Genomic DNA, 288,358 nt, shown 5'->3' with positions numbered 1-288,358 from the left:
TGTTCCCACAGCATAGAATAATGAGGATTAGTCATGAAGCAGTGGAAAGTGAATAAAATCAAAACAATAAAAATTAAAAACAAGTGGTTGTTTATATAAATAGAGCGCGACACTTACAGAAATATGACCTTTTTATACCAGGTGTTACCCTATTTTCTATGATGGTGGAAGTTTCTGGCTCATTTAGCTAGCCCAACTCATCCATAGGCTCTCTAGAGAGGCACTTTTGCAATGCTTTACTCTCAAGCCATACTTCCCTCCTCTCCATAAACATACACATATATATTGTCCTTTGGGTTTGAAGAAGACACTTTGTTCTGCAGTTGATCTGTGAATATGGAGGTGGCTTTGCTGTAAAGCATAGTGTCTAGTGAAATAGGGCACTGGAAATCAACTGTTGTGTAACTGTTATTCTGTGAATGGTTTTCTATCAGTTTTTGGCAGTGCCTGTTTTCAAAGCCAGTGGAAGCTTCATAATACAAGGCTCACGAATGGTTTCTGTCAGCAGTGACAACTTCTATTTCCCTTGGCTGGATGTCACTGTGGTGTAAGGTTGCCTTCACAGTGCTTTTGTAGCACTTCTGTGAATGATCTTGAGGTTCTTCCCAGTCTCCAGTATATCACAGACAAGTGATGAGGCATATGGTAGTTATCATTCTGATGAAGTGTCACAATCATCTCTTAATTAACAAGTATCAATCAGAAATCTTTTTCTTTTTAGCTTTCAATTTAAGAAATCTATTGATCAATTCATTAAGATGTGTTGGCTATTTTGGCTCATTTTTCTGAGGATTGTAGTTCTAACATACATGGCAATTGGGAATGCTATCCTCAGCTATGTGTTTTATAAATACCTATATAACTTTACATGTATTTTTATGTTTCCACTATTTTTAACTCACTGCAAGTAATTATATATTATGTGTAATTTGTTGCTGAAAAAAAATGTCCTACGCTTGTTTAGCATTGTGTATGTAACAGGAAAGTTGAATAAAAAGAAAGGCATCCAATGTTATAAATTTCCAACAGATGGCAGTACCGGCATGATCGAAACTCTGACGTGTTCTTTAGTATTTGTTCTTTCACCTTATGAAATTAGGAAGTTGCTGCAAGAAAAGCTTTTGTTGCTATTGTTTGTGAAATGAGGAGTCCTTGGTGCTCTCTCAGCTTGGTTCTTTTCTTGCAGATGTTTCATTCCTCAAACTAGTTAATATCATCAGTACTAGTAAGGAGTCCTTACTATGGACAACCAAGCTCAGACAGCTTCAAGGACTCTTCATTTCAACCATGAGCTGCAAATATTCTCTTTTATTGTTTGTGAAACGAAAGCCTGCATTGGGTATATTGTAACTGGATTTTTGATTCACAAAAGATTATTTCAAATTGAAACTCACTAGCAAATGCAGGTTGTTTTTGGTTATGACTGGATTGACATAAACGTTCTGTGTTGCTGGGCCAAAAAAATGTGAGATAATGAATTGGGAAGAGCTTATTTGTGTGATAAAAAACAAAGTGTGCAAACTATGACAGCAACTGTCAAGTTTCACATGAAAAAGATTGATGAACTGATTAAAGTTAATCAGCAGATCAGTCAAAGGGAAATTGCAGTCAATCTTGGCATTTCACTGAAAGGTATGAGACACATTATTGATATTATTCAAAACTGGAAAGTTTGTACAGGATGGGTTCCTTGCATGCCAAAAGCTTCACAATCTGAACTTTGCTAGCAATTGTTGACAGTAAAAATAAACTCATATTACGTACAAGAGTAATGGTAAAGAATCTCTTCACAATGCTATGACAATCAACAAAATAAGATTTCATCATTATGATCCAGAAATAAAGCATCAGTCAATGGAATATCATGTCCAAGCCTGTGGGGTGGGGATAGGAAATCAAAATTGAGGCTTTGACAGGAATCTCTTGGTTACAGTTATTTGGGATGTAGATAGTATTACTCACATGGATTTTCTTGAACCATGAACCACTATAACCATGATGGCAAACCTATGGCACGCGTGCCAGAAGTGGTACACAAAGCCATCTCTCTGGGCACACGAGCTGTCGCCCATTTCTCTTCTGGGTTCCAATGCTCTGGCTAACTGGTCTTCACACACACAGGAGTGCTGGAAACCAGAAGATCAACTGCCCAGTGCGCATGCACATGCCGGGAAGATGATCTTCCAGTTTCCGGCACATGCATGTGCACCAGCCACCTGGTCTTCCGGTTTCTGACATGCATGCATGTGCGAAGACCAGCTGGCTGGTGTGCATGCATGTACTGGAAACTGGAAGATCATCTTCCTGGTGCGTGCATGCACACCGGGCAGCTGCTCTTTCAGTTTCTTGCACGTGCTCCTATTTTGGCACTCAATGCCGAAAAAGTTCACCAACACTGCACTATAACATTGCAGCATTCTAAACTTTTAAACAACAAATAAACGAATTTGAAAGCAAAAGAAGTAAATTTGTTGTAGCATGTCAGTGTTAGGTCTTATATCTCATAAACCACCCAAGAGATTATTGTGAAACTGGATCTTATTGTCCTATCCCATTTGCTGTACCATTCAGAATTGGTGCCATGAGACTAACACCTATTGCCCAAACTGAAGAAATATCTTAATAGGCATCTGCTTAACCAAAGAGATGACAAGAACTACCAGGACCTGGTTGAAAAGACAAAATCTGGTGTTCTTTCTTGATGATTTTAAGAACCTTTTTATCATTGGCAAAAGTATATACAGTAGTTCATAGTGGTGATTATGTGGAAAAGTAAATACAGATAATGAGAGCTACTTCAAGGATCATTTTTATGATTCATTTTAAAAATATCTTTATTTAAAGTACAGTTATGGAGGTGGGGGCAGTACTTTTCATTCAGCCCCTTGTAATTTACATTACCAGAATCTCTGATTTTAATTATTCTGAATAGAAAGAATGTCAAAAAGTAAAGGAAGTAATTTTTCATGACTACTTTTCATGTTATAGACTTTAAATTAAAAATTGTGAGTCATCAAGTTTTCAAAACCTATCAGGCAATTTAAAACGATACATAAAGATCAACTCATGGGAAGATTAAAGTCATCATTATGGTACACAGTGAAGAAAAATTAAAGAGAAAGTCAGCATGTAAACTGAGAAAACATAGTATGGAGCCGTGAGGGACCTCTTAACATAACGAACATAACCCAAGTGCAAAAGTCATAATGTGACATGGTATTATAATATCTAAAATATTAGTTAAATACACTGTTGACTCAGGTCTTCAAGATCCAATTCATAAAAAAGATTCTTAAAGATTTAAAACAATATATCAGTGTCAGCCAAAACAAAAACATTACTTTTTAGCAACAGCAAAAAAAATATTTTTAGCATTGTTTCATCAAAATCTATTTTTCTATAATTATAAACAAAGTCTATTTGTAGCTTTTCCTGTTAGCTAGAAGGAAATTGACTTGTTATTAATTCTTTAATAGATGTTGGGACAATACCAGAACAAATGAAGTAATGACTGCAAAATGAACCAACTAATAAAGTTAGCAAATCCTTAGAAGTCAAGAAGGCCAGAGGTCCAATGAGCAGATGGCGAAAGCATCTGTGAAACATTTGGACAAGCTCCAGGAAAAGACTTTTCATAACCTACTAACTTAATTTGTTTTATTCAACAAAATATGACTATGAAAAGCAAAGGTATATAATCTATGGCCCCAGATTCACAAGTGACTGACACAAAACCTTAGTATACCTTCCTCAAGCAATTTCAAATTTGATACAAAACTGTATTTTAAGGGGCAGAACAATTACATTAAATATAAGTTTTACTCTGACTCCATCCCCATTATTCCAATAAAAAGCAGAGTTTACCCAATTTATCTATGACCCAGGAAGGTCCATCCTTGATCTACTATATTGGATCTAATATTGGCAAAACAAAAAAAATCTACTGTAAATCAAAGCCTAGTTTGTACATGTTACTAGACCATGCAAAGGTGAAAATTAGGTACAACAATCCTTCAATTAGAATTCTCTTGAGGATTAGAATTTGAGAAAATTTGAAAGCTGTGCTGTATGAAATTGTGCAATTTTTATCCATCTTCAGTTGGAAATAACATTTTACAAATCTATTTAGAGATCCTTAAAACTGAAATTAAATCTCTGCCACTAAAGACATCCCTACCTTTTCCTGTTCTTAGAAAAGTCTTCTAATTCTAAGTATATGACCTGATGTCACCATTACCTCAATTTTTTTTGCCTGCAATTCCATTATAGTGTATTTTGCAGTATATCAGCCTTTTCCAGACAGGTACCCCGAAGATATGTTAAAATTGCAGTTCCCACTAAGTACAGTATATATTCTAGATAGCTACAGTCATAAAACATTAAAGAGAATCACACTGGGGAAAATTAGATTATGAAATGACATGGATCTCAACTTCCAATGGTGGATATTCATGTCTCAGGTTATCCATTTCTAGTCTAAGAGCCTTCCTCTTTGGAACATAATAAAATATGGTAGAATTCCTCTCAAAGACCCAAAAATTCTGACAATAAATAAAGCAGGTTTGTTTGGTTTTGATTCCATATGTTATATGAAACAGTCAGTAGCTGACTAATCAATAAACAATCCACATTTTAAGGCAATATGTGAATCTAACTATTGAAAGTTGATGAGAATTTATAACCAAAGAAGACACATCTTGGAGGACAAAGCAACAGAGAAAGTGATCCTGAATAAGAGTAAGTTTAAAGAATGATTTGTGTCTTGCCATTGAGCCTTCACATCCACTTTCTAGTCAATTATTCGAGCAAAGAACTTGTCTTTTAACTCCTCCCTATTTTCCTTTCTGCAAAATAGATGTTTTTCTACCAGCTGCACCTACCTAAACAAACATTTTGTGAAAACCCATCTCTATTGTCCAGAACCATCCCAACCCCGTTTTTGTAAATGATGGCTTCTTTCTTGGTAAAAGCATATTGCTCATCAGTTCACACATCAAAAATACATATTCCTAGGGCAGTGATGGCTAACCTTTTTGTCATCATGTGACAAAAGTGGGGGGAGCATGGGGGGGTCACGTGTGCACCCATATCCATAATACTATGCGCCCCGCCCTCCCTGTGCATGCGTGCACACTTCCCCCCATGCTCCTCCCTGATTTTGGCACATGATGGCATGGTGGGCCCGGTAGGCCCGTTTTTCACCCTCCCCAGGCTCCAGAGGCTTTCTAGGAGCCTGGGGAGGGGAGAAACTGCCTTCCCCACTCCCTCAGAGGCCCTCCGGAGGCTGGAAATAGCCTGTTTCCTGACTTCTGGTAGGCCCAAAAGGCTCAAAAAGTGGCTGGCACACACATGCGCACCGGAGCTGAGCTCGTGTGCCCACCAATATGGCTCCGCATGCCACCTGTGACCATAGGTTCGCCATCACAGCCCTAGGGTATCATTATCTAAGTCTATAACCCCCTTAACTTCTAAAGGTGTTTTAAACAATCACCTTGCTTAAAAGATACTAAGTAAGGAGTTGTCTATCAAAAAAATGTTGCATCTTGTTAAAAAGCTCACTAATGAGTCACAGTTGAATAGGAAAATATTTTCCTGATGCATTTTTACACTCAGGCACTCCTGCCTAATGCATACCAAATGTGATACGTGAGAAAGAGAGTGAATCGGAAATAGATTCAACGCTATATTTGCTATAGGCCAAAACCAACAACCTGACCATCAGAGAAAAATAACATTTTTCTTCCAAATTATTAAATTTTATATGATTGATTTTTTTTCCACCACCAACACTGTTTAGTTTAATGTTTCTAAGGTAAAAGCTTCTACAGTATGAGGATTTTTTCCCTATTGGTTTCTTTCCTCTATATTATCTTCTTCTTTTTAGTCTACTGTGTATTCTTTAAGGTGTTATTGTTAATTTTATCTGAGCAATTGCTATTACTCAGTTTACTTACTATGAAGAAAATGGCTAATTGTGGCTCATACCCAATAGTACAACAATGGGCTTCTATTCAAATACTGAGGCTTTCCCTTTTCTGTCACACTCTCCTCAGATCTGCTCCAGAAAACACCTTGAACCCTCCAGAGCAGATTTCAGAAATGAACATTGGAAAGTTTACAGTTCACTGCAAGATGGCTCTTAATGGCAACAACCCTACTATTCCTCATGAATATTTAAGCATTACACATTTATTTTTAAACTTTATGGGCTACATTGTCATCCTCTCACATCCATTTAACTGAAATTAATTAGCACAATAAAATATTCTAGAATATACATTCCAAAATGCAATATGAAAGCAACCCGAAACATTTCTAAAATATTTCTACATGTGTCATGTAGAACATTAAAAACATATAAAAATAGGAGTTTCAATCAAGGAGAGAACAAACCTTTTCCTTGACAGTTAGAACAATAATAAAATAAATAAATAAATAACTTTATTGTCATTGTAGGTATATACACAATATACCCATACAACAAAATTCACTTAACACCCAAAGACCAGGTCCAACAAACATAACAATCCCCAAACACACTCCCACCCACCACAATTCTCCACCCCTAAACCACCCAAACATCCACACAACAGACCAAGTAATACTGTCCAACAGCTCACTGATAGTGGCCCTTTAGTTCATTGTTGAGTGCAATTACAGCTCTGGGATAAAAACTATTCAGAAAACATGTGGTCCGAGTTTTAATTGTTCTGTATCTTCTTCCAGAAGGCAACAATCCAAAAAGATTGTAAGCAGGATGGGAAGAGTCTCTGAAAATGTTATGCAACTTTCTCAAACAGTGAGATTCAAAGATGTCGTCCAGGGCTGGTAGCTGGACCCCGATGATATTCTGGGCAGTTTTAATGATTCTTTGTAGAGCTTTTTTGTCCGCTACAGAGCTGCTCCCATACCATGCAAGAATGCCGTATGTCAGAACACTCTCAATGGTGCTGCGATAGTAGGACAGAAGTAGATGCTGAGATAGATTTATCTTCCTGAGCATTCTCAGGAAGTACAGCCTCTTCTATGCCTTCTTCACAAGCATGTTAGCATTCATAGTCCATGAGAGGTCCTCCGAGATATAAATGCCCAGAAATTTAAAAATACCCACCCTCTCCAACAAACTGTTCTAATTAATCAGTGGAACAGCTTGTGTTTTGTGGATGTTCCATCACTGGAGGTTTTTAAGAAGAGATTGGATAACCACTTGTCTGGAATGGTATAGGCCAGGGTGTCCTGCTTGAGAAGGAGGTTAGAATAGAAGACCTCCAAGGTCTCTTACAACTCTGTTATTCTGTTGTTATTCTGTTATCTGTTATTGCATGGATACCATTTTGACCTATTTGACTCTCTGATGCTCCTGACTTTGTGTGTGTTTTCTCTAGTCTATTTTCATCTCCATCATAAAATATTCAATACTCTTCCTCGTGCTATTATTTTCCTTTCTTTGCTCCGGCAACATTGTGTCTCATTCACTCATTCTTCCTTTACTTAAAAAAGAAAAAAATAAAATTATGCTGTTGACGACTTGATGATTCAAGTTAATATTGTTAAGTACTATCTATTCACAGCCTCCCAGAGTTGTGGATGCTCCATCACTGGAGCTTTTCAAGGAAAGATTGGACAACCATTTGTCAAGGACTTCTGCCTTGGGAAGGGGGCTAGACTAGAAGACCCACAAGGTCTCTTCCACCCCTATGATTTTATGATTATTTTTAATATGGTTTTTTATCATTCAGGTTTCTTTGTGTTGGGAGGGGTGCACTGAGTGAGCTCAACCAATCTTATTGTACTCATCGATTTTCTCTTTTCTTCTTGTATTTCCTTCATTCTACAAATTGTCACCGTTTTTTGAATTTTGACTTCTCTTTTTGTTTTCTTATTCCTTTCCAGCAGGGGCGTCCATGAGGGGTCAAAATGTCAAGATGGCATCTGTGCTGCATGATCAAAGCTCTGTTGCTTCTTAATGTGTGTTGCAAGCGCAAAATAAAGGGAGATAGCTCTGAACACAGTATTACTGTGCTATCTTGACTTTTTTTAACCTCCCTTCTCTCCTCATATTGATGCCCTTGCTTTCCACTATAAATGCAGCAAGTTACTTGGAGATTCACTCTCTCCAGCACCTGAAATTCTTTAGTTATACCATTTAAAATCTAAGCAAAAAGCATAATTTCCTTAATTGTTTTCTTGATATGGATTTTCTTTATTTCCCTATCATTCCTTCTCATCGCCAATACATGTCCCTTTCTTGAATTTGAGAAGCCTTACTCAGTAACCCATTCTTCCTTCCTTCCTTCCTCCTCCTAGACCTGCTAATGAATTTTAGCTGATTTTTTTAACCAAAGACTTAATTCATACTTCTGAAACAATTAGTTTTCAGAAAGGTTACTCTGAATTTTTCACAGTTCTCTGCTCAGAACTTGCATACAAACATTTTATGTTCCCATGAAATATACTTAGCATTGTCTTTCAAAACATTTCAGAACATATAGCATCTTATAGGGAATCTTTTACTTTTCCTTAATTGGAGTCTTGAGTTCCAAGACATTTGACCATATCCTGAAGAAAGGGAAATAAGACTATGTATGGAAAATGTTGCTTCCAGCTGATTGGATAGAGAAAGCTTGGGAATTACTAACTTTTCACATTCACCAATTTGCTTATGAAAGTTTGATGTAGTAGTTAAAGCACCAGCCTAAAACCAAGAGACTGTGATTTCTAGCCCCCCCCCGCTCCCAGGCACAAAACCAGCTGGATAATCCCAGGCCAATCATTCTCTGTCAGCGCTGAGAAGGAGACAATGCCACTATGAAGAAACATTGCCAAAGGAATTATGACTAATCCAGACAGTCACAAGAATTAAAAATTGACTCAAAGGAGTAAAAATCTTGTTTGAATCTTTTCTGAAAGCCTGGATATACTTTTTAAGATAAATCTTTTGCTAGATATCTGTCAGTTTAAATAAATATATCTATTATTTCTTAGTCTCTTGATTCAAACAAGAATGGCTTGCTTTCTTGGAATACTTTCATTCCTTGATTTAATGATTCCTTAATATCACCTTCATTTTATTGGCAAGTCTACATGTATACAGAACAAACCCGGAGGAGGAGTAAAAATTGTTCAATTTGCTATATCCCTAAACACAACATCTATCTATTTTCCTTTTTGTCAAATTAAGATCTGAATCTAATTTAATGATGAAAAGTCTGTATATCTCTTTTAATTAAGAGGTATAGACTGGATTGTGCTTACTTTTACATGGTTTTTCTCTAACACTATTGCACTGACACAAAGCAGATATTTGTAATTTAGCCAAAATGGATGATTATTATTGATATTTGATGTCAAATCTTTGTACAGTATTATAATACATTACTGAAAAAGAAAATATTAGCATTCCTCTGTTTCGTTTGGCGTTTTCTCACAGAAGACATCAACCATACACATTCATATAAGTCCCAATTTAGAGAACTATCTTGGAGTAATATAAAAGTTGAAGAATACAGAATATAGAACATCAGAATTGGAAGTCCTGGGAAATCTTGAAGTCCAACCCCCTGCTCAAGCAGGAGACCCTGTACCATTTCAGATAAGTGGCTGTCCAGTCTCTTCTTAAAAGCCTCCAATAATGGAGCACCAACTTCTCATGACAAACTGTTCCACTGGTTACTTGTTCTGTCAGAAAATTTCTCCTTAGTTCTAGGTTGCTTTTCTCATTGATTAGTTTCCATCCATTGCTTCTTGTCTTGTCTTCTGGTGCTTTGGAAAATAAGTTGACCCCTCTTCTTTGTGGCAGCCCCCTTTATATTGAAACACTACTGTCATGTCACCCTAGTCCTTTCACCCCCAGTAAATTAGACATACCCAATTCCTACTTCATATAGGAAGCATATATACTTCAACTAGCTGGGCTGGCTTGAGCTAAATTTTAAATTGGTTTTAAATTGGGTTGTTTTAATTTACGGCCAGAATATCTAATTATTTTAATACTGTTTTTTAAATTTTGTATGTTTTGTTTTTACTTAGGCTGTGCACCGCCCTGAGTCCTATTTGGAGAAGGGCGGTATAGAAATTTAAACAAATAAATAAATAAATATGTTTTAGCCTTCAGTCCCATAATCATTTTGGTGCTCTTGTCTACATTCTTTCCAAAGTCTCAACATCTTTTTTATATTGTGGTGACCACACATGCAGTTCTACTATCAGCCACTCCCCAATAAACCATCTTGGCAGATGGACCAAACAAGGTGAAGGTGGATGTCTAGTCTTTGACCCTCACTGAGGTAGGGAATTTGTCTATCCCAACCTATGAAATCTGGCCCTGAGAGTCTGAGTGGAGGAAACTGATAAATGGTCAAGAAGGAAGGACTAGCAGGCATTGTGAAGTGTTAAGGACATGACAAGACACTTAGACATTATGATCATCCACTGCAGCAAGAAAGGTCTCCAACCATAACAGTCCTCTGTGCCACTGGATTAAGGTCTCTTCTATCAAGAGAGTGGGATTGCTACTGTACAATAGCTGTTCTACTTAAGACTCCATTATGCACAGAGTTTCTGTCGTGCAATTCATCTTCATCTATTTCTCTCAATTCATCTGCAAATCATATCAGTCTAAACCAAATTCACTGAGCCTTGTGATGTTGTGCAAGTGGTGAAGCAACAGTTGGAGATAACTATTAGCAGTTGCAATCACAACCTACATGTGGGTGGCCCTTGGACTTGTGGTTATTTGTCTCAGTACCCAGGAAAGGAATGACTGGACATTCCTTCTAGGAGAACGTTGCCCACTCTCACAGAGGAAAGGATATTAGAAAAAATACTCTAAACCTTGCCTGCCCTACAACATCTGGCTATATAACTGCAGCTGGCAGATTACTTTATTGGCAGTTGATCATAAAAACAACAACAACAACAACAACCCAAGTGAAAGAAAAGTCATTTTTAGAGCCTGGAACCAAGATGTCATGTGAAAGACAAATAGTACTCCTAGCAACCAAGCTTTGCTGTTATAGCATTGACATTGCTGCACTGAGTGAGACCAGACAGCTCATTACAGAAAGCAGTGAGTGGATATACATCCTTTTGGAAAGAGAAACTACAGACTGACAAAAAGAGTCTATGAATATGTTTATGCAGTCAAAACTGCTCTGCTCTACTGACTGGAATAAATGAATTCATTATGAAGTTCCTCTTTCCTCTCATGAAGTCCTGGTCTATTACCATTGTCAGCCTCTATAACCAGGTCTCATGAGGCCAGAAGAAGACAAGGAAGTTTTCAACAAGGACCTGGGTCAGATTATTTGCCCTGCCAGTGGCAAACTCATCATTCTGATGAACTTTAGTGGGGACAGACTTCCATCTCCTGCTATGTGGTATATGAGCTCTATAAAATGTATATATCATACCCCAATCAGTTTGTGGTTTTAAATCATAACATTCTTGTATTTCCCAGACAATATTTGAAAGATTCAGTCATGCTGCAAATTTTAGATGCCAGAAGCAATTACATCACTCTGAGAGTGAGATGGGTGGTACCTACATTTGACAAACAAACAAATAAAACCATCACAGCTATGTTGATAGAATCTTCAACAAGGAGGCTGGATTAATATTGTTTTCAGTAACCCAGATTTTTATTGCAAAGAAGCAGGAATGTGGGGTGGGGAACTACACTGAAATAGATACTATTTCTAAAGAGTTCTATGGAAACATAGTGATTTTCTTTTTACTACGATAGTTAAAAGCAGCAAGTTGTTCTGCATGATTTAGGATTGGAAATGTAAATGAGGCCTCTTTCAATTACCAATTATGTTCTCTATTCCATGTTCTGGAAAGATTCAGCTGCCTTATTTCATGTTCCCGCAATAAATATAGAGAAAGAAAATTGATATGCTAATTTGTCTAGTTTTTTTTTTTAAAAAAAGATGTTACTATACACAATATTAGCATGGTCTGTTTCAGCTCAGTCTGGAAAGTATAATGCTATTTTATAATAAAAAGGGTTTACAGTGCTAATTAACAGTGTAGCAGTTGCAATAAAATTGTTAAGCACACCTTATTACATATTTAATTTAAATGGGAAGTGATAAATACTGGATGTTAAATCAATACTAATTAACTCTTCCAAAACTTCTGCCAACTACCACATCTTCATCTCTACCAGAACTTACAACAAAACCGAATATTAGGAATGTGCAGTGCTTTGAACAGGAACATAAAAATAGTATTCTTCTGCAATGAAGCAGCTGTGTCTTTTCCTCTACGTACATGACAGCTACAAAAGACAGCTGTGTGATTTTGAGAAAAGTTGTGGTTTCTTGAAAGAACTGCAGACAGACCCAAAATGATTCACCTCCCTAGCAAAGAGATATTGCAGAGTCGCCTTAAGAAAAATAATTAGAACATCCCCAAATCTGCTTTATTGGAGCAATGTTCATCATAAAGGGCAATATCAATCCATATTTCACTCTGAAGAAAGTGACTTTGGTTATACAGGCCTTGTGCATCTTTACTATCAATGAGAAAAATTAATATCATTTTAAGTAAATCTGGCACCAAAGTAATGATTTATTGTTTATTGCCAACCTATCCAGGCTGATAATACCTTTTGGACTGTCAAAACTTGTTGCTTATTATAAAATTAATAACAGTAAAAGTTTGTTGATGGTCTACTGCCATGATGGTGAACCTATGGCAAGCTGTTGCCCAACTCACCTGTAGATGTGTATGCACTCCAGCACCCCATCATAACAAAAGTTTGTCAATCTTTACAATGTTATATATTCAAATAGCTGAAACATAATAATGAATGAACAATGGGAAAATGTTTTCCTTTTCTCCCATTTATGTTCCTTCTAAAGGGTTTAGAACAGGGGTGAAATGCTCCCGGTTCAGACCAGATTGCCCAATCCGGTAGCGATGGAGGCTGGTGGTTCAGAGAACCAGTAGCAAAAATCCCTGTGCCTCCCCCCCCCCACGCCCAGCTGAGCTGCGCAATCATCAGAGGCTTTTTTTAAAAACTTTTAAAAGCATTTTTTCTACAACCTTTTCAGCCGAAGAGGTTGTAGAAAAAAATGCTTTTAAAAGCCTCTGATGATCCCAGCTGAGTTGTCTGATCGTCAGAGGCTTTTAAAAGCATTTTTTTCAGCTGAAGAGGTTGTAGAAAAAATGCTTTTAAAAGTTTTTTAAAAAGTTGGCCACACTCACCCAGTCACATTACACCCACCACCACCAAGCCACGCCCACAGAACTGGTAGTAACAAATTTTACATATCACCACTGGTTTAGAATCAGTATGGTTAACAAAAAAAGAGCCCTCAAATATATTACTGATGATCAGTTAATCCTGCTTCACAATGTTCATGTTGCATTTTCTTTGCCACCTTAACTCCCTCATTAGCATGGCATTTATATTATAAATACCTTTGCTGATCTCCGATGATCACCCAAATTGTTTGCACTGTCTGCCCACTGAAATGAATAATATGGAAGGTTGAATTACTTTTTTTTCACAACACATGAAACTTTGTTCTTGAATTAATCTGTTTAATCAATTCTTAAAGGCACTGAAGCATAAACTACCTAAAAGAACCAGAAGAAGAATAACACATTAAAAACAAAAACATGTCCTAATTATACAATGTTCATTAAATGACACATGAAGCCAGATCGTTTATCTGGAAAATAATTATCACTCCTTGTACATTATCCTTGGACCATTAAATGAAGATGAAACAATAAGACTGAGTGGGAAGCATCTCCTTTTCGCACATGATTGTTTCATTCCAGACAAACTACATAAGTGCTGGATCTGCACATATGACTATGTTATGGGCTTTTCTAGACTACGAATCCTTTCAAGTTTTGTTTTTCAGAATTGGACGGCTACGTGCCCAAAGGATAGCATAATTAGCAAAGTTATCCAAACAACGTGGGGCAAAAATAAACACATATGCTTTCTAAGCTAAACTTTGCCATCGAAAGCTTTAATCACTGAAATCGTAATTAAAGCAGTATAACCTTAACAGAGCACAAGGTAATGATTCATCGACTAAAAGAGCTTGACAGGCATACAAGTACCACAAGATTAGATGTGCTTTCCTGTGTTTTCTAAATTTCAATTACAGCTTGGATTGAAGTCCTGATTTGGCATTGTACTGGAATATCTTCCTTTATCCAGCTGCACCCACTCCCACCGGTTTAGTTTTGGTTTTACATTTGATTCTCATATTTCCATACATCTCATGACTCAGCTGCTGAAACATATAATTGATCTCTTGGAATATGAAACTTTGCCTGGCGTTGGCCCAGCTGTTTTCTCAGCTAGGCTTAGCAGAAGAGGTATCAGTGTGAACAGATCAGAAATTGCTTTCTTGCTGATTCTACCAAGTGTCCATTTAAGTCATGTGCAATAGTGTACAGTGCTGTTGAAGGAGGGTTGTTTCAGTGTTCCGAGAGTTGCAATCCCAACATCAAGGAAATCCATGGGAATATTTTTTTTATATCCCAAAAATTGTAACCATGACATTTCCTGCCAAAATCTAAGTTTATTTCCTTCTCTGATAGAATTATTATTATGGTTCGTTGCCTAGTCAGCCAGATGTTCAGGCTGGATTTGTCCGCCTATTGCAACTCTCCCAAGGACTCGGGATAGACAGATGTGGATGTTTGGTGGTGTTACAGATATTGTCACAGGATGTGTTGTTCCAAGTAAAGCTGCCTTTTGCAATAGACTGATGGTGAATTTATCAATGCCGATGATGTTCTAGTGATGCTCCAATTGTTTTAGGATTGATAACATTTGGACTAGATGTTATTGTCAGAGGAGCTCACAGCTGGCTATACAATTACACCTTAAAAAATGCTCAGTAATGGCTCTACTTTAACTTGTAAGGAAATCTTGATTTAGAGCCACAAGCCTCTGCCTTGGATCCTGTGCTGTTCAATATTTTTCTCAAAGATTTTTTTTTTTTTGGAGGGACAATATTTGCAGATTATACAGGGCTGGGAGAGGTAGCTAATACCCTAAAAAAGGAGAGAAAATTCATAAAGCTCTAAACAGATGTGAAAGGAAGACTGAATATCAGCGTTCCAGAAAAAAAACCCAACTCCAAATAAAAACTCTGAAGCAAGCATTTTTCAAAGTTCTATTTACTAGAATAGGTAAACTGGCACATCTGGGAAAACCCAAATCTGAGAGGTCCGAGTTTTCCCTCAGTAAATCAAAACCCCCAAAACCATCCCCCACTCCTCAGTCAATCACATGCTCCAATCACCGTCCATCTCATCTCGAAACATCACTCGAATCACTCCTTCTCCCGATGCAGGATTGGCCTGACCTTGACCAACAGGAAGAATGCTATTATGTCTAAAGATAACCCCTATACTAAATCCCCCCTCCTACTTTCCCACACATGAGAAGGTGGCAGCATGGAAGCTTCCAACCTAATATGGTGTTGGAAGAAATATCCTGGTTCAGCTCCAAGTAGGGAAACTTGGAGACAACTTGGAAAGATGGTTTAATGGTGGACAGGATCATATGGCTTGAGTTCCTAATCAGAAAAGGGGGCGAGATACAGCGAGTCCTCAGGTTTTATGCTGTCTCCAGCTTTGAACTTCCTGGGGCCCCAAAAGAGTATCCTGATTGGTTGTCAGACTCTCAGGGGGTGGGGGTCTTAGCTAGCCTTGCTGGCTGATGTAATATTCCCAGGTGCCATGTGGTGAGTTTCTGTCCTAGATGGGTCCCATTGTGTTAGTTTCTGTTGCTATTGTGTTGCAGATGATGGTCCATTGACAAAGATTGAGTTTCTGCCTCTGGCCCATTGACAAAAAGGGGGAGGCAGGAAGGTGGGAGCTGCTTTGTCTTTAAAACATGCTTCTCCATTTCTCATGCAGGGAAACATAATATTCTGCCTTTTTAATATTTCCTAAAATATTTCATTCTTCCATGAAAAGGGTGAGTGCTAACTTCCTACAATGGCTTCCAAAGCTGACACTGAAATTGATAGGACGGATTTATTAGAGAGAAATGTAAAAAAACCTAAATTCCAACATAAATATTTTGTTCCACAAAAGTATGTTCATTTTTGGATATGCTTTTCCTCAATAAAGGTAATCTTCAATTTATAAAATTTGTTTAGTGACCATTTGAATTTACAATAGCATTGAAAAAAGTGACTTAAGACCATTTTTCACACTTATATCCATTTCAGCATCTTCACGGTCATGTGATTTACATACGGATTGACAACTGGTTCATATTTATGATAGTTGCAGTGTCCCGGGTCATGCAATCCCCTTTTGTAATCTTCTGACAAGCAAAGTCAATGGGTAAACCAGATTCAACCGTTACTAATTTATTACTAATTTAGCAATTTATTACTGCAATTTAGCAATTGCAGTGATTCACTTAACAAATGTGGCAATAAAAGTCACTGAACAAATTTCTCATTTAGCAACATATATTTGTGGTCAGTTGTGGTCATAAGTCAAAGACTACCTATATAAACTTTTTTGTATGCAATTTTTGACCTGAAAATTACACTGTTTGTTTACCAGGCCTATAGGCCACTCCATTCAGCCAACTCCATGTGGCCCAATCTCCACAATACTTAATTAGCAAAGTCCTTGTCTTCTAGCCAGGTTCTTGGATAAAGTCTTCCCAGAAAATCTGACGATTCTCTTCCATTGAAATCTGTGGCAAATTTCCTTTGCATCAAAATGTATTATATTTTGAAAACTCCTCTTTCTACATGTTTTTTCCAAACAATGGGTAGAAGGTTTTGCATCATGTGATTAAAAGGAGGAATAAAAAGAAGCATTTGCAAATAACAGGCCTCACCTGCATTCTTAAAAGCTATGTTCATATAGTATTTTTACTGAGAGACATTCTGATTTGTGTTTCTATCCATGCTCATTCAAACAGAATGATGAAAGTCTAATACAATGTTTTTGAACCATAACAATTTTAATGGTGGCTGGACTTCAACTCCCAGAATTCCTCAGCCAGCATGCTCATCTTAAAGTTGCCAAAGTTGAGAAACGCTGTTCTAATGTATAAAGTATATTGCTTTTCTACTCCTTTAATTATATATAATAGTAGCCAAGATATATGATGCAACTTCCTCCACTTCTTATATTTCAATTAAATCCTGACAATCATCATGTGATCATTCCTCCCATTGGCCTTTCACAGCAGTGCCACAATTAAAGTACTATTTGCCTTGAGAATTTTTTTTTCTTTTCCCTGAGAATCATTTATCCAATTTCTCTGCTGCAAATTGGCTGGAAAATGTGAAAAGTTATTTATGGCCATGGCTTACTACAAACAAGGTAACTAAGCCACCATCCCATGCAGCAGTCAGTCTCATTAAACCTCCCAATTATATTCATACTGATACTGATAAGGTCAGAATAGGAACATTTATTTCCAGTTTTCTTCTTTTTCAAAAGTTGCCTCTTAGTAATTAAACAGGAACTGACTGGCAACAAAGTTGATTACATAAATCTGGAGCTGCTTTTCAATATTTTCATCAGTTGATTTGGGGCAATTAGCTTCATTTCCATTAAAAGAGAAAAAACTGTGTTGTAAGAAGTAAAAAACTACTGAGAGCTTGCATTTGGGTATATCTTAGTGCAAATGCTGCAGAAGGCAAGAGAATCAAATCCAGGAATAAACATAGACAACCGAGATTGCGTGATGTAGCCTGGTGGTTTTTATTCCTTTAAGAGAAAGTCAGTCCGGAGCATTATTGTTATTTCTATGGGATGCAAGTTCAAATGGTCATTATCTTTCAGAGGAATTACAAATGCAATTTGGTTCAGACATGAGCAAAACTGGACAAATTTAATTTGGTTACTGAACAAATAGGCAGATGTAGCAACAGTGCATTGCCTGTTTAGTTTCTGTTTACTATTTCAGTTCAAATACCGTGTGGCATCTGCTCCCAGGATCAACAGCAGGTACCTGATCCAAACCATCAACAGACATTGTTCATGTTTTCTCAACCAATATGAAGGAGAGCCAGACAAGATGTTTTGTTTGTTTATGAATGTATTTTAGCAGGTTTCTATGCCATTCTAATCATGTCTGAATTTGGCTTATGGTCTCCAGGAGTGTGTGTATATATATAACATAAATATAACAATATAATTTGCAAAAGGCAAGAAACAATCATATATGATTGTAATCATGTATATCATATGATATGCCATAGAGCTGAGACTGTGTATGTGTGTATATAGCTTTTTTTATGTATTGATATATAGATGTGGGCTTATCATGTAATGCATTACAACAACCAAAAGTCAAGTCATTGTACCCTACTTAAATGTTTGTTTAGAACAATATTAAAAAGTAGTTTTGTCTATATTGCTTTATATCAGCACATAGACAAAGGTACATCATCCTTACATTTAGATTTTATTACTACTACTTTTATCATCTGTCTTCCACATCCAATATTTTAACTAAGTTTAAGAAGAGTATATCTTTTTATTTTGAACAAAGTTTGTTTGCATATATTTTTTTGTCCCATGCTTTGACATTCCATTTTCCAGCTATCTAATCAAATAGGTTTTATGCAAAGAAATGCTAAGATGTGAATATTTTGAATGTATGGTGTATACTATGTATGTATGTAATGTATACTATAGCAATGGTGAAATCCAATATTTTTTACTACTGATTCTGTGGGTGTGATTAGGTGAGTGTGGTATGGCTTGGTGGGCGTGGCAGGGGAAGGATACTGCAAAATCCCCATTCCCTCCCCACTCTGGGGCCAGCCAGAGGTGATATTTGCTGGTTCTCTGAACTACTCAAAATTTCTGCTACCAGTTCTCCAGAACCTGTCAGAACCTACTGGATTTCACCCATGTATTGTAGGCACATTGACTTTTCCTGTTTATACTCATTCCTGATATTGATATGCCTTTCAGGTGCTGAAAAGAAATAAAGTGATAGATATTCCAACAAGCACTGAGTGATAAAGAAATGACAATAAGGCTTTAAAGTATATTTTAAATGTTGAATTTTTTTTTTCTTAATCAACCACATGTGCACTGAATTCACTTGTCTTGCAGGTTAATGAAAGCTATCACTCTAGGTCCTAAGAAACAGGGTAAGAAAATGAACTAATTCATCTTTATTAGTTTAAGAAAGGGAGAGAGGGGAAGGGAGGAAGGACACAAGAATCCAGACCAGGGACTCCTGAAATGCTCCCAGTTAGGACCGGATCGCCCGATCTGGTAGTGATGACGGCGGGTGGTTCGGAGAACCGGTAGCAAAAATCCTTGCGCCCCCCCCCCCCCCATGCCCAGCTGAGCTACACAATCATCAGAGGCTTTTTTTTTTTTACTTTTAAAAGCATTTTTTCTACAACTTCCTCCACTGAAAAAATGTTTTTAAAAGTAAAAAAAAAGCCTCTGATGATCGCGTGGCTCAGCTGGGATCGTCAGAGCCTTTTCAAAGCATTTTTTTAACCACCTCTTCCATGGAAGAGGTTGCAGAAAAAAATTGCTTTAAAAGTCTCTCTGATGATCCCAGCTGAGTTGCCTGATGGTCAGAGAGACTTTTCAAAGCATTTTTTAAAGCAATCAGGGAACTCAGCTGGGATCATCAGAGAGACTTTTAAAGCATTTTTTTCTGCAACCTCTTCAGCGGAAGAGGTGGTTAAAAAAAATGCTTTGAAAAGGCTCTGACGATCCCAGCTGTGTTCCTGATCGGCAGAGGCTTTTCAAAGCATTTTTTTGCATTTGCAGAAAAAATGCTTTGAAAAGTTAAACTAGAAAAAAAAAAAGTTGGCCACACCCACCCAGTCACATTACCCCCCCCCAAGCCACGCCCACAGAACCGGTAGTCCCTCTCTTGTTTTGGAGTTTTCTGATTGCACATATTCAGAGTGCTGCAAATTGTAAAATATTTGTAAAATAAATGTGCAATGCAAAAGTCAGTTGCATAAATGCAGCAATGTGTCAGAGGAGGTATGTGACAAGGGCATAGGGTAAAATATCACCTCAGGTTCTGAAAGATGGGAGAGGCAAGCACTAAAGTAGAATAAATATCAAATTGCAGCAAAGAGTAGCAGAAATTGATGTTATGAAATAAAAGCACAGAAATCCTGGGTAATTTGCAAGGCTACTGCCATCACAAGAGGTCAGTGTAATTTTATACGTGAAATAACCCATTATTGGTTTTAAAAAACCACACATAGAGAAATAGCTCCAGGAATTTTAGTGCCCATAAATCCAGAAAACAATTGATGTCATAATACATGCATTAAAGTATTTTCATTTCTGTTGCAATAAATGATGTAGGTCTGAAAATTTTATCTTCTCTCCTTTTGTTTATGGGAGATGGATGGAGAGAGGAAGAAAGAGAGAGAGATGTTAGATAGATACTGCTGGCATTATAAATCTGTCAGAGATGCTTTAGCAAACTTAGTTGATTAGAATGAAAAGTATTTAAGACAGAAACGTTTGTATAACACTTGATATAAATAAGCTATAGGAATAGTAACTCAGTTGACTTACATTTGAATTTTAGCCGCTCTTCAGAAGAGCTCTAAAACCAGCAAATAAATTATTTCTATTTAAACAAAGGATTCAATAGTATAAATGAAAATAGATTTACTGAGACTGTGCATGTATAATTTCCTGTGGTATTCAAAATTGTCTGATTTAACTATGTTACTAGATGAACACATCACAGATGTTTCCAAAGAACTGTTTATTCTAGTACTAAAGGATACAATCAGGGGCATCTCTAACTTTCAGAATTGAATGTTTTATAACAATTTCTGTCAATTTACAAGGTTTCCGAGATGATCATATGAGTGGTTAGTTAAATACTACCTATCAAAAGTGTCCGGAATGAAAAACATACCATTTTAAAATTCACTTACAATTCTAAGAACTGTAGAACCGTTCTTGTGATTCATAGTCCTTATAGTCCTTATGATTTATATTTATGACCAATTTTGTTTTTTCTTTGTGGTCTTATACAAATCCTATTATTGATATTATTAAATGAATAATGAAAACTTTATTTTTCTTTTTAGCTCAATTATGCAAATTCTTTGTCAAAGACAAAAAATGTTAGGAAGGTGCAAATAATCCAAAATCTAGGTAACCCGGAATAACAGAGTCTGACGTCTTCTAATTCAACACCTTCCCCAAGCAGGAGATCCTATACCATTTCAGACAAATGGTTGTCCAGTCTCTTTTTGAAAGCCTCCAGTGATGGAGCACACGCAACTTCTGAAGGCAAGCTAGTTGATCAGAATACAGCTGGAGTGGACCTTGGAAGTCTTCAAGTCCAATTCACTGCTCAAGCAGGAGACCTATACCAATTCAGACAAATGGCTGTCCAATCTCTTCTCATCTTCTTAGGTGATAACCAATGAGAGATATCTGGCACCTTAATTTATCATCACAGAGAAATAGGAATCAGAACCAAAACCACAAGGAAATGATAGGGAATAGGTATGGAGTCCATGGCATGTTATTTTTCTCCATATGGTTGAGGAAGTCATTCAACAATATATAACTATCATGATACAAAACCCATTTGCATCCTCAAACAGTTTGAAGCATGGACAATCACTGGATTTGTCATTGTCATTGTTACAGAAGGTTTGCTTCAATAAAGTATGGATCTACAACTGAGTGATTATCATCAGCTATTGCTAATATTGTACTTATCCTAGGTATTTTTGGCATGAAAATATCACTAACCACAGCTACCTAGGTATCATGTCCTTTTAAATCTAGTGTTTTTACATCACAGTAGCATTGTAGAGATGATCAACAACCACACTTTGCTTGAATATCTCTAAAAAGAGCAAATAAAAATGTAAAATTTTAACATTCTGGAAACTGAATATTGGTATGCAGCAGATTTTGAACTATTGTATATTTATGGCTTCTAACAATAACAATCCAATTCTAACCCTACTCCTAAAATAACAGCTGTTGCTATCTATTGAGTTGAATACACTGTACATTTCCAAATAGCACATGAAGTAAAATATGCTAATCTTCCAGTGTACACAGACTAGAGGTAATTAGCTAAAGAGCCCTATTTGAGGAGCATTTAATTATACAAAATATTTTTTTATTTATTTGTATCCTGTCTTTAATTATTTTTACAAATAAATCAAGGAGGCAAACATACCTAAATACTCCTTCCTCCCCATATTTTTCCCACAACATGTCTGTGAAGTGGGTTGGGCTGTGAGAAAATGACTGGCCCAACGTCACCCAGGCTTTTATGGCTAAAATTTTAGCTAATTTTAGTAATTGTTTTATTTATTATTGAGAAATCAAAAGTTATTCCATGCATTGTTTGATTTTATATTTGTTGTCAATCATTTTGCTATCCATTCTTCAGATACATCAATGATTATAGGAACATTGGCAATTCTATGATGGCATACCTATGACTAAGTATGAGTCTATGGAAAATGGACAAAATTTTAACTTTTCCAACATTAATTATTGATGTCTCCAAGTTTGCAAAAGAACTGTTATGTGGTTAGCATTGAATTAGTAACAGAGTATTATCCTCAAGGATCTTATGTACAAACTGTGAATTGTGTTTCAAATCATTTCCTGTAACAAAGTTTTGTGCTAAAATAAAAATACCTACAGAGGCAAGCTGCTTTTCAAACTAGCCATCTGCAGATCGCAGCTAGTTCCCAGACTTGGCATCTGTTGTCCATTTGGACAGCTGCTCAGGATGAAGGGAAATTGTTATCAGAGCACACAACATGATTAACAAATTAATATAATGATTCAATACAACAAGAACACAGTCAATTGGGAAACCAAGCTTTGCAGTAACTTCTCATAATATATGCAGTGGGCCAAACTGTGTCCTTAGTTGCATGTGAATAATCCAACCGAATTCACTAGAGGGGTTGAGCTTTAACTGGAAACAAAAAATAACTTGATAGTTGTGTCATTATCATCTGATATATTGGCTATTTGCTCACCATGTATTAAACATCCAACAAAACATATACAAATACAAGTTTGCATCTCCAAAAAAGCCCCAAACCATTGATATGATTGCTGCCATTTAAAATGTTTCTAGATTTGTTAACTATTAATAAAGACAGTCATAAGGAGTAAAATTATTTCTTTTCCATGAGACTTTAATGTGAAAACGTACAGAAACACCTGGAAACCAGAAACAAGTGGAAATCATTAGGGACTTTCAATCTCCCACACAATTTCTGTAAGGACTATGTTGAACTGACAACAGCTAAGAGAAGAAGGAGGTGATGTAATGACATGTACTGGGGTAAAAAGTATGCATTATTATTGATAGAGTTTATAATAACTAAATGTAAACAGTGCAGTAAAGCTTGACATCTCATAACATACAGAATGCACATAGGACCATCCACTATTCCTATGCACGTAAACTGAGTAGATTTTGTCTTCGCCCACTCCCCCACCCCAATTGTTCCCTTGTGCATCTCAAATAATTGTAATTAGTTGTAATTTCTTTAGCACTGAAGAGGAGTTCCGCATTGGAGCTATAGTCTTAACCACCTTTAGAGCTCCTCTCTAGATGCTTTTTATCACAGCATGCCCCTTATTGCTTGTTGTAAATATATCTTCACCACAGAGCTTCAACAGGTTGAGGCCAATCCAAGGTGTCCTGGTGTGAAACTAGTGCTTACTCTATGAAAACAAGAGCTTCCACCCAGACAATCCATTACAGAGAGAAGAGGAGGCCTGAGATGACAGGGCCAGAGACAGTAATTCCTCAACATTTCCATTCATCTGTACTGGTATGTGGGAATGACCTTGGGAGATGAGGTGAGGGAAAGTATAATCTATAGATGCATTATAGTAGTGGTGGGATTGAATTTTTTTTACTACCAGTTCTGTGGGTGTGGCTTGGTGGGCATGGCATGGCTTGGCTTGGTGGGCGTGGCTTGGTGACCATGGTAGGGGAAGGATACTGTCTCCATTCCCACCCCACTCCAGGAGAAGGATACTGTAAAATCTCCATTCCCTCCCCATTCCAGGGGAAGGTTACTGCAAAATCCACATTTCCTCCTGATCATCTGGGACTCAGGAAGCAGAGAATAGATGGGGACGGGGCCAGTCAGAGGTGGTATTTACCGGTTCTCCGAACTACTCAAAATTTCCACTACCAGTTCTCCAGAACTGGTCAGAACCTGCTGAATACCACCTCTGCATTATAGGCAGATTAAGAGATTCAGAAGGACACACACACACAGGACTTCAGAATGTAAATGTGATAGTGTGAGAATCATATTTTAGACTTATAAGATTCTGTTAATGTAGCCTTACAATAAAGCAGGATTAGTTCATCTGGCTCTGTTTATTGTTTGGTTTACCTGGGAAGGCTAATACCTGTTCTGGATTCATGTTTTTGGTGAGAGGAAGACAAGAAAACTTCCTTTTTATATGTATATCTTCTGTCTTTCTTTAAAAATCTTGATCAGCTATTCAGCCTAGAAAACTCAGTTCTCTGAAACCGTCTAGCCTGTTTTCAGTTGAAAGGATGTAATTGTAATTGAATGAAGTACTGTTGAAATGACTTGATTTTTCTGTAGCCTGTCTTGTCAGATAATTTCCCTCCCAGGGACCACTGTTCTCAGGGAAGCCCTGGATTCTTGTGCAACAATCTTTTAAAGATTTACTTCCCTGGAGTACGTAATCTAGTGGAGGTATGGTTTAATCATAGTCTTATTTTTTTCTCTCCTAACTTTTGAAAAATATGATCTGCATGCACAATGACACAATAATCAATATAGTGATTTTTTTACACCTCAGCTGTTGAACAACACTAATCCAATGATTGCATCTTAATTACACAATTATGAACAAACACTAGATAGCAACTAAAAGAAACAAAAAATACTGACACGTTTGCTGCTGCCTAGTAGTTGGCTGTTAGACAGATCAATATTTTTTTTGGGGGGGGGAATGGTATGGAAGTATCCAAGAGCAAATTACAGATGAACACATCTCAGATATATACCAATTTTCCTCCCATTCTTGAACTCCTGCTCCAAAATTACTTAGGCACCAGCTACTACATTGCAGTTAAGAGAAATGGATTCCTTGCCTCCATCTAGTGGTTGTTAGGTCAAAAGTCTTTTGTGACACTCCCCCTCTCCCAAAATTGGATGGAGCATCCAGTTTTGGATACAAGCACTGTCTTGGCACTTATTCTGAATAGCAGCTTTTTCTGCAGTTGGTAACATTTTAATTGCAGCCAGGGACAACAGCCAATCATTCTCTTACATTGTTGTGGGCAGGAGCTGTATAGTTCTGCTCCAGAAATCTACATTAGGGGTACTACATAAGAGCAGTGCAATTTATGCCACCATTATTTCCTTGTGTGGCACCAGGATGGGAGAAAAATACAATAAAGTTGCTACACAGATAAACCTCAAGTTAATTCTCCTCTCAACAGACCATTTGAAACCACAGTAGATGCTATTAAATACGTATTTTAAGTTTGTGTGATCATTGAATTCTTCTAATGGACTTTGGCCAATTAACAAAATACAATAAATCTCTCAACTGAAGAATAATTTTAAAAATAAATTAAATTATAATTAGTACAGTTATATCAAGAATAACTGGGGTCTCCTTTCAAGAGCAAAATCAAAAGTTTTGTAACATTTGCAGATGGGGACTGCAACCAAGAAATTAAAAGACGCTTACTCCTGGGGAGAAAAGCTATGGCAAATCTAGATAGCTTACTAAAAAGAAGAGACATTACCCTGCCAACAAAAGTGCGTATAGTCACGGCCATGATTTTCCCAGTTACAATGTATGGCTATGAAAGTTGGATCATAAGAAAGGCTGAGTGCCAAAGGATTGAGACCTTTGAACTATAGTGCTGGAGAAGACTCTTGCAAATCCCTTGCACTGCAAGGCAATCAAATCGGACAGTCCTAGAGGAGATCCACCCTGACTGCTCTTTAGAAGGCCAGATCCTGAAGATGAAACTCAAATACTTTGGCCACCTAATGAGAAGGAAGGACTCACTGTAGAAGAGCCTAATGCTGGGAAAGATTGAGAGCAAAAGAAGACGGAGACGACAGAGAATGAGGTGAATGGATGGAATCACTGAAGCAGTAGGCGTGAGCTTAAATGGACTCCAGAGGATGGTAGAGGACAGGAAAGCCTGGAGGAATGTTGTCCATGGGGTTGTGATAGGTTGGGCACAACTTCACAACAACAACAAGCTTACATATCCAAGACAGTAAGTTGCATCAGCTAAATAATCAGCCAAATAATAGGTGGAGTAATGGAGGAGAATGAGGAGAATATATTGAAGAATAATTATTAATAAGGGGTGAAAAAGAAAACATTGGGTGAAAACATTGGATGACTTCTGCGCATGCCCCAAGATGGCGCTGTTCGTGTAAGACCCGTCCGATGATGGGACGGTTTCTGGTCATTTGGGGGTCTGGGGAGCTGACTTGACCACCTGCAGCCCCAGCCCCAGCTGTGGGAGCCTCTGCCCAGCCTGTTGAGGGCTTTTTCGCCCTCCGGAGCATCGCAGCTGGGCGGAGCCGACGTGAGAGGCGCTGCGGGAGGACGGCGGCCTGGGTGCGGCAGTCTTCTTCTGCGACGGAGGCCGCGGAGGCTGCGGAGGCCGGGGCGGCCCTGCCCCCAGCTGTGGGAGCCTCTGCCCAACCTGTTGAGGGCTTTTTCGCCCCCGGAATATTGCGGCTGGGCGGAGCTGACGCGGGAGGCGCCGCGAGAGGATGGTAGCCTCTTCTGCGCCGGAGGCCGCGGAGGTCGGAGCGGCGGCGGCTGTGGGCGCGGCGGCGGCGGCATGGAGCGGGCCCTTCCCTCCCAGGCCCTGGATGTTGTTCCGGTGGTCCTGGGATGTGATGAGGGTCCGGTTTCCGGACGGCGTCGACGATGGCAGCTGAGGCTCAATGGCAAGATGATGGCGGCGCCCTGGTGCTTAGTACTGAAGAAGGGGGGGGAGATATGGCCGCTCTGTTTCTGGCCTTACCACCTATACATGGATTAGACCATCTGACCTGGGGGCTGGAGTCTGGAAGCGGGGGATACAATCAGGGGGATTTATGAGGTTCTGGGGGTTGGAGAGGCTGGAGTGCGGCCAAAAAAAAATGGTCATCTGGTCGCCTCGATTGATCTCTCCTCCCCCCCCCATGCCTTTGACTTGGTCTTTGGCTCCCCGCCTCCAGACTGTATCCAGCTGTACGTTATCCCTCCCTTTTGAATATCTTCTCTCCCGCGGGTTCAATATCATCATTCCTCTATGGTTTGGCTCCTTTTCCATCTTGTGCCCCAAGCTGGAGGGTGTTTGGGCAATTGTCATGCGGGAGCTGAGGGAGTTGTTGCCTTTCACCAACGGAGGAATAGACCATCTAACTTTCCCAAGCCCTTTCCATCTGGGCTAGCCACCGTGAGAGGGTGGCTTGGATCCTTACCTCCAATTCTGATGAACTGACATGGGACTCCTCCCACTGCAGTGAGAGAGCAGTGGAGTCCAGCCCACCGACTCTGAGTTCCATCTTGCTCCAATACCTTAGACTATTCATCAAACTCCTGACCAGACTTTCTACCTCTCATCTATGTATGGCTTATACCTCAGCAGACCTGCTTGCGCTGCGAGATGCCCCCCTCTCGCGGCGATGGCCTTCCATGTTATCAAAGGCCTACCTTAAGGACGGGTTTTGGAGCCCTGAGAGGTGGCATGTTTCAAAGCGGGGATTAAGGGGTTTTTTAATTAGGGTTTTTAATAATTTTTTAAGGGGAACCGGGAGGACGACCAAAGGGGATGGGGGGGGTAATCCACCAAGGTCAGAGCCGAGCCCGGCACGGGGTAACGGTTTGGAGGACACTGGACGAGGGAATGGGGAGGGGGCGGAGGGCTATCCCAATGAGGGAAATACCATCAGCACGGTGGTTGGGAGGGGCAGATATGGCGGGAGCAGGGGGCTACATCATGTGTTGGGGACGCGCACTTGCTGTTTGAGAGCAATTGCGCGCCCCGGCCCTCAAAGCTCCCCTCGGATACTAGGTGGCTTGGATACTCAGGACCTGGGCCTGCGGCTGATGTTGTGCAATGCTAGGTCTGTGGTAAATAAGGCCCCCCCTCATACACGATCTTATCCAGGAGGGGGGAGCGGACCTGGCTGGTATTACGGAGACCTGGTTGGGACCGGAGGGAGGAGTCCCTCTGGTTGAGATGTGCCCACCAGGTTTCAGAGCATTCCATCAGCCGAGAGCCCAGGGGAGGGGCGGGGGGGTGGCGGTTATTATTAAAGAAGGTCTTGGTCCGAGGGAGACCACTGTGCCTCAGACTGCCGGATGTGAGTCCCTCTTCGTGAGATGGGGTCATGGGGTTCAGATGGGCTTGCTGCTTGCGTACCTGGCTCCCTGCCGCGTGGCAGCAGCCCTGCCTGAGCTACTCGACGTGATAGCCACGGTGGCAGTTGATACACCCAGGCTTATGGTCATGGGTGATTTCAACTTGCCATCCGTTGGTGAAACGTCTGGGATGGCTCGGGAGTTCATGGCTTCCATGACGGCCATGGACCTGACCCAGTTAGTTCATGGCCCCACTCACAGGGGGGGACACACTCTAGACTTGATTTTTGTCTCTGGCCAGTGGTTGAGTGATCTTGTTATAGGGGATATAGACATGGAACCCTTGTCATGGTCAGATCACTCACTCCTTCGTCTGGACCTTCGTACCGCTACACCCCGCCGCAGGGAGGCGGTCCCAATTAGATGGGTCCGCCCCAGGCGCCTGATGGATCCTGATAGGTTCCAGACGGAGCTTGGGCCAATTCCTGATGATCTGGCACACAACTCGGCCGAGGACCTGGTAGCTGCCTGGGATCGGGCGGCTGGTGGGGCCTTGGATCGAGTCGTGCCTTTGCGGCCTCTGACCCGCTGTCGATCCCTCGCGGCTCCTTGGTTCACCGAGGAGCTGAGGGAGATGAAACGCCGGAAAAGACGCCTAGAGAGCGGTTGGAGGGCCAGTCGCGCTGAATCTGACCGAACACTGGTAAGGTCGCATATTAAGACCTACCTAGTGGCGATAAAGACGGCAAAGTGTAATTACTTTTCCGCCTCTATTGCGTCATCAGGGAATCGTCCGGCAGCCCTGTTCAGGGTAACCCGCTCCCTGCTCCATCTGGGAGCGCGGGAGGATCCCTTGGAAGGCAGGGCGGAGGATTTCGGACAATACCTGTATGACAAAATCGCTCAGATCCGGGGGGACTTGGACTCTGACTGGGTAGATCAGGGCAGGGTGACGAGGAATAGTCTTGAGAATGTTATCTGGGAGGAGTTTGATGCTGTGACTCCCGATGATGTGGACAGGATTTTGGGGAGACTTAGTGCGGCCACATGTTTACTGGACCCGTGTCCCTCCTGGTTGGTACTGGCCTCTCGGGAGGTTACACGAGGCTGGCTCCAGGGTGTTATCAACGCTTCATTGAGTGAGGGTTACTTCCCCGCGGCCTTGAAAGAGGCGGTGGTGAGGCCTCTCCTCAAGAAGCCGTCCCTGGATCCGGCAATATTGGCCAACTATCGTCCTGTCTCCAACCTTCGCTTTCTGGCAAAGGTTGTTGAGAGTGTGGTCGCGCGACAGTTTCCGCAATTCCTGGAGGAAACATCCTATCTGGATCCGTTCCAGTCTGGTTTCAGGCCTGGGCACAGCACGGAAACGGCATTGGTCGCGTTGGTTGATGATCTCTGGAGGGCTCGGGACAGGGGTTGCTCCTCTGTTCTGGTCCTGTTAGACCTCTCAGCGGCTTTTGATACCATCGACCATGGTATCATGCTGCACCGGTTGGAAGAGTTGGGGATGGGGGGCACCGTGTTACGGTGGTTCTCCTCCTTTCTCTCCGACCGGTCGCAGTTCGTGTTGACAGGGGGGCAGAGGTCGACCTCGAGGCCTCTTATATGTGGAGTGCCTCAGGGGTCGGTCCTCTCGCCCCTCCTGTTCAACATTTATGTGAAGCCGCTGGGCGAGATCATCCGTGGCTTTGGGGTGAGATACCATCAGTACGCTGATGATACTCAGCTGTACATCTCCACCCCAGGCCACCCCAATGATGCCCTTGAAGTGATGTCCCAGTGCCTGGAGGCTGTACGGATCTGGATGGGGAGGAACAGGCTCAGGCTCAACCCTTCCAAGACTGAGTGGCTGTGGTTCCCGGCATCCCGATATAGTCAGTTGACTCCATCACTGACTATTGGGGGCGAGTCTTTGGCCCCCACAGAGAGGGCTCGCAATCTGGGAGTCCTCCTGGATACACAGCTGTCCTTGGAGGAACATCTGACGGCTGTAACCAGGGGGACCTTTTATCAGGTTCGCCTGATCCGCCAGTTGCGGCCCTTTCTTGATCGGGATTCCCTGTGCACAGTCACTCATGCCCTCGTGACCTCTCGCCTTGATTACTGTAACGCTCTCTACATGGGGCTCCCCTTGAAGAGCACCCGGAGGCTCCAACTGGTCCAGAACGCAGCAGCGCGGGTAGTGACGGGAGCAGCATGGCGCTCCCATGTAACACCGCTCCTGCGCGAGCTGCACTGGCTCCCAGTGGTCTTCCGGGTGCGCTTCAAGGTGTTGGTTATCACCTTTAAAGCGCTCCATGGCATAGGGCCTAGCTATCTCCGAGACCGCCTGCTGCCACCGACGACCTCCCATCAACCCGTGCGCTCCCACAGAGAGGGCCTCCTCGGGGTGCCATCAGCCAAACAATGCAGGCTGGTGACCCCCAGGGGGAGGGCCTTCTCTGTGGGGGCTCCCACCCTCTGGAATCAGTTGCCCCCTGAGATAAGGAGAATCCATGACCTCAGTGCCTTCCGCCGTGCCCTTAAAACCTTCCTTTTCCAACAAGCCGGGCTGGCCTAATTCTTTTTACATGTTTTTTAATTGTTTGATTTATTGTTTTAATTAATGGGGCCAAATTTATATATATATTTTTAACTGTATTTTAATATTTGTATTTGATGTTTTTATTTGGCTGTTCACCGCCCTGAGTCCTCAGGGAGAAGGGCGGTATACAAATTCAAAAATAAATAAATAAATAAATAAATAATTAAAATGAAATGGTAAATTTTGAGATTTCTGTGTAAAAGTTTAAGAACATGATAGGATAGATTGGGTTTAGAAAACGAGAAAAATAGAAAGAAATTTTGATTAAAATTGAAATAAGAATTGAGTTGTATACACTTGGAAATTAAGATTTGTGGTGATAAAATTGTAAGGTAAATATATAGATTAATAGAATTGATTGTCTTTGTGTTTAATGTTGATGCTAAAAGGAGCAAGGAATAAAAAAATTAGATAAAGCGGTATTGAATTTTGATTTATAATTGAATTTATAATTGAATATAAAAAGGAGTTTTGCCTTAGTAGGAGATTAGGATGTATGATGAGATAATAGAAAAATTTATTAAGATGTTGAAATTTATGTTAAAATTGTTTGTTTTTCATTTGTTAAATTAGTGTACCCATTTGTGACCGGACCAAGACTTCGTTCTTGGAAAATTTTTATTTTTTATGTTTATGTTGGGGATGACAGAGAATGAGGTGAGTGGATGGAATCACTGAAGCGTGAGTAGGCGTGAGCTTAAATGGACTCCAGAGGATGGTAGAGGACAAGAAGGCTTGGAGGAATGTTGTCCATGGGGTCGCGATGGTTGGGCACGACTTCGCAACAACAATAAGCTTATATATCCAAGAGAGTAAGTTGCATAAAATAATTTAGTTCTACCTGGAAACCTAAAAAATGATGGATCTATATGTACATTCCTTATAACCTGATAACTAATACAATATAGAATAATATGTTTCTAAAGTACTAGAATCACAGGGATAGATACCAATAGAGAAGTCATGCTTTTTCATGTGATCCTGAATTCAAACCTTAGTCTGGCTAAGTACTCCCATCATCTCAAAATATCATTTGGGCACACTTATAATTTGAAATTTCAACACAATTATCTATATTGATCTCCATAGAGAGATATATCTCATCTGATACATGTACCCCCGTCTTCACTGATGGAAACAACTATGCCTAATTCCAAGAATCCCAAGGGTGTGGTTCCCCCAATTTCATTTCAGTCAGAAGCACCAGAGGCACTTCCAGGTTGAAAGGATTAGCCAGTGACACCACCGTTGCCCAGGGGATGCCTGCTAGGGGCTCCTTTCATGTCCAGTGTGTGGACATGGATTTGATAAGTTTCCACTTCTGTTCAGAAATAGAAATTTTTGAACAAGTTTTGGAAGCCATTCCTAAGAGTTTATGGACCATGTGGCCCTTGAATTAGACCACTATGTACATATTGGACATAATGTTTTCCCAAAGAATCAGCTTAATTAAATCAAATTACATATCTTCAGAAGATGTTCTTTATTTATATACTATAAATAATGGCAGGGAAATAAATTACAAGCCCTTCTAAGCAATTTATTGATGTCAGAAAAGGTTGGTTTTTGGATAACACATGGTTCACTCTTGTGACTGTTGGAAGAAATGTCCTTCTGGGTTCAGTTCCAAGTGGGGGAAAAGACACTGGAAACATGGAGACTGCTTGGAAAGATGGTTTAATTGTGGACAGGATCACATGGTTTGAGTTCCTGAGCAGAAAATGGGCGAAATCCTGGGTTTTATGCCCTCTCTGGGCTTTGAACTTCCCGCGCACAGGAAGAGAATCCTGATTGGTTGACAGACTCCCAGGAGGTGGGGGTCTTAGCTAGCCTTGCTGGCTGATTTAATCTTCCCAGGTGCTATGTGGTGAGTTTCTTTTGCTAGATGGGTCCTTTGTGTTGCAGATGGGATGCTGAGGCCTTAATGGCCCATTGACAAAGATAGGGGGAATGAGTTTCTGCCTCTTTGAGTTTCTACTTCTCTTTTAGGAGAAATATTCTGCCTTTTTAGTATATCCTAAAATATTTCATTTTTCTAGAAGGGTGGGATTTAACTTCCAACATGTCCAACTTCTAGAATATTATTGTATTTCTTGAATTGGATATTGTATTCTAACCTTGGCTGCTTTTGGTTGAAGTGCTTTGAAGCGCCATGTTTAATTGTTTTAATTTTAAATATTTATGTAGATGTTACAGTTTTTAAGAGCCAGTTTGGCGTACTGGCTAAGACATTAAGCCTGTGAGTTCTATCTGCACAAAGCCTGTGGGTAACCTTGAGCTAGTCATTTTCTCTCCGCCCTAAGAAGGAGGCAATGGCAAATCACTTCTGAAAAGGCTTGTCAAGGAAACTTCAAGGGTTTGTCCACGTAGTCTCTGAGAATTGGGCAAATTAAATGGAAAGAAAAAATGCTGTCTTTATCTAGAAGTATATTTGTGATTAATAATTGTACATGTCCTTGGTGCTACTGTCAGTGTTGGTAGGGGTGTTGTCTCCTTGGTAGTTCCTTTATTAGATTCCTTGAGAAAATAAGCAGCCCCACCAACACTGACAAGGAAAGCTAATGCATATAAACAGAGAGAAAGCCCCTTTCCCTTTCTGGCACTGAAGATGTTACCTAACTGGGTAATGAAATGTCTGCAACAAAACAGCACATATTTTCTTCTGTTGGAGACATGGAAATGCTCACCTATACTTTCCTCAGATCTTGCAAGAAAACCTGTGAATGCTGATGGGTTTATTCCTCAAGAGGCAAAAAAACAACAACCCACTTTTAAGAATGAGAAGAGAACCTAAAAGGAACCAAGAATTAATCACAATCACAGGAGGTGATTGTGTTAAAAATATAAAAATGTAGAAATGACCTAGCTGCCATCCTTCAGCCTTGAAGAAAATGAGCTCATACACATTGACAACAACTCTTGACTACATAACAAAAGTTTCATTATTGTCAATGGAATTCCTTAAAAATAGTTATTAATGTTTTGTAATAGATCAAAATAGATTAAACATTGTGATTTAAATCATAAAGAAGGTGCTTAAAAATAAATGTCCCAGACCACAATATTTCTAGAAGAAAAAGAAGAGGAGGAGGAGGAGGAGGAGGAGGAGGAGGAGGAGGAGGAGGAGGAGGAGGAAGGAGGAGGAGGAGGAGGAGAAGGAGGAGGAGGAGGAGGAGGAGGAGAAGGAGAAGAGGAGGAGGAGGAGGAGGAGGAGGAGGAGGAGGAGGAGGAGGAGGAGGAGGAGGAGGAGGAGGAGGAGGAGGAGGAGGAAGAAGAAATATGATTTCATAAATCTCATTCCAGATCCTGGGCATTGTATTTTTTAATTATAGTATTTCCAATTAAACCTATAGTATACTGAAATTCTCCACACTCCTCTTCACACTATTATAATTATTCACAGAAATAGAAAATCATTAAACCCATGATGAGTAATAAATTATAATCATGTAAGGGGAGTAGTATGAGCTAAGATTTCTGTTTGTTTTATTTGCTTTGTTTCGGTTTTTACTGGATACTCATACAACAGTAATGAACCAGCATCAGAAAGCACAATAGGGAGAACAGCTATAAAAGGCATCATCAGCACCATCTTCCCATTCTAATATTGTATCTACAATTATTGTGAACTTATCCTTTAAAAAAAAATAACACCTCACTGGTTTGGTGTCCACAGGACATCTCTTGGTATCCATCTTAACAGCAGTCATGAGCGTAGGCAGGTGTGAATGGCACCGTAATTACTAAATAATTGGATGCCATTCATTTAGTACCACACATCTCACCCCCAGACAAAGATCTATTGTTCTCATGTCTGTTGTTCCTTTTCAAGGTCACCAGTTCTTATTGACAGGATTTGGGTAGATCCTTTTCACACTTGCCCAGTTGTAGATTATAACGCATTGCATTCCTTAAAGGATATTTTTTGTTACATCACTTGCCTTTCTCAGTGTTCATAAGAATTCTATATTTGCCATCAAGGTCACTTTTGTGAATTATTGCAACCAGATGCACTTCCCCATCACTAAATAACATTCACCCTGCCCTTACAGAATTTGTCTCCTATCATGTTACAGTACTTAATATAACCCCCTCCCTCATTCTATTCCCTGGCTAGACTACTATGTCTTTGAAAATGTTCTGACTGGTAAAAATCCAGCTAAAGAAGCTTTATCATAGTGATAGGTTTTACCATAAATATGACTCCAAGTGCAGAGAAATCTGCACTTTTTAAAATAACAGTCAGTTGTCCAAATGAGAAACCAGCATTTAACCTACCTGACCCAAACGATTTAGGACATTATTGGTAAACTTCACCAATTTAGAACAACAAGTAATATATAAATGTTGAAAAATAAATTAAAATATAGGTTTTCAAGAAAATCAAACTGCAATTACACAATATACTCTTCGGGCAGCTCCAGTTGAGTAAATCATAGTAATCTAAATAAGAAAGGATTAAGGGAATGGATCACTGGTCCAAAAATCACTTGGTACAGCAGTTGAAGTTGAGCAAAGATATTATATGAGGAATGTATGGTACATAAGTCTGCTTTTCTTTTGCATTTGGCACAATCGTGAAAAGGGGCATCCATAGGGGGGATGTCAAATTGGCAGCTACAAGACCATGGTCAAAATTCCTTGGTTCTTTATTCACACAGTTGTGGCTGCCATTTTTACTTTATGGATGGTGGGGAATGGAAGGATTTATATTCCTTGCAGACAGCTAGTCATTTGGATTCTTTTAGAGAGTTGTTGAGGCCATTTGGACATTTATCTGTGTCCTCAGGGTCACCTGAGTATTGAAAATGGGTGTGGACCCTTCTTGACTGCAAGATATTTTCTGCCCTGTGTCCCTTCACTGTTGAAGACAGGCATAGGCTGTTGGGGATGAGTCTGTGTCGTTTACCTTCCCCACCATCCAGCCAGAGCTGAAGAAGCTTCTTAGATGAGAAGCAAAATGTCTTCAAAGAAAAACAAAAACAAGAAAGTCCAGTTGCTTCTTGAAAATGCACCTTTGGACAACCATTCATGTCCTTCTGAGACATTACACAAAGAGCACCCTCCTCTAGAATGTCATGAGGCAAACTCTGCAGAAAAGTCATGTGTCATATCGGCTGAGAACTCTTTTGGAAAGATGATCTTCTGAAGATGTAAGTGGAGCAAGACATGACAAGGTATGGAGAAGAAAGCCCAAAGGTGTGGGAATCAGTGGGATGGGAAGATGTACAAGGGTTGAGGAAAGCCCAGTGCAGGCCACCTATGAACTGGGAAAATGCTACAGTGTGGGCCTAGTTTTATGTCTGGCCTCCAAGGTCTCTCCAAATTCTTGAAGTATCCCAGCCTCCGCTTAATGACCTATGCAGTTGCTTAAAGACCACAACAGGGACAGCCAGTATTATGGTCATTAAGCAGAGCAATCACATGGGTGCCGGTCTTAATAATGCAATGAGTTAAATCCATAATTCTAAGATCAAATGTGGTTGTAATTCAAGAACTACCTGCAGGGATTGGCAACTGTTGCTAAAGTCATTAAGGACATCATGTGACCGTGCCAACTACTGTCAGTTCCACCAGTTCCATCTCAGTTTAGTAAATGAATCATCCTCAGTTCTTAAGCATAATGTTACATGGTTTCAATTTGCCGCTTCCTGGTGACCATTGACTTTGCTTGTCGGAAGCTAGCTGTGAATGTTGCAAATGGACACTTTTTTTTTTAATTTGATTTATATGCCGCCCTTCTCCGGAGACTCAGGGCGGCTTACAATGCGTTAAGCAATAGCCTTCATATTTTTGTATATTTTATACAAAGTCAGCTTATTGCCCCCACAAACTGGGTCCTCATTTCACCTACCTTAGAAAGGATGGAAGGCTGAGTCAACCTTGAGCCTTGGAGATATTCGAACCAGCAGTAATTGCAGGCAGCTGTGTTAATAACAGGGTGCTTAGACCACTGTAACATCAAGACACTGCAATCATCATAAATGCAAGCCAATTGCCAAAAGCCCAAATCATGATCACATGACTGTAGGGAGGCTGTGACAAGTTTGAAGATAAGTCTCATTTTTCAGCACTTTTATAACTTCAAACAATTGCTGAATAAATGGTGGTAAGGGGACATTACACGTACTGACACTAAGCCAGGATAAATCATGCTTAATATGCTAATATACATAGGTTATTGAAAATAACCTATGTACCCTCTACATTTCATGATATTATAATGGCATGTAGATTATGCAAATATCAGAACAAAATAGTATCTGAATTGTAATGATGTTAGTTTACATCTCAAGAATTTATTTTCCAGTGTTAATTTAGTTCACCTCTATCTGTACAACTACAGATTATATCAGTATTTCACTGCAGCATTTTGTCTGATTATGCTAACCTGCGGTTTGGAGAGGAACTGATTTACAAAACATCAGGCTATTGAAACAGAATTAGTTTGTAATTAAATTATCTGTTCAAATTCAAAAGACAGCTCTCTAAAATATACAGTCTCTGGGGTTGAAGGTAAGGGTTTATTCTGTCTGAAACATGAATAAAATATAAAGAAGATTATATTTTGATATATAATAAGATTTCCAGCACCATTTTATTGGTCCCATATACTTTAGTTGCAAAGCAAATTTAGAATGACATTTTTAATAGATCCAATAAGGGACTGAATAGCATCTCAGAACTCACCTGTGATTTTCCAAATCAAATACTTGCCTGATGCAATTTCATGTTGTCGCTGTTGTTTTTAAATTGCCACAATAATATACTGTGTCTATCATTTCCTTACACTGTGCCATACACTGAATAAAGATTTTAAAATCTTTCTATATTAAAATAGTATGCAAATGAATTAGTTGGATGGAAGATAGATAGATGATAGATAGATAGATAGACAGACAGACAGACAGACAGACAGACAGACAGACCGACAGACAGACAGACAGACAGATAGATAGACAGAGATAGATGCATACATAGTAATACAATAACAATGCAGCAATCCTGTGTAATAGGCAATGTCTTGTTTTAATCATTATCCATCCATCAAACTCATGATAGTCTCTCTTGAAATCCCTCTTTGTTTTTTATAAAAGTCAAAGTAATTTCCAGTTCAGTTTAATTGTGGGGGTTTTTTTGTCAGTAAACTTTTCTTTTTATTCCAAAGCAATACAACTACATAAGAGATGAGCTTCTTCCCCTCTATAGTTCTGAACTCAGCAAGAAGGAAGCAGCCCTGTTCACCAGAGTTCTTCAAAACCTGGCATCTCTAGGGCTCAGCTGCTGTTGCCACCCAATGTTTATATGTTCTTTCTGCCCTGCTCCTTGATCTTCCCAAGTTCTTCATGTTCAACAAAGAACAGTCGTTGACTGAACATTCAGAATTCAAGATAAAGCAGCTCCCAGATGCCTTTCTTTCAAATGAAGATGAATGCAACTTAACTTCAGATTTTGGGCTGAGTGCTTAGAGGTCAGATAATTCTTTATCAAAGGCAAATTAGACAGCATAATACAATCACACCTTTAAAAAAAAAATCAAATTGCTATTTTTAAGCCATTATTATGAAACAATAGTCAAGTGATATAAACGTTGCATTTCTAGGAATGTTCCTAAATGTGCTTGTGGGGTGATAATTAATCCCATGAAAGATGGAGATGAAAGGAAAGTTAGATTTGACCAGCCAATCAGAGAATGATGTATCATAATCATGATTCACTGGAAGGAAAGGAAGACCTTATTACCCACATTTCAGAAATGTACCTTGGTTTAAAAAATAAAAATGACTTTTAAAGTACAAGTGCTATACATCTCACAAATGAAGCCAAATATATATGTCCCAGGGTAATGTTGCAGGATCCAATCTGGGTCAGTCACCAGGGCCAGGGGTTTAGAAGAGGAAGAGGAAAAAGAAGAGGACGAAAAGAAAGAAGAAAATTTTCCATAAGGGAGGATTGGCAAATTCTGTATACTCTACGTAAATATGTTATACTATAATTTCCACTGCACACAGGCTTGGATAGGTATTATGGATTTTACAGTCAAACTTTTAGAAAGCTTGGGAAAATTTGGCTTTAGCAAAGGCAAGAGCAGCTGTACATCATTATCCAAACTGACAAAACCATCAGAGGTGAAAACTAGACATTTCCTAAATTGATTTTCTTTTCCCTCATGACCATGAGGTATGCCTCAATCCTGGCATCAAATTTTCAACCCAGATGGCCTGAGAGCATTAGAATAGCCGCCAAATGCCCATTTTATGTAAAAGTAAAAGAAGAAACAGAAAGAATTGAGTACAACAGATCTTTTAACATATGATTTGGAATTGAAGGAGTTTGACAAAAACATTCAACCATCTGAAAACATATGGTAGGATATATTTGGGGCAGAGGTGACTTTTTTTACCAAAAAAAATATATGCTGAAGTAATGGCTTAACACCAAAACCTTACATGCCTCAAAAATTATGTATAGGCCTGCATTTGCTTGGATTATTTTAAAAACACAAATGCCGGGCCCCAGTGTGAATTGTCTGCTATACCGCAGAACTTATCCTGCCCTCCAAATTCAATGATGGTTTCTGTCTTCTTGCCTTTAAGCCAAATGAGGCAATTTGATAAGAATCCAAGAAGTCCAATCCAAGTTAATTGGCAAGAGGTTGCTGTTTATTTCTTTTTGATTCACAGTGGAATTTTTGATCAAGTCATTTCTATTCATGCATTTAAACCTTAAAATTTGGCAAGAAAAAAAAATCTCATCATGGAAATAAACAAATAACTCAGATAATGAATCTATGTTTATGGCACCTGAATTCCAACCCAGTCACATCCATTTTCACAAAATTGGTGACAAGGGATCTTCTAGCTTATGATAATTTGATACTTTGGAAAACATTAAGCAATTTTAATCAAGTATTATTGAGAAAATACTGGGACATTACCATTACCTGACATCTCCTGCAATCTACTATGAATTACTTGTGCTCCAATTTTAAGTACTATTACAATCAAGTACTACAATGTTTGTGTAGGTTTATTTACTGAAATAAGAAAGTCCAAATTGATGAAGCCACAAAAATTTATTTCCCTTGACAATTTACTATGTAATAATTTACCACTCACTGGTATATAACTGAATATATGAATACCTTCACTGAGAATTAACCACCAAAGCATGTTGAAAGATTTTGAAATGTAGTATACAATGTTTAACACACATTTTGATATTGCATTTCAATTGTATGAGTGAATTTGCCATTAAGAAGTGGTCACATTTGTACCATTTTGCTGCAATAAAATTAAAATGTATTTTAGTACCTCCATTTATTCGGATTAAGGAATCCAAATTTGTGTCATGTGGGAAAAAAAATCTTCATTCTTTTCCTCCAATTCTCATTCCATTTGCTAAAAGATATTTCATTTTTAATTTTTACTGGAAGCTTGAAAGTATCTGAAAATATTCTCTCTTTCTCATAACAGCAAAATTTGGGATTCAGAAAGATAGGAAGAACAACAGATAAGATTATTTATTTATTTGTTTGTTTGTTTGTTTATTTATTTATTTATTATATTTCTATACCGCCTTTCTCCCGTAGGACTCAAGGCGGTGTACAGTCAAGAAAAATATAGACACACAAACATCATAAAATTGCTAATTAAAATTATTACTTAGTTTGGTCAATTTTAATTATAATATTAATTATATTATTTTATATTAATTATATTAATTATAATATTTTTACATATGGGAAATTATGCTAAACGTATTAATGGCCACAACTTTTCTTCAAAAGGATATTTGACACATTTGTAGAGGATCAAGCTATCATTGGCTAGCAATCCTAATTGCAGATATGCTCTTGATTGCTAATATGCTTATGATATCTGGTTCTAGGAAATATATGTGAGAAAATAACATTGCTTTCATATGCTACTAATGAAGTCCATTCTTTTAGGGACAGAATCTTCTACACTGATCTAACATAATCTGATATTTTGTATAGTTATATATACTCCTGAAAATTTTTAGACAGAGATGAGATGTTTCTGAGATGCTGGTAAAATTTTGCATATTTTCAGGAACATCTGACAAAAAATATACTTTATGTTATATCTACTACATAAAGAGACCTATTTATTTCCAGAATATACAGTTTGTATTACAAAAACCCTGATAATTGTACATGCAGAAACCTGACAATTAAATTGACTTCAGGGGTAAGTCATATATTCTATGCTGAACCTTGGTTGAAATCAATTTCTTCTTTCATTTAGAGCAATCTAAGTCCTCAGGTTTCAAACAGTTTAACTTAACTAACAGCCAAATCTCAAACTTATTCACCCTATGCAGGATGTTCTTTGAAGCCCCATATTCAAGGTGGCTGATTCCTAAATAACTGACAATTAAAGTAATTTCAGAGGTATTCAAAGATAAGTTTGATTAATTGACAAATGTAGCTGTATATTTACACAAAATGCAGATTACAGTCTACAATTTTATAGAACAAGCTAGGCTTCTTGGCTAACTCTGTGAAAAAGTAATTGCTGGGCACATGTTTGTTTTCCAGACAAGACAAACTATGGCTGACAAGCACCGTGGATGACAACTTCAGCTAGCATGAAGTTTGTGATAAAATAAGGATAGAACCTATTACTTGGACAGCACATCCCCTTAAAGTATAAGCTATGACACAGTGCTAAGAAAATATAGCAGTAAAGAAGGAAGAGGAGAAGCAAAGTAATTTCACCAACTTCACTGTAGTCCGAATATTGCCAGAAAAATGACTGAAGATTTAAGACTGAACTTGTTGAGTAGTTCAGAGATAAACAGCAGACTAGACTAGAGCAAACTAGACTGGACATAAACACCAGTGCAATTTATGTTGGGCAATATTGTTGTTGGCTTTGTAAACTTTAAACAAAAACAACCAATCATTGTTAGCTGCACACAGCTAAACAGAAGACATGACATAGGATATTATAGGAATGCAACATACATTGGTTTTATGGCAGTTTTTTTTGCAACCTAGTCCATCCAAAGATGTCATTCCCTGACCACTTCCAGATTGATTGGGATAGACAGGTCCTTTGAGCTAAAACATCACGGTGCTCACATTATTTACACTGGCAGCAATTTTAGAGGGGGCATGGTTTTTAAATGAGGTTGTCTTCTGCCTGACAGTTTGTCATATTCAGTACTGCAAAATCATTGCACCGCTTGTTTGGAACAATTCTTCACTATACATTTCCTGTACATTTGCTTCAATCTACTTTCATCCTTTCCTTGGCTCATACTGCTTTTGTACCATCCATCCTTCTTTATAGATTCCTGTTTTCAGTTTAATGAAGAACCAACTCCTTTTTAGACCTACAGTGTCTGCTGTGAAATACTACTGGTCAGGCTTGAAGATACTGATTGTTAGCCAAAGATGCAACAGATATGAGCACTAAAGAAAATTAAAGTAGATTTTACAGCCAAAAATCTGCCCAGCTATTCCTCTAAAGTGTATTGGCCCCAGACTATTTACACTTCTTAAAGTTTGCCTTTTGTTCAAAATTCATGGTTAGTCCTACATATTAAAAATATTTCATACTAAATAGAGATAATTCAATCATTTCTTAAAGGACAAGCAATAGCCATGAAGGGGTACCTTTAGGGAAAAGTCATTTTCATTTTGTCAAAAAAATGGACAAGATTTTAATTTCTTTATTTTAAAGTATAGGTTCTACTGTAAATCTCGCCAAATTCCAAATATCTTATGCAAAAAAGCCAATTCTGGTTATAATAACATAAACTATAGTTTAAAAGTATTTAAAGAATAACCTCTCTTTTGCTATAATATGCTATTTTTCAGAAATCGTTTACAGCAGCAACCATCATATGCTATTTCCTTTCTTTTTATAATTAAATTGCAAATTGCTTTAGAGTAAGTCCTATAAATCTTTTGATTTGGTAATGCTAAGAAGAGACAAGAGATCAGCTGATTCAGCAAGTAATTTTATCCTGATAGCCCAACAGGCATTCCACCAGGGTGTGTAATCTACTAAATCTGAATAGGTGTGTGGTTTTCCTAAATCTCTAAAATGATTTCTACTTTGTCTCCTATGTATTTAATTTAAAGGCAACAAAGACCTCTGATTAAGTTCCAGTGCAGTTAATAGAACCAATAACATGAAGTGAGGAATGAAACTGAAGACAAGATGCAATGGAAAACTTATCACTGCATGTTTATTTACTTACTCCACTGCATTTATATCTTTGCATTCTCTGAACACTCAAATGTACAGTAGCTTGCCTGGAATCTCCTGATTTTGTCTCTACAAAGCTATCCTGGGAGATAAGCTGATAAGAGGTGCAATAACCTAAAGTCAACCACTGAACTGCATGGCCAGGTAGGGACTTAAACTCGGTCTCCCTGGTACTAATCCAATAATTACTGAACTATACTGACTTCATATGAGAAAGAACTGGGGAGGAGGGAATGATTTGTTTAGTTGGGGAAGAGAGAATTGAAGAGGCGATAGTTGTGAAAGCATTCTTCAAATATTGAAAGGGAAGGGGTAAAAGTAAAAATTTGAAATCCCATGAGCTGAAAAAAATTGACGAAGGAATCTCTTGATGGTAAACATATTTTGTCAATGGAACCAATCAATCTGAGAAATAGCTAGATATCTCTCCTTGGAGAACTTCAAGCAACAATCCTCTTTCTTGCACTGAACAAAAAAAAAATGAACTATAATAGATGGTCACCAAGACTGAATCTAATGCCTTCCATCATCCCATTCTGACGTCTACCAAAATAAAACCTTTTAAATAAAGTCTTTGTGCATCATTACACCTAAATTACACTTAGGTATGTTATCTGCTCATTATAATAACCTCAGTGCAGTGTTCGTGATGAGAGAATCACTATGGCATGGTACTTAAGGTGATGGACAATGACCAGGGAAAGCCAAATTATAAGTTCACCTTCAGCCATGAAAACACACGAAGGCTTTTGGCCAATCATCTTCTCTCATGCCAGACCTACCTAACAAGACTGTTGCTGTGGAGATAAAATAAAGACTATATGTATACAGTCATGAGCCACCAATGAAAAGGCACCATATAAAATCATCAAATAAAAGCTCAGTTTATTTTTTGACCTTGAAAGTTTTACTAGCAGCTGTATGCTTAGACATCCATAGATGAAGGGCAAAAAGGAAAATGTCTATGAAGATTCTCAGTCATCCAGGTCATGGTTGTCCCAAAGGTGTTTTTCAAGAGGCAACTGGACTTTCTGGTTTTTCTTTGAAGTCGTTTCGCTTCTCATCCAAGAAGCTTCTTCAGCTCAAGAGCTAAACAAGCTTCTTGGATGAGAAGCAGAACGCCTTCAAAGAAAAACCAAAAAAACAGAAACGTTGTCAAAGAAAAGCCAGGCAACCAGTTGCCTCTTGAAAAAGCACCTTTGGGGCAAGAAGGAAAGTGACAATTCATGCATCATGACAATGTGATACAAACTCTGCCCCTTAGATATTTGTGTGGGATGTCTGGATACAAGTACAAAAGACCTAAGCTAAAATTAAGCACAAAAAGACTATGAGGGATCCTTGGTGCTCTCTGAGCTTAGTTGTTTTCATTAAACATTAAATCATTAAACAACCAAGATCAGACAGTGCCAAGGACCCTTCATTTCAACTCTAAACTACAGATATTCTTCTGTATGGGTACAGCAAGCCTATTCCAGAATGTACATATAAACTCACATGCAGAATTTTGTTAGCAGACATACCAGACTCAGCTCACCTCATTTTTCCTTCCAAGGACTGTGCAGCATTTTTCCGAGTGCAATTACCTTTGGCAATCTATATATATACAAATCACTGTGTGTGTGTATGTTACAGCACAACTCTGGAACGCCTCAAGGAATTTCATCCAAACTTGGTACACAGATGACTTACTCTCTGGAAAGAAATACTGTGGGGGTAAGACATCCTAACACCCCTCAGGGGGGTGTTTTATTAAGATACAGCCTGTTGTGCCTTAAAATGACTTCTACTGTACTGCCTTAAAATGGCTTCTACTGTGCAGCACAGTTGAGTTGCCATGGTAACTGCTTCACAGCACTCCACAAGGGGGCTCCCTCTAGTAAGGGGGAAAATCCAACATTAAAAATTAATGTTTGGTCCGGACATTTTCAACAAGGCTTATTGAGGGCAAATATCGAACAGCTTAGTGCATATATCACAGACAAGAAGACACTTCTAAATCAAGATCAGAAAAAAGCATACCAAATGATCATGGATCAGCTAGCAAAACAACAAGGTGATATCATTTTACTTGACACTTCTGGGGGACACAGGGAAAACATTTTTAACTAATTTAATTCTCACCGCAATCAGGATGAAGTTGCTCTTCCTGTCTAATACAGGATTGGGATAAATAAATACCCGGGCAACGCCAGGTTATCAGCAAGTGATTAATAATTATACAGTAATATATAATCCCTCCAGCGCACCTAGCAAGAATGTTTCCCAACACATCTCCAGATTGTTGGAAATGCAAAACACAAAAAGGAACATACTATCATATGTGGTGGTCCTGCCATAAAGCGAAACAGTTCTGGAAAATGGTCAAAAATCAAACAGAAGAAATTACTAGTCAGAAAATACCAATGAAACCAGAAACTTATATATTACGAATATTTACAACACATTATGAAAAGGAAATAAAATATTTAATTATCCACATCTTAACAGCAGCAAGAATCATTTTTGCACAAAGCTGGAAATTGGAAAATACACCATCGGAAGATAGAATAATATTAAAAGTGATGGAGTGTGCAGAGATGGATAAAATCACGAAAGAAATGCAAGAAAAAGAAGAAACAAATTACTACCTGGTATGGCAAAAAATGGTACGATTGGCTGGAGAAAAGGAAAATAAAACAAAAATAGAATCATACTAAAGGAAATGGACTAATTAGACAGGAATTGAGTACCAACTAAGAAAACAATAAATTAAAAAGAAAACTCAAAATATCGTTATATAACTAAAGGTGTAGAAATATATAGAGAGAAATATAGTTTACCGATGTGACTATCCAAAATACAAGTCATAAGACTTGATCTATGTTTAATTGTTGTGTATGTTATGTATTGTCATATTTGTATTTTTTTGTCTTTCTTTTTTAACTAAATAAAAAAAATATATAAAATAATAGCAACCTGGAGGGCTAGTGATGTTAAGGAGGGAAGGATCCAGTTTATACTCCTTTAAAACCCTTTCAGTTCTCTTGACAACCTGGATGTTTCATTCACTATTCTATAGATCTCTGCTTCTACTCTAGAAGGGACTACCCTAGACTGGATTGTCTGCCTCCTAGTGACTCATTGATCAGCAAATTGTTCTTTTGTGGCAGAGATAGGGGGTCTCCCAAAGCACTCTGTAAAAAAAATAAATCACACTATGATTTGAGTTTAGAGTTTATTTGACTGTTATTCCACTGACTGGAAGATGCCAGAGAATGAGCAGCACCAAATGCAGCCTGCAGAGAAAACTACCAAGGCCTGCATGTGCTTTCATCCAATTACTGTAGCATGAAAGACAAGGAATTAATAATTCATTGAATAAAAATGCATATCTGATCAGATAAAACTGGAGTTAAAAGAAACTAGCTGTGGGGTTTCCAACAGAGATTTCTAAACAGTACAACCAGTGGTGGCAGGTAAATATATGAAGAAAGGAATTCCATGGTTGAGACACTATCACAGGAAAGCTATAGAAGAAAGTGGTCTTCTGTGTTCAATGATCTTGGTCTTTTAAAACCCTAAAGACAGGGATAATGAGTAGCCAATCAGTAGCCAATGAGAAGCATTTCATGCAATACAGACCACATCTTCAAAGGAAAAGCTATTCACAACATTACTGCTATATTCTAGACCCACTTATAAAAATTGTGGTAATCCAGCCAAATTTGATTTCTTGCCAGCCTCCTTATTCCACAAACACATTCTTACAGCTCTTTTTTTCCATCCTCAAAACCCCTTTATTTACAGAAAGATGATGGAATAAAAGTGGTGTCTGAGGATTGTGGCAAATTTATGGCCATTTATCCATCATCCTAGTTCCAATAGGAGCTTATAAATTCTCTGTATAAAGGATAAATAATTATGTTTCAACCTTCGTCTCCTTTGTCTTACCTGTGGTAGATTTTGGGCAGATTGCAATTTTTGAAGAATGATGTCTTGGTACATTGGTATAAAATTGAACAGGCTCGGAGATACAGGATAAGAAGCTAAATGTTAGGAAAACCTCCAGTTCCAATACAACTGCAGCTGGCCTGATATTTTATGGAAAGAAAAAGGACATTCAGTGAAACTGTAACAAGAGGCAGAAAAGTGCTGAATTCTTTTTTAGTTTGGATTTGGCTTTAAATTGCAAAATGTTGTAATTTATTGAACTCACCTCTACGGTACCTTTGATGTTTACAAGTCTAAAGATTATTTGACAAATCTGGCTCAGGAAAAAGAACCCATAAATACATTTATGAATCTTGGCTTCCAATAAGATACTAACATTTCATGTATTCAAATCATGTTTATACTTATATATGTTATCTAATACGTGCTTTAAAGAAAGAAAGAAAGAAAGAAAGAAAGAAAGAAAGAAAGAAAGAAAGAAAGAAAGAAAGAAAGAAAGAAAGAAAGAAAGAAAAAGAAAGAAAGAAAGAAAGAAAGTTAGTTCTAGGCATTCTGAGAGGTATCATCATACAGACATTATAAAGTTGTTTACATTTCTTTCATCTACTTTTCATGTTTCCTAAACTGCATATAGCACTTCAATTTCCAGTTATAACAAAGATCTATTTGCAAATCTGCACTAAGGCCTCCTGAGAGAAAACATCCACACTGAATATTCTGTTTCAGATAATTGCTGATCATATTTTCACATTCATTGAAACAAATACACACAATTCGCAAGATTTCAAAGCACAGACGTGGAGTAGTTTTCTTTGTTAATAATACAATGCTCAGATATGTTATTTGATAGTTTCTATAATCAGAAATAAAATGGGTGCAGGTGCAAACTTATTGTGGATATATGTTCAGAAATCCTGCTTAAACTAGCTTTCATAGACATCATTGCGCCAGATACATATTCACATGTTATTCATGTTTTGTCAAAAATGAATGTAACAACAGACACAGACACAAATATACATGTTCTTCTATTTCAAATTTCAGTACACATTTATACATTTTAGCCATTATATGTTCATCATTTCTACACAATTCTACTTTCAAATCAGTCTTGCAATATTCAATACCATAATTCTTTTGATTAATTTAATTTTTTCTAATAACTATAAATAAGAAAACCATTGGGAACTATACCCCACTACACCAGTTCTTCTTTTGCTTTTATTTTGTATTCCCCTTTGACAAAATTTTGCACCTTCCAGTAAATTAGCCATTTGTGTTTGCCTATTATTTCTCATTTATAAAAATGCTGCTTGTGCTGAGAACACAAGGGACAATAATAATCAAAGGTTATTTCAGTCACTTTGCTCCTACATTTATACCAACAGCATCTTCATGGGCCTCAATAATTTCACACACAAAGCTGGAGGGTCCTTTACATGTTCTTCTTCTAATGTGATATATGTCATCCTTAGATGTGACCTGGAACATACAAGACAAGACCTGAAAGACACAAAATCATCTCCCAACATGTGAAATGGATTTAACAAAATCTGCTTGTTTAGATAAATGGTGTGTGTGTGCGGCATTTTGCAAAATGCCATATGAATGGCACAATATATCTATAATGAAATGACTCCGCCTGTAGCAATTAAGTCTTATTACAGGGTTAGCTACAGAAGAGTCATATGCATTGCTTGGCCTAATTTCTATTCCCATTCAGGAATTCCTGAATCACACACACACCAGGAAATTTTGGGCCTTCTTCAAGATTATTTGCATATCTGTCCCTTAAGCCTCACAGTAATTTGTCTTTTAGGCACCTGCCAAGTTATGTCTGGTGGTTTGCATTGTGACTCAGTGTTAGTGAGATTCCAAAAAAGAGAAGAGGGCAACTACTGCAATAAGAAAGCCAAATTGGCACATTTACTAGATGCTGATTTCCACTAAACTAAGAGCTTTCAGGGCTCTATAATACAGCAAGTAGCCTGTTTGCCTTCCATCAGTAAAATGTTTCTCCCACCTGCAAGTAGTCTATGCATTGCATGCACACAGTCCATACCCTCTCAATGGACAGTGTGAGCTTTATGGATTTATATTTATATATATTTATTTTGATGGTTTTGGAATATTCACAGGAGGCAGATGAGAAGGAGCAGATCACACCTGTCACAGGGTTGAAATGATTGCTTGCAGAGCCTTTGCAATCAGGCTGAAAATTAGAGGCTGATGTTACCCATGAGCAACAGGTTATCCAACCAAGCTCAGAGAGTACTATGGACTCCTCAGGTTGCCCAATCCCCACTATTGACAGTGCTTTCCAATAAGGTGTTAATTTATACAATTGCTGGGAAGTGGAGGGCATTGTTGTTTGGAACGCTCCAGCTTCCAATATTAGTTGTGTTATTGTTTTTTCTCAGGAAAAAAAAATAAAGGCAGGAAAAATGAGAAAGCAGTTCAAAGATTTCTGATTAGAGAAGTTCTCTTTGGAAACATCCACATTTTTGTCTCATTTGTAAAGCCTACTGAAAACGTAATAGGAATTCAGTTTTACAGTTGTACATTATGGTAGAGGAATAAACTGGAATTTCTCTATCATGTGAAAACAGTGTTGCTGCTTCTTCTGGATAAGGTTCTGACCAAAAATATGTTCTACATAAGTAGAAATAAACAGAAGTAGTATGCTAATATATTGAGTCAGTGTTCATATTGTGGTTTAACTACACTTTATTGAATAAAAAACAATTAGCTGGGTTACCCCTAATACAATATGGTAAGGAGTAAAGTATGAGTTACAAATTATAGAATCATGGGATTGGATGAAGGGATTTCAGAAGCCACCCCTACCGCTCCATGAAGGATCTGCTAAAACAGGGGTGTCAAACCCATGGCCTACGGGCCGGATGTGTCGCACATTGCCCATGCCCACCCCTGTTTTAGCAAAGGGGGGGAAAGTCACAATACATCACGCGACGACTCAAGTTTGACTCCCTGTGCTGCAATATTCTGAACAGAGTGGCTCTCCATTCTCTGAAGATCTCAAGTGAAGGAGCACTGTAGAACACAATCTATTCCAGTATTTGACAGTTCTTGCTGCTATGACAATATCTTGTTTCTCTAACAAGAACTAACCAACAACTTTAAATTTCTGAATGAATCAAGCCTTGAGGAACAAGAGAAGGAGGGGAGAGAGAGGAAGGAAGAGGGGAGTACTGAAATCAAATGGTCTGCGTGGAACTTATTTCTGAGTACAATACAGTACTGTTAAAATATCAACAGAAACAATTCTAGATATATTTACATTTTTTTTCCTTTTAGACACCACTCTTTTTTAATAGATATACTGGCATTCTTGCTACAATTATGACTTGATTATACCACCTGTGACCCAAGAGAAAGTTGTGAGAAAGTGGAAATTCAGACTGGTTTTCCCTGCCTTGAAATTTCAGCACTGATATGAATCCTCCAATCCGGGAATATTGAGTAGTTAAGAGGCATGGGGAGAATTTTAAGAAGATTGTAGAAAATCATTAAGGTGGCTCCCATCTGAGCACCAAACAGAGCAAACTATAAAATACTGATATGTAGAAAAATAATTTTTCCATCCACAAGCATTTGTGGTAAGAGTTCAAAAAGGTCAGGATTGCAACCATAACCCCAATATTAAAGTTTCACCCTTTTTTACATGTCTCATGCCACAATACACATAAAAGATATAGATCACAATCACCATTTTACTTATCTCCCTGCTTCCATTATGGCATAAAAATGAGGCTACCACATCTGCTACAAAGAAAGGCAAGGATGTGTAACCTAAAACCAAAGAACCACCTTTAGCTACTGAAAATTGGTAGCATAGTTATTTTAAAATGGGAAACTCCCAAATTACAATATTAATCTTTAAAAGCTTCCAAACTTTCTCCTAAAACCATAGAAAACTCCCAGAAACTCCTGACTCCAGCCACTTTGAAAGCCAGTTTGGTCTAGTGGTTAAGGCACCAGGCTAGAAAGCAGAAGACAGTGGGTTGAAGTGCTGCCTTAGCCAAAAAACCAGCTGGGTAACCTCAGGCCAACCATTCTCTCTCTCAGTCCAACTCATCCTACAGGGTAGTTGTTGTGGGGAAATAAAAAGAGAAAAGTGTGTTGGGTGTATTTGTTGCCTTATGTTATTTGTAAAAAATAATAATAATATTGGCGGGCTATAAATAATCAAAACTTTTTATCATTATCTTAGCTCTGTGGACATCAAAAGTTGCACAACCCTGAAGAAAAGAAATCAAAGATGCTGGATTTATACATTGTAATTAGCCATGGTTTGTTAAGCAATCAAAATGGATGATTCAGAGAACTCCATGCTATACACTACAGTTGGCAAACTATAATGAAGGATTCACACCTAGATTTTAGCTCAAGCCAAAGCACAATGTGTGAATCCTGCAATGAAACCTTGACTAACAGTAGCAGGTTTCTAGAATCAAAATTTTAGTAGAGAAATCAATTTACTTAAATGGTTTATGTAATGGATGTAACATGCAAGAAAATTACATTCATGTATCATTTGAGCTACATTAACAATTATAAAGGAACTTTTTAAGTCCAAGTGTTTCTTTCTAGAATGACGGTTCGATCTGAACTGAAAAAAAAATAGATTATTAGCGTAGACTAATTTTATGAACTCACATGGTACTGGCATGTGTTTCAGCAAAACCAAATGAAAACTGGTTCAGTTCTATTCTTCTCTTCAGTACCATTTTATAGTTTTAGGATTTTATAGTTGCACAATTGATTACACATTTGGTAAAATTTCTTGGTTTTATGAAGCTTTATTTGTGGAATAAACTTCCCAAATTAACATCATTCTAATTAGCTTTGATGTTTGTTATTAGAAAATAAATGACCACAATAGCACATTTTTATAAATGCCTTGCCTGTAAAAATCATTTAAAAAGTAGCACTCTCAATCCAATATGGTGATATCATTCATATTGTGGTTTCCCTAAGAAAAGACGTGGTATAATTTATAGCTTTGTCCTGAAGAAAAGAATTGGGCAAGATATTCCAAATCTTAATCCCCTGCCAGCTAAGAGTAGAATGGGAATATTTTAAAAAACTACTCTTTTAAAGGCCTGAAGAAAGGCATTTAGGATAGTTAAGCATGTCATTTTTTTTCCAAGGCCAACTAGAGAAGAGTCAATAGTTGGCCCAATCTTTCTCTTGTGTAATTGCAAGGCAACCTCAGGCTTACCTGATTCCAATTGTACATGTTTAACTTGTCACAACTGGGACAAAGAAAAGATCTGGAAACCTTCACTTCTTAATTAGTGTGCTGGATTTCTATTTTCTCTTTTTGCCAACACTTCATTGCCAGAGTCTGGGAATAATGCTAATCTAACTTGGTCAAAGTAATTAAGAATCACAGCTGGCAGGTTCACTGCAGATGGGAGCAGGTAAACAGAAGTTACACTTGAATACCTCTGAACATTGACTGCATTCCCCCAAGACACTTAGCCTAGTTGCTGAATTAACCTTTTTTCTTTTGTTCATAAAATAAATAAAACCATAAATCAGACTGAAACTGCATGGTACACAGACATATACACATATAAACACTAAACCATGCTTAGCATATTGGGTACCAGCACCAAATCTTTAATGGAGCCAGTTGGCCAAACTTCCTTTCACAGACCAACGTAGTTCTATCAAAATGAAAATGGTTTTAAATCTCACTCATTCATAGTTATCACTGCTCATCAATCCATAAATTAAAAACTAATCTTCTACCTAAACTGCAAGGAGCCAGGCAGATCATACAACACACCAATTCAGACCAAAACCCACATTATAATATATAGTCTAATCAAGATATCTTCTAAGGATAAAACTAGGGTTTACAAGAAAACAGTATAATACACAGCATAATAATAAGAGCTAACAGAGACGGGCTAATATCAAATTTATTCCACTTGGAACTTGAATTCTCAAAGCTCTTTCAATCAGGTGCAGCTGAAACTGAACAAACCTGAATTATTGGAACAAGATTCCAGTCAGGTGCCTTGACTTGTAAATGGCTACCTCCCACTTCCAATCTTCTAATTTTGTAAAAGTCACTGATGGCATCCCTCAGAGTTAGGGTCCTTGAGTACAAGTTCTATATCCTCTGTAGTAGAACAGAGTCCGGATCTGTACTGTTTTCATGGGTACTTGGGGTAGGTAAGTCAACTCTATGTAACATGCTCATTTACTTGCTCTTTCTCTAACCAAGATGGTGCATTCAGCAGGCCTTTCAGAAACTTCTATATGATGTGGAAAGGACTGTCCAGTTATTGGTCTTGGAGGACCTGAAGCAAGGAATTCATAGGGCTATTAATCCTTAGGTTTGAGGTAGGGGCATTATTCAGGCTTTCCTTGGAATACAAATTGTAGAGATTTTTTTAAATGAATGTGTTTTTGCTTTGTGTAATTGAAATAGGTGATTTATACTCCACGATCCTAAAAATATAGAGCATAGAAAGCAAGGAAAATAGCACTTCAAAAAAAAAAGCAGTTTGTAATAAACATTCAGAAAACCTGGAATATTGAAAAATTATACTTAGTATTATTCAAGACACTTTGGGGATCAAATTTGAAATGAAACCACTTTTAATTATGCATAATTCCAAAAATGCTGTAATTTATTAAGATATATTCTTATGGCTGTGAAAATAAACTTCGTACAATACTGGATAAAGGATAGTACTGACAATATCAGACTGAGAATTGAAACTGCTTTGGTTTAAATGGAAGAATTTGCCGAATACACAGCAATGGCAAAACTAAAAGTATACAGCTATATAATACATTAAGCAAGAATGTATATTTATGCAGTAAGGTAAATATAAATATTTAGAGTATGTTTTTAAAGTTTATGCCAACAGGCAAAGCAAATCAGTTGGAGTACAAAGAAGGGGGAAGTCAGAAATTATATATTTGCCTATATTATGTTTTAATTTATGTTTTCTTAACAAAACATTTTTGAAAATATATCTTTGTTTTAAATAAAATGAAAGGATAATAATAAGACTAAAATAAAACAGGCACAGAGTACTGCTGGTATACTTCCTAAATGAGGGAAATGAATAGATTTCCCTACATTTGTATATATATGTTGTATAGTTGTTAAAATATTTTTTAATGAAAATAGAAAACAAAAGCAGTTTCTCTGTCTTTGCGAAGAAAGTGTATGCATCTCTAAAGAAGAATTTGTATTTGAAAAGCACTGCACATTTAGTTTTTGTATTCAGTTTGTATTTTCTAGATACACCTTTACTTTTAATGTAGGTTCTCCATTTAAATACAACTCATTTTGCAGAAAGTCATCTTCAATGTTAATTTAGGCTATAACAGGGCTGTTCCAAATCTAGCATACCTTAAACCAGCCCTAGTTGTAGGAATAAAATTAGGTAAAATAACTATAGATGGTTACATAGATCAGATATTTTTTTTAAGATAAGGGAGATTAGGTTGTAATAAGATTAAACTACATATCCTGGGATATTTTTAAACCTTGATTGCACCTCTTATTTTAATATTTATTTGCAACATATCTTAGATGAAAAACAATGAAAATGCATTCAGTGCAAAATTGCAAATTAGAAATATAATTAACCCATAATGTTTAATTTATTAAAGCCTAGTTTCAGAAATAAACATGCAAAAATGATTAATTCTGAACAGGCTTCAACACACATAAAATAAAAAAAGCTTTTTGGTGCACTATTTAAAGAAAAACTGCAATTTTTGTCATGGAAAACAAATTTAAGAACTGAGATTTTGTGGAACTTACTCATGGTATTTAATCTATTATTTTAGAATTTAAATGTTGGATGGAATCTTTGCACTTTATTTCATTAATCATAATCACCAATATTCCAACTCACCATGAGTAAGTCCAAACTGAAAACAATGGTATGATATTGATATTTGTTTCTCCAAGTTTAAAAGAGAGAGCAAAATCTGTTCATAGCAAAAGGTATTCTAGATTTATTGGATTATTTTTACTTAGAAAGACCCCAACTCTGAGGTGGGTTTCAGTAGGTTCTGACCAGTTCTGGAAAACCAGTAGCGGAAAATTTGAGTTGTTCGAACCGGTAGTAAAAATTCTGACTGGCCCTGCCCCCATCTATTCTCTGCCTCCCAAGTCCCAGCTGATCGGGAGGAAATGGAGATTTTGCAGTAACCTTCCCCGGGGTTGGGGAGGGAATGGAGATTTTACAATATCCTTCCCTTGCCACGCCCAACAAGCCACACCCAACAAGCCATGCCATGCCCACCAAGCCACACCCTCACAACCTGTAGTAAAAAATTTTGAAACCCACCACTGGCCCAACTGATACATAAAACTTTCCTGTCTGAACTCTCCATGAAATTAATATTTATCACATGTTTAAATCTCCCATCTTCTGATTAGAGTGGAGTTAATGGCTTAAGTTATCTGCCTACTGATGTTTGGTGTATTACATTTTCATTGATTGCTGGTTTTAAATATTCTTAGTATACATCTGATATTTTTTAAATTATACATCTTATATATATATTGTTCCTTGTTTTTAATTAATTGTGCCTTGATAAGAAAAATGGTTTATAATTTTAAATAGCAAATTTTAATATTTATTAATATGGCACAGAAGTACATTATAGCTTTTCCCATAAAATAAAGAGAAAACAGTCACCTGACACACATTTCACCATTGTGTCTGCCAAATGAAAGAATCGTTCACATTTTTCTGAGCCATTTGCTCATAAATTAAAACAGGTGTCTTCATTTTGTCTGGCCTAAACATGCATTTTTCTGTCATTTAGACCTCTATGCATCACATCTGCACATCTTCCAATAACATTATCTCCTGACACCAACTTTTATTCTCAGAGAACTTAACGGAATTGCCTGACTACATATATTGTACAAGTAAAATTGTTGGAATGTTTCCCACAGGAGCTATAAAATTGCATGTTGTTCAAGGCCTGTCTGATGTGGAAATTTGTGAGGATGCTAAAAAAAAAGTTTGGAGAGGGACTTACTGTAGCAAATAAAATTTCCTCCTAGTAGTAAGAGTTGCGTGAAATGCTGACTAGAAGAGAAAGCTGCACATATGGTCAACATAAAGAAGCAAGCTGTTTGGAAATTTAAAATATCTCTATAGCTAATGTGGTTTTTTTTTTAAAAAATGTAATATGTAATTCAGAGCAAGCTCAAATGGATGTATTAGCAAAAAAGTAGACATATCAGATCTACATGGACATAAAAATCATGCAGATTTCAAAAGTCTGTATAGCTTAGCATTTTGTTCTTTCAGTGGCCAATAAGATGGTAGAAGAATTATATAAGAACAACAAACATTATTCCACAGACCTATTCTTGTACCTGAGCAATAGATAGAAAGAAGCAAGTTATCTTTAATGATAGGTGTAAAATATATAGCCACTAACTGGATACCCATACTTCACTAGGAAACTATGTGATGGGACTTGATAAATTGATACTTAAAGCTTGAAAATTAATGAGCAGTTTAAAAAGTGACTGTATTATTTCGCTGGAGACAGTAAACTAAGTTTCTGTTACAAATGAAGATATTATTGTAACAACAATGAAATAGATGGGCTTAAACCCTTTAATCCTAGCAGCAACCGTGGCTGTTTTGTCTATATAGCCAGGCTAATAAATTGCATAGCGCAGACTTTCAATTCTTCCCTCAGATGAATTGCTCAGGACCTTCCTATAAACAACATTCCTGGTTTTGCTGTGTGGCTAGAGGATGACCAGGCTGTCAGGTGAACTGACTCTGGAGCATACCACATAGAACTGGCCATGGGAGAAACAGTCACTCATCAGATGCACATCAGCCACTTTCAAAGTCTGTCCCTGTGTCTTATTGATGGTGATGGTGTAGCAAACCTTAACGGGAAATTGTAGATGTTTGAACTCAAAGTGGTAGTCTGATGGGATCAGAGGAATTCAGGATATGAAAACAGTTCCTCTCTGGCTATTAACAATATTGAGTATAAAAATAGCAATCAAGTGGAATTATGTCTAAATATCTGCACCTGGCCTACTCACTATTTCCTAAGACTATATAGTAGCAGGTTTTTCTTCCCCAGAAATGTGTGTTTGCATAGAGGTCATATGAGTTTTTGTTCATTTTGGGAGTAATGGAAACATACAGTTCAATCACAATTGTGTAAAACTTTTCATGAAGCTATAATTCCAAATGTTTCTGAAACTACTTATTCTTTCTCACTTGGTTCTTTGGGGTTATTTTTCAAAACATTCAGTTTGCAGCCTACTAAAAATAATAAACTTGCCTTCTTTTAAACAGCCAGAAAGAACTGTATCGGCAAATACATCTTCCAATGCCATCAATAATCATCTACAAGAATCTGTTGCTTGTTTGTCATATAAGCAGTGAGACAAGTTAAAATGTTGTTAACACCCTTAAGATGTCTCACCGGATAATTTTTCCAGGCCTTGGGATGAAATTAAACTCATCCATTCTTTCCCCACATTATTTAAATACCAAAAAAATTGCTGTGGCTATTTGAAAAAGAAAAAAAAAGCTTAAAAGGAGCTTGCTGTGCAGGAAAAAGGGGAAATTACCAAACAACTAAATGACATATTATCCACTTCAATTCAAGGACATCAAAGGAAACACCTGCTAGATGCCTTTTTCAGCATGATGTTTGCACGAAGTTCAGAGATCAAGCTGAGACAGATGAGCATTTGGTTAGAGACAGCTACTAGCAGCACTAAGAGAAGATGAAACAATATGTTGATAAGGAAAGGTAAGTTAAACACCAGAATCATAGCTGTGGATGTGGTCTACTGTTAACAATACTGCTACCATTAAGGATGATAGCATAAGCTTTGCTACAATATAATTTTTTTTTAAAAAAATTAGAAACATAAAGTACCCTCTGTTGTGGAAAATTCAGAGAAATCTGCTTTGTGACTTCAGTTCATTTGCATTTGCAATTGAATGCTGTAGGATTTTTTACTTGCAGAGTACATGGGAACTCCACAACTGAACCACATTTTCACAGTTCATTTAATTCTTCGTCAAAGCAACTATTCCTGAGAAAGTGTTAGAATATCTATTACATGAAGGGTGTGCTTTTGTGAAGTTCAATAAGACAGAACCCAAATCAAGCAGTTTAGGAATAAGTCAGGGAAAGATGTGCACTTGTATTTTAATATTGTTTTTGCATATCATGTCAGACTTTATGCATACTGATGGTTTATGCTCAAAACAGTGCTTTCATTTTTTCAAAGGCATATACCGTAAAAAGGACATTGACCAAGCAAAGCAAATTTAGAAGAGGGTTAACTAAAACAAACTCTAAAAAGGATAACTGAAAGAATGGGTGTATTTGGCTTACAGAACTGACAACGGAGGGGAGATACAATAGCAACCTTCAAATATTTTTTTTAAAAAACCATATGGAATTACTCTCTATTGAACCCAAGCATAAGACCAGAACCAATGGTTTAAATTAGGGCCTGGTGGCTCAGCAGACTGATAGCATTGTGATTAACACCAGCTGTCTGCAATTACTGTAAGTTCAAATCTCACCAGGCTCAAGGTTGACTCAGCCTTCCATCCTTTCTAAGGTAGGTAAATTGAGGACCCAGTTTGTGGGGGCAATAAGCTGACTTTGTATAAATATACAAAAGTATGAAGGCTATTGCTTAACGCATTGTAAGCTGCCCTGAGTCTCCGGAGAAGGGCGGCATATAAATCAAATTTAAAAAAAAAATTACAAGAGTTTCAGGCTAGCATCAAGAGAACTTCACATGAGTTGGCTGCCATATGAAAATCAGTTCTCCTTCATTGAATGGCTTCAAAAAGAGGCTGAAAGAAAAAAAGTGCATCTGATCAAGATGCTGTAATGCCAGGAATGTCAAACTCGTGGCCCGTGGGCCAGATGCATCACGCACTGGCCATGCCCACACCTGGTTTAGCGAAGGGGGGGAAAAGTCTCAATACGTCACATGACGACACAAGTTTGACACCCCTGCTGTAAAGTCTGCTGCCTTGGTGGCGCAGCAGACTAAAGTGCTGTTAATTAGCACCAGCTGCCTGCAATTACTGCAAGTTCAAATCTCACCAGGCTCAAGGTTGACTCAGCCTTCCATCCTTTCGAGGTAGGTAAAATGAGGACCCGGATTGTGAGGGCAATAAGCTGACTTTGTATAAAAAAGAACACCGTTTAGGGAGGGCCGAAAGCCCTACTAAGCAGGTATATACAAAAGTATGAAGGCTATTGCTTAACGCATTGTAAGCCGCCCTGAGTCTCCGGAGAAGGGCGGCATATAAATTGAACAAACAAACAAACAAATAAATAAATAAATAAATAAATAAATAAATAAATAAATAAATAAATAAACAAACAAACAAACAAACAAACAAATAAATAAATGGATCTTGCCATGTGCAGAGGCTTGGTATATGTGCATTTTGAGGTCCCTTCCAATTCATTGATTGCATTATCTAAACTCTAGGCCCATACAAATGACTTTCTAAAAAGGTATTTAGGTGTTTAGTGGACAACAGAAAGAACTTCCCAGACTGAAAGTGTTGCCTGCCTTTGTAGTAGACTATTATTCCTGCTTATCAGAAGGTAGATTTTCCAGTTCTCACGTTTTCTCTCTCTGGCTAAGCATGAATATGGACAGTTCCCAGGCTGGACACTGAACTGAGACTATTTGTACATGAAGAGTTTGCCAAACATAATTCAGACTATTTACAACTATTGGGACTTAAGTCACATTGCAGTTGTTGCAGAATTATTTGTAAAAAGAAATTAAATTACAGCACACAGTATGTGTTTTGGGGTGTAAATTGCAGAGCATCTTTCTTAATAGACTCTCCTGCTCGAGCAGCAAGTTGGACTAGATGACTTCCAAGGTCCCTTCTGTTATCCTATATTCCATGTACTAATACAAAAGATAGGCCAATCCACACCCTCTATGCAAGTCAAACAGACCAGACTTCTACTCTGCCTGGGTTCATTTTTTTGGTTCAGCATCTATAAATGTAACAATGTTGGTTAATTCTCCCAGGTATATCTAGCAGTGATGAGATGTCCAAAAACAGAGAATATGGAAAACTCTAAGTCTCTAATCTGTTCCTTGTAGCCTGTGCCCCAAATTTTAAATCTCGAATGTATTTATATGCAGATGGTTTTAAGCCTTGTATAATTAGGGGGGGAAAATACACCCTTGTATTATGTGTTCATTTTTTTAAAAAAGTTAAGCACATTCACATTATGGCATTCAAGCAATTTATGTAACATGAATAATGCATTTCAGAATAGTTAATTAGCAAGAAGAATCCTGTAATTTCATTATTTCATTCTACTGTAGCCCACTGAGAGGAAAGCAATTTGCAGAATTTTGTACTTTAAAAGAAGCAAAGGGATCAAGCCTAAAATCTGACAGTGATGGATACAGTCAGTAGAAACTAAACAGAGGTGGGTTTTGGGTCAAATCAAAGTGAGAATTCTACCTTTATGTAGATGTTGAATCTCTCCTAGGACTGAATAGTTAAGTCAATTGTATTAAGACTGAACTTCTGAAACACTTTTCATAAGGTAGTTCTATTGACAGTAAAAGATCTAATCAGGCTAATCTGTGTATATTTCCTGGAGAAAAATCTGTACTTCAATCCTGACATTCCCAGTTTCAATTCTTGTCCTTCCAGCTGTGGTGGGGCAATACTCCTGTCTGACAACCAGCCAAGAACCACTGAATACAACATAGGCAAATAAAGCAAAGCAGAGAGTTTCTAAAACCTCCCTCCTACAGCCATCCTGCCATTGGTTGTTGCAAGAAATGTTTCTTTTTATATGGTAGATATCTACTGACCTTGAAGTCTTTGACCTCAGCCTGCAATATGGGACTGTATGATGCTTTTTAAGTCGTTATCACTACCATGCCCAGAATTCTCCACGAACATGGTCAAAGGATGAAAGTTCAACTTCCAGCATGAGAGAAGATAACGGTCTGATAGTTTTACTAGCATTTTTACCATTTCCCAGCCATCCTCTGTATACTCTATCTTATCTCTTTTATTTTGATGCCTGACTAGGTGGCTCAGTGGCTGAGCTTGTCGATCAGAAAGGTCAGCAGTTTAGTGGTTCAAATTCCTAATATAGGTCTCCTGCGTGAGCAGGGGGTTGGACTAGATGACCTCCAAGGTCCCTTCCAACTCTGTTACTGTTATAGTAGTCTGTATCTTATCTTAGTTGGGTTTTTTTAAAGACAATCCATCCTAAGATTCTCACATTAGTTCATACATTGTAGAATATATCATACACTCTACCTTACCCTGCTCTCCTATTAGTTCAGTTCAAGTTCAAGGCAACCGTTTTGGATGTCAAGAACTCTTCGTACATTGAACCTTTCAGAATCACATTTATTATACTGTAATTGTCAGCCCCAAGAGAGGCTGTGCTAGCATGGAGACTTAATAGCCTATCATTATACACCCCACTAACATAAGAATCTTGGCTTTGCCTTCTCAATAAAAAGCTCCGTGTGGTTTCTCTGTGTGCTTTTCAGGATTCATTAATTCTTTTTATTCTGTCTCTATAAAGGATCTCTCCACCACTCCTCTTTCAGTCTTATGGGTTATCATTTTGATGAAGCAAGGCAGGCATGCTTATTCTCATTTGCACACAGATGTTGTTTTGCCATCCTTACCATCTCCCACATCCAACAGAATGGCAAAAAGAACAATCTATGTAATGGAGGAGAGAGTGGAGAGGGAATAAATGGTAAGAACTTAAAAGTATTTGAGAGCTGTAAATCTGCAAGAAGAAAAATTGAAGTAAAGGGGAGGGGGAAAAAAACAGATGAAAGAGAATGATTGCCATCAGGGCTTCCTACTGGGCTATTTCAGATTTTTTTTTTTTTTTACTTGCTTTTGTGGAGTGTGTGTGTGCATTTTAACAAGGAGTAAAATGATACATTTGGAACTGCATACAGCTGGGATGTAGGTAATGCAACAGTAGCCTGCTGAGCAATCATTCACCAACCACTGTGTGGCCACCATAGAAAGCTACCCAATAAAATTCCACTAAGTCACCTCCCGTGATTGCAGAATGTAGAAGGGAGAAGGGAGTATTCGCTCCAAGCCAGGTTTTGCATAAGATATGGGGGAATGTTAATGCTCCCTTCCCCTGCTACTGGTACAAAAAAAATTGTGACAATTCGACCCAATCAATTGCTACTGTCTCCGAACATCCCCAAACAGCTGTCACTTTCTGCTTCTCAGGCTTACCCTTACCTGTCCTATTTCTTCCTCCATTCCAATTGATTGACTTAGAAGGGTATATGCAGATTTCACCCTGTCCCCTGCCTTTCATCATTACAATTGATTGATGTACAATTCTCTATACATGGTAAAGAAGCAGGTACCGGCCTCTACTCTTCCACAAGCATCTCTCATAAAAATGATCACAGCTGGCCTGTCACTAATATTTGCATTATTTCTCTTTTTGCATGTTTTGATTTTTATGTCTCACCTGCATTTGCTCCACTTCATTTTCTCTGAAAGCCAGTCACTTAGGTAGTGGCAGGATATAATTTCTCCCATCCTTAAATATTCATGGCTCTTTACAACAAGGCATCAGCAATGATATGAAATGCACCTTCTGCAAATCAAATATTTTCTCACTTTCTATTCATTGTTGTTGTTGTTGTTTTGGCCAAAAAACAAATGCTTGATTATAAACATCATAGAAGCAAAACAAAAACAATTTTGGAAATAAAGCTATAAAGTTTCTCTGGATTTCTTGTTTTAAAAAAATACATGGGCAAGGTAAATTAATGGGGTAATATAATTCCTATTATGCCTATTTAAACATTATATGATGAGCCACAGTGGTGCAGTGGTTAGAGTGCAGTATTGCAGGCTACTTCTGCTGACTGCCAGCTGCCTGCAATTTGGCAGTTCAAATCTCACCAGGCTCAAGGTTGACTCAGCCTTCCATTCTTCCGAAGTGGGTGTCACAAGTAAATGCCTTATTCTCCAATATGTAAATAGTATATATACTCGGGGTATTAGGGGTTAACTTATTCTTCATCACTTAATGTATTCATTTGTAACCACTCCCATAGCTTGCTCCGCCTTATGTATATAAAAGGAGCTGTATGCACCTCCTACTTGCTTCTATCTGTGATTGTTCAGTGAATATAGAATGCCTACTGTAAATAAACAGTGTTTTGTTTGAATACTTTATTCTTAAATCAATTATTGAGTCTGATCCATAAAATTACGCAACAATCTGGTAGCAGAGGATGGTTGAATTGACTCAATAAAACTTTAGATATGCCTAAGAGAGAAAACTCCAGAAATAAAAGAGAAAGACCCAACACCAGGGCACACAGTAAAGAAATGGAAGCGGATCAAGAAATGATCAATGAATCCACGACTGCAATATCGAGAGAATCTGAAGACTGCACTACAGATAACGAGGAAATAATGGATGAAACTGATGACCAAGAAGAAAACGAAATAGAAAACAACGAACTCAGGTCAGAGATACTGAGACTCTTGAAAAGTCAAAAGAATGACGAAAATCTCATCGCGAACCTCCAAGACATAATAAAAAACAATGGGGCAGCGAGAGAGAAACACATCGAAACTGATGAACCTAAAGAATCAAAAATGGTGAGCGAATTACCTATAGATAAGAATATAACCAAAAAGAAGACTAACAGTCCCACACAAAATTTTGAATGGCAGCCATCTTGGTTTCAACAGACCACTAAGATGAGTGAAGCAGAGCCAATCAGAGAGCAGAATTCAAAATGTCTGGCGCGAAAAGCCTTGCATGATACAAAAAACAAAAGGGAGAAAATTTACTCTTCAGAAGAATCAGACACAGATATCAAAGAAACTTCAATAGAGATGCAAATAAAATCAGCAATGAAAACGCTTTTTGCAGCCTTCGGTCCAAAACTAAGAATCACAAAAGAATCAACAAAAGCTAGCAATCGAGAAATAAAGAAAAGACAAGCAAGCAAACAAACGTCTCAAAATCAGAGCAGAACTGCATTTAAGGGGAGAGATAATTTCAGATCAAACAATGAGTGTTATCATCAACTCATTAGACCCATCATGGGATAACTATATATCACATTTAGACACAATTAATTTAGGGTACTTATCCATAGAAAATTTATCTAATAAGCTAATAGCTGAAGATAATTCAAGAAGGAGTCATTGTAATAACCACATAGAGCATAAACAATATAAGAGGGTAGCATTCCAAGAAAGATATCGTGAATCAATTGAATGCCACAACTGTGGATCTAAAGAACATAATAGGAGAGATTGTCCTAAATTTCTTAGAGAAAAGCAAAAAACTGATTATAGAAGTGGATACCTTAACAGACAATCACCCATTGATAGACATAGATATAGAAGTCCAACCAACTATAGAGAACATAGAGGGGGCAGGGATAATTCAAAGGATAGAAGATCTGGTTCACTAAATGGATTAAACAAACAACACACAACTAGCATACTACAATCAGAGAACAATGATTGGCTCATTGATTCTGGGGCAACTAATCACACTACACATAACAAAAGTATATTATCTTCGTTTATAGAAGATAAATTTGTAATTAAAGTAGCTAATCAAGAAAAGGTCCAAGTCATTGGTAGAGGAAATGTAAATTTACCCGGTCTAGGAAAAATAGAGGGGGTATTACTAATACCAGAAATACCTCATAACATACCTAGTGCAATAAAACTAAGCAGGGATTCTGACATAAATATAGTATTCTCAAAAGGAAAAGCAACATTAGAGAAAAACAAAACAAGCTTAGGTAGTGTGGTTATCAAAGGAGGCCTACCATATTTAATCACAAAAGAAAGATGGTTACACAACATTGATTCCAACATGGATGATAACAATGACATAGATAATGAAGACAATAGCAATAGTGATAATGAAGAACATGAAACAATTCATAGTCACAAAGACACATCTATTAATGACACATCCAATGACAAAAAGCCTAAAATTGGAAAACCAATTCACGATGAATGTGCGCATATTTTGCATAGGAAATTAGGACATGCTAGTTTTCCTGTAGTACAAAAGATGATTGAACATGCTGAAGGTGTTAAAATAAAAAATTGTAAAAATTATTTGGAATGCTCAGTATGTAAGTCTACAAAACTCAGAACTAGTCCCAGACCAAGAAAGGCAACAAGATCAACTAATCAAATTTTTGATTTGGTACATATGGATTTAGTTGGTCCATTAACACCATCAATCACATATAGTAAACGTTATTTTCTGACTATTGTAGATGACTATAGTCGTTACGGGTTTGTCTACACTTTAAAACACAAAGATGAAACCTTTCAGAAATTTAAAGAGTTTTACAAACGTATAGAAACGCAACATAATATCAAAATAAAACAAATCATGACAGATAGGGGATCTGAATTCATGTCAAAAGAATTCTCCCAATGGCTAAAAACAAAGGGATGCTACATTTCACATCTAGCCCTTTCTCTGCATTTCAAAATGGAGTAGCAGAGAGAAAGAACTCGACATTACAAACCATGATTAGATGCACATTAGAAGATGCTGGCTTAGGAAAACAATTCTGGTCAGAAGCTTTACAATATTCCAATTATACACAAAATAGAACTTGGTCCAGCATTATAAACAAGACGCCATATGAAATAATGTACAGTAGAAAACCCAAGATAGCACACATGCACATATTTGGAGTCACAGCGGATGTACACATACCAAAACAATTGAGACGTAAAGGAGAGAACGTATCCAGAAGACTAAGATTCATGGGATACGAAACAGGCACAAAAGGATACAGATTTATTGATAACAATAACAAATTTATAGTTTCTAGAACAGCAGTATTTCATGAACAGGCCAACTGGTCTAAAATACATCTTAATGAAATATTCCCAATCACAAATTCAGACACTGAGCATCAAGATAAGATAAATAGAGAGGAATGTAATCGCAACACACATAAAAACAAAATTAAAACATGGACAAACAGTCAACACAGAATAAGGACAGATTCATTAACAAAAAAGGAAGCAAGATACTTACATGATAACGATAGCAAACCAGAAAAGACAATCAGATGCAACAGAAATCAAGTACCAAATAAATACAAAGATTACGTAATGTACATGGATAGTGAAACATCAACACCAAACACATACGAGGAAGTATTAAAACTTCCCTCTGAAGAAAGAAGAAAATGGGAATCAGCCATGGCCAAGGAGATGGACAGCTTACGAGAGTTAAATGTATTCAAACCTACACCTGCACCTAAGGACAAGACTATTATAGGTACCAGGTGGATATACAAAATTAAAAATCTAGAAGAAGGCAACACATTATACAAAGCTAGGTTAGTTGCACAAGGTTATGCTCAAAAATATCCTGAGGATTACACAGACACATACTCTCCCACAGTAAGAACTGAGAGTGTCAAAACAGCTTTAGTTATAGCATCAGCACTTGACCTTGATGTATTCCAATATGACATACAGACCGCATATCTACATGCAAAACTCGATAAGGAGATATATGTAAGAGCACCTCATAGTCAATACACAAACAGAAATGAAACGTCTTTATTAAATAAAAGTTTGTACGGATTAAAACAATCTGGCAAACGCTGGTATGAATGTTTAGTCAAAGTACTCAGAACTATGAATTTCAATGCTACAACTGCTGACAACTGTTTCTTTGTCAAAAAGGAGGATGACTCATTAGAATTTGTGTTAATTTATGTGGATGATATTTTGTATATAGGTAAACATAAAGAAAAAAGAGAGACATTTGTAACAAAACTAAATGAACATTTTTCTTCAAAATCATTAGGGAAGGTAAATAAATATCTTGGAGTTCAAATCAGTAAAACCAAAAAAGGATTCAAACTCTCTCAAAAAGATAAGATTGTAGAACTCTTAAACAAATGTAATTTAAATAATGCTAAGCCTTGTGATACTCCTATGCAAACTGACTTCTTAAGGAATATAGATGAATCATCCCCTAAATTTAAGGATAATACACTCTACAGATCAGTTATTGGTTCCCTTTTATATATTTCTAATTGGACTAGACCTGATATTGCTTTGCCCCTCAATTTGTTATCCAGGTACGTCAGCAAACCCTTAATGTATCATTGGGAAGCCGTTAAAAGAATACTAAGGTACTTAAAACACAGCTTAGACTTCTGCTTATTATTGGAACCTAATAATGTCAAAGAGCCCATCATCACATGTTACGCCGATGCGGATTGGGCAGGTGATACTGTATGTAGAAAAAGCACATCTGGTTATATATTTTTTCTTAACGATTGTCCAGTTTACTGGTACACTGGAAAACAAGATTTAGTAGCCACCTCAACAACTGAGGCAGAATATGTTTGCCTGTCTAAAGCCTCCAACAATCTTATATGGTTTAATGATTTATTGTCAAATACTTGGAAGAAACCTTCATTACCATTTGTCATACACGAAGATAACAAAGCTGCTATTGAAATATCTAGGTCTGATGCTATTGGTCAAAGATCTAGACATATAGATATAAAATTCAAGCACGTGAGACAATTATCTCAAGATGGGTTTATTAAAGCAGTTCATTGCGAAACATCAGAGCAAATAGCTGACATTTTGACAAAGCCTTTGCCTTCTAAACAGCACAAATACTTGACTTCCAAATTGCAAGTTTTATATTGTTCTGAATCTGAATGTAATTATTGTTATATATCGAATCGGCATTTAGAGGGGGATTTGTCACAAGTAAATGCCTTATTCTCCAATATGTAAATAGTATATATACTTGGGGTATTAGGGGTTAACTTATTCTTCATCACTTAATATATTCATTTGTAACCACTCCCATAGCTTGCTCCGCCTTATGTATATAAAAGGAGCTGTATGCACCTCCTACTTGCTTCTATCTGTGATTGTTCAGTGAATATAGAATGCCTACTGTAAATAAACAGTGTTTTGTTTGAATACTTTATTCTTAAATCAATTATTGAGTCTGATCCATAAAATTACGCAACAAAAATGAGGACCCAAATTGTTGGGGGCAATATGCTGACTCTATAAACTGCTTAGAGAGGGCTGTAAAGCACTGTAAAGCGGTATATAAGTCTAAGAGCTTTTGTTATTGCTATATAATATACTAGAAAATCATCAGTAGTCTATGTTGCAACTAAGTTAAAGGTGTTCTAAATCCAGGCTACTGACTTAAGACTTATGAATGTTTATTTATATCTGTGTCCAAATAAACACTTAAATTTAAAAAATCTGTAAATGAACAGCATGTGACTTGATGCCATGGTATACAAACAATTTTGTCCATGCGAAACCAATAGCTGATCAGAGCCATAAAAATGCTGGTTTGTGTCTTAGTGTGGGCATGTATACCACTTGTTTTATAGGAGAAAATCATGCTTACTATGAATATTGATCCTTTTTATTGATACCAATTCAGATTCAAAGTTTCTGCAAATGGATTTCCATACATAGCTTAACACCCTTGGTAAAAGAAGATTTACACTCATACAATGTACTGGATTGCACTCATACAATGCACTGTACTCTCTTCCTGCCCCTGAATATACTCAAAATACAGACATTGAGTTCTCTAGGCAGTTTGTATTACTTCTCTTCCAGTAGAAGCTGTCCTTCAATCAAAATTCCCTTTGCAGATATAAGACAGCATACCATTTGTATGCTATTTGGTTGAAAATCAAATTACTTTAGCCACAGTATGTGAGATCCTTTAATTAAAGAGTAGCTAAAACTATGCACCCTACAGCTAATCTGGACCCCAAACATGGTGATCCCACATGCCTCAAAAGATGTTTATATTAAAGAAATGGTAGTGGGAAATGGTAATGAAGGAGAAGGTAGGAATTATCAGAAGATAGCCTTCAAAACAAAACAAAAAAACCATTGTTAAGAGAATAACAATGCAACATGAAATGATCCAAAGGTTTATCCTTGAAAGGAGGAGGAAGAGCTGCAGTTAGGGCAATGGTCAGATAAGAGAAATCTCAACCCACAGAAATAATAAGGGTATGGAAAGCATTTCAGAAGGGACCTTCCCTAGTTATTTGGAAAGTAAAGGTAGGACGGAGGGGAAAATATGTTCCTTCCGTCTTGCAAAATTTTATTACAATAAAAGTAGCATAAGTACTCTTGGTTTTGGTTTCTTGCCTGGACTACCTCAAAGGGTTGACATCAATCAGCCAATACCCTTGTTGCTGCTGAACAACAGATTAGCTACAGCAAGCTACAAGGCACAAGTTAGACTTGCCTGCCAAGTCATTGAGAAAGCCTTTCTGTGCCTGCTGAAAACCAACAACTTTCACAAGGGAACTCTGGGGAAGGGGAAAACATCTTAATTAGTCCCTCTTCCTGCAGAGGTTAAGTGTGCCAACCAGCCACAAAGTGACTATAAATTGATCTGGCCATCACAATCTGCATCTCACTCTGAGAAGTGTGCATTAGTAATTCCATTTAAAACTGTGCATTAAGTGTGTGGAGAATTTTGAAGAATGTTCCACTTTGTTGAAGCTTTGAGAGAACCCCCATCGCTTTTCAGTGAAATGCTCTGTGGTTTTTTCAAGAAAAGCACAGTACCTGCACATACAGAGAAGCCACTTTTTGTAAGGACAGCAAAGATCAGCCCCATCAGAATTCACAAGTCAGTTTATGGCTTCACAAGCCAGGCTATGTCACTCCCACTAAAGAAAGCAGGAAGCTGGGCTGCACCTGCTTCACACAACCTTAATGCATGAGAGTCAGAATTATCTACCAAGCCATGTTGAGTCTCTAGTACCATTAAGTAGCCTTCAAGATTAATTATAATAGTAAAGCTGAACAAGGCAGAAATTTCTCTCTACTTGAAATAATATATAGGACAAACATAAACCCTTCACATCTAATTTGAGTTTGAATTTTTGAATTTAAATTTGAGATTTCCCATTTCCTATCATACACATACACACACACACACACACACACACACACACACACACACAAATAAAAAAAAGTGTTTTATATCAAAGCACCTGGTCTACCCCAATATGGGAGAGAGCATACTGCTTCCCTTTCGCCTTTCAGCTCCAATCCAGGAGCCCTCAAGCAGTCGCATTAATGCGTATTAATGTGTATACACACACACACACACACACACACACACACACACACACACATACTCCAGGCATGAATATCCAAGCCATTGTATATTTACCACTATCGCTATCGTTCAGTTCAACTTTTATATCAACCATTAATTGAGCAATAAAATAAACAATGAAAAAACTCCATGAGAAATACAACTACATGGCTACCAAAAAAGAAACAAGGTCAGGTAGAAAGCAGAGAATAAAGTGTGTGTGTGTGTGTGTGTGTGTGTGTGTGTGTGTGTGTGTGTGTGTGTGTGTTAGAGTCTGCCATCAAACTAGCAGCCACTTCTAGCATAAAACTCCCCAATGGAAATGAGCAAAAAACATTGTGTGCAATAAACATTTTTACTATCCGCATCCAAACAGTTTCAAAGGAACCATTATAACAGATGCTTTGAATGTATATTAAAAATAACATGCTAAGCCCATAATATGATAACCGATTAGAGATTTCAAGGCCCATTATAGTCAAGGGTAACAAGCAGCTCTGCAATTAAATAACTCCTCCTTGGCCAATATATGTTAAAGCAAATCTTTTGGGAATAATGCTGTGAGTATATAAGTGGCTTAGAGGTTGACAGAACAGTGCCAGTTTTTGGCATACTTATGAAACTATCTCTAAACACTTGGCCAAATGGATTATATTTTCTTCCTCACGAGTACACTTTTGCTTTATAATAAAGAATCTTAAAACTCATGGCAATGGGGATTCTTAAGTCAAATCAAGACAATAAAATAAATTGTGAGAGTTAAAAACCTCATCAGAGAATGAACAGATCTCTTCCACAAACCCCAACTTTCTCATCTGTTTAGGGAAGAATGTTGAACCCCAAAATATGCAGGAGTTGGGATTCTGTGTGCAAACCACTTGGATTTCTCAGATTTACCATCTCCTGATCCTCAGAACTGCAGGAATAGTCATGATACGCCTGTTTAAAATATCCAGGCCATCGCCAAAAAGTTCCATTGCTCATTATCTTAATCTGTTTGTGAGAGGAAAAAAATCTATGCCCAGATCATGGATGTCAAGGGAACTAAGAATGATTGGTTCCAACATTTCTTGTATATTTCTCTGAAATAGCAGTTTTCCTAGAACAAGAGGGTGGATCATGCAATTACTATTGACTTTGAGATCTCCAGGATTAGTTATGATGGCATTGCTAAACAGGGTGAGTTTTTAAAATTATTTTATGAGTTTAGATCTATGGGTTTTTTTTAAGGAAAATCAGATATAAAGATTACACAACAGACAGCAGTTAAAATTGAAGAAAAAAGGAAGGGGAGTGTCAAGGTTCCAAGTAACACCCCCAACCAAGTAAGACTCCGAGGCAATCAATTCCTCAAAGATCCATTTTATTGGAGATGTCATATTGGCACATCTGGGAAAACCCAAATCTGAAAGCTCCCGGGTTTTCCCCACCCAAAAAAAAGTAAAAGTCCCTTCCCCTACACCCACAAGTCCATCACATGGTCCAATCAATCTACTGTCCCAACTGGAGATGCCTCCCAGTCACGCCACTCCAGGTGCAGGCTGACCGTCCTTAACTCTCAGAGAAAAGAATGTTGTTATGGCGAAATCACTCTACCAACTCCAGACACCCCCTCCCACTTTCCCACAGCACTAAGTGTGGCAGCCCTAAAGATCCAGAAGAAAAGATGGCTTCCAGGGCTGACAGGGAGAAGGAAGAAGTAAGGAAATATAGCAAAAGCTGAATGCTCCAATTTTCTTTTCAAGTGTCTTCATGTATTACAATGCACCTACCTCTAGTTGCTGAAATGCAGGCAACAGAAGAAGCATCTTCAGAAACCAGCAGTTTAGTCAAATTGATGCAATACAATGCAAGCTCTGCTCACATTGCGGCAACTTTGCCATTTGCCATCATTTATCCTCTTGACTCCAATCTACCTCTTCCCACCCACAGATACCTCTCCCTATAATTTTATATTCCTTCTTGCTACCTTTCCTTTTGTACAAGAGGACAACTACCTTCCCATCAGGAAAAGTTACATAAATGAACAAATAATAGTAGCTGCCCTTTAATGATCAGACATAGATGCAATGTTCATATAAACATTCAACAACCCACTCTGTAAGCAACTCACAATCAAAGTTGAATAAATATTCAACTCTAGTTGACCCTTCTACACTACATTACAATCTTACTTTCTACATTCTCACAGCTTTTATAATTTCCTTTTCATCAATATTTTAATTGGACTTCAACATTTACAGCATTTATTTCAATTTAAATCACCATCATTCCCTTGCAAGTCTCAAAAATACTCCCTCCAGCAGTCCCTCAGTTCAGTTTCATCTGAAATTATTTCACTCCTTTTTAAAAACAAATTCCAGTCACTCTCCTGCAGGCACTTTGTTTAACCCTCTTTGTCTACTTCCCAATTTTTTAAATTTCCACCCAATTGCTAGATGTTTCTCTGTCCATTTTAATCTTAACAGCTTGTTGCTAAAATGATTGTTCTTTTTTATTGCATTGTTTGAAACTCTTTTTCTATATATTAACATTATATAATTTCTTTCTCTGATCCGTGTTTGTTGCAGCAATAATTTGCTTATTCTTTTTCTCATCCACAATGCAAAATGATTCCACCAAGAATCTTTTTTTCATTTCTTCCTTTAATGAAATTCCACACTTCCACAGCACTCTGCAACATAATTCCTTTCATTCTGTTCCAAACAGCATTCACAAACTTTTCATTTCATCTTTCTTGTTATTCTTTTCGGAAATTATCTTCTAAGGCTTTTTTTTTATACTGCAGTTGCACATTCTCCTCCTATTTTGCTTTCAGTCTTGTTTCTTTCACTTGCTTCTTCTTTCATGCCCATTTCCCCTCAAAATTCAATTGGCATGATAGAAAATGACATTTTCTTATTTAGAACTTCTCATTTCAGAATAACAGAATTGGAAAAGACCTTGGAGGTCTTCTAGTCCAACCCCCTGCTCAATCTGATTAGCTACAAGTTTCATCATAAACAATCAAACATAACATGCCTTGAACTTTATATTAATTTCTTTTACATGTGTACCTAAGCATAGATCTATGCTTAAATCACATATTTAAAACAAACCAATGTTTTTCAGTGTTTTCATGCTCAAAAGTCACTATTGTCTCTAAGGGACCCAGTCACTTTTTTAGGTTCTCTCATCACAATTCTATCCATCCATCAGTCACTTGGATTTAAAAAACTGTGTTCCCCTGGATTGCATTATTTAAAAGCTCTCTTCTAATTGTTTCATTAAACCTACTCACTGGAACAAAACTTGCAGATATCAACAGTTGGTGGACTTTTATTTTTATTCATACATACTTTCTGATGTAGATCTTATTCCTTTCACTTATTAGATCACCTTCATTCAGATCTAATGTAGTAGAGATGGGTTACTTATCTTCTTTTTCTTTTAGTTTTGGGTATGCATAATCTATTTTTCTTTCTTTATTCTATGCAAGCAAGGATATCTAAACAATTGCAAAGAACTTTAAGCTAGTCGCAAGTCAATATATGGAAGACTGTTGAGCATGCCTGGAAATTCTGAATGAAATAGTACAAATGAAGAGACAATAGGCTGAAAAAATTGAGAAGTGCAAGTATCATGGTGGTTGGGAGTTGGGGGGGTTGTTGAGGTTGTTTGTCTTCGAAAGTTCATTGAGAATTGTATGAGTATAGGAAAACATTTATTGTACATTTGTTGAATTAGATAGAGCATTTTTTCCTTTCTGACTTTCTTCTGCACCGAGATATCGGTTGAGATGAATTAAAATCTATTCAAGCTGAATAGAACTTCTTTCTTACTAATCTTCCAGAAAGCTACAAAGCTCTTTGGGTCAATCCAATTATACTATTCTTACAGACATTGATCTTTCGAACTTAAGATCTGGAGTGTTTGGGGAACACATTCTGAAATGAAAGATCCATTGATTGAAACCATCTATTTTCATAGCCTATTTGAGATAAGTAGATTTGAGTAAAGTCAGAATATTGCAATGCTCCACTAAAAGAATCAAAGCAAAAGTAGTAAGAAAATTCAGTTTATTTATCCAGTGTCTGAACTTAAAATTCCATCTGAAGCTCGACCAATGAGGTCCTTGGAAATTCAAAATCCAGGTTTGGCTATATTGAGGTTAAATAAACAATGAGCAAAATTCAAAAGATGTTCAGAAATGACATAGGGGTTTGGGGGGGGTGATTTTCTTTCTGCCTGAAATAAAGAATAGCATTTCACTTATCCTTTAGCTGGAATTTGATTGAATGCAGCTAGTAATTTGAACATTCAGAGTGATTAGAGTCACTACATGAAAGCAGTTCTAATAACCATGAATGTATACACATGCATACAAATGTTGTCTGTGCATTAACAATGAAAGTACAAATTGCTCTTGAGAAACAGGATCTATGATTTTAAAGAGTCACTGATAGATACAAATTGATAGATATTTTAAAATAGGATTTCTTAAGTCTCCCTGAAATTATTTTTAATCCATTAAAAGCTATATACTCTGCTTTATTCATGAAGAAATAATGAATTATATTAAAAAGCATAAGTTTTTATATATTAGCCATCAAGAAAAAAAATCAGTGTTGATGTCCACTGGAAGCACATGGCTGGAATCATGGACAATCTACAGTATTTCCTGATTTTGTATTAAATGTTACGCCATAAACTACATTGTAAATTGTAATGGCTGTATTTATACATTATACATAGACTTACTGTGATTTTGTCAGATGCCTACATGTTAAGTTCCACTTAGGTTAATTTATTACTCATGTCTATGAAAATCTAGCCAACTAATGGTCAACACTAAATTGGAACTAGATAAGAGTTAATGGAATTCAAGGGGAGTGGACTTGGATCGCTTGTGGGAATGTAACAATGGAATATGGAAGGAAAGTGTACATTATGTTGGGCTCTGCTACATGATACAACCGTTGTTCCTCTTCCATTGGACTGCTGAACTGAAGAAACTAAGAAAAATTTGAAGCCTTATTTTTTTCAATCATCTTCGCCAGATGAAGGCGCTAGAGAATTCAAAAACGTCCTCACATTTAATAACATTTGATATCATTAAAGCAAAATCAGATATTTTCAGTCGGGAAAACAATGTTATTATTTTGATACTTCTGACTGATGATTCTGGGAAGCCTAGCACCTTTATATTACAATCTTGTAATCTAATTACAAGTTAGACGAAACTACACAACCCATATCCCAGTCCCCACAACTCCTTGAGAAAACATAATTTGAGCACAGCTAAATTGTAGGCTCATTAGTACTCTGTTTAAGCGAGTTCTTCATCTATAGTTCCCCAGTTATATTACTTCTTGGTAGATGTGGCTGAAATCAGTTCTTGGTCAACTGGAATACATATCCAACTCAGTTACTGCAAATAGTAATGTATAAGATAACTGCAAAGTGAAGGTACCACGCTACCCCAGGCCTCTACTTCATCCTCATCATTGCCAACTCCACCAAGGAGCACTGGCTCAAATCCAGTGCTGCAGCCATGCCAATGCAAAGCCTCAGCTACCCCATTCCTAAGGCACCCCAGTGCTATGTCCAAGCTATAGCTGTAGCTACCCTGTCAACCTGCACTCCACCAATCTTGTAACACTGTACTCTGCCAGCCCTATCGTCCTAGTAGACCTTCATCAACCTCTCCTTCCCACTGCTGCGATGCTTTGGAAGGCCTCAGAAGTAGTTATGAAACTAGTTTTTGAAGTAGTTTGTGGTAGCAGAACACTTATTTCTGGTATTTCTTTCAAATGCCCTCAGAAGTTCAGTTTTGTGTAGAAACTACAGGAATGTAAATAGCTGTATGGAGAAGACACTACAGCAGGAAGTGATCAGCCAAATTACTTATTAGCAATCTAGATATAAAACTCATGTAGCTCCAGAGTTCACATTGTCTCATTATCTAGGATAGCACCATCTCCAAATCAGTATCTGTAATTGAAGATGTTCTTTTATTACACCCTTGCTAAATTCTCAATTATCAGACTGAAGTCTTGATGTTCTTTTGCTTCTCAATTTAAATCTACCTTCTTCCCAAGAATAGCACATAAAACAAATGAGTTACTCAAGCACTAATTCTAATTTCACACAAATTTTGCAGTGATGATTTGCTTATATGAAATGAAAGAAAAAATTCTGGTAAATGTTAATTAGAATTTATTGTGATTTTTTTAGAAAATGGTAAATTATTCACAGATAATTAAAACTTAATTTCATATCGTGCATAGAGACATGTGAGTTCTTTGTCAAGCTACCATAAAAATTAAAATGCAAATTATTGCATAATGTACCATTTCAAATGGGGTTTATATGCCTAACCATCTGCAAGAAAATCATATGCAGGAACTGATTCCAGCGTAAGCACAAACAGATGTCAGCTTTTTCAACTATTGTTTAAACACCAATTTGTGAGTTTGAAATTTACAGACTGTCATTAGCGTTTGGGTTGATTTTTCTCTTCAGTACACGGAACCAGTCATTCTATAGACCCAGATATTACATCATATCACCTTGACCTTGTAGAGTGCACCATTCAGGCAATATAAATTTGGAATTCTCATAAAGTGCCCACATCAACATTACTCAGATAATGCCAGCTTCCTGTAAGCAGCTGTAGATTCAGTGCCTCTATCTGCAGAAAAAAAGTGTGTGTAAAATACTAGGATCACATGAAGCTAAGTAGACAAATGAAGCTAAGTAGATGAAAATGGGCTAAAAAGGTGCTGTCAGAGAAATATTGTCAGGAATGGAACATATATAGTATAATAGCAGAGGAGCAGGGGTGAAATCCAACAGGTTCTGACAAGTTCTGGAGAACCGGTAGTGGAAATTTTGAGTAGTTCAGAGAATCAGCAAATACCACCTCTGGCTGGTCCCAGAGTAGGGAGGGAATGGGGATTTTGCAGTATCCTTCCCCTGGAGTGGGGTGGGAATGGAGATTCTGCAGTATCCTTCCCCTGCCATGCCCACCAAGCCACGTCCACAGAACTGGTAGTAAAAAAAATTGAATTTTACCACTGCAGAGGAGTGAATGGATTCGGATACTCCTAAACTCCTAAATTTGGTTTAGGTTGCTTTACATCATACAGGTAGTTCTTGACTTATGACCACAAGTGGAACTGAAACTTCTATTGCTAAGCAAAGTGATCATTAAGTGAGGTTGTATGACCTTATTTGCTGTAATCATTAAACAAATCATCATGGTTGTTAATAGAATCTAGTTTCCCCCAATGACATTGCTTGTCAAAAACTGACTGGAAAGGTCACAAATGGTGATCATGTGACCCCTACAACTGTTGGGTATACATAGCAATTATGAAGCACCTGAATTTTGATAATGTGACTGTGAGGGGGACACCTCGACAGTCGTAAGTGGGAAGACCAGTCTTAAATCACTTTTTTCAGCACCATTATAACTTCAGAGGTTGTTAACCAAATGGCCGTAGGTTGAGGACTACCTATACTTTGTGAATTTTAGAATCAACATATCTATCCCATAACATTTATTTAACCCTTATTAGACAATTTGATATAGTTTTTCATATTTGCTACTGTAAAATGACTTACCTGGGAATGATAAAACCTTGGTTAAACTGGATAGAAACCCTTTATTTATTCTGTTAGAATGATTCTTTTGAATAGAATCAACATGACAGTTCATTACAAATCACCAAAGACACCCCTCTTCCAAATAGCATCATACAGCAATTAAGTAGAATTTGGGACACAAGAGAGCCTTAGAGAACCATACAGCATAAAAGATAAAGAGCTGAAGTGTGGTTATCCTTCCCACACTCTGAACATGGAACTGCAAGTAGGAGTAAAACTGGGATATAATGCCCCAATCCTCATGGCTGGTTCAAACGGATATGTATACCATGTACCAATCTATCCTCGTACTGCAGGAAGTTGAGGGAAGAAGGAATGTCACCTTACATGCACAAGGCCAATTAAAAAGAACACTGTCTGACAACTATTACATTTTTAAAAGAAACAATTGTGCTTGTCATAATGACTTCATCATCATGCCTAGTTTGGTCTTTAAGATGCCTTGAACTTGGGTTCATTTTTATAGGTTTATACTATACCTTGCTATACATATATGTCAATATTTTCTATTATTTAATTGCATACGTTTGAAAATATATGGGAATGTTTTTAAGAAATTAAGATTAAGATTCAAAATTCATCCATAACTATATCATTGTTTAAGCCATGAAACTACTGCTGTGTGCTATATGTGTTGGTAACAATATCAGAGATGTCAAAACCATTCCCTTATTTAATAGGTATCAAGGTTAATTTCACAATTCTTTTCCAAATGTGAGGACATGGAAAATAATGCCAGCTACATGGAAATCAAGATACTGTACAGAAGCACCTTCTGGAGGACAGTGAGATGGAGTGGTGCCTGAATGACAAATGAATAACAAGATGAACACAATGATGCCACCTATTCTGGGGAACTCTGGAAATCACAAAAGGGTTGCCTTTGTGAAACTGGACCAACTTCTGATAATGTTACCTAGTTTGAATAATGAAAAGTCTGTCAGAAAGCAACCAAGCTCGTAGAGCACCAAGAACCTCTCATTTCAACCCTGACTTACAAATATTTTCTTCAATTGGACAGACTTCTCTCCCTCAGAAAGGATTACCATGCTTGGAAATCATGTCCAACTTCATTTAAATTGGAAAGGAATATAGTTATTTGTGTGTTTCTTGAACAGCATTAAATTTCACATTTCCGAATCTCATTTCAGATTCAGCCTCCAAGTTGAATGGGCAGTCTCTGAAGTGGATCTTCAGTTAAGTAGTTTTCCAAACTAAATCTTGTGAAGCATACATAATCTGTGAAGTGTAAGATACTGCCCAAAATCAGTGTGTGTGGTGTTAAGTTTTCAAATAAAATGGAAACAATATTATGGCTATGGAATGGATGAACAATGGCATTTGTGCTTCTAATTTACAACTCATAAAAACCGAACAGCTGACATTGGGAAAATTGCAATATTCCATTCCAAACAAAGCCCAATTATTCAAAAACCACACAATAAGGCCAACAATCCATTATGCCAATAGCTTAGTGAAAACAAATCCTTGCTTAACTGAAAGGAGGAAGAAGAAACTAATATATCACACTTTAAGGATTAATGGATGGAAATTATTTTGAAGATTGCTGCTCCTCCTTGAGTAACAGTGCTGGCAACAAGTAATGCTAGTTGTACTACTAACATCTCAAGTAAGTAGTTGGTTGAGCGATTGTCCTGCTATATAAATGATATTGAATTGATTTAACTGCAATATTAGATATCATCTTGTCAACTGTGTTGGTATCATCCATCTATTATAATCTGCTCAGGCAGTCTATCCTGCTCGGCAATCCATCCGGGTAAAGCTAATGATATGACTTTTTCCTATTCAAATGTCTCCTTCTGCTGACATTTTTCATTACTAGATTAGCAAGGATTGCTAACATAAATAACTGTACTCTATTCCCATAGCTATATGTAGATTGGTTGCAATTCTACACAGCATTCTTGTATGAGTTATGGAATATACCAAGGGCAAAGCAAGGAGAACCACATGTGGACAGCATGGAGATGAATGTAGGCACAGTCAAAGCAGAAAATGGACTGATTATATATGAGGACTTCCATAGCTAGACTAAAAAATGCAGACAACCTGTAGACTGAAGCATAGAGATGTAAATCATTTTGCTACCATCTAGTAGTTACTTATATTTGGAGACATTTGATTAAGAAATCTGCATGTTTACTAAATGAATTTAAATATAGTAATTCAAATGTAACAAATGGTATGCTGGCCTTTTATAGCATCCGTATAATGAATTGTGATCCCAGATTGTAGATGTGAATCAAATTGTTCTAAATATTTGGGTTACTATTGCCAGCTATACAATTGTTGAATCAAAAAAAATCCTGTGTCAGAACTTTTAAAAATCAAATTATTCCAGCATAAGAAATAATAACCACAAATAAACTTATGTTCAATATCATTCCATGTAATAGAGGAATCTTTAAAAGCTACAATAAATTAAAAAAATTACTGAACACAGTGAAGGTGATTTATACCGGAGTGTTAATACAGGAGATTTCTTAGCAGATTGTGACTGTGGGAAGTGTTCGAATATTTTTTTTAAAAAAAAAGCCAACTTCAGAATTATAAATAAATGAGATGAGCATAATCTGTTTCCCAACAAATATATAGTGGTAGTATAAAGAAAAAATAATAATATGAAACCTTTAAAAAGAAAAGTTCAAAGCAGGATCACTAGAGCTGGATTTTTTAGACTGAAGCCATAAATTTTATTACAAGTATGTATATACCCCTTCTCAGAAATGTGTTCCCTTATGAACTGAATTTTACATATTTCCTTTTTTAAAAAGTTTTTTGAGGTTCATTCTAGCATAAAATATAATGAAAATAGAAATTTTTAAAAAGGGAGGCAAGTGCAGGATAAAAAAAGAAAAACAGTTGACTCTTTACAACAGGGTAAACTACTACCCTGGGTAACTACTAGCCATAATACAATTATGACTACAACTTTTTATATTACCTATAATTATTAAGGGGTACAATGGCTCAGCAGTTAAAGAAGCTGAGCTCGTCAGCTGGAAAACTGATAGCTGGGGTTCGAAACCCAATTTCTGTGGGATGGGATAAGCTCCTGTTACTTGCTCCAGCTCCTGCCAACCTAGCAGTTCCCACTTTGGTGGGAAGGTGACAGGATTCCGTGTGCCCTCAGTGTATAGTCATGCTGGCCACATGACTATAGCAATGTCTTTGGACAATGATGGCTCTCTCAGCTACGAAACAGAAATGAGCACTGCCTCCTAGAATCTGACACGACTGGACAGGGGAAACTTTTACCTTTTTATAATTATTAAAAGCCAGTTTTATAAATACACAATTATTAAAATTTCAAACTAAATTCTAAATTTCATTTTTTCCCCCTATATCGGGCATAAAAACCAGAAGCAATGTCCCAATAGAAATAAGACCAATAAAATATTTACTTAAAACAGTTTATATTGCCTACTTAACCAAATATATTTTTTGTTTTTTCCCCCTCTAGTGGGAAATGACATATATTTCTATTTACAATTAGTAATCTTTCTAAATCCCTATACTCTTACAAATTCTTTAACCTTAAAAGGAAAACTCTTTTACATTCATTGTAAGACTCTAAATATTTCTTTTTAAAAATCCATCTTTATAACTAAACTACAACTAATTCTAATTTTTACTTCCTTTTTACATATGTTCAAATCATTTTCAATACTATTTTGAAGACTTTAGGCATTACTTAAAAACTATATATAAAACAAGAAAGAAAAAAATGAAAGATGAAAAACTTATTTTCCCTTCCTCTTTCTCGTCCCATTGAACTTTACATATTTTAAAAACTTAAAAAGGGAAATCAAACCCTAATCTCCCAAAGACATCCTAGCTACATTGGACTACAGGGATCTCAATCCAACAGTGCTGAACAGTATTTATACTCAAATGAACAGAGAGAGCACATTTAATTTGGGCTACCTGCAAGGTGTATACAAGCTGTCTTGTCTTCTACATCATTTATTTTTTATCCAAGCTCTCCTAGATCTTCACAGGAGAACTGAAACTCCTGATTCCTTACAAAAAATTACAGGAAATAATTGCTACTGCAGCATTTTTCATTTTAAAATAAACCACATCCTGCCAGGCTTATTTTCTTCTTCTTTTATCCACCTTCTGGGTTTCCTTTGTTCTCTTCACCAACTTTTTTATTCTTGTTAAAGTTCTCATTGAAACCTCTCACTAACCGAGTGCAATTTAGAAATGCTGCTTTAGGCTGCATAAGAGACAGTTTAGGTAAACCCAGATCACAGCAGTCAGAGATGAACGAAGTAGTGAGCTTATGCTATTATCCTGTGAAAAGGAGCCACTCTATATTTCCATTTTTGTGACATACATATATATATATATATATATGTCTTTTTCTTTTTTCATAGGCTTTTATGTGCATATTCTTTCTAGCCAGGTTCCACCTATGTAAGCTAAGTTGTTCTTCAGCCCTAGTTCTGTGAAATCTCATTCACAAGTTTCTGGGCTTTTTGTATCCTGCTGAAAAGCAACAACTCTGTGCTGCAATTTGGGATCTGCAATCTCCCAAATTGCAACACAGAGTTGTTGCTTTTCAGCAGGATACAAAAAGCCCAGAAACTTGTGAATATATATATATATAACAAAGCAAAATAGTAGCCATGGAGCTGCAATGCATTCACATGTAGAAGCAGGTAAAGACATCATCTTGACTTTTTTTTTCTTTTTCTTTTTTTTGACATCCCACCTGCAGAAATTGTTGGCAGAGAGACCCAAGTTCAACTCCAACCTCAGTCACAGAAGCTCAGTGAGTGATTTGGGGCCAGCCTCTCTCTGTCAGTTGAACTTACCAACAGGTTTAACACCTATTTTTCTGGAGGGAATGGGAGGAAGAAGTGCTACGTATGTCACCTTCAGCTCTAAAAAAAAAAAAAAAATCCTTACAAAGATAAAATGTAATGCCATGACATCACAGGTAAGAATTTGCCTGAAGTACTTTCATAGACAGGATTCTGATGAGGGTCCCTTTATGAAATAAATTGCAAACCCTCTAAAATTTCTCCGTAGGACTCCAAAGAAAATTTCCATTTGCAGTATACCCACAGGTGGGCATTGTGCTTAGCACCACAGCTAGCAGTTTCAAATGAAATGCCAGTTGGGCCCTTTCCCAGAAGGCAGAAGCGTGTACCAAGAACTGTATCAATGCCCTAAGTTTTAATTCAAATTGGGGCTGCAGAGGCAAAGTGGTTGCTCAGAAAATTATTTCCTCTCATAATTAAGTTTCTCTCTCATATTTTCCCTCATAAGTCTTTCCCAAGCAGTCTCTCTGATGCACTTCCAGGAGAAATAAAAAAAGATTGTCCGGATGGAAGGTAAAAGTCTTTTTTTTCCCCAAAAAATATTCCCTCGGTGCTTTTAGATGGAGCTGGCGATTCTCTGCCCTGTTTTGTTTGTGATGACTGGAACACTGCTCAAGCAGCATCTCTCTAACCTCACCCAAGCGTGCAATGTCGGTGAGCAATGTTCTTCCCTTTGCTGTTCAAAATTCTGAGTCCAGGAATAATCAAGAGGCTGTGATTTTTCAATCATGAAAAATAAATTTTGAAATTACCCAGCTGTCAGAACAGTTCAGTTCCCAATATCCTCCCAGCCTGTTGTAATGCTGTAATGCTGTAACCCGTGACTACCGCTTGGTTCAGAAATTGTTGTGCTGGCCACGTCTATTAACCAATAAGAATCTGTAATACCAATAATAAGAACCATCTCTGCTGTCTATCAACCTCCTTACAAGCTCATTTCTTAAAATAAGGTTTCATACCACTGAAAGGAAAGGCTCTGGAAGCTTGATTGTTCTCAACAATTAAATAGCATGTTCTCTGCCGCTGTCATAACTTTATGATATTCATTACAATTCAAGATTTCTGAGCTTGGTAAGTGGGCTTCTCGCTCTTCTTTTTAAAAGACATTTTTAACCCCAAGTACCCCAAACGTGCATACACACAAACACTTGTTTTTAATCTTGTTCTCTGCCGTGGGAACTCATTTGAAGCGAACCGTGGTTTCACAGCTTCAATCAAGTATGTTATGTTCTGTATAAAACAAATATAATCCAAATATAAGAAAAGAGGTTTTCTTTATTTAAGAATTGTCACAGATCGTTTCAAAGAATATGAAGTATATAACTACAGGTTGCCCTCAATTTATGATCACAATTGAGTCCAAAATTTCTGTTGCTAAGCAAGACAGTTGTTATATGAGTTTTGCCCCATTTTATGACCTTTCTTGCCACAGTTAAGTGAATCACTGCAGCTGTCAAGTAAATAATACAGTTGTTAAGTGAATCTGGCTTCCCCATTGATTTTGGTTGTCAGAAAGTCACAAAAGGTGATCACATAATCCCAGGACACTGCAACATTCATAAATATTGTATATGCAAGTTGCACAGGATCCAAATTCTGGTCATGTGACCATGAGGATGCTGCAACTGTCATAAGTCACCTCTTCAATGCCATTGTAACTTCAAACTTCAAGCCATTTCACAACTTCAAATGATGGATACGAGTCAAGGACTATCTGTATCCCAATTAGCTAGGCATAGTTATCTGGGATGCAAAAGTCAAATAATCACTAGAAGCCAACAAAGAGATTCATAAAAAGTGATGTGGCTGCATCTAGTGTGCATTCCCATTACTACAGCACAAGTATCAGGTGCTTTGCTAATTGGTTTACTCATACAGCAGTTGGAGGAAAACTTTCCCAAAAAAACCAACAGGGAACAAAGAGAACATAATTTGATTTCATCTCAAATGATTGGATGACCTTAAAGCGATGCATTTATTGTATGTTGCCCAGAGTCATGTTTTGTGAGATGGGGACCATATAAATATGAGACAGATAGATAGATGATAGATAGATAGATAGATAGATAGATAGATAGATAGATAGATAGATAGACAGACAGACAGACAGAGATAGGTAGGTAGGTAGGTAGGTCGGTAGGTAGGTAGGTAGGTAGGTAGATAGATAGATAGATAGATAGACAGACAGACAGACAGAGATAGGTAGGTAGGTAGGTAGGTAGGTAGGTAGGTAGGTAGGTAGGTAGGTAGATAGATAGATAGATAGATAGATAGATAGATAGATAGATAGATAGATAGATAGATAGATAGACAGACAGATAGGTAAGTAGGTAGGTAGGTAGGTAGGTAGGTAGGTAGGTAGGTAGGTAGGTAGGTAGGTAGACAGATAGATAGAGATAGAGATAGAGATAGAGATAGAGATAGAGATAGAGATAGAGATAGAGATAGAGATAGAGATAGAGATAGAGATAGATAGATTTTGCTTCATGAAAGAATACGTAACCAAAAAAAAATTTGGACTGCAGGTAGTTCTCAGCTTATGATGACAATTGGGACTAGTATTTCTGTTGCTAAGCAAGGCAGTTGTTAAGTGAGTTGTGCCTGATTTTATGACCTTTTATGCGATGGTTGTCAAGCAAATCACTACAGTTGTCAAGTGAAGCATGTAGTCTTATGTAAATCCATCTTTCCCCTTGACTTTGCTTGGCGGAAGCCAGCTGGGAAGGTCACAAATGATTATCACATGACCCTGGGATGCTGCAACTGTCACAAATATTTTCCAGTTGTCACGCACCCGAATTTTGATCATGTGACCATGGGGATGCTACAATGGTCCTAAGTCCAAGGACCAGTTGTAAGTCATTTTCTTCCACTGGTGTTATCACTTCAAACAGTCCCCAAGCAAATGGCTGTAAATTGAGAACCTGTACACGATACAGTATCTATTCTGGAGTTATCTATGCTACTATGGTAGTGATAGACAATGGGAAAGTTATGAGAGACAGAGGGAGGTTAGAGTTTCCCAGGGCAAGAACACTACTATGTCTATCATCAACTGCTATTTCATGCTATGAAATGTGCCATAGAAAAGCCAGGAAAAAAGAAGCATGAGATTTAAACTGAAATCTCCTTTAAGCAGAAGGCTTTCAACTTCTTGCAGTGTTTTCATTCTAGCATGCAAAAAAAGATGCTTATGCTGTGCCTTATTCAATGAATTGATGTCTCAGTAATTTCTGCTGAGTCTATGCCAACTAAAAGAGAAAGACTATAGATAACTTCTAGGATCCTTTTTACACATAATTTAAAAATTCTAGCATTTTCTTTTTAAGGAAACGGGCACATTACAAGAGAAAGCACCAAGATTGTTTTTACATATAGTCCTCAACTTACAATCATTTGTTTACAGTTTGAAGTTACAACAGCACTGAAAAAGTGACTTATGGCTGTTTTTCATACTTACAACCATTGTCGTATCCCCATGGTCACATGATCAAAATTTGGATCTTGGCAACTGGTTCATATTTATGATAGTTGCAGAGTCTTGGGATCACGTGATCACCTTTTGTGCCCTTCTGACAAACAAAGTCAATGGGGAAGCTAGATTCACTTAACAACCATGTTACTAGCTTAACAACTGCAGTGATTCACTTAACAGTTTGAAAAGAAAAGTTAAAAATGAGGCAAAACTCATTGAACAATTGTCGTAGTTAGCAACATAAATTTGGGGCTCAATTGTGGTCATAAGGGCTCATTGACTGAGCCCTTATAAGAGATGGTCATTTTAGGAAAATTAAAACGGTGAATAGCTTTCTTTCCAATATTTTCTACTGAAATTTGTCGGTCTGTTCACTCTTACCACACCTTACCAAGAAGCGATTTTGTATTTTGTTTTTTGTTAAACAGATATTTAATGAGTGGCCTCTGCATCTATGTCACCATTTTGTGAAAGCATCCACAACATTCTTTCAGTGCCCTAAATGACACCAAAAGCTTGTTTATATTCTATTATTGAGTTATATAAAATTAAGTGTATGATACAATTTGCATAAGGATTATATTTCTGCATATCAGTTTACAACTAATGATTAATTCCTGTTCTTGTAGCTATGGTTTTTAGGATATCTTCCACTTTTGTTCCTGAAATTCCTTTCTATACGTCAGCTTACATACTATGAACTTTGGCTTAATTGATTAACGCATCTAATTTAGGCAGCATGCAATCATTTATTTTCTTCCCAATTATTATTTCTCTGCTTGTTTATTTATAAAGCCACACTCCTGGCTATTCCTTTCCAAAATGCTCTCATTTTCAAAAGCAGACACCACTGGAATGTTTCCAGAACTTCTAGTACTCATAATGGTGTGATCAGCCCCCAGCACTTGTCTTCCAAAGGAAATGATTCATTTATTAATGCTGTAATTATAGGCAATGAAACAGCTGACAATGGAGTCTTTAGCCAGACATATGCTACTTCCCAACATCTGTTCTTTTGAGGAAGTGCAGGACATTGACTCATAAAATGGAAAACAATAGTTTCTCAATAAGGAACAGAGCAATTAATTTCCGAAAGCAAGGTCATTTTCCACCCTATTGTCTTTAAGATACCAGAGGGAAAAAAGCATCTAAGTGAATATTTCTTATTCCAAGATACTATGTATATGCTTGGTACAATCTTGTGGTTAGAGTTATTAGAATAGGGCTGTGAATATAGATTCACTACTCTGCAATGAACTTCTCCAGTTGACCATGAGATGCTCTCAGACTTAACCTGCCCTGCAGAATAATTAAGAGGATATATGGCACTGGAAAAGAGCCACTTACACAGCCTTGAACTCCTTAGAGAGAAGGGGATGACAATGTAAAGTGAAATAAAAATAACATACAGTCCAGAATAGATTGATGAAAAATTAAAATTCAGGTAGCATCTCTGATATCAGTTTATTTGGAATAAAATGATACCAATACAAAAGATTTGTTCATTTTAGTGCCAGGTAGTAATGGGCATTGCTAGCACTGTTGTTCTCCTCTTCCAATTATATATTTTCTATTATCATTAGAGGGAACACATTTCATAATCTCTTTGGTTATCATCAATAGAAGACATAGAATAAATAAAGGCTTGACTTTCAGGAAGCAAATATATATGTATGGTTATTATTCAGCTTTTTCCCAGGATTCATCAAAACAGACTTCATACATGAAAATGTTATTGGGTTTATGCTTATAATCACCCTAATACTAGAGGACTCTGGGCATCATATAAACATATAAACAATACACAAAATAAGACTGCATAATCATAAAATTCAAACATGAAATGTAAAAAGGGACTATTGGGTGCCAAAAGTTTGCTGAAACAATAGAGCCTTGCCTTGCTTATGGGAGCAGCCACAAAGCTTAAAATATCACAAACAGTAGAAAATGTTTTATCTGCAAATAGACAAGCAGGATCCCATCTGAAATATAACATTTTTCTCTGGGGAGAAAAATTGGTTCAATAATCAAATTCTGCCTGTCCCAGCAGACCAAGTCTCATTCTCTCAGTTTTTTTATAGGAACATCTTCTGATATATTTTTTATCTTTAAAAAGCAACTCCTGAAACAGCAATGAGTGAAAATAAGAATCATGAATCACTTTATCTGTGAAGAAAAGATGAGTTCAAAATGTTGGAGTTATCTCATTGAAAATGCTAATGTTCTGCCTGATCTATGAAAACAAAATAACGAAGGATTTTTCATCAGGTTCGCCTGATCCGCCAGTTGCGTCCCTTTCTAGATCGGGACTCTCTACACACAGTCACTCATGCCCTCGTCACCTCTCGTCTGGACTATTGTAATGCTCTCTACATGGGGCTCCCCTTGAGGTGCACTCAGAGGCTCCAACTGGCGCAGAGTGCGGCCGCGCGGGGGTTATGGGAGCAACGTGGAGTTCCCATGTAACACCTCTCCTGCGTGAGCTGCACTGGCTCCCGGTGGTCTTCCGAGTGCGCTTCAAGGTTCTGGTTATCAGCTTTAAAGCGCTCCATGGCTTAGGACCTGGTTATCTATGGGACCACCTGCTACCACCAATAGCCTCCCACCAGCCAGTACGCTCCCATAGAGAGGGGCTCCTCCGGGTGCCGTCGGCCAAACAATGTCGACTGGAGGCCCCTAGGAGGAGAGCCTCCTCTGTGCGGGCACCTACGATCTGGAACGAGCTCCCCCCGGAGATAAGGAGGATCCCGGATCTGCACACCTTCCGTTGCACGCTTAAGACTTTTTTATTTCATCAAGCTGGCCTGGCCTAAATCCTCTCCCCTTTTTAAATGTAAATTTTAATTTGTTTTTTAAATTATGGGGTATTTTAAATTCAGCCAAATTATTTAATTCGTTTTTATTCTATTTTAAATTTTTGTATTTATGTGTTTTATCTTGTGGCTGTTCACCGCCCTGAGTCCTTCGGGAGTAGGGCAGTATAGAAATTTAAATAAATAAAAATAAATAAAATAAAAATAAACCATAGTTGAAAAATTTATGGCTCTCCAGGTGTTTGATGACAGGAACCGTCCTCCCTGAATGTTGGCCATACCAACTGGAACTGATGTTAATTGGAGCTAACATCTTGAGGACAAACTAGCCCCTGCCCAATACAGCTTAACTTGAAATAATATTTTATTAGGGCAGTGAAGTCAGGCCTCTCTTTCAGAAAGATTCACTCTTAACCACAAACTTCAAATGATTTTAGTAATAAAATGAATATCCACATACTTTTTTCTTTGTATATATTCCTCTAGGTCAGAGATCTTCAAACTTGGCAGCTTTAAGACTTCAACTCCCAGCTATGCTGGCTGGAGAATTCTGGGAGTTGAAGTCCACAAGTCTTAAAGCTGTCAAGTTTGAAGACCTCTGCTCTATGTATTGTAGAGTATATAGCAAGTACAGTCTGTCTTTCCAACATTAGCACAGAAAAGCCAAGAAGAAAAAGAACTAGTTATTTTGTGAATCATCTCTTCTGAGTACAAGTAGAATTACAAACTACTCTATTCCCAAATTAGGCATTGGTGATTGTAAATTAAACTAATTCTCTCCTAGAATTAGGCTCCAAGATATGAATAGTAGGGAAACGTTGACAAAAGGTGGGTTTCTTCCTTCTAGTGATGTTATGCTGCTGATTTCCTTGAAAAGAAGTATGCAAAATGAAGACTGAAACATTCTGTATTTGAAATGCCAAATTTTGAGTTTGAAAAAGCAAAAAAAAAAGAAGAAGAAGAAGAAGAAGAATGGGCTGTTTGGAATATAAAATAATTTGTGGAATTATTTCAATTTCAAAGCTTTGAACTCAAAAGAGAGCAGTTTCAAACTCAGTTTCCAAAATGACTGAAACAGTTCAGATTCCAAGTGATCTGCAGACTACAGCCTCTGAATAGAAAAATAACCATCCTTACATAAAATACAGCTTGTATTCTAATTACTAAAGCTAATTTAGACTTTTTTTTTTCCTTCTCTCCACTGTGCATGCTGAGTTCTGCAATTAGCTGATATCAAAACTCATTCCTGTAGTGGGGAAGAAGCTGGCATAAATGACCAACCTCTTGTTAAAATAACTTAACAATTTGCTCTTTAAGACACTAGTGTTTCAGCCCACTGGGTACTGTAAACCAGACCAGGGAATTGACTGCATAGCAAACTATATAAACTCAATAAAAACTGTTTTTATTGAGATTGGCTATAGTAATTCTTTGTGTGTCCAATCACACTTGGCCAATAAAGAATATTCTACACTACTCTTCCAAATCTGGTTATTCTGTACCTTCTCTTCCTTTAATACTCCAGTGAATCAGGGAAACATTTGTCTGAGTCACTTCCAAATGTTATCTGGCTGTTTTGGAGTTTTGGAAATGCTTCTATCCACTTGCCCTTACACACACACACACACAATTATGCCCCTTACACACACACACACACATAAAATTAGGCTCCAAATATGAATTGTAGCGAAACATTGACAAATGGTTGATTGCTTCCTTCTAGTGATGCTATGCTGCTGATTTCCTTGAAAATCTCTCTTGCTCTCCCCCCCTCCCCCTCCCCTTCACACACGCCAAGGGCGGGTTTCAAAACCCGTCGCTACAGATTCGCTCATGTGTGTGGGCATGCTCACGCGTGCATAACACTTCTGCGCATGCGTCTGGGAGGGTGTGCAGAGCCTCCCCCTGCCACCACTACCGGTTTGCCCAATCCGGGGCAAACCGATAGCAACCCACCACACACACACACACACACACAGACACACACACACACACACTGTTGCATATTTCCATTACTTTCTTACTTACTCTCTGCACCCTAAGATACATGCATCATTCAGCCAAATGGAAAGACCATTCCTTAAATACTGTAGAGCAAATGAAGGAATGGAAGAAAATGATGCCACAAGACAGAGTTTGCATGGAAACCTGCCAGCTTCTCCTTAATTTTGATTAAAGTTAAAATATTATTTAAAACTCCTCACTTAGGAAAGGAGGCTGATGGAGATATCATGTTGGAGATCATAATTTTCATGTACATGTGGATACTATGTAGCTTGAATTAAGTTAAAAACTAGCAAACAGATAAATAGCAATTACTTTCTTGTACAAGAAATAATTGCTATTCGTATGACAATCCCTAATGGAGTATGCTTTAATTTATTATGATTTCTTCCAATGCTGAATTCTTCTTAAATAGTTATTTTTGTATTGTGTTTACTTTTCTTTAAACATAAAGCAGATAGGAAATAGTTGTATTCCACCAATAGAAAAATGTCCTCATTTGGATAAATAAACTCAGAACAAATAAGCCACAGAGAACTCATAAAATTGAAACTTACAATTACACAGAGTTCATGTAATAAAGGAAACAATACCAATTATTTCTTATAACAGAATCTTCAGGTGTCTTTCTGTCTATTTTCCATATGCCTAGAATAATACTTTAAATACTGCCATATTTTATGCCTTTCTTCAAAGAGTAGAAACATATTTGAAGTGAAGCACAGTGAAGGCATATTCACTACAAGACTAGCATGAAAAGGGAGTAGCCTAAAATAATTGAAAAACTGCAGAAAAAGAGAAAGAATACCTAATAGATATCAGATAATTAAACTATGAGCTAAAGGACAATACAAATAAGATTTGTGGAAAGGTAGATTATATCAAAGGACAATATAATCCTATTTTTTTAAAAAAAAAAAGATGAACCTGAATCTTTTTCCTCTCTCTCTCTTTCCAAGTGAAACTGCATAAACAAGTCAACCTATTTTCCAAAGCTCCAGAAGGCATGAAGCAATGGATGGAAGCTAATCAAGAAGAGAACCAACCTTGAACTAAGGAGAAATTTTCTGATAGAACAATTAATCAGTGGAACAACTTGCCTTCAGAAGTTGTGGATGCTCCAACACTGGAAGTTTTAAAGAAGAGATTGGACAACCCTTTGTCAGACATGTATAGGGTTTCCTGCTTGAGCAGGGAGTTGTATTAGAAGACCTCCAAGGTCCCTTCCAAATTTGTTATTTTGTTATTCTGTTAAATAAATTCTAACAGGAAGAGTGAGATAACCACATCATGTCAGCCCACCCATCATAATTCTTATCTCATTCCCCCATCCCCAGGGGTGGGGGGTGGGGATGTGTGAAGAAACATTTGAAAAATGAGAAAACCAAAAAATCAATCAAAATCATCTTTGGACTTTTCTGAAGGCATTCCAAGAGACTTGATTCGACTGGATGTTTCACATCAGTTTGAAGATTCAGTCTGAGGATTTCGGTCAAGCGATTCTGAATTCAACCTTGTTGTAATTGAATCACTCATTCAAACCATCACTCACATGTTCTATACCTGTTGTCATGGGACCCAAATCAAAGACATTCAGAATTTATTTCATTCAATTCTTCTTCCAAGTTTTAACCAATCATGGCACCATTCTTTTTCAAAAAGCAGCTAAAGAAATAAATTCATAGAAGAAGAGGTTAATTGGCATTTTTATCCAGGTCACTAATTCTAGTATATATTCTACATATGCTCTAGAATTCTATATATAAATTCTAGAATTCCATAAATTCTAACATAAATTATTGTATCTGCTCCTGCAAAAGTGCATGGTCAACTATAAATCATTGTTATTTGGGGATGTTGATAGGGACCTTAGAAGTGAGTTTTGAAAACTTATTGGAAAAAGAATAGTCTAAACTGGGCACATGGAGAATATAAACTCAACTCACCTGATAGAGCAGTGCTTCTCAACCTTGGTAGCTTGAAGATGGGTGGACTTCAACTCCCAGAATCCCCCCGCCAACGCTGCTGGATGGGGGATTCTGGGAGTTGAAGTCCACCCATCTTCACACTTCCAAGGTTGAGAAACACTGTGATAGAGGATACATTATGTACACTATGACAATCGCTTGGGTTATTTTCATATGATGCATGTTCCCAATTAAGGTTCATGCGCAAATGATTTCATGCAATGTGTCTTCATTAGTATGTCATGCCCTTGTTAAAACAATGGTTCTGATAATGTCAATATGATGGTTCAAAACATTCATAAATATTAGTAGAATCACTTCAGGATGAGTATGTGGAACAATGTATGAAAAGGGCAAGATATTGACCCAAAAGCTGATATAATATAGAACGTAAAAGACAAGCTAGAAAATATCAACTGAAATGTTTAAAACAAACTTGTTTCTTTAACAAAGAGAGGAGAATATCAGATGAAAATTTAGAAACTGCAGTAAGGTTGCTTCAACTTAGTGCTGTACAAGGCCAGTATTTTAAGCATTACTGAGACAGTACTGCATAAATGAGGAATCGATACCATAATAGCATAGTTGCATTATTTGGCAATAAACAAATAATTTATACAATGTGTAGAACCAAGAGAATGTTTCTGTCAAAATTGAAAATATATTGGGAAGAATAATTTTAATAGTTTAAATCATTTCAGTAATAGGTCAAATAGTCAAACATATTACTAAACATTAGCAAATAATTTGAGGCTGTGTTAAAAGCTTTGCTTAATTTCATCAGCCTGAAACTAAGTACATGCATATTTGCACCCAATTTATATTTTGTAATTGTAATTGAGCTTACCTCAGAGAAGTTAATGGCAAAACAAGAATAACTGCAGGAATGAAATTTTAATTTGTGACTAAAGTTTGGCTCTATATAATCGTATTTATAATTTTATTCTATAAGCTTCCTTTAACTTTGCCCATACAGATGATGATAAAATTCAGACATAACAAAAAGTCTGGTATCATCTGCTTCTAGCACAGTTGATAATTATTTAAAGATAATGAAATCTTCCCAAAGTTAAGATGATGCACCATGCAAAACTTAGCATTTTAAGCAACTAAACATTCGGTAGGGAAAATACGGGGAATTGAAAAAAAGGGAATTGAAAAATCTTTGGAAGCAATAATGACAAGTCTCTGGGGTAATTGGTTCCTTGGCTCCTTCTCTCCTTTAAATCAACACATAGATTTTTGTTAACTGGAACAATGTATGAAATACAGGTAGTCCTCGACTTACAACAGTTCTCTTAGTGACCGTTCAAAGTTACAACGGCACTGAAAAAAGTGACTTATGACCATTTTTCACATTTATGACCTTTGCAGCATCCCCATGGTCATATGATTTACATTCAGATGCTTGATAACTGACTCATATTTATGACGATTGCAGGGTCCCGGGGTGATTTGATTCCCTTTTGCGATCTCCTGGCAAGCAAAGTCAATGGAGAAACCAGATTCACTTAACAACTGTGTTACTAATTTAACAAATGCAGCGATTCACTTAACAAATGTGGCAGGAAAAGTTGTAAAATGGGGCAAAACTCACTTAACAAATTTCTCACTTAGCAACATCAATTTTGGGCTCAATTTTGGTCATAAGTAGAGGACTACCTATAAGACAGGGAACCAATAAGAGAATTATTGATCGATGATGTAGCATCATGCTGTATCCTGCCTATTGGTCAGTAAGGTTTTTCAGAATAATATTATCAGCAAAATGAACCTTCCCCAAATAGAATGCCTTGCCTGATTTGCTTCCCACTCACTCTTAAGGCTTTCTGTATCAAGTCACACATCTGAAAAAAAATAGCAAACCACAACCCCATCTAGAAAAAAATAATTAATTTAATGTGGGCCCAAAGTCATCAGAAGCTGACTTCAGCTCAGAGAGGACTTTAAATGAGGTCACAAATGTTCATGAAAAAGATGGTCTCAGGAATGCCGTGCGAGACGCAATCAAAACACAGCTACAGCCTTATTCAGCACTTTTGGCATGCTGGTTTATTGGCATCCGCATCCGGCTACACACTGTGATTCGTAAACACGACTGAAATCGGCGCTACGTTACACCAAGAATGGGGCGTTTATATAGCCCATCTTTCCATTAACTCATTAGGACCGCGCCCTTGTTTGTTACCACGCCCCTTGTTTAGGGGGGGAGACCGCGCCCTTGTTTGTTACCATGCCGCTCTTTTAGGGGCGTAATTGGTCTTCAGCGTGTTCTGGAAGGTGCTGCCGCTGTGTCCTCCGGAACAGCCCTAATCCCGTCGCACCCGATACCACCACCCCACACCCCGCATACAGCCGCCTTCACCCAGTGCCACCACCACCATGTATATGTCCCTCGATGCTTTCAGCACGCGTTAGCGATGTCGAGCAGGTTGCTAGGCTCGACAGATGATATACTCCATTATCATAAACTCTGTGCATGGAGTTAACTTCCCTCAATAGCAACAAAAAAATATAAGGCACAGAATTGGAGGGGGGAAAATACTGCTTAATATTCAGAATTCACCTTTCCCAAAATAACATTCTTTAACTTCAGTTCCCACCTTCCCAACTACCACAGTCAATAGTCACTGTGCCTCGGAATAATAAACATTGTAGTTGAAAATGTTTGGAAGGTATTGTAGGAAGTTAGCACCCACCCCTTTCCCAGAAGAATGAAATATTTTAGGAAATATTAAAAAGGCAGAATATTATGTTTCCCTGGATGAGAAATGGAGAAGCATTTAAAGATGAAGCAGCTCCCACCTTTTTGTCCCCCCCCCACCCTTTGTCAATGGGCCAGAGGCAGAAACTCTATTCCCTCCCATCTTTGTCAATGGACCATCATCTGCAACACAATAGGACCCATCTAGCAACAGAAACTAACACAATAGGACCCATCTAGCAACAGAAACTCACCACATGGCACCTAGGAAGATTACATCAGCCAGCAAGGCTAGCTAAGACCCCCACCCCCTGGGAGTTTTACAACCAATCAGGATACTCTTTCGGGGGCCCAGGAAGTTCAAAGCCAGAGAGGGCATAAAACCCAGGGACTCGCTGCATCTCAGCCCTTTTCTGTTCAGGAACTCAAACCATGTGATCCTGTCCATCATTAAACCATCTTTCCAAGCAGTCTCCATGTTTCCAGTGTCTTTTTTCCTCACTTGGAACTGAACCCAGAAGGATAATTCTTCTAACAGTATCATATTGAAGGCTGCAATGTCATCAAGCAATACCCATTTTCTTATCTTTCAAGTTTAAACAAAATTGTACTTTCTAATAGTTTCTAAAATCAGGAATTCAGGCTAGGGTCAACAGGCTGAATGTTGGTAAATCAATGCCGTTTAACTATTTGTGTCAGCTTCTCTCATATCTGTTTTATAAATGAGCACATAACTCACTGCTAGCCATTTTACAGGAATGACCAGAACATATTCCCAAAATTCTAAATGTGACCCCAAAGCTAAGAAAACTCTCACAAGAGGTGAAAGAATGTAGGCCCTTTCGGCTCTCTCTGCCTTCTAACTGATTAATTAATATTTTACTGTTTCGATCAGGCCGAAGCACTGCAGGGTTTTTATAATTTCCCAAAGAGAGGAGAAAGTTGTAATATATAAGGCAACATCATTTCATGTTCTTACTGCTGGAAGGCACCAAAGTCAAAAAGCAGCTTTTTGTTCAAGGGTCTGCTGGAAGTCAGAGAAATAGACCAAGCAGCACTTCAATAGATAAGAGAGGCCAGGAAATACAGTTCCTCACAGATAACTGGTGTGGCCACCTGTAGCAGCTACAAGTTCAGATACCAGGAGAATGGACAAGAGACACCAGAATAAAAGCAATCAACAAAGCTGTATTAAATTGTTCTAAGTTCTTCAATAAGAGATTCCTCTTCCTTCTCCTCTGCAGTGCATGTGGAGAGTCCACCCACAAGGGACTGCCTTGGATGGTCACTTTTTAAAGCCCACCAACTCTTCTCTCTCTCCCCCGCCCGCTTTGCTTAAATGTCTTTGGGGAAAATAAGTCTGTATATTTTAGAATAAAATAGTAAGTCTAACATCAACAAAGAAAGGTTAGTTGATGGTTAAGGAATCAGACTACACTAGAGACTAGGAGATCATGAGTTCTAATCCTTCCTTAGGCCAGGCCAGTCACTCAGCGCTAGGAAGGAGGCAATGACAAACCACTTCTGTAAAATGTTGCCAAGAAAATTTCAGGGACTTTGTCCAGGCAATTGCCAGTTTGACTCAATGGCACCACACAGACACAGGAAAGCTTACATATTACTGAGAATCAAGTGCATTATTAAGTGTCCAGTAGATATTAACTTAAAGCAAAAATGGAAAATAATTGAGATAAGCAAATTGGAAGAGACTAGCTTATCCAGGCAAGTCTTTGGGTGCTAATTAAAAATATAGACACAGTACAACTACTAACAGCTAAGTATAATAAAATATGCTGAAATTATAGCTATATTATATTTTGCAAAAATGGAAATAGACACACATACAGGCCTGCTACAAAGGCCTATAAATAAATTTAGAAGAATCTGAAAAAAGCAGATAGCTTATAAAAGCTGCATTACAACTACCTGATTTGCAAAATCATGTCTGTCTATGCAAAATGCAGTCTAACAAATACAGTGTACCTTCACAAAACAGATTTTTGCTATTATCATAATATGGCATTAACATGTAATTAATTGTACTAAATTTCCATAAACCTGTATCATACAATTAGAATGACTGGGACTGAATATCATTTTTCTGGAGTAAGTTCAAAGGAAACAAATTCAAAAGCAAAGCAGTTTTTATTATTAAAAATGGATGCTGTGGATGATTTTCAAAGAAAACAGTTTGAATCCTTTGAAAATTAATTATGTTAACATTGCTATAAATTATGTTGGTATCCAGACACATGTTTCCAATATACAAATTAATTAAATCCTAATGATTTGTAATCTTTTATTGAAATGACTGTGTTGACAGAGGAAGTAGCATCAACCCTTTTCTTTTTTAAAAAAAAGAGTTTCCTGATTAAAATATCTAATAAAATTATACAGGCTGTGGTTTTAATTTGTACTAGTTAAAGTCAATAATTTCCAAATAAATATCTATCATATGGTAATCTAAAGATTTGGGGGGGGGGACACAAGTACAATCCAATTAAAATGCAGAGCAGAGGAAATAGTAGGTGGCTGAGGTCCTGAAAACTCAGAATAGATGAGGCTTATGTATTATTCACAGAAAGCCAGCAGGATTATAAAGACTTTTAAAGCATGAAGTAAGGACTGCTGGCAGTAGGTCTCAGTTCTCGTCTTAGTAAGCCAAGAAGAAAAAAAACAATCTTTGTAATAGTAATATAAAAACCAAATGAATTACAATTGTAGCTCTGTGTAGTAGCAAGGCCAAGAATCATATTAAAAAGGAACAGGCAATCTGTTCAGCTGGTAGTTTTCAAGCAAAACCCTTTGGAAGATCAAGTTTCCCCAAAATAGGAAATAGAACATTTTGCATTTGCATTTTCTAGCTAAAGTATCTAGATTATCTATACTAGCCATATTGTGATAGGAATTTCATTTATAATATTGCTGTCTTGACAAACCAAATTACTGATTTTCTCTTCATGGGTAGCTAGGGATTTTGTCTTAGTTTATCCCTAGAAAGAATTATTCTCCTCTATTTTACATTAACTCTTGCCAGCTCCAGGTAGTCTTGTAGAACAACTGATTATTTACAGTTGTGCTCAGAATGAAATCTACACAGGTTGACAGTACAATGGACAGACTATTCAATGGTTTTGATAGTATTGAACATGGGAGCCGTGTCCAAATTGGTCTGTTTTCTCCCTCCTACTTGTCAGACTGTTTCTCCCATGAAGGATTTTCCCAAATACAAACTATTAGAAACATATTCTACCTTTGGCTCAGCTTTGAACAAAGTCAGTACTGAATGATTCTGGAACAAATCGTGTTCTTTCTGGAATCTGTTCACTTTCCTAAAAATCTACCAGTTAATGAAATGTAATTTTGCCCTCAAGCCTCAGGTCAAAAATGAAAGCCTGATCATGCTATGATATCCTGGGATGGTCTATAAGTGTCTTCAGACATACTTAGCAATTATATTTGTTTCATTTTATTCTTTTAATTCTTTAATAAATGTATCTAACTGGAGACCGGATTTAGTCTTGTACATAACCTGGAGAGTGGCCTTAGCCACATGGTGGACTGCTAGATGTATATGATTACCTGGAAATTAGATGAAAACTCTAAATAGAGATAGAGACTCTTGAATGTCCAGGCTGTAGTTTGCAAATTAAAATGCAACCTGTTTTGCAGCAACTCATCCAAAGGTTCAAAACCAATAAATCAATCTACACTTTCTACTTCTGTTATATTAATAGTATCCTCAATATGATTGGCTGTCAAAATTATTCTTCAAAGGGCATAGAAACCAAACCATGGGAGGAATAGTAAAAGATCTGAGTATATTTGGGGTGAAAAAGAGACAGTTGAAGGGAGATATTAAATGCAAGATTCAACAATCTGAAGGACTGTTATAGAAGAACCCGTAAACTTTTGTTTCTTGTGTGCTCCACATGGTAGGAGCAGAAACATTGGACTAAAATTACAAGGAAGGAGATCCAGGCTAGACATCAGGTGGAACTTCCCGAGTCTATGAACTGAAAGTTAATAAAACAGGCTATCTCATGAAGTGTTAAGGTCTGCTTGACTGGAGGTCTTCAAACAGTCTGGATTGTTATTGTCAAAAATATTATCATGGGTTCTGAATTGAGCAGGAAGTTGGACTAGGTCATCACTAAGGTCCCATTTAACTCTATGACTCTGTTAAAGGCAGCTCTGTTGCCAAGCCATTTTAATTTATCAGACCAGCTGAACCCACCTGTATTATGGAAAATTTAAATTCACATTTTCAATCCAAAAATACTATTGAGAATTTCAATTCAGCCCTATAGATTAGAAGAGGGTACTTGGGCTACATTTCCCTTATCAATATAATGAAATTCTGTATCATATGAAATGTAGTATGGATAGTCCTTGACTTTTGACCACAACAGGGACCAGAAAATCAATCATTAAGTGGTATGGTCTTAAGTGTCATTAACCACTGCAGTGTTAAGCAAGATATCACATGGCTGCTACTTTCAGCCTTCTTGTCAGCTTCTGCATTGACTGAACTTGTCAAAAGTTGGCTGGGAAAGTTGCAAATAGCAACCATGTAATTGTAGAATGACTAACTGTCATAAGATCACATGAGCATGGGATGGTGGGCAGTAATAAGTGGGAGGACAGGTTGTAAGTCACATTTTTCAGACCAACCTCCAATGGATGTTAACAAATGGTTGTAAGTCAAAAATCACCTGTATTTTTATCAGTTACTCACATTTCGTATGCCTATTATCCTGCCCAAAAGTCCACCCTCCTCCCATTTTTTCTGACAACTTGTCTGTGTTTATTGCTGCTTTTATAAAGCAGTTTTATGTTTTACAGTAAGCTTGTTTTTACATTTGAGGTTAATTTTTAGACCAGCCAAGTTTATTAGATTATGCTGTTGTATAAAGTTTAAGCTATTCTTAAAGAAGTTTTAAAGAAATATTAGAACAAATTATGGTTTCAAAAATAAATTCACAATTTTGAAATGATTTTTATACTACTTTTACCTGAGAAGAACTACAAAATAAACAGTAAAAGAAACACAAACAGATTGACACAAATATATATACTATAGCTATATTAGTATCTTCTACTATTCTATAGAATTTGGTGGAAAATAAAGTAAATCTATAAGAAATATTGTACTCTAGGTCATTGACAAAGAAATGTTTAAATAAAAAATGTTTAAATAAAAAATAAATCCATTTAATACATTTTATTTATGTGCAAGCTATGTGCAAATCTCCAATCATATTAGCTCAGGTTGGTGTACAATAAATGAAGAAATATCTTCATTTATTTATCATTACAAAACTACTACAAAATCACTACTATTCATTTATCAAAATCACTACCAAAATAAAATCACAAAATAATTTCTGATAGTTATCCCTGATCTTTCAAAGTTATAACATTATAACTAATAAGATACTACCAAGAGCCTTGGTAGTACAGGGGTTTAAGGCACCCTGTTATTAAGCTGGTTATTATGACCAGCTGCCTGCAATTACTGCAGGGTTCGAATCTCGCCAAGGCTCAAGGTTGACTCAGCCTTCCATCCTTTCTAAGGTAGGTAAATTGAGGACCCAGTTGTGGGGGCAATAAGCTGACTTTGTATAAATATACAAAAGGATGAAAGCTATTGCTGAGCACATTGTAAGCCGCCCTGAGTCTTCGGAGAAGGGCGGCATATAAATCAAATTAAAATAATAATAATAATAATAATAATAATAATAATAATAATAATGATGATGATGATGATGATGATGATGATGATGTTAAAATTGGTAAAATATTTTGAAGATTTTATTTGAACGTCACTTCAAGCAACTTGATTAATCTAGCTCTCAAGCATGATTTCAGAGAGAATATGCCAAATTGAGTGACTACATTCCTCTGACACACTAGAACCATATGAAGAAATGTGTTTGGATTTATAAATATTACAATGCAAAAATTTAATTTCATAAAAACAATAGTAAAGGAACATGCTTTCTACAGGACAGCAATGGATCTGGTTGAAAATATTATTATCTATAGCAGGGGTGGGCAACTGTGGCCCTTTTACAACCTGTGGACTTCAACTCCCAGAATTCCTGAACCAGCTTGGCTGTCTCAGGAATTCTGGGAGTTGAAGTCCACAGGTTGTAAAAAGGCCACAGTTGCCCACCACTGATCTATAGCACTTATTTGTTGTCTATAGCTATCTCCTATGAACTTGGTTCAGCATTCAAGAAAGCAGTTAAGTTCATCTTTCTATAAAACAGTTCTACTGACACCAAAAAACAAAATGGCCAGACTACTCTGAATGTAGTCTGAATGTCACTTAACAAAATCTTCCATCTACTTCATTTAATAAGAATGTGAGTAAAAGAATGAAGCGTGGGACAGGACTTTTAGACTGAACAGCAAAAAGCTTTTTATTGTGGGTATTTATTTCCCTTCCAAGTGACCATGTGGTTTGTATCTTCCTACATATACATACATTATACATAACAAATATTAATACTGAGTAATTCAGTGGCTGTTACTTAAAATACACTTCTGAAAGTTCTTAAAAAATTGGGAGATGGAAATTTATATATGAAAAGTGTATCTGAATGTGAGTGGATGAATGGATGTGTGCACGTATGTTTATGTGTATGTGTGTATCTCTCTCATATTCATACACACACATTATATATTATTATATTCCATAAATATGTATGGAAAGTAACCTTGGCTCTGGCAAGTTTCAAGGAAGCTGTCTGGGTCAATCAGATTTCACAGACTTAATGCTTTTACATATCTTCAGAGATATGTGATGTTTGGGCACACTGCTTATGCCTTTTGACGTTAATGTGAGAATTGGTTTAACATATCAGATGTTTCCCATTTCCCAAACAGTTTTACATAACCATTGAAGTGGCACTGAGAAGATGCTGGAAAAGCAACACTGACTCCCACTCAATCATTTTTGTACTGCAGGGTTTCCCTATACAAACCGTAACAAATGCAAAACGAACTAATCTTGCCATGCTGCCCTTTCAGTGGCCTTCATGCTCTTGCTCCTATGAAGGATCTTTCCCTTCTGCTGAATAACTGTATCATCAGAATTGCCCAGTCTCTGCTTGGGGAGCAAATTGGTAGGTTCTTTCTCTGCAACAGAAGCTTGTTTTAGCAAAGGGTTAAGTCTGGTTGGAGGAAAATTAGATGGGAAATGAGGTTCACACTTTTGGGAAACTACATTCAAGCTACTTGTGGTTGAAATTTCTTCATAATTAGGGAAATGCTGAAAGGTCCCTGATTTTTTCATCTTTTGTTCCCTTAAATTCCGAAGCTTTTCTAAAGCCTGATCCAGTTCCATCTGTAAGATTCCCATTTCGTTGGCTGCTTTATCCCGTTGTTCTCCACAGGCTTTGAGTGACTGTTCTAAAGATAGAAAGAACTCTTTTCCAAATTTTGACAGGGCTTCATCACCTTTAAAAAAGGCAGAGGGTTACATCATTGTTTGAATCAGCAATTGCTCTCAGGATGCTTGAATACATACATAGTTTTAAATAGGTTTAGTAATAACTATTTTTCCAGTTTATTGGTTTACACTCAATGTAGAAAAACCAGATACTGCACTGCCACATAATTCTCTTATATTGTTAAAGCAAATAAATGTATCATAGTTATCCTTCATTATCAAATAAAACCAGAAACATATTCTGCAATTGCTTAGAGATGTTATTAGAGCCATCAATGGGTTAATATACTAAATATGGCTTATACAGATAGTCCTTGACTTATGAACGCAATTGAGCCCAAAATTTCTGTTGTTAACCAAGACTGTTGTTAAGTGAGTTTTGCCCCATTTTATGAATTTTCTTGCCGCAGTTGTTTAAGTGAATCACTGCAATTGTTAAATTAGTAACACGGTTGTAATCTGACTTTGCATGTCAGATAGTCACCAAAGTTAATCACATGACCTCAGGACACTGCAACCATCATAAATACATGAGTTGCCAAGCAAATGAATTATGATCACATGATCATGGGAATACTGCAATGGTTGTGTGAAAAAACGCTCATTTTTTTCAGTGCCATTGTAATTTCAACGATCACTAAACCAATGGTTTTAAATTGGGGACTATTTGTAACAGATTATACATACAATCTTCGGGAGTTTGCCATAGGCCCAATTCCTGCATGGTTATTAGGTTTATGCCTTAAACAAAACTTTTACCTACAAAAGTTAAAAGCCTTAAACTTAAAGGACTTTTAAATGAGACAGTTAATTACATTAGTTCTTGGTTTCAACTTCTCTGCTGCATTATCTTGACTATATCACCTCAAGTCAAAAGGATACTTGAGTTAAGCAGGTGGTATCATCATGATTCATCTAAATATGGTTTAGACCAGTGGTGGGGGTTCCACTTACCTTTACTACCAGTTCGCAACAGGAGCACGCACTTGTACTTCTGCGCATGCACATATCACCCATGATGACATCATGCCAGGTGGGCAGAGCCTCTCACCGGTTTTACTACCGGTTCTATAGAACCAGACTAAACCAGGAGCAACCCACCACTGGTGGGTTAGTGCTTAGTGCTATAACACAATGCTTAGTGTTATATGTGTCTAGGTCTCAGACTGAACCACTCTTTCACTTGGGCAGTTGTGACTAATTCCTACAAGAGGGTATGGTCAAATGTTATTTGTTCAAAGGCAGCTATCTTGCCGATATACAGTATTATAGACTTCATCTTTAATCATATACATGCTATTTCCATTATATTATTTATATGAGGAAATAAATTCCACTTAACACATGCGTATGATTCATTCTCCAAAATGAAAACATGCTTATGAATCAAATATTAGAAAACATTGGCCATGTATCAAGTAATTATTAGGTAGGGGTCAAATTTACATTAAGGAATACTCTATATGGTCAACCTTACTAAAGATAGACTAATGCTAAATCTTACATTGCATCTCTTGACTATCCTTGCAATTGTGCAATTAATTATGACACTAAGTCTGATGCAAAGATCTTGAGTGAATTTTGTTTCCTTCAGGTTTTTTCCCCATTAATTAAAGTATTGAGCACTTGAGAAGATGGATATTTTTTAGTCCAGTGGGAAGAAGTGGCTTTTCCCCCTTTATTCCCTTATGAAGGGATGGGGTATCCCCCCCCCCACTCTTAGTTCTGTGAATCCCATTCAAGTCAACCCCATGTGGAAAATCCTGCAATGAACATAAGTGTAAATTAGTGTAACAATTTGATATTTGATCAAGAACAGTGATGTAGGATGTTTATAGCCTGCTTTCTTACTAATCATTTTTCGGTACAAGAAACCAAGACAAAATGCCATCATACGTTTACAAGTTCTCACCTTCCCGCTGCTGACTTGCTGATGGAGTCAAAGTTTCAATAGCATATTGGATTTGTTCAGCATTGTTTTTAAAAGCAGTAAGAAAGTCTCTCAAAGCATTTTCTGAGGCTCCAGTTTTAAGTTTTGTGTAAGAAGAAAAAACATCTGCATGAAGAGATGGAAAGTGGTAATTTCCTAGAGATTTTGCTCAAAAATATCATATAGAGTGGACATATATGTTATTAAATTTGAACTGTTCTCAGGTGATTGATGTTTAAATGCATCTTTAGTATACATTAGTACCAAGTACTGGATGTGATTGATACTGTTATTTCCAGACCTATATTCATTTACCTTGCAGTGGAGAACAAAGAACCATAGCAACATTATCTTGAAATGTGTGGTATGCTTGCTTTATCCCATCAAATACAGCTTCAATATATTTAACCTGAAGATTATATAAATTTCTGTGGAAATTTAGTTCAGCTTGCAAAGCAAGTATCTAAAAGAGAAAAAAGAGCAACAAATATAATTGGAATTAGAAATCACTCATAAAAAGGGCAAAAAAATATAATTGCATAAACTAACATCTATATATAACAACCATTAATTCTATAAAAAGTGCAATTCTTTCTATAAAATGCATTACAGTATAATGTATGATCATGTAGCACATGAATGATAGGCTAACCTGCTACTTTTTCCTTTGTAGATCATATTTTTGTAATTAAGTGTTATGACATAATCATTTTACAATTGTAACCAAAGATCTCATCCAAACATATTACTAGCATCCTAAATATAACTAAATCACCATTTTAAATGTCAAATGTATCAGCTTTCCCATATCCAGATTTGGGATATCTCAAAATAAAGATGAATTTGAAAGCACCTTCCCCCCCCCATACACAAAAAAATCCCTTTCTAAGATCAGTTATATAGTGTTATATTACAGATCCAATTCCTTAACTTAACTGATTAAAATGTTGCTGTAATTGCTCCTTTTTAGAATTGTATATCTACATATGAAGAAAGCTACATTGTAGATTATGAAGGGGTCAATTGTTTGTGCTCTCTCTGTCAATTGAAGAAATAAATCTTGAAAGATACCATCCTTGAGATATAACCATGTCATTTTAAATTTCTTACAAAAAATCAAGAAAATCAAATCAGGAAAGTAGACAGCACAGTCCTATTAATGTTGTTGAAGTAGTGGTGTAGGTGACTACTATATGAATTTGTAATAGTGGCAAATATCTGTAGCTCGTGTGTAGGATGAGGTTGAAAGTTTGTTCTCCAAACTTGTGGGTTGATTTCCGAACATTTCATTACTAGGCTAGGTAACATCTTCAGCAAAGTTTAGGGGATGTCAATGTCAGTGTTGTTGTTTATAAGAGCTTCAGGTGTGGGTGTGTCAAGTGAGGGTCTTCTGATGGGTCAGCTGTGAGTCATCAGTGAGTCTTGTGATGGGTCTTGTGATAAGATTACATCGGATCAGGGTCATTGGCAGGTGAACTGCTGGTGTGGGGGTTGTGTGGGTTCGTTGAGGGTTGGTGCTGTCTCTGGTTGGTTGTGCAATTGATTTGGATTCTGAGGGGTTTGTAGGCTAGTTGTAGGTCAATGTGTCTGTTGATGGAATTGCTTGCGGAGTGCTGAGCTTTAATAACTCATGAGCGTGGCGGGTGATAGCATGGCCGATGATTTTTGTGTTGTGAGACCCTGACTTGATGTAATTTCCTTATCACAAGACCCATCACAAGACTCATTGATGACTCACAGCTGACCCATCACAAGACTCTCACTTCACACACACACACACCTGAAGCCCTTATAAACAGAAGAACACTGATACTGACATCCCCTAAATTCAGCTGAAGATGTTACCTAGCCTGGTAACAAAACGTTCGGGAACCAACCCACAAGCTCAGAGAAAGAACCTTCATCTTCACTATATGAATTAGCAGATAAGAGTTACTAACCAAACCTCTGAGGTACTAGCTGGTAATATTTGTCTTTACCCAATACCTCTAATCCATAAACATGATAATATTGCCCAAACAATATACAAAAGATAATCTAGAAGGAAGTTTGAATATTTGTTAAGTTGCTTTAAAAAGTATTACATGCAATGTTTCCTTAAAACTTTTTAAAATACACTTTTTAATAGATTGCTTTACAAGGTCACAAGAAAACTTATATAGCGAGATTCATTTGTATTCTAAGGAGCAATCTTTCCCTTTCCTGCTTCAGTTTGTATAACTGAAGAGAGAGTTGAGTGTTACAACAAAATAAATTATACTTTCTAAACTACAATTTATTGGGTGATTTGTTTATTTTTTTGGTACACTGATCTTTATTCCATTTGTGTTGAAAATATTTTTCACTACACAAGATTAATGAAATCCTTGAAATGGAATTAAATGCAGGCAGCGGAATAATATAAACACATTGGGAATTTAGGTTTAAATTTGAATATAACTTGCTACTAATACGCTGTACTATAACATCAAGGTATCACAGAAGACAAAAATGAAGACACGTTCTTTGCAGAATGTCATTAAATATTCTCTTCCTTACCCGCAGGGAGAATCCAATAGTCTATGGAAAAATAAATATTATGAAACGGGTCTGAGGCAATTTTGACTTCAGGGTTATTGGCCATCTTATTGAGCTAGCAGTCAGATTATTTTAGTGATCTAATGTACTTTCCCAGACAAAAGATAAAATGGTTCCAAGACAAAACAATTGAAAATGAAGAGAAGATTGGTTTTTCTATTAGAAAACTCCAATGAACTAGATCCCAAAGATACCATCCTGACAGTGTCTTTCTTGCTAGAAGTAGTCTGCACCTTGCATACTAGAATTTCATATCAAAAATAAACAGACAAATAAATCAAAGTATGATGAGAATTCTGCAGTATTTTAATTTTTTAAACTTTCTAATTTAACCTAAGAGAATGTTAGAGAAATTATGTAAAGTTGTCCTCCAAATTATATATGCAGAAACACACACACACACACGTTACATACACACACAAGGTATAGGTAGTCCTCAACTTATGACCACAAGTGAGCCCAGAATGTATGTTGCTAAGTGAGAAATTTGTTAAGCGAGTTTTTACGACTTTTCTTGCCACAGTTATTAAGTAAATCACTACAGTTGTTAAATTAGTAACACGGTTGTTAAGTAAATCTGGCTTTTCCATTGACTTTGCTTGTTAGAAGGTTGCAAAATATGACCACATGACCCCCGGAACACTGCAACCGTCATAAATATGAACCAGTTGTCAGGAATCTGAATGTAAATCATGCAACCATGGGGGCGCTGCAGCAGTTGTAAGTGTGAAAAATGGTCACAGGTTACTTTTTTCAGTACCATTGTAATTTTGAATGGTCACTCAACAAACTGTTGTAAATTGAAGACGACCGGTACCCAGTTACACAGACAAAAAAGGACACCTATAACAACTGAAGATAAAAGCACTGTAAAAACCTGAAAAAGTCCTGCTCTGCAATGCTTTCCCTAACCTTATTAGTACTTTTTAACTTCTCACATAAATAGATTTAGAACACTGCTAAATCTATCAATTATATATAATCCAGTTAGCGCTAAATTAACCGGATTAAGTCTCAATTTTTATCAATTAATGGATCAATTAAAGACATTATTATTATTTTAATTATAAGGTACTCCAGAGGCTAGATAATGGTATTTTAATATATAAGTCCAAACTTTATTTTTTGTGTCTCAGCTTCAAATAAACAATTTATTATTAGAAGTTATTTAAGTTACAGCAATTAGTAATAATGAACAACTAGAAGCACCGAGATAGATAGGCATTTGTATAGCTAAAATTATAGCATGATTTCATGTAAACTTATCCAACTGTGTATATTCAAAGCAGCAGCATCGCGTTTCTGTTACTCCAAAGTTACCTTTTAAGGATACAAAAGAGCTGCTGAATCAGGAGAGAAAACCTTCTACTTTATTTTATCTATGTTATTACAAAACAGGCAATGGTTTTTCTAACATTACTGGCACATTTCAAGCTTTTCCTAACATTTCTTCTCAGTCCTCCCCAAGATTCCTTCCATTAAGGATATCAAGACCTGACTTTGGGACTTTATGTTATTTATAGCATGGGCTGCAATGATGGATTTTGGTTCTCCTTCTAAAAGAAAAAAGAGGACTACAACCATAACTGAATTCAAAGTCCTTGACCTAACTGTTGTGCCAAAGTTGAAGATTTAATTTACTGAGCGTTGTTAAATTGTTACTGTCTTTCACACACAATATCTAGGTCCCATTCAAATTGTTTCTTGATCGCTGAAGAAGCATCTCTCCCAATATACATTTACTGATAAATAAAATTCTGTGGGGGATGAGCTCTCCGCAGCACCCTAGAATTAAGAAAGGTGCATTATGGTAGACCACAATGCATAATACCATTTGAATACTACTGTCTTTTTTGGTACTGGGGAAGATCTAACTTCTTACTCATGCATTTGGATGTTAAAAATCAGAGCCTCATCATAATGTTTGGTGATTGTCCATCCTTATGTTATGGTCACTGTTGTTTTAATGTGTGAATTATTATACATTTTATTGCATGTTGTTTTATCTTACCTATATTATGGCCTGCAACTCATCAGACAATCCTTAGAATAGCGGGGAGGCCATAGGTATTTTTTAAAGAAATGGAATACCTTCAAGCATTAGCTTACAGGTAGTTCTCGACTTATAACTATGATTGAGTATGGAATTATAGGTGTTAGTCATGCCAGTTGTTAAGTGGGTTGCCACTTTTACACCCAATTTTACAACTTTTGCAGCAACCGCTAAGTGAATCAATTGTCTACAATGACTGTTTTTTGCTGGAAATCAAAAGAAAATGCCAGTTTTTGGCAAAAAAAAATAATTTGCAGTCACGTGGCTGGCAGGATGCTGCAAACGGCAGGAAATGCAGGCCAGTTGTCGAGTGACCAAATGCAATCACAAGACCACAGGGGGCAGGCAGCCATTGGAATTTCAAATTTGGGTCATAAGTAGGCCTGGGAAGGTTCATCATAAATTTGAATGATTACTAAATGACTGGTCTTAAGTCGGGGACTACCTGTAGTAAGAAAAATATGCCCAGTGATTGCGAAGTACAAACAAAATTTCAATTTTTCTTCTCAGTATAAAAAGCTGGGTTGCATTAAATTCACATCCACTCACCTGCTGCATTGACATTTGCCTGGAATAATTCTGAGCCTTTACAAAGGCGTCTACTGCTCTCTTAGCCCGCTGCTGAGGGACACCCTTGGGAAATGCTGGAAGTGTTGAAAGCACATTCTCCACCGTGAACTCCTGGCTCAAAGAATTTTCTAAAACATCCTGAAAAACATTTGGGAAACTATTAAAAGGAGTGCTTTACCGGTATGCATATTTATATATATTTTAATGAGGATGGAGAAATAACATTTCACTGCCCTTAGCCCCGCAATATAATGTTGAATAGACATTCCTGGTTCAATTACTCTAGATTTGCTCTTCAACTTCCTCCAAGAGCACTCTAGGCATTTCTTCATTTGCTTCATCACCTGGAACTCCTTGGAGAACCAAGCTGTTACCCTAGATCATGATGAGCACACAGGAAAAAGTCCAATAGTAGCCATGCAGTCTGAGGCTTTTACCATCTACTAATTCCAGATTATGATAAATATTCTCAAGGACAGCTTTAAGATCCTTCTGGAACCTAGCAGGGTCCATAAGTCGCATGGGGTGGTCAATCTAATAGGCCTATCTCCCTGCATGACAGAAGTCAAAAGATAATCAAAAAGTTATCAGACCATGACAACCGACAGATGGAAAAAACCTCTGCTACCAGATCACACTGCAACTGTTCTGAGACCAAAAAACCAGACCTAAAGTCCAACCACTAGTACAATCAGTCTTTCAGCTCCATGGTGGTTGTGCAGTCCTGACTTCCCCAAGACTCAACTCTGTGTGGCAGCAAGTTGAAATTCCTGAACCTTGGGGTCACCAGAGTCAGGGAGGCAATAGTATCCAGGAGGAAGGGCAGAGATGATACTAGGCAGCAGGGAAGACAGTACAATAGGACCAGTCCCAACTGTTTCCTAGAGCCCAACTTCAACCAAAATGTCTTACATTCAGTTATGTAGCACAGAACTTTAAAATTTCTTAAAGCCTCATAAATGACAATAGTCACCCAACTCCCTCAGCTCTGGGCTCAGGCTAATGTCAACCCTGAAAACTAGGCAGGCACTTTTGTGAGAGAGGAACTCCCCATTCTCACTTTTGCGAGAGAGGAACTTCCCCATAAAACCTATCTAGGTTTTAGTTTTAATGCCAGGAGAGACATTGAGGATCTGGTAACCTAGTAAAAAAGGTGAACGTCATGAGGCCTGGATGTCATGAACACTCTCAAATAGTGAGAACCCAAGTACAGACCACCATCAGATCCCTATGATACTTACCTGTACCTGACTCAATATTGGTGTTTATGCCTTTTCTTTCCCCTCCTTTACTTCCTGCATGCCCCTTGCTTCCCTCCCAGGTTGATACACTCTACCCCTCGCTTACTTACCTCCCTCTCACACCACACCACACCTTCACACAATATAGTTACCCTAGCTCCTCATAGCAACACCAAGTACTTTGCCAGGCCATTTCTGGGATGTTGCTAACCTCAAGAAATGGATGCTGTAATAGGAAGAGGGTTGCCAGGTGCCCAGATTCTGAACATGGGACTGCAGGGATGCTACTACTAACCTCAAGAAATACCCGTACCATATATACTCATGGGCAAGTCGAAAATTAAATTCAGCTTATGCACAAGTTATACGATAATATTGTACTATACAAGGAGTGGTATTTTTCAAGGTATTTTGGTTAAAAACTCGAGGGTCAGCTTATCCATAGTTGGGTTTATCAGTGAGTATATATGGTACCAATAACTACAGTTTGGCAATATAATTTATAATAAAAATAAAGTAGTTTCTACAATATATATAAATATTATATACTTTTATAAATCAATATAAATATAAACATTTCTCTTCTACACAATAAATAAAACATGAGAAAAGGTTTCTGTGAATCAACACTAAGAATTCACCATACTACACCAGTGTTTAAGGAGTTAGGAGGCACAGTTCTCCCATAAACCAAGCTTTAACTATTTAAATATTTTACTTTACAAAAGTCAGTATTAGCATTATTTTTTAAAAGATAAAGCTCGGGGGCTTGAGAAATAACAGCCTGCTACTTGCTGCCAAAAATACAATATATTAACAAAAACCTAGGCTTCCTATATTCAAGTCAACCTACTGAATTATATTGAGCTCTAATTACAATGGTTTCTACGAACACATTTTAATGTATATGTTTTATCAAAGCATTAAAATCACTGGTTAAATTGGAAAGCCTTAGCGTACCATTATTGTAGCAAATTACTGCCATCTACAGACTAAAGAAAACAGCATTCACATTAGAAAAAGAAGCCATGCAATATCCTGTATTCTGATCTGTAAGTTAGCAACTTTCTTTTATTTCCATATCTTAAGCCTTGGGTATCTGCTTCTTCTAACAATTCTGGATTTTATGTTCATAGTTATTCTAGACTTGATTTCCAATTCTCTATTATTACACAATCTAATCATGTGTATCTTTCCAATAAGGACTCTAGTTTAAATTAATAAAGCAGAAACCATAGAATTTTTTTCTTACTCAAAGTGGTCTTCCATTATCATTTTCTTTGGCATTTTTAACTGGATAGGACAACTTTATGCCATAAAGAATACAATAGGAAATCAACTATTCCTGAATGGTTCCTAACAAATAGGAAAAGTGTTCATGTAATGATTGATAAAAAAAAATTAAAGACAAATATAAAATACATACTGATTTAATTACAGCAGTTATATGCAGGTCCAACTGAAACCAACTTTAACTGGCTTATATACCCAATTTATGTAAATTAGGTTAAAAAAGGACAAAGTTTGAAACAGATAATTTCAAGAAACAAATTTTAATGCACTTAGTGATGGCAAATGGTACTTTATTGTAGAACAAGCTGAGATAGGAAAAGCTCAAAAGGGTGAAATTTCCTAATAAAGAGGGAATTAAACGCACAGTATAAAATAATTCCTGAGATGAAAGAAATGCAAAAGCCAATATATCTGCACAAGGACCTTTGTAAGGATCTATACATCAACATGGATATATATACAACAACAAAAAGAATAGAGATTAACAAGATATCATACACGCAGGTAACACACATTTGTAGATCAAAACAAGCTAAAGTTAATGAAGGGTAACAAAAAAAAATCTCTTACACCTACATTCAAAATAAGGAGAAAAAAAGGAACTGTATATAGCTACTGAATAAAAATAACAGAAAATTACCCAAAGGCAAGAAAAGGTAGAGCAATTCAATTCTTAGAAAGCGTGAGCAATTGTGAGAAGTAAATTGCACACAGCCGTATTTGGGTAAGATGGAAAGGGGGGAATCAGGATGATAGCACAGCATCACCATGCAAGTCCCACTCCCTCTCTATACGTGTTGTGACCTTCCATGCTCACCCAAAAGGGGCTGACCTTGCAGTGTGACTTCGCTTTCATCATTCTGATGAAACCAGTAAGTTCCTGCAGATGCTACTGGCTGAAAAAGGATGACAGCTTGAACTTGAAAGAGACATCGTTAAAAACACCTACTGACTTTCGGTAACTACAAATTTCAGAACCAGATGAAATACAACCTAGGGTACCAAAGGAACTTCCTTGATAGCATTGGCTAAACCTCTCTTCATTATTTTTGCATACTCTTGGAAAATGGTTTAGTACCAGATGTCTAGCGGAGGGAAAATATCCCTGTTTTCGAAAAGGAGAAAAGAATAATTCAGAAACAACAAAGAACTAATCTTCAAACATCTTGAAAAAATGCAATATTTGCTAGAAATCTAAAAGGATTTGTTCAATGTCATGCTAATCTAATTTTAGTTTTGTTAGGATAACTTCCTCAGTAGATCATCGAGGAATGCTCTGCATATACAGTAGTGGCGAAAACTGTGGAAACCTTTTGGGAAAAGTGCATTTTTGAGGTTTGATGGCTAATAACACCACCTTTTTTTTGGAGTTTCAAGATAATCATATTCCACTGCTGGAATGGCCTGGGAATAGCCCAAACCTTAACCCAATTGAAAATCTATGGCGTCGACTAAAGAAACTTGTTAGTCAAAAGTGACCAAGCAATAAAACCCAGTTAATAGAAGCAATCATTCAATCTTGGTTTCACATTATAACAGCTGCAGAACTAAAAGACTTGGTTCACTTCATGGGAAGATGTTGTAAGGCCGTAATTCATGCTAAAGGTTACCCAACTAAGTATTAACTGCCGTGATAATTTTTGTATATCTCATTTTTTCTATGGTGATAATTTTTGTATATCTAGTTTTTTCTATGTATTTCACTTTTCTTCTTTATACTGTAACTGCTATTCTAATAGCAAATCCTTCATAAAAGTTATTGCATTACATTCTTGATTAAATTATCTTTCCATTGATTTTATGGTACTACTCCAAAAAAAAAGTGCTGTTATTAGCTAGTTTTAGAAAATACACTTTTTCCAAAAGGTTTCCACAATTTTGGCCACTACTGTAATATATTTTGTTTTGGCAAAGCCCTTTATTATTCTGAGTAGTAGATCAGTTAAATATGAACTGGGTAACACATGTTATTAGGTGGGTGCATAGTAGTTTAGAAAGTATTTAAAGAAATGCTGATTAATAGTTCCTCATTAAAGTGGATTAAATTACTGAAAAGGAATTTCACAGGTTTTGGTCCTGGTAGTTTTGTATATTTTTATCAATGATTTAGATACTTATCAGATTAGAGATGATATAAAATGCAGTGAGATGGTTAAGTATCTAAGAGAAAAACAAAAATCAAGATAATGTATACAAAAGAGAAGTGGACTGAAAATAATGATGTGGAATTTGAGAGACAAACTTTTTTTTGTAAACACAAAACAAATGATAAAATAGGATGGGAGATGTGGAAATGGTCTTTGAATTTTATTTGATCCAAGCTCCATATGAGTCACCAGTGGGAGGGAATTTCAGTTAAATCCAACCTAAAAAGGCATTGAACAGAGAATTTCATTCAATAGCCTAATTACCCTTTCCAACTATAAATCAATATTCCTGCTTTTTATATTGTTTTATTGTTTACTTTATTTTCATTTCTTTTAAATTTAACATTTGCAGCATGAGTTTTTCCCCAGGGTTAATACCGTGTTTCCCTGAAAATACGACCTACTCCGAAAATAAGTTGTAGCCTGATTTTTTGGGGTGGGCCTAATATACACCCTACCCCAAAAATAAATCCTAGTGAAGGGGGTGGACATAGCCAGCTCAGGAAGAAGCCCTTCCCTTCCCCGGTCACCACCTGGCTGCTGGGCCCCTTAACTGCAGCCCGCTGATCAGCTGATCCAGCAAAGGGCTGGGAGTTCTGTCTCTCCGGGTGCCTGGAGATATTTCCAGTGCATTCTTGTTAGCCCCAGCCCTGCCCATGGCACCAGGCAACTTTGCAGCCAAGGGCCCCTCTGTTCCGCAGGCGGCGACCACGGTTTGCACTCTGCCAAGCCTGAAGCTCAGGTGTTCCTTAGGATGCTGTACGATGAGGCAGAAAGCCATGCGGACCATCGGAATCAGCTCTCCCCACCTCTACCTGGCGGCTGCTGCTTGAGAAAAAGACAGGCAATTGTGGAAGATTGTTGGAAGCAAGTGCTTATGATAGAAGCAAAGCCCAGCCTGTCCCTTTCAAGCGATCAAATGTCTGTGTGTGTGAGAGAGAGAATGAGAGAGAGAAAAAGAGAAACAATGGAGGGGAGTAACATGAATTGCAGGGTTTTCTCTCTGCTGTTTCTCTTTCTCTCTTTGTGTCTCTCTCTTACACACACACACACACACACACACACACACACACACACACACGATGAAAATGGCAGAGGGCAGGCAACTGGTTAAGGGGACTTACCCACTCCTCCCCTTCCAGGAGTCCCCATGCACCCCATTTTGGCTCCCAGGCAAGTACAGGGAGGCCTACTAGGCCCAAAATGGGGCATGGGGATGCGGCTCCCAGCAGCCTGTTTTCACACCCAGGAGGCTGCAGAGAGGCCTAATAGGCCCAAATCAGGAGGTAGGGGCACCCCCGCAGCCCGTTTTCACTCCAGGAGGCTGCAGGGAGGCCTCTTAGGCCCAAAATGAGGTGCGGGGTGGTGGTGCACCCCTCCAACACCCCATTTTCGCTCCCAGGAGGCTGCAGGGAGGCCTACTAGGCCCAAAACTGGGGGTAGGGGGCAGCACATCCCACCCGCGGCCCATTTTTGCTCCGAGGGGTGTGAAGGAGACAAAGTGCTTCCTGTCGCACCCCTAGCCACACCCACCATGGCCACGCCCACCCAGCCGGTCATTAGGACAGAGAACTGGTTGTTAAAATTATTTGAATCCCACCACTGCAATGCATGTGTGAATATAGATGACTGCAAAACTCAGTGAATAAAAATATTTTCAGCTAATGCAAAATGCACACTGAATACAGCTATTTTCTTTCCACGTTTATATTACATAGTCTTTCCTGAATTGAATCCCAAAATAACTCTTACTCTTTTAAGTTTGAAATATCCTTGAAAACCCTATTTCAATTATTTTCATAATCCTTTTAGAAACCAAAATGAATTAAATTAAAATCTAGAAGTCAGAGTTCCTGAACCTTAAGCTAAGTCTTCATAACTATTATTGTTTCAGAGATACATAAAGAGGATGGTGACATTTATACACCCTTTCTAAATATTTATGAAATTCTAGCACTTCTAAATGACAGGTCTAGTGGTTCAGCTGAGATTATATTACAAATACTCCTGTGGTTTTGGCTAGACACTGTATTCCTATCACAGATTTCATGATCTAATTCCCAGCTACAGAAGAATTTCCAACCAATCTTATAATTAACCCTAGGAGTAATGAAAAAAAGATTAAAGCATCCAGAGCATACTGGAAAGAACACTAAAAATAAATGGTTTGGTCTCTACAACACAACAAGATGGGGTCCTATTTTTCTGTTCCAAAAGAATTGACAGTATTGAAAACTGCTCCTTACATGCAGATTATATTTCCTATTTCCATATTTCTGATTGTTCCTTGATTTGCATGTAAAAAATTTGTATATAAGAAACAAAATTTAACATCTGGTACATTCTAGTAACACAGCAATGTACCAAATTGTTTTATAAATACATGCTTGATTGTGTATCTGAATAGATGCAAATCAAGTCATTTTATAATTTAGCTAAAATGATACATTTAATGGAGAATCCAATGAATCTTGTTATATTGCTACATCAACTCAGCACCAGAAAGCATCAGATGTCAATTCCTGATTTCTTTGCCTTTGATTCTGATACTCTAGAGAATGTAGGTTTATTCATGAGACTTCATCAAGGCTTTTTTCTTTCCATCTCCATGGGAAGAAAACATAAAAGACTCTTAAATAATTCATCACAGTCACCCACTTACCAATCTCTCACTAACCTGAGGCACTAAATGTCCTTGCTTACTAACACCATAAATAATTGTCCATAACCCTCTAGAGAATTTAGGTGCTTGTGTGCTCATATAGGGTTGTTGTTACATTCAAAAGTCAAATTAGAGATAATTAGGTCTACATCTATTTTAATTATTAATTAATACATTTTGCCAAATCAGCTAATTCAAGCAAAACTGTTTTCAAAATCCTTGCTCAACGAGGATTTTGTTAAAATAAATTAGTATATTTAGTACTGATAAGAATACTAAAAATATAAGATTATAATATATTGCAGCATAACAATGTATATACAAATTCTACAACAAATGTTTATTCCTGAAAAACTAATAACAAGGTTGTGTCTTTTTCCTTTTCTTAATTTGTATTATTCTATATATGTTAGAAAGTTTATTACTGCAAAATCATTACAGTATACAAAAAGCAGTTTTAGAAATAATTATATACATATACATGCCACTTTCTAATCATAAGGAGCCTTTAACTGAATTATATCATTAAGAATGGGAGAAAATTTAACCATAGTAATAGGTACTTCTAACTATACTGTGGCAAAATGATGGGAAGGAGGTTTGTTGGATAGTCTTTGACTAGCCCATTAGCTATTTAAAACTCGTTTTGAAAAGGGGTTCCTTGATAGAACTCTGAACTCATATTTATAAAGAAATTCTGTGCAGGCAGGTGCTTTACAGGCGGCTTATATTTATTATAGCAATTCAGACACCTCCAGAAATAGCATCTGGAGCAAAAATTATATTATTATTATTATTTATTACATTTATTGGTTGCCCATCTCACCACAGAGTAATTCTGGGTAGCTTACAATGTTAAAAGATAAAACTATACAAACCCCTTACACAATACAAATAAAATATTATAAAAATACAAATACTCAACCCTATCTAAAAGAGGGAGACGGTGGGAGTAGGATGAGCATGGGGGGTGGGAGTTGGGATCTGTTATTAATGGTATCAACCATCCCCAATGTGAAGCCCCTCCCCTGGAGTCCCAAGCCAACTGAAAGAACCAGGTCTTTAAGCTCTTGTGGAAGGCAGGAGGTTGAAGCCGATCTCAATCAGGGGGTTGGGGGGGCCAAGATGTTCTAAAAGGCAGGAGGGATAGTTGATAACACTAAGCACCAACAGCAGCATTCCTCAACCTAAGCCGCTTCTACAATAACTGGAGAATAATAGGTGTTGGTCCATATACTGGTAAGTCTGCCTTAAGAGAAGAGAATGGAAAGAACCAACCTTTCCCATTCATACAAATAGATTGTATCCATTTGGTGATTTCCCAGACAATTTTTTTTTTTATTTAATTTATATGCCGCCCTTCTCCGGAGACTCAGGGCGGCTTACAGTTAAGGGCGTTAAGCAATAGCCTTCATACTTTTGTATATTTATACAAAGTCAGCTTATTGCCCCCACAAACTGGGTCCTCAATTTACCTACCTTAGAAAGGATGGAAGGCTGAGTCAACCTTGAGCCTGGCGAGATTTGATCTTACTTTAATTGCAGACAGCTGGTGTTAAATTACAGTGCTTCTGTCTGTTGAGCTAAACCAGGCTCCTGGTTTGGGGAAGGACTTGCATGATATTATCTTATTATAAGATATATTATTAGGTTTTTTTCATTCTAAGCATTATGTTCTCATCTGTTCGTATAGGAGTTATAAATCATGGGCAGCAGTAACTTTTCAGAACAGAAAAGAATTAGCGTGGTGATGCAACGGTTAAAATGCAGTATTCATGCTAACTCTGCCCATAGCCAGGAATTCAATCTTAACCAGCTCAAGATTGACTCAACCTTCCATCCTTCCGAGGTCAGTAAAATGAGGACTCAGATTGTTGGGGGCAATATGCTGATATTGTAAAATGCTTAGAGAGTGCTGTAAAGTACTATAAAGCAGTTTATAAATCTAAGTGCTATTGCTATGTCTCTTTAGCAATGAAACAATACATTGCTTACAAATTTGGATGGGTGGAATTCAGGACTGAAAAGTAATCAATAAATGATCCCTTTATCTCATCTTTGGCATTATTGTTTGTAAAAAAAAAGGCTTAATCATTTAATCATTCCCAAAAACCTGACTCTAATATTTAGAATTTTAACATGAAACATATTAATTTCTGAATTTACAGCAATATTTTGAAGTAGCAGGTCCCAATATCTTCCAAGACATTGATTTATAAAAACAAATAACTGCATGCAGTCTAGATTCCTACTCTTTTTTTTCATAGATATAGGTAATGAAATGTCACAAAACATCAAACTGTTTATAATCTCTTCATTTCTGGATTCATCTCATTAGTTCTCAGCTCACACCTTCACCATATTACTCCCAGAACTGATACTATTATTGATTTTTTTTAAAAAAAATAATTCTGAACATTGAGATGGTCCTTTCAGCATCTACTAGCCTAAGCCTCAGGATAAACAAGTTCTTATTCATACATATCTAAAGGGCATTTTTGTCTGAAGGCATTTGCATCTTCTCCAAATAGCTATGACATACTATATTTCAAATACTTCCTTCTCTCCTTACAGCTACTATTCTAGATGCATGTTATTGTCTGTTTGGCATTCAGCTTGGGAAAAATATGTAACAGAAGATATGTTCAATATTTCTTCAGGAAAATAGCATTTTAGAATCCAAATAAAGCTATGGTACCAAAAACTGATCTCATCATAGGGCTGGAGACATATAGGGATAATTACCTTGTAACTTTTATTACAAGAGGGATGGAACCAATATATTTATTTGCACTTCTTTTCAAAATCATTTAATCATAAGAATTTATGTTCAATTTCTTGTGTAAGAAAAGGAGCAAAGATCACTTTCAACTCTGGCATTAAAAATTCACCCTAAATTTGATCTTTCCCTTACAGAATAGACCAGAAATAAGATATTTAATGAAATAAATTGACAATATATTGAAACTGTTTCAGACAAGTTCCCATGTAACACCGCTCCTACGCGAGCTGCACTGGCTCCCGGTGGTCTTCCGAGTGCGATTCAAAGTGTTGGTCGCCACCTTTAAAGCGCTCCATGGCTTAGGACCCGGGTACTTACGAGACCGCCTTCTGCCACCGATAGCCTCCCATCGACCAGTACGCTTCCACAGAGAGGGACTCCTCAGAGTGCCGTCGGTCAAACAATGTCGACTGGCAACCCCCAGGGGGAGAGCCTTCCCTGTGGGGGCACCTGACCTCTGGAATGAGCTGCCCCCAGAGATTCGTAGGATTCCCGACCTTCGCATCTTTCACCACGCCCTCAAAATGCTATTGTTTCACCAAGCAGGGTTGGCCTAATGCTATTTTAATGGGTTGTTTTTAGTTTAGCTTTTTCGGCCAAATTATTTAATACTTTTAATTCGTTTTTTAACTTTTATATTGTTGTGGGTTTTATCTCTGGCTGTACACCACCCTGAGTCCTCTGGGAGAAGGGCGGTATAAAAATTGAATAAAATAAAATAAATAAAATAAATAAATAAATAAATAAGAAGCATATTCACAGTTGTCTTCCCCAAAATTGAGAGAAATTAATGTGATATGTATCTGAAAATCTTGGAATTTTACTAAGCTTACTGACATTCTTGTTTTGCAGATAATTTATTTTAGCTATACATATTGGGTGTCACTCTTGAACTTGTGAAAGAAAAAAACCAATAACATAAGTGAGTTAGTAATAAATGAAAGAAATATATAGAGTTAGTCTTGCAAAAGTTAATTTAGTATCATTTCTAGAATATAATACCGGTAAGCTTTTCAATATTACAATTCTTATCTGTTTACACCTGTAGTTATTTTTATAACAAAATATTTTATTTCTTAAAGAAAACAGTGCAATTTAATCTTAACTAATATTATTTGACAATTAAACCTCTTTATATTCAATAGAGCTGAACCCCAAAATTAACAATGGTTGGCTTGCATCCCTAATTATCTACTAAAACCAGATGAAATAAGAAAGTGAGCCATTTTAATTCTACTTTAGCAGCATTTTTCAATTAAAGTTTAGCTATAAAATTTTCACGAATCTACTAAAAACTCAAAGGATAAATGAAAATAATTAGGAATATTTCAAAGTACATTACCATAGTTTTCCTGAACACTATTCATTTGAGAGACATCTAAGTTTCCTATGAATAATTGAAGATTTTAATCTGAATAAAGAGTTAAATTCTACTGTCTTGAAAGAAAATTAGTGTTATTTCACAACACACTAATTTATCTAAATGCCATAAGAATCTAAGGGAACCTTGCTACATTTTAAAAGTTTTCTAATCTTTTTTGGAAGACTCTACTTCCTACACCAAGATATTTATTTATATTGTTTTACATTAAGATAAAACACTAAAATTGTATCTTGCAGAAAGACTCAACTTACTCCTTTACTAATAGTCAATTTTTTTCTAGAGGAGCAGATGTTGAACATGCTTTAACAGTTTATAAGTGTACTGGTGTCTGAAAATGTCAAGACCATTGCAAAACTTGCACTATGTTAGAAAATCTGTTTCTAAAAATGTTGCCAGAACAGTGGGGTTTTATTTATTCAAATTAATTCGAAAATATGTTTTATAGCATGTCACTACTCAGAAATAATGCTTATTTCTATTCCATCAAGCTTCCAATGCACTGAAAATCTGAAGATATTCAGACATATTCAGTTAAAAAGTATTTATTGGGCACATAAAATCAGTATGTCCTCAGATTTCAAAACAAAAACCAGAGAACAAGATCTAGAAGAAATTACTGAGGTGGATGATACTTCCATGGCACAAAGTGAAATAAATGAATACCCATATATGTTTTGATATAAAAAGATGAAGAGAGGAGCACATTGTTCTCAAATGAAAAAAGGAAATAAATAATTTTCAAAGTACTTTATCAGCATATTACCTAAAGTCCAAAGCATTTGAAGTATGTTTTTTTCAAGATATTATCTAATTATCTTTCCACTTTCAAAGTCCTTACAAAGGACTACATCTCTAAAAGGTGAGCCCATTTTTAAAGTTCTTTTAAAGTCCACTTGTATCCTTGATATCAAATCACTCCATTTCATGGAGTCAGAATCTAACCCATTTCCTCCCTGCAAGAATGGGAAAACTGGAGAAGTTACACCAGAGGTCCTCCATCCTCCAGTGCTACCCAATCTTTCACCTCTAATACGGAAAGAAAATATTGTGTCACTGCTTATAGCTTGCTCATATAACATAAGAGAAGAGCCTGAGTAGCAAACTCTGAAATTCTATTTCATGCTTAAAAAGAAATTTGGTATGGAATGCTACATTTGAGAGAAGGAAAGGAAGACGAAAAAGACTATGAATGGAGGCAAGGGATCCCAAGAATGGCAAATGACATTGCATGCATCATAATTTACAATGATGTCATGTTACACAAACATTACTAAATCATGATTATTAAATCATACTAAGTACCTATGACACATAGCATTTTAGCTAATGACAATACAATACAAGTAAATAATTTATGTCACATTTTCTCTGTCTCTGAGAAAATGACATCTTTTGTCTCAGGTCAAATAACACTGGAGAATATAATAACATTAAAGCCTGATTCCAAAAGATTTTTGAGTATTTCAGCAGTATTTTGAGCAGTATTTAAAGTGCCACTTTTCAATATACCACATCTTACACTCACCCAAGGAGCTGAAGGTACCAGAAGTGTCAAAGTGAGCAAATCACTGCAACATTCCTCCACAGCCTGATGACACTGAACTACTTGATTTATCAGCCGAGCATAAACAACAGTTGGTAGAATCTGATGAGCTGTTTCAGAAGACACTTGTCCCGGGGCAAGCAAGAAACTCAGATTTTGCCTCATGGCAAGCAGGTGTCTCCACAATTTGCTCAGTTTTCCTTCAAGAGCACTCTACGAAAACAAAACAAAAAAGACAAATATGATAAACATCTGAGGAAATAAAAACAAGTTAATTATGCTGGGTGAAAGGCCACTTGCCTTACTGAGCACCTGCAAGCACAACAGCAAACACGCTGACATTTATATATTTTTTAAAAATGTATCTTGGGAACTTGGTAAAATGTGAAACTTCAGGCATTTTGCTATGCCTTCTCCCCCTCCCACTTTTCAAGCCATCTGTGGAGAACATGTGTTGAGGGGGCATGATCTGACAAAGACAAAAACACAACAAATTGCCAGACTTCTAGCTTCTTAAAATAAATAAGAAAATAGAGATCAAAGCCACCCTCCAAACAGGGCTGATTGTTTTTCCAAAAGAACAGCTTAGAGCAAGGGTAGTAAAAGGGAAGAAGAGATTAAAAATTGCAAACTTCTAAACAGAGTATTAGAAAAGTATAAACATGAAAATGTTTATCTTTTACCTACCACAGAATCTTATGTTCTTTTTCTGTTTAAACTTTTAGCCAGCTGTTACTTGCAATGTACTGAACAGCATGTTTTCATCAAGCGAAAATGAAAAAGACACTGTAAGAGCTCATTTGAAGTAATCAACATAAAGAGATTAGGTTTTTACCGAAGTTCGAGACAAAGGCACAGAAGTGTAAGGAAAGTGCTGCTAAACTAAAAACAAATTGACTAGCATCCATTCTGAAGATATAGACAACAAGTTATCTATTTAAAATAACAAACAATGGGAAAAAATGTATTGCCCGTGTATTTTTCTTGCTTGAACACCACAATGTGAATGAGCTTTCTAATTTTTATGCCATTTTGAAAAATTCATTTTAATCACTGATGCTCTCCTCTGTTAATCATAATTATGCTGCCTACAACTGATATTGTTCATTGTATATAGAAAACTGCCAATGGAAAACATGTGTATTTCAATATAGAGGGGGAAAACCCATCAATACATGTGCATATTGTATATAGACATACTGTATACAGAAAGAACAGTAGAAGGTACACACTATCAAAAGGAAACTAAATCACACACAAAACACATACCTCAGTCCATGCACATTTAAAAATGAGGCAATTGATCAATTCTAATATTCAAAATGGAAAATAATTTAACTATATATATTAGGGAAGGCAAACTGAATTCAGATTTGATCCAGACAATATTATTCTGAAGCTTTAGTTAAAGACACCTAAGTCATTCATTTCTTTGTGCAGAAGACAGGAAATAGCAACAGAGACTATGTCTGGAGAAAGGCTATTCCCATTGGCACAAGTGGAGAGAAGGCTATTTTTGTCTATTTCTTCTTCTGTCCTCTAATCCAAAAGGTATTTTCATTTAGTTCTAAACAGTTCCTCAGCCTTTCATGAAAACAGTAAAGTACAATGAACTTCAAGGCAAGTGGGAAATAAGCAAATATAACTGTTGTGGTCCGCCGGCAGCCTGTGGAGCTGGCAGCTGAGTCGGACAGTGAGGAGGTTGGGGAGGAACATGGGCCAGTCCTGGAGTTTGGGGAAGGCTCGAACGAGGGCTCTGCATCAGAGGCAGAGAAAGGGCCATCTGGGAGATATGTGCTGCCTCTGGAGCCTCCAGAGTCGGACCTCAACGTGGCAGAGGAACAGGGGGAGCCTGTTTCCGGTGAGCGCATGCGCAGAGCTGCCAGAAAGCAAGAACAGTTAAAACAAAAGTGACAACTCAGGAGTAGGGCTTGGAGATGATTGGCCCCTCCCATAAGACTTAAAAGAGGACCAAAGGCATGTGGGCCTTTGCAGGAAGCAACGTTGTTAATTCTGTTCAGTTTAAAGTCTGAAGCTCTGTTTGATTCTGAACTCTGTGTGGCTTTGCCAATTAGGTCTTTGGCAGCGTGTCAAGGGAGATAAAGGTGGGTGATTATCAGCCTTATCTCGAAGGACTCTTTACAACTATTTGGGACTCATCTGTGAATGAACAGAATTCCCAGCTGTTGAAATAAAAGAGGTTTTGGGGACTACTTGTGTGTTTTACTGACTCAGGAAGCCCAGGTCAGAACAATAACTTCCTCTTCTCATGGAAATTCTTTATCAGGTTTGAAATCCTGGTATTTTGCATATATTGGATGGATAGACTATAAATATTGGGTAAATATTGGATAAATATTAAAAGGCTCTCTGAAACTACAGAAAGACTCCATTTTTGCACTATATTTTAAACTATTCACATTGCCTGATTCTTAAAAGAATCTTTTCAAATAATTTCAAAATAGTTCATTTTATTATTGGGGTTTTTAGTCTGAGCAAACAACAGATGAAAAACAATGGACAACAAACAGGATCACCTCAGTTTATAGCACAAGAAGATTTCCCAATCAAGAGCCCTTCCTATTTGCCCAATACCTTGTTGCTGAAAGGTTCTCATTTCTTAATGTCAAAAAAAGATCTAACACATTTCACATTCTCCAACTAATTTTCTTTATGCCCTTCATTATAGAAGTTAAACAAGTTTTTATACTCACACTCAGAAAGGTGCAGGCATAAATTTGCTAATATGTTACACCAAGCCAGGGAACTGTATGCTAACATAAAATAAATAATATTTGCCTTAAAATATATTCAATAATTAGGCAGCGTTGAGCTCGAAAACAAGTTCCCTTTCCTAAAATACCTGTAATTATGCATAAAAATGATATATAGATATTAAAAAAAAAAAAACCTTTTCCCTAGTGATCAATGGAAGCACTTTATTAGTAATCAGCAAAACAGGAACTCAGCCAACATAACTGTCACCATGCTTTCAAAAACACTACATCACAACATGCAGGAGTACGTATACCAAACACCTCTTTCCAAATTATTAAAGCAGCCACATTTTTGCAAAGCTCAAACAACGGCCTAGATATTGCCATGGACAGTCTTTGCATGCATGTGCTCATTTAGTTGCTTCAGTTCACTTTTTTCTCATAGCCTTCAATTTTAACAAGGAATGTCATAATTAATGTAAAAGGCCAGGATTTACAGAATATGTATTTGAGAAAGTAGAAATATTATTAATTCTGTGCAATTCGGTTCAATCAGTATCATCTGGTATGATCAGAGACAGTCCTTTGCTGATCAGATTTCGTTTAAAAGAAGTAAGGCGGGAGATTAAATATACCATATTCACCATATACCATATGATATATTTAATTCTATATGTATATGTATCTATTGTTCCTTTTCTTTACAAAGCAAAATCATTCACTGTTTGAAAGTAGAATTAAATATACCATATTTTTGTATAAATATAAATATGGTATATTTAATTCTACTTTTCAAACAGTCAATGATTTTTGCTTTGTAAAGAAAAAGAACAATAGACTTCAGACACCCAGCCCATACTACTTAATTACACAGAATGTTTAAAACCACATAAGATTCCCCATATATTGGAAGGCAGGCTGAATTACTTGTTAATAACAAAAGCAACTATAAATTATAGCTATGTATCCTAATAACAAAATTAAAAAGTGGGAGATAAAGGAATAATCCCCTCGTTTTGGATACATTTTAATAGAATATCTCATTTAAATTAATTGATTGTAATGCTAAATAAATGCATTATTATATAGGTTGCTTTAGTTAGTATGAAAGCTCCATAAATTTTAAGAGTAGACTACGAGATGAAAAAAAAAAATTTAGAATTACAAACGTATACTAAAAGAATGAATGTCACTCTGTTCATATTTCTACAAGGTGACCTTTTCCCAAAGCTAATTAAAAATGTGAAATGTTCGCCAATGTAAGCCTTCTATTTGTCATTGCCCCTAACATGGAGTATTATGACTGTCACAGCAAATGGCACCGTGGAAGTGGGGCTTAACAAGAAAGCTTGATGCACGTATGTTAATATGCAATGCAAGCTCTTCTCAGCAGGTGCTCCATATGATGAAGTTCATTTCATGAATAATTCAACAAGGAAGCTTCTTTGCAGAAACACCTTTCTCAATGTTTTTCAAGTGAGATCAGTAGAAATCAGGAGCTGTCATTGCCAATTTGCTTCAGTCCAGGTTCTTAAAGTGACACCTTCGATACATTACTGAGGTTGAAATGCACTTTTCTTCTTTTTACATGTCAGCTATCAAGGACTGCTTTTGTTTTCCACACTTACCACTCCAAAATCAAGAACTGGCATTTTGTGGATAATTAACAAAAACTGAGAGTTTGGAAAGCAATGCATCATTGCTTGTCTTAGTCACAAATGACTATCCCTGGCACCGGGACTCAATACATTTAAATTTGATCCCTAAACTACTGCTACAGAGTTGTAATTCAGATCAAACCTCCAGCTGCATTAGCATTTTCTCTATACTAAGCCAGAGCACAAATTAATTCTTCATGATACTTGTGGGCTCTTGAGCTAGGTGAAAGAAATAAGCTATGAACAAAATACCTACCCTACAATGCATATGCTAGAATATTCAGGTACCACATGCAGAACAAAAAATCCTCCCGTGACCGCCAGTTGCGTCCCTTTCTGGATCGGGACTCCTTACGCATGGTCACTCATGCCCTCGTCACTTCTCGCCTGGACTACTGTAACGCTCTCTACATGGGGCTCCCCTTGAGGAGCACCCAGAGGCTCCAGCTGGCGCAGAGTGCGGCCGCACGGGTGGTTATTGGAGCGACATGGCGTTCCCATGTAACACCTCTCCTGCGTGAGCTGCACTGGCTCCCGGTGGTCTTCCGTGTGCGCTTCACCCAAAAGTTTTGGTGGTAACCAAAACTTTTGATTCAATTTTAATGAATCAAGGGTCTGGACATTTACAACTCAAAAAGAAAAAATGTTTGTTATTAATACTAATTGGCATAAATATTTGAATATACAATAAATAATAAATGGGTAAGGAAATATACAAGCATGGCTTCTGGACTTCATTCCAGGCTCTTTACCATTGGTATCCATTTGTATGCATGTACTGTATTTCTTTAAAAGGTAACAAAAATTGTCTGCTGTATTCACTCTCCTTAGGGTGTATGTATATGTTGTTGTCTCTTTATGACTATAGCTTCTAATAAGGCCAAGCGTATGTGTATATCAGTGTGCATGTTTGTGCGTATACACACATGAAGTTCTCATGTGGAAAAGTACCAACAGATTCCCTCAGTTTATGTGTAAGTAAATCTAATCAGGTTGCTGCATGCACATTGCATCTGCGTGTTTGCGGGTGCTTCTCTATCCTCATGTTGCATCTGTGTGTGTTGGTGCTGTGAACTACATATGTTCCACTTGAGGTCAAGTGACCAGGAGGGAAGGTGAATGGAGTAGTTAGCAGAATTCCACTAATATTGTTTAGATTTGTTTTAGGCTGCCCAGAATGATATGTTTGTGAGAAGGACAATTATTAGTTAGATAGATGATAGATGGATGGCTCACTCACTCACTCACTCAACTTTTTCTCTGATATGTGGCACTGGTTAAAAAACAAATTCTAAAATCTTTTTCTCCACAGCTTCCTGGACGATCCAGCTTATTTCAACACTGTTCCTTCTTTTGTCAACTTCTGCTTTGCCAAATCCGTGCTATTTCTAGAGTTATTCTGCTGATAGACAGACAGATGGATAGAGTCCTGAGCTTCTTCACACTGTTCCTTTCCAACATTTTATTGGTTGAAAAGAATAAAAGGACATTTACATAATGCAAAAACTAGGAAGCAACTAAAAATAATGACTTTCATATTATTAAAGCCTTACCACGTATCTAAGATTTAAATTTTCTATTTTGCCATAACAAACATCCAAAAGGGTTATCGGCTGGACAACAAGATTCCCTCCAGGTGTCCAAGGCAATGCAAGTTTTGACAGATCAGAAATCTGAAAGAAACACATACCATAGTAGGATATTTTAAAACAAGCTGAATTAAATAAATAAATTATGATAATTTAGACTGGTTGAATTAAATTAAATTAAATTTAAAACTTAAATTTTAAGTTTATAAATATGCACAGGCTCTAAGAAAATTCCCTTCTTTTAATTATCAAAATGCTTTACTCTATTAATGTAAAAAAAATTAAAGTTAAATTTGCATCTAGATTCTTTAATCAAAACACCAAAAGCAATTATTCTAACAGAGGTTTACCAATTAACCACTTTCACTTATCTAATTTCTTATTAACTTCTAATTACGCCCATTTCAAAGTAATCAATCTGAAGCAGACCTAAATTGTTCCCTAGAATTTTCTGCTTCATTATTAGCTTTTTAATAAAGGGAATATTAGTTCAGGAAATCATGTTTTCTTTTTATCCCAAACTGTTTTTTTCCCTTTTATGTGCAAGAATTAGCTTTCCCAGAAACTAAATAATAGGGAGCATATTCTGGAAGTCCTTGGATACACTTGCAAATATTAAGAAAGATGCAAACTCAACTGGAAAAGATGACGCAATACATTTGCCCTTTGTGGAATGTTATCTAGGATCACTGTTTTCTATTGTTCGATTCTCATGTCTAATTAATGAGTTTTATTGTTTGATTGACTGCTTTCTGATGCATCACATATACTGAATTTAGTATTTTTTAAATCCTATATAAAGACTTGATACACACACACACACACACACACACACACAAATACACACCATTTTAATAAATGCTTTTCAATTTGCCTGATATTTGTGCTGTTGGGAGGGGCAAAAAAGTCACTTTATTTATTCTTATTTGTTTATTTGTACCGATTCTTTATTAGTTTTACAATCCATTATTTTATGGATTGCAACATTAAATCTCCCTCCCAAATTCAGAGATCAAGGGTTTTTTTATCAGCTCCAATGCCAGCTTCGAGTGCTTGACTTTTAAGGGCAATCACATGAAATTTTGAAAGCCATCATGTTTTTTCTCTTTTATTACTATTTATATTTTATACACAGCTTTATTCTTTAGATGTTCAAAACATAAATTGAACATAAAAGGTAAAGACTCCCTTGATCACGTTCGATTCTACAAACAAACAAACATACATTCCTTTTCAGTCTTGGACAGAAACAAAGAGAAAAAAAAGGCAAGAACAAATATTCAGATTATTTCTGTACATCACAGCATGGTTTCACATTACATGTCATTGCCTGCCGGTTCATTTTGTACTGCAGTTGGTCACTGATTTCCCATTCGTATAGTTCAATTATTTAGAATTTTAAAATGTGTCAAATCAGCAAAAAATACTGCAATTTATTTATTTTAAGAACAAATACTACAATAATTCCAAAACTCCCAAGTATTTGAATACATGGGGAGACAGAAAAAGTTACAAAATATAGAAATGTTTAATGCTAGATCTTTTATAATAGTTGCCAATACATAAAGACTTACTAATGATGATGGCACCAAGGCAATCTAAACATCTAATTCTTACACCTGAACCCCTTCTTTAATATGCCATTCACTGCTTGAATAAGAAACACTATATGCAACTGTGTATTTCTCAATATGCAGCAAATTAGTTTTGAATGATCAGTTTTAGTGTAGGAATCAACACTACTGCTGCATTGATGAGAAGTCATATTAACTAGTGTGTTCTCTATCCTAACAATATAGAGTTGAAAATGAAATCTGCTGATGCATTAGTTGGTGATGTTAACATGGAATCCAGACTCTACAACAACCCTAGTTGTCTACTTTGCTACACACATTCACCACCAAAGGCTCAGCAAAACACAAGATTACAGCACGAGAGCTATGTAAGGCTATAATGGAACATAAACAGTTCTCTGTACTGTATATGAGAGACTATTAGGTTTTAAAACGCCCTGATATGGCAAGCTAGGTGCACACAAGCCTAGTTTATAATGTTGATTTCCAAGCACAAGCCCAAAGTCATCATCTGGATTTTGAGCACTGCTACACATAACCTGACAATGCTGTATGTTGTGGCAAGATTAATATCCAATATTAATCACTTGGATTTGTTGCTTGTTTATTGGATTCCTGGTTTCAGTCTGTATTAAGCCTATAGTTATGTTTATTGGTGCCATCTTAGATAAAGGTAAAGATTCCTCTCACACATACTCTCACACATACTCGTTCCCTACTCTAAGGGGTGGTGCTCATCTCCGTTTCAAAGCCGAAGAGCCAGCGCTGTCCAAAGATGTCTCCATGATCATGTGGCCGGCATGACTAAATGCCAAAGGCTGTTACCTTCCCACCAAAGGTGGTCCCTATTTTTCAACTTGCATTTTTTATGTGCTTTCGAACTGTTAGGTTAGCAGAAGCTGGGACAAGTAACCGGAGCTCATCCCATTACGCGGCACTAGGGATTTGAACCACTGAACTCCGACCTTTCAATTGATAAGCTCAGCATCTTAGCCACTGGACCACCACGTCCCACCATCTTAAGATATTGGTAAAAATGACTTTTTTCTTTCAATACTTCTCCCTGAGTTCACATATTACTGAACTATGGGAGATATTCCTCTTTGTATCTTTTTTGTTTGCAGCCAGCAGTGCAAGCCCAGAAAAATGTCTCTTGATATTTTACACTGTCACTAGTATCTACATTGGCATTTACATCTTCTATAGCTTAGCTAGGGCTTTCACTTTGGGCAGAAGTATCCACATAGATTTCATGAAAATGTGTTTCTCAGATCCCTGACGAGATGACAATGAACCATAGACAAACCATTACTATGACAGCTGGATACCACAGCTTTGGCAAAGGTTTATGAACTGATCAAGTTATACAGTACAGTAATAGGAAATTTCTCCCAGCGTGAATAAAATCTGCATTCTTACACAGTATGAACATTTTTAAACTTCTGAAAAAGCAAAATAGTTATTTGTAGTTAAAATATGTAACTTTTCCATATATTTTTCTAGTTGTCTTATTCATAACCTTTTAATCAGCGGAGTAAAGTCAAATGGCAGCCTTGACTGCATGGGTGAAGATATGACTTCTTTTTACACCAATACAATGTGTTGCACATATATAAAAAAGGGTGAGGGCTTTGATCACACAAACTCAACCACCATCTTGACTTTTTTTGACAAACCTAACAGATGGTCCTGGTCCATTAACTGAAAATAATTCTTCATATAGATAGATCCCTCATGCTATCAAAACTCACCTGCTGATTTCTCTGCAGTTTATACCTCATTGCCTGGCACATCTCAACTATTTGAAGAAGTTCTGGATGTGGAATGATTACTTTTGATGCAGTTCCTTCTGTGCTAAGGAAAGAACTGTAAATATTTGTATTGCATTAGAACTCCTAAGGACCGCTTAATTCATTTTCATGTCATATTTTTCATAGTTAGATAGCATAAACCTGTACGTCACTTCTAAAATTTCAGAGATTAAATACAATGTTTTTATTAAAAGTTGATTTTGCAATAATGAAGTTATTCATTAAAAACAGTTGAAAGTTCCACGTATATGTTACCAGAGTAAAACCAACACAAATACAGATTATGAAAACATATTTGAAAACACACCATTTAAACTTCTCTTTGATTCACTGTAATAATCAGTATGTTCTTTTTAAATAATAGGCATGTTTTCCAACCATCTAGTGAAAAATATACTAACTAGCTAGAGAAGGACTTGGACAAGAGATTACACATTAATTGAAGGGAGTGTGAGAAGGGAACTCAAAATAACCCCATCTTGATTTTGTTTAACATTGAGATGAAACAGAGAGAAATTTGCACAAGCTTTCATTTCTGTTATTATATTCTACAACAATAAAGTAGCATTCTTGGAATTCTGCAATGTCTGCTTCTTGATCTGGTGATCCTGACAGAGCTTACAATAGCAACAATAGACTTCAATGTCTGAAGAGTTTAACCATGGAACCCAAGAGCTTTGAAGAGAATGTCTATACTGACAGAGAATGTCTATATTGGCGTTACTAATTTTCATTTTACAGCTCAATGCAAATTATCCTGGTCCAAAGGTAAAGGCATTTCAGAAAACAAGAACTTATCAAATTTCAGTCCACAAACACATTTCCATAAACAGTGATCTATACCTGTCAACCCAGAAATAAATCACTATATCCCAGAAAGGTCAATATTTTTCTCAAAACTCATACCAAACCGAAATGAGTTTGAAAATAAATGAAATTTACTAAACAGCAAGCAGGGCTGTGAATATTTTTTATTTTATAAAGCAATTCATTGTATCACATCACAGCCTAAAACTGAATTCTTCTTTCTCTTTTCCTTTCTCTTTTCCATTAACTTTCTTGAAACAGTTTCTGATGTAGCCAGGGCAACATTGACATTTATCTTATGAATTATCTTCTCTCACATAAGCTTACTCATTTCTTTTGATTACCAGTTAATGCCCTTTTCAACATCCCCATTCCCCTCTGCAGTGTTAGTATATGTTCTGCACCCACAGTAAATCAGATAAACAATTGCATATTATTATTTATTCTTATTAATAATAAGCATGTTATACATTTCATCTAATAGTTGAGTAAATATATTCAAAACAGAAGAGGCAAGAAGGGTTTTTTTCTAACTGCTTCTACAAACCAAATATGTAAAGCTCCATAACTATTTTCTGAATCATAATTAATGGTTCATACACTGCCTGAGGCATAGCTATTGTTTATTATGACCAAAGTTAACTAATAGTTTATGAATCCAACCAATGAATTTAAAAATTATTTCACAAGATGGTAAATGGCAGATAAACATCTTTGATGGGAACATTCTAAGGGCTGGATTCCATTTCTACTTAGATAAACGGATAAATACAATAACCTACTAAAAGTATAATAATGAACAAAGGGTTAAACAGATGACCATGAACCACAAACTGCAAAAAACCAAGTGCAATCTCAGACTTCATCAGCAGCAATACAGTGTCAAGGTCAAGAAAAATTCTTCCTTTATCCTGTATTCATCAAATCATACTTTGTATCCATTTCTGAGCATTTTATTTTAGGAAGGACATATACCAGTGATGGCTAACCTTTTTGCCGTCACATGCCAAAAGTGGGGAGGAGCACAGGGGGGAGCACATATGCGTGCCCACACCCGTAATTCAATGCACCCCACTCCCCATGCATGCGCACATGACACCCCCCCCCCGGTGCAACCCCTGCTGTTGGTACATGATAGTACAGTGGCCCTGGTAGGCCCGTTTTCCACCCTCCCCTGGCTCCAGAAGCTTTCTAGTTACCTGGGGAGGGCAAAAATGGCCTTCACCTCCCCGCCCCCCGAGGCCCTCTGGAGGCCAGAAACGGCCCGTATCCCAACTTCTGGTGGGACTGGAAGGCCCAAAAATCAGCTGGCCGGCATGCGCATGCACACCAGAGGTGAGCTAGGGCAATTCTTGCATGCCCACAGATATGGCTCCACGTGCCACCTGTGGCACACGTGCCATAGATTTGCCATCATGGACATATACGGTAGCAGGTTAGGAGAGCAATCAAGATGAGAAGAGTATTAGAAGAAAAACTTAGTTAAGTTCTCGTTCCCCAAACAAAACACAAATCTTACACATGGAACCAGTGTCTAAAACCAGCCTGCAAGGAATGAATTGCATGATCATTAGCATTCTATTTTGTTTCTTGCAAATCTATGCTTAATTTAAAAACTATTACCGGTAATAGCTGAAAAATTATTTAGGAAAGTCTTTATACAACTTTACATTTACAGTGGATAATCAGTTCTTGTGCATGGCTTCATTCTTGTTTGCACTAAAAATTCCCAATCTATCTGAGCCATGTCTGAAAGTGTTTAGCCAAGTCAAGCTAGGGGTCAAGCTTAGTTGTGTAATGTTAGTGAATTTATGATTTATTGCTAGGCCCTGAACTGGTAACCTGACACATGCGAGAAGTGAGAACACATATCAGCAAAATACTAAATAAATGATGAATTGATTCCATTAGTCCTCTCTGTTTTAGGACACTACATAAAATATATGAACCTCTGTAATAATAGGTTACCTACTGTGTTTATTTTCTACCTACTAAGATAAACATGTATGTCTACTTCTTTAAAAGGGACCTTTCCCCTTCTTTTAATGTTTAATATACATAAGCCTATGACAAGCACTTTCATATCTACTTCATTTCAAATAGTGGTGATATATATAGTGTCTTTCCACTGCTTACCTAACCTTGTCAATGAGAGCTTCTAAAGATGTGTTTAACTCCAACATAAGAACAGCTCGAGAATTTAATCCTTCTGTAAGCAGCACCACCTGAAAGGGAAATAAAAAACATACAGAGAATCATCCCTAAAAGCATTTCTGCTTTCTTGTCTCTGAGCAAACATTTTTTTTTTCTGTAAGAAACTGAAAAGAACATTCCCTTGTGACATCTGTGAATAGAAGAAAAACATGAGGTTTAAATGGGCACAGTGCTGTATCGGTCATACAATCTCAAGAATAAAAACTATCTGTGGTGACGCAGTGGTTAGAATGCAGAGCTGCAGGCTAACTCACTGCTCACTCCAGGAGTTCGATTCTGAACGGCTCAAGGTGGACTCAGCCTTCCATCCTTCCGAGTTTGGTAAAATAATGACCCAGATTGAATATCTGTAAACCACTTAAAGATGGCTATAAAGCATTATGAAGTGGTATATAAGTCTAAGTGCTATTGCTATCTTCAGCGCTAGATCCTTCCACATGTCCAGACTTTACTTCCCCAGTTCCCTAGCTAGGGTGGCTGTTGCTGGCACAGTGGGCATTTTTAAATACATGCTAAAATTTGGCACAGTCACAGGGCACTGGTGCATACAGAGTGCATATACACCAAAGATCAACACTGAGCTACTGTAATAGTTTTTGCATTTATACAATCGCAATAGCATTAACAAGGCATTTTTATACTTCGTACATTACACATAATCCTTGATTTATAATCATAATTGAGCTGGGAATTTTGATTGTAAGTCATTGAAGGCAAATTCACAAGACAAATTCCTTGTGTGTCCAATCACACTTGGCCAATAAAGAATTCTATTTTATTCTATTCTTAAAAAACTTATTGAGTGAGGTGCCCACATGACTGCTTTGCTCAATGACTGCAGTTCTAGCTCTCCCCATCGCAATAGTTAAACAACCGTGTAAGTCGTTAAATGACTATGTGGAGGTACCTCAAGGGGTCGGGAGGGCCTGCCACTATTGACGCCTGTAGTACATACAAACACCCTCTGCATAAAGCATAGCTTAACACGTTTATTTATTTACTTATTTATATTTCATATCTTATACGTACATACTATCCATCCATAGATCCATATAAATGCTTATTTTCCCCATAAGAACTGTTTTTAAAAAGTAGCAGCTTGGTTACAGATTTCCATATAGTTGTTTTATCATGTGTTTAATTGCTTTGCTTCCCTCAACATCCAGAACCTCACTACATTCAATGTAAATTTATAACAACAATGACCCAACACAGCCCTGCTGTTGTACTGGTTAGTTGGAAGAAATGCTGAGGATGAGGTATTAAAAAGCTCAGCAGCAGCACTTAGAAGATGTGGAATACAAAATTAAGCTTTGCTCCAAGATCAGAATAGTCTGAGAATGTGCCTTTTGTTCAGAGTTTAGAATTCTCCAAACACTCATTCCATGATTAGAATATGCTGAGATTATAATATTTTATCTACCTCTATTTAGATAATTCATAACACAATTTCAGAAAAGTGCTTTTTATATTCCTAAACATTGGCAGCTTTCAAATATTTTATCTAAAATTAAATGCAGGTGTTTCACAAAGGTATATATAGTATTACCTGCCTTTCCAGCTGTAGTGCTTGAGCCTTTAAAAAACTGACCCGTCTTTCATCAAAACATTTGTTCTTTCCTTCTTCTATAAGCTGTTCATATTGGCTTCTAAAATATAAAATACCTTTTTTAAAATAATTTCAAAGCTCACATAAGGCTGTACTGACCTTTAGTACTTTAGTACTATAATTAGATTTTTTGGATCAATTTTGATATGTTAAAAGTAACGTAAAAAGCATCACTTTTAACACATCCATTAAAATTGATCCAAAAATTGTAGTTATAGTACATGTTTATTGTTGGGTCTCCTTTGAGTTGATCATTCTACTACTTTTTTTCTGAAAATTGTCTACCTTTTATTGTACCAAAAATAAGTTATTGTCTTGTGGAACCTAGATTTTTCAAAAAGACTGCTAGTCCACTATTGTTTCCTAGTGGAAGTAAACGTCCTGTCTTTCTAGGAAAGACATAAGCTCCATACGGAAGATAAGTTTGAAGGTTCAAGGAGATTGTATCAGCTTTGTCTTAGAACTGGAGAATTGAAGTTCTGTAGGATATATGCTGAGTGTTAGACATTCTCCAAGCAGAAATGCCAATTACATCAACAATTAATTGCTATTTAATTATCAGTTTTGAGAATTACTAGACATTTGTTTAGCTACGGGAAAGACAGAAAAAAAACTGCACCAGATTAAATTGCAATGATTATTAAGAATGAACTGCATCCCCATGTTGATAGAGAACATCCTCATACTCTTTAAACAGCTTCATTCTAATGTGTAGTAAAGATTCTTATCAGTCTTTTTAAGTATCTTGTGTAAATAAAGCCTAGTTCAAACTAGGCAACCTTACAATTTCATTCTGTTGATCTCAGAATCTTCTACCTAATTTCAACATCTACAGTTTTCAATATATCAAATCAGTTTTGATTTATATACAGCCAATATGTAGCAGTACCTTACATCTTCCAATTCATTCTTTATTTTTATATTTTCTTCTTGCAGTTTCTAAAAAAACAAACCCCAAAGAAGTATAAATTAAAACTGATAAAAACAGAACTCTATTTATAAAACTTTTAATTTTTCTTCAGTCTCTAATGTTTCACAAATCTAGGCACACTGAATTATAACATCATCTTGAAGTACAATCATAAGCAAGCATATTTCATCAAAAAGAAATACTCAAAAATAGGAATACACTATTGGAAGTCATTTGTCTTCTTGATGCTTGTTAAATATAATTTGCAATTCCTAGCAAGATGCTTATTAGAGAAACCTTATTTAATATCATAAATTATTCCCTCAGAAATTATAGGATGCTTTCTTCTTTGACAAAGGCAATTCTTAGACCTCAGGCAAGTAGACAAATGTCTAACTTCCCATAGTTGGATAAAATTATTGAAAAATGCTCACTATCTCAAATGACATAGATTATCATGATCAATTTAAAATTAACTTCAAAGTGAGCTAGAGAGTTAAGACTGGTTAGGTATAAAGAATCTGTTTTTTTTCTTCACCTTTCAACATCTTTTGCTAACATAATTTCTAGACTTTTTTTGCTGTGTTCGATTCCATCTTTTCAGATAGATTCAGAAAGTGTTTACTTAGATAATACATGAAACAGTAGCTATTCCATGGTCTCCAATTCTGTATTCAGTACTTTTTAATATCTACAGGAAATCAGAGGGGCATCATCAGGCTATCCTGATGACATGCAAATATATTACTCTGTAAAATCATCAAGCCCTAGCTACTCCACTGCTCGTTTGATAATGGACTGATATAAATTTAAATGAAAGATAAGACCGACAAGTTTATTTAGGAGGTCACAAGTACAAGAAGCAGATCATCCATCATTCTTTGCAGAGTTACACATGACAGGAATAAATATGCTGTTTTGGTGTTTTTGAATCCAAAACTCTGTCAAATTGAGGGAATGACTCTTATTAAAAGAATCTTGTTCTTTTTCTTTTTAAAAAGCCTTACAATACATGTTTATAAGAATTTTTAGCTATAATTTTTACTGTTTTTCTCCTGTTCTCCTTTTGTTTAATTGCATCCAATTCTCAAAGATTGCCTGGCAAGGCTTTTCAGAAATTGTTTGCCATTGCCTCCTTTGCAGGGTTGAGAGACAGTAATTGGCACAAGGTCATCCAGCTGGCTTTGTGCTTGACTGGGACTAGAACTCACAGTCTCCAGGTTGCTAGCCTGATGCTTTTATCACTATGCCAAATTGGCTCTCCCATTTTAAAAATTGAAATTAATTTATTGCAATTTTATATTTGTACTGTAACCCATCAACTGATATTTCAAAGTATTAAAAAGATAAAAAGAAATGAAGAAATAGCTGCTTTTTAATGTTAAAGGCAGCTTCTAAATTCAGATTCTTCAGAGAGCACATATATTTTCTTGTTTTAAAAAACAACAACTCTATTACTTGTGCAATCAGGTGGATTTCTGAATAATTGCAATGGTCTGACTATTTTACGCTTATCTCAAATAGTGCTAAAATAATGTATTTAGAAGTAGAAAGTTCCAAGCATGAAAAATAAAGATGTCAGTTCCTATGTTCAATATAAAAACAGCACAGTAACTTGCTTGTATAGCAAGTCTTATTGTAATCCCTTTTAAACTCTGTACACAATTAAATACAATATGTTTTTTAACCTTGTAGTCATTCAGGTTCTTATAGAGGATGTAATGTTCATTGTTGTGCTCATCTTCTCTAAGCAGCCAATTATCATGATATACCGAACACAGAGGCAGATGATTGCTTGCAGGGTCCTTCGGTTTGGGCTTTCCAACCTATAGCACAAAAAAAAAATGAATTTACACAAGCAGACATTAAGAAAAAAAGGCAATTTAAAAAGCAGGCAAGATGGAATAACACAACCATTAATAGTTTTTATAATTTTTTAATTCTCCAGACTTCAAATTATTTATTTATTTATTGTTTATTTATTTATTTATTGGTTCGATTTATATGCCGCCCTTTTCCAGAGACTCAGGGCGGCTTACAATGCGTTAAGCAATAGCCTTCATACTTCTGTATATACCTGCTTAGTAGGGCTTTCGCCCCCTACCCCCAAGCGGTGTTCTTTTTTATACAAAGTCAGCTTATTGCCCCCACAAACCGGGTCCTCATTTTACCTACCTCGAAAGGATGGAAGGCTAAGTCAACTTTGAGCCTGGTGAGATTTGAATTTGCAGTAATTGCAGGCAGCTGGTGTTATTTAACAGTGCTTTAGTCTGCTGGGCCACCAACCTCTGTGCTGGGGTTTCTATGCCTTTGAGGGAGAGGACAATTGATGGAAGATCCTGGGTGCACTAATATCACATAAATTCAGACACCTATGCTCTTTTGTAGATACTGGGTGCCTGAACTCTCACAAGATCACAACCCCAGAAATTTTCATTTTAGGTATGAAAAGTGTTTGCGATGTCTTTCTCCTGCTCCTCCCCCCCAACTCTGTTTTGCCACCACTGGGACACTTTTCACCAGGAAAAGTGAAAAGCCATCTGCTCCATTTTTAAATGCCTCTTTTGCAACGAAATGAAGCTTCCAGCCCATGTCAGTTCTCCATTTGGGTGAAAAGTGTTTGGGCACCTATGGAACGCTTAGAAACAGATCCATCCGCTCCATATCCAATCATCCCATAGGTGCCCAAACAAGTTTTGTCCAGACAGAGAACTGACACAGGCTGACACGGGTGAAAAGTGTTCCAGTGATGGCAAAAAGGAGTTGGGGGGGAGGAGCAGGAGAAAGGCACCGCAAATAGTTTCCATGCCCAGAATGAAAGTTTCTGAGGTCCGTGATCTCATGAGAGTTCAGGCACCCAGTCTCTGCAAAAGAGGAGAGGTGCCTGAATTCACACAATATTATGGCACCCAAGAGCTTCCATCTACTCTACTCTCACTCAAAACCAAAGAAACAGCGGCAGAGGAGACAGATCTTTGCAAAGTAATTGAGTCCGGCAAAGCAGGATGGGAAGGGGAGGGAATTGTGGGGAGCGGCGGGGTGAATGTTGCAGATCTCTGCAGTTATTTGTAAGGAGAAACAACTGCCATGGTACTGTAACATTCATAATTTCGGGATTTACTCATAACACTAGGGAGCGCTTATCTCGTAACTTCGAATGGGTGCTAAATGAACAGTCGTATCCCAGGGATTAATGGTAATTAATTTGTTTGCTTAAAATACACCAAAAAAAAAAGGGGGGGGGGGTTTCTGAAATGCCATGGTTACACTTTATTTATCTGACCTATGGTTAAAATGTGTTTAGTAGTATGGAGATAGATTTGGCCCTGGGGAAACTTCTTTATTTTTAGCTGCATCAAGATATATTCCATTTTGTGCCTTTGCAATGATTTCTCGAGGCATAAAATAAAATGTAATTTGATATTTCTTAAGTCAAGAAATGAAGCTCTAGTTAACTATGGATAAAAGTAAAAATCCAAAACATTTCACATTTTCATTATCAATTTGTAATTCTTTTATATGATTCAATTCAAATTTTAAAAACTGTGGCAGTTGCAAGGATTCTTAATAATGAAACAAAGATGTATGTATATTATTCTAATGTAGACACATTTTCAGAAACATAGCAAGTCAATCCAGCTTCTCCAATGTCCAAAAGCTATTAGGCTTTTAAAGGTTTCAGGTTTAAGAATAAATTTTCTTTGACATGGCAAGTATCATCTACAATTTCATTTTTCTTTGAAACTGTTCAAATTTTATAAGGACCTCTATTAGTATAATTTAGAAAACATAGATGAGTGGTTTTGTATTGATATTTTTTAATCTGCTGAACATTTTAAAAAGTGAACAGAAATGCCACTGATTTTAGCAAGAAGTCTCACAGATACGTCACATTCATTGCAAAAAAAAAAATCAATAAGAAGGCCTTAGCTTTCTGCACAGAATAGATCAAGCAATATTCAAAGCATCCATGTAATCTGAGAACAAAAATGCATTGCTTTAACATATGCTGAAATAACCAAAATATAGGCCCGAAGAGTAATTTATATATAACTTGATAAAGAGCAAGGAAAAAAGTGTTAAATGGAAGAATATTCAAATCTTCGCTTTTTCTTTTGTTATTGCAAGGATTATTTTTTTATTCTGGTGTCTCTTAAGTTTGTGCAAAACTTTCATCTTTTACAGTTCCAATAGCCAATGCTCATCAAAAAGACAAGGGCAGGAGTGCTCCAATAAGCATATGAAACTCACAATAAATTTATATAATTATACACAAATTGTTTTACAAAGCAAAATACATTTTAGTGTAAACTGAATTAGTCAATTTAAAGCATTTTTCTCAGCAGTAACCTCATTTGATATTTTTTAAAAGCATAGTATTTGAACTTCCAATATTTTTAAAAATTATTTCTTCTAACAAAATCCCAGATCAATTTTGCCTGTTCTATTATCATCTTTTATAGAAAAGTAATGTGCTGCCCTCTAGAGGCACAAAAAACTTTTATTGATGCTGAGAAGATTGTAAAATGACCAATTCTTCTTTCCTAAAAAATGAAGGTAACACCAAGTACTTGAGTGTGTTATTTTTTTTCTAAACCCAGTCTCCTTCAATAGGAAAGAGGTCAACTGAATTAAAATTCTTTTTCAAATAAAATTATAAGTGTACTGCATTAGTTTTCTTCTACAAAATATAAGAAAAGCAAACCTATGACAAAGTAATTATTTTAGATAGAACGTTTTGCATTTATATGGAATTCTGACTTTTGGAAGCACATTTAGAAAGCTGATAAAATATCAAGGACCCATCAGTATAATAAATGCCACAAACCTTGCTTACTCATATAAAGGCAGAGATTGCTTTCAGGAAGGAATAACATGGTTTGATAAAGTTGTTAAGTTTTATTTTTTACTGCCAACATATTTAAAGCAACATAAAGGTAAACTCTACACATGGACATCACTGAATGGATAATATTGGAACAAAACAGGTTGTCTAATCCAATATAGAAAAGTGCAGTCAGTTAGGATATTCTAAAGTACAAATTTTGGAAGTCTATGAATTATTTCTGTCAAATATCCTAGTTAAGGTTACAATCTGTAAGCCATCCAAATTTGACTTATTGGGAAGATGGATGGATGGATGGATGGATGGGTAAATAAATAAATAAATAAGCAAGCTAGCATAAAGTCAGAATATAAAATATATTTTAAAAAAGATTTAGCTTGTTATCAGAATTTTACATAATAGATGGATTACAACCAGCGTCAGGCAAGACTGTTCTTTCTACTATAAATTTAGATGCAGATTAAATGGACCTAAGATTCAAGCAGGTACATTTCATCTGATCATTAGTTAAGATGCTGGTTTAGAAACTAGGAGACTAAATTCTGGACCGCTCCTAAGCTTGAAAACTGGGTAGGTGACTTTGAGCCAATCAGTCTGTCACAGCCCAACCTACTTCACAGAATTGTGTTAATGGGGAGATAGGAACCAGGAGTATTAGGTATGCTTGCCACCTTCATTTGACTATATATGTGTGTAGTGTAATGTGTATGTGTACGTTATATATGTGTGTGTGTGTATGTCCATATGCATATATACAGTTAACAATTAACTATTCTATTCTATAGAATATAGAATAGTTAATTCTATATTCGCACACACACACATATAACAAATCTAAAAATCTTCAAGCACAGGCAATATAGTTAATATTTTAATATGTGAATCTCTTGTAACACATAGAATGCTTATTTGTTTTACAACATCTATAACCATGCCAATCAAAAAACTCAAGTACAAGAAAGGTGGACTCCAAACTTGTCTTTGAAGATACCTAGGCACTATTGTACATTCCTACTAAAAACACCAGTAACTGCACCAAACCACAATGCTGTAAAAAAGATAACATGCTTGGAGAGTCATAACCTAAATACCATTCCTATGTCCTTGGGTACCAATGTAAATAGTTACAATACATGTCTATGACATTTGCTTCTCACACACCCCTGTAGAGAAAACCCAACCCTAAAAGGCACTTTAATTGATCAAGAACATCTTTTCACCTTAATATGCATCACTTAACCTGATGGGCTTCAGATGCCCCAAGAACTGTCATAAATCCCCCAAAAGCATAGCTGAAAACTGCAGATGGGAATCATAGGAATTGAAGCATCATCCAGTATCTGCAGGGAACTAAATTAGGGGGGGGGGAATTATTCTCATTTGGGGTAGGAGAAAAAGGGGCGCATAAACTGCTAAGAAGTGGTAAAAATCAGTTCTCTGCACCTGCCCAGAACTTTTCTTCTTATAGTCTTATATTCTTATTTCTATTTTTCCAACCATTTGCAAGAAAGGCTCCAACGGAACCAGCTCCTATTTCTTGGCCCAAATGCATCTTTCCAGATTTTAATGTTCTTTTAAATCCTGGAAAGCACCGCTTGGTTTCAACTTTTCTCCTAAAGCTTTTTCCCCACTCTCCGAGCACAGTTCACACGTGCTGATGGACGCGGGACAGAAGAGGGAGGGAGGGAGGATGGCACAGCGACTGAAGCAAGGCTCCAACGGAATCTAGTCCATCATCTGCCGGCCCACCGTCGGGAGGCAATGGTGGGGGTGGGGGGGGGGAGAAGGGTACCAACTTCCTGCAGCCGTTACCTTGGTTACTGTCCGAGGCAAAGGAACCGGCCGCTCACTTCGGCTGTTCATGATAAGCCGCAGGAGGCGACCCCTTCTTTCCAGTGCTTCCCCTCGCGCGACGCGTTTCCCCGGCAACGGACCCTGTCAGATGGATACGACAAGAACCCTCAAATCTGAAGAAACCCAAGATTTTCTAGGGAGGTATAAATATCTCCCTACCAATAGTCTAATTCTTCGCATTGTGACCCAAATTATATTGGTTTGCTACAAACACCGAGGAACGCTTTACTGGCGCGTTTACACAGCTGCCAGGATCCGCAAGGAAGAACGGTCCCCCAACGCGAAGAGGAGAAGGAGGAGTGTGCACTTTGGCGCGTGCGCATTAGAAGGACAGGAAGAGGAGCGCGCATGCGTATCCCAAATAAACGAAACGAGACTGGTGTCTTGGGCGAAATTGAGGCGTCGCTTTTCTTTGGCCTGCCGGCGAGTATCCAAACGACGCCATGGGGAAATTGAACGTAGTTTTACTGCGATACCTTTCCCGGGATCATTTTAGGGTCCTCACTGCGGTAAGACTGGGTTGGCGGATTCGATTTATATAATCCAGGGGACGGTTTGAGATCTGAATTGGTCGGGACGGCCACGTGTCTCCTCCTGCGAGAGATTTAGGATGGCTCCGGGTAAAAGTGCTGAGACCGGAGTGGGGTCGTGCCACCCTCCAGATGTTCTTAAACTTCCAGAACCCTTCGCTTTTAGGCATGCTGACTGGAATCGTTGGGGGTTCAGGAACATCTGGGGCTTCCCAGGAACAGAACATGTTCCTGTTTACGGATGAGCTGCCGTTCGTTTTTGTTTTTTAAAGTAGACATCGATAGCATAGACTAGAATACTTTGTCACTTTGAATGTACGCTAATCGGCATTCATTAAAATGAAATTTCGTTGCATACAGCTCTCAAAAGGGCCACACACACACACCAATATACACTACATAAACATGACAAAATAAATAAATACAAAATTATGCATATACCCAGATGTATTATATGACACAGAGAAACAACACAATCTGTAATTCGGATGTATATATGTACATGGCAAGAAAAACGAATCTTGCTAGTTTAGCAAGTTATGTTGACTTACCTTAAGTCTGACTTTTGGAAAGATGATCCAAAGCAGAACCCCCCAAATACTGAAATGCCAAAAGAAAAAAATGCCGTTCTTTTGTGTATACATATGTGTGTGTGTGTGTGTACATACATACACACATACACACACATATATATATATACACACACACCCATGTAGTAGGGCTGTATTACTATTATCCTATCTTTCCTATTACCTTCTATTGGTATCTAAGATTATCACTTTGTTGTTTCTATGTACATTGAGAGCTTTTGCATTAAAGATAAATTCCTTGTGTGCCCATTCTATTCTATTAAACTTTAACCCAGTCTTTCCGAGCATGCTGAAGCCCATGACTTTCATTTTCTCCAATTATACTAAATGGTTGGTGTGAATTACATGCTTTTGGAAGATACAGAGTTGGGATTAATCTGGACTCGAATTAAGGCCTGCCAAGAATTGTTCTATTGTTCATTTGCCTTGAGAATGCCATTTCAAAACTAAACGATCTATATTTTATCAGATTATCAATGTTAAGGAAAATGCATGCATTCAAAATATACATTAATACATATAAATACATTTAAAAGAGTAGGAAAGATATAAAGTTAGGCATCATAATACATTGTATTTATTATTCTTTCTTATTATTATTATAGATAGAAATGGGCATGAAGAATCATGAAATAGTCCCTCCCAGTTTGATTGCCTCCATTGCCAGTCTTAAACATGGGGGCTGTAATAAAATTCTGAAAGAATTAACAAAACACAGACTTATAGCTTATGAACGTACTAAAAGTAAGTACAAATGTTTTTATTCTTCTTTGCACGTGCATATTTACCAACAAAGGTTAATTTTGTATTAATGCATTTTACTATCATGTTTCAAGTTATATAAATAATAGAAAACAGGACATTCCATCATTTTATATACATTCAGACCCCTTTATACTTAAATACGAAGCATGAGCTGTACCTTAGTATGTGCAAGGTTTCTTTCGAATTGAATACATAGTTATGAGGTTGTTCTGAAATAAACTATTTTGAATCCTTTCAGTGATTGGTTTTTCCCAACTTTTTGTCCTCATGTTGCCTTGGGCAACAGTGCCCAACACATTCAATAAAACAGAATATATGTTGCTTGGGGTTGAACTGTGCAGTTTGTTCTTTCTGAGATCGGTTATCACAATCAACTTAGTGAAACCAAACTCCAAAAATAACAAGGCCTCAATAGTCAACATTATTGTTATATATTGACATAATATATACTACAGGTCAAGAAAGATGACCAATTCATATTATTACAGTAGCTACCAGGGAACAAATCCCTAGGACTCCCGGAAAGCTAACTTTTCAGAGTTGTACAAAAATAGTCACATCAAACACTGGATGGATGCTGTTTCACAGGGTAAGCTCATTTACAAAGAATATATAACGTGGAGTGTCCACAGATAGACAGTTTTTTATAGCTGAGACCTTGAGCATGTCAGTCCTTCCAGGTTGTATTCATCAAGCAGAAACATTAGGATGATTGGTGATGCTAAGAACTATAGTTCAATATAATTGCAGGGTTATATCATCAGAAGGATAATCATATTAAGTTAATAACATACACACACTTTGTCATAATTTAATTTTTCAGCTGTCCAAGGTTATCGATTAACTAACAGAGGGTATGATTACCTTGCATTGAAAACACTGACTTCCCGAGATGTGATCTGTTCTGTTGGGAACCAAATGGGTGTTGGAAAAGAATCAGGTATTTTAAACACTAGTTTAATTGGCAAGGAGAAGTTGGGAAAGTTATCATAACCTTTGTTTTTAAATTCTCCCCCCCCCCAAAAAAAAAAAAAATGTTGACTGTTGAAACTATCTGCTTAGTGATAATGTGCATATGTATGAATGAAATTTTATTTTAAAGATATTTACATTGTTGCAAATGAAGAGGAAGAGCAACTTGCATTAAAACTGCATAGGCTTGGGAGGACCTCCTTTCGGAACTTGAAAAACAAGCGTGATTACCACAAACACAGACACAAGATGTCATGGCTCTATCTCTCACGTCTTGCTGCAATGAAAGAATTTGCCTATATGAAGGTACTACTTATATATCCCTGATTGATGACCCAGGGTAATTGTAATTGAGAATAAAATACATCCAAGTCTTGTTGCCTTCCTGTAATTTCCTTTTCACTCATTAAAATGATGGTTTGATTTGGAATGCCCAGGGTTTTTTAAAATATTTTTCTAATACGCTCCTAATAAGTCTTGTAAGAATCATCACAAGTTTATTGTTTTGAGTTCATTTAGCTCATCCATGATTGTGATTTACAAATAGATTTACCAATAAGTTGTTGTATTGTTTTTATCTTTCTCTTATTTTTTTCTTTTACTATTATTATGTTTTTGTTGTTGTTCGATTTTATTAAATAAAAACAAAAACAAAATAGATTGTACCACAATGTGGTAGCAGAGTAAATTAAATTTTATAATAATGGCTATTAAATATGGCTGACGGTTTAGAATTTCTATAACATTCATAGAAACTAAATCTGGAAATCCTTTATGTGTTCTGGCCATTTTCATTTCTATAAAGAATGCTACAAAGAGAAAGATGCAGAGAATGCAACCAAAACAAGATAGAAATTGGAGCATATGCTATAAGAGACACAAATAAAAAATACTAGGTTTACAGCATTTTGGGATATGAATAAACAGTTTTCTTCTATGATATAACCATAGATCTTGAGATCATTCAAATCAGGAAAATTAGACATGCAAAAAAAAAAACCAACTTAGATATTTGCTGTCATAGGATTGTGGTGGACATCTTTGAAAAGAACTCAGACAAACTATTTTATGGATGTTGTGACTAGTAATGACTGCCAATTACTATGTTTAATGGATATACCACATTTAAAAATATTGTACATGCTCGCTGATAAGTTGATCCTTGAGTTTTTAATCAAAATACCATGAAAACTGTCCTTCCCACACATAAGCCAACCTGCATTTTTCATGGTAGTTTGGTTAAAAAAAATTGTGAATGGGCTTGTATACAGCAAATTCTGGCTGTATACAAGATGTATGGCTATTTTATACTTTTAAAAAGTATTGCCAAATACACTGTTTTATAAGCTAATTCACAGTTGAGCCAAACTCAATTTTAGGGGTGTAGTTTGGCATCTAAAATTCTTAGGTTATCCACCAGTATATATGATAGTTTATTTTAATATCATGTGTTGAAGGGGAAGTCCAGACATTTTCTCGGGTCTATACTTTTTGAGTGGCCACCTTAAGAAATGAGTGGGATCTTTGGCCTGATAACACTGCCACTCCTATATTAGTGCATAATTTGTACAAATGTATTTGGGCTATTCACAAAAACTAATGTAATAGAGTAGAACAATTATTTGCTCTTCAGAAGGAAATTTATTTACTCAGGTTGTCTGTGTGTATTTCTCCTTGATCAGGCTTTGTATGACAGAAAATTTCCTGTTCCAAAACCATGTGACTACAACAGACATGCAGTAGTAATGGAACTTGTCAATGGCTATCCGCTGTAAGTATCAGTGCTTGCCTGGCACAGTTCTATTAAGGCTCCTTTACTTCCAATGTGGTAAACTGATGAGTTGCCAGTCACTGCTATTTGAAAAAAAAACCCACATAAATAGTTTCTCCTCAGGACACATTTCAGAAGGAATAAGGCAAAATATGTCACTTCAATTACATGTGAACTGTCCTCATTTAATGTAAACAATTATACTACGAGTTTTCCCAACTAGATCAGGGGTCTCCAACCTTGGCAACTTTTAAGCCTGGTGGACTTCAGCTCCCAGAATTCCCCAGCCAGCAAAGCTGAACTTGATAGTATTGGCATAAATAGCTCTTTTCCCTGCACTTTATAGTTGGCTTATACTAGAAATGGTTAAATTTTAGAAACGTATTTTTTCTGATATGTTGTTCTTATTTTTTTTTAAAAAAAATATTTATGTGTGTATATATACACACACAAAATCGCACATTTAATGCTTATTTATAGCTGGGTGACTGGTATAATCTGTAGGGTTTATTGCAGCTGAGTGTACCGCCTTCAGTTGACATGTCAGGGAAACTAACCAGTGCATATTTTGTCTCAGTTTATAATTTTTTCTGCTTTCCTTCTTTGTTCTAGTGATTTTTTTTCTCTTCAGCCAATTGTATTCTAGTCAGTATAATCTGATACTGTTTTCCTCTTTAGCTAAATGGAGCTTTTATTTTATCTTTTTATTTTTTTATGTAGGTGTCAAGTGTGTCATCTTGAAGATCCTGCCTCCTTATATAATGAGTTAATGGAATTAATTGTAAAACTTGCCAACCATGGCTTGATCCATGGTGATTTTAATGAATTCAATCTCATGTTAGATAATAAAGACCAGGTTACAATGATTGATTTCCCACAGATGGTATCAACCTCTCACCCAAATGCTGAATGGTAAATAATTTCTTCATGTAAATAGTCTATGTGGCTCAACAAAGTTGCCTTGGTTTAAATTTCAACTAAAATCTTGTAATATTGCAACTCAGCTTTGCTGAATAATAGCTTGTTCACATAAGGACTAAATTTTAACCGATAGCTTGCAAGCCAGTAAATCAGATTCATGGTAAACTAAAATCAAAGGGCTTTATGCATCAATCGCTATGTAAAATAATTTATTCTAGGGAAGTTTCAATAATTATTTTGTAATTTGCTATTTTAAAGATTAATGTGAATTTGTATTGGAATAGTTTCCAAGAGCTTTTTCCTAATTTAATAATGCCATCTTGAATTAGTTTTCATTCTTGAGCTTGTTTATTGGTTTTTAATTGCTCTTATTGTAAAATTTGTACCAAGGATATTTTAATTCTTTTATTCTAATTAAGCCATGAAGAGTCTTCTAGATTGTAGCCAGAAATAAATGAGAATCTTCTAATAATATTTTAATTCAGGTATTTTGACAGAGATGTGAAATGTATCCGTGATTTCTTCATGAAGCGCTTCAGTTATGAAAGTGAACTATATCCAACTTTTAAGGATGTTAGGTAAGTTGTATGGCATATTAATACATGAACATGTATTTCATTCTTCTTAGTCTTTTTCCATAGTACTGAGTATACAATATACATTGAGATTTCACTTGTAGGTATATTTGTTATATTAAATTTTAACTACCGGTATGAACCATGCCTCCCATAAGAAGCGATGCAACTTGTTAGCTTTTTCATCAGCCCTGTAGGATTTTGCTATAACCATTACATTAAATTGTATCTGCTAAAGACTCAAATCATGTATTGTACTTCACATGTAAATGTAAATTTTTATTAATCATGTAGGGCAGGGCTGTCAAACTCACTGCCCACACCCGGTTTAGCAAGGGGGGGAAAGTCACAATACATTATGTGAGGATGCAAGTTTGACACCACTGATGTAGGGGATTGACTTTACACAAATTTCAAAGTAACTATTCTGTAATAAATGAATGTTATTAATCTATTCCTTTCATTTATCTACAGTATGTTCTGGGGTTTCAAGATGTTTATTTTTAAACATTTTGGGCATGTTATTAAAATCAATAACTATGGATCAAATTCTTCTTAGAAAGCAACGTATCCAAACAAGCGTTCTCTTTTGTATAAATAGACCTCAGTAACTTTTTTCTTACTGTGTTATGAAGGGAAGCCATTGTTCCCATTTAATTTCAGTTCCTACTATCATTTTTACTTATATTCACACTTCTTGTTGATCTAAATGGAAATCTCCCTCCATTTTTCTTTATAATCATTATCTAACAGATTCATCGTCTCTTCATCCATCCCCATTTTAAAAAAATAAAAGATTGAGTCCATTTACAATACACAACTAATCATTCTTTTAGTAATTTCTGGAATTCTATCTCAAGATCACAATCCTTTTTGGCTCCCCTCCTTTTGGAAAGCACTGGCACATTATAAATAAGCAATGTTTTTCGTTGGGGGAATCAGGAATATTATTATTTGAGTGTTACTTGAGAAATGACTTTTGTTTCACTTTATTTCAACATTACCAGGAAAGAGTATTCTCTTGATATTGAAATTTCAGCCAGTGGCTACACCAAAGAAATGCAGGAAGATGATGAATTACTCTACCTGGATTGCCCTGAATATGAGAGTCTTAAAACTGCGACTTTTTCTGATGTACAAGATCCAGAAGGAGAGATTGCATCATGTAATAGCGTAGATCAAATAACTGATGGGAACTTCATACATGAGGTTAAAAAAGCTTCAGGAGATTTGTTGCAGACCCCTGAGGAAGATAGTGCAGATGAAGATGAAGACAGTTTAGATTTGCAAGGATTCAGCTGTGCCTTACAGCAGATTGAAGAGCAGGTGACTGAAGACAAGTCTGACCCTGAAAGCTCTGTCATTGATTTTCCTGGTGATAAGAAGAGCATTGAAAAATCTACCCAGTTGGAAGACGAAGTGGTTCATGGAGAAGATACTGCTGACAAAGAATATGAAGATGAATGCTCTGGTCTGGTTGATTTGTCTACATTAAACAGGGAATTTAGACCTTTCAGGTAGAGAGCTACACTTATCATTTAGAAGCTTTTTATGTGTTGTTTCTGTGTTTTGCTTTTCTCTCAATATCCTCAAGTATTAAGCATACAGTATATTGTTTGCAGATAGTGTTTTTTAATGGTGAATTTGTTTCAAACATTGGAACATACTATGAACTTCATTTTAACTTCCTTACATTTAATATACTGTTTGGTGGGCTACAAAGTCCCCAGATTGTATTGCTATTTCTTAATTAACCCTGACATAAAAATATTAAAAATGCAGATTTTCCATTAATATCTATTGATCATTTAAATGGCATCTTGTATTGGATCATGATAGAGGAACATGGGTTCTTTTACTTTGACATGAACTGTTATTTCTTATTTCTGAGAGCAACAAAAGATGTGATATGTAGGGGGGATTTTTGTTCATTTGTTTTGAAAAAAAGGAGCTAAGCACAAAATAAATCAGCTGGGCCTACAAGAATACCTATTTATGTTCTTTAAAAACAAAAAACAAAAAAACCACTACCGGAATTTCTTGCTGCTATTGGATCCCCGGTATTGGATCAATATCAGGGGAATGTTCTTATCCAGGAAAACAGTTGTTATTTAGCCAAAACACTTAACTCTGTTACTATGATAGAGACTAGCATTCAAGGGTGGCAGAAATGCAGGCAGGGAGACTGTAGGTGGGCCACAAGCTGCCTGTCTTGCTTTATTCCATCCAGTTCCATCCAACTATTTGTTTCAGGTTTTCAGAATTTGTTCTGTGTACAGCAAATAGCTTTACTGAGTACTAATCAGCTTGCTTATCTTACATGGATAGAGAAATGGATTCTCCAACATAGGCTACCATATGTAAATAATGCCTGCAGTGGAGATAAATAGATGGTGTGGGTAGTAAGACAAAGGATAAATACGTAGCTGCAAGATGAAGAGGTCAGGCTAAATCAATCTCCTGCCAGTTCATGAGCATGTGTACAACATGTGTAAGAACATTGGGAAGGCAGGTGTGAATAACTTACACAGGTAGTCCTCGACTTAACAACAGTTCATTTAGTGACCATTCAGAGTTACAACAGCACTGAAAAATGTGCCGTGACCGTATTTCACAATTACAACCTTTGCAGCATCCCAATGATGATGTGATCAAAATTCAGATGCATGGCAACTGGTTCATATTTATGACCGTTGCTGTGTCCCAGGGTCACGTGATCCCCTTTTGTGACCTGGCAAACAAAATCAGTGGGGAAGTCAGATTCACTTAACCGAGTTATCACTTTACCAACTGCAGTGATCCACTTAACAATTGAGGCAAGAAATGTAAAATGGGACAAAACTCACTTAACAAATGTGTCACTTAACGACAGAAGTTTGGGGCTCAATTGTAGTCGTAAGTTGAGGACTGCCTGTACTCAATAAACCAGATTACTTCAAGGAACCCAAACAACAACCTCCACCCCTTCAGCAAGTTTTGGGTGTGAATTCCTTAGTGCATTATGTCCATTAACGAAATTGGAATTGTAGAAACAACCTTTGTGAATGTCACTGTTCCAGTTTGTTTGCATTGGAAAAGTTTTGCATTAGCAAAACGTGGATTAAAAGTGAGTGATTAAAAAATATTTCTTATTTCAGGGATGAAGAGAGCCTGTTTCATGTCAATCAGCACAGGACAAGAACCACTAGCATGACTTCAGTACGGAGCACTACAAGCCAGTCAACAATTCCTCCTGTAAGTTTTTACATAATGGATCTCAGGATCTCCCCCCTCCCCCCTCCCTAATCGTCTACTGCCAAGCACGACTGTAGATTTAGTAACACTTGTTCAGTATAATTTCACATGTATTAGATCTTTACTAGGAAATAGAAATTTAATATTATTATATTGGTAAATATTTTTTCAGCTATTGTCATTAAATAAATTGGTTTTAAACTTCAGGTAATGGATAAAACCAATTTAAGGGGATCCAGAATATTCAGTTTCTTTATTCTTAAATTTCAATCATTTAAACAGTTTATTGTTTTTAAATGATTTTTATCGAAGGATAAAAATTAAGATCTAAAACAATTAAGATCTAAACCGTTACCTTTAATTTTAAATTGTAAAAAAAGAACCCTCTTAAAGATGCTTGTTTTGAATGGAATAGAAATGACTTCTAATTAAATCCTAACACAGATACCTCTTTTGAACCTTAACATGCTGATGGGATTATTGAGTTTTTCTAGTTATTTTTACCCTCAAGTTAGAATTAAGATGAAATTATTCAAAAATATACATTTTCTGTTGTTCTAGTATAATTTTGTAAATACAGTGATCTGCTGATTGCACACAACAAAATAAAATGTATTTCCACAAATACGAAAAATGTATTTCTATAAATGTTTGTTTCAGCTTTCTGCATAGCGTTATTAATTTCTACTTTGCTTATGCTACAGTGCCGTCAAGTGGTTACGTATTATATGGAGAATACAAAAAAAGCTAAAGCATGCATGGATTTTTGAGAATTAATGCTTTACTTTCTTTTTAGACAACATTATACAGCATCCTTGTTTGTTCATTCCAGTACATGCATCTTCATTGTTTTGAGGTTTTGGTAGTGCATAGAAATAGGAAAAGGCTACTACTAGCCCTCTTCCATGCCTAAACAAATTTCTGAGCACAGCTTTCCAAACGCATAGATAGGGAGGTATGAATTCCTCCTTTGCTTTGGTGGGTTACCAAATGAATGTTGTGTACCCCTATTCCCCACCTATATTGTGGTCAACAAGATTGAAAGCAATCTACTTAACAAAAGGGCCCTCTTGATTCTTTCAAAGAGATTTTCAGAGTGAAGTTTGAAAGGCCAAAAAATTGTCTCCCTGGAATCCAGAAATCCCCAAACAAAAGAGATGGATGAAAAAATAATAGCATCTTTGTCTTCTAGATGCTTTACATTCCTTACAAATTACTGATGGTAAAGTAATGAAAAGAAGAACAGTATTGTATCTTCAGCATTGTATTCTTCAGGATCCTTCCTTGAAGAATCCTGAGATGCAAAGCAAGTTGGAGAAAAGAGCTGGTATTGTTTTGCAGGAAAAAAAGTAAGGAAAAATGAAATTGGAGAGAGAGAAAAGAGAGAAGAGGGTATAATCTAGTTCCCTAAAACCTCTTTCTTTTCCTTGGATATGATTAGTGGGATTCCTTCTTTTAGTCTTCCCTTCAGAGTATCAAAAACCCTGCCTTGAAATAGTTTTGACCCAGTGGTAAAAAGCCATCTTTGTATCATGCCGATGTCATACCTAAAATTTATTTTTTATGATGCCTCCATTAAGCAAAGGCTTCAAATTTCATTAAATATAAATTTGTTTTGATTGGTCTTTCTGTACAGATCCCTAATGTTTTGTATCAGTGCTAATCGTATATTTTTAACTTTCTTTTTTATAATGCCCCAGTCTCCTTTTGGAGAAGTAACTTGGAGCAATTTTATCAAGGGGTTCTCTGCCCGGTTGCTGGGTGGGCATGGCCATGGTGGGCATGCCTAGTTGGCCTCCTGCACCACGGCGGCGTTTTTACCCTCCCAGGGCTCCAGAGACTTTCCTTGAGCCTCCGGGAGGGTGAAAGCAGCCTCCCGGGCTCCAGAGGCCCTCTGGAGGCTGGAAATGGGCCTGTTTCTGGCCTTCCTGAACTTCCGTTAGGCCCGTTTTTCGCCCTCCCCGAGTGTCCGTGCATGCCCCGAACTTACCTGCATCCAAAATGGGCCGCATGGGGACTCCTGGGAGGGGAGGGGTGGACGGAGCCAGCCAGGAGTGGGATTTGGGGATTCTCCGAACTGCACAGAATCTTAGCTAGAGGTTTTCCCGAACCCCTGCGAAACCCCAGCAGCCCATCCCTGGACCAATGTCAGTGAGAGTCGCCTCTTTGTCTTATAAGCCTATAATATGTTTGGTGCTCCGGATAACTTCATAACTAAGTGAAGATTTCAACCTGAAGATAAAACTCAGCATTCTTAGCACTTCACCACATAGTTGCTAATGCCAGGCTCTCCTTTTTCATATTTTCAAATTAAAATGTATGTATTGTAGCTGTGCTCATTGAATTATTTTTGCAAAGTTGAATGAAGGGAAAATTTTCATCCTATCTAGTGAATCGGGTCTCAGAAAATAGTTTCTAATCTATTTGTGTACTTCCTATGAATTCATTTCTGGGCATAGCCACAAGAGGGACTAGTATTCTTCCAGACAATCTCAAAACACATCTAAAACATCTTGCTTCTTTGCATGACTTGCTTATTCTCAAGTACATTGTATTTTTTAACCTATTACAGGTATTTGTAGGCATCAAGCGAAATTAATCTTGAGTGCTCCCCAGAAATTGTATTTTGGTTGAAATAGGATAACATGTAAGATGAATTGTAATGTTTTGATATTATTCCATTGCAAACAAGACTAATGTTTTGATAAAACTATTGTTTCAGGAACTGGTAAAACTGAAAGTAAAACGTCAACTAAATAAACAACAAAAAGCTGCTTTCAGACGACGACTGCAGAAAGGAGAAGCTAACGTTTACACCAAACAACGGCGGGAAAACATGTACAATATCAAATCAAGTTTAGATTCAGCCAGCTTCTGGGACTGACATTCCTATGGAGAAATTTATCTTTTTTTCTCCCATCTCACAAATCAAACGAATCTTTTATTTTGAAGAACTACTTGCAGAGAGGAAATGTCCAGAGTTCATGAACGTCATTGAACACAAAAATAATCACATCTTCACAGCCTGACACAGATTTATATAATGTGCATGATGACTGTCTTACACAAATGAGGCAAATGGCAATTGTCCTTTGTGTAAGACAGCACAACGCAAATAGTGTCCATTGCTGTGGAAATTTGGCCCAAAGCTTAGAAAGTCCATTGCATAAGTTTTCATTGAAGTGATATATTCTGTTCTTGTATCCTGAGTGGGGTTTTTAAAGTAACAGGCTATATGAGGGTAGTGGATTAGGACTGATCTTAAATCCATAGGGTAAATCATGGCAGACTTTTCAAATCAGTCCATAACTTGGTTAAAACAAATTGCTGCTTAATTTGACTGAGTTTAAATTGCCTAGAGGTCTATGCAATAATTGATATAAAACTTTCAATGATGCTTGGATCTTGGAGTTTTACAAATTTAACACTTGCACTAAATCTAAAGTTCTTTTTTCCAAATCCCAAAGGTTACCAATATAAACCCCATCCAAACTGTGTCAGGTAATGAAAATGATATTGCACAGATCTTGCAAGAACATTTCAAAAAGGCAATGAGGTACTGCTAATATTTTTTCATATATTTATTCAACATTTTACTAAATGGCCTATTGCCAAGGGTCCTGGGCCCTATAGGTAGGCTTATTTAGCCAAAATGTTGTATTTTTAGAATATAAAAAAATAGTTGGCATGTTTCATCTACCATTTAAGAAAAACAGCATAGAAATTTGGATGCATCCCAAAGACTTTGATTTTTTTAAAAATCTATGTTTTGAAAAAACTTTACAGGAGACAGAGTAATAAAAAAAAAAATTAGTATGTGATGCCTTAAAAGATAAAAAGCTCAGTGGAATAAGAACTTTAATCACTCATTTAACAAATTACATGTGTAACAAAGTACTGTTTTATTAAACAGTAATTGTTATTTTTGTGTTATGAACACTTCTTGCCCTTTAAGAACTTTGTACTAAGAGTGTTTCTATTATTTCAAAAAAATACATTAAAATTATCTGGTATTTTGAAAAATAATCAACTTTCCAGTGGTATTACTTCCTACAGTTAACCAGAAGCCTAACATACTTTTATTATGTGACACAACAATTTCTAATTTGCATCCAGACAGTCTGCTAGATTGTAGTTCAGTGAGATCCCAGGAAGTAATCAAACCATGATTAACTTCACCAAGGGTAGTATATAAAACCTACTTTCCAATAGCATTTTTAGGCATTTGCATGTTTTCTGTTCCTTTCTGTCATTCTTATTTAATACTGCCCCTTCACTTTCTATCTTCAGGTCCATGCTGGTGAAAATTTAATAAGAAAAAAACCCACTCTTAAATTAGTAACAGTTCAGGCCCTCTGTACATATTCCGGGGTGGGGGGGGGGAGTTTCTCCAGATTCTGGAAGATTTGCAATAAAGCATAGATCATTTGGGTGTTTTGCTATTTTTAACTGGCAATATGCAGCAAGTAAATGGCAGAACGGCCAGAGAAGATGCCATCAAAAAACAATGAAACCACACATGATTTATCAACAAGCACAAAATATAAATGTTCACAACAAATTGAGAAAGTGGACCAATCAAAAGAGAATAGCACCAATGGATACTTTCCCAAGAAGTACCCAATCGCCAACCAATCCCCCAAAATTCAGATCCCCGCAAATTATAAATATGGCAAGAACTCACTTATAGATCACTGCACTTCTGAAACACATAGCAAAATGTGTGCAACACTTGTGATACACACTTCTGTGCAGATTTTCCTGAGTCCAGAGAATCCCAAAGAAAGTATGTAAAAACAAAACTGAATTTGAGACTTCAGAATTATGCCTAATTTTAGGCATAATACTGACACACTACAATCTCTAGAACCGTGATGGCAAACCTATGGCCAGAAGTGACACGCAGTGCCCTTTCTGGGCACATGAGCCATCACTCCAGCTCTGCTGTGCATGCGTGCGTGCCTCCTGCTGGTCAGCTGGTCTTTGGGTCTCTTCCGCGCATGTGTGGGGGGATGGGGCACATGGGCATGTGAAGCGGGGGGTGCACGCATTGAATTTTGGGGGTTTCAGGCGCGTGCATGCATGTGTGCACATGCTTTGGGCACTCAGTCCAGTAAAGGTTAGCCATCACTGTTCTAGAATGTGACCAAGACCCTATGAATAGAAATAGTGCCACTATGTAATGTTTGAGTTACAGTGAATCATCCTGTTGGAATATAATTACACATTGCATTTATCAAAGCATTTTTTCTTTCTTCTCTTTATCCCAAAAGTTCAAGTGAAAGATTTTGCTGTTACAATACGATTTTTGTATTTACACATACTTGTAAACCAGGTTTAACCATAGTTTGATAAACAGGCCATTATGATTTGGTTTGCCTAGTGCAGTATTATATGAAGCAAAAATCAAACCCATATCATTAAATCTTAGTATGATGCATAAATAATCTAGCTGTGATCTAATCTAAATGATCAATTTAATCCAAAATGTAGTAAATCAATAGAATGTTTTCCTTCCTTACAAAACAAACTTTGAATTGGTTCAATTCAATTTTTCAACTCAATTAGAAAACCTCGGATTCAATTCATACATCTTGCTATTAATCCAATTTGGTAAATTGATTCCATTCAGTTATTTGTTTGATAAACTCTGCTAGTATTTTTTCTAGGCTCTCAGTTTATGGCTTGTTCATAAGCTTTTACATACAGTACAGAAAAAGTCACTGAAAGATAAAAGCGGTGCATAAAAAATTTAAATATAAATGTAAGAATTTGGCTCTAATCCTATGCACATACTTCATTGAACAATTAAATTTACTTCTGAATAAAACAGCACTACTTAGAAAGGTATGGCAAAAAATAACCAATGTTCCCTAACTCTACTTTCATTTAGATTAAAATCTGTCTCTTTATAGATAGAAACAAGAGTTTAGCCTCAGGTTTTCAGTGTTTATATCTTTAAGATTTTTGAAATATCTTAAATCTCTAAAAGGTCAACATGTCATTTATACAAAGCATGAACTCAACCGTGCATTGTTCCTGTTTCATATACATGCATTCAATCAAATTTATTTACTAGGAACTTCAACAAACACGTAGGCTAGATGAATAATGTCCCTAACAATCTGAACACAGCTGTATGCAATAGGTGTAAAACATTCCACAGAATGAAATTCTTCAGTATTTTTCTTGCTGTATTCAGGATGCTTTATCCAACTAATCATTGCAGTTTCAAAAGTTGCAATTGTTTACCAAACTGCTTAATGTTAAATGTGATTTAGATTTTAGCAAACTAGTAGAGATTTGTACTATGAGTTTTAATACTCAGAAATTAAGGAATTAAATAACATTTGATGAAAACAATACCATAGAAGTTGGGGAAATCACATTACATGGTTATCTTGGAAATTATTTCTCTTCCAGCCTGCGTTAATAAAAATAACTTCCCTGGCAATAGTATTATTTCCAGGTAAATTCTAAGTGCTGTTTAGGACTTGCATTATACAGATATGGTTACGGATGATTTGCTGAAAATTTTTTCCATAGGAGCCTGCCCAATTTTAATATCCTTGGGGAAAATCCTCCTTTGAAAGCCATAACCACCAGAAGCCCATTTCTGGGGAATTGAATAGCGTGGAGCTTCTGAAAGTACTGGGGCTACTTTCTCTCAGATATTCTTTTATCAGAGACAAGAATATTTCTACCCAGACAACTTTTGGCATATAAACCAACTTGTTGCCAAAGAAATCCGCAGTATGATAGTGCCGTTTATTTCTTCTTATTGAAGTATGTTTTTTTTTTATTTGATTTATATGCCGCCCTTCTCCGGAGACTCAGGGCAGCTTACAATACGCTAAGGAATGTTAAATTTTACTTTCAATTAATTTGTATTTTCAATTTTGCTTTTAATTTCAGGTAGTCCTCAACTTTACAACACTTCATTTAGTGACCTTTCAAAATTACAACGGCACTGAATAAAGTGACTTACTAACCAGGTTTTCTTTGCAGTTTTTCCACAGTTTCACAGTTTTTCACAGTTACAACCTTTGCAGAATCCCCATGGCCATGTGATCAAAATTTAGATCCTTGTCACCTGGTTCATATTTATAATGGTTGCTGAGCCGAGGTGGCACAGTGGTTAGAGTGCAGTACTGCAGGCTACTTCAGCTGACTGCTAGCTACAGTTCAGGAGTTCAAATCTCACCAGGCTCAAGGTGGACTCAGCCTTCCATCCTTCTGAGGTGGGTAAAATGAGGACACAATGCTGGGAGAAATATGCTGACTCTGTAAACTGCTTAGAGAGGGCTATAAAAGCACTATGAAGCGGTATATAAGTGCTATAGTGCTATTGCTGTGTCCCAGGATCATGTGATCACCGTTTGCGATCTTCTAACAAGCAAAGTCAATGGGGAAACCAGATTCACTTAACAATCGGGTTACAAACATAACAACTTCAGTGATTCACTTAACAATTGTGGAAATGTCGTAAAATGGGGCAAAACTCCATTGTCTCACTTAACAACAGAAATGTTGGGCTCAATTGTGGTAAGTCAAGGACTACCTGTAATTTTTAAGTGTGGGCCTTTTTACATTTTATAAGTCTACTTTTATTTGTTTATTATTATTCTTGGCTGCCTCAAGTGCTATTTTCTGCAAAAGCAGTGAAATGTAAATGAAAGAAACAATGTTGATCTACCAACAGCTACTTTTTTCAGATTCACCCTGATATTAAAGTGATTTTATGATGAAATTCGGAGGCAAACCCAATCACGAAGAAAACTTTGGAGTGGGCTAAAATGTGTGAAGGTGTCAGGAAATTGTTAAAGTTAGTTGCAAAGTTGTGTCCGACCCATCGCAACTCCATGGACAACATTCCTTCAGGCCTTCCTATTCTCTACCATCTTCTGGAGTCCATTTAAGCGCACGCCTACTGCTTCAGTGATTCCATCCAGCCACCTCATTCTCTGTCGTCCCATTCTTCTTTTGCCCTCAATCATTCCCAGCATTAGGCTCTTCTCCAATGAGCCCTTCCTTCTCATTAGGTGGCCAAAGTATTTGAGTTTCATCTTCAGGATCTGGCCTTCTAAAGAGCAGTCAGGGTTGATCTCCTCTAGGACTGATCAGTTTGATCCCTTGCAATCCAAGGTACTCGCAGGAGTCTTCTCCAGCATCATAGTTCAAAGGCCTCAATTCTTTGGCACTCAGCCTTTCTTACGGTCCAACTTTCACAGCCATACATTGCAACTGGGAAATCATAGCGTTGACTATACGCACTTTTGTTGGCAGGGTGATGTCTCTGCTTTTTAGTATATATTTAGTAAGTCAGGAAATAAAGGAAGGTATTTAAATCCAGGCAGAGCATTTTTTCATTTAAAATGACAGCATTGCCAATAGCCTAAGCAAATCTGTTTGCAATTTACCACTGGTTGAATATGTGAAATTCTACATACCTTGTCAATGTCTTTAATTTTTCACCTTTGCTATTAACATTATGAGTTTGGATTCTTACTTAAGTTAACAAAAATCCAAACTCTGGCTCTGTCAATGTCAGGATGAGAAGAGGAATGCCTTTCTCATGATTAGCTTCTCCAGCCAGCCAGTAGGTGGGTGTGTTTCACAGAAGAAAGCGGTAGTCAGCCTCCTTCTCTCTCCCTAATTAGCTCAGCCAACAACAAAGATAAGTGAGCCAGGGAGGGAGACCCCCTGAAGGGTCTTTCGGAATCTGGCCAATGTCTGATTGGCAGATGTTGAAAGGGATTCGTTGGTAATCCAGTTCATCAATGAGCTGCATAAATTCAAGACAGGACTGGAAGAATTCCGGCATGTGGACACTTGGCGGGGGCAGTCTGGTAAAAGGCAGCTCAAGATGGACAGAACTTTGGAATCTCTACAGCACATCATTTCTCAAGTCTTGCCTCACAGGGACCCTACACTAGCATTTAAAGACTGTAAGTACCAAAGTTTCTGCACTACTGAGAGGGTAGATGCTGAAATTTGTAGGACAGAGACATTGTAAAGATGTCCGTAATGTTTTATGTACAGATTCAATATTGAAAAAGACTAAGAGACTGTGTATGGTATTTTTGCTTTCATCAGTGGCATATTTGACTTAATATTAATTAACTGTTTTTACTGTCTTAGAATTCAGCCAAAACAAAAATGTACGATTTATTATATTGGGAGTTACCTTTGTCTCTAGGTAGTTTGAATGTGTTTTATAAAAGGCTTATTGCAAAATATTAAGACCTCAATTTACATTGTGATCTTTATAGTTTTGCATGTATGTGTTATTTTGATACATTTAATACAATACAGAATCTCAGTAAAAGATGTTTTTAGTGTATCTACTCATGCAGACACACAGTTACTGCAGAGAGCATTTAGTTTCACTATCGGAAATTCTAAACTGGTGTTACAATTTGTGCTGTGTTTCTTTTTCCCATTAATGTTTGTACTATAATAAATCTAGCTCTAAAAATGCTAGATATCAATATCTAAAAGCTTTCTTTCTTCAATGCAATCTGAGCCTGCTAGTTTTGAATCATGCTTCTAAATATTCAAAGATGAACTCTCTCTTTTTTAAAAAAGACTAAGTATTTTACACCTGAAAGAGGATCGGGATCCTGGAATCCTAAATTCAGAAAAGTAAAATTCTTGAATGCTACAGAAAATCAGTTTTGAGCAGTTTGCAAAACTTCTTAGGTTTATTTAAGAATGTTCCATCACCTTCTTTGATATCAGTTGTTTTTTTTTTTACTGTGAGTGTGAAGTAGAAAGACAATGGAGAGAGAAAGAAGGAGACAGAGAAGCAGTCAGTTAGTTTTATCCTAAGTTTCACTTTTTTTTCAGAATAACATTTTTAAAAGTAGATAATCATGAAATATGTTACAAAACGTTAAGGATATGCTTAATTCTTATGTTAAATGACACTGCACAGAATGATTCTTTCTAAATTGAATGGGATTAATGCTTGAAATAAGCAGCTGGCAAAGAACAGTTATGTATTTGTTACTGCATACATAGTTTGTCAGAAATCAACAGTTATATAAACAAACATGAACAGAACTTCCTTAGCCCACCCAGAATTGGAACTCCCTCCTGTTGCAACCATCCTACGTTCAACTGAGAGTTTTGGTTTTTTTTACTCTGAAACCTTGTAGGAGCAGATGCATTTTATAAGCAAGAAGCATTTGGTGTAGAAAAGATGGGAAGCTTCCTTTCCCCTTCTTTGTGGTGAATTCCTGAAAATCATCAGGCAAGATTTTGATTGAAAGTATATTTACTGGCCTCTCAGATGGTTACTGTGACCACCCATAGATTATAGGGTGAGAAAATGGCTATAATAAAGCAGAAAAAGCACATGTCAAACAAGATGGGTATAAAATATCCTTTTAATGAAATCTTACCACAAAAGTGGAGCCAACCATCAAAAGAGTACTTTAGTAATCTTCGCACTCTTTAATTATTTCACTACCTCTTGTTTGCTGTGTTATAAACTGACTGCTTGAAATCACTTCTAAAGTAGAAATTATCCTTTAGTAAAGCAGAGGATTTGAAAATCTGGTAATCATATTTCAATATAGGTGGCAAAGTTCCTAATCTTGAAAATGTGGGATCCAGTTATAAGTTCTACAGAGTACTGTAGAAGTAATGGGTCTTCGTCAAACTATTTCTGAGTTCTCCAGTTGTCCCTCATGTTTTCAGTCATATTATGTTATGAATCTTTAAAGCATGCTCTTGGTTTGGTAATTATATCTACCAATCCTTTGGTAACTATATTTACCAAGGGCAGATGTACATTTTGTACCCCACAGTTTTGGCAACATTAAAGTGAGCATCAGTATGTTAATTTAGAGCATGTTTTGTGAGTTCTACAAATATTGCAGTTGTCAAATTTATTTATTGTCTTTTAATGACCCCGTAATCCCTTGCTTCGGGGTGGAGTTGGGGCAACTGAATGGAGCTGAGTGTTTACTGGCCAGATGCCCTTCCTCTCGCCAATGCGAAGTTTGCTGCAGATATTTTCTCATTGTGCCCAGACAGAGAAATATCTGCTGGATATAAATTGGAAGCCATGTGTTTTTTCTCTTCTCTTTTTTTACAATGACCTTTCATGAATCTGTATGGATGGTTGGATTGATGGAAAGGCTAGAATAGAATAACAGAGTTGTAAGGGACCTTGGAGGTCTTCTAGTCCAAGCCCCTGCTTAGGCAGGAAACCCTACATCACTTCAGACAAATGGTTATCTAATCTCTTCTTAAAAACTTCCAGAGTTGGAGCATTTATAACTTCTGGAGGCAAGTTGTTCCATTGATTAATTGTTCTAACTGTCAGGAAATTTCTCCTTAGTTCTAAATTGCTTCTCTCCTTGATTAGTTTCCACTCATTACTTCTTGTCCTGCCCTCAGGTGCTTTGGAGAATAGTTTGACTCCCTCTTCTTTGTGACAACCTCTGAGATATCTGATATAACCCACTGCCATCATATCATCCCTAGTCCTTCTTTTCATAAGGCTAGACATATCCAGTTTCAGGAACCATTCTTTATATGATCTTGATTCTGTTTATGCAGCCTAGAACTTTTGTTGCCAGCTGCAGTACACTGCTGGCTCATATTTAAGTGATTGTCCACTAAGACTCCAAGATCCCTCTCACAGTCACCACTACTAAGCAAGGTACCACATATATTGTACCTGTGCATTTTGTTTTTCTTGCCTAAATGTAGAACCTTACTTATTTTGTTCACCATTGAATTTCATTTTCTTAGATATTGCCCAATGTTCAAGTCTGTCAAGATCCTTCTGAATCTTAAGCCTATCTTCCAGAGTGTTGGCTATTCCTGCTAGCTTGGTGTCATCTGCAAATTTGATGAGTTCCCCATCTATTCCCTCATCTAAATCATTGAAGAATATGTTGAAGAGTACTGGATCTAAAACAGTACTGGGGACCCCACTGCATACCTCCCTCCATGTAGATGCAGTTCCATTGAGGACTGCACGTTGAGTGCAGTTGGTCAGCCAGTTACGAATCCATCTGGTGGTGATGCTGTCTAACCCACATTTTTCTATATTATCAAGTAGTAGGTTATGTCTACTTTGTCAAATGCCTTACTGAACTCCAAGTAAATTATATCGACAGCATTCCTTTGGTCCACTAGTTTTGTCACTTTGTCAAAGAATGCAATAAAATTAGTCTGGCATAATCTGTTTTTGACAAACCCATATTGGCTTTTGGTTATTACTTTGTTTGCTTCTAGGTGTTCACTGATTTGTTGCTTGATTATCTTTTCCAGAATCTTCCCTGGTATTGAGATCAGGCTGATAGGTCTGTAGTTTCCTGGATCTATTTTTTTTCCTTTTTTGAATACGGGAAGTACATCAGCACTTTTCCAGTCCTCTGGCAGTTCCCCAGTGCTCCAGGATCTTTGAAAGATATGGTTCAGTGGTTGAGTGGATCACATCTGCCAGTTCCTTCAGAACCTTGGGATGTAATCCATCTGGTCCTAGTGATTTGAACTTGTCTAAGGTAGATAGGTGCTCACTTACCATTTTCTTCCCTATTTTAACTTGTGTTCCTAATCTGTTTTTTGTGGTTCTATTTTTGATAGATGGGACTGTTTTTTCCCTTTGTGTAAAGACAGATGCAAAAAATGAATTAAGTAGTTCTGCTTTCTCCCTGTTGCTTGTCATCTTGTATTTGTAGGCAGGCAGACAAAGACATCTATATGTTGTCAGGGTCCTAAATGTTGGTCACCTATATAGTAGAAGAAAAACATTAATGTCTCTTTTTGTTTCCCACACCAGAACAATTTTGAATTCAACCCATCAGAGAAATGTCTATAGAGAGTCTCAGTCATCCAGACCATGGTTATTCCAAAGGTACTTTTTCAAAGACAACTAGACTTCCTTTTTTTTTTTCCTGAAGACGTTTCATTTTTCATCCAGGAAGCTTTTTTCAGTTCTGACTGAATGGTGGAGGATGGAAGGATTTATATTCCTTGCAGTCATCTGGTTGTTAGCACTCTTTCTGAGAGTCATTGAGGCCACTTGGAGGTTTATCTGTGCTCTTCAGTGTCACCTCAATAGTGCAAATAGGTGTGGAACCTTCTTGGAACTGCTGAAAGGATTATGCTGTAAAAGGGAAATAGGTAGTGTTGTATCCCTCCCCCTCTGTTGAGAGAAGCCTGTTCAATCTTAATGTAGATAACCTGTTTGACCCCTCTTTCAAAGTAGTGGTCTTCTCTGTCCATATTTCTCACTTCTCTAGGTTGAATCTGCTCACTTTTAGAAATCAGAGAGAGAAAGAGTTTTTCTGAGGGTATCACCACTGAAAGAATCACATTACTACTTAGGACTCAAGCTTTCTTGATGATACTGTCCCCACCTTTGAGGCACCCTACCACTTCAAATTATCTCATCTTGATCAGGCTTCCAAAGAGTTGTAAATCATAGTACTAGATAGACATTTTTGAATAAACGAAGACCCTAAGGGTATTGTTGTTTTGTTTTGTCATTGATACTATTTAATTGGCTCTATTATTATGAAGAATGTACTTTATTAGACATGTGCTTGGCATGAGTGAGCGACATCTAGCAAAGACCACATTCCATTGGATACCACCAGGTGGTCAAAGCAAAAGAGAAAAGCCAAACAATACCTGGTGCCAAACATTTCAGGAAGACCTGAAAAACATCAATCTTAAATGGAAGGATGTGGAAACTGTATGGTATATAGGTATAGACTATGGATTGAGACCTGTAGAATATGCTTGTAGCCCAATGTGCTTAGCACAGGACATGAAAGAAAAATTATTATTATTATTTTAATCCCATTTATTTCAGTTTGCTATAAACCGATGAAAACCTTTTGGTGATGATTGGCATATGTATCAAAGTAAATAAACTGTTTTGATTTTGTTGTTATTCCTGTATCCATATAGCTATTGCAGCATGCATTATTCTCTTCATATACATTTAATATGGGTGTGCAGAACTGAGAGCACCTTTTGCAACTTCAGTGTGAGGTATCTGTTAAATTATAGCCCTTAATGGGAAGCAGCTGCCAGAAGGTGAACATTAAAGTTATGTATGTTTAAATTACTTAATTTTACTGATTACGTGCTACAGATTGATTGAGGAAATGGGAGGCAATTTTAGTAGCCTTGCATTAAAGAATTTTCCTTTAAAAAAAGAGGGTGAGGGGACCTTGAATATATACTAAACTGCAAAGGACTGTTATTTTTCCTACTCAATAGTCAAATGGTTATTTAATATTAATCTGACAAGTTAAATAAAACAACCTTTCTCTTGAAAAGTCTTTTTACAATTGACTTAGCAGGAAATATATACTGCTTGTCTTCTTTATAAATGGTTTACTTGTGACCATGAAAGAGTCTCAGGATTCCGTCTCAGTACCAGACACAGCTAGGAAGGTTGCAACAGGCTTCTGCTCTACATTCCTCCATCAGTTCTAACAATTTATTTCTTGGCTTTGGGTGGTTTCCTTCACTTCTGTGTGGTCTCTATTGCACATTAAACCTGAGACTATTATCTTCTTTGCCTCTTTGATGCTTTACGTATCCAGTGCAAGTCTCCATTATTTTTGCTGATTTCCAAGGGGCCCACTTCCACTTGACTGGTAAGGGCACTGACCTAGGAATAAACCTCCACTGAAAATAAAAATTACTTGCAAAAAATTTTACAAGTAATCCTAAACAGAACTATTCCAAAGCAACTCTTTGGCAAAGGAAAAATGTTCTTGGGATTGTATTATTTTATCAATCAAAACATAAGGGAAAGGAAGGGATAAGTTCCAGGTTACATGCTTGATAAAAGAAATATTTTCATTAAAAATAAATCTTTCCCAAAATAGTGAAAAAAATTCAATCAGACTTAATCATTTTATTACATGTTCTTTGCTTTGTAATGACTTGTGAAAAATGGTCAAGAATAAACATGCTTGTCCTTCAAAATATCAAAGCCTTGTAGTGACACTGCTTGAAAACAGATAGGTAGGTAGGTAAGTACCGGTAGATAGATAGATAAGAGAGACAGAGAGACAGAGAGGGAGGGAGGGAGGGAGGGAGGGAGGGAGGGAGGGAGGGAAGGAAGGAAGGAAGGAAGGAAGGAAGGAAGGAAGGAAGGAAGGAAGGAGAAAGAAGAAAAGAAAGAGGAGAGAAAAGAAAAGAAAAAAGAAAAGATTTTCTATTCTTTTGGATAATTTTGCTTTCCTAATTCACACATCTTGTTCCCGTTCCATATTGCAACCTCAAGCCTAATTTGTATATGGTAGAATAGTGCACAGAAAGAATGTCACAGAAATGAATAAATATCATGACTGGAGGGCCAACAGAAACGAAGAATCCGTGATCAATGTAGTGGTTTCTCTATTGGAAAAGCAGTCATTCTGTAACGGTTCTTCAGCTTTAATATTGATCATTTGATAAATTTGTTGTTCTATAAATTGAAGCAAGTTGTTAACTCGTGTGTAAGTAGCCATAAACAAATTGTTCAAAACCATAATTAAGTTTGTATGTCTTCAGCTTTGTAAAATAAATGATGCATCAATTATGGCTTAGTGTTAATGGCAATAGCATTTAGAATTATATATCACTTTATAGTGCTTTCCAGCCCTCTCTTAGTAGTTTACAGAGTCAGCATATTGCCCCCAACAATCTGGGTCCTCATTTTACCAACCTCAGAAAGATGGAAGGCTCCATCAATCGTGAGCCGGTGAGAATCAAACTCCTGGAGTGAGCAGTGAATTAGCCTGCAGTACTGCATTCTAATCATTGTGCCACCATGGCTCTTAATGGGTAAACTAAGAGCACTATCATATGTGTATGTGTATGTATGTATTATGCATGTCCTAGCTTTGTGAATGCAGTCTAAATAAATAAAATACAATCTGAGATATGTAGGTAGTCCTCGATTTATGACCACAACTGAACTCAAAATTTCTGTTGTTAAGTGAAACATATGTTAAGTGCATTTTACCTCATTTTACAACCTTTCTTGACACAGTTATTAAGTGAATCACTGCAGTGGATAAGTTAGTTACCTGGTTGTTAAGTGAATCTGGCTTCCCCATTGACTTTGCTTCTGAGAAGGTCACAAAATGTGATCATATGACCTTGGGACACAGCAACGGTCATAAATATGAATTAGCTGGCAAGCATCTGAATTTTGACCATATGATCATGGGGATGCTACAAAGGTCATAACTGTGAAAAATGATCATAAGTCATAGACAAAGCTAGGCTTTCAGGACAAACAGATTAAGTGAATACCCCTTAGTGGTGATCAGTATTCAATTTTGTTAATTTTCTTTGTCAAATCTTAATTCTACAGTATTACTATACAACCACCTGTTTTCTATTTTAGTATTTGTTTACTTGGGTCTCTTCGCTCTTCTGATAGATAGATCAACCTCCTTTTTTTACTCATATTTTATAACAGCCTTTCCCTAATCAGGTACCTTTCTAATCCAGAAAGCTAATCTTACTGGTAGTTTGGAAGTCTGAATTGATCCATGTTGGAGAAGGCTTTTTGATAGAGTTGGAGGTTTTCCATTAAATTACCTATAACAGGGTTGTGAAACAAAACTACTTCAAGATTAGCATTATGGTATTCTTATATAAAGCTCTTCATTATAGCCAAACTATATTTTTTTGAAGTAGCTATCAGTATTTTGATGGATGACATGAGACAAAGAGAGAATAAGAATGATTTAAAATGCATGGAGTTTCAATAACAATTGAGAACCTATTCTATAGCAATGGCTTTATATGGTATTCTTCATCAGAAATTGCATTCTATTACCACACAGCTATGTACTAAAGACAGCTATAGCACACTCTCATACTTGCCTCCATTAAATTTTAAATGGATCTGAAACAGGTGAGGTCAGCTCAAAGCTAGTTTGAAAACACATTACTTTGTTGTAACAGGGAGATCAATAAGCTAAACGGAGAAATGCATGCAACTGATTCTTTGAATATCACATTTGAGCTTTGCTTTGATGGGCACTGTTTGGCCGCAATATGCTATAGAGTTTTGGGATATTTTTCTACGTTACCATTTTGATTTAATTTACTCTTTTATCCCCAAATCAAATTTCCTGACAGTGTGAGTCACTTGACAGCAGAAATATTAAGAAATATATTATTTAATTATTATTACTTTTATATCCTGCTGCACTTCAAACAAGCTTTTGGAAGTTTCCAAAAGGCATGAAATATAGAAGGATATTCATATACAGGTACACATACATACACACACACATACACACACACACATATCTTCTTGTCAAAAGATCTGAAGGCTGAAAAGAAACATATTGTCTAATCTTAATAAAATTAGGTCCAGTTGTCTTTACGATTAAGGGGAAGAGAACATGTGAATTTTAACTAAAATTCCATGTACCTTTGAGATGTTGCATACAAGTCTATAAAGGACAGAGTCACATAAAACAGTCATCCTGTTACTACAACAGTTTATTATCCAAACAAGAGGCAGGTGTCCTTTCAACCCAGAAGATCCTGGCTTCTCTGAGTTACATTCCATGGACAGTAGAAAGAGATGTAGGAACCTGAATCCTGACTTTGCTATAAATAAATTTTGTATTTAATACACAGCAGTTGCTGGGATTATTTCAAAATAGCCCCATTAGATGTTTTATAATAAATCTAATCAGAAGTTCTTGTATTCTATACATCTTGTTTCCAGTTCATCTTGTCAAGAAATGTAATAATCTCACAGGAAATGATCAAGACTTGTTTTCTCTAAATCCAGAGTGCAAGACATGAAATTCTGTAATGGATTTAAGTTTGTTAATGTATTCATGACAGAAGCATCACAATTAAAATAAGGCAAACAATATGACAAAATTTAAAACATAAAATACTGTACTAGATTAAAATATGTACAAATTAAACAGATCTTGCCCAAAAACTAGCAACATTAATTGTGTTCTGTCATGCTACCATGAGGAATGGATTTAAGTGATAGGAAGTGAATACAGATTCCAACTGAATATTAGGATTTTTTTCCCAAAAGTAAGAATAGTTCATCAGTGAAACCAGTTTTCCAAAAAGATGGCAGCTTGTCTGGAGATGTTCAAATACAGGCTAGACCTGTGATGGTGAACCTATGGCACGCGTGCCACAGGTGGCACGTAGAGCCAAATCAGTGGGCATGTGAGCTCAGTTCCAGTGTGCATGTGTGTGCTGGCCAGCTGGTTTTCAGGCTTTCTGGGCCCACCAGAAGTAGGGAAACATGCTGTTTCCTATCTCTGGAGGGCCTGGATGGGGTGGGGAAGGTCTGTTTTTTGCTCTCCCCAGGCTCCAGAGCTTCTCTAGGAGCCTGGGAGGGTGAAAACGGCCTTCCCCACCCCCCCCAGAGGCCCTCCGGAGGCCGGAAACAGGTGGGGCACATATAATTATGGGTGTGGGCATGCGCATGTGTGAATCACCACCCCGCACCCCCTCCACTTTTGGCACGCGATGGCAAAAAGGTTAACCATCACTGGGCTAAACAGTCATTAACTTTGTTTTAATCTGCATTCATGCACTGAACAGGAGGTTGGCCTCAATGACATAGCATGCTTCTTCCAACTCTATTCTTATGAAATCAGAAACATTGAAATAATTATTACTTTAACTAATCAGCTTTCCTACTTGGAATAAAAAATGCCAGTCTATGTGAATACTTCAAATACTAAATCATGCTTGGGGATATCTCCACTTGTAAGACCTAAAGCAGGTTTCCCAATTCTTAGGACTTTAAGATGTGTGGACTTCAACTACCAAAATTCCCCCTGGCTGAGAAATTCTGGGGATTGAAGTCCACACATGTTCAAGTTGTCAAGATTGGGAACCCCTGCCTAGACAACTGCTTTCTAGCTACACGTTGATCAGTTCAACAGTAGCATAACTCTTGTTTTGCTTTTAGTATAGTGAAAAGTCCATTTTTAGGCAATGAATTGTGACTAAAACTTTCACTCCTATATTTTGATAGTGAACGTTGTGGCAATGCTTCAGGAATTCTGGGAGAACAAACAGAAACAGAAAGGTGTATTCTCAAGTGAAGGCACTGTGGTATATGAGTCACTAAACTTGCCTGGGCCTCCGTTTGTAAGTTATGTCACTCTGCCTGGAGGAAGCTGTTTTGGTAACTTTCAGGTAAGAATGTATAAGGTAGTGCATTTAATGACAAAGTATGAAATATGGAAGAAATATGATTTATCATAGCCTGAAATCATCAGACTTATGTCAATATCACAAGAGCCAAATTTGTGAGGCAATGTGGGAAAAAGTTCAAATGACCTAGTGAAATCTATATAGAATTCCCCCCCCCCATTGGAAGCCCAGACTTTTTCCCCATCTGTTCCTCAAGGTCTCTCTATCTTCTGGAACAAATGCCCAGGAAACTTCAGGACGGTGGAAGAATCAATGATATCACTGCTTCCCTTGCCATTTTGGTCTGTGGGATTCCTCAACTGGCTTAGAACCTCCTGGAATTGGAGGATCCTATCATTTACAAAAAGTTCATTGACACATCTAACAAAAATAGCAACATGTGGAGGCCAGTTGCTAGATAAGTTTTTCAAAAGGAACACTGGCAGATAACAATCACCAACTGGATCCTTTAAATCCAAATATAATATTTGTCTCAATGTCATATAGCAGGCTTTCACCTTCTTATCCATTTCCTGTAGACATCCGATGGGATCTGATTTTTTAAAAAAATGTTCTTAAAGTACAGTGTACAGTCTTCGTATTAACTAGACTATTGGATTATTAGATCTAATACCTAATATTAGATCAGGTCAAGATCACAAAGCAGTCAAGAGTATATCAAATGTGAACAAAGCAGATATGAAAGATATTCAAGTATTACAGTTTAAACTTTCAGCTTCAGTCCCTCTATATTCTCTCCCTTCACCTCATTAAGCCACCAGCAGTTCAAATATTATATAATTCTATGTTGTTTATTTCCAAATGTAGAATCATATATAAATAATAATGAATATGTAATGTTCAAAAAACAGAACCCAGAAAACTGCCTTCCATTTTAATAATACTCTTGTTCACTCTGGGTGAAATATTGCATCATAGGGCAACCGTTTTTTAACTAAGGTGCCTCAAATAAACTAACTTACAGAATGTGTTCAAAATCTGGGTCCCATGATTCCTATGGAATTGAAATTTGGCAAATTTTATAAAACATTTTATACATAAAATTATGTATTTTATGACATTAAAATTATCATAAAACAGTTTAGGACATAATGCCAAATATCACAAAACATTTCCTGCACTGATGTTTTGACTGCTATACAGTTCAATATGGGCTTTTTTGAAAACATGTACATCTCCGAATATATCTCAATTTTTCCAATGAGGCATTAGAAGTTCTGTCATTGTTGACGGTATTGAAGAATCTGCTAACGAAACATCTCTGAAAGGGTGACCCAATGAGTCAATAAATGAAAGTTACTCTTCATTGTAAAGAGCATTGTATCAACAATTCTTCTACCTTGATGCAAACGGGATTGTATTTCTCTGAATTTGGAATAGTTGTAGTGTTTTTAGCTATCAGGGATTTGCACCTAATGAGAGGAAAAAAATGGGAAGATTGTCACTAGTTTGCCTTTAAAGATTTTCATAAAAATGATGCAATTACTACCTGTTATGCCATCATCACTGTTTAATATTTCACTCTGCTTTGTCAACATTGGCAACTGTGTCAGTACTCCTATTAGTCTCATCACCTAAACAAATGTTTCCTAAATGCTTTACAAAGAAGCTGATGATACACTTTGGATGATGTAAGTTGACATGAAACATCCATTCTGTTTAGCCTTCTTTATTGATAGATATGATTCATTACCAAGTCTATCAGTGGAAGGCTTGAAAGGGTAATTAGACTGATTAGACTGGATCAGCCGGATGTACTCCTTAGACAGGTGCCTCTCCTTTATTTTAAAAATAGATTGTTCAGAAACAAAGTAAAGGAAAAAAATATCCTAATTGCAAGATCGATTTCCAAAAGATGGAAGCAATAACACTGATTAATGGGTTGGTTTTTAATGCAACCCAGTGCACAAACTACTTTTTTCCTTCCCTACCTATGAAACACTCTCAGCAATAACAGGCAGAACATTCCACTGCCTAGGAATCAGAGTAATAGTTTGAAGCAAGGGTGAAATCCAGCAGGTTCTGACAGGTTTTGGAGAACCGGTAGCAGAAATTTTGAGCAGTTTGGAGAACCAGCAAATACCACTGCTGGCTGGCCCCAGAGGGGGGTGGGAATGGAGATATTGCAATATCCTTCCCCCAGGAGTGGGGAGGGAATGGGGATTTTGCAGTATCCTTCCCCTGCCATGCCCACCAAGCCACGCCCACCAAGCCACGCCCACAGAACCGGTAGTAAAAAAATTTGGATTTCACCACTGGTTTGAGGATATTTCTTTTGGGTGCATGTAAACTACCTTGCCAAGGCTTTTGCAAGACCCTCTACATTGATGTTAGCTAATAGAATATTTATTCATTTATTTATTTAAATTTATATACCGCCCTTCTCCCGAAGGACTCAGGGCGGTGAACAGCCGGAATTAAGATACATATAATATAAAAGTTAAAATAACTAAAATCAATTAAATCGATCGGCCTCCCAATTTAAAACCCCACATCTATACAATTTAAAAAACTAACTCATAAGACCTTTTAGGCTAGGCTGGCTTAGTGGAATAAAAGAGTCTTCAGGGCCTTACGGAAAGTACGGAGGTCCGGGATCAGTCATATTCCGGGAGGGAGCTCATTCCAGAGGGCGGGTGCCCCCACAGAGAAGGCTCTTCCCCTGGGGGCCGCCAGCCGACATTGCTTGACCGACAGCACCCTGAGGAGGCCCCCTCTGTGAGAGCGTATTGGCCAGTGGGAGGTTATCGGTTGCAGAAGGCGGTCTCGTAAATACCCTGGCCCTAAGCCATGGAGCGCTTTAAAGGTGAGAACCAATACCTTGAAGCGCACCTGGAAGACCACTGGGACCCAGCGCAGCTCACGCAGGAGAGGTGTTAAATGGGAATGCCAAGTCGCATTCTGGACCAGTTGGAGCCTCCGGGTGTTCCTTAAGGTGAGCCCCATGTAGAGAGCATTAAGGTAGTCCAGGCAAGAAGTGACTAGGGCATGCGTGACTGTGCATAAGGAGTCCCGATCAAGAAAGGGGCCCAACTGGCGTATCAGGTGAACCTGATAAAAAGCCCCCCTGGCCATGGCCATCATATGCTCTTCTAAAGGCAGCCGTGTGTCCAGGAGGACACCCAAGTTGTGAGCCCCCTTGTGGGGGTCAATGACCCGCCTCCAATAGCCAGCAATGGCACCAGCTGGCTATATCTGGACGCCGGCATCCACAGCCACTCGGTCTTGGAAGGGTTGAGTTGAAGCCTGTTCCTCCCCATCCAGACCCGCAAGGCCTCCAGACACTGGGACATCACTTCAAGGGCATCATTGGGGTGGTCTGGGGTAGAGATGTACAGCTGAATATCATCAGCGTACAGATGGCATCGCACTCCAAATCCACGGATGATCTCACCCAGCGGCTTCACATAAATGTTGAACAGGAGTGGCGAGAGGACTGACCCTTGCGGCACCCCACAAACAAGGCGCCTCGAGGTCGACCTCTGCCCCCCTGCCAACACAGACTGAGACCGGTCGGAGAGATAGGAGGAGAACCATCACAACACGGTGCCTCCCACCCCCAATCTCTCCAGCCGGTGCAGCATGATACCATGGTTGATGGTATCAAAAGCCGCTGAGAGGTCTAATAGGACCAGAACAGAGGAGCAACCCCTGTCCCGAACCCTCCAGAGATCATCAACCAATGCAACCAATGCTGTTTCCGTGCTGTACCCAGGCCTGAAGCCGGACTGGCACGGATCTAGATAGACGGTGTCATCCAGGTACTGCGGCAGCTGTCGCACAACCACACTCTCGACAACCTTCACAATAAAGCGAAGGTTGGAGACCAGACGGTAATTTGCCAGAACAGCCGGGTCCAGAGAAGGCTTCTTGAGGAGAGACCTCACCACTGCCTCTTTCAAGGCGGGAGGCAAGAACCCCTCCCTCAGAGAAGCATTTATAATCCTCTGGAGCCAGCCTCGTGTAACCTCCTGGGTAGCCAGTACCAGCCAGGAGGGACACAGGTCCAATAAACATGTGATTGCGTTTAACCTCCCCAGAATCCTGTCTACGTCCTCAGGAGTCACAGGGTCGAACTCGTCTCAGATAACATTCACAAGACCAGCCTCAGACACCTCGCCGGAATCTACCCAGTCAGAGTCCAAGCCTTCCCGAATCTGAGCAATTTTATCATGCAGAGACTGTGCAAAATCGTCAGCCTGCCCCTGCAAGGGATCCTCCCACGCTCCCTGGTGTAGGAGGGAGCGGGTCACTCTAAACAAGGCAGCTGGGCGGTTATCTGCCGATGCAATAATAGCGGAAAAGTAATTACACTTTGCCACTTTTATCGCCACTAAATAGGTCTTAATATGAGACCTAACTAGTGTTCGGTCAGATTAGGAATGACTAGCCCTCCAACCACTCTCTAGGTGTCTTTTCCAGGCTTCATCTGCCTCAGCTCCTCGGAGAACCAAGGAGTCGGGCAGGTTTGGCACCGGATCAGAGGCCGCAAAGGCATGACTTGGTCCAAAGCACCGGCGGCCGTCCTATCCCAGGCGGCTACCAGGTCTTCAGTCGAGTCATGAGCCAGAGTCTCAGGAACTGGCCCAAGCTCCCTCTGGAACCTATCAGGATCCATCAGGCTCCTGGGGCAGAACCACCTGGTCAGTTCCACCTCCCTGCGGTGGGGTGCAGTGGTCAGAAAGTCCAGCCTCAGGAGGGAATGGTCCGACCATGACAGGAGTTCAATAACTGGATCCCTTACATCCAGGCCATTCAACCACTGACCAGAGACAAAAACCAAGTCCAGAGTGTGTCCTCTTGTGTGAGTAGGGCCATGAATTAGTTGTGTCAGGTCCATGGCTGTCATGGAAGCCATGAACTCCCGAGCCACCTCAGATGCCTCACCGGCAGACGGCAGGTTGAAGTCCCCCATGACCAACAGTCTAGGGGTATCAACCGCCACTCCGGCAATGACATTGAGAAGCTCGGGCAGGGCCGCTGTCACGTGGCAGGGAGCCAGGTACGTGATCAGCAGGCCCACCTGCATCCCATGGCCCCACTTCACCAGGAGAGACTCACATGCGGCTATCTGAGGTACAGTGGCCTCCCTCGGATCAAGACCTTCCTTTATAACAACAAAATGGGATTTGAGCATTAAATTTATCATCTTTTTTTTTTTTTTTAGTATTTGAATAAAAGAAAGAAGCTCACTAGAGCATTGCAGTGGCTTCACACTGAGATTGGGAAGAATGACATAATTTTTTTCTTAATAAATTATAGTTAAATTAGCTCATATCTCAGCTAGGGTGTTTTTTCTAATTAAATATCAATATTGTGTTTAAGGGTTTTTTAAAAATGGAATCAATTAAAATATCTCTCATGCATATTTGAACAGTAGTTCGGAAGGGTCTGAGAATAATGAAATTACCTGCCCTCCGTGACAATATAAAATCCAAGAAGTTTCATGGATCCATATCATTCTTATTTTCTTGATGCCTTTTATACCAGGCATTAGCAGAAAAAGCCACCCATGAAAATGGTATTTCATTTTCCACTTACTATACAGGAGGGCAACCAGAGGCCTATCTGATAAGCTTTTGGCTCCGCTTTCACTGAACTCTGATGTCAACCCATTCATTATTCTAGCAGATGGTTTTGCTTTTTTACCAATAAGAATGTCACTCACACAAGTATTTACTTCCATAAAATGAAGAAATTAATTTATCTTTAATTATAAATAGGTTTTAAATTTTCTTTTAACATTTAGGAAATAAAGAATTCTTGTAAAAGCCCTAATCAAAATTCAACTAGTATTGACATTAAGCTAAAAGATCCTACACTACATCATTTGTGGGCATATTTACTAGGTATTAAACATGTATCTGCTTTAAATTCATTCTAGATGTGTATATGTATGTATGTATGTATGTATGTATGTATGTATGTATGTATGAGGTTATATACAAAAAGTTTCTACATGTTGTATCTAGAAGTAATGGAATCAGCTAATGGAATCAGGAATCCCATTTCAAAGGTGATTTTATTGTTTTATCAATCAACCCAAGAATTACTTCTCTATCAATCTCTGTGTTGCCTCAAATACAGGAGTAACTAAAGCTAAAAGCAATTTCTGCTTTAGATTAAAACAACTTTGAAAGTAATAAAATACAAAATAGCAAATAGCCATTTATTACGGAGAATAACCTATTCAATATAATTGTAACAATTGGGAATAAACTACAAAGGAGTAAATCATTACACTGACCCTATCCTGCTGAAAGAACTAATTCAATTGGGCCGAGACTATATGGACCATGTGAAGCTATAGAGAAGACACACCTTCTAGATTCCACAGGATGACAGTTTTTTACAGCTGGAACTTGGAGCATGCCAACTGGTCCAGATTTTACTGATCAGGCAGATCCCAAAGGTTACCAATTGCTAAACCATGTAGAGCTTTATAGGTGAGCCAACACTTTGAATTGTATTGTAACCAGAATGCCACTCCTATCCCATCGGAGGTCATCCACAAGTATGGTCAGAACCATTGTGATGTTCTACTCTGACTAATGGAATGTCTTTCACCTGTTTTTCCACATATTACTAGAAGTTCCTCTTTCATATTCTGTTTTTAATCCAACAATCCTTCCCCCTTTCATATTCTGTTTTTACTTATTTAGCCACTTTCAGACAGATAGCAATAGTGCTAGCTAACCAGTAATGTTTTATTTTAAGGCTTAAACTATAAGTGGAACTGTGGTGAATAACTTTCCATCCATACGGAAAGCCTACATGTGCATCTCACTGTTTTATCCATATCTGTGAATGTGACACAGCTGCAGCAGACCAACAAAACACTGCAGGAAGAAGTTCCTAGAAAGTTGATCAAGAGCTCTATTTCAGAGGTCCTCGGCTAGGGACCCTCATTTATTTTAACTGGATCCAAGCTTACAACAGCTGATATAAGTATCATCATGCATGCATTTATCTTCTATATGAGCAATACACTGAATTATAAATTAAAAAGGGAAACTTTTAGACATAAATAGGTCAGTGCTGGAATCATTGTACAAGAAAATCTCATGAATGAACAATTAAATAGTAAATATGATCTTACTTCAAAAAAATCAAACATCTTACTCCAAAATCAATCTGACATGATTTACAATAATATAATGTATTGATGGGAAAAGTTGATTCAGAGCATATGCTGTAGTTGAGGTACCACTGACTATAATGCAATCTGTTTCACATTTTAGCTGAAATATGATCATGATAAATAATGTTCTAAGAGAAAGTTCAGCTCTTTATTTAGATGAATTAAAGGGAACCTGCATATAAGATTCAGAGTTTGTATTACAGCTAAGAAAATGAAAAGTAGCCAATAGTTAGGTCAATTTAAATCTTAAAATGCATGTTAAAGTTAATGCAGCAAAAGAAGAAATGTTTCTAGAACTTGTTAAACCTTTGCATGCTTGCAACTGAAAATTGCTAGGGAGAAGTGAAAGTAATATTACAAAGAAAAGACCACATGTTTTAACAGATTGACCTAACAGCATCATGTTGGGAAGCATTGTTTTATATTTAGCACTATATGTTTAGGTTTTGTCTGAAATCCGTTGAATTTTTTAAAACAATCTTGAGATTAGGCACAGAATTATAATTTCAGGAAGGTTATTCTTTCTAAGTAGCAAAAGCATTTCAGTTATGCCACTGGAGTGAAAAATAACCCTTCAACAAAAACTGATATTGCCAATCTTGGAATTTTGAAAAAATGTAATAGTGACTTTTACCTGTGATCTATTATACTACTAATCATAAAGCTTGGTCTCCCGACACATAGGAGCTTTGCATTCAAAGGGTTTTTTTTTTTTTTTGTTATGTAGTCTAACTATTTGCTGAGAGAATGCTTTGCAAGACATTGATTTCTGAGAGACCAATTTTGTGGTCCATATTTTTCACAGATAGGTAGAAAATAGCATTCAGGCATTTCAAGCATTGCAAAGGGAAAGGGGGATAGAATTGCCTCAGTTTTCACAAAATGTTTCATGTGGTCTTTTAGATCCCAGCCAGAATTTACCAGCATCTGGCATATTCAAATTTCACTGTCTCAAAACATGGGGAGCATCTGCAATGATATCTAAAGTTGATTGCAACTGCTAAGCACAACTTCAAAAGATCTTGTGAAGAATAAATAGCATGAATGTTTGTTTAACAGATAGCAAAAGTTGTACACACTACAAGATTTCATCAGTATCAGTGCTGAAGATTGGTTCATAAAACATCTTAAAGTTTGCATTTGTTTATTTTTTTTATTTATTTATTTAATTAATTAATTAAATGTATGTAGCTGCCCATCTCACAAAATGTGACTGAGAGACATTCAGCAATCCAATAATGACAAATATAAAAACAGACAATATAATTTACATATTTAAACTGGTAACAACCAAATCATTCTAATTATAGCTATTGTAAGGGAGGGATAAAGTGACATCCTGAAATAATACCTTTGTTGGCATGTGCTTAAGTGCTGCCTGCCATCATTTGGGTTTAAATTGATAACTCCTTCCATCATAGTGACTCGCCTGCCTTCTCAACCTTCTCCTTGATCAGATTTCTTTCTATTAAAAAAAGAATTAAAAAGTGCCTTGTTGCAATATTTTCAGGATCAGACTCAATAAGTTATGAGAGAGTTAAGAGTTCAAATATACTTTCTTTTATTTACATAAGGCATTCTATATTCACTGAATATTCACAGATAGAAGCAAAGAAAAGAGTGTGTGTAGCTCCTTATATATACAATGGGTGGAGCTAGATATGGGAGTGGTGAAGTATGAATACATTAAGAAGTGAAGAATAAATTAACCCCTGACATCCCGTTCATATACTATTTACACATTAGAGAATAAGGCATTTACTTGTGACAAATCCCCCTCTAAATGCCGATTCGATATGCTACATTTATTACATTCAGATTCAGAACAATATAATACATATAATTTGGAAGTCAAATATTTATGTTGCTTAGATGGCAAAGGCTTTGTCAATATGTCAGCTAACTGTTCCGATGTCTCACAATGCACTGCCTTAATAAATCCATCTTGAGATAATTGTCTCACATGTTTAAATTTTATGTCTATATGTCTAGATCTCTGTCCAATGGCGTCGGATCTAGATATTTCAATGGCTGCTTTATTGTCTTCGTGCATGACAAAAGGTAGTGCAGGTTTTTTCCAAACATCAGAAATCAGATCATTAAACCATACAAGGTTATTTGCTGCTTTAGATAAACAAACATATTCCGCTTCTGTTGTTGAAGTGGCCACTAAATCTTGTTTGCCAGTGTACCAGTAAACTGGACAATCGTTTAGGAGAAATAAGTAACCAGATGTACTTTTTCTGCATGAAGTGTCTCCAGCCCAATCTGCATCTGCGTAACATGTGAGTTTCGGTTCCTTGACATTATTAGGTTCTAACATTAAGCAAAAGTCTAATGTGTTTTTTAAATATCTTAATATTCTTTTAACAGCTTCCCAGTGATACATAGTTGGTTTGCTGACATGTCTGGACAATAAATTAAGGGGTAAAGCGATGTCAGGTCTTGTCCAATTAGAAATGTAAAGAAGTGAACCTATGATTGATCTATAGAACGTGTTATCTTTGAATTCAGGGGATGATTCATCAGCATTTCTTAGGAAATCAGTTTGCATTGGAGTGTCGCAGGGTTTAGAATCATTTAGGTTACATTTGTTCAAAAGTTCTGTGATCTTATCTTTCTGAGAAAGCTTGAATCCCCTTTTTGTCTTACTAATTTGAACACCAAGATACTTATTTACTTTACCTAAGGATTTCAATGAGAAATGTTCATTCAACTTTGTTACAAATGTTTCTCTTCTTTCTTTGTGATTACCTATATATAAAATGTCGTCCACATAGATCAATACAAATTCTATGTAATCATTACCCTTTTTAACAAAGAAACAATTATCAGCAGTGGTAGCATTGAATTCCATAGTTCTTAGTACTTTTACTAAACAATCATACCATCGTTTACCAGATTGTTTTAGCCCATATAGACTTTTGTTTAATAACCAAATCTCATTCTTATTTGTATATTGACTGTGAGGTGCCCTTACATATATTTCCTTATCTAATTTTGCGTGTAAATACGCAGTCTGTATGTCATACTGGAATACATCGAGATTGAGTGCTGATGCTACAACTAGAGCCGTTTTTACACTTTCAGTTCTTACTGTGGGGGAGTAAGTGTCAGTATAGTCCTCTGGATATTTCTGTGCATAACCTTGTGCAACTAATCTAGCCTTATATAAAGTATTGCCTCCCTCTAAATTTTTAATTTTATATATCCACCTAGTACCAATAATTGTTTTGTCCTTTGGTGCAATCGCGGGTGTAAATACATTTAATCCTTGTAAGCTTTCCATCTCTTTTGTCATTGCTAATTCCCACTTTTCTTTTTCTTTAGGAGGAAGTTTTAACACTTCCTCATATGTGCTAGGTGTCATAGTTTCTCCATCCATATGCATTATATAATCTTTATATTTATTTGGCATTTGGTTTCTAGTGTTTCTAATTGGCTTCTCGGGTTTACTATTATTGTCATGCAAATATCTTGCTTCCTTTTTTGTTAATGTATCTGTCTTTATTTTGTGTTGACTGTTTGTCCATGTTTTGTTTTTGTTTTTATATTTGTTGTCCTTTTGCTTTTCTACAGTTCTTTTCTCTTGGGATTTAGTATCTGTGTTGTTGTTTGGGAATATTTCATTAAGATGTATTCTAGACCAGTTGGCCTGTTCATGAAACACAGCTGTTCTGGAAACTATAAATTTGTTATTATTATCAATGAATCTGTATCCTTTTGTACCTGTCTCATATCCCATAAATCTAAGTCTTCTAGACACATTTTCTCCCTTTCTTCTTAATTGTTTAGGTATGTGTACGTCTGCAGTGACTCCAAAAATGTGCATGTGTGCTAGTTTTGGTTTTCTATTATACATCACTTCATATGGTGTCTTATTCACAATGCTGGACCAAGTTCTATTTTGTGTGTAATTGGAATATTGTAGGGCTTCTGACCAGAATTGTTTGCTTAAGCCAGCATCTTCCAATGTGCATCTAATCATGGTTTGTAATGTTGAGTTCTTCCTCTCTACAATTCCGTTCTGGAACGCGGAAAATGGACTAGATGTGTAATGTAACATTCCTCTGTCCTTCAACCATTGGGAGAATTCCTTAGACAAGAATTCACATCCCCTATCTGTCATTATTTGTTTTATTTTGATATTGTGTTGTGTTTCTACGCGTTTGTAGAACTCCTTAAATTTTTGAAAGGTTTCATCTTTGTGTTTTAATGTGTAAACAAATCCATAGCGACTATAGTCATCCACAATAGTTAAGAAGTAACGTTTTTTATAAATGATTGATGGAGCCAGTGGACCAACCAGGTCCATGTGTACTAAATCAAAAATCTTGTTAGTTGACCTTGTAGATTTTCTAGGCCTAGGACTAGTTTTTAGTTTTGTAGACTTATATACTGAGCATTCCAAATAGTTTTCACAATTTTTTATTTTGACACCTTCTGCGTGTTCAGTCATTTTCTGTACTACAGGAAAACTGGCATGTCCTAACTTCCTATGTAAGATATGAGCACACTCATCATGAATTGGCTTACCTATTTTTGGTTTTTTCTCATTATGTGCATCCTTGTTATCATGAGCTATTTTACATTCATCATTGTCACTGTTGCTAATGTTTTCATTATCTAGTTCAATACAATCTTCCATATTTGAATCAATGTTGTGTACCCATTTCTCTTTAGTTATTAAATAAGGTAGGCCTCCTTTAATCATTATTGTACCTATATCTGTTTTATTTTTCTCCAAAGTTGCTTTTCCTTTTGAGAACACAATATTAATATCAGAATCTCTGCTTAATTTTATGGCACTTAATATGTTATGAGGTATCTCAGGTATCAGTAATACCCCCTCTATTTTTCCTATACCAGGCAAGGTTACATTTCCTCTTCCTAATACTTGGACCTTTTCTTGGTTGGCTACCTTTATTACAAATTTATCTTCTATAAATGAAGATAGTATGTTTTTATTATTAGTAGTATGATTGGTTGCTCCAGAATCAATAAGGCAATTATTATCCTCAGTTTGCTGTATGTTAGTGTTGTCTTGCTTGTTTAGTCCATTTAGTGAACCAGATTTTCTGTCCTTTGAATTATCTCTACCCCCTCTATATTCTTTGTAATTTGGTGGGCTTCTATATCTATGTCTATCAATGGAAGACTGTCTATGGATGTATTTGTTTCTGTGTTCTGACCTATGTCTTTCTTTTGTAATTTTGGGACAATCTCTTCTATTGTGTTCCCTGGATCCACAATTGTGGCATCTGAATGTTTCATTATACCTTTCTTGGAAAACCACTTTTCTATATGGTTTATGTTCAATGTGATTGTTAGAGCGGCTCTTCCTTGAATTGTCTTCAGCTATTAACTTATTGGATAGACTTTCTATGGATAAATATCCAAGATTGATTGTGTCTAAATGTGACATATAATTGTCCCATGATGGGTCAAGTGAGTTTATGATAACACTTTTCATTGTTTGGTCTGAAATCACCTCCCCCCTTAAATGTAGCTCAGCTCTTATTTTGTTTAAAGATATTAAATGTTCACTTATGGAAACCCCTGGTTTTATCCTAGAAGAAAAGAAATCTTTAGACATTCTTGTGGTGGTAGCTACACTATCACTGTGAAACAAATTGAACATGCATTGAATAATTTCTGAGACAGTCAGATTTTGCTTAATACTGTGATACATGGCAGGAGACACACTAGAAATTAATAAGAAAAATGCTCTATGGTGTAAGCAGTCTAGCTTTAAAGTCCAAGGTCTTTTTGGGGGATTAGTGATGAAAAACAATAAGTTTTCTTTCATAAAGACCACCTGGAGCTGCTGATACCATTCTTGTAAATTAATGCCATCTATTCTCAGCTTTGGGAAGTCACTGGGCAAGTTTCCGACATTATTAGGTCCATTACTTACAACCGGAGGTAGTCCGTGGTCTCGTAGATGGTGAAAATTACAAAACGGCGTGGGAATGCTCGCGACGAGTCTGCAGGGTCCTTTCGGCAACTCATGTCTTCCCGGGTCATCTGCGTAGTCTCGCGCATGCACGTTGCTCATTTCGATCCTGGAGTCGTCGTGAGAGGTTCTCGTCGTTGCGGCTCGCTCGTTCAGCTCCTCCTCAGATGAATCGGTCTCCGGCTCGATCTTAGGGGTTCTGACGATGGCGCTTGTTCTTTTTCTTCTCTTGAGTGCGTTGGTGCTTTCATCGGTCTGCGGTGTGGGACGGTATTTGCAGGGCTCTCTTGGTTCAGGCGTCGGTGCTCTCGTCGTCAGGATGTGAGCGGGTAGATTTTGAGACGTTGACTTGCTCGTTCGTTTTCTGGTTGACTTTTTGGTAATTTTTAGTTTTGGTCCAAATGCAGCAAAAAGCGTTTTCATTGCTGACTTTATTTGAGTATCTGTTGAATCACCTTCACTTTCTGATTCTGATTCTTCTGAGGTGTTTGATTTTTCTTTTTCGTTTTCGTTATCCAGTAGTGCCTTTCACGCCAGAAATTTTGAATCAAGTTTTCTGATTGGCTCTGCTTCACTCATTCTGGAGGTCTGTTGGAACCAAGATGGCTGCCATTCAAAATTTTGCGCGGGATCACCGTTTTTCTTCTTTATGGCGTTCTTTTCTTTAGTCGTATCACTTACTATTTTGGAGTCTTTTGACTTTTCGGTGGCGATGTGCTTCTCTCTCGCTGCTCCGCTGTTTTTCAACATGTCTTGGAGGTTCGCGATGAGGCTTTCATCGTTTTTCTGGCTCTTTAACAGTTTTAATATTTCTGACCTGAGTTCGTTGTTTTCTATTTTAATTTCCTCTCGGTCACCATCTTCATCTATTATTTCTTCGTCTTCAGTTGTGTATACTTCGGATTCTCTCGAGATTGCATTTGTGGACTCATCTATTATTTCATGGTCCGTTTCCATTTCTTTGCTGTATGCCCTGGTGTTGGGCCTATCACTCTTAGACATATTTAAGTTTTTATTGAGTCAATTTACCAGCTGCTACCAGCTTGTTGCAATATTTTCAGGATCAGACTCAATAAGTTATGAGAGAGTTAAGAGTTCAAATATACTTTCTTTTATTTACATAAGGCATTCTATATTCACTGAATATTCACAGATAGAAGCAAAGAAAAGAGTGTGTGTAGCTCCTTATATATACAATGGGTGGAGCTAGATATGGGAGTGGTGAAGTATGAATACATTAAGAAGTGAAGAATAAATTAACCCCTGACATCCCGTTCATATACTATTTACACATTAGAGAATAAGGCATTTACTTGTGACATGCCTATTCACTTAAACTTGATAGATAAAGATCCTTAGATCAGTCTAAGACCTAACAACATGTAGAAACTCATATATCTAGTTGTACCTGATTTAAAAACCAAAATTCCTCTCAGGAAAAGAGTAGAATGTAATACTTTAGTTTCTGGGAACAAGATACAAATGTATAAAACAAAATTTGGTGGAGGGTAACATAATGAATATATTAAGGAACAAAATGCAAATATTCTACATGAACAACCTTAAGGCTACTTCTGTCAGATATACCACAGGATAATTTTTTATCCCCCTTTATTTTTTTTTAGATTTTTTTTTAAGCCTACTCTTTTCAAGAAGTGCCTGAGTTGTTATATAGCACAATAGTTTATAATATATATACAAACTAATTGTGTCCCTTCTTCTTACTTTACTTCATTCATTTAAATATCCACTTCTTTAGCACTGATAACCTAACCCTTTTCACCCCATGAAGATTCGTTCATAATTAGAAAACTAAACAGGGCTGAAGCAGTGTTTAAACTATGTACTTTTAACTTTAAATATATTTCTACAAGCTCTGAGATATATAATAGATCTTTTTACACAAATAGGCATTATTTATTTCTACTTTAGGAAGAGCTCGGTTTTATTATTTCCAGTTTATTGTGATTTACAGAAATCTTTAATTCACTGGCCATGGACAATCATCACCTAAAATACACGAACATATGGTTTTCATCTCCTTCATTGTAGCCTTAGGTAACTTCCTGAAATCACATCCTTGACTCTTAGAAGGCATGCAATTGGGCCCCAGTGTCTACCTTCTGTTTCTATCTAGGGATATTTTGTATACCCTTCCTTTAATCTTCAAGCTACATATAAGCTGCTGGGAGGATTCTGACAAATAAGATCTTTCAATTATAGCCCCCAAACCACATTTTCTTCAGTTTCATTTAAATAAAAGGATTTGGGCAACTGAGTAGCTGTATCATATACCCAAGTTATAACTTCTTGGGTTTATGCCTCCTTTTATGTAATCAAAATATATTCCTATACCTGTGAAATATTTCAATAGATACAGCCAAATTTTCCAGTATTCAGGGTCAGGGAATCAAATAGCCATCAGGAAACTCAGCTATGTGCAGAGGTGAAAAAAAAAAGGAGACCTCATCACATTTCCATGGTACTGCAATCTCATTTCTGCTATGTCTCTGAAAGTAACTCGGGACAAAGAAGAGTCATAGCTTATTCTGATTTTCTTGAAGAAGTGCAGCTCAAAGAAGGCTATTGGGAAAGTGAGAAAGCATAATTTTCACATACAAAATTCCTGTGATAGACAAATTATTTCTTATGAGATCACTTTCTATGTTCCTTGGACAATGCAACTGTATTTCCTTCCCATGCTAATATACAGATGCTAATATTTTTGCTTTCTGTTCTCATTCCCATCTCTTCCATGCTTCCTTAATTATAAAACACTTTTCTGAGATGTCCTCATTTCTGTACATGAAGATTAACATATTCCCTAATCTAATACATGTAGTGGTGGGGACACTGGTCCGTAGACAGGCATAGGAAAGAAAACACAAGATCAACAGACCTATATTCGCTTGGGTTAAGAAATGGCTCTAGATCTAATATTATTAAGTGGCAGTAGCCATAAGGATAGCAAAAGCTTACAAAGAAGACCAACACAGCTGATAAACAGCATATTTATAAACAGCTTTCAGTACAGCAAATAAGCCTCTGTAATTTAGACAGGTGGTTCCATTCGTCCCAAAATCAATGTGAAAAGCAGCATTTTTCAGAAGATGCTTTACAATGAGGAGAGCCCAAAATAAATGACAAGAGAATATGAGAACTTACTTCTGAGATCACTTTTTGAATTTCTTGTTAGCCCAAATCAGTTTCTAACCATTCTGCTTTCAAAATTATAGGTAGTGAATTGCCATTAAACATATTTTAGATCCTTGTGGTTCCATCTCTCCTTTATCTATGGAAGAGAAAGAAATTGTACTAAGATGTTGGTATCTTAAGAGAAATCTGGAAGCAAAGATTGAAATAGAAAGTATTGGGAATATCATCTTAGAAAGCAAGAGAATGTGCATGAAAAGCTGTAAAACAAGAAACAAAAGACTCAGTTTCCCATTGATTAATCTGGTCCATACTATGTATCCTTGAAAATAAAATTTAACAGAATGAGGAATTAATAGACGTGTAGGGATTTAACAGTTTCAAGGCCTGAAATCATCTTATTAAAAAAAATAGATCTTAAATTCATTGGGACTACCTTATTGGTTTGATTTCAAAGTATCTGTATTACTCATTGTTCAATACATTACAGACTAAGGCTAGACACATGCAACAGATTGCCCACAGAGCAAATAGAAGCCTTCTAAAACTCTTCAGAGTCCATAAAAAAGGCTACTCAAATTGTTTTTGATTTAAAAGGGAACCACAAGGAAATGTGTTTACTCTGCAGGAGCTTCTATTGTTATTGTTCAGTTGCTAAATCATATTCAACTCTTCATGACCATTGATCATAGCATACCAGGCCCTTCTGTCCACCACTGCTTCCTAGAGTTTGTCCAAATTCATGTTCATTGCACCAATGACACTATCTATCCATCTCATCCTCTTCTGTCCCTTTCTTCTGCTTTCAATCTTTCCCAACATCAGGGTTTTTTTTCCAGTGACTCATCTCTTCTCTTTAGGTGGCCAAAGTATTTGAGCTTCAGCTTCAGTATCTATCTTTCCAAAGAATAGTCAGGGTTGGTTTCTTTTAGGAGTAACTTCTATAAGGATTATTAATGCAGTTTGTCATTGAGTCTGGTGGTGAGAACCACTTTAAAATTATACTGTATCCGTCTTCTTTTAGGCTGAAAATACCCATATACCAAATTGCCAAATTCCTCAACTTTCTGAAAAGTCCACCTTGCCCAGCCAACCCTCAGTTGCCTGGAAATTTTCACCCTTGCCTCATATGCTTGGTTCCTGCACTTCATTTCTACTGCCAATCCATTGTCCTGATTTAGAATTCTGAGTTCCTATCTAATGCTGAATATTGAAATTTCTTTCATAGTTATAGAGTATCCCCTGTAAACAATTTGGTGCACTATCACATTGCTTGGCCGCATCTAATATCTACAATTGTTTTGTTCCTTTAGACCAGTACATCACTGTGAGGGAGTCTAGAACACAGCATACAACATGTCCATTTATTTATTTAGCATATGGCATACAATGCAGAGGTGGGTTTCAGCAGGTTCTGACCAGTTCTGGAGAACCAGTAGCAGAAATTTTGAGTAGTTCGGGGAACCGGGAGTAAAAATTCTGACTAGCCCCACCCCCATCTATTCTCTGCCTCCCAAGTCCCAGCTGATTGGGAGGAAATGGGGATTTTGCAGTAACCTTCCCATGGAATGGGATGGGAATGGAGATTTTACAGTATCCTTCCCCTACCATGCCCACCAAGCCACGCCCACCAAGCCACACCCACAGAACCGGTAGTAAAAATTTTTGAAACCCACCACTGATACAATGTCAGGGAAACCTACATGCTAGACACAATGCAGTCCTGACAGCCTAAATTGCTAGTCCATTCTATTTGGCACTTGCATGCCTATCTTTGGTGCACCGCAGGGGGCAAACTAGCTTACATCAGCTGACTAGTGGCGCTTGGCTTGCTGGTTTTTCCAGGCTTCTCTGCCAGCCTTGCCTTGTATTGCTTTGCCTCCATTAACTAAAAGGGGTGGACACTTCTCATGTTCACACTAACTACTTCATTCTTTTCACCCAAGAATATTGCTACACTTTTTAAAAACACTTCTGTAGAACAATCTGTGGAAATACCTTTGCCCTTGGGGAAAAAAAATTGGCTAAGATTCCACAGTTCTCATGAATTCCCAGAATTATGAATATTGCTTATATGAGGATGGGTATTAAGAAGGTCACAGGAGAAAACATAGGTACAGGAACTAAAATATAATGTTCAAAACTACTTAAATTTTTGTGTCACCAATTATTTTCAAAAAAGAGGTAAGAATTATTCTTGATGTGTAAATCTCTCAGCCTGCAAAGATTTTCTATTTGCTTTTAAATCTATGCAGTCTCTTTGATCTGTTACTTTGCTGGTCGTACTTAAAATAAATAGTTTCTTTTATCTTGCCTTTTTACTGGGTTTAGCCTTTGCAAAGATGGTTTAAATCTAAATTGTTTGGATTGCTTTCTATAATAAGGTTTATTATTAAAAGCATGCAGTTCTGAATTTTGTCTAGGAATTTGAAAAAGTAAATATTCATATAACCCACAAGAGAAGGTTAAAACTAATAGAAGAAAACTGGTGAAGTACATTGACTTAGGCAATTCAAGAAAGTTGTAAAAGATGTGCAAGAAAAAGTTCACAGATTGTTCAGGGGTCTTTGTACAGTACTTCTTAGTAGATTTTTCAAAATACATTTGAAATAGCTAGTAGGAAGGGAAATGAATTTTATCTTTCTTGTAAGGATTAGCACTGGCCAATGCTACCAATATTTAATGACACTGGAGAAAGAACAGTCTTCACTGCATCAAGGGAGTGTTGAGGCATCTGTTTCTCTACTAAACTAGACTAATGCAAAATTCAGCATTGCAAAAAATTGTCAGTGGTAATGAGCTTAGATGGTATTCAAAAAAAGATTGGACAAGTTTAGGAAATTGAGCAAAAAACAAATACTAGCCATTCTCTTGAACTATCCAATTAGCCATAGACTATGTAAGTTGCAGAAAACATCAAGTAGGTAGGACTAACAAACTATGTACAGCAACTTCCTATTCTTTTCTTGCTAGTCTTTCCCATAACTAAGGCAGTGAGCCAGCATTCAACCTGAATCTCCTGAATGCTAGTTTAGCAGGGAATCAGCAGTGTGCTAGTACATGTTGCTTGGATTGTGTCCATTAGTTTCTTTGCCAATGGACACCAGTAAACCAATTATTCATAGTTGACTTGTATTATTCATAGTTTACTGAGCTCTCCAAGCTAGGTTTTTTTTAAAAAAAAAAAACTTTATTTATTTATCAAATGTTCAGACTTCCCATCTCACTCTTTCTTGACAATGTAAAATTAAAAATATTACTTAGCACATTGTAAGCCGCCCTGAGTCTCTGGAGAAGGGCGGCATATAAATCAAATTTATATATATGTTTTCTCAGGTTTTCGCGGGTGTTTGTATGTAGGTCTTTGGTTATTCGGGTCTTCTCCCACGTAAAATTGGAAGTGTCTTGGCGACGTTTCGACGAAGTCTCATTCGTCATCTTCAGGCTGGTGTTCTCGGCTTGCTCCTGGAAGCACGAAGCCGAGAACACCAACCTGAAGATGACGAATGAGACTTCGTCGAAACGTCGCCAAGACACTTCCAATTTTACGTGGGAGAAGACCCAAATAATATATATATATATATATAATTCATATTAAATACTTAAATAGTATTTTAGTTAGCCAAAGAAATAAACTTGGTATAGATCATTTGCTGTGTCACATTGCCATCACATGACGTTTCATCACGTTTTTCCCATTCATGAAGCTGGGATGGGCATAGCCTGCACATGATGCATCCAGGCCACGAGTCACCAGTTTGACACCCCTGGTATAGATGCTTTCCCTGACTTGCTTCAAGTGGAACAAGTGCTGGATACTATTGACAGAGTAAATAAGTCTGTAAGGACAAGCAAGAAACATCAGTGAGGAACTGCAATGTCATTTGCACACGCATCATGGTGCACATGACATCATTCTGACTTCTGTAGTTGTAAACAAGCCTCCAAGCTGTCTATCGTTTTCTTCCTAAGTTGTCAATTGGAAGACATGGTAGGAGTAAATATCATGTGTTAACTTAGTCTTTGTTTTCTGCTAAGCCAGAATCCTGATAATTGTGATTTGGCATGGCATACAAATATGTATGGTGTTGTTGTTACTATTTGCCTGTCTCAATATATGGCCCATAAACTTCATTGTGTTTGCCTTGAGTTTAAATATTCCACCTGAGTGGAAGAATGTGCCTTTTAGTCTTATTATGCACTGTTTTATAAATCTCATCTCCCCACCATTACTCCTTTTTCTCTAAACTTTAAAATCTCCAAATATTTTAGTCCTTCCACAGAAGAAAGGTGCTCCAGCTCCTTGATTATTTTGGCTGCCCTTTTCAACACCTTTTGCAGCTGTCTAAGTTATTCTTATGAGATGGGTGAATGACCAAAGCTTCAGAGTATTATTGGAATCAGTACAAAACAAGCAGTTCCACATGAATTACAAAGAAACAAAATGGTTCTTCTAAGCCCAGAAAAAGTGAAAACTGGCAACCATGTGGGAACATTCAGCTGATGATGACTCATCTCAGAAGAATGATTTCTTTTTAAGATTTCAGGTTATCAAGTATTCTTCTCTTTGGTGTTAAGTACAATAAGGACAACCTCATCTTATATAAAGATGGGAAATATGTTGTCCCAGTTCTTACATTTATTTGTATTTTAGTGTTCCCTGAGTAGGGCAGAAGCACGACGAGATGCTGCAAAAGTGGCTCTTATCAATTCTCTGTTCAATGAGTTGCCTTGTCGCAGGATCACAAAGGAATTCATTATGGAGAGTGTCCAGGAAGCTGTGTCTTCCACCAGTGTAAGTATTAGCCATCATTTTGTGTGCTGTATTCCTATGTACTGTATTTATGATAAAATTACAAGCAGTTTGGCAGATCAAATCTCACCAGGCTCAAGGTTGACTCAGCCTTCTATCCTTCTGAACTTGGTAAAATGAGGACCCAGATTGTTGGGGACAATATGCTGACTCTGTAAACTGCTTAGAGGGCACTGTAAAGCACTATGAAGTGGTATATAAATCTAAATGCTATTGCTTTTGCTATTCATGTAAGGGCAGAATGAGAGGATCTCGATTGAAACATTTTGGCCACTATGACGAATGTCCCCTTTTTGACCCAAACACCCTTTCCCTCACTACATACAAGTCAAGGCTACATTTTAAAAATCCATAATCTGTTTTGTTTCTTAAGGAGAACGTATCAGGTTTTTCCAGCATATTGTTGAGTAATAGAAATTACAAGCACTGATGTTACATATGCCAGAAATAAGAAGGTTTTTTTTAAAAAAAAATCAGAGCTGCAGTTTAGGCTTTAAAACTGTACTGTCTCCAATAGAGACAGGAAGATGGGGATGATATGGTGATGTCAGTGGGATGTAGAGTTGAACATTTTTGTTTGATTGCAAGTGAGAAAATAGGTGTTCAGATTTAAGACACTGATTCTGTATTTTCACCAGTTACACCATCAATTACATTTTGTTTGTGATGAGATATAGACTGACAAAATCAAAGTGATTTAAAAAAGAGGCAAAAACTGCATGTGTGCTCTGATTTAGCCTTCTGACATATCCCAACAACAATATCAATAGCACTTAGACTCATAGATCACCCTGTAGTCCTTACTACACTCTCTGGGCACTTTACAATGTGAACATATTCCCTCCCGACAATCCGGGTCCTCATTTTACAGATTCTCAGAAGAATGGAACACTGAGTCAACTTTGACCCATCAGGATCAAACTCCAGGCTGTGGGCAGAGTTAGCCTGTAATATTGTAATAGGAGCCTGAGTGGCGTAGGAGGCTAATGCCTCCTACTAAGGCAACATTTAACATTCAGCTGCCTGCAATTACTGCGAGTTCTCGCCAGGCTCAAGGTCGACTCAGCCTTCCATCCTTTCTAAGATCGGTAAAATGAGGACCCGGTTTGTGGGGGCAATTAGCTGACTTTGTATAAAAATATACAAAAGTATGAAGGCTATTGCTTAACACATTGTAAGCCGCCCTGAGTCTCCGGAGAAGGGCGGCATAAAAAAATAAATTAAAAAAAAATATACTGCATTCTAACCACTGTGCTACCAGGGCTCCTACCAACATTACTCATTTTGAAATAAAGCTGTAAAGATAAAAAGTAAAATAGGCACCAAAACCTAAATAAAAGTTTTGATTTGATTTGACTCTGAAAAGCTGAACTCTAAAGAGACTTAGATAGGAGACATGTTGGACATAATTTCCACATAATTTCCACATTTTACTGGAGCTAACAGCCACTCACTCATGCTGTGTAGAGCACTCATCAAAAATAGGACTCAGGAAGTTGACCAGATCTGCTCTGAGTCACATCAGTGCCTTGATTATCCAGTTTCAATACAGAAATTGTATTTTCTTTTCAATAAAAAGTAGAACATTGGATATAATCCAAGCATAAACCTGAATTAGAAATATTGTTTTACCAATCACTAGGTCATTGAAGCAATGAAAGAAAAAATATGTACACTCAATAGTCACTCATGCATACTTAGTGTATCAATTAATTTTAATGTTATTAAGACAAATGCTTAAAAATGTCTACTTATATCCTGCCATTCCCTCAGAGAATAGATACTTTCTTGAAATGAGTTATAAAATATAAGGAAAGTCAGTAATGGCCCAAAGGCTAAAACAGAAGTATGAATTATCTGAGCCCTTTTATTCGTTTTCCTATATTTCTGTCCTTTCTTCTTTATTATTTCACTGCCTCTGGCAAGGAAATAAGTTGGCAAGAAACAGAAACAGAATCAGATGTTAACATCTGCATTTGGAGTTACCTCCATATTTGTTCATGTCTGGGTTTACAGTTACTGTATGTTGTCATCAGCTACTGTGTCCCATCATGGAAGTTTCTGCATTTACTAATAGATAATTTTTTAAATAATCATTATTCTCTTCTTGAACAGGCATTGTATATGTTTCCTAGTTATAAAGATATAAAAACATCAAGTAAGTGCAAGTTATAATATAGCTATTTTTAAAAATATATTCTTTATATTATGGATTTATTAAACATTAAATCCATTCCTTCCCTTGAAATAAGACTATGAACAGTTCTAAAACTCAGTTGGATACCCCTATAACTTTTCTATATGCCAGCTAAAGATTGCTGCACAAGTAAACATTAGAAGAGAAATATATAATTTGGTTTTGGTGATCCAAATATTTCTAAAGGACAATTAACTATGTATATATAAAAGCCTATACATATAACAAGAGTAGGTGATGTGAGGTTTTAGAATGCCTTGTATTAGCTTCAGAAATTCATATGGAAGGAGGGAGTGCAATATTTAGTGCAATTCAAACACAACATAAGAAAAAGTTTCTCATTTTAGTTATAGAGCCAATAGACACACTTGGTTCCTGCCAACTTCTATGATTCACAGATAAAATAACAGAAGGAGAGACAATGAATTCATCCCTGCTCCATCCCCATCATCATGATGGAAGTATATCTAATGAATTTGGGATTGACAGGTAAAGATAATCTTACTGGAGCCATATTATATCTTACAGTTATTGGTAGTAGGGACAGAAATCTATTTCAGTAAAAGCTTGTGGATAATCTAATCAATAATGCAACAAAAGTTATAGGAAGAAAATAAATATGCTGACCTCTGCTGAATATATTACTCCAACAAACATAATGAAATCTTTCCCTCACTATGGAAGAAACTGCTGATAGGAAAGGAACAGTGGACTGGAATTACTTGGAAAGGGGTGACCTCTGGTAAAATAATTAACTCTCTTCCTCCTCTACTAAACATTTTGCTTGTATGACTCTAGGTAGATGGAGAAAGTGTTTAATATTATGGTGAATTTATAAAGTAGAGGAGGTCTGCAAGTGAAAGAATTTTTTCTTTTCAAACCTCTTTACAAGTTCTGAAAAAGGCTTTTAAGCATCCGGTTCTATTTTTGAGAACAATGGTATACATTTGGGGAAACTAAGCCATTATTAATTTACATGTGACTTTCTAAAGAAAATTCATTTCAGGCAATATGTATCTTTTTCATTGGGAATTTTCTAAGGTAAAAGCTTAAAATCCCAGAGTTCTAAGCAGTGGTCCTCAGGGATATTTAAAAGCCAGCATAAATATTGTAGCAACCCCATGCTCATGTTCTTGCATTTCCAAAGCTATAAATCTGCTAATAGTTCCAGTGCAGAAACCATTTTGTGGACAATGCTCTGTTCAGCTTTGCACAGCTTCTCCAGAAAGATTGTTAAAAAGGAAATAAAATCACAAGTATTTCATCTTAGATGGTTGCCACAGAATGGATAACAATAGCACTAGGTATAAAGTTTTGATTCAAGCAATTTGACAAACTCCACAAGTCTGTTACAACAATAGTTTTGAGTTGAACTTTAAAGCCCTCATAAAAAGGGAAGAAGAAAGAGAAAGGCAGAGAGAGAGAGAGCAAAGGAAGGTTTCAGGAGGTATTATCCCTTCTGCAAACATGCAGCTTTTTCCCACCAGGTTTTTGTGTACAAGGGAGGGAGAGAGAAATGCACATAAATGCAATTCCATTTCTCATCTAGACCCTCTTCCGGGGCATGGTCAATACAGTGCTTGTGAACACACATTCACACACTCCATCCTTTACATGTGAAAAGGGCTGTGCTTTCAATGTGTGATCCCAGCCTCCATCTTGACTTTTTTGACTCTTCCTGCAAACACCTCTGATCTGTTACATTATTATTCTCTGAGTTACTATAACAATTCCAGTCAGTAAGTTGCATGAATCCTGTTTCCCCCAAAATAAGACATCTCCTGATAACAAGCCCAATCGGACTTTTGAGCGCATGGCAATAAGGCCAAGCGCTTATTTCAGGGTTCAAAAAAATATAAGACATGGTTTTATTTTTTGGGAAACACAGTACTAAATAAGTAAGTAATATGGTAGCTAGGTAAGTTGGCCTTGAAGAGACCAGTTAGATTCTCTCATTTATGGAAAATATTTGCTTAAAAATCTGCTGCTGTCAGGAGAAATTGAAAATCAGATCTACCACAACTAGCTTATATCAGACCACAACTTCTAACAGGAAAATTCTTGTAATTGCTCTTTTTTAAATAAGAAAGGAAGATGTGGATAAATGCTAAGAAAGTAAGGTAAGCTTTGATTTACAACCACAATTGAGTACAAAATTTCTGTTGCTATGTAAGACAATTGTTAGGTGAATTGTGCCCTATTTTATCACCTTTTTTCCATCATGATTAACGAAATCACTGCAGTTATTAAGCAAATCTGGCTTGTTAGAAGCTATCTGAGAAGGTTATAAATGGCGATCACATGACCCTTGGCCAGTGCAACTGTCATAAATACATGCCAGTTACCAAGTGCTTGAATTTTGATCACATGACCATGGGGATGCTGCTACGGTCAGAGGTGTGAAAACCAGTCATGTCACTTTTTTCAGTGCCATTGTAACTTTGAACAGTCACTAAATGAATGTAAGTCAAGGACTTTAAGGCTTAAACTAGTTTTTATATAACGTGTATACTTTACATAAAAGGTATCTCATTGCTTTTGTTGGAAAAGATTCATGCCTACATGAGGTGTAAAAACTGAATACATTTTTTCTTTGCTTAAAATGAGCTTTCATAATTCAGTTTTAATTTGTCTCTTTCTCCTTTCAAGGGTACTTTAAATGATGCAGATGATCCAAGCACAAGTATTGGAGCATATCACTATATGCTAGAATCGAACATGGGGAAAACAATGCTAGAATTTCAGGTATTTGTGGTGGCCTTTGTGTGATTCATTTGTCCAGAATTGTCAAGAAATACAGGATGGTTTTTATATGTACTGTTTTGTTTTGTTGTTGTTTGATGTTCCATCTCTCTAACCATTTCTGTCCAATGAACAAACTTCCTTTAAAAATCTAGCTCTTACAGTTTTGCTCTTGGTTTCTATTTTCTTGGGTTCCTGTTGCTAAGAGTAGAATATCCAGATCAAGGGAAGACTGTGTTTTACTGGAATAAATGACAAAATTTTGCAGAGTGGACCATTGAAAATATTTCCTTTTGTGTAAGGCCCTTAGCAATCCAACTGCAACACTCATGGTTCTATCACAATATTTTCATAATATTTATTTACATAATAATTTATTTAATTTATTATAGTAAAAAGGCAATAAAATAGTGTAGCATCCCAAAAGCTATTTCTTTCAGTGGATGCACATTCAATAAATGTGTGTGATAGTACAACATTAACAGAAAAAGGATTTGATGTTTGCAATGAACTAAAGCCACTTTTAAAAGGAGAAGTCTGTAGAGTTAAACCACCTATTGTAAAAATAGAGAAATAGACTTGCGCTTAATTCTACTGCTCTAGACCAAAACGTATAATAGTATTTCTATGGTGATTTGCAGAGGTGTAATTTTGAATCTAATCCATTGCTTGCATACCAAATCCTGCAATATTTTCACTTAAAAAATGCTGCCCAATAACTAGTTGTTAATAAAACTCTATACATTTTCTAAACATGACTTGAAACCAGATTCTAGTCCTAAGCTTCTGAATGCATCCTCCTTATTATCTCCCCTCCATACCCCATTCCCCCTAGGAGCTTATGATCGTGTTTCAACTTCTGCACTGGAATGGAAGCCTTAAGGCCCTGCGTGAAACTAAGTGTTCTCGGCAAGTAAGTAGCCTTTTTTTAAAAAAATAGATTTTTTATTTTTAAATATACATCAATATCAATACATCAACAGTGTGGCCCCTGGGTATAATTCATTTCGATACAAACATCAATAATGATAATCGTAATAATAGTTATGTTAATCAAATTTATATAATCCTAGAATTGATATACATGATTTTTTAAAAGATAATTATTCAATATTTCAATATTCCATTTTAATGCCAATGATGTTATAAACGTACATGGTAATGCCATCTTTCACCCCATAGTCTTTCTCATCAAATTGTTACTTATATTCTCTTATATAAAAAGGAGGGGGAAAGATTATATCAGCTAATATTCCCCCTAAATCAGTCACTATTACTAATCCTAATATATAAAGGTGTGTATTCTTATTTCTTCCTCTATAAATTTCTAATCAGGCCATCATTATATTAGAAAAAAAGAAGAAAAATATCTATAATAATTTCCTTCTATCCATCGTCTCTCGCCTGTTTTAATACTTCAATTCTTATTCGTTTCTTGGCTTGCCTCCCATATTCCTGTCTTGGATCTTTATCTCTATCAACATCTGTATCTTCCCCATTCAGACTGAAGATTTCTCCCATCTCTATCCTCCTAAGCTGCCAGGTCTCCAAAATATCCACCCATGCCCCGATCTCCCTTTCAAAAGTATCTTCCCAGTTATCTGATTCCATTTTTAAATCTCTTAAAGTGCTTTTCCCTTGGTTTATTTAATCAGAAGTAGCCTTCTAAAATGCAACACTAATTGTCAGTTATTCCCAGCATTTGTTTTAGAAAAGTCTACTTGAAGTTCTGCTGTGCAATGCGCTTCCTCTTTTCTATAAGTCATTTATTGTGGTTGTTCTGGTTCAACAGACTAGCAATTTTCAAGTCCCATTGCTAGAAAATGTTTAGTTTAAATTTACCGCTTTTCCAACTGCCATTGTAATCAGTGTTGCATCTAAGATATTGGAGCATGAACAGGGCATCACAGCTCAGGAGAGCAATCATTGAAAATACAATACAGAGACAGAGACCTCCCAAGAAAAATGTTGTAAAAATGTATAATCAGAAATTGTGGACAAGAGTTGGGATGCAATGAATAGGATCTACACGTATAAACAATGTAAAACATATATACATAACACCAAACATTTAAAAAATTAAATAAACACAAGAAATCTCTGATTTCAATAATAGATAGTTCTGGCTTATGTTGGTAGTAAACAGAATTCAGTAAGCAAAATTCATTTCATATTAAATATATGCTGAGAAATATCTCATACAGTCCAATAAACATTTTTTATTTTTATTACTGTAAGTAATTAATATGTTAATTAACAATCACAGCTAATATCAGTTTTTGCTGATGGTAAAATGGTAAGGAGGAACCTTCTTGAAGAGAGCCTGGTTTCTAATCATACTGTATATAGATAAAAAACTGAAATGTAAATTGGGATATTTTTAAAGTACCATGGCAGCCCTTATCAACACATGCCTGCACACCATTTGGTGATGCACTTTATACATAGTCAAAAAGCATGCAAAATGGCAGATCGTGAGCAAATGGGTATGGAAATATGAAAGCAATCATTAAAAAGGCTTTAAGAACTTTTTAATACAATGTCTAATTTTATGACATTAGAAAATAATTCAGTCCTTACTGTACATTAACCTAAGGCTTTTGGGTGTGCCTTCAAGTCAGTGATGACTTTGGGTGACTTCAGAGCCTGTTGCCTTGTATGACATTACAAGGCAATGTCACTTGACAGGTGAAGGAAGTGCAGACATGCAGGATTTTGGTACTATAGCCAACCTTAATAAAAGTATTTTTAGCCCTATGTGGATTTTCTTTCTTGGTCTGGTCTATGTCATATAGCTGACATTACAGTGTCATATGGCTGACATTCTTGGCAATATTTTCAGAAGTGGTTTGCTATTGCCTTCGTCCTAGGGCTGAGAGAGTGTGACTGGCCCAACATCTTCCACCTAGTTTCATGCCTAAGGCAGAACTAGAATTCACTGTCTCCTAGTTTCGAGCCTAGTACCTTTAATCTCTACACCAGATTGGCTCACAGCCCTCTTAATTGCTCACATTAAAGCTCCTACACAACTAGGACTGCAGTTCATGACATGTTTCTTTGGTGGGATATGTTACCTGGTTCTCCAACATCTATATTTTAGGATGTGTTTCATTTGCTATATTGATTGCTAACTCTTCTTTTTGGGGCGGGTGGGTCATAGGAAGTGATTTCCTACTATTCCCAATACAATTTAGATGAACGGATGAGAAGTCATATGGCACTGGACTGGCTCATGAAAGAACAAGAAATTCCGGGCATTATATCACAAGAGCTACAAGTGGCACTTAGAGAGCTTGAAGAAGCAAGGAAAGCTGGGCAAGAGTTGCGGTTTTACAAAGAAAAAAAAGAAATCCTTGGCCTGGCACTGAGTCAGCTGTATAGCGATTCTGCAACTACCTCTTCAAATGATGATCGCATGAGCCTAGCCCTCAGTGGCTATCATTAGCCTACATTTGAGAGATGGGATTATTGTATGGCTGCATCTTGGTTATTCAGATCAATAAGAAGTAACTGTTTACCTTACTTAGTGTACTGTGTAATGTACTAAGCTGAAAGTCTCAGATTTCTTCCTTGATGAGAAGAAAGTATCCCAAGTACAAAAGGACTCCTTGTATATCAAACTAAAGTTCCCAGGAAGTTTATCCTTCTTTCATCAGATGGGCAATGCCTAAAACTGACAATACAATCTGAGAATGGACCGAGGGACTTTTTGTAGTAGCTGTTTAAGTAATAATAACATTTAGGCTTCTAAATTCTTTAAGAAGAAGCACTTAGTTAAGTATTGTTGATCAGAGCTTTTGGTGTACTAATTGAGTTTATTTGTTGGGGAGACATTTGAGAAAGAAGTAATATCCTTGCAATATGAAAAAAAAAAACCACCAAAATTGTGTAAATTGACTAGTTTTTTTAAATAGGGAACAATAAAGTTTTCATATTAAAAATAGCGACATGTTCTCAAAAAACCAATGAGATAATTTTAAAATATACTTAGTTGTAGCAAATCTATATCAATTTCTTTTGATCTAAGAAAGTGGGGGGGGGACTCAGGTAGTTGAAAGAAGCCAACTTTGGTCTAATTTGCTAAATAAATTAGAGAAATAACATGTAAGCTTGTTGTCTCTGAATAACTGCATTGTTTGCTAGACTATTTTATTTTCCTCTGCAAATCAGAGAAAGAAGGCAATATCTTTGAACCACAACTGAAATAACTACACACCTTATTCAAAGTTCCCATACAGAAACAGATTCTGTAAATACTTAGCATGGTAAGACTGGCTGCTATATCAACACAATGTCAAATCAATGCTGGAAGAGTCAGAATAATACTGAAGTGTATAGCTACCAGATCTGGAGTACAGAAATTCAAATTTGGATTCCCTAAAGCAGATGCATCCGTTTTCAGGATTGCACAGAAGCCTTAAAAAAGACGAATTGCTCTGCAAAAATAGCAGAGAGATGCTGTTCTCATGCAAAGTCCAAAACACTTTGGAGTCACTTCTCAGGTGTTCTCAGCTTTACTGACTGTCACCACCACCACACAAAAAAAATCACATGTATTTTGGCATTGAAAACAGTAATTTGGAATCATGAAGCACATTTCTTGCAACAGTGTTTTCCATCTATCTTGAAACAATGATAATTTAACAGCTGAATTTTAATCTGCTTTTAAGATTGCCTAACTTAAGACCTTCAAGCAAAATTATTCAGCGCTACTAGCATTTCATTCATCATGGATTTCTGATTTAGCAGTAATCTTGGCTGATTAGCTCTTCACTGTTTCTGTGTCACAATAAATTGTTCATCAAGCACAGTCCAGACAACCTACTTTGATTGTCAGATGCAGTGTGGCTATGTATAACACAAAAGAGTCATGTATATTACTATATTACTGTGAATAACCTTATATTCACAACATTGCCACAAAATGCTATATAGTAGCATACCAAGTAAATTGGGGGCTTTTTTTTAGTATTCATCTACAGTTGTCATCCTTGTGCTACAGCAAATTATTTTAGTATTAAAATAAGATCCATTGTCTATACAGAATTACAAGAATGGGAAAATGAAGGAACCATCATATTAAAAATGGCTGTTGTGTATTTCATATTCTGTTTGATCATCCTTATATTAGAATTTGGACAGTAATTCTGTAAAATAAAGTGTTCTGAAACTTTATCAGAAAATAAAGCAAATGAATGTCTGGCATACATGTAAAACACAGAAAAAAGGGACTTACTGTGATTGCTTATTTCTCTGGGGCATAAAAACTTACTGTAGGCTTGTTTCATTCTGTGATTTGTTTCAGGTTAAGACAAGTGTTCTTGAAGCCTAAATTTGTAATGATATGTGAAAGATGTCAAAAGAGAAGCAAGTTGGTCCAGAGAGAAAACTAATCTGCCTCTTGCAAGGCAGAAGAAAATAGAAAGGTGCAGAAAACAGAAGTTCATCTGAATTTATTTTAGACATATATTTAAATATGAGTCTTCTGAAATCTCTAAGCAGTCAGGCCCATTGATTTGCATTCAATGTCGTCAGTTGCTTTCAACCTAAATTTTCTCCTATTTCCATTTCTAATCTTACCAAATCTAAACCTATGTTTACCTTGGAAACATGGGGCGGAATGTCACAGAAACAAAAGCTGTGCGCATCTGTTTGTGGATATGGGGAATGGAGTAGAAGAAAATGTCATAGTTTATGTCAGCTCCTCTGATTCACCAGCTGCCCTCCTATTTTATTCTTGAAAAGGGAAGGAAATTGCAAGTAAAATATGTATGTGCCATGGCTCTTTGTCTGTAAATTTCATTTTCATACGGTGGCTTTCTCCTAGCAGTAGGAGACCTTGCTGATTGTAATAAAGACCTACTTGAGTTCACCAGTTGTTTGTAAAAAGCCAAGGCTCCTTTGCTGCTATGCCATTGAAGAGGGGCTTGAGGAGACTCTGTCTGGCCACGTGGGCTATTTCGTCCCAAGCATTGCTATTTTCACACACATTGAAGGTTGGGTTAACAGGATCCAGCACAAATGGCCTAAGAGAGAGAGACAATGTCCCATATTGGCAAGTGATATTTATTTATTGGGCATTCAAATATGCCATGCGACAAGACACTTGGTTGAGTCCATCTATTCCTAATGTTCACACATGTATACATCCCCTCTCATCCAGTCTAGAGTTCCAACTGTCCCTGCTCATCCCTTTCACAAATCTTCTTCATTCTCAGGTGCTATTGCTTTGGTACAGTATTGCCTTCTGCAGCAATAACTTAATCCTTCAGATGGCTATTAAAATATGTCTGGAGCAAAACCCAGAAATATAGAGCAAGCATACTTGTGCTCCATAAGTGAAACAGCAGCCATATACTAACAAATGCATAGGTAAAGGTAAAGGTTCCCCTCGCACATATGTGCTCATTCCTGACTCTAGGGGGTGGTGCTCATCTCCGTTTCAAAGCTGAAGAGCCAGCACTGTCCGAAGACGTCTCTGTGGTCATGTGGCCAGTATGACTAAACACCAAAGGCACACGGAATGCTGTTACCTTCCCACCAAAGGTGATCGCTATTTTTTCTACTTGCATTTTTTATGTGCTTTCAAACTGCTAGGTTGGCAGAAACTGGGACGAGTAATGGGAGCTCACCCCGTTATGCGGCACTAGGGATTCGAACCGCTGAACTGCCAACCATTGAATATAATATCACACGCCCAGTCGTTCCTCCTTTTGCTAGACTGGGACTATAAATGAAGAACAGTCAAATATATGGAAGCCTTAATTACCTGCTTTGCTTCAAAAACATTTTCTGAAAAATCGTAAAATTTGGTCTGTAGTGTCTGTGCCATGTGATGCATATCTCTCGATACTGAGTCAAAAGCTTTAGGACAGCTCTCATCCCCTGTACAAAGCTGAAAAAGATGGGCTTTCCAGCCAGTTCCCAGACATAAATGGTGATCAGTTCAATTGTATAGGAAGAGGGAAGCCTGCGAAACCTAAATGCACAGAAAGAGATTCAGACAGAGAAGTTTCAATTGCAAGAAATGGTTAATAGCAAAAATGCTAAACACCAACAACAAAAGGACATTTTGTTTTTAACTTTCAATTTGTTAACTGTTCCTTGCCTAGGAAGAGCTGTGGGCTGAGCTTTTTTCATATTTCCCCATTGCCACCGAGCTTTTGTTTTATGTTTTCTAATTTATTTACAAATTAACCATTATATGGAGCTGGAAAAGATATGGAAAAAATGTAAAAATCTGTGAGTCACATCTCTACTGTGTTAAAGGTATTTCCCATTATAAAGCTGGGAAACATAAAAATATGAAAATTTTAAAAAAACAAGAGCGTTAAATGCTAGCAACTTACTTATTTTCTTTAGTTGGTTCAGCAAATGAAGTTTTGAACCAGTGCTTCATTAAACGTATGAAATCCTTCACTGTTTCTGTTGATGCTTTGACAAATTCAACTTGGTATTTCAATAAGGCCATGGTATACAGCTGGATCTTATCATCATCACAGCAAAGGTACAGCTTGTGATAAAAGCTCTCTTTTGGACCTGTTAACACCAAGCAATCTATAAGACTAATGATGCTGCTTTGACCTACTGTACCTTTAGATCTTAACCAAAACCAAACCTTACAAATTGTGAGCACCTGGAAATATTGCATCAATCTAAATCTAAATCCTAATGTAGAACTCCCAGTAGTGATGTTTTGGTAAGAGGAAGAAGAACCACTTTCCCAAATAATAGCCACATCTTACCTGTTGATAACACAGATGCAAACATGTCGGAGCAAGGCATGATGTCAAATGAGTGACCATGATTATTTTTATAACACATAAAATAGAACCTCAAGGAAAACTTTGTCTGCTTCTGCATGACTAACCTTAAAAGAGGAAGAAAGTAAAAGATATAATGATGCTTTAATGTAACAGCTTTAGTGTACATTAGGGGAAGGCAGGGAGAATCAAAGTAGAAGACAAAAAAGATGAAACAAATATAAGTTGCAAACCTGCTTGTCCATGAGGATTTTATTAGGGCATTTCCTAACTCTTCTAGGACCTCTGGAGTTGTTGTTTGGCAGTCTTCTAAACTGGCAAAAGCTTTGCTAAAAAGAACTAGGTCCACATCAGAAAAGTCTTGGGTGTCCGTTCCTTTTACATATGAACCACCCTGTTGTGTGGAATATTATCCAAAAAAAGATGGTTAATACTTGATTTTAACCCACATACTCTAGAATATTTTAACAACAAAACAGAAATACCAGCTGCACATTTGCAGTATTTTAGGCTAATAGCAGAAAACAGATGCATCACGGTAAGCTGCTTATAGAAAGGATTACTGGACCTTCACAAAAGTAGTTAGTGCCATATGTCTAAGTGCCTTTAAGAACATGATTACTCTAAGAGCAGAGCTCAAATATGAAGGGGATGGTTTTTCTTTACTATCATTCCCAACAAAGGAACTTTATCTCATGTCAATTCTAAAAGGGGCAATTTAGAATTGGAGATATCCAGATTTGACCATTGCAAACCACTAGGGTGCATCATGCAGACCAGAGGTGTGTTTCAGCAGGTTCTGACCAGTTCTGAAGAACCAGTAGTGGACATTTTGAGTAGTTCAGAGAACCAGTAGTAAAAGTTCAGACTGGCCACGCCCCCGTCTATTCTCTGCCTCCCGAGTTCCAGCTGATCGGGAGGAAATGGGGATTTTGTAGTAACCTTCCCCTAGAGTGAGGAGGGAATGGAGATTTTACAGTATCCTTCCCCTGGAGTGGGGTGGGAATGGAGATTTTACAGTATCCTTCCTCTGCCATGCCCACCAAGCCACGCCCACTAAGCTACGCCCACAGAACTGGTAGTAAAAAATTTTGAAACCTACCACTGATGCAGACTATCTTGTAATGCCAAAGATTTACTCACTAGCATTACAGGAAATTGCTATAAATCATGTGAATGACTCTAACTCAGGTGTGTCAAACTTGTGGCCCGCAGGCCAGATGTGTCACATGCTGGCCACGCCCAGGCCCGGTTTAGTGAAGGGGGAAAAAGTTGTGATACAACACGTGATGCTGCAATGATGACACGAGTTTGACACCCCTGCCCTAACTGAATAAGTCCTATACAGGTTTATTGCCTATTTTTTGCTTTTGACAATTGTCCTAGTCATAGCCCAGGATATCCAGAGACTATCAAGTTTTGTTTGCAATTATTTATACTTCTTCAATTGACATTTCAATATGGACTGAATTTAACCCATTCAACAAGATACTATAGAAATGAACCATTTTCTATCCGTTATGCTAGAATATTTGTATTCTGAGGGAATATGCCTTCTTGTCATTAAGAAGATATATTCTCTCAGAATACACTTGATTAATTTTTAATTTGGAGCAACATCTTGAATTATATAAATCTTCCTTATATAAATTTCTTTGTTCATTCATCTATCGAAGCATCTGAATATCTCATGGAGATTGGAAAACAATTTTGGTTCAAACAGCCAGATTTTTTTTACTTTGCTTTTTGAAAGGGACCAGTTACTATTTGTTTTTCCTTGTGTAACCCAATACCACTCATGTACTTAATCAATCTCAATTTATATGTCTGGAGATACTTCAATAGTTTAGTCTAACATTAAAATTTGATGCAATATGATTTATCCTATATTGCCACACATTTTTTCTTTAGCCCTCCCCCATTTTTCTGCATTTCTAACAATTTTCCTTGATGAAGAATTCTTTGAAATGTGGAACCTTGCTAGTAGTCTAATCTAATTAAAGTATTACTTTAGTATGGATTTGTGGGTTATGGTTAGGACTTAAAGAAAATTCCTTGAATCCAATGATCTGACCATGATCCTGTTAGCCCCATTCTCCTGAATTCTGGATCTGTATTAGATGTCTAGGTCTTCCTGTACCTATCAGTCTGGCCTTTTGCCACCTTTTGAATCTTGATTTTACCACTATGTGTTGGCTAAATGCATTAGTTATGCATGGACTTTACCACCTTAGAACAGGATAATTAACTATAGCTTTACTTAATGAAATGTGGCATATTTCCAGAGCATATCTCATGCATCATTGATCCATTAAATTAATTGCCTGGGGCTGCAAGGCTATCATCTGCTTTATCAGTTGCATTGCTTCTTACAGATAATACATACAATATAGCTGTCTTTCATAATGCCCATCCATGCGTTCATTTTGCTTCTATATGCATAAATAGCTCACTGCCATACATGTGAATGGAACACATTTGCTCAAATCAATTCCACATGCTCTTTTCCTTAAACAGAGATTAAGATGAAGAATATAATGTATGAAGAAACCTTAAAACACTTGATTGAATTAGACACCACAGACCTCAAAAGTTCACAAAGCACTAGTGATTCAAAGGATGCAGAAGCTGTATTTTATTCAAGAATGTATATACTGCTTCCCATGCTTCCCATGAGATATTGCCTAATTCTTAACTTTTGTCATAATAAATCATATCCAGGATTGGCATCATATCTGAATGTTAAGGAAAGAATTATTCAGTCCCATATTCACTTCAGTCACAGCCACATTGACACAGGCAAGATTGTCCTTGCTTCAAATCTCATTAGATTGAAAGAGCTATTATAAAGCTATTGCAATAGAATTTGATGAAAGGGCCACAGATTGGTAATTAACAGAATATCCAAATATTCCATCAGATGATAATAATATCATACTAAAATATTCTGCACAAAATCTCTAGCCAAGGGGCAAATGCATACATTTCTCTAAGTAAATTGAGTGCTCCTATAACAGATCAGTCTCACTGCAAAGCATTACTCTTGAGAGAAAATATGAAATGGATACTAACGAGAAACTAATGTATATATTTTGCACACAAAGCTACTAATCCAATTATGTGGGCAATTAGTAAAATATGGAATGCCAGATTTAAAAAGAGAAACTTTTTCATAGGAATGAAAATATACTTTTATGATCAGTCTCAAGACAAATGCATAGCGAATGTAAATACCTTGATAATGGAAGTTATTGGCAATGGAAAACTTTCTTTGATAAATGTAATAATGCCTTCAATGTCTGATGTACAGGCTAGCTTTACAGGACCCAAAATGGGTCTGAGTTTTTCTTTCACAAATGTATTTATCTCCATTGGTGTTGTATATTCCAAGAAGCTTGCAGGCTTAAAGTTAGTGGCCATTTGAGCTGTATCAAAAAAATAATAAAAAAATATAAATCATGACAAATTACAGGTTTTCTTAAATTATGATTCATGGCTATTCTGCATTGAATTAGTAATACCTTTGAAGCTTACTGCTATCATCAATACCCTAACATAGATTTCTAAGGGGAAAAAATGGAGATACATCAGAGTTCTTATGAGAAAATGGTCACTCATTGATGCTCATTGTTACTCAGCCAATGTACAGAGTTGTGTCCATAACCAATACATCAAACCAAGTGGTGGAATGTAGTCTGGATTCCAGGAGGGAGGGACTGCATTCCAGAGGACCAAAAGACAGCAAAGATTAGATAGTTTGGTTGGGAGGAACAGGATCAAAATAGCTCCATCCTAGAAGTTCTCAGAGTACCCAATACCACTCATGTACTTAATCAATCTCAATTATATGTCTGGAGATACTTCAGCAGTTTAGTCTAACATTAAAATTTGATGCAATATGATTTATCCTATATTGCCACACATTTTTTCTTTAGCCCTCCCCAATTTTTCTGCATTTCTAACAATTTTCTTTTATGAAGAGTATGGTGCAAATAGTTTGCTCTAGTTTGGCAAAATTCTGTCTATAGGCAAAGAACAATAAAGGAAACTGCTAAGAAGAAACTCGTGTGTGCTTTATTTGGTCTTTGGGCCTGACAAAACATGACAACCATATGTTTAATAGTTTGTCTTGTTGTACTAAATATTATAATTTCATGGTAACTTTTATAGTGGCTTTGGAAGGTCATAATTTGCATACTTTGTTGTAGGAAAATGCAACATAAAAACTAGAATTGAAATCACACAGACCTTCAGCAGTGAAAGCTCTCAGAGCTAAAATTCAAAATAAAAATATCACCTCTTTTATTGGCTGTAAAGCCATGCTTCTGTTTCTCATGGTGTTCCCTGGCATGGACTGATCCAAACCGCTTGCAGCACATTCTGCAAGATGTGGCTGTTCCCATGGCGACAAATTTTGTTTCCCTTCTCAGTATCATATTCCAGCAAATCCTTTGATTGTTCACCAGGACCACTTCATGTTCAGCCTGTTAAACAAATTCACTATATGAGTGAATTAATACTGAATCACCTGGATCAGGGGTCAAAGAAATTAATAACTTGAGAAAAAGAAAGCATAACAAAAATTTAAATTTTATTGAGGTAGATTGAAAACCATGGGAAGCTAACATTCTGCTGCTACAGTAGCCAACTAGACATTCATGGGAAGCTTGCAAATTTTACACAGAGGCATTATTTTCTCCTCCTAGGCAGCAGGTATCAATTGGAATTACAGTTAGTCCTCATTTAGTGACCAGAATTTGGACCACTTGCTCAGTCATTAAGCAAATCTGTCCATAAGTGAAACTGCAGGTTTCCTTTGCTTTACAGACCTGTGAAAGTTGTAAATAAAGAATTGGTTACAAAGTTATATTTTCCTCACTGTTGTATCTGTGCATGGTCAGAGGCGGTTGTTCAACAAGGACTAGTTACAGGAAATGTTTATCATAACTAGTTGCTCTATGAAGCTTTACACTCCTTGAAATTGTTCCATGGATCTGCTGATCTTTGCAGTCCTCCATAATTGTTCCATCACTTTATTTGGGGTCAAAGAGTAGGTGAATCATATAATATGAAGAAATAAGTCCTTCAGTCTGTTCCAAAATTTCCACCGTATAACTTCCATGAATGTCTTTAGTCATTAGGAGGGAAGAAAGCTCCATTTTCCATCTGCTTTCTCCATATGGCATATAATTTTATGTAACTTTATTATGATGCCTTCCACCATTTATTGCCCAAACCCCTGAAAATGTAATCTTATCTTGCAGGAAAGCCCTTTGGTCACTTTGATTGTTCTTTTCTGTCTTTTTTTCTGTTCTACAATATACTTTTACTACACTGTAATCAGAACATCACAATGTTTAAGACACACATTTTGCATTTTAAATCTCCCCCCAGGAAGGCAAATTCCCTGTTGTGGCCTACCAGACTTGGACAATGAGAAGGTTGGGGAGGAATTTGGGCCAGTCCTGGAGTCTGGGGAAGGCTCTGATGGATGCTCTGCATTGGAAGCAGAGCCAGGGCCATCCGACATTTCCTAGCTGCCTTCGGAGTCAAAGGGGAAGAAGAACAGCTGGGGCCTGTTTCAGATGTGGGTATGCTCAGAGCTGTCAGGAGAGGAGAACAACTGAGGAACAGGCAGGAGCAGGTAAAGTTGTTGAGTATATTTAGTCTGAAAAAGGTTAAGACTGTGGGGATAGATCATAGCTGTTTTCAAGTATCTGATGTAGAGCCTTGTAGAAAATAAACCAGAGTTTTTCTAAAGGACAAGAGTATTAAAAATGGATCTAAATTACAAGGAAACAGATGTTAGTTGGGCATCAGGGGGAAAAAATCCTAATTATAATAGCCAGCAAGCTGCCTCAGGACATGGTGGATGCTCCACTGGAAATGTAAGGCTAAATGGCCATTGTTGGGGACTCTAGGTGCATTTCCACCCTGAGAATTCTACACTTCAATGGCATGCAGTTTGTACCAGGGATCGGTTCTACTTACCTTTATTACCAGTTTGTATCGTGCCTACGCACCAGTGGTGGGTTCCTCCCGGTTCCTCCTGGTTACGCCGAGCTGATATGATGTCACCGAACTGGTTCTGCCCCCCTGACTCCCTCGCCCCACCCACCCACCCCCGTGTTATTCTTACCTTTTATTTGGCCCCACCCCCAATCTATTGCTGCCTCCTGAGTCCCAGCTAATGGCTAGAGGGAAAAAAACTGTTTAAACTCTTGCTGCAGGGCTTCAAAGGGCCGCCCTACAGCTGATCAGTGTTAAAAGAAAACAAATGAGTAGACCGGTGCCTGCAAAAATACATGAGTAGATCAGTACCTGCAAAAATAAATGGGTAGACCAGTGCCTGCAAAAATAAATGGGTAGATAGATACAGCTTTGCAAGCAGTTAAAAGCCTGGTAGACCAGTACCTCTGCTAAATCATAAATAATTGTCACATGACCATCAAGCCATGCCCACAAAATAAGCCACGCCCACAGAACAGGTAGTAAAAAAATGTAGAACCCACCCCTGCCACACACGCACTTTTCTGTGCATGCACAGAAGCTTCTGTGCATGCGCAGATCACTTCTGATGACGTCTGGGTCAGTGGGCGGAGCTTCCCGCCGGTTTTATTACCAATTCTTGCGAACCAGTCCGAACCGGGGGCAACCCACCACTGATTTGTACACTCACAAATGCTTTGCTCAGCCACTTGGCCACCTCATTCAGTACCATCTGAAGCTTTTGCAGTAAGCACAAGGGTATCTCCATATGTACTACATTACCATAAAATGAAAGGGAGTAACTATTTCATGAACAATTACACCTATGCTAGCTCTATTCAGGAAAGGGCATAAAGCACGTAAATATATAACTAAAGACCACAAATGTACATTCCTAGCCACAGAGATTATTTGGGTGACTCTAGTATAACATCCTCCATTAATTCATTCATTGATTCATTCACTGCTTAATTCAGATCAATGATATTCCATCCTTTTTCTTATGCTCCTCAAAGTGGGTAAAAACAATAAATATTCATTGATTGACTTTATATTGTTCCTATTGGCCCATGGTGAATAGTAACATCCTCCATCTTACCTTTGAGTCACGTGAAGAAGCCTCACATAAAATTTCTGCACTGCATGTTTCACAGTGAACCTTCCCAAGATGTTTAGCATGAAAATGATATCTCAGAGCCGCACGGCTAACGAAGTCATTCCCACATCTCTCACAGTTATATGACTTCTGTTTTACACCCCACATCCTGTAAAAACACAGAACCATGCTTTTAAAGAGAATCTTTTAATACTTTTGACCATAATACAGTACAATAATATACGGTAACTACTATATACACAAGAGCAACCAAATCTGACCAAATTGCCACAGATGTCAGATAGACTTCATATTTAGAATCAAACGGATTCAGTTCTGATCAGCTTGGAAACAGAGAACTCATCTAGATCCTAAATTATCTATTTTTTTAAAGTGTGCTGATTTAAAGTGTGCTTTTACATATTCATTTTTGTGTCCCTGGTTTAAAGGGACAATTGGAAATTTTCTGCCAAAAAGAAATCTTACTTGCCAAGGCCATTGTGTACTTATTTCATGCAAGTGTATTTGTTTCATTATTGCCCAGTTACACTGCCAGCTAGCCAAATCATTTCTGTACTGCCCCCACTGGCTTGGAATTGTGGGTGTTGTAGTTTATGCTACCTTAGTAAGAGACTTAGGAATTTGATTTCATAACAAACTTGGCTCTAATAGCATTGGAATAATAGCTATAAACATGCAGTGTGCATTGCAGCTCCTTTAGAGCTCTTTCACATTGTATTATGATCAATGTGCTCGTGCACATTTTACAGTGCCTGGAAAAAGAGTTTGATAGAAGAACTTAATCGATATTATTTATTTATTGTCAAATTCCAGATATGTTGAATAATATGTGACTGGAAGTTTTGAAGATGTGGACAATTCTTTATCATCAATTTTTGGATGTGTTTTTCTCCCATAAATTGTTTGATTGCAGTGAAGAAGCTGGCAGCTCCTATTGCTTCGTTAAGCAGGTTACAAGTAAAAAAAATTGATTCTGTAAATTCAGATAAGAAGAAAGCAGGAATGTGATCTCTTTCTGTTAATCTGCTTCTGCATACTCAAAGAATGTATGCTAACTAAGCTGTAGTTTGGTTAATTTATGGTCTGATGAACAAATCACAGGTGGCCATACACGTGTTTTTTTGCTTTAAATTATGATTTCGTTATCTTAAATATTTATCTTGCTTGCTACTGTTGAGATTCTCTGTGCTGTTATTACAGGTGTTTTATTGATGGTATGAATTTCCTAGAATTATGTAGAGGATATTAATATTTTAAGCCAATATTAATACATAATAAAACATAATTTTCAGTGTTCAATAGGGCCAGATTCACACAACGTGCTAAATTCAAATAAATCAAGCCATATTATACATTAAGTCTGAAACACGAACCTAGTCACTGCCTTATTGCCAGACCAGATCATTCATACACCTCCCATATCATGGCCTGTTATGATTTCAGGGCTGCCCTTCAGGACTTCAAGTACTCTGAATGAGTATATTAAACATTAATCTGTGAGGATTTTGTTAAAATTTCAGGTATTCAGAAAACCTCAGGCTTCTATGTCCTGCTTTCTTTTAAGTCAGGATAGTTTTAAGCTGTCATTGAGTACAGAACCCTGATCAGCTGAGAATTCTCAGACCCTGGAATGCTGGGCTGGATAAAGACTGCTGATAGAACCAGAACCAGAAGCGTGAAAACAAGGAGCATGGAAGTCACACCTCTCTGAGTCTTGAATTCAGCTGCTTGAGAGAGCAAATCAATTTAGTATTTTTATATTGCCCAGACTAATGTGAATATTGATGTCATTCATTGTAAGAAAACACCAATAGGAGGAATTCTGATCAGTCTTGCCCAGAATAAGAAGAGTTAATTGGGAGGGGAGGTTGACACATGTATATGAAAATGTTTTTAATTTGATTTCTTATATTTTTCAATTATCTATGCAAGTAAATCACAATGTAATGTAATTTGATAATTACATCAAGGAAAAGAGAACTGTACTACTTTTTAACACCTTTTGAGAGGAGCTCTTTTCAGTATGTCTTTATGCATCCATTCCTTTAATGCGGGTGATTTAGTTACGGTAAAAAAAAATCCTCCTACCTAGTCCATTCAAGCTCTCTTCGAAGTATTCCCTCCGGTCTCAGTTTTCCAACACTCTCAAGGTTGGCTGCTTGCCATCTCTGCCAGCCTCATAATATGTCAATTATGATGTGTGAAATGGAGGCCTGATCCACCCACCCTACCAATAATAAACAATCACAATTACCTATACAGACCCATTACAACTGCCTTGTCAATTTATAGAATAATAGAATAACAGAGTTGGAAGGGACCTTGGAGGTCTTCTAGTCCAACCCTCTGCTTAGGCAGGAAACCCTACACCACTTCAGACAAATGGTTATCCAACATCTTCTTAAAAACTTCCAGTGTTGGAGCATTCACAACTTTTGGAGGCAAGTTGTTCCACTGATTAATTGTTCTAACTGTCAGGAAATTTCTCCTTAGTTCTAAATTGCTTCTCTGCTTGATTAGCTTCCACCCGTTGCTTCTTGTCCTGCCCTCAGGTGCTTTGGAGAATAGCTTGACTCCCTCTTCTTTGTGGCAGGCCCCGAGATATTGGAAGATATTTACCTTTTGTCTCTGTCTTCACTTTCTATTCCTAAATTCTTCTAACTAATTTAGCACACTACTGATAAGTAAATGTTTGCTATGTCTGAAGAGAACATTTTGTGGCACATGCACAAAGAGTGTGAAAGAAGGATATTTGAGGCTGATATCAGAAGGGGTAATGATTTGTAATTAATGAAACAAGATGAAGCACTGCTAATCTAGATCAATTTTCCCAGAATGGATTTGAGAAAGAGATACTGAGTGGACACACATTTCAGCAAAGTTTCTAAGGAATATTTTTCAAAAACATTCATTTTACCAAATGCATAGTGACTTAGCCCAAAATATAGACAGCTTACAAAACTGTAAGAAAAATCATATAGAAATGCAAAACAATAAAAAACAAAATCCTGGCTTATGGTAAGAGCTCTCCACAGAGAGTATATATACTTGTTGATAAATTATTTATATCAGCTAATGGCTATTGAAAAAAAAAATCTGTAAAGACGTGAAAGGAAATTGGTAGAGGTTAAAAGCTGGAGGGCCAGGAAAGAGCCTGATTGTGTACAATTAGAAAGTGATCTCTTCTACAAAGTAAAAGACCCCCACATACCAGATTTATTCTACTTGCATTAGTCACAGGGCACTCATGATAAGATAATAACATAATAACTCCATTCTGCTCTATTTGCATGCATACCTCCCTCATTCTTCATTTCTAAAGAAAGTCATATATATATATATATATATATCTTGGTCTTGGTGTATTCGGGTCTTCTACCGTGTAAGATTGAGAGCACTTTGGCATCCCAGCAAAGCAGACTACCAGCACCAGATTTGAAATAGCAACAGCAGTTGCTGCAGAAGACCCCTTGCATAAGCCTGATGATGGCAGATGAGATTCTGCAGAAACATTGCCAAAGTGCTCTCAATCTTACACAGGAGAAGAACCAAATACACCAAGACTTGCATACCTGTACCCATGAAAATCTACAAAAACATATATATGTGTGTGTGTGTGTGTGTGTGTGTGTGTGTGTGTGTGTGTGTGTATGTGTATATATATATATATATATATATATATATATATATGTTTTCTGAGGTTTTCGCGGGTGTTTGTATGTAGGTCTTTAGTTATTCGGATTTTCTCCCATGTAAAATTGGAAGTGTCTTGGCGACATTTCGACGGTCTCATTCATCATCTTCAGGCTGGTGTTTTCGGCTTCGTGCTTCTAGGAGCAATGTGTGATCGCAGCTGTTTCTTCCTTTTAACTGCCAGTGGGGGGTGTGAACTGATCCTGTGATTTACTTGGCTTTTTGATTTTTTTAAATGAATAGTAAAATAGCTGTATTTTGCTATAGGAAAAGAAAAAAATAGAGAAGATTTGTAAGGTATAATACAGTATTATTGCAGAAAAGCAAAAATGGGGCAAACACTTTTATTCATTATTAATCCTTCAGCTTCACCTGAGGGTCTGTACATCAGGATACAGAGTCCCTGTCAGCCCTGGAAGCCATCTTTTTCTTTTCCACTAGCCATCACTTTGTTGCTGTTTTTAATATTTGAAACTTTGCTGAAGTGAATGGGACTGATTATGCCTCAGAATACGGAGGAGGAGGAGGAGGAGGAGGAGGAGGAGGAGGAGGGGAAGAAGTTTAGAATAGTTTTAAGGTGTTAGGCTACAAAACTAGAACACCAAAGTTCTAGTTTTATCTTGGGCATGAAAAAGTAGCTGGGTGACTAGACCAGTCACACTCTCTCTCTCTCTCAGCCCAATTCACCAAACAGGGTTGTTGTTGTTGGGATAATAGGAGGCAGAAGCATTAGGTATGCTTGCTGCCTTGAATTTAACAAAATATATATAAAAAAGCAGGATAAAAATCTAATAATACTACCTTTAAAATATATTTTTTAATTTAAGAACATGAGCATTTGTGACTATATAGAAGCATTTTAACTAATATAAGATAGCTAGACATATCTACAGTACGTATGTAGCTAACTAGCTATGCATTTCAGCAACTTGTTGGGAAGACACATGACAGCTCCATTCCCGTTGTAGTCAGACAATAAACATTGTAAGGGAGAATCATTCATTTGAAATAAACCTGGATAGCAACTGTTTTACTGTTACCCAAGAGCACAAACAAAATAATCTGCCCCAAATCTGCCAGCATTTAAATACATTTTTTTTTAAAAAAAACACTATTTCATTTTTTTAAAAATTCCCCATGGTTTGTTATTTTAAACATATACAATATAGTCAGATGTTGAAATGGAAATACGTACCATGTGGAGGAGTAAAACAGCTCCATGAAATGTGATATTGAAGGTCCAGGAGTTAACATATACATCCGGATATATAAATGCATACAAAAGTATATGGCTAGATGAGGCATAGTGGTTTTATGTTTCAGAGTGGAATGAATGATAGCATCAGGAAAGAAAGAAAGAAAGAGAGAGAGAAAGAAAGAGAGAGAGAGAGAGAAAGAAAGAAAGAAAGAAAGAAAGAAAGAAAGAAAGAAAGAAAGAAAGAAAGAAAGAGAAAAAAGCCTGTTCCCTTTTTAATATGGATCAAGCAAAAGGTGTACGTATAATCATGTACCCATACTTCAAACTTTGCTTCTTGAAGCCCAAATGAAAGTGAACCTAATTATTTAGGTTAATTATTATTATACTGTATTTTATGTTGCATTTGAAAGGCATATGATTATATATTTCACATAACATTTAAAAGGCACATTAATTCAACCTTGCTGGATTTGTCTGCAAAAACAATAGATCAGAATAGGGGAACATTTGGTTTTAATGAGAGGTTGTATTTGTTCTAGCTGTATGCAAAATTAGTTGCATAAGAAATGAAGAACAGCCTGGTAGGAGTTAATATTGGAATAGGATCTGGGCTCAAATATGCATTAGGCCATAAACTAATTAAACTATATAGTATTTTCCAACCAGAGTGTCAATGGAGGTTAAAGAGAGGGGAAAAGTCTACCTGTTTTATATTAACGTCTTTGGAAGAAATGGGGGAATAAATCTAATAATTTAAATATGGGATAGTTATTTTGCATCCTATATCTTTTGACTATTTCACTCTTTCAAAAGGTATAAGTGTTCTTTCAGATGTTAGTGAGTTACAGCTCCTACCATCCAGGGGTGGGTTCTACTTACTTTTACTACCGGTTCATAATGGGGCCATGCACACGTGCTCTTCTGCGCGTGCACAGAAGCGTTTTGATGACATCGGGGTCAGTGGGTGAAGCCTCCCTCTGGTTTTACTACCGATTCTACCAAACCACAGGTAACCCACTACTGCTACATCTCTTATTATTAGGCATGCTGGCAAGCAGTTGATACTCAGCAACATTGGAAAAGTTTAAATTCTTCAGGCTTATTTTAAACCAACTTGATCTGTAGCATCAGTTGGAAGGCTTTAGTTTAGAAGCAAGTATAGGTCTGTTCACACATTGTTCTAAGCCAGTTCGTGGAATTCACTTAATATGCTAAGACAAAAAATATATAGTTTAGAAATCAGGATGCCTGGATTATTATCCTATACTAAGGCATTACAAGCCACAATCACAATACTTGGGCGCACACAATGTACTAACCAAAACTGACTGCATATTATATTTTGTATAAGCTGTTTTATATCTGGGGATGTGGTGGCTCAGTGGCTAAGACACTGAGCTTGTTATGATATATATGTAGATATATATATTATATCTACATACATATCTTAGTGTGGAAGAACATGCAAATGATTAAAAAGAAACATTGTAAAAGACTGGTTTACATGTGGCCATACTGCTGACTGATGAAGGAACTGGTCTGAGAACTTAGGTTCAAGCCATTTTCTCAGTTTTACTAGTGTTTTCCTGTAGATCAGATAATGGAACTAAACCAGATCTCTGAGACCTAGAGATGCTGGAAGAATAAAAAAAATAATAAGATCACACAGTATATGAGTCATAAATGGAATATATGCTGCTTACGCATGTAAAAATGAAAGAAATGTAAGAAAAACAAGGTACTAATGTAAGTTCTCAAATGGGAACTTATTATAAATTTAGAAACAAGACTCACAGTGAGGTTTTTTTTTTTCTTCTGAGTCAAATAGATCTCACCAGATGGTCACAGCTACTGCCCTGTCAAGGAATGTATGAAGGCTACAAGAGGTAGCTACAAACTTAACAGTTTCTCTTGGAACTATTAAATGAGAGGCTACCTTAGCTGACCAAGGCTTACCTCTTGAGTGAAAGGAGAAAAGGAGATTCAGAACAAAAAAATGCCTTCAAACTTGCCAAACATATCTTGGTTACAGAGTTAATGCTAGGAGAATGCACAGAGAGTTTTGGGACATGAAAAATGTTAAACTTCTGTGCTGCTACTGAATAATCTTGTTTTTAAACTTAGGAGTGCTGAAATGCAGATGTTAACAATTTGTAACTGAAGGGGTGTTCCCCCCCCAAACATCCCTAGCATAGTTTCTTTTGCTTTAAGTTTATTAAGGAATGTATATCCTTGTGCAAATCTGAGTAACTTTGGAAAACTCACAGTGCAAGTTTGAAAAGCCAAGTAGCTTAACTGTAGTATACAATGATCTGTTATTTGAGTCATATTTGAAAACCACACACACACACACACACACACTCAGGAAAAAGAATATTGAGGTAAGAGATTTCAGATAGTTGAAGGGGCTCTCCCTGTGGAAAGCAGATCTGTTTATTTCAGATTGACTAGCATAACTGCAATGTAAGCATTTCATGTTTTAAAGTTTTCTCATCAGTCATCCAGTCACTACATCATCTCTGCCAGGTGCAGAAAATGACTTGCTTTGAGGAGAGTAATATAAGAAATAGAAGTTAGGTTGGCTAACTATCATTTCCAGGTGGGAGCACTTGAAAGAGGAAAAAAAAGAACTTTTATTTATTTTTACATTTAGGTTCAGTGATGCTGGTTTGAATGCTATAACGATAATTAAACACAGTTATCAGATCTTGGTAGAACAAGGCTATAAAATGTGGTTTTTCTTCCTGTGTGGTTCACATGAAGGCCACACAGGATGTCAAATCCTTTTTGTCCTCATTTTGTCATGATTACAAAACAGCAAGAAAAGTGTAGAGAAAACAAATCTACCACCCACGTCTCCAAAGTGGCGGAATATATAAAACAGGAATAAAACTTTACATTTACTTCTGCAAAGCTGCAACAGGGTTTGTTCAACATATTAAATATGATCCTGGCAATCGCTTTTTAGACTGTAATGTGCACATTGACCCTGTGAGAATAGTTGATGGTAGTAACCCCCCAAAATCTAACATACCATAATTCAGTTGTCCGTTGGATAAGTATGTCATGTATAAACACAGCTCTTGTGTTTTGATTTCAAAGATTATGAACTTTAATCTACTAAAAATGCAGGTCAGGGGGTCAACCTTTTGGGAGTGCAGTGTTCATGGGAGATAGAAGGGATACTAAGAGGGAAAAGCTAGGGTTGTTTTTTTTTCTTTATTGTGTGGAGTCATTTTTAAAAGCTATGTTAAATTATGTTGAGAAACTCTCAACCTGTTATTTGCTAATGCAGGAAGGGTCTCTGGAACTGGGGAAAAAGAATTTAGTAACTGTGTGTCCCCTCCTCCTCACAAATATTTTTGCAACCATTTCCGGATCTGGAAAGTCCAGCCATACAATTCTCCTAGATGAGGTCATCTCTCCTTAGGTAGAATGAGATCAATTATTTTGAATGACCTGAAAGATAGTAAATTGGTCATTACTTATTACAAGGTTTACTTCCAGGTTGAGAAGCTGGTGGGATTTTTTCTTTTGACCTCAATTTTATTAATCAATTTATATACTATATATCTCAAAGCAGCAATAATTATGTCAGCCTCACTTTACACAAGAAAAATTCAGTGGGAGTGAACATGCTTTGCTGTTTCAGCTTTGTTTTCCAAGTCATTTGGAAAATGGATACTAGCAGGCAGTCCTTAGTCAATAAATTGTAGGATTTGAAGACAGTAAGCTCACACTAGGTTGAATGTCAGACATCTTGCTGCAATATTGTAGATTAGTGGAATTATTGAAGAAAAAGGAAAATATATCAGATCGTACCCTCAAAATGTCAGCAGAGCTAGCTTTCTGCTGCATAACACTTACCCAGCTCTTCAGATCTATCCCTAGGTTCATTGTGACTGGGGGTTTATAATACATATTCAGAGTATAGAGTGTATGAATAGTCTAACACCTGGATTGATAGCACATATCAATGACTTTGTTATAACTCAGTTCACTTAACAGAAATATTTTAAGATAGTTACTTATTCTTCCTTCTCAAAGATGATGGGAGCACAAGCTGTGAGTTTTTAGATAAACATTGGTGTGGGGAATTTCTCTTATGTGGGCAGAGAAAAATTATACCACCCCACTGTAGTAGCTCAATGCTTCTTATGGAGTGAAACTACACCAAACATTTCAATTTTAGCATCCTTCCTCATGCTGTTATATGTAAGGACTTCCAACTCCCCACATTTGGCCATGCTGCCTGTAATTCCTGCTCGTCCAAAGTCCCATGTATGGGAAAGCTGTTATATGCGTTTTCAATACAAAAGCAAAACGCCAATCAGAGGTCGTTTAATAGTTGTTTAGAACAAGCAGAAGGGTCCTTCAGGCTGGTGAACAGGAAAAGATGCCAAGCCACCAATTGGGACAATAAATTTGCAATCCCCTCTCTCCCCAACATCAGTGAAGGAGTGTAGGAGTGAAGCAGGATTTGAAGAACTTAAAGGGGAAAAAAATCCTTCGTGGGTCTCATATTAACACTTGACAGAACTACCTAGCAGAATAAGAAAGAAAGATATGTCTGCAAAAGACAATAGTGAATTGTCCTGTAAACCAATGAATGCATTACATCTGTGACTTAGAAAGTCTCTTTTTCTAAAAAGAGAACCTGATTAAAAATAAAATAAAAATGAAGGATCAAGCAATGGGTTTGAACTACCTCTACTTATGTAAAAACACAGGATAGTCACAAAAATACAAGAGAGTCATAATATTTAAACAGTTTTATTTTTATTTCACAAAAAATGCAATTGTGTTCGCAATATATATGCCATTCAGTCAGTGCTGGTTATACACACACCATTTTATTCAAAGTATAAGAAAATAGGCTTTCATTTGTCCTTTACATATTAAGGAAACCCACAGATTTGCATATAATGTGTACATCTATATACAGACACAAACCACATCTTGTTTTCTAAAATACTCTTCTTCAAAGCAAATATTGTACAACTTGGAGTTACTCTTTTGATAAAAAATGTATGCTATGCTTTCTATAAAGATATCAACAGAGAAGTCTAATCCCATTCAGTGTCCAATAATATTTGATATTCCAGAACTGCTTTGATGTTACCATTACTTAAGCCAGTTTCCTGTTATCAACAGAACTACAATCTCTCCACAGATCTGGTGCAAATTTACTCTTAAATCCATTCTTTCTAAGACCCTGTAAATTAAAACTGTTCAGTAGCTCTCAAGTCATTCATTCCAACTTCCTCATAGTCTTGCACATTTTATCAAGGTAACTCTTATATTTCAACAGTAATTTGCTACATGTGCCATGACTAACCTAAAAAAGATGCTCAACCATTGCTTTGATCAAAGCGGCGATGTCATGGGTAAAGATCTGCATTTCTGCTGCAAATTGCAGGTTTTAGTAATATTCTAGGAGGCTTAAGTTCTTAAATATCAAGACCTGAGAGTATGGCAAAACAACATTTTTAATTGGCTAAATATCTTACTATGGGATAAAACATTATAAACATATAATGGATAAAACATCAGCAAACATTTTTTAAAAAGCTATATGCATATTTGGAGGACTATCAATTAGCATTTGAAGTGGAAATTAAGTAGCATATATCTAAACATCAGTATGAGGGCAACCATTAGTGAAATATGTACAAAAATGTATTCTTAAATGAAGCAATCTTTAAAAGTTCAGAGTGCAGTGAAAGATAACATCTTCCAGAAGGATTTTTAAAAGCCAGTCTATCATTAGAGGGAGGATTGTTCTAACACAGAACAGGTGGAAGACAGTCATATAAATATATAAGGGTCAGCATCCTATATAACATAATGTTATTAAAATAAAATAAGGCCACATTCTTTCAAGTATTAGCCTCACAGTGCATGTCCAATTTCACCTGTAATGGAGCAGGCCGTTTTTAAAAGCAGCAAGATCTATTACATGAATTCCATCTCCCACAGCTATATAAAGAAACTAACATTACATTTACAGTTAAAAGATAGTAGCTTTGAGAGCATTCAAAAATAAAGCAGTTTCATTATTTGAAGTAAAAAAAAATATTACTTTGAGGATGGGCAATTTTAAGTGGCTGGATTGCTTTGTGTACATTTTGACAGAATTACAGCCACAATATGGCTACATATGTACAAATTTATAGCTGAAACCTGCACTTTTAAGGCCCTTTTACATATACCTATACAACCATCATGCACTCTCTTTTCAAAAATATTATTTGGAACACTCTCACCAATTCCAAAACCACAAGTTAAACGATAAATTACTATGCATAGCATTTTTTTTTCAAAATTCCATAGAGATCACAAAATGGCCCAGGAGAAATTTGTCTCCCAATGTCAGAAGAAAACTATAGTGCTCAAACTTGATAATTTTGAATTCTAGGATGAATACAAATTTGGGTTTTACGTCTGGCACCTATTTCAAAGAGAACAAAACCTGATTCTAAATACTGGAGTAGGTATACTTTATGCTGTATATACTGAACTCTGCATTCAGCCAAATATGTAGAGAGAAGACCAAACATACCAATCCTATTCTTCTTAGTGTATGCCTTCCCCATATCCAGTGCAACATTTGAGAAAGAGGCACATACATGTGTACAGTGGGTCTGGACTATTTTTGGGGACCAAGAGTTATATTTGGCCTTTTGGTAGCACGCCTTGGGCCTCCAAAATCTAATACGAAGAGACAGGATAAAAACTGTATTTTCCTTTATATTAAAAAAAATTAAATATAGCTACTATAGTGACTCTCCTGTTATATGTATCTAGTAATTTTCTCCTCAAACATATTGAAAAAAAAAATGGTTTTTGAGAACCACAACTAAAACTTCTGGGTTGATTATGATGATATACTAGACAGGCCTAGTCTTTCAATGTGAAATAAAATAGGCAGAAAAGTTATCAATGTTACACGCATATATTGGTATGCATATATATATAAACATATTTAAGATGCAAATAGAGTATTTCTCCAAAGTTTGTAGACTTAAAAGATGTGCTTCAAATATAGAGAGCTATACATTTTATCCACAAAGCAAAATTATTGGGATAAACCTTATTTAATTATTTCTTTAATAAAATGCTTCAATGCAAACATATAGAAAAACACACAATGCTCCATGTGTATTTTAAATATAGTGTTACGTTCTTAACACTAAAGAGAACAAACTAGCCATTCATATACAATGCCCTTGGCTATTTAAAGTTCTGTGGGACTCATGGCTACAAAGACCAAAATCATTTTTTTGTTTTGTTTTTTAGTCATTCAAAGGGATATGTTGATAAGTTGAACAAAAAGGTTTTCCTTCACTGATTAAGTGCTAACATTATAGCTCTCAATAATCTTCAAGGTTATGGAGATTCATAACTATGAAGGACTTTTAAGAAAAATAGACTTCCATTATATATTTTTTACAATACTTATACTTTAAGGCACATGAACTATGTTTTCAAACAGATTGAAAACAAAACCAATTGATCTCATTCATGTTTTCCCCAATACCAATTTCATCTATTATAGAAAGCTTTGAACCTAATTGGGGGATTGGACGTACAGTATATAGTTTGTATCACTCTACACTGCATTTCTATAGTAAAGTAAGTGATTTTAGGAGGGGAAAAATCAAAACAAAATACACTACCACTTCCAACAGGTTACATGTAGAAGATGTTAAGATTTCAAAATAACACAGAAGCTTTGATCAAGATTTAGAATCAGGTATTTCTAAGCTAAAAAGCCATAAAGAAAATTGAGAACATTCAACTTACTTTAATCAGTTCTTGATGTAGTAGAAAATTCTCTATTCTATTAAAGTCACCCCTAATTTTTGAACTGGATAAAAGCATTTCATTCTATTACACAAAATTCTTCTGAATGGATTCAAGACAATTATATTTAAAGTATAATACCTATCATTTATGGTTTCACTATACATACAAATACATATGTACAGAAAATCCAACTCTTCCAGATTATCCATTGTGGGAAATCAAACTTTGTTGGAAGCAAATAAGTGTACTAACTGCTTTGATAAGGACCAAATCCAAATCTATACATTATTTTAAAATATGTTTCTCCATTTAAGCACAATTAATCAAATGTAAATCAAAATCAAGCCACTATTATTTTTAAAAAGATAAAGTATTTTCAAAATATCAGTGCTTTCATTTAAAATAAAATATTCTAATTTAGAATATATGCATGCTACATTTTCAAGTCCAGTTCACATTTCCAGTAGCAAATACAACTACATATGATTTTAAGAGTCAGATGATCTAACAAGCAAGCAGAGGGAGGGAGCAAGGAAATATACAAAAATGTAAGTGGCAAACAAAACATATGAGGGAAATATAGCAAACGTCACATTCTCTAACAACCAGGTTAGATGTTCTTCACATTGTGAAGTCAGACAATTTTCATTTTTGATGGGTATCAAGATGAGTTATTTTCAACCAAAATTAAGAGTTGAGCTATTCACTTGCAATGAAAACAGTATATTAGAGAGTCAGAAGTACTAAAACTAGATTTTTTTTCTTTCCTTGTTTTCAATATAGTTGAAATATAATTGAAAACAACTTATCTAACTTATGTTTTTATATTATATTCATAACTAAGCAGAATTGGTTTCAAATGATTCTCTTAATCTGGAAAACTGTCTTTTTCTTATTGACCCTAAAGTGCTTCAGACATTGAATTTAGTATATTCTTCAGCAATGTCCTTCACTTTGAATTATTTGTAACACAAATGTCATATCAGCTTTACCACACTTATATTCAATTTTTGGAATACCTATGAAGAAAGTAAACACACTACCCAATACTGATTTATGAAACATTGGATTTTATGGCACAGAAATAATGAGATCTAAAATATTCCAGAGTATGTAATCCTCCATGAAAAATGAAGTAAAATCAGTAGTAAAATGTTGAACTAAAGAACCATCTTCTGATTGTTTTTATAGTAGAATCTATATACATTTCAGGGAAAACTGGTTTCCCCCCCCCCCCCATCCTGAAAAAAAGACATGTCTCAAAAGCTGCACCAAATTGGATCCATTACCTTTCCAAGTTCACATTTGCTTGAAGAAAGAGGTTCTTAGATTATCCTCTTTGATAGGAACAAATTTAGAAACTACTCTAGAGTACTCTAGAGCTGTTCAAATGATTGAAGGCACTACCTATCTGGTGTCCTTTAAGATGTGTTGGAACTACAAATCCCAGAACTGAAAATCTCAACATGATAGCTAAGTATTTTGGAATTTATAGTTCTAAAACACTTAAAAAACATCAAGTTGGGGAAGCTGGCCTAAATCAACACATTTCATTTTTTTTCATCTGTTTCTATTTCTCTCGATTCTTCTTATAATGTAATATTTTAATGGGGGATTTTAGAATTATATTGGTTAACATAGAATATTGTTGACAATAATGTCTCAAATGCCAATTTCTTATTTTACTATAAAAGTCAGCACAGGTAGAAGAGTTTCACAAGTATGGGATAATTTCTTATAATAATATGGCATGCTTTATTTTCGGTGAAAGGTTTTTAGAACAAGGATGGATGACACAAACAGCATGTCTCATGATTTAACAAATAATTACTTTGGTCAAAGCACAGGCATGATCTAGTTTCAGAAATATCTCAGTACAGAAAAATGGGAAACATCAGGTCAGTATTGAAAGGAATTAAAACCAGGCAACTCCCAAACCAATAATTCTGAAATTGCTGAATCAGTGTATTATATACTTTAGGCAGCTATACCAAATGGAGAAACAAAACTGGATTCTGAAAACTGTATAAAACATTCTCCAACCTATAATTTATAACCTTTTTGAAAACCTCTATGGTCAGATTCAGCATAGCTCTCTTAACATTTTACTTATGTTTACAAAAGGTAATTTAACTTATTCAGTACACAGTACTAGTAATATCTAGCCATGTTGTAGACAAATTAAAAAATTCTCATATTTGCATAATTTCTAGAAAATACCTAGATAAATCAACACCCAGAACTCCCCAAATCTTACTTTTTACTTCCCCTATTCACCTTATTGTTTTTTAGCCACTGCTTATAATGGTGATAAAAAATGCTTTACAACAGAGACATTATTTACAATTCAGGAAACTATGCACAGTGAGAAAGACCAAACTGAATTTTGCAAAGAAAAAGCAGGTCTCAGGAGTGTTTGTCTTGCTCTCTTGTTTTTTCATTAAGTAAAACTGTACTCTATAAGTAGAAATGGAATTCCATTTTCCTACAATGAAAGGGAACTGTACTTAAATTTTAAAACTTATTATAGTATCCTTGTTTGATGTAAATATCTGATCAAAATGAGCTCTTCCCTTATTAGCAATTATATCGTCCACAAATACTCCAAAGAGAGCCAATTCAGAAGAGATTAACCCTGAGCTAACTACAACCCTCTCTCACAGTGCAAAAAACAAAGATTGCATTGCTCATGTTTAACTTTTTTTTTTTTTTTTGCAAAAGCAAAAGACCAAGAGTTGCAGCATTCCTAGTGATTAATACAAGCTATAAGAGAATTGTGATTACTATAGCAATTTTTCAAGGAGTGCCAAGTTTTTCTCCATCCACTGAATATTCAGTTGAATTGTCTCAATAGCTTCTCGGACATACCGCAACTGAGCAGTTTCCTCTGACTTTGATTCAAAAAATGACTTAACCTAAAGAAAAGTAACACATGGGGAAAAAAAAGAGAGAGAAAAGCTATCAGAGCAATGAAAAGAAATAATCCCTTAAACATTTAAAATAACCCAACCAGCTGTTATCTAAATGTATCAGCAAATTGATGGGAAATGAAAATTTCATTACATATTTACTAATTGTGCTTTATAGTTCAGTTCTAATTACATGGTAAATTTGAAATGGTAAATTTTGAAATTCAGACTATTTCACACAATGCAAGACATTAAATAATTATCTTAAATGAACAAACACAATGACTCCCTATTAGAAACAATTTCTCTAATTTCAGAAAAGATCTTTCATGTTATCAAATCCCCAAAATCTTTATGAAAATTTCTCGCCTTCCATAAGAACTTGAAAGCCTGGTTCTGTCAGCCGGCCTGGAATCCCAATGAGGGAGTGGCATCTTGGAGGTGGTTAATGGGTTAGACAGAGTTCATCTCCTCCCCATGCACACTTTGTTCCCTTCTTCCCATTTTGGTTTATTGAATTTTAACTTAAAATATATGGTTGCTATTTAGCGTTTTAAGGTTTTATATTGTGTTTTAATTATATGATTGTAAGCCACCTATAATCAATCACCTTGGCGAGATAGGAAGTATAGAAGATGATAGATCAGGGCTGTCAAACTCCCAGCCCACAGACTGGATGCGTCATGTGTTGGCCACGCCCACGCCCAGTTTAGCGAAGGGGGGGAAGTCCCGATAAGTCACATGACGCCATCGTGACGTGTGACACCCCTGTGATAGATAGATGGATGGATGGATGGATGGATGGATGGACAGACGGATGGACAGACCAACCTTGTAGGAAAAGGACTAGCACAGCCAGGATGAGGAGTGAAAAGAGGGATCACATAAAATGACTGTGAGGCCACAAAAGAACTAAGTCCTTCCCTTCAATTTTGTTGACCCTTATCTAACTCTGACCAGTGCTGACCATTAGTTGATTCTTGTGCGTAGGCTTTTAGCAATAAATCAGTTAAATTAAGTCTTCATGTGTGGACCTAATCTTTTGTCCTCACACAACTATTTGTATTGTGAAGCAATGTTATAATTTAGAATCTTAATCTGCATCACATATTGCCTTTCTACATCAGTGAGAATATTATTTCACAATTCTTTCAGAACAATTTATCCAACTAACCTCTAGCAGATGTTCTAGTGTAGAGAACTGATTCGTTGTTGAAGTTACAATGCTTTGAATAGTGTATGATCCACAGTGAAACCTGAAATTTAGAAACAATGGAACAAGAGTAATATATGTCATTAATCTATGTTAATCTGATATATATTTCACTAACCTATACAGGTAGTCCTACACAGGGACTAGACTTTCCATTACTAAATGAAGCGGTTATTAAGTGAGTCATACCCAATTTTATCACTTTTTTGCCACAGTTGCTAAGCAAATCACTGCAGTTGTTAAGTGAATCATGCAGTGGTTAAGTGAATCCAGCTTCCCCATTGACTTTGCTTGTTGGAAGACAGCTGGGAAGGTGACAAATGCCACATGACGTGGGATGCCATCATAAATGCTGAGTGCCAAGCATCCAAATTTTGATCACGAAACTGGGGGGAAGGGGAAAATGCTGCGACAGTCGTAAGTGCAATGACCAGTCATAAGTCCCTTTTTTCAGTGTTGTTGTAATTTTGAAAGGTTGCTAAATGAATGGTTGTAAATCAAGGGCTACCAATATTAATCTAAAGCATTTTGTATGACACCTAACCAATTTTGAGGTTCAGGGAAATTCCAAAATCAGTTATGTTACATTTGTCATCAGCCACACAAAACAAACTTTTGTAAAATCTTCAATAAGCTCAATATTTTTCACAATTCCAGAAAATGCAGAGTATTAAACATATGCTCTCCCATTCATTTCACAGATAGCAGCAGCTGAATTACACTGTATCTGGAGTACAGAAGAATTTAAATCAATCTCATCCAATTTAGTATTAAATTAAAATAAGGATGCTGGGTAGTCTTATTCATCTGGAAGGTACCAAATTGAGAAGACCACAGTAAAGGTTCTTAATTGTCATGTTTGTCACAAGATACCATATTGCCATGAACTAAATCAAAGTGTCTTTAAACAACTCAGTGCTGAAGTATCTCCCTCATTGACTAGTGTTAATTCGAGACAGCAATAAGGGCACAGTGGACAATGTAAGAAACAATGTGAGTCCCTTACTCATGTCAGAGGTTAGCAACTACCCGTTTCACAGCTGAATCATATAGGGGGACAAGGAATTATTATAATGATAATTCAAGCAAAGCATTACTTTTTGATAAGATGATCCCAATTTTCTTTGACAAAATCCCATGCCAATAAATGTCCAGGCAAATTCTGACTGATAGTTTTTATGACAGTTGGAAGATCCTGGGATCTGATGACAATTCCTTGCAGGCTTGTTTGCATTAACCTATGAAATAAACAACAAGAAAATTGCATGTATGTTCTCTTTTTCCAGAGAATTATATCATCTATAATTTCAGCACTGCCATAACTTTGGATATTTACTGAATGAACAAAAGATTATCTGTATACATATAAACATATATACACACTATTTGACCATATATAATCATGCCAATATAATCTTTTATTTTTATTGTTTTAATGTTCTATTGATTTTATTGTATTTTTATTATTATTGTGAACTACCCAGAATGAAGTAACATACAAGTTTAATAAACTATTATGATAAATATCAGCTTGTAATACTTCAGATCATAACTTAAAATGGGCTCCTTTGGCATATATATTTTGGATAAATACATGGATTCCATTTCACAGGCCACATTTAAATGATTAAATAAAAGATATTTCACGAATATCCAAAACAAAATGTTTCAGATCACAAATCTCCTAGCAACCTAATAGATAGTATAGAAGATGAATGAAAATGCATGCATATACAAGCATAGGCCTAGCCCTTTTGCAAAACACACAGAAAAAGCCAGGAGCAGCTTCTAAAGAAGCTACTGCTGCTTTAACAATTTGAAAAGAATTGCTCCTTTTGGAGTCAGATGCTTCAAAAATGAAGGAATGCACAACACTTTGTATTAATAAACTCAAGATAAAGCGTACGTGTGTATGTCTTATAACTTGAGCATGCTCTTAGCAGACAGAGTTCTCAATATACAGAGAATCAATGCAGTATAATATTTACTGCAGAGATCACAGTAGTATAAAATATTCTTGAGCTCCTAGAGAAGAAGGAAGCTATTTGAAATAGGTTAGTCTGAGCGGGATCATTGGTGATCAGGTCAAGTATGAGCAAGTACCTGAGTCTAGGAAATAGCTAACCAAATCCTGTTGTGTGGCTGAGAATCTCTTATGTTTGTTTATTTAAGCAAAACATACCCTCTTTATTTCGCTTCAGTAGAAGATTAGAAACTTGATTGATTGATTGACTTTATTAAATTTAGAGACCACTCATCTCTTTCAGAGCCACTTTGATGATGCTAGTCATCTAAAACTTCGCAATTGCACATCCCTGAGTATTCTAAGAAAGCATAATCTGTTTTATCAACTTTAAAGCAATTGAGTTAATAATTAAGGGAAGAAACAATGTTCCCCAGACACAGGTGTTCATAAGCCAAAACATCTGTTCATTAACCCAGATGTCAATGCACTTCTCTCATAAATGTAAAAGATTTGTAAGATTACAGAAAGCAGGCTAAATGTTCATGTACTTTCTTAACTTCTTTGTGCAATGACAAAGAGGAATCTATAGTAATCAAATTTAAATAAATTAAACCAGAGACTGCTGACCATAACTAGATAACTAACTTTTATTTAAGATTTAAAATCTTCAATTTTAAAACTGTACTGCATATGGGAATAGAAGGAGGAACTGTACCAGATGAGTTTTTTAACATCACTTGTGCTGGCCAGTGATTCAAGAATTTTGAGTTTTTCTGGTTCAGAATCCACAAAAGAATACATTTTTAAAAGAAATTGCCAGCCATCTTCAGTTTTTGCTCCAGCTGTGAATATGATCTTCATAATATTTGTCTGCAAGCTGCAGAGACATATAAAAAGAATAAGTATATATGTATTCTTAGAATCTCATATAAACATCCATGTTAAACATAAAAACAGGTAAATGCTAACGGCTCTCAGTTAAGTCCTTAGATATGATAGAGTTATTTGTAGTAGAACACAAATATTCCCCTTATAAGTTAATCTTTTTCATGTTCTCAGTCATTTTTTCTTTGTCGTTTGTTCTCAGTCTTTTGTTCTTGTTCTCAGATATTTAGGAATGAAGAATTAAATTTAATTACTACTCAGAATTACGTTTTGTTATGCAAAATGGAAAAAAAGGCAAAGACACTAAACCTAATACTGGGCTGAGTCACATTTATCTAATGGCATGCACTTGTTGCTCACAAAATCTTCAAATATTGGCTTCTGGCCCAGATAGAACCAAGCAAGAACAACTGCAACTACCAGCAAAACTGAACTTCTGATTTCAGGCTTCACAGAGCCAAAGCTGTAAATCTCTCCCAACAATAATCTTCTGTTCAGGAACTGGTTATTCAGCAATTTCTCACAAATACAGCTCAGCTAGATTAGATTTTTTAAAAATTCTAGTTTATGCTTCCTGTCTTTTCAAGTCATTGGTATTTAGACATTTTCTTAAGGGCCTTGAGACTGAGATGCCATAAAAGGTCTAATAGGTCTGGGAATAGGTAATTCCTGTCTCTCAGCCTCAAGCCTTATATTTGGCATCATAAATGTCTTTCTTTGAGCAATAGTCATTTCTGACAGACGTTGAGCTGGACCCTGCTTTTTTGTTCTTCCAACTGCTGTGACAAGTCTGACAGCTCATCAGCATCAGAGAAGAGTGCAAAGGGTTAAAAATAATAGTGTAATACTCAATTGATTATAACAGTGATCAAATAAATTAATTAAATATTAAATGGATACCAGTCTGCTCCCATTCTTTGTTATGCTTTTGAAATGCAAGTACAACTGAGAACTTCTACAGAACCTGTCTTCAGAAGAAGAACATCTCCTTTTATATGTGTGTATGCCTTTGAGTCAATGCTGACTCCTGGCAACTGCCTGGATTAGCCCTTGCAGTTTTTGGCAATTTTTAAAGAAATGATTTGCCACTGACTTCTTCCTAGGGCTGAGAGTAACTAGCTCAGCTAGCTTTGGCCTAAGGTGAGACTATAAATCACAGACTCCTGGTTTCTTGCCTGGTATCTTAACCACTACATCAAACTGCTTTGTTTCCTAGCCAGCAGTAAACTTCACTGGCTTTTCCCTTCTTCACTAATAATAATTTTTGGGGTGATAGTCTTACACCAAAGGCTTTCTATTTGATGATGTGTTCTGAAATATACAAAAATGTCTTAATATGGCTACTAGCATCTGTGATCGTAGAATGGTGTTCAAACCATTGAATTCTTAGGCCAAGGGTGGGTAGCCTGTTGGCCACATGCAGGCATCAGCTCTCCCTCATATGAGACCGGCCACTGGATCTTAAAATCAGTGCCAAATATTTGGAAGACTAAAGAAAACTTTTCCCATTCTTACTCTTTAAAATTAAAACAACCAATAAAAAGGAAAGGCAGATAAAATATCCTTGGCCCTCTCAGTGGTCACCACATTCCTAGGCTTCCTGTAGCCTGCTAGAAAGTAAGCAGACTTAGTTTTGCACCTGAAATCAAAAAGGCTACCCATTGCTCAATCCTGTTTTAGTCCCTGTTAGCGGTCTGTATTGTCTTATATGATTATCCAATCAGCATTGTATTAATATAGCAGTAATGAGGATACAATCCACTCTGAAAGACAGTGGAATACATGCGTTAAACTGATATCAGGGAAAGATTCCTGGTAAAGAAAGTACTCATAAAATATATAAACTTTGATGGAACTGGAAAGATACGTTCTTCAAGATGAAAAGGAAGACTTTAAAATGTGAAGAGCCTTATCCATCACTACAAGTTCAAGAAAAGTAAATGTGCGCATAACTGGTTCTGTATGTTTTGGAGCATGTCAAAATGAGCCTTACTTCCCAAGCAGCATAGGGAGAATAACTTTCAGTGAACTGTGTTGAGACATTTTATTCAGTCAAGGTTTGCCTAAGCATGGCTTGCTGAAATTTAAAAATTGGTTGTGCTCACAAAATACACTGAACCACAAAACGTGGTTTATACACTGCAGTAGATAGCTTTATGGCATCTATTGTAGTTTATGGTACAATGAACCACACGGGTACGATGCTAGTTTGCCTCCTCGTGGTGCACCCTGGATAGCACGGTAGTGTACGTTGAAGAATTGGCAGTTAACGACAGTTGGCAGCTGGTCATCTTTGTAGAACTACAGGCTCTCTAAATACATGGCAACGGATAAACAAAACAGGTCTAACAGGACATATCGAAGCTGGTTTCCAGCGAGGCTTAAAAACCACAGCTGTCTTCATCGACCGAAGTGGAGTCTTGTCTCTACCCCTCAGTGTGACTGTGGTGTTCCTCGACAAAATATCCACCACATTGTGTCCGAATGTCCATCAAGAGCTTACACCAGCCCAATGTCTGATGTTAATATTTGAACTACTATAAGTCCATGTATTTGCCATATACTAAATAAATAAAGATGGTACAAAGTTCATAGTAGCGCAAAGTCAGTCAGACAATATGACATTGCGTAAAGAGGTAAGTTAGGTCTGTGACTGATTCAAATACAGATAGCCCTCAACTTACAACAGTTCATTTAATGATCGTTCAAAGTTACAACGGCACTGAAAATGGGGAAAAACTCACTTAACAGAAATTTTGGGCTCAATTATGGTCGTAAATTGAGCACTATCTGTAATTAGCATCAAAAATTGGGTTTGTTGTCATATGAAGTGCTCAAGTTTTCACTGTGTGCCCATAGTAAAATTTCTTCTCCAATGAGAGAGATACACTTTTGCATATATATACTGATTTTTTAAAAAGATATTTTTTGGTGATGGTGAAGTAATGTCTCAGTGCCTAAGCAGAAAGGTAATTTAAGTAAGATTTTTTATTATTATTTACCTTATTGTCCCATTGGAGTCCTTCCACGTCTTAAATTGATCAGAAGCAACTGAACTACACTTTCTTAAATCATAGGAACAGGCAAAATTTAGTAGAATTGACTGTAGCTCTAGTTCTGAGAGGGTCTTATTATTGTTCCATGTTTCTTGGTCAATCTTCTCTCCAAATAATTTTTCAATCCTATACTAGAAAATAGCAAAAGAAAAAGATTACCACTGGTCAATAGAAAAAGCTTTGTTACAATTGTGCTATGACTAACTTCAAAATCTACTAAAAATTATGTAGAACACAGATCTGAGCAAAACCTGACTAATTCTCATTTCCTTCTGTCAACTATTATCACAGCCTGATCTATTCAGGAACTATACCAACTCCAAAATGAGCATCAAAGATCCCATGCCTGAGAGAGATCTACTAGACAGTCAGAATTTATTATGCAACAGTAATTTTATTATATGATGTCGATGTGAAGGTGAATGAATTTGTACTAGAAATCTAGACGGATGTAAGTAGAAAAAACTATGACATCACACAACCCTATTTATTTATTGGAAATAAGATGTATAGCATTCCCTCACAATCATAGTACTAGAAGAGAGAGCAGTAAAAAATATTGAGACCATTAAGAAATGAAAGGAACTGTAAAGTTGTTTCTTCCGTTATAAGTAGTTGTATTTATTTACGCAAGATAGAAAGGGATGCAGTTACGAGCAGATGGTCTTTGTCATTACAATGCGTTTCTAAATAACAATGCCTGTAGATTAAATAATAAACTATTGAAAGCATAGCATTTTTAAGCAAAAATAAAATGAATGCTACATATCATTTCAGACATTATCCTACAACGTAATACAGATAGTCCTCGACTTACCACCACAATTAAGCCCTTATTTGAGTGAGTTGCACCCCGTTTTACAATCTTTTTTGCCACAGTTTTTAAGAGAATCATGCGGTTGTTAAGTGAATCTGGCTTCCTCCACTGACTGCTTGTTGGAAGCTATCTGGGAAGGTTAGGCAGAGAGTCAGATTAACAGAATTGGAAGGGGCCTTGCAGGTCATCTAGTCCAACCCCCCGCCCAAGCAGACCCTACATCCCTTATGGCAAATCTATGGCACATATGCCAGAAGTGGCACACAGCGCCCTCTCTGATAAGCCGTCACTCCAGTTCAGTTCCGCTGCGTATGCACACGTGCCTCCCACCGGCCAGCTGGTCTTTGGGTCCCTGCCGTGCATGTGTGGATGGCGAGGCACATGCGGGAGGCACTCGCACATGTGTGGGGGGATGGGCCACATGCTGGGGGCAACTCACGCATGCGCGGTGGGTGGGGCACATGCACAGGGGGTGTGCGCACATTGCATTTGGGGGGTTTGGGTGCGCGCACATGCATTCGCGCGCACGCTTTGGGCACTCAATCTGGAAAAGGTTAGCTATCATTGTCCTACATCATTTTTGACAGATAACAGTCCAGTCTCTTCTTGAAAGCTTCCAGTGATGAAGCTGCCACAACTTCTTTACAGTTACAAATGGCAATCCTACCACCCTGGGACACTGCAACTATCATAAATACATGCCAGTTGCCAAGCACCTAAATTCTGATCACATGACCACGGGGATGCTGGAACAGTCGTGTGAAAGCTGAATCGTGTCTTAAGTCATTTTTTTCAGTGCTGTTGTAACTTTGAACACTCACTAAACAAATGGTTGTAAGTGGAGGACTACCTGTACAACTTTCTAGTTATCACACAATTGCTGCTTTCCTATTTTCAAGAACTTACCAACACTCTGGCTGAGAGATCCAGCATTCCCCGTTTCTCAACTAAATTGAAGACACGTCTGATTTGGTATAAAGCTTGCATGATTGGAGCTGTGCTGCTTTCTTTCACTATATAGTCTACTAGATTGAAAGCCATGGTCAAAGAGACTTTTCCTACCCTAAAGAGATCAAAAAAAAGTTTTAGACCAGAATTCCAATTCTAATATGATAAAGGTTTATACTGTGAAAACTTATAAATTAAATTTAAACTTATAGATCCAGTAAATTACACTAGAAGTATCTCCAAGCGATCTTTGCAATGCATGGTTGATCCTCATATGGTAGCCTCTGGGCAGTGTTTGAAGCCCACTTGCAGATCTCAGAAGCTGCATTCTATTCTTCCTAAATGTTTTTGATGTATGACAGGGTGTGCCATATCTTGTACCTTCTTTCTTCCTTTCTCTCCCCTGCATGTTGTACAAGCATCTTGCAAACAATTTATAAGATTTATTTATTATTTACAGGGGAGAGAAAAGTTCCTTGAGAGTTGGCTCCAGCACAACCCTGAAATCTTAGAAGATTAAACCTCTGGTCCCGGGGATCAAGACAAAATGGATCCTGAAACATTAACCTGGGACACATATATGTTCTTTCATTCATGAGCTACATTTAGCTTAGATGTGCACCACTCACAAAATGTGAAGGCAGACCCCTGGTTTTCTTCAATTTAGATCAAATCAAAAGCTATGTACTTCATCCTGGAAATGTATCGGACAGAGGCATCTGAGCCAGGGTCATAAAAAAAAAAATCAAGATGGCTGCACAATTGTATAATCAAATAGCCACCTCTTTTTTTTACATTTGTGTGTCTATTTAAAATTGACTTAGCTCTTAGCTCTTTTAAGAATATTGTTGTTTCTAATATTTTTGTGGTTTTTATGAATTCATATTATTGGAATTGCTATTTGGAGGAAGAACAAATATATATGGTATAACTATAGTGTTATTGATATTTGCTCAATTATTTTGTATTAAATTCCAAATTCATTTAACTCCCCCAAAAAGCAATTCTAAATTGGAACTGGTATTTTTCTGTTTCACCATGTTCCTGAATCTCTAAAACATTGAATATGGTGTATATCCCATTCTCTGTGATAGCTGAATATTTTATATTTACAATTTTATTTGACAAAAAGAAATTTTTATTTTGGATCATTACCCGGCCAGAATAAATATATTATGAATCAAATTGGCTCTGTCTTTGGGATCAAAAATACTGGGATTTGTCTTCAGTAGTTTAATTAGAGCAATCCAGGCACTATCATCATAATGCACAATATAGTAACCATTTCCGTTCACATTGAACTTCACCCACTCTATTTCATGAGGGTACTCAATTACACCTAGATAAAAAAGAAAAGGAGAGAAAAAAAAGAAAAAAACCATCAGTTTAAGTCAATGCTAATTGCTAAGTACTCACAAGGATAAACATTATTGACTAACAATATTTGGACAGCCATTTGTCTTTGTATTTTTTACAGAAGATCAGGAGTACTTGCAGGGACAAGTATCTCCTGTTCAGTGCTATAAAGGACATCTTGTACAGTAGTAAAATTGCATAAACTGAATTTTCACAGGTACCTTCCTCCAAAAGATACTTCCAATACAGATACCTTCCTCCAAAAGCAATAAAAGTCACATTTGCTTAATAACATGTATGTGTTTCCCCGAAAATAAGACCAGGTCTTATATTAATTTTTGCTCCAAAAGATGCATTAGGGTTTATTTTCTGATTAGATCCTTCTTTCGGGGAAATATGGTACTAAATGCGTACATATGGCTGACAATCTTACCTGGGTTTTATTTTGGGGGTAAGGCTTATATTACGACCATCCTGAAAAATCATGATAGGGCTTATTTTCCATTTGGGTCTTATTTTTGGGGAAACACAGTAAGCACACTTCAGCAATATAAAATTTGTTCACATGCTACTTTCAATATCACAGTATAACTCTGTGAGGTATGGTTTATTTATTGCATTTATTCTCACAGCAACAGGTCTAAGCTTTGAACTCCCCCTTTCTGAGTTCAGTTATTTGGTATCAGGCAGTTCCTGTGTTAAGTTCCATTTCCTAACTCTGCTTTTAACCCAAATTTGTATTTATATCAGAACTCTTACAAGAAGCAGAATACTTACAAGAAGCATCTACTAAAAATAATGGATGTCATTGTCCTTTGAACCTACAAAGCACTGATGCTGTGCAATACTTTCAGGAATTGCTGAAAATAAGCTATTAAAACACATGCTCTCAGTGCTTTGTCTGCTTGAGGAAGGGCAACACCATCTACCAAGTAATAAGCAGCCTCTTTATATCTCAGGGTTCTCTTTTAAGTTGGATACTATAATTGGAGACTATTTGTATTATTATAGACAGACAGACATATGCATATACATACGCATATACATACATGCATACATACATACATACATATATATATATACATGTATATGTAATAAAAGTTATATATAACTGTATTATATATAACTTGTATTACATACATACATACATACATACATATACATACATACATACATGCATACACTTATTTGTTCCAGTTTCCTTGTTCCATATTATTAAACTAGATACTGAAAGCTAACCCCAAGAGGAAACAAAATGTTCTAGGGCAGAGTTGCTAGGAGTCTTCAGAAGTGTTAGTTCTTTATGATGACTGGAATGTGGCTTTATTATGACTGGACCATGTTAGAACCACTGAAATTTGCTCTTAGTACAGCATTTTCTAATTTTCAAAAGACAAATAGCTTACCTGTCTTTTTATCCAGTAAGTATGTCTGCAAGGGGAGGGATGAGTTATCATTGTTTGTGATATAAGAAAGAGGGATCTGCCACAGATAACTGGGAAAAACAAAAAGGTACATATTCTTAAATCCCGAAGTTCTATAAAGCTAATGAAACTATAGTAGAGAGGCAACTTCCTTAAGCTTCTGTGAGATTATTCATAAATTAATATACATTTATAAAACAATTGTGCCATGATAGAAATCAAACTGCAAATTGTTAAAGTATCCAGAGTTCCTTTCTCTGTCCCAGTAGTTGAGCTTGCCTTTTCAGAGCTTAACTATTCAGGCAACAAGGTGATTTCAGTAGAACAAATGTAGTCCTCAACTTCCAACAGTTCATTTAGCGACCTTTTGACATTACAACGGCACTGAAAAAAGTGACTTATGACCATTTTTCAGACTTACAACCATTGCAGCATCCCTGTGGTCATGTCATCAAATATTTATGACAGTTGCAGTGTCCTGGGGTCATGTGAACCAAAGTCAAAGGGAAAGCTAGATTCACTTAACAACTGTGTTTCTAACTTAACAATTGAAGTGATTCACTTAACAACTGCAGTGAGAAAGGTCGTAGAATGAGACAAAACTCACTTAACACCTGTCTCGCTTAGCAATGGAAATTTTTGACTTAATGGCGATCGTAAGTAGAGGACTACCTGTACTCCTGTACTTTCTGCAAAACTATTATCCTCACTAATTTAAATCTGATCATACCAATCCAGAGCATTTTTTTTTTCTGCCAGAGATTGTCCTTTAAAGAAAATGGCTTCCAGGCAAAAACTATGTGATAATGATCTATTGACATTATCAGAGAGTGTGAGTTCAGGGTTTGTTTGTGTTTTTTTTGCCTTGCCTTTTTTTAAACAAAATAAGAATGTAAAGTTTAGTGAACACTTATTGATGTCCCAGACTGAACACCATGGGGAAAAATAAGGGTGGGAAGTTATCCATATTTACTGTGGCTAATTGTACTTTTGAGGCTGAGTATTAATGGCAGTACAGTCACAGGCAGATTCTTGTCTAGCTCCTGATATTCTGTAGTTGGTGGAATTCAGAGTTTGGTACAGAGAGAATCAAGTAATTCAATCTCAGGTTACATACAAAATCACAACTTGTTTTTGAGACTTATACAAAACATTTCTATTTTAATTTAATTTTTTATTTTTAAAAATCAAATTTCTTTATCTAATATTTATACCTTATATTTGTTCTTATCAGAGTCAAGGCTATAGGCATGTCCTAGATGGAATTTATTCCTCTTCAAATTAAAGTATTTTCTCAATATGAAAAAAATCTAAATTGACAGAGACTCGTGGGCAGATATTTTAAAAGATGCAATTTACAAAAAAATGGTTTCTGTCATACAATGTAAAGAATGAAATCCTGTCTTCACAATATTTCTGCCTTATCCATTTAATTTGACATTATACGTGACAAGTATTATTGTTGCCTGTCTAATCCATATGCTTGATTAGTTTTGAAAGTAGTGCAAAGATCAGGCCTAGGTAGGTAATGGCACTTACCTAACCTGACCTTCACCAATTTTAAGCACCTAAACAGAATTATATTAGCACTTGGGTGGGAGGCTACCAGGAAATCTCAGGATTGTATGCCATACTGATATTTTTTTAAATGCAGAAAGCAATTAACTACTTCGATATAATTACCAAGAAATCTATATAGCTGTGTCCATAGAGTCACCAGGAGCTCAGCTCAGTTTACAAATAACTACATTTAAGAAAGGTAACGAAGTTTTCATTAGATTTCCATCTAACTATTGTTCCCTCATATATGCACAATTTAATATTTATCCTATGTATCAGTCCTTTACCTTTTTAAAATCTAAAACATGGGCTGAAAAATTAAACTATGCAAATTAAAAAGGAAAAGAAAACCTTGAAGATAAGATTTGATCTCCCAGTTCTGTATTATGCACAAATCTTTCCTGCTTCAAAAGGATTTTTTTCCCTTCCCTTTTGACGGTCACCAATGGAAATCCTTTCTGAATTGTCCAAGTGTTCATAATTGTTTTTATATCAGGGGTTCCATGTGTCACCTTAGGAAACAGATACACATGCAAAAAATGGTGGTGTCAACATAATCAATAGCTTCTTGTAATTAAATAAAGAGCTAAATAGTTGAAATATAATTCTCAATAAAAGCTTGTTAATCATAGTTTAATATTACAAGTTCTACTTTGTAGGACTTTCTGCTTATTTCGATTCTGCTTTAGAAACACAATCTCTAAAGCAGTATAGAATGCAGCATTTCTAGTTCGATCTCTTAAAAGATACTTCACTTATGCAGAAGTGCAAGCAAACAGCAACACCTGTCTCCAACACCATAATGCAGCTTCATCTATTTGCAGGATGTTGCTGCTACAATTTCAGTGGTCATACAGTCCTTGAAAAAATCATGGCTGGTTTAACATAATTACTTTACTCGTGTTTCTACAATTTTTATTTATTAGATTTTTATCCTGCCTTTATTACTTCATAGGTAACTCAAGGTGACAAACAAACAATACTCCTTTCTCCTATTTTCCCTACAACAACCCTGTGAGGTAGATTGGGCTGAGAGAGCGTAGCTGGCCCAAGATCACACATTTTTAGAAGTCAAAGCTGAAATGCTACCCAGCATTCAGTAAATGCTACTTTAAACATTCCTTCAACTCTCCAAGAAGATAGCTAGAAACAATATAGCTCTCAATAGCAAAATAGCCACAATACTCTTCATTTTCATAACAACAGAGAATACATAAGAAGTATAGACACAGGGTGATGGAATGGTAAGACTTTTAAGGAGTTTTTAACATTTCTGTTTTGGAAAGGGATATAATTTAGTTTTCTGAAATGGGATCTGCCTGAATAATATGCCAACCAGCCTTCTCCAATTTGACACTCTACAAATTAGTTGCAATATGCCAATTGCCATGTTGACTACTAATTCTGAGGTCTGAAAGTCCAGAATAGTTCAGTTGAAGGAGGCTGTTTCAAATTACTAGTCATAATTAAACCACCACTCAGGAACAAAGACAAAACCCTTAGAGGCCGATTTCTTCCTGATTAGTGGCTAGAATTAGAGCACTGCTTAAAGAAGAATCTTCTAATCCACAAAGCAAATTAGCCAGATGGCAAACGATTTCTCAAAAGCTAGAAGCAGAAGCCAGGCAAACCTCCTGCAGAGGGAAAACAATCAAGGCAAGAGAGTTGAGATGGAACTTTCTTTTTCTTTTTTTACAAACGACAAACAGACACTGGCTTTGTAATGTCTGAATATAAGACCATCCACACAGGAGAAGGATGGTAAAAAAAAGTTGAGAAAGCTAGCATCTATAGTATCCCTTCTCCCATTCAATTTCTTCTGCTCAAGTTGAAACCTAAGTGACCTTTCTCCCCTTTGGGGAGATCTGGAATCTAAGAAAACAGTTTGGAAAATTCTAATCTATTCTTACTTATGGGTGACTGTCTGGTAAGCATTTCTGCCAGAGTTCTGATTACTTTATAGGATAAAGAAATTAACACAGCAATATGATTGAACAAAATGCCCTTTCCCTCTAAAGACAAGTTAGGCAGCTCCACAGTATATACCTAAGCTGAAGGCAATGATAATGGAGATGGCTAGAATACAAGTGAATGTGTGTGAAATTAAATGATGATATAAACAGCATTCATTCCACAGCTAATTCATTAATACAGATCATTTAGCCAACTGGTCCTTGGGAACTGAATGTTTACATTAATTTGAGAATAGCGATAAGATGATAGTCAAGTGTGTTTGACACCTCTGCTTCACCTTTGCTTAGTTAATTATATTCAAGGAGACTATCTCCATCTATAACAAGGAGGCTATAAATTTCTCCTTAATGGAGGGACCAATAATAGACCTTTTAAAGGAAATAGTAATTAGGTTATCCTAAAAAGCAGACTTAAAATATATGGGTAACTGATTGCTGATATTAGTTGATATATCTTCTTCTTTAGAAGGCATCCATAGAGATTTACCTTATTCATACTGTCCCATAAGTTATCACTGCACGTGGAATTATAGCTGTAGTCATGCAAATAGATCTGAATGCCAGTTTGGAAAACATCTTTATGAAGATAGTTTTTTAACATAAACAAGAGAGAAGATCCCTGTCGGAAGAAAAATAAATTTTAAAGTTAAACGCAGAACTACAGTTCTAATTTCAATTTACACAAAAACATGATGATTAACTTAAAACAAAACCTAACCCAGCAGAAATGGTTATACTTGAATATGCAAGAGTTGGTTTGAAAAGTGGAGAAAGAGGGAAACAAACTTGAGCTGTTTTGAATTTAATAACACCAATTAGTGATAACAAGAGTGAACTAGAAAGATGCAAGAATGGAATGAAGCTGCATTTCTTCTCATGATGCTACACATGGTTTAGAGTAGGAAGCTTTTTTAAGAAAGGCTATAGTTTAGAAACACCTTTTATAATGTTTTCTGGCCTTCAAAAGCCCATCATCATGGCAGGTTTACTACTATGAGAAGAAGAGGCATTATACAAATTAATATGACTCCCTGAGGCTTGGCCCTTATTTTGGAATTTAACTGAGGGGGGGCAGAGATGGGGAAACACCAAAATTATTTTGCAAAATTAGTTCACAGGAATTATTTGAATTCTACAAATTTCCCATCCCTGATTTGATGTTATATCCAAAAGCAGTCAAAAAGCACTGGAATTAGGAATTATTTAGGATACCATCAGTGAAAAGAGAATGGAATTATTCTTTCTCACTCTTCATTTTTAAAGAGATATTTCTAAAACCAAGCATTTATCTGCTAAAACAAATCAGATTAAAAATAGTTCCCAATAGGGCGTATATTTTCCATTCTATTCTTCTCTTAACACCTCCCTACTGGTAATTCACTTTTGAAATATTTTTCCCCTCAACTACTGACCTTTTGTTGCCCATACTAAGAATGTGATTTGAAATAGATCGGTGTCAACTTTGCAAATGCATTTAGTTTTATTAAAACCACATTTACAGGATATTTGAAGTTACCTTGATGTAGGAGACTACATCAAACATTTGTTCAATCTCTTCTGATGAGTTGACAGGAAGGGAAACTGGGTGAGATGAATTCATGGAATCTTTCTCCATGGTCTTAAATTGCAGATTTAAAAAAATGTCATCCTGAGGAATTGAAAGGCATTTAAGTTAAAATGAACATTAACTAACATCATAAATTTCACTGCTAAATAAAGATCAGAAGAATTTTTTTTCTAATTATCTGGTAGGTCCTGTGAGAATTTTTTTTGCAAATTATTGTACTTATCACAAAGTTTCTTGTTCTTATTTTATTGCTATATTTATAACTTGCCTTCTAAATAATAATCAGTTCTAGCTTTTGAGACTAAATAGGAAGACGGATCAAGTCAAAAGATTTTAGACCCATACAATAATACATGAGAAATATGCAAACCCACCAATTATCCATGCACTTACAGTATACAAATCTGGAAAGACTATCTTCATGGCAAGATTTTCCATAAAAGTAGCAAATCCTTCATTCAGCCACAGGTCATTCCACCACTCCATTGTTACCAGATTACCAAACCACTGCAAACATAAAGCACATATTGTAACTCTATTGTTACATTTTGTGTCAAAAGAAGGACCACTAGGCTGAGCTATATACAAGGACTTCCAGATCTATTCCAGCCTATTGGTTCTACCCAGAGATACCAAGAGTTCAGCTCAAGATATCCAGTTGGCTACCATATTGCTATCTTAAAAACCAAAAAGGAAACATTCTCAAAAACCAGTGTATCCGCTTCACAAAATAACATTAATCATTACAACAGGAAATAGAACAAAAAGCTTCTACTGGGGCTATATAGACTTCTTCAGCTAAAAAAAAGCCACATAATTGACTATATGATTTTTAACAAGTGCCTGTGCTGATAGCTTATGGTGTGTTAATGTTAAATTAAGCAAAATATTCAGAAACATCTTACTTGCAGGACACAGTGCTGCAAATTGTTCTAGCTATATCACAATACTGGTTGCAGAGGATTAGAATACTATATCAATATATACAGGAAAAGCCACATTAACTATCTAACTTGAGAGCTACAGCCTGTTCATACTGGTAGCTCACATGTATTTCCAATTTGTTATTGCCTGTGATTCCTTCTTGTGTTTTTTTTTTTTTTGCGCACAAATTAGTATGCAATTTTTAAACTTCTCTTTAAGACTTTCATATATTTTGACTATATAACAAGTAAGAAAGGAGGAAGACTAAAATAAGGTAATTCCAGGATTCTCAATTCTACTGCTCCCATATTGTATGCCATGTATTCTTGGTAGAAATGGTATTGCATTGAAAAAATAAAGAAACCCCATTTAAATGTGTTAGTGGCAGAATAGCTTATTAGAATAATGGAATAAAAATTGCAAAAGCTAAGCTTCCTTGTAGACTACCAGTTTTGGAATTTCAATTATTTAAAAAAAAACTATCTATAGTACAAAGAACAGTATATTCCATACCTGGTGGGCTAGCTCATGAGCAATAACTGCTGTCACTCTCTTTTTATCAATTGCTGAAGAGGTATTGTTATCATAAAGGAGTGCTGTCTCTCGAAAAGTGATCAAACCCCAATTTTCCATACCTGCAGCCTGAAAATCTGGAAGAGCTACTAGATCTGGAGAAAGAAGGAAAAATTATTTTAAATACACTAGCAGCATTCACTACTTGCTAAGACGATTGAATCTTTCAATCAAATATACTAATATTTATGATATCAATATATACTGTATATCAACCAGGTGGGTGACTTTGAGCCAGTCACTCTCTTTTAGCCCAACCCATCATACAGTGTTGTTGTTATGGGGAAAATAGGAGGAAGGAGTATTATGTGTATTCCCCATTTTGAGGTGTTTATAAAAATAATAAACGTGGGATATAAATAAATAAAATATCTAATTTCATGAACATATCTACTGTCCCTGCTGAACTTCTTGTCACTTTTAAACAACATATGATCAATTTGTCTAAATATTTAATCTATCCTACCTCTTTTATAAACTATTTTTTTTAAAAAATTCTTAAACATGTGCAGGCACATAAATCTGTCTTCTCAAAATGCTCAATTTTGAGCATTCACTATTATAATCATACAATAATGCAATATAACAGTCAAATTTAATAAAATAAAGAAGTAAATATTACACATTTTGCCTATTGCACTCCCATTCATTAAAAGCTCTGTTACAGTATTACATTATTATGTACATTTACCTAGTGTGTATATACATACCAGAAAGTAAAATATAATAACTCAATTGTATTTAATTTTATAAATGGATATAACTTTCTATCATATAATATTTAAAAACATACAATTTTATGTAATAATTTATTTTGCCTATTTACTACTTATTTATTTAGCATATGGCAAATATATGGACTTTTAGCAGATCAAACGTTAATGTCCAGTCCACCCAGCCATTCAAGGACAGGGTGGTCTATGTTGAAAAAAATCAGACAATGGGCCAGTGTAAGCTCTTGATGGACATTCGGACACAATGTGGTGGATATTTTGTCAAGGAGCACCACAGTCACACTGAGGGGTACAGACAAGACCCTTTTTTAAATTTACTACTTTTTTATTTATTTTTTACTTTTTTGCTTACTACTTTATTTAATACTTTTGCTGACTGTTATTATATCTCATCACTATATTTCCCACCCTAATATTAGCTGACTTCTAAAAGGCCTATTTGTTTCCTGAGAATATGCCCTCTTAAGAATGTATGATAAAGAAATTTCATTAAAATGAGATCAAACTGAAATTTTATTTAATCTCAGTATTCAATTCCCCAAATGGCCAATTTATGAGATGCCTACAGCCAGGTGAAATGAAAGCAACAGCAGTCTCCTCTTTTGTTTCCTAACAAATAAAAACTATTGGCAGCCTTAACTACCTCAGGGTTAAACAAAGAGTTGAAGAGTTGTTAAGAGTAATATCAGTAATAACCCAGTCAGAAAAAGGAAAATAAAAACCAAGACAGCACTTGTTTTTCTGCTGGACTTGTTCCCTTCTCAATTACTCTTGTTATACCTAGACTTCTATTTACTGCCATTAATTCTGGTTAGTTTTATTGAGATTAGATATAAATCAGCTGTGCTCTTTAGACATTCTCTTTAACTATGTGTATACTTGGCATTAGACACAAGCTGCTCCTCACCACCCCCAAAAAAGTGTTGTGCAAGTTATACTACTGCTGTCTGCCTGAATCAATGCTATTATAACTTTTAGATAAACAATCACCTCATTGTGTTATTGAACTGAATTGGTTACTGAAATCACTGGGAGATACCACTACATGTATTGAGAGCTGCTGAGTGCCATTTGGCAGGTGCTCATATGTGGCTTTTGTGTTGGTACCCATATTCTGGAATGTTTTCTCCCTTTGAAATTTAGGCAATTCCTGTAACAGTCAGTTTGGTGACATTGTTAAGGCACCAAGCTAGAAACTGGGAGACTGTGAAATGCTATTCCTGTCTTGGGCACAAAGCCAACTGGTAATTTTAGACCAGTAACTCACAGACCTAAGAAGAAGGCAATGACAAACATACTGATAAAAACATTGCTAAGAAAACTGTAGGGACTAATCCAGTCAGTTACCAGAAATCAGCACTAACTCAAAGGGGCAAAAGGAAAAAAAATGCTATAAAATCTTTAGCCACCTGATAAAAACTTACTCTTTTTCCAGGACATCCTATTTTGAATGTTGGAATACTATTTTGTTTTGTTTTGTTATCTTCTCTTCTACCCCTTTAATGAAGATATTTTATGGAATGTTGTTTTGATATTATTGTTTTATCATTTATTATAAATTGCCTTAAGATGCTTTGGCATTTGAAATGGTTTATAAGTGCACAAAATCAATACATCCATAAATATATCATATGCGGGACTGACATTTGAAAGTATTTAGAAGATTCACATGATTCAGAGCACAGAAAGAAGAATTAACCTTTATTTCTTTATGCAGAAAGATAAAATTGTTTCCCACATAATTTTCAACTGGGTGCAACTACTTCTTTAGTTTATTAATTATTTTAACTGATTTGACTTGATTATTATTTCCAAATATCTTTGCTTTTTTTTTAAAAAAAAAAAAAGACAATAGGAGAGCACATCATAGCTTATGTAGTAATAGAAGTCTGACATCATTTGGAAACTTTGCATACCAGCATTTTAAATCTTTTTACAAAATTAATCAGAGCTTTATTGCCTCCAGATTGAAATTTATGTTTTAATTTATTTTTCCTTGGATTACTAAACGACGTGTCTAAAAATTCCACAGTATATTCAACTTGCCCCTGCCTTTAAAAATATTTTTATAAGGGAAGCATACAAAGTTGAATCTGATAAGAATAAACAAACTCTCACCTATTTTGTTAAATGGGTATGTTATGTTAAAATAATTCTGGTAAAATTCAAGAAGCTTCACTGCGGTGTTCAAGGCATATTCAGTCTGCCCAAGCTTTTGTGGTACAGCATAAACAGATACCTGGCACAATGGGAAAGAGAGAATGAATCAGAGGGAAGTTTCAATGGAATTCAGTTTTTCATTGTCTACATTACTTAATAAAAAGAGCCAAAGATTTTCTATAATAGTTGATAAGGTAACATTAATAAGATAGTACATGGATAATCAAGTTTCATTATTTATGATTTTAAAAAAAGGCTAAGATTGTCTTAGATCCATTTGTATAGCATATTATAAAACAAAAGGCAAAATGTTTTCCTTGTTTTTTCATTTCTAAAGACTTATATCCTAATAGCAGAGGAGCCATTTCTATTATGTTAATATATACATGTTCACAGTTCAGGTCTGGATCAGAAGTTTGTATTTCTCCCCTTCCCTTTACTTTTTTACTTTACTTTATTTTGAATTTATATACCGCCCTACTCCCGAAGGATTCAGGGCGGTGAACAGCCAAAAGATAAAACACACATAATACAAAATTTAAAAACAATGTAAAAGTACATTAAGTAATTTAGACCAAACAATTTAAAACATCCCTATTGTTTTAAAAACACCCCTATTGTTTTAAAACCAGCATTAACAGGTGTGACTGAGATAAAAATAGATCTCATTAGGTGGAAATAAAACAAAGTAGTGGGTAAAATAAGAACTAAAGAAAAGCTTTACACTACTCTGTCTCTTCATATTTAGGCCAGCAAATGAATCTTTCTTCAAGATGATTCCTAACATTTCTCCTCTAGGCCTGACAAATAAGCAAATAGATTAACATAGCCTATTGAATGTTGTAATAATTTGATATGATCAAAAACAAAGCAACTACCAAGCCAACTGTCAGGTCAAAAAAAACCTATAATCTACTTTCAGTACTTCAAATTTAAGAAGTGTAACATAATACACTGGGAAACGAGGGGTTTTTTGGGGGGAGGGGTTACAGGAGCAAAAAAAGTCCACCTACCACAATCCCATTTGTTTTCTTATTGGTACATTTGAAGTTTCCAACAATGACAGCTACTAGGTAAGTGCTCATTTTCAAGCTAACGAAGAATTCATCTTGAAATAATCCATTTGCCAAGTGATTGGTTGATTTCTGGAAATACAAACCGGAGATCAGAATTCAATTATGTAAACAGAAGCTGCAGGTCCTGGAACATAAATCATAGAAGCCATCTGTTCTATGTTGAGATATACTTGGAAAATGGCTAATACGCAAAACATAATGTACAGAACATTGTTATTTCCTATGATTGCAATACCCAACAGTTAGCAAATTAAAATTATATCAATAAGTCTAAGAAGTAAAAATCAGATCAGTACTGAGCAAGTTCATCTGCCAGAATTGAACCAAAAATAATAAGCACTGATTTTATAAAGATATTTGTTCTGTATATGATATGCTTCATGAATGTGTTAACTGAAAAAGAAATATTCATCCAGAGTATTAGCAGGAATCACTGCTAATACTCAACTTATCTTTTTTTTTAAAAAAAAATTTGATTTATATGCCGCCCTTCTCCGGAGACTCAGGGCGGCTTACAATGTGCTCAGCAATAGCCTTCATCCTTTTGTATATTTATACAAAGTCAGCTTATTGCCCCCACAACTGGGTCCTCAATTTACCTACCTTAGAAAGGATAGAAGGCTGAGTCAACCTTGAGCCTTGGCGAGATTCGAACCTGCAGTAATTGCAGGCAGCTGGTCTTAATAACCAGCTTAATAACAGGGTGCCTTAGACCACTGTACTACCAAGGCTCTTTTGATTGCATGATGCTTTTACACAAACACAATTTACTTCATGATATGATCTCAGCCTGACTAGGGTTCCTTCAAAAGACTGCTCTTACAGTACATTATATTAATTTAATATAGAGTTTATTAAGAGCAACAATGATGCCAAATTTGCAAACCATCACTGAAAAACAGGAACTCAGAGCATGAAAGCAAATTGTGCAAGCAATTTAATGAAGAATTAACTATCAGTCTTCCCATTTTTGCTTTTATTTCAATTTCACTTGAAAAGTTCAGGGTAGCCCATAGTAGGGCATATTATGCACAAAATGATGCTGCATGATGGCAAAGTTAAAAAGACACTCTAGAGAACATTTGTTAGGGTGCCAAATAGTTGCATTATAAAATTTCCGAAGAGAATCCCACTGCTAATCAGCTACTAATCAGCTAGTACTGCATTTTCATATTTCAGGCTATCATCAGAAATACCATAAATCCAGGGGTGAAATGCTCCCGGTTCGGACCGGATCACCCGATCCAGTAGCGATGAAGGCAGGTGGTTTGGAGAACCGGTAGCAAAAATCCCTGCCCTCCCCCATGCCCAGCTGAGCCGCATGATCATCAGAGGCTTTTTAAAAATTATTTTTAAAAGCATTTTTTCTACAACCTCTTCGGCCGAAAAAATGCTTTCAAAAGTAAAAAAAAAAGCCCCTGATGATCGCGCGGCTCGCTGGGATCATCAGAGACTTTTAAAAGCATTTTTTCTACAACCTCTTCAGCCGAAGTGGTAGAAAAAATGTTTTTAAAAGAAAAAAAAGCCTCTGACGTCAGGCAAATCAGCTGGGATCGTCAGAGGCTTTTAAAAGAAAAAAAGCCTCTGCCGATCAGGCAAGTCAGATGGGATTGTCAGAGGCTTTTAAAAGAAAAAAAAGCCTCTGCCGATCAAGCAACTCAGTTGGGATCGTCACAGGCTTTTAAAAGCATTTTTTACAACCTCTTCGGCCGAAGAGGTTGTAGAAAAAATGGTTTTAAAAGTAAAAAAAGTTGGCCACGCCCACCCAGTCACATTACCCCCCACCACCAAGCCACGCCCACAGAACTGGTAGTAACAAATTTTAGATTTCACCACTGCATAAATCCAATAATCATATATAATCAATTAGATTTCTAGTGGTACACTCTACAATGATTCATTTATTGGTGTACAATAAAAATCAAATTTAAGTAATGCAAACACTAAGAATCTGCAATTATCGAAGTATTTTATAAATTACTAAAATAAAATTAATAATATCATTCCAGAGATATATCATAATTAAATGTTCTTCTGAACATCTCAGTTTCTAACATTTCTCTAGATGTCAGAAGTGAAGGAGTCACCCAGATTTCTAATGAAAGGCTACTACATATGTGCCAAAGCTGAGAAACAAAATGTCCTTGTTTCCCCTTTGATCCCATAAGGGGGAGGAAGAACTCTCCATCTCAAATTGCAACATGTGTACTGTATGCGTAAGATCCACTTGAAGAAACTGCTCCTTTTAGAGACCAGGTTCCAAGCCATGTAAGGCTTTTTAAGTCTCGACAACTATTAATCAAACCATGATGGGATTCAGTTTAGTTCAAAGTCCACCCTCCCCCTCCACACACACACATACACACACATTAGACAAATCACTATAGCCTTCCAAGCACTAGGCCGAGTCATACTGCATTATTGCTTGGTTCAGGGTGGAGATATATAACATATAGTGATGATACTGTGGCCTCAACCAGCAAATGAGAAGAAAAGAGTTGGAAGGGACCTTGGAGATCTTCTTGTCCAAATCCTGCTCAAGCAGCAGACCCTATTCCATTTCAGACAAATGGCTGTCCAATCTCTTTCTAAAAGCCTCCATGATGAAGCACCCAGAGATTGCCTCTCTCCTTGATTAGTTTCCATCCATTCCTTCTTGTCTTCCTTCTGGTACTTCAGAAAATAGGCTGACCCCTCTTCTTTGTGGCAGGCCCTCAAATATTGGAACACTGTTATCATGTCATCCCTACTCCTTCTTTTCACTAGACTAGACATACCGAATTCCTGCAACTATTTTTCATGTTTTAGCCTCCATCCCACTATTCATCCTTGTTGCTCTTCTCTGCACTCTTTCCAGAGTCTCAACATCTTTTTTACTTTGTGGCGACCAAACTGATGCAGTAATCCAAGTGCAGTCTTATTAAGGCACACTTCATGTGATCTTGATTCTATCCCTCTGTTTTAATGCAGCCTAGGATTGCATTGGCTTTTTTGGCAGCTGCAGCACACTGCTGGCTCAAATTTAAGTGATTGTCCACTAAAATGCAAAGATCTCTCTCAGTTATTGCTATTGAGTCAGATTTCATCTAATCTGTACCTGTACAAATTCACATTACATTTTTTTCACTTTCCTATCAACCTCTTCTATACTCAAACTTTCCTGTTGATTCCTTCTCACTCCTACTGAACTGATGAAAGTAGGAATCTCACCTTCTCCCCTCCAGAGGTGTCTCTTTTTTTGAATAAGACATAAAATTAAACCGCCCAATCATTTGTGGCACTAATGACTGTGCCTCATTGACAACCTGTTTTATGTTCCTGGTGTCTAAGTTACTCAAGGCAGGATCTATGGCTATGGTCTACATCTCTTAGCACCACCAACTGATCTCACTTATTACAGGCAATCAGTAGTCTGGCCTTTCAACCAGCTAAACACTCATTCTTCCTGCAGCCTTCTCCGTGGCCTAGGCCAGATGTTGTTAATTTAATTTAATTAATTTAATCAATTCAATTTATATGCCGCTTTTCTCCGAAGACTCAGGGCGGCTTACAGTACATTTTAAAAACCATTATAAAAACATTTAAAAATTAAAACATCAAAACCCATTCACACCATTCATGGCCGGATCTCACACGATCGCAACAGTGAGATCAACGGTCCCAGGCCTGCCGGAATAGCCAGGTCTTCACCGCTTTTCGGAAGGCCAATAGAGTGGGAGTGGTCCGGACCTCAGGAGGTACCTGGTTCCAGAGAGCTGGGGCAGCCACAGAGAAGGCCCTCCCCCGCGGGCCCGCCAGCCGGCATTGTTTAGCTTACGGGACCCGGAGGAGACCAACTCTGTGGGATCTTACCGGTCGCTGGGAGCTATGTGGTAGAAGGCGGTCTCGAAGATAACCTGGCCCTGAGCCATGTATGGCTTTAAAGGTAATAACCAACACCTTGAATTGTGCCCGGAGACCAATAGGGAGCCAGTGCAGCTCATGGAGAATTGGTGTAATGTGGGTGTATCTAGGCGCACCCACAATAGCTCGCACAGCTGCATTCTGGACCAACTGTAGTCTCCAAACACTTTTCAAGGGTAGCCCCATGTACAGCACATTGCAATAATCTAACCATGAGGTGACAAGGGCATGAGTGACTGTGAGGAGAGCCTCCCGATCCAAGTAGGGTCGCAATTGGTGCACCAGGCGAACCTGTGCAAAGGTCCCCCTAGCCACAACTGTCAGATGTTGCTCTAATCTTAGCTGTGAGTGTAGGAGGACACCTAAATTGTGAGCCCGTTCTGAGGGGGACAATTTCTCCCCCCCCCCCCGAACCAAGGATGGACAATCAACATAGTCTTTAGGAGGCAATACCCACAGCCACTCTGTCTTGTCTGGGTTAAGTCTGAGCCTGTTGACTCCCATCCAGACCCTCACAACCTCCAGGCACCGGCACATCACATCCACTGCATCACTGAATTGACACGGGGTAGAGATATACAGCTGGGTATCATCAGCATATTGCTGATATCTCACCGCTTACCGTCAGATGATCTCACCCAGCGGCTTCATGTAGATGTTAAAATAGGAGGGGAGAGAGGACCGAGCCCTGAGGCACCCCGCAAACGAGGGGCCTAGGGGTCGACCTCTGTCCTCCTACAAACATTGACTGTGACCGACCAGAGAGATAGGAGAACCACGGTAACACGGTGCCTCCCACTCCCAACTCCCTTAGTCGTCCCAGAAGGATTCCATGGTCAATGGTATCGAAAGCCACTGAGAGGTCAAGTAGCACCAAGATGGAGGAATGACCACCATCTCGGGCTCGCCAGAGATCATCCATCAGTGTGACCAAAGCAGTTTCCGTGCTGTAGCCAGGCCTGAAGCCAGACTGAAAAGGGTCCAGATAATCCGTTTCATCCAATGACCGCAGGAGCTGAAGTGCCACCACTTTCTCTACAACCTTTCCCACAAAGGGTAGGTTGGAGACTGGACAAAAGTTCTTTAATTCTCCTGGATCCAGGGAAGGCTTCTTTAGGAGGGGCCTTTTAATGAAAAGATTCCTCAGCTATTCTTTCCCCAGCTACTTTTTCTCCATCCAGACTGAAAAGCTACTTCTGAACCACATTGGCATGAATTTTAGTGAATCCTGTTCTTATCTCTCTTCCCATCTTCTTGCTTTTTCTTTCATTTTATAATCAACTTGCCACTATTACAGTGCTCTCAATCTTCTGTCTGGTCCCAATCCTATTTCAATCAATTTTATCATGCCTTCATTTTTTCTAAAATCTTGTCCTACCAATTCAACTGACTCTTATTCAGCAACATTAAAACTCTAATAACAGCAACACTTGAATCATTTTCTCAGCCACTTTCTCTTTCTTCTGTTTGCTCTCACATTTCACTCTTCAATAGCTGACCACCAGCATCCAACCTTTTTCTTTGTTCTTTTAGCTTAGTGGGACCAATATGGCTCAGCTACACAGATATCAGGTTTGGAAAAAAGATCACAATATTCAAAACTCACCCTTTTATTGAGCACCCATCTTCCTTCTAATCCTGAAATCTAATTTTGCAGGTCTGTCAGCCACTTTTTTTTTTGGAGTGGGGGGAATGTTACCATGTCCTTCCATTTAGCAGAATATCTCTGCATCATATTATCTTTTTTTCTAGGCCACTGAAATGCATAGTCACATACTGCCTTCATATCCTATGTGTGGGACTCCCAGTGCAATCTAGCTATCCTCCGAGGGAAAGTAGAAAGTAGACTAAATCAATCTTTTAGTTTTTCTTATCTTCTAAAGCTACATTTACCTTTTTTATTGTGGAAATTAAGTATAACTAATAGCCACATACATTCATAAAATAAAGTTCTTTACCAAGTAATTCAATTTTCCTGTCCTGTAGCACACTTCATGAGCATGTAACTGTATAAATATCAAACCACAAAAAGGTATGGATAGCTATTATATACCTTTGGCATATTTGACAGAGCAATGTGTTGATCTTCTCTGTTGATTTTGACTTGAAAACTGGCTTTGAATGCTGGTTCATCAAAACAAGGGAATGCTGCTCTTGCTGATAAGGGCTCAAACTGAGTTGCTGCAAGCCAACTGATAAAAAGAAAAACATTCAAATCTATATTTCTTTTAAATTTCTTTATGTTACATAATTTAGAAATAAAATTTGGAGAGGAAAAATATAATCCTAACCATGTTACTTTAATTGTTTAAAAAAAGTAAAATGCTACCCCATCTAGAATCTTGAAAGCACCTAACAGATTTCCAAGATACCAAATCTTTGTGATTATATAGCATCCTGGGAATTGTTACAAATATGTGGTCTTCATAACACTTCATTCAAGAAATTTACATTTAAATTTAAAAGTATCTTCCCAAGAAATCTTTGTAACATGTAAACATTGTAATCTTTTACCTTAGTCGATCTTATGCATTGGATTTCCCTAACAATTAAGGTCAGCAAATTGCATTTGATATTAGCCATACTAACAGTAACAATTACATATATAGCCACATTTCAAAATTAAATTTTCTGTATAATAACTACAACAAGGAAAAAAAGTATTTATTCTTAGTTCCTGAAATTTTACAAGGCAATACATGTGTTCAACAAAATAAATTTTATATTAACAAAAAAATCCTTCATTATTATTCAGATATTTTTGTATATAATTACCTGAAAACTAGACCAGGTTCATTTATTACTACAGGTACTAAAGTTATTAAATCCATTTTGTTCAAAATTTACCATTCCATACATGACACTATGTACATATGCACCCCTTTTCAGTCTGGCTGGTGTTCATAAATAGTGCAGACATAATGTACAGAATTCCTATCAAAGTAAAGCACAAGCTAGATGGGAGGCATTTCTCCATTTGTCAAACTGCTATATGCCAATACTAGCCAGCGAGTAAGGGGATTCACTTTCTCTCAATCAGATGAATGCCAAATAGATTGGTGAAGAAAAATGAAGCATTTAACCCCTCATTCAGTAAATTACATTTTATCTGCGCTTCACTTTATTATTCATCAGACTGTCACACTTTGCCAATATCATCCAGCTCAATGGCCTAATATTACTTGGCCATAAGATCCAGCCATAAACATGCTCTGCTTGGTCCAATTTAGTACAATACTATTAGTACTGATTGGCAGCAGTCTTTCTGGATTTACAGCAAGAAGCTTCCATGAAAATTTAAATCAGGGATTTTTTTTTTGCATGCCAGGAAGATGTTCTGCTTCTAAATAAGCAATAGTGCTTTATTTCTACAATAGGATTCCATAATATTCAGCAATATAGATAATATTAAAACTAATCTATAAAGATGGGTATAATTATTTTAGCTATTTTATGTGTTAATCAAGAAGACAGATATTCTCAAGGCAGTACACTGGAGAATAAATCAACAGGAAGAAAATGAGGTTACAGTGCACAGACATATGCAGCCTTTTTCCAGCTGTGTCCTTCTGTTGGTTGTTAGGTGGTATGCCAAGGGTGGAGATCAAAAAAATTAGCAATTCAAGCCAAAAGTAGATGCATATAATTTTTTCCCAGTTAAGATAAAAATAAATTAGTTCTAAACTTACCTTGTTGAGTTGTTATTCTTAAAGGCAATTTTGTAAAAGCCAGAGTAAGTGTCTGATAAATTAGAGGAATACTCTATGCTGATCTTATATTTATGTCCTACAAGAAGAGCTTCTGGAGCTATAATTGCGATCTGGTCATTCATTGGGTATTCCAGGAAATCAGCTGGTTTTGGCTGGCTTGAACCGAGTGAAACAAATGTTACCTTGGTAATATTGAGCTTTGAACTATGAAGTATAACATGCATAGTAACCTGGATAACTTCCACAGTTATTTGAACAGAACCTGTAAATCTCATTGTGGTTAGATTTGGCTGCAGAACAATATCATAATGTGTTGGAACAACAAATTCTGGAAGCCTAAAATGAGCCCATGGAAACGGTTTTCCATTAGTTGCCAAATGATATGTATCTTCCATTGTGTGGTTTTTGTTGTGACAGCCTTCTTTGGTAAAAGTGCACTTGGGGAGAAGATAGATCGCCATTATTACCGAGACAGCAATCACAAGAACAACTGCACAGATTATTGTGGTCCTTACGGATGGAGCAGAACACGATCCATCTGAACGTTGCCTATAACCAGCCATATTACTTCGCAGACCACTACTTCTATTCATGAAAGACATTCCCAGAAGTTTGGCTGATGATGATTCATAATCCTCTTCATCCTCATCCATTTCATGATCTCCAAGACCACGTACAAGAAGACGAGAACTTCTTGGTTCATATTCTACCTCATCGGGCTCCAAAGGATGCAAGCTAGGCTCTTTAGCCAAGTCAACCACATCAGGCTCTTCCTCAAACATGCTGTTTTCAATCATATTTCTAGGTAACTGAACTCGATCTAAGAAACAAAAAAGCAATATGTTACACAAAAAGTAACTGAAATAGCTGTGATTGGGTTTTTGATTATTTTACATATAGCTGATAAAAATTGGGGTTCATATTATAGTTCTCATATAAGAAACTATTTGCAATGTATCTGTAAAGTAACAACTCAAATAGCTGCTGTAATAACTGATGAAAAAATGGATGAATCAAAATGCTTTGGTGATTTCTTCATAATGAAAACGAATGATCAGAGATAACATTACATCAATAGAAAGCTACTTGCAAAGTGGGAATTTAGTCTAGTAGCAGGAGTGTCAAACCTGATCACGGGCCATATTGTGATGTATCGGGATAGATTTTTTGCCTTTGAGGAGCCAGGGTGGGCGTGGTTGGGGTATCCAGTCCCCACGTCACCAGTTTGACACGCCTGATCTAGAGCCACCCGTTAATGTTCCAGATGTATAGACTTCCTTAAAAATACTGTATTTTTTGGAGTATAAGACACTCCAAACTATAAGACGCACCTACCTTTTTTGGAGAGAAAAACAAGAAAAAAAATCTGCCTCTGCCTCCCAGCAATTTGCCTCGCAGCGAACAGCAAACAGCCTGCTTTAGTTTCATTTTCATTTTCAGCACAGCCTGATTAGCACAAGAAAAAAAATCTGCCTCCCAGCAATTTGCCTCCTTGCAACAAACAGCGGAGGCCTGCATGGCTATAGGCAATGGCAATCCCTGCAGCCTGAAACAGCTGGGGGTCGGGAGGCCGATCCAACCGGCAATCAACTGCTTGTGCTAATCAGGATGTACTGAAGATGAAACGGGCTGTTTGCTGTTTGCTGCAAGGAGGTAAATTGCTGGGAGGCAGAGGCCAAAGGGTGGGGGCCAGCAGGTAGGCGGGGCTACATTCAGTGTATAAGACGCACCCAAATTTTCACCCTCTTTTGGGGGGGGGAATACTCCGAAAAATACAGTAGGTTTTAAGGATGAGCTAGCAAAAAGATAAGTAGATCACTGAATTTCACCAGTGCCATTGTCTCTTCCATCACCTTTACCTTTAAGGAAATCACAGAAAGCATATTCATAATTCAATACAGCTTGCTTCAAATATTACTAAAACTCAATATATTTTCTTTTAAAATATATTGTTAAGATCAGACACAGTTTATAAAATGAAGAAACTGCAATCACTACAAATACTAAGCAAATTCTGGTCATATTATCTCTGAACCTACTGAAATTTTTCATGAATGTCTCCACTCCAAAATGCATTGATTTAGCTCATTCTGGAGGAGTTTTGGCCTTATCAAAAAACTATTTTCTGTTCCCCTCTAAATATAAATACGTTCCAAATATTACTGGAGTTTTCTGTCTTTAATAAGCATAGTGCTTTGATGCAAAATTTAAAAATAAGAGTAACAAACAGCAAGCATTCATTAAATACTGTACTGGATTACATCTGCATTATATTTTATAAAATAAAACATAAAACTAACTTTATATGCATACACCTCTGCTCAGTTACAGGCAAGTATAAATCATATTCAAAACTAAAACTTTGTCTTACAAGGTGATTTTACTCAATACACAGTGGAATAGTCCCATAGCAAAACTTGCAGCAATATATTTATTATATAGTCCTCAAATCATTTGCACTAAAATAGACTTATTGTAGCATTACCTAGAGTAACTAACTAGATTAACATTATTCTGGAATGTTTAGATACACATATTAACTTGTAATATTACTCTTAAGCATTTATACATCTGAATTCTTCCAACTTTAATAAGAGTGACATATGGATTTTCCCCCATAGCACTGATATCAGCAACAACTTCATTGCAGGCAGCTGCTAAGATATCTGCTTCAATCAAGCAGTCTGTCATACTATAAATGTATGATTTATTTTTAAAAAATCAAAGTGCATTAGAATGCAATACTCACATAGTGTTGCATCTAACAGACTAGAACAATTTTCCTATACAAGTTACAATATTCTTCACAAGCCTGGCAGAAACACTAATGATAAAATCTGCATAATCCTGCTATAGGAAACTATACAAAAATCCTTTTTTTCCACAATTCCAAAGTATATCCGCATAATGACAAATTCAACTAACAATTAACATTTTTATGCTTCTTAATTTTCAACACCATTTGGGAGAGACTTGGGATCCAGCAGCTGCTAAGCACATGCCTGGCAGAATGTTCCATATGCAACTGGTAATATTGCTAATTTAAAGGATGATAGAAAGTGCCTCTATCTTGAGTTCTCAAAGAGCCTCTGGCAATCAGATTAGATGAAAGTTAATGTCGTGAGTACTACTTAATATTGTATAGTACTGCTATGCTATACTATGTGGATGAAAGTATACAGTGATGAAAAGTCCATCAGAACTAAAATAAGTTCTGTGTACATGTCAAGAATTTATCCAATTCACTGAAACTAACTGGATTAAATTTGCATAAAACTTTCTGGCTAGAAATATGGTTCACCTACTATAGGTTCATGATTAGGGGATTGTGACCAAATTGCTTAATTTCTTACTTCCCCTCTCCCCGCCCCCTTACTAACTAGGCTGATAGACTTCTCCAATAATGACAGACTTTGAGTAGCATATAGTACCACTCAATGGTATGTGTTATGGCAATTTAATTAAAACAAATACAGTACATATAAAATTATGATATTTATTCTAACAATTCCTTATGCAAGACTGTAAATAATGCTTTTTTCAAAGAAATGAAAAACAATTTAGTTCAGAACAGGAAACACAGACCTTGTACAAGTGGGTCACTGAATATGAGTGAAATTGAAACAAGGGAAATGGGCACACATTCTACTCTCTCCGCTAACCTTCCCATGCATTGCTTGATGTGGTTATTGCCTGATCTGCAGTCATATTAAAGCTGAAAATGCTTTAAATCACTTTTAAAAGCTTTATTTTAAGAGTACAAAAATATCTTAAAGCAATCTGACTATCAGGAGGGTTTGGGGTGGCATTTCTATGGAGCATTAATCTCTGTTCTGTCAAGGCAGCACAAATAACAGATAGAAATGAAACATATTAAGAAATACAAGCATAAAACAAAAGTCCTCTCAGTTATTGATGGACTAATATTATTCTGAGAAAGGAAGGACAACATATAGATTACCAATTAGTTAATCATTGGAAATTTAATGTGAGCATCAAATTTTTAAATCCAAATTGAAAGAAACAGCCACCATTTTTGTGCAGTGTTAGCCTGCAGAATTGAGTATGGTCTGAACAATAGATTTCCTGACATTTTACTGGCAACTACAGCTGAGGATCTTCAGAGGCAAGGTAGGTTATCTCTTACACACACCATGTCCACTGAGCAGAGATGGTCCTCCTTTGCTTTTGAAGATGCCAGCCACAGCTGTCAACAAAACATCAGCAAATCTGTTGTCTAGACCAGCACGTTCACTAAACCCTGAAGCTCAACAAATGTTGCCTGTGAAAGCCCATACCAGTGTATCAGTCACAATTTGCCATCCTTTAATCACAGGAGTATTTTCTGGCTTTCTATCAGAAATGTAAGTACACAGTATAACTTTATAAAATAACAAATAGTAAAAAGGAATCTTTTTTATTCGTTCCTGTTTCCTGCTCAACATCTGCTTAGGACTGCTAGACAGCAAAAACCCATCATCCAGAATAATAGTCTGTTTCACTGACACTTGTTCTGACCTTTAAGACATTTCCCTTAATGTTTCACCAAAATCTCTTTCTTTTACAGTTTCCCCTCTGGGATTCTAATCCTGCCTTGAAATAACAGAAAATGATTTTGCTCCATTATCTACATGATAGCTTTTAAAATGTTTAGAGGACACTTAACATATCTCCCTTTCAGCTTTTTTTTAAGGCTGAACAATCTTCAATCTTTCAATTCCTCATACAAATACCTCCTCCAAGGGTGCTCAAATCTGTGAATGCTTAATTTATTTTTAGAACTGTACACAATGTTACAAAATCACCTGTTTTTCTTATTTAAATGCAAGCTTTTAATTTTTATTGCCTAAAACTTATCTTTTTGATTTGAAGCCAAATGTAAGAGGAGTGACAGAACCTGAGGAATAGAGTTAAAAGCGGGATCTGCCTAGAATTCTTACATAATCACAAGTACACTAAGTAGAACCTGCCCCTCTTGAATTCTGTGGACCTTATCTAACTACAAGCAGGCACTAATCATTAATTGAGAAGACTCCTGTGCATATGTTGTTTAACAATAAATCAGTTTAATTGGATTTTCACATGTGGAACTGGTCTTTCATACCTGACATCAAAAGTCCATCATGTTAAGGGAATGATTCAAGAAAATTAATAAAATTGGACATATGCACTACGAACTTAAATGCTTAGATTTTTGAGTGACAAAATTCCTACAAACCAAAGAACAAAATCATAATAGATGAAAATATAAGAATTTGTAGATTGTATTCCAGTGCTTTTCTTCATGCCAGATTCCTCATATTTTCCACTTCAAATGCATAACCTTCTTTGTTTTGCCTACAGCTATCAGACTGCAGAACTTCAAAGTACATGGTATTAATTTAACAGTTTAGTTCATATGTTCTGAAGATGAATAAGGAATGTTTTTGTTAATATATAAGCAATGCACACCTTTATAATTTATATTCAGACTTTTAAGAAATTCTACTTACAGTTCATATGTATTTTGAAACTATAGATCAGGGGCAGACAGTCTGCTCCCTAAGGCCATGGTCTAATTTCAGAAGTTCTTTGCAGAATATAATTTCTAATCTTTGGTAAATGGTATCTATCCACCTCTATATCTTATACTGGATTGAAAGAAGATTGTTAGAAACAATGGCAAAGAAAAGGCTGGATGATAGAAAAAGTAAAAAAGATTGTCAAATAAAAAGTATCCTCACTCATAAAGGACTCTGAACCCACCCATTATTCATTTCAATCTTATCAATTATGTATTTGCCAAAAATGTAGCCCGCTATTTTTTTTAAAAAAAAAGTTTGCTAATCCTTCTCTAGATAATGATACTGTCAGGTGCAAAGGATCAGGTCCAAACATTAAGCTCAGAAGCAGTTCAGAAGAAGCCTACAGTATATACAGGAATCCAGTCAACTAATGATCAATACTAAATTGGCACTAGGTAAGAATTAATGAAATTTAAGAGGCTGGATTTGGATTGTTTGTGGCAATGTGACAACTGCAGACTGATTACTCTCTTAACTCCATCCCCTGGCTCTGCCTTCTCTTTTCCTAGCCATTGCACATATAAAATAATTCATAATTTTAGTCAATGTAGTCATAAAAGTATGGCATTCTACACTTTTGATCCTAATATGAAAACATTATCGCATTACTGAAAAAGATTTAATTTTGGTGGGATACAAATGCACATGTGCATTACATCATCATCTGAGCACCTATCTATGACAGCTAAAGTCAGAGGTTGCAATTGTAAGAGTTCAACTCACATTTGAGGAAATAAATACACAATCATATTGCATTTCATGCTATTCAATACAGCAAAATCAGGATTTAAGAAATAATATATACAAAGATATGGGGAATGTGCATCGCTATGTCCTTAGCTTTAGCGGTATACTAAAGTATCTCAACAGGATTTTGGCAAATTAAGTCATTTTAAAAATACAAAGGGGAGTTTGCAGTAATTTTCCATTATAGTATTTCTATATACATGCTAAGAAGCTGGTCTCATACCCTCTAACTAGTATAACGCCTTTGGGACCAGTAGGAAATTCACTGTGGTTATCAACTGGAAGTGATGTAGTCAAAAGGATAAATAGCAAGGAAACTGAGATTTTGCCACTGAATTTCATCCCAAAAGCTCAGTGCTCACTGCATTCTCTGTGCATATGTGCTGATGGATTGGTTATGGGGAATTATAGCAAAATATTAGAAAGAACCAATTTACCTGACTTAACTGAATTAACAGATTCAAAGAGTTGGAAGGGACCTTGTAGGTCATCTAATCCATCCCCCCGCCCAAACAGAATTGATTTGTGGAGGGGAGATGGAAAAAAGTTTTATATATAAATATAGTACAATATATATTAATAAGAAACATTCAGAAATGTTTTCTACATCCTACATCTATTCTATGAAATCCTATGAACATATCATGAGCAAGGCAGTCCTGGGAGTTCATCTTTAAAACCCATTAATAATACTGCACTCAAAGAGCAGCAATCATATCCTGAGTAAGCAGAAGGCAGAGGATCCAATCATCAGCCTCTTGAAACATAACATTAAAAAATCAATTATGGATAAAAGCTTCTTCAAGAAAATGCCAAAGGGATCTTTTTAAAAAGGCTAAAAAGAAATCTAACATGATTTTTAGAAAATATTCCTAAAAAAACCCGATGCTAAAAGATAAACCATTTCTTCTTCACCAACTCTTCTTCCTGTGAGCCTTTAAATATAGCTCTATGGCTCCCTAAGCCAACACATATTTACTTAGAGGAAAAAAGCCAGTTTATAAATAAAGCACTGGTTTTATTTTTAAAACTACAAGCTTCATGGTAAGTGGAGCTTGTAAGTTAAAAGTATTTGTCTAGACACAATCTAAGAGTTCAGTTTTTACATACATTTTACAACCAGATTTGAAGATTTAAGTAGGATTATGAATTCCCAGAAGAGCTCGAAAAGAGGCATTTGCCAAATTACAAATCTATTTCCAAGAGCTCAACACAGATATATATTCACACTAATCGTTTTTTTCATGAGTTTAATTACCATGTTTGTGAAGTGTTTCGATCCACATTTTTGCCATAGGGCAGTGATGGCGAACCTTTTAGAAGTGCCCAAACTGAAAGGTGTGTGTGTGTGTGTGCGCATGTGCAGACACGCACAAACATGTGCATGTGCGGACATGCATGCATGTGCAGCAGAGACCCAAAGACTAGCTGGCTGGTCGGAGGCGGGGCATCCCAACACCAGCAGCACAGCAACAGGTAAGATCTTCTTTCATGAGCTTCTGTTTCGTTGTTTGCATGGAAACAGAAGCTCATGAAAGAAACACCACGGAGATCTGACGTGGGGCAACAGCGTGCGTGCCAGCAGAGAGGGCTCTGCGCGCCATCTCTGGCACACGTGCCATAGGTTCGCCATCACAGCCATAGGGGAACAGCAGACAGAAAAATACCAGGAACAGAAGTAGTAGTGTTCCTTTAGTACTTCTAAGAAAAAAAAGGGTTTTCTCTAAGTATCACAAAATTTGAAATCATCAAATTATAATAGCAACTTGGCATAACATTTACACAATCTTTCAAATGAAGAGTTTGAATGCTCTGTTTTAATAAATCAGTGCAAGGTCATTTAAGACTATGAAATGAGCTTCTTTTTGCTGTATCTTAAAATGAGCTTTATGCAATAAAATATATATTTAAATATATATTGGGCACCTCCATTCTCAGTTGAAAATAAGGACAAAAAGATAACAGAGTGAAATTAAAAGTGAGGCTCAGACTGAATATTAGGAGAAATTTCCTGATAATAACACAGGTAAATCTGCCAGGAACATTATAGACTTTCCCATTTCAGATAGGTGTTATATGGCTACCTTTCAGGAATCTGGGGCAGATGATTGGATTAAATGGTCTATAAAATTACTTCCAATCCTGATTATAATTTTAGACAAGAGAAAGGGTTGCTACTCTGATCTAAGTAGATCAATGTATAACTGTTGCAAGAATGTTATCTATATAAATGTGCTTATGTAATTCCCTGCAATTTTATTTCATGTAAATTCTGATTCTTACCTCAATGTATGCTAAACCCCTTAATCCCAGATAATTTAATTGTTCTTGAATTAACTATTTTTGCAACAGTTACAATAAATGATTTCAAGTTATATGACTCATTTAAAAAATCTTGCAATGCTTTTCTTCAGGTCCAATTGATTCATAGAATATATCATAAAGCAGTAGTGAAAAGGAAATAACTCAGTCCTGGCTGGAAATCAGAATTTACTTGTATCTCAAAGATAAAGAATTTTAAGACCTAGACATCCTTTACAGTCAACAAATAAAAATCTATTTATGGATTACAATTTTATCCAAAGAAGAATAGGCTTTCTCTGTCTCCTTTTCTAATTCAAGCACCATTGGAAATCTGGATTTAATTAATTTAACCTTAATGCTTCATAGTAAAGATAACTGCACCTTCCTTGAGGTGAGTTCATCAGTATGTCCTTGTCCATACATCAGTATGTCCTTTTTCTTTTCCTGGTATTTTTTCCAGACTTCCCAATCTAGTATATAGACGCAGTATTCTCATCCTAATAGATAATTCACCCAATCCTGCTTAGTTTCTAATCCAAGTGATTAGCCAGATGCTTATACCAATTGAAGCTTCTTAAAATCTAGAAATGAGTAAACAAACAAAAAATGTATTTAAGGATGTACCTTGTCACAAAAAAAGAAAAAGATATGCAACAAACAGAGACTGTTAATAATCCAACCAATATTCAATGTTCATTGTAAGAAACAAAAAAAGAGAATACACCTATTTTAAACAAATAATTCCACAAATAAATTCTAAATAGGACAACAGTAGTATTTTTCCTACTTTCTTCAATCTTCTGTGATCACTCAAAACTGAGATTTCTGAAAAATGTCTTAGTAAATTATCAATAAAGGGGAATATTTGTAGGTCTGGGTTGAAATGAGGGGTTCTTGGTGCTGAGCTTGATTATTTTCTTACTAGAATATCTCTTCTAGAATATCCTCTAGGAGATATTTCTATATGTTTACCAGGATATCTCCTTTATGAACAAAAGCTTTGGTTCATTGATTAGCATTAAAAGATATTTCCATGTAACATTAATGTCAAGATTCCAGGGGTTTTTTTCACTCTAAACTGCTGCATTTTAAAATATCAGTTGCATTCTATAATTTAATTATATCTTGTAACTAAATTCTAAATAACATGGATTTTAACTCCATCATCATACCTAATCATATAAAAAAATGAAAGCTTTTACATTTTCTAATTACTGAACTGAATCCCCATGAAACCTTCACTAATCGTAAAAATAAAGTTCAAACCCTTGCACAAAGAATTCAAGCTGTTCTTGCTCTTTCTATCATCATGATAAGCCAAATGAGAATTGCTCTGTTGATATTGCCTAAACAGCAGTAGCCATCATCTTTGAATTAAAATTCCTGCTTGGGAATGGAGAACCTTCTCTTGGCCCAGTTTCAGGAGCCAATTCATTTTCCAATCAGCTTCTGGACACCTCCAGTCAGACCCTAGAAAAGCTGAGCTGTAGAACCCAATAAATAGGAAAGAAAATATTTAAGAAAAAAGAAACCCAGCAAGTCAGAAAGAATTTACATCACTTTAAGAGGCAGTTGGCTCCCAGCCAAAGACAGGTGTTGACAGAGATTCCCTCTTCCTCTCCAAAGGAGGAGGATTTCCCTGCCTTTCTGGATGCAATTATCAACATGTGCTCTTTTTTACATGGCAGTTCCCACTCAGAAATTATTTGCTGCTCCCCACAGCCCCAAACTGATGTATCCACTTTACGGGTCGGGTTTATTCTCCCTGCATCTCAGGAAGCCAAACGCAACCCGTGAAAACTTAACTGCTCGACCCGCGAGACCTTTTCGGTAGGCAAGTGGGGGGGGGAGAGCCGTCCTTCTTCCCCCAAACTTTCCACCGGCGACTCCCAGGCTGTCACCGTATAGCAGCAACCTTACCTTCAAGGCTTTCTTGAAGGGGATGGGTGGCGTTTGCACGGGGCGGGGCGGCCACCTTCGCCCCAACACACCTGGGGGCACGGGAGGAAGACTTCTCGAAGCCGGCTGCTTAAAAGCGCGCGGCCTTGACATTTCAGGAAGTTTGACGCCGGGCCTTGGCCTCTCTTAAACGGCCGCCTGAGGGCCGGGGGGTTCTGCTGTAAGCAGAGGTCCTCCAGCAGCAGCCCGGAGGAGTCAGGTTACCGCTGGCGCGCGGGAAGGCCAGAAAGAGGACTGCTTTTACTCACCGCTACTGGGGAAGGACTCCATTTTCCTCCTCCTGCGAGGCCAGCCAAAACACGAAAAGGGCGGAAAAGACAAAAAAAAAAAAAACACGCCCGAAACCAAAACAAACCAAAAGCAGAAGCCGCCGCGGCTCCTCCTCACACCTTGGCCTGCTCCTCCTCCTCCTCCTCCTCTTCTCGCAGTTGCATGTTACCGAGGCGGACGCGGCTGCCGGCCCTTTGCGGTCCTATAGGGAGACTTCGTGCAGCCTCCGTCGCCGCTGCCTACAGAATAACAAGCCCTATGACGGGAGCAGGAGGACGGTCTCGGGAGGGAGCGCTGGTCCGCTGCCCACTCGGCTCGCTTCCCCTCCCAGCCAAACGGCTCTGGCGGCTCGATGTCAAGGGCAGGGACAGCCCTCGACCATTTTCTGCTTCCCAGCTTCTCCGACCCCTCCCCTGCTTAGGGATGGGCTGTTTAGCGGCCTTCCGAGGCCGCCTCCTCTCAACGCTTCGGGACCCGCTTGAGGAGGCCTACGCAAGTGGCTGAATTCAGGGGCGGCTGCGCCTGATCCAGAAACCCTTGAGGCGGTTCCCCCCCCCCCGGATAACAGGGCCCTCTCTTCCCCACCGTTTGGAGCCCCCGCTGTCAAATAATATGATTGGAATCAACTCGAGTTGAGATCCGAAGTTTCACTTAGAAAGGCTTAATTTAATTTCGAGTTTAACATAAACGTGTTTTTCCAGTTTCTTTTTTTTTTCCCCTTCCGTGTTTGCCTCCCCTCCCCTCTTTTTACCCCTTGAATTTAAAGCCAGTAAAATTCTCATCAAGTTGCAACATCTCAGACCAAACAAGAGATGGTAGTAAATCATATATAGACAGGCAGTAAAAGGATTGCTGCTTGTTGGGTTTTGGCAGTGCTGTGCTGTCTCAAAGCTGTGTAAGGAGTGACATACACCAAGCAAAGGGTTTTTTCCCCCCCCCCCTGAAATATGCATAAATAAACTGTCATCCTGCTTTTTTCATAGTTGCTGAGACACAAGGAAATCTGCCAGGAGAAGGAATCCTTTTTTTAAATAATTCCCAGACTTGCTCTTTGTTTACAGATAAATCTGTTCCTGAAATTATTCTTTTTACAATTGTAATTTGTTATTCAATTGTAATTTGTTATTCAATTGTAACCTGATGGCAACAAAATGCTTCAATAATGAGAACTTGCTTAAACTAGCTGTCTAAATTCTCAATTATAGTTCTTAATTACAATTATCCTTAGTTACAATATATCCTTAGATATAAAGGATTTATAGACATTCACCTTCATCTCTTCTTGTAATTTAAAACGTATTTTACTATCCTTTTGGAGTTCTAGGAAGCTCACACCACCAATCAAAATGAGGAAATATAATCCAACCACTATAGCAGCAAAAAGTAATTCTGTCTATCTCTGGATGCTTCCTCCCAAAAGGAAGGTCTTTACTAATGCAACAGTGGGACAAGATTCCCTGAAGCAAATTCCAGAATAAAGTCATAACCACCAAATAGCCTCTATGAATCCTGCCAGATGAATTTTGATGACTACATCTAAATTCTATTGATGTTGCCAGGATAGATCCAGTATCAGTCTGACTCTTCTACTGATGTATATGTTTTTGAAAGAGATAACGAGAACTCCAGTTATCGTTATTTGACTAGAGTATGTATTTTTTTTTCTTTTGACTAGCTATATTTGTTACAGGCAATGAAAAATTCGAAGTACTAAAGTGATGCTTCCTTGTTACACTTTTTTCTCTAGATCAGGGGTGTCAAACTCGATTTCATTTAGGGCCACATCAGGGTTGTGGTTGAATTCGGGGGGGGGGGCGCATGGCTGGGGGGCCTGCCAACTTCCTTGCCTTCCTCCTCATTCCTATCTCCTTCCTCCCTCCCTCCCCTTCTCATTCCCATCTCCTTCCTTCCTCCCTGCCCTCCTCTTCCTCCTCTCCTTATTCCCATCTCCTTCCTTCCTTCCTCCTTCCTCTTCCCTTTCTCCTTCTCTCCAGGGGTGTCAAACTCAAGGCCTGATCTGATGTGGCTAGATCTGGCCCCTGGGGCTGCTCTTGAGGCAGCAAAGGACCAGCTCCTGGCACCTCAGCCAGGTGCTGATCTATAACTGGATGGCAGCCATCTGGTCTGGAATACAGTGAGCCGTAGATCCACAGGACAGCCCTGGAGCCAGCTAGGGGCCACGCCCGCTGCCTCGGCCCTGCCCCCTGGGGGTGTGCACAGGTGACAAGTCCCCAGGGGCAGGGCTGAGGCAGCAGGGTGGTTCCTCACCAGCTCTAGGGTGGTCCCGCGGATCTAAAGCTGACCGCATTCTGGCCTAGATGGCAGCCATCAAGTTACAGATGCCACATATATACAAGTAAAGTGACCACATACTATACATGCTAGCAGATGCAGTATGCAAGCACTCACCCTGGTTAGATTTCTTTGCCTATACATGTACGTGTCTCACACACACAGCACATGCACCATGATGAACCCTCCCACACAGACAAATTTATCTATTTATAATTATAAGGCCACTCTAATTAACTTTGGGGAGCATATAGATTAAAAATAGATACAATACTTAAAACTAGACAATAGCAAACATAACAGAGGAAAACATACATACCAGCAGTGATATCTGGCCGGATCTATCGGGCTCACACAATCCGGTAGGGCCGGAGGTGGGAGGGGGGAGCCTCCAGGACGTCATCACGTCCCTTTTTTTACCCTCTGCGCATGCGCAGAAGCGGGGGTCACGTTTCCAATCCAGTAGCGAAGGTAGTGCATTATATCCCTGATACATACCTAACAGAAGGAGATATTTCATGCCAGATGAGCCCACTGTGACCTATCCTAGAAATTCAGGAATAAACCAGGTTCTCAAACATCATTTAAAACTGTTATGAGTTAGGCCAGTTTGAACATCTGATGAAATATTCCAAATGACAGGCACTCTGACAAAGAAGGCATGTTTCCCCAGTCCTGTCAGACTGCTTAATTTATGGATTGCTTACTGAACCATACTCACATTGTTAAATCTTAAGAGGTGGGCAGAAATGGGAGAAAGATCATCCCTCAGATAGCCAGGCTCTATACCATGATTATTCCTGACACCATGAATTGCACTGAAAAGCTCGCTGTAACCAGTGCAACTCATACAGCAGAAGTGTTATTTGGACATACTAGGTTGTGCTCGTAAGCGTTCATGCCGTTGTATTCTGGATCAGCTGTAGCTTCTATATGGTCTTCAAGGACAGCCATGTATAGAGCATGTTGCAGTGCCACATCATTATGAGTTATGTTAAAAAATTCATATGTTGGACTTCCGGTTGACGTCGTGGAGAAAATGACTGGAAAATAACAGAGCTCCTCCATGAAATGCAGTCGGCAACTGCTTGCTGGGAGACACTATGGGGTTAAACCTCCCTGGAGGGGAGGTGAAGAAAGGAGAGGTACTTGGTCGATTGCAAGGAAAATGCAATTTCCTTGCTGATCTGAAGAAAGTTCTCCTGAACAGCAGCAGGGACGACGGCCATTTTTGGTCAGTCACAAGCTAGGACAACCGGGACACTAAGATCTTGTGCTGGAGTGGTGTGTAGACAGAGCAGTGAAACTGGGTGAGAAAATTTCCAACTATTATCTTAGAGACTTAACTTAAACTTAAAAGTTCCAACAATGATCTCCAAACACTAAAAAAGCGGTGATTGGATTTATGGAGAAAAATTAAAGACTAAAAACTAAAGAAGAAGATTAAAGATTTAGAAGTAAAAGAAAAACCTAAAGGATGATTTAAAACATAGAAAGCCTGGAAAAGCCAAACAACGTTATGAAAAGTGACTATTGGGAGAAATCGTTTTTCTAAACTTTATCTCTAACTCCCCTGACTGGATGACAATCAGTTGTTTCTGGTTTTTTATATTCTGTGGAACTCTGGAATTGGAAGCAGGGGAGCCATCTACTGGAGGAAGAAGATTACTGCATTGTACAAAATCCAAAAGGAAATGAAGAGAAAGTAAATAACATCTGGAAAACTATCTGACCTTGACTTTATCTTAGTAGGCAGTTGGAATGCTGGGAAATATTTACTGAACTTCTTGAAGATTCAGAAGGCAAATTAAATTAAACACTTAAACTCTACTGGAACAATACACTGAAAAGCGGATTTGAAAGATTGGAAGAAACCTGGTGGGCTAAATTGGATTTGGGTTATTAAACATTACATGATAGATCATCTTATGAAGGAAAAGAAGAAAAGTGACAGAAGGGGGAAGGAAAAAAGAAAAAAAGAAGAAAAGACAAATAAGATTTTAAACTCTGGATAATTGGGAAGGTGTAAATTTAAATTTATAAAGACTGAAAAGCACAAATTTATAGACATTTTGGGGACTTGGAGAAACAACTTTGGGATTGATCAAATCTTGCTAATAATTGATTTTGGGGGAGTTAGATGTTGGGATATTGGGATATTAGAGGGATATTAATTTGTTACAAAATGACCCATCAGGAAACAATAAAGTTTTATGAAGAAATGTTAGAAATAGCAACAAAGAACTATAAAAAGCTGATGGACATATTTAAAGATAAAGATGTGAAAGTAGAGGACACTTAACAAATGGTGGGGAAAGATGAATATGATACACAAAAGACAACTGAGAAATTAGAAGGAGTGGTTGAGGGAACAATGAAACATAAACTACAAAAAGATAAAAATAAGTTAAAATCAGAGAAAAATACTGAAAAGACAGCAATGACAAATACTAAAAATCCAATAGACAATTCCTTAAGAGCTTATAATAGAATAGAGGGGGGGAAAGGAGGAGCTCACAAAAACAAAGAAAGGGTTATGGATGGATATTCAAAAGATGCAGCAGAAGGAGATAAAGGATAAGACAGAGGGAATAATCAGTTTGTGTAAAATTGTTACAAAGATATATAGGATTCCAAGAGAGAAATATAAAAGAATCATCAAAAAAATCAATAAATGATGAAATTCTAGAAAGGCTGAGAGATGATGGATAGAGAAACAATATTTTGTAAGATAGTAACAATATTGAAAATCAATAAGTAGAAAGTTTAAATTGGGGAAATAGTAGCACACGCACACATATATATAATAGAATTTATGAATACAGATATATTAAGATTAGGAAATGGGAGACTAGGAGTAGGTATATTTAAAAGTAGTATTATGATTAACAGGATAGAAATATATATATTGGAAAATATAGTCTATAAAGACTATAAATCCAGGGGACTTAGAGATATAAACTTGGGACTGATTAGATGTTACTGATAATTTGGTTTTAATGATGTTTATAGAAAGTTGAGATATTGAAAATGTGGTTGAACACTGAATGACATCTATAATATCTAAGTGTTAAGAGTTAATAAGTACATAAAAGAATATATTACAATTATAATGAGCACATTAAGGTTAGAAGTTGGAAGATAAAAATTTTGTATATGTAATTGAATTATTACTGTGAACACTGTGTGAAAAATATGTTAACCCAGTCATTACACTGTCCATAAAAAAATGTTGGTTGTTAAAGAAAAACTGCAAATAAAACTTATACCAAAAAAATAATAATCATATGTTAAAATTCACAGATTAATCTGTGAAAAGGCCTTTCTGGCTAGCTGCCATCTGCTCTTCAGAAAGGAGAACCCCCCAAATTGTGCACAAAATATGTATTGCCACCCCATCCTGAATTAATTATGGAGATTCTCCAGCACAGGAAGAATCACACACCCAAGGGCACATAAGTCACGTTATGGCTTAATTTAAACCTGTTCCTCCCCATTCAAACCCAAACAGCCTCCAGGCACTCCAGGCACTAAGACAAGACCTTGACAGCATCACTTGATTGGTGAGCTGATGGACTGACTGTTCATAGCTAGTAGTGTTTAAGTATCAATCAGTTATTTGGATGAATTGATGCAGAGATCCCTGCCAATGATACAATCCATTGATACGAAGCTTCCACTTCTTGTTGTAAAATGGTTTATTATAAATTCTGAAAACTATTCTTCGATTGCATGAAGCTATTTCCACTTCATGTGTACTCTAAGAAACAAGATACTGTATGCAAATTGTATTGAATCATTGAATAAGCACATAAGCACAATAAGTATGTTTTCTCTAGCAATGTAACAGTTTTGCTTTTTGACATTTTTTGGTGTGTAGATGAAAAAAGAAACAGTGATATTTCAGTTAACCCAGTGCTATTTCCTGACTCTTGTTCCTCTGAAAGAAAATGTTGAGCTACTGTGACTGAATTAAATTCCACAACTATTTTAGAATTAGATTTAGAAATAAAATACCCTGTTTCCCCAAAATAAGACATTCCCTGATAATAATCGGGCTTTTGAGCGCATGGCAATAAGGCCAAGCGCTTATTTCAGGGTTCAAAAAAAATATAAAACAGGGTCTTATTTTCGGGGAAACACGGTACTAAATATTAGAAGTTTTAAAGTTGCTAATGTGACTTTTAAGCAGGATAGTGCATTAGCTTGACATTTCCATTAAAATTAATGTATTGATAATCATTGTTTAAAAACTAATAAGACAAGAAAGCCTATCTAGGCTCATTTACCAGTAAAGAGCATTCATTTTAACTGGATTTACTTTTAGATAATGATGTGCTAAATTGTAATCATAGTTATTCTTATATTTATATTCTTTCATTTATTAATTTTTATGGAAACATTTGAGGAAAAACCACTAGACAGTGATTGCATGCTGATATAATGCCAAACACTTTGTCTAATACTGAACTGTCTGATAGCTAAGAAACATAATCAGGCAAGGTAGAAAGAGAGTATTGTGCCTTTTACATATTTCAAAATGTATAACAGAATTCATCTGAAGGCCAGATGTGGTATCCTCTTCCAATATCAAATAATCCTATGTAATGTATATGACTGAGTAGTTCATCCATATATTTATCTTAAAATCTGAAGGTGGGCAATGCATTTAGATGGTATTTGACAGAAATATATTTGTACCATAAAGGACAGTACTATTAATAAATTGATTTTGTCCTGTTAATTATTTAATGCCCATCTCTAGGCAAGACTAGGAAGTGTTATTTGATTTGATCAATCTTCCTGATATACTCTAGATATTGGATAATAACTACAGTTTGCAATATTGGTGAATATCTGCACTATAGTTCCTACATATTCCATTCGTCTGCAAATAAATCTATTCAGTAAAATAGCTCTCATGATTCAAAAACAAAATTCACAATATTATAATTTAGAATATAATAATAGCCTGTGACCCATTGAGACTGGGTCATCATTTCAGAAATATTTTCTTACCTAAACAGAAAAACACAATAACAAAGGGCACCATAGCAGTGGAAGCAGGGACAATATCCAATATCCTGACAGCCTGATCGCAGCTGACCATCCTCTGGCAGCCAATGGTGGGAGCATTCTACCCCGCCTCTGGAGGGTTAGGATCAGACTGGTCTACTCTACCTGCAGGCAGAGGCATAGCAGTGCAACAACATTGAAGGAACCAAAATTTTGCCAAATTTCAATCTCATAGCAGTCATGAGGTCCAGTTTTTGAGTGCATTCTGTAAATTAGTATATTTGAGGTACCTTGGTTCAAAAATTGTTACCCTATGTTGCATTGTTTTACTCAGTTAAAGGTTACAGACAGACAAATTTTAGAAGTATATTGTATTACAAACATATCAATAAAATGGCTACAGTGGAAGGGATTGCAGGGAACAAAATATGCATTTATCAGAAAACAAATGGATGAGGTTGCATTCTTCCTTCTTGTTTCCCTATATGCTTTCAACCACCTGAAGTCCTGCCTTTTGGTCTCATCTTTCCATAAAAAACAGCAGTACATTGCACCCCCTTTTCATTTTTATTTTCTTAGAGTGCTGCAGCATATAAGGCACATGCAAACCTGGAGTATTCTTAGAAATAAAGAGTATATTTGAAGCTGGAGTGTTTTCATTATAGCATTCGATCTCCCTCCTTCCTCCCTTCTCCCTCTGTTTCTCCCTCTCTTCCTTCCTCCCTCGCACTACCTAACTACCTATATAAAATCATGCAGAAATTGAAGCTGGTAAATATCAAAGTATCCACAAGTGATTGTGGCTTATTCCATAAATCATGATTTTAAAACAAGTGATTCAGTGGTGAAATCTAAAATTTGTTACTACCGGTTCTGTGAGCGTGGCTTGGTGGGGGTGGGGGTGGTAATGTGACTTGGTGGGCGTGGTCAATTTGTTTTTTTTTTTACTTTTAAAACCATTTTTCGTCAGAGCCTTTTGAAACCATTTTTTACACCTCCTCAGAGAAGAGGTTGTAAAAAAATGCTTTCAAAAGGCTCTGATGATCCCAGCTGAGTTGCCTGATCGGCAGAGACTTTTTAAAAAACTCAGCTGGGATTTTCAGAGGCATTTAAAAGAAAAATAGGCTTTTTTTCTTTTAAATGCCTCTGACGATCCAAGCTGAGTTTTTTAAAAAGCCTCTGCTGATCAGGCAACTCAGCTTGGATCGTCAGAGGCATTTTAAAAAAAAAAGGGGTTTTTTTTCTTTTAAAAGCCTTTTGACGATCCCAGCTGAGCCGCGTGATCATCAGAGGCTTTTTTTTTTTACTTTTAAAAGCATTTTTTCTGCCAAAGAGGTAGAAAAAATGCTTTTAAAAGTAAAAAAAAAAGCCTCTGATGATTGTGCGGCTCAGCTGGGCATGGGGGGGGGGTCAGAGATTTTTGCTACCGGTTCTCCGAACCACCCGCCTCCATCGCTAATGGATTGGGCGATCCGGTCCAAACCAGGAGCATTTCACCCCTGAAGTGATTATCCTGAGATATAAATTGAACCTTAAAGTATAAAACTAGCCAATCATACCATTGTGCATCAGGGACATTTAAATGAAACACAGTTTCCTTCTCTTATGCTAAATGCTGGCTAACAATCCTGGAAATTGATGTTTAATACATTTACAGCCCCTAGCTTGAAAAAAGTTGCACTAGTTTGTGATTCACAATTTACAATGCACACAAAAAGGCTCCTATGATTCTGCGATATTGCAGTATGCAGTACAATATCTGGAATAATACGGCAAGCTTATCTCAGACAATGCCATTCCTGAGTAAGTGAAAATTAAGTATACTGTAACCATATGCCCTATTTATGATTTGTAGGAAGCACTACTTTATGCCTGTGTTATGTGTTCAGTCACATCATTTCTGTCATCATATTTCATCTAATAACAGTCCATGTAATAGTACCTCCATTAAGAAGTAGCAAATGGATTACATAAAGGCCAAGAGGGATTTTTAAATGATAGAAGAACAGAGAAATGTTTGACATCAAATATTTTAGAAATGTATAACATAGTGAAATAGGAGTATATAAAGTTTACCTCTTACTGAGTGTAAATCATTCTTTAAAAATCAGCTGTTACCAAAAGACAATAAACTGTATTTAACGGTAAGAGATACCAGCCTTATTACTCTGAGACTAGAATTCTGACTCTTTGTGTTCTTACCAGTAAAGCTACTGAAATCAGAATGTTTAACTTACTATGTTACAGATTAAGACAGGTTGATTTAAAGTTGCCTGCAACTGCCTGTAGCTATTGCTGCATACCTATTCGTGAGGTTGAAGGGTAAGCATAGATTGTAGATGGCTGCAGATAGGCCGACACATAGGTGCACGTCCTGCTTGCTGATTGGTTGATTTGAATTCCTGTTCTGTGCTTTGCTATTTAAGTGCCCCCTATAGCTAGAACAAACATTTGTAGAAATATAAATGGAACACCTATGCAACCGTCTCTGAACAACAGATGCATACATTCCCTAATATTCAATGCTGGAGAAATCTGCTTGATCTTAAGACATGGAAGATGTAACAAGTTTTGTCATCATCTTGTTTATCATAGAACTCAAGTTCAGAATTGATGCACTTAGCCTATTTGGATCTAGATGTATCCATTCCTACATTTAACATAATGTAACCCCAGTTTTCAAAATAATAATATATAAATAAAAAATAAAAAATCCCATAAATAATGGGATTTGTCTTTCAATCCTGTCCACTCAATAATCCCACCATAACTCAAAAATAAAATGCAGCCCAGGTCAAATAAAGTTGCTTTTCCCTGCCTCAAAGCTGTCATTCTACTCTTTTTTTTTTTAATTATCTCATGTTGGATAATTATCTGACAAGCACCTGCCACACCAACAAACACTGTTGATAAGAAAGACAAAAAAGTTTGTATAATGGACATTACAATATCTGGAGACAGCAAAATAGGAGGGGGGGGACTTGAGAAAATATATTTAGATCTGCAAATAGAAATAGAACTGTGGGAAAAGAAAGTAAAGATAGTACCAATAGCAATAGGCACCTTGGGTGCAATCCCAAAACATCTGAAGCACCATTTGAACACCATCAGCATCAACAAAATCACTATTAGCCAATAGCAAGAGACAGTTTTACATGGAATAGCATACATCTGTGATGATACCTTTAACGTTAATAAGCAACAATAGCTGCCTACCCAGATCCTTGAGAAATACTTGAACAAAATGAACAAAAATGCCAAATCCAATCTAAACATCTGGCTGACTGTATGACCAACTATAATAATAATATATCTGCGCTGCCACATTTGGGGAAGTTTGATCATTCTTTCTACCTTTGTTTCACTTCTATATGAAATCATAAAGGGCACTGAACAATAAAATAGACACGGAGTGTATAATGGTGTCCTATTTTTGCGAAGAGTTCTTATCTTTGAATTCCGGCCCTCTGAACCCTGTTATGTCTATTTGCATGACAGGGTTGGTCAGAGAAAATAAATTTAGCCCTCAATTAAACCATAAGAGCTGGATTGGTTTAGTTGCTTCCTTGACAATATAACTCTCTGTAACCTAATTAAGCAAAGACTGTTAAGTTTCCAGATATAGGAACTCTTGTCTCGTGCAGTTTCCTTTTATGGCTTAAATGAAGCAGAAACTACCATTTTATGCATTTTTTTGTGTGTGTCTTCTAGTCAATCCTGAATCCTGGAAACTGTCTAGATAAGTCTCTGCAGTTTTCCTGGCAAGATTTGAGAAATGGTTTGTCATTGCCTCCTTCCTAAGACTGAAAGAGAATGACTGACCCAGATGGCTTTGGTCCTAAGGCAGAATTAGAATTCATGGTCTCTGGTTTCCAACTGGATGCCTTAACAACTGCATCAAACGGGTTCTTGTTAGATAAATGCAGTACTTTGACTGCATGTAAAAATGAAAGCATTTAACTCAATTGATTGTCCTTTGTAAACATTAAGATATTCCTTCTTATAGACATTGCAATTTAAATCTGGTATTTTTTCCTGCCTTTTCCACAATCCACTTTTTTCTAATTCTCCTATTAATGGCAATTGGTTATTTAGATAATTAGTATTCCTCCTTGTAAAATCCCACTCTATTTGTCCTATCATCATTTTCAATTTCTTTTATCTTTCTCCTTCCAATTGTCTAGAACCGTGATGGCAAACCTATGGCACGCATGCCACAGGTGGCACTTAGAGCCATATCTGTGGGCACGTGACTGTTGCCCTAGCTCAGCTCCAGCATGCGTGCGTGCACCAGCCAGCTGATTTTTGGGCCTTCTGGGCCCACCGGAAGTTGGGAAACTGGCCATTTCCGGCCTCTGGAGGGCCTCCGGCGGGTGGGGAAGGCTGTTTTCGCCCTCCCCAGGCTCCAAGAAAGCCTCTTGAATTATGGGTGTGGGCACACATGTGCGCAACCCCTCCACACTCCCCCCTACTTTTGGCACGCGACGGCAAAAAGGTTAGCCATCACTGGTCTAGAAGGACCAAAAAATTGATCCTCTTCCCTCCTCATTCAGAGAAACAGGAAAGGGATATGTTCCATCCCTCTATCACTGTTGCTAAACACTTCTTCCAGATTTAAAGTGGCAGGGATAGGTGAAGGTTCTCTTTATTGTCTGTCTCCAAAAGCCCTCTCTTCTTTGTCCAAAGCCAACAAGACCATAGGGATTGCAAAACTCTCCCGCTCTTCTTCCAGCAATGAAGCATCTTTCAGTGCAGAAATGTTAGGGCCAATGGGATAATTTATTCTTGTATCTCCCCTCATCAGTTACTCCTTTCCAGACTCTCTCTTCAGGCTGCCTTTGTATAGTCTAGTTCAGGGCTGTCAAACTTGCGGCCCGCAGGCAGGATGTGTCATGCGCTGGCCACACCCACATCCAGTTTAGCGAACGGTGGGAAAGTCATGATACGTCACATGACAACATCATGATGATGCAACTTTGACACCCCTGGTCTAGTTGTTCTTTAAAGTTGAGCTTCCTGAATCTCTGAAATGAAACAAAAGATTTCTGAGACAAATAAAGTCCAGGGGGCAAAGTGACTGATTATGATTATGATCAAAGTGTCAAGTCTTAGCAAACACATAAATAGATTTTGTCCATGGAAGCCTGGGTTGCTTCAAAGGATGATGACTGAGTTAAAAGCATAAACATAATTGTAAGTAAACTCTATTATGAGTAAAAGATCTGTCGAGTGAAGAATGCTCTCTCTTGTAATTTCACAAATGTAATCTGGGGATGTTCTACAATATGGGAAAGTGGGGGGGGGATGCAGTCAGTGTGATGTCAATTGTCCACCCTTTTTCTAGGATAACAAACAAAACAGCAGAGATGATCTTTACAGAAAAATGCTAGGAGGAAATGAACAAGGAATCCCATAGTAAGAATAAATCTTTTTGAAGGGGATCTAAAAGCCCCTATACTTAAAAAGAAAACTATTTTATCTGTGAGGGGAAATATTGCATAGTAACCATGAGCATAAAAAGAGCTTGAAGATATCCTTCATAATACTCTTACTGCTACTTCCCCATTATGTTCTAAATGTGCCACATGCACAGGAGTTTATTTTTAAATGTTCATATGAAATGTGAAACTCACATCCCCACTTACATATGTGCGCCTGGACTTACTTAACTTACTGGGTCTCTTTGTTGCTGTTAAAATGGTTTTTAAGAGGTTTATGTGATATTATTTTTAAAGTTCTCTTATTTCTTTGTTGCCTCAGTCATGGTTAAAAATGCCTTAATTTATGTGTTTGATAAATATTAGATTTTGGAATGGGATCATATTTGCAGTACTGAAAGGGCAATATTTTTGCTGGCAGCTTTGACCATCTGTTTGGAAGTGTTACACAGAGTAAATGCAGAACCCATGCTTGCCTCCACTTTCCTAATAGCTAAGTGACTCTATCAGACATGACAGCACAAACCATCTGTCAGGCATCTGTGCACATGCTGTTTCTTATGTACAACATACTCTTGCACATAGGAATCCCAGTGTTGTTTCCAGGATTCAAATATATTCAGATATATATTTGTATGTATGGATATATAACCAAGTCCCATTAAATTCAATAGAATTTATTTTCTGGTTTGTATAGCCACCTTTTCCCATCTGGTGTCCTCTAGAGGGGTTGGGATTGCAGCTAATAGACTGTTTAAATATGAAGGGAAATATGGGAATGATTATTCCAATATATCTTCAGGTTACCAACTAAGGGAAAGGATATTTCAGAAAGCAGCCTTCCAATGAAATCTTATACATTCTGACTCAGAAGTTAGGCTCATTGTTTACAGTACAGTAGAACCTATTCCCATGTAAAGTACTATATGTAACACTGTATTAGTTACTTGAAATAAGCCATCAGCACACTGAAAGTAGTTTAAAATTTCAAAATAAAAACATCTGAGTTTTCTATAATGTAATTATCTCAGTGGTAATTCCATTTTCCCAAAGTCACAGACTTGTTTTATTGAAGCTGAAACAAATCTGTAGGAATACATCAGAAATTTTATTTATATTTTTAAAATGTTTAATGAAGATAAAAATTAGAAGATGTAACAAGAGATGGTACATACGTAGGACAGAAATTACAGTAACATTTATAGGAATGGTACTGCTTCACCACAAACATCAAAATTGCACTATCTTTGTTCAGCAAATATTATAATTTAACTATCTAAGTATAGATTTTATCATTTCCTTCTTTTCCTTAAGGATGCTCAAATATGTTTTTATTAAGGTTGGGGTCAAGTCAATGGTAACTTGTATGTACAGCCAGAAAATTTCACATCAGAGGCAGCTCCAAATCCCAGTATTTTTGCTGGAAAAAAGATACTTAATGCATTGTGTTGAACCAATCAGCTTTCTGCAGGAAAGAGAATCTTTGGAAGTCTAAGAACCAAATCAGCTATTGCATTTTTCTGGAAGTTTCCAGGTTTCAATACTTATCAGTCAGTTTTTCTGAAAGGAGAATATTGGAGGTGGATTTTTTTTCTAATTTAAATAGTCATTAAGGTTTGTAAGATATTTTCAATAGAGTCATGATACGAACACCCCAGAGACAGTATTTCATTCAGAATAACTGACATGGACATAATATATAGAAGTAAAATTGGCACTTACCAGTAATATTGTATACCACAAAGAAGCTATCCTAGTGTAGAATGTTATTTTGCATTTAATATTTATGTTCATTTTATGACTAATTTCTTAAGACATTAATTTTTCTGTCATAATCTTGGTCTACAATTATTTCCATGAATGTTGAACATTATATATTTAAAAGCTACTGACATGAGCAGCCAAAATAAAAGCTACTAAACAATCATTTCCTTCCTCATGTCATTTAACTCACTGTTGATTGCAGATGTTTCAAAAAAAATTAGGATGTGCTTATATCTTAAACTACATAAAAAATATTGACAAACCTGTAACTTTTCAGACTTTTCTCTCTTTAGTTAGTTTTCATGCATCATTTCACCATGTAAATATACTAGGCATCAGTCACCTTTTCAAATGGTAAGCGCTATACAATTCTGAAAATTTCATGAACAGGATGAAAATAATTTAAACATAAAATAAAAATGGATAAAATCTCATTAGAACTATTAGATTTTGATTGTTTTAATCTTTTTTTAAAAAAATCAGAAATCTTGTAAATATTATAAAATTCTCAACATTCATAGGAGTAACTGTAGATCAAAATTACTACAGAAAAGATGTCTTAAGAAACTAATCATAAAATGAACATAAATGTTAAATGCAAAATAACAGTCTGCACTACGACAGCTTCTTTGTGGTATACAATGTTAAGTCACAAAACACTATCTTAGTTAGAATAAAAGGGATGGTATATGCAGCTGCTATGTTGTAAATTCCCAAAATAAACTCAGGGATGGAGAAATGGGGAATATCTGGTTCATAGACCTACTCCAATCTAAACTTTCAGAATTCAACCGCAGTGTTTCTTCAGTTATATGTTCAAGAGATGTATGGTGATGTCTCAGAGTATTGTACCAAAATGGAGAATTACTTAGGAATATATAAAATGTCATTCCTTTCAATAACAGTCCAAAAAAAGATTATCTATTTGAATCAAAACCATAGATGAATCATGGACACAGGAACAGTATATTTATTCATGCAGAAAAGTGTAAAATCATACATTTTTATTAGTTCCATAAGTTAATCACATTTCACTCCCAAGAAGGCATTTCTGAACCTTCCAAATAGCCAGAGGTGAAAGTATTTATATCAGTACAAAAGCCCAAATGGTTCTATTGTTTTTAAGTTCAGAGTGTACTGAATCTCTTCATTCCTTGGGAAAAATCATAATTACTTTCAAGCAGTGACAGACAACTCCCAGATGAACAGTTTTTATGAACTCTGAACTGACTTTGCATTCTTCCCTGGAAAAGATTAATGTCAGGTAATTGACAAGACCACAGCATAAAACCATTTCAGAATAATAATGTTTAATGATGCCTTAGTGTTTGAATGATCCCTTTTGAAATTCATGAATGTTGTGACCTTCTCACTTCAGGAAATAGTTCTGAGGAAAGGAAACTTTAATCTCTGTACTTTACTGTACATATCCTAAATGAAAACCAGCCATACAGAGAACAGGACAATATTCATAAACTTTCTATTGAACTCTGATCTTGACGTCTCAGAGATATATACTCTGTATAAGTGAAGAAAATAAAGATTTTTTTGAAATGTCAGGAAATGTTTTTTATCCCCCTCTAATTGTCATATGACAATTTGTCCTGTTCTAGGAATCCTCATGCAGGAAAATATGGAGTGTGAATATATTTACATGCAAATTGTATTTTATTCATGATAATAATGCCAAGCCACTGCACATTTTTTAGCTGAAGATGCAATTTCATCACCCTATTCTTCCTTTTAATATGTGCTTGATGAAGACTATTGGCAATCTTTTAGAATGCACATTTTATGATTAATTTGAATTAAAACTGCTTCTGAAATAAATGGGGCTTAGAAACTTTTACAGCACATTCCTTATAATCAAACCTATTGAAATCTGTTGGCAGAGTAAAAGATATTCCTGGAAGGGTAGCCACAGGATTTCCAATAGCAGATGAACATAAAATGAAGGGGAAGAAATGTTCAGATTAACTTCTGTGACATAATTTTATTTGCACAAAGCAGCTCTTTAATTCTGGGTTGGTAAAGAAAATGTACTAGTGTTTCCCAGACTAATAGTAAATATTAATTTTTGGTAACAACTAGATTTTTTGTGAAATATATAATTTGAATTACCTGCAGCCAGGGCCGGATTTTCCTATAGGCTAACTAGGCTTCAGCCTAGGGCCTCAAGATCAAGAGGGGCCTACATTCAAATTGTTAGCAAAATTAAAATTACACTTTCACTATAGGTGAAAGGGCCTCATAAGTGGAATAGCCTAGGGCCTCTTTTCATCTAAATCCGGCCCTGCCTGCAGCCATGAGTAGTAGTGTTGTTATGGGTACCTATTAGTATTTTTAAATTGATGGTATTGTTTTAACTTTTGAAAAGCAATAACCTCAAATGTTTAACTTGTGAAATACTCTTCCAAATCAAATTAAATATTGAATATAAAACCATTGTTGTTTTCTGCTTCTATTTTATTTTACAGAAATATTTTCTTTTTATTAATTTCAGTGCTTGACTAAACCAAAGTAGCAAAACAGCTACCCCTTGTGACAGTAAGCATGAAGTTACTGTGCAATTGTGTTTTTTTTAAAAAAATACTTTTTTAATAAAGAAAATATTGCAAATAAACACAAAAAATACACTATTTAGGTATTTTAATATCTACAAAAATAGATAAACATGTGGGGGTTGTACATATATGAGTTTCTAACAGAATGAGTTCAAAATCCAACTTGATTAAAGCTCCTATAATTCTTCGCTGATATTTAGTGATCTTCTGGAATAATTGCTCCACCAGAGATAGGACAGTTTAAAAATGAATGGAAGGAAGGAAGGAAGGAAGGAAGGAAGGCAGGCAGGCAGGCAGGCAGGCAGGCAGGCAGGCAGGCAGGCAGGCATTATGCCTACCACAACTTTTGATTCCCCTTCCCAACCACTTAATTCTATCTTTGTTTTGGGTCAGTGAATGGAAGGAAAGAGTCTTAGGCTGGAAGCAACACTTCAACTTGCCACCCTACTGCCTTTTCCAAATGGGAAAATTATACCATGTTTTTTTACAAAAAAGTCTTTATTCAT

The 288,358-nt window shown here is 36.8% G+C and overlaps 5 protein-coding genes and 1 long non-coding RNA gene across 7 annotated transcripts; 3 read left to right on the top strand and 3 right to left on the bottom strand.

The window, feature by feature from the left end:
* Positions 1-102,227: 102,227 nt before the first annotated feature.
* LOC117679090 (uncharacterized) lies at positions 102,228-145,317 on the bottom strand. 2 transcript variants are annotated; one of them, XM_034440731.3, is made up of 12 exons: positions 145,014-145,317; positions 140,044-140,181; positions 138,335-138,384; positions 137,386-137,485; positions 135,759-135,847; positions 132,756-132,870; positions 129,395-129,514; positions 123,449-123,679; positions 110,394-110,552; positions 105,530-105,677; positions 105,197-105,340; positions 102,228-103,292 (listed from the first exon to the last, which is right to left on the bottom strand). In XM_034440731.3, exons 1-12 carry the CDS (start codon positions 145,062-145,064, stop codon positions 102,838-102,840), a joined length of 1,800 nt encoding a protein of 599 aa, XP_034296622.2. In that variant the 5' UTR covers positions 145,065-145,317; the 3' UTR covers positions 102,228-102,837. The 2 variants fall into 2 exon arrangements, with proteins under 2 accessions (XP_034296622.2, XP_034296624.2); XM_034440733.3 differs by having other exon boundaries at positions 144,422-145,020.
* A 37-nt stretch (positions 145,318-145,354) lies between these two features.
* RIOK2 (RIO kinase 2) lies at positions 145,355-158,439 on the top strand. Its single transcript, XM_034440730.2, has 10 exons — positions 145,355-145,564; positions 146,781-146,919; positions 147,764-147,880; positions 148,043-148,218; positions 149,595-149,683; positions 150,404-150,595; positions 151,090-151,182; positions 152,187-152,696; positions 154,317-154,413; positions 157,136-158,439. Exons 1-10 carry the CDS (start codon positions 145,499-145,501, stop codon positions 157,295-157,297), a joined length of 1,641 nt encoding a protein of 546 aa, XP_034296621.2. The 5' UTR covers positions 145,355-145,498; the 3' UTR covers positions 157,298-158,439.
* A 4,572-nt stretch (positions 158,440-163,011) lies between these two features.
* LIX1 (limb and CNS expressed 1) lies at positions 163,012-205,484 on the top strand. The gene is made up of 6 exons (XM_034440729.2): positions 163,012-163,361; positions 173,429-173,592; positions 194,515-194,655; positions 199,520-199,615; positions 200,448-200,525; positions 202,773-205,484. The coding sequence occupies exons 1-6, from the start codon at positions 163,280-163,282 to the stop codon at positions 203,055-203,057; spliced, it is 846 nt and encodes a 281-aa protein (XP_034296620.2). The 5' UTR covers positions 163,012-163,279; the 3' UTR covers positions 203,058-205,484.
* Positions 202,375-214,627, bottom strand: LOC148115097 (2'-5'-oligoadenylate synthase 1-like). The gene is made up of 8 exons (XM_087885917.1): positions 214,463-214,627; positions 211,673-211,859; positions 210,610-210,800; positions 207,609-207,769; positions 207,377-207,482; positions 207,249-207,267; positions 206,962-207,151; positions 202,375-205,638 (listed from the first exon to the last, which is right to left on the bottom strand). The coding sequence occupies exons 1-8, from the start codon at positions 214,625-214,627 to the stop codon at positions 205,482-205,484; spliced, it is 1,176 nt and encodes a 391-aa protein (XP_087742043.1). The 3' UTR covers positions 202,375-205,481.
* Positions 214,628-228,229: 13,602 nt separating this feature from the next.
* LNPEP (leucyl and cystinyl aminopeptidase) lies at positions 228,230-271,532 on the bottom strand. Its single transcript, XM_034440727.2, has 18 exons — positions 270,757-271,532; positions 259,914-260,754; positions 258,278-258,416; positions 252,259-252,390; positions 251,204-251,324; positions 248,292-248,446; positions 247,248-247,361; positions 246,804-246,935; positions 245,775-245,906; positions 243,666-243,826; positions 241,737-241,825; positions 240,130-240,313; positions 238,933-239,089; positions 237,156-237,340; positions 233,984-234,145; positions 232,400-232,540; positions 231,264-231,345; positions 228,230-230,095 (listed from the first exon to the last, which is right to left on the bottom strand). Exons 1-18 carry the CDS (start codon positions 270,776-270,778, stop codon positions 229,964-229,966), a joined length of 3,081 nt encoding a protein of 1,026 aa, XP_034296618.2. The 5' UTR covers positions 270,779-271,532; the 3' UTR covers positions 228,230-229,963.
* Positions 241,596-262,096, top strand: LOC148115096 (uncharacterized). The gene is made up of 2 exons (XR_015732162.1): positions 241,596-241,751; positions 260,352-262,096. It is a non-coding gene; the product is annotated as an uncharacterized LOC148115096 (long non-coding RNA).
* Positions 271,533-288,358: the final 16,826 nt, after the last annotated feature.

This window comes from Pantherophis guttatus, chromosome 2, assembly GCF_059756535.1.
Source record: "Pantherophis guttatus breed Tessera chromosome 2, ASM5975653v1, whole genome shotgun sequence".
NCBI classification, from domain to species: Eukaryota; Metazoa; Chordata; class Lepidosauria; order Squamata; family Colubridae; genus Pantherophis; species Pantherophis guttatus.
Note: the sequence above shows the minus strand (reverse complement) of the source record. Positions and strands in the feature narration are given on the sequence as shown.

Coding starts and splice junctions, on each gene's coding strand:
- RIOK2 (XM_034440730.2), top strand. CDS start 145,499: ATGGGGAAATTGAACGTAGTTTTACTGCGATACCTTTCCCGGGATCAT. Junction 150,596..151,089: donor TCTCACCCAAATGCTGAATG/GTAAATAATTTC, acceptor ATTTTAATTCAG/GTATTTTGACAGAGATGTGA. Junction 152,697..154,316: donor AGGGAATTTAGACCTTTCAG/GTAGAGAGCTAC, acceptor TTCTTATTTCAG/GGATGAAGAGAGCCTGTTTC.
- LNPEP (XM_034440727.2), bottom strand. CDS start 270,778: ATGGAGTCCTTCCCCAGTAGCG. Junction 252,391..258,277: donor CTCTGTCAAATATGCCAAAG/GTATATAATAGC, acceptor TTGTATTTCCAG/AAATCAACCAATCACTTGGC. Junction 246,936..247,247: donor TCTTTCCAGATTTGTATACT/GTAAGTGCATGG, acceptor TCAATTCCTCAG/GATGACATTTTTTTAAATCT.
- LOC148115097 (XM_087885917.1), bottom strand. CDS start 214,627: ATGTGGGGTGTAAAACAGAAGTCATATAACTGTGAGAGATGTGGGAAT. Junction 207,770..210,609: donor CAATAACTTCCATTATCAAG/GTATTTACATTC, acceptor TCCACACAACAG/GGTGGTTCATATGTAAAAGG. Junction 207,483..207,608: donor AAATCCTCATGGACAAGCAG/GTTTGCAACTTA, acceptor TCCTCTTTTAAG/GTTAGTCATGCAGAAGCAGA.
- LOC117679090 (XM_034440731.3), bottom strand. CDS start 145,064: ATGAACAGCCGAAGTGAGCGGCCGGTTCCTTTGCCTCGGACAGTAACC. Junction 137,486..138,334: donor AATGAATTGGAAGATGTAAG/GTACTGCTACAT, acceptor TTTATATTTTAG/AAGCCAATATGAACAGCTTA. Junction 129,515..132,755: donor AACTGCAGAGAAATCAGCAG/GTGAGTTTTGAT, acceptor TGTTTCTTTCAG/ATTTCTGATCTGTCAAAACT.
- LIX1 (XM_034440729.2), top strand. CDS start 163,280: ATGGACAGAACTTTGGAATCTCTACAGCACATCATTTCTCAAGTCTTG. Junction 163,362..173,428: donor TACACTAGCATTTAAAGACT/GTAAGTACCAAA, acceptor ATATTTTGATAG/TGAACGTTGTGGCAATGCTT. Junction 194,656..199,519: donor AAGCTGTGTCTTCCACCAGT/GTAAGTATTAGC, acceptor TCTCCTTTCAAG/GGTACTTTAAATGATGCAGA.